This window comes from Lethenteron reissneri, chromosome 59 (genome assembly GCF_015708825.2).
Source record: "Lethenteron reissneri isolate LAM-NWPU_2019-01 chromosome 59, ASM1570882v1, whole genome shotgun sequence".
Classification (NCBI taxonomy): Eukaryota; Metazoa; Chordata; class Hyperoartia; order Petromyzontiformes; family Petromyzontidae; genus Lethenteron; species Lethenteron reissneri.
The window spans coordinates 7,454,858-7,743,215 of NC_083837.1; the positions used below are offsets into that span (position 1 = coordinate 7,454,858).

Genomic DNA, 288,358 nt, shown 5'->3' on the forward strand with positions numbered 1-288,358 from the left:
TAATACAATGTACAAAGTAATATATAGTATCGTAATTGTATAGTCAATATACAGCAGTGTGATATACATTAAGGTGGGTAGAACAATACATAGTGTAATATTACATAGCAATACAGTATATAATTTAATGTTGGGTTTGTCTATGGCAGTATATAGTACGGTGTAGACTCGTGTGATGTAAGAGAATAAAGTTTAGATGGAAGCATATTATATATTTTTTACGACGTAGAATTGTAATGTATTACTTACTGTTAGTAACTCAGCTTATTGTAGAGTATATTTAGTATACTGATGATACTATGTAGTTTATACTTTAGTTGTTTACGTGGTGGTTTTAGTTACTGCAGCTACATACTATTAACACTCCTTCCCTTTATTAATGCTACCCCTATCCCCTCCATTTGATGCTGTTAATCCTGCATAATGCACGGGCATAAGTAGTACTATTCACATACCTGCATTTCCCATATCCCCTCCCTTTGATGCTGCTAATACTGCATAATGCACGGGCATAAGTAGTACTAATCACATACCTGCATTTCCCATAAATATGCTAAATTCCTCTTGATATGCATATTCTTTCATCAAGGTGCCCTTTTCCCCCCTTCCAACCCAGCTTATATATATGCTCCAAGCACGTGTGCTGTTTCATTCAGACGCTGTCGCCTCAACAGACCTGTTTTCACCTGAGGACGGCTGCTTGCGTTGTGGCCGAAACGTCGTGAGAATTTTTTATTATGTTTTGTTTTTATAATTTTATTACTTCCCTTCTACGTGACTTTACCGAAAGAACCAAGAAGATGAATCCCTGCAGTCATGAAAGCTTTAAATCGAAAAAAATGTACGTGTGTAGTTTGTTGAAACATAAACCCAGCAGCTTGTCAGTTAAAAGCTTCACAAAATATGTCCACACACACATACAGACAAAAAAAATATTTTAAAGGAAAGATAAAGATATATATACATAGATATGTACAAAGTGTCCATGTGTGTGTGAGTATCAAGCTGAGCTTCCACGTCTCAGTGTCTTTGGGAGAACATGCCAGTTTCTCCATCGGCACATTCTCCACCACTTTTCTTGCTTCTTATTTCTCAGCTCCTGGTCTTGGTGCTCCTGTCCTCTGTCTCCTCCTCGTTGTTCATCCTCCTCTTCCTCATCTTTCTCCAGTTGCGATGTGCAGCACAAGAAGCTCTGAATTTCCCATCGCCAGAAACTCTTCTTTCTCTCCCCATTAGGAGATGCGATGTGCTTGATCTCATTCTTCTTCTGCTCTTCCTGACCTCTCTCCGCCCTCCAAGGTTGCTCACATCTCCCTCCCTCATTCACCACTTCCTGCTTTGTATCGCCTTCAATTGTCTCTACCTCCTTCAGCTCCACCTCATTTTCCTCTAACGCAATAGCCCCTACCTCTTTTGCCTCTACCTCTATTGCCTCTATATCATTCACCTCTACCTCAATCACCTCATTCTCCTCTACTTCAATAGCCACTACCTCCTTCAATTCCATCTTAATCACCTCTACCTCATTCGCCTCTACCTCCTTTACCACACCCTCGATGGCCACTGCCTCGGTCATCTCTACCTCGATCGTCCCTACTTCAACTACTTCCTGCTTGGCTACTGCCACAATCACCTCGACGTCAATAACCTCTACCTCAACCACATCCTGATTGGGCTCTGCATCATTCCCTTCTCCCTTAGCCACCTCGTTTCCCTTTATCTCTTCCACTTCCCGAACTTTCGTCTCGGTCCTACGTAGCTTCCTGTTCCTACGTTTCCTCTGAACACCATTCTCTCCCTCTTTCTTTGTCTCCATAACATTCTCAACTTCCTTTGCTACTTCATGTTTGGCCATTCCCTCATTGCAATCTACCTCATTTGACTCGACCTCTTTTGCCAATTCCTGCTTGGCCAATTCATCTAGCTCAATCACCACCACCTCTACATCATTCTCCTCTACCTCTTTTTCCACTTCTTTCTTGGGCTCCGCATCATTCTCCTCTCCCTTAGCCTCCTCGTTTTCGTTCATCTCTTCCAATTGTCGAACTTTCGTCTCGGTCCTATGTAGCTTTCTATTCCTACGTTTCCTCTGAATGCTATGCTCTACATCTTTCTTTGTCTCCACAACATTCTGAACTTTCTTTGCAACTTCCTGTTTGGCCATTCCTTCATTCCCATCTACCTCACTTGGCTCTACCCCTTTAGCAAATCCCTGCCTGCCATCTCCTTCAAACACCTCTACCTTATTCGCCTCTACCTCATTCATCCCATCCTCCATGGCCACCGCCTCAATGATCTGCACTTCAATTGTCCCTAACTCCACCTCTTCCTGCTTGAGCTCTCCGGCAATACCCTCTCTCTTAGGCACCTCTTGTTTCTCTATCTCCTCCAGAACTTTCTTCTTGTTCTTACGTTTCTTCCTACCCCCTCGTTTTCTCTTCATGCCATCTCTCTTCCCCTACTTTCTCTATCTCCTGCACCTCGTTCTCAACATTCTTGTCATAACATATAGGCTGCAGATCCCCATTGTTCGAGTTGACCTCTGGCTGCTGCTTCTCTTCTGTCTTTTGTTGCTGCTGCTGGTGGTGCATGATGAATGTCTTCAACTCGGCGCTGTTCTCGAATTCCTGCAGCTCCCTCTGATACATGGCCCGCTGCTGCGCATGATGCTCCAGCAGGATCACTTCAAGCTCCTGCACCTGACGTTCAGCTTCTAATTTTATGGCACAGATCATCCTCTTGCGCAGCCACTTTGAGCCATGGTCTGTGGAGTCATATGGGGAAGGGAGCATAGCACAGTAATTGATTAGTTAATGGGTGTTTGCGTATTTACTGTATATTTTTTGTTAAGCAAACTTGGCACCACAGACAGGAATCTAAATTGACTTGAGACCTATGTAACAATGATAACCCTGACGGAAGATCTGGAGGTTGACTCATATGCCAGAGAAACCCCCTCCTCCAAAGCACTTCATTAGATTCATGGCTAAGCTGAGAAAGCCCAATTAAGTTTACGAGGTCTAAAACTCGAGGCCAAAAATACATAAACTACCCTTACCTCCAAAAAAGTAGAATGGATTGATGGCAAAGCTATGGAGGTCTGGCTAAATTTGTAATATGGCGATTGTTTCACAAGAGAAAGCATGAATCAGCTATGCAATACATTATTGATTCTTATATGTTGGCTCATTCATACAATGATTATATTAGTGAGCTACGTTAGAGGGGAAGGAGGAGAAGAGAAGGGGAGGAGAGGAGAAGAGGAGAGCTGGGGCGCTGGAGCCCAGAGACTACCCAGAGCGGCCAGAGAGCCAGGGGCAGCCCTGATGTTTATCTTATCTAGGATTTTCTTGTCTGGGATTTCATATCGCGCTTTTTTCCAGCGCTTTACAAGAATTATACATTGTACAATAGTATTGGCTGATGGGGAAAAGGGATGGGGTTTGAGTGTTGGGGAGGGGAAAAGATGGTAAGGAAGTGTGATGATAGGGAAAGGGAGGGGCAAGGTTAGAAGGGAATAGGGAGGATGGTTAAGGTTTTAAGATGGGAGGACAGAAACTAGTAGAGTGATACACTATTACAAAAGATGAGTCTTAAGGGAGGAATGAAAAATGGTTCGTAAAGTTGTGAAGTGGCAAATTTTGATGTGAAGTGGCAATTTATTCCAATGGAGGGGAGCCAGGAGGGAAAAGGAGCGGATATGTGACTGAACACAGGAAGGGGGGGGTGGGGGGTGCGGAGTGAGGGATAATAGAGGTTGTGAACGCAGGGGCCTAGATGGGACATAGTTTTACCTCTAAACGTCATTTTTTGTCTGTATGTCTGTCTGCGCATGCCTATCCTTGGAACGCTTTTCACTGACAAACTGTTGGGTTTACGTTTCAATAAAATACACAGATACAACACACTAAGCTCCTGGATGAAAAAGCGCTATTTGTTTTTGCCCTTGCTCAAATGTAAACTAATAAAATCACACTTTATAACAATTTGTTATTATGCTGATCGTGGCGCCAAAGCACGCATCTGCGCATGTGCAGAAACGCTGACTCGTGGTTGCCCCTAGCAACGCACACGAGCTCGCTGAGCGGCGTCCGGAGAGAGGGAGGTTCTCCTTCGCATTAAAAAGGTGGAGAGAAAAAACACGTAACCACAGCACAGTAATTCCTGAACAGTGTGATGTCCTCTCCCCCCCAATGTGTGTATTTACTACTGAAGAGTCGATATATACTACTGTAGAGTTTCGATTTAAAGCTGTCGTGACTGCAGGGATTCATCTTCTTGGTTCTTTCGGTAAAGTCACGTAGAAGGGAAATAAAAATAAGAATAAAAATAAAACAATAATTATGTTGTATTTTTATTATTTTATTATTTCCCTTCTACGTGACTACCGAAAGAACCAAGAAGATACTGTAGAGTTGGTAGATACTACTGTAGAGTCGGTAGATACTACTATAGTCGGTAGATACTGCTATCGAGTCGGTAGATACTACTATAGAGTCGATAGATATTACTGTAGAGTAAGTAGATACTACTTTAGAGTCGGTAGATACTATTGTAGAGTCGGTAGCTACTACTGTAGAGTCGGTAGATCCTACTATAGAGTCGATAGATATTACTGTAGAGTAAGTAGATACTACTTTAGAGTCGGTAGATACTATTGTAGAGTCGGTAGCTACTATTGTAGAGTCGGTAGATCCTACTGGACAATCCGTAGATACTACTATAGAATTATTAGATACTACTATAGAGTCAGTAGATACTACTGTAGAGTTAGTAGATACTGCTATAGAGTCAGTAGGTGCTGCTGCAGAGTCAGTAAATACTACTATATTCAGTAGATACTACTGTATGGTCATGAGATACTACTGTAGAGTCACTAGCTACTACTGTAGAGTCAGTAGTTTCTACTGTAGAGTCGGAAGATATTACTGTAGAGTCGGTAGATACTACTGTACAATCAGTAGATACTACTATAGTCAGTAGATACTACTGCACTTAGTAGATAGTACTATAGATCTTCTTGGTTCTTTCGGTAAAGTCACGTAGAAGGGAAGTAATAAAATAATAAAAATAAAACATAATAAAACAATTCTCACGACGTTTCGGCCACAACGCAAGCAGCCGTCCTCAGGTGAAAACCAGGTCCGTCGAGGCGACAGAGTCTGAATGAAACAGCACACGAGCTTGGAGCATATATATAAGCTGGGCGCATTGACAAAGGAATTTGCATATCAAAAGGAATTTAGCATATTTATGGGAAATGCAGGAATGTGATTAGTACTGCATATGCATGTGCATTATGCAGGATTAACAGCATCAAAGGAAGCTGCAGTTACTGCTGCTGCTGCAGTTGCTGCTGCTGCTGCAGTTTCTGCTGCTGCTGCAGTTGCTGCTGCTGCTGCAGTTGCTGCTGCTGCTGTTACTGCTGCTGCTGCACTTGCTGCTGCTGCTGCAGTTGCTGCCTTATCCATTTTAATATAACACTATGTATTATTCTACCCACCCGAATGTGTATCACACTGCTATATGTTTACTATACAATTACGACACCATACATTACTCTGCACACTGCACCATGCCAGTGAGTGGAACGCGGTCTGAAAGTCACCGTAAACGTGAACACAATCAGTTAAGATCCGAAATGGTTTATTACGTCCTTCCAATGATTGCTAAGCCAGAATCCATCTTCTCGGTTGAAATTGTCTCTGTGTTTGTATATGTGGATCGCCTCATGAACGAATCTCTCATGGTAGCCAGATGGCTTGCAGAGAACCTCTGTCTTGGAGAAGTCAATATCATGTGAGCCCACTGAATTGTAACAGTGATCTGCCACGGCTGAGGTGTTTGTCCTACCATGTTTCAAGTCTGCTTTATGTTCACGGATGCGGTCCGAGACATGTCGTTTGGTTTCTCCAATGTAACTGCTACCACAGAAGCAACTTAGTTTGTAGACGCCAGGGTACTGTATGTCTGGAACCACATCTTTTACAGACGGGACCAGATCACGGATTTTATGTACTGTGTTGAATCGGACCTGGATCTTGTGTTTTATCAGGATTTTGGAGATCGTTTTTGTGACCCCAGCAATGTAGGGTAAGGTGATGGTCTTGAAAGGCTCCTCAACAGGATCCTTCTTGATGGTTGGAGTGATGGCTTTGCGGATTGTGTAGTCGGAGTAACCATTAGCCTTAAGAGCTTGGCGTACGTGTTTGAGTTCACTGGAAATGTGTTCATGGTCGGAGATGCATTGGGCTGGTTTTCACCTGAGGACGGCTGCTTGCGTTGTGGCCGAAACGTCGTGAGAATTGTTTTATTATGTTTTATTTTTATTATTTTATTACTTCCCTTCTACGTGACTTTACCGAAAGAACCAAGAAGATGAATCCCTGCAGTCACGAAAGCTTTAAATCGAAATAGTACTATAGAGTCAGTGGATACTACTGTAGAGTCAGTAGTTACTACTATAGTCATTAAGATAATAATGTAGATTCAGTAGTTACTACTGTAGAGTCGGTATATACTACTATAGAGGCAGTAGAGACTATTGTAGAGTCAGTAGATACTACTACTGTCAGTAGATACTACTATACAGTCAGTAGATACTAACATAAGAGTCAGTAGATACTAATATAGAATCACTCGGTGCTACTTTAGAGTCAGTAGGTACTACTATAGTCACTAGATACTACTGACTCTATTGTATGTTGGGTGTGTAGGTATATATGCCTACAAAATAATAATTGGCTGCGGGGGGGGGGGTGAAAAGATTTTTGGAGGAGGGGGGGGTCGACAATTTTTTGAAACCTTTTAGATCAACTATTTACCCCCCAATTTCTATAACTTTTTCATTCAGGACTTCTGCAAGCCTCTTATAATTTTGTTGACGGACAAATGGACTGACAAACGGAAAACTGGGTTTTCACAATATCTTAGTATTTGTGTATGTATTTGTTATGTTTTTAAGAAAAGACAAGTTTTTCAATATATTTTTCACCCGGGCAAAGATGGGTACTCCGGTTTGGCAGCAGAGGTCTCACTTCAAATCTGCCAAGTGGCATATTTTCATCAGCTGCATAAGGCTGTGGGGAATCTACCTGTCTATCACTAGACATCATAGCTCTGGGTCTTCTTTGCCACAGTCATGCCCTCCCGTGGACCCCTCTAATGAAACATTTGCACCAGTTTGAAACTTTCGGGCTGGCCTGCCCACGATCCATCCTGGGTTCAACCAGGCTGGATTATCTGTGGGGCTCACAAGCCCTTAAAATATCTGGACACATTCCCAATAGTGAGCTACTCTGGTGGACATGGCTGCTTTAACTGGGTCATGTAGCCTGCATGCTCAGCCACCACATGTGCAAGCAGTTTTTATTTTGTCAGATAGAAGGGGCTAAATGGGCGTGGCACAGGCTGGAGAAGAGATGGACTGATGTGGTACAGAAGAATATGGAGCTGAGTGGACTTTCCGAAAACTAGTACCACTGGTGTCAAGATCAGCCACTATGGAGGAAGCTCGTGAAGGATTCTACTGGGCAGTTGAAGGCAGTCACCCTCCAGCGACAACGGAGGGCAGGAGGGATGCTCACAAGTGGTGCTCCGGATGGCTAAAATGCAGCAAGTTGGCACAGTAGTGGGTACAGGTGGTGTGTCTGCCAGTTATCTCAGTCGGTCAAGCCATGGCACCTGGGTCTGTCTCCTAAACTCCTGTGAGCGAGCCTTCGACACTTCACGTGGCCTCGTAGTGCACCCAGCCTGGAACAAGCGCCATGGTGATGTCATCGCCACTTAGTGGCGAATGATGGCTGCTGTTATGTGAACCGGTGCTGGGCTTTCCCTAGGTCCACTCAGCCTCAAATAAGTACCTGATGCGGTGTGTAAACATCGACACTTGGGAGACAAACGCAGTCAATTATGGTGCTGGAAACCCACCCCTCGTGTACTGTGCCAGCTTTCATAGATGCTCATTAAAAATACTTGGTTCTATAATGGCTCAAGGCTATATGCAAGATTTTGGTATTTGTATGTGTCTATGTGCAGTGTCTGTATGAGTGGTTGGGAGCAGTAGTGTCTGTGGGCATCGACTAGAGTTCGGTGCAACTCGCTAATATCACTTGCTTCAACAGCCTATTAAGGCTATACAGGGATCTTTGTATACAGGTGCATGTTTCTTTGTTTTTTGTGTCTGTGTGTGGAGTTACTCACTTCCCCTAAGTTCACTCTTCTCTCCACCCTGCAACAAAATAACATCAGCACATGAGAGGCTAATCACATCACAGTTTATAACCACCATAACCATCATCACCGTCTTCATCATCACAACCACCATCATCTTTCATCATTACCACCACAACAATCATCAAGGTAACCATCATCATCATGTCTCACTTCCTGTCTCACTCCCCATGTCTCTTACCATCTGTGTCACTCCCCATATCTCACTCAACCTATGTGGATACCGCTCCGAATAATTACTGTAATCTATCGCAAGTCTACGGCAAAATAGCACAATGGGCCGCATCCCTTGCCCCCTGCCCCCCCACGTGGACCCCACAACCCCTGCCATCCCATGCCCCCCCCCATCCCACCCAGGGCTGGGGAGGAAGAGACCGTAGGGGGCCGTGCAGGGGCGTGGGACAAGAAAAGTTCGACTAAGACTTCACTGAGTACCCAGTGCGATGTATAAACATCAGCACTGGGGAGGAAAAGGCAGCCAGGTGTAGTGCGGACCAAAAATACTGCTTGTGTGCTGCCTCAGCCTCAATAGGAGCACACTAACAAGGGTTTCCCCAGTCGTCCGTATGACTGTAGGGGGACATTCGTCTCTGCGTGTCTGTGTGAGGGTGACATGGGAATCTATGTATCATGTGTGTGTGTGCATGTGGACAAATGCGAGGGGTGAATGTACTCACGGAAAACATTGCCTTGACGTCGTGCATGTTCACGTTTGTCGATGTCTTTCTTAAGATTGTTAATGACGTGTTCAACCTCGTTGATGTTTGTCAACGAAGTCTACTAAGTCAGATAACTGTGTTAACGATGTTTCCTTGCGATGTTGTCGGAGTGTGGTCCTGGATGCGATGCTCAAGCGCACCACGAGCACCCCCGACCCCACAGAAAAGCGAAGTCACCACTTGTGGAGCCTCTTGCTGAGACCGCGTACTCACGGCGCCTACATGCCACAGATGATGAAGATGACTGAGCTCAGGTCAAATGTTGCCAACTGACTCCATCACTCACAACTTGTGGCACATACATAAACATAGTCCATCATATACGGGTCAGTAGTGATTGAGTTATGACATTTTTAATCCATGTGTCTATATGATCGGGCAGTGATCCTAGCTGACATTTTGAAATTGTGCGTCTATGTGATCGAGCATTGATAGATTTACATGACATTTTGTATACACGTGTCTTTGTAATCGAACCTTGGTTGAGCTATGACATTTTGAATACATGTGACTATGTGATCAAGAATTGATAAATTTACGATATTTTTAATACATGTGTCTATATGATCGAGGCGTGATCGTGCTTTTACATTGTAAAAACTTGAGTCTGTAACCGAGCAATAATCGAGATATGACATTTTAAATACATCTATCTATGTTATTGAGCATTGTTCGAACAGTGATTGACCTATGACATTTTTAATGCTTGTGTCTATGTGATCGAGCAGTGATCGATATGACATTTTGATGTTAAACTAACAACTATAAAAAAACACGCTTTATTTTACCAGATAAGGCCCACTGAGTTATATAACACTTTTGGAGAAGCGACCTGGCCACAAATGATAGCCTGGCTACAAATGAGAGCTAAAAAAAGTGACTTATGATATGAAAATGTATAGCAGCCAAATACTCTAAATCAGGGGTGGGGAACGTCCGGCCCGCGGGCCGTATAAGGCCCGCGAAATCATTTGGTCTGTTCCATCCATCACATTAGGGGTGAGTTAATTAAATGTTTGACCAAATATAACAGACTAATTTTTAAGGTGATAATTTAGTATGGCCCGGAAATTATGTTATAAATATCCAAATGGCCCTTGGCAGAAAAAAGGTTCCCCACCCCTGCTCTAAATGCATGTTTCTAAAAGTGGAAGAAGTACAGGACCTGGAGAAAAATCCATATGACCACGGGGAAAACATGCAAACTCTAAATATACAGGTGTCAGGGTCGGGATAGAGATTTAATCCCACAACCTCCCGTATACCAGGTAAGGTAATTAACATCTCGCCACCATGGTACCATTACATGTGTCTATGTGAGCGAGCATTAATCAATCAATGATCGAGCTATGATTTTAATACGTAATCAAGCAATGATCATGCAGGGGTGATTTTTTTATCGGTAAAGTGGTTCCTGTCAGAAGATGTACGTATCGAAAAAAAGGATTTGTGCATCAAAAAGGCCCATTGGTGGAATGTGTTGGCTATCAGCCCTCCCATTTATGCTGATTGACTTCCCTGAACATGAACATAATCTATCATTAATTTTATCGTAGATTAATTTCATTCTGTCACAGTGCGTGTCGAAGAATGCGTGGGGGAATGTACTCACGTAAGATATCGCCTTGAAGGTACAAAGAGATGTTGTAGATATTCACGTTTGTCAACGACTTTGTTAACTATGTTAAGGACGTGTTAAACCTCGATGTTAGTCAACGAAGATTACCAAGTCAATTAACTGTTAACAATGTTGACAAAGTGTGGTCCTGGATGCGATGTTCAAGCGCACGGCGGGCACGCCCAACCCTGACGGAGAACCGAAGTCCCCACTTGTGGAGCCGCTTGCGCAAACTGCGTACCCACGGCACCTAGACGCCACAGATGATGAGACCGAATGAGCTCGGGTCAAATATTTCCCACTGACTCCACGACTCACAACTTGTGGCACATACAGTGTCCACCATGTACAGGTCAGTAGTGATTGAGCTGTGACATTTTGAATACGTGTCGATGTGTTCGAGCAGTAACCAAGCTATGACATTTTTTATGCGTGTTGATGTGTTTGAACAGTGATCGAGATATGACATTTCGAATACGTGTCTATGTGATCGAGCACTAATTGAGTAACGCGACATTTTTAACACATGCGTCTTTGGAATCGGGCCTTGTTTGAGCTATGACATTTAGAATACATGTAACTATGTGATCAGCCATTGATCAATTTATGATATTTTGAATACATGTGTCTATATGATCGAGTACTAATCGAGCTATGACATTTTACGACCCTGTGTCTATGTGATCGAGCAGTGATCGAGATATGACATTTTAAACACATCTGTCGATGTTATCGAGCATTGTTAAAAGCAGTGATCGAGCTATGGAATTTTGAATGTGTCTATCTGATCAAGCATTGATTAAGCAGTGATTGAACTATGACACTTCTATTACGTGTCTATGTTATCGAGCATTGATCATGCTATGACATTTTGATAATTAACTACAAACTATTCATTATTTTTCATTTTACCAGGTAAGGCCCACTGAAATATATAGCTCATGAATTGAAAGTGTATAGAGCCAGGCATCAGGGTCACGATCGAACCCACAACCTCCTGTATACCAGGCGAGGTAGTTAACATCTTGCTGCAGTTACACCCGCTTACATGTGCCGATGTGATCGAGCAGTGATCGAGCTATGATATTTCAATGTCTGTCTATCTGATCGATCGTTGATTGAGCATTGATTGAGCTATGACATTTTTAATAGCGTCGACATGTTCGAGCAGTGATTGACCTCTGACATCTATTTGATCAAGCAGAAGCATTTTTTTAATCGGCCAAGTTATTCCTGTCACTCGATTTATAGATCAACTAGCTTTACTAGCTGGCTTCGCCCGGGACTTGGATTCTTGTCTTGGCTTAATACACGGCCTACGCAGAGGGTGGGGGGGCGTGACGTCAGCAGGCACACTGCGTGACGTCAGCAGGCACACTGCGTGACGTCAGCAGGCACACTGCGTGACGCTGCCGCATGCGGGTGACATCACAGATGTGACGTCACCGCTCACTTTTTCCATTGTGTACAGTCTAGAAGCTACCCACATACCAAATTTCAAGTTTATTGCATGTTGGGAAGTACGCTAAAATTTTCGAACAGACACATATTCACACATTTCCATTTTATATAGATAAAGAGGATTTGTGTATCTAAAAAGCACATTGGTGGAATGTTTTGGCTGTTAGCCTAACCACTGATGCCGATTGGCTTCCCTAAGAATTTAAATAATGTATAATTAATGTTGTCTCAGATGAATGTTATCCTGTTACAGCGCACGTGCGGATGTACTCACGGAAGATATCGCCTTGAACGGTAGAAAGAGACGTCGCGGATGCGCACGTTTGCCAAAGACGTTGTTAACTATGTTAATGACGTGTTCAACGTCACCGATGTTTGTCCAACGAGGTTTACCAAGTGATTTAACCGTGTTGACGTTGTTTCTTTGCGATGTTGACAAAGTGTGACCACGAATGCGATGCTCCAGCGCGCAGAGAATGCGTCCTACTCCCACGAAGAAGCGTCGGCAGTGACAACCGTTGCTAAGGAAGTGACGTCACTCTAGCGACGCCCACTTCGTATTGATCTTCCTGTCGCCTCTGGTCTATACGTCACACTCCTGGGCCCACGTGCTTCTGTGGCGCCACGTGGCCCTGTGGTGACTGTATCCCGCAGGCCGAGAAGTGGCGGCATGGCGGCAGTGCTTGTGGTGACCACGAGCCACGGGGCTGAGACGCCACAGATGATGAGGCGGAGTGAGGTACCTCCACCACTCACAACTTGCAGCACACACATAGTGTCCACCATGTACGGTGTGAAAGAAGTTGAACATAGTGTATATAGGTACGGGCCAGCAGTAGACCCCGCGTGTGTGGTGCGTTGCACGCGCGGCGGTTCGTCACGCGGTTGGGTGGAGGGGCCGTGAGGGCCGCGCTGGGGGGTGAGTGGTGCGGGCTACGGAAGCGTGAGCGAGGGGGGCGGCTGTGGGGGCCTCGGGTGAGGGGCCGCTTATTCTACTTTGCTGTAGGACCCCGTGGCAACTTGCGCCTCTAGCGACGTTGTGCTCGGCCAGCCAAGTTCATTAACGCTCACGGCCAATAGCAGTGACGGCGAATATCTGAACCTGTCCTGGGCCTCCCCCAAGGTCGACTTCGCCTTAACTGAGTACCCGGTGCTGTGTGTAAGCATCAACACTGGGGAGACAAAGACGGCCGGGCGGGGTGCGGACCACGCGACCTGCACGTGTGCCACCTCGGCCTCAGTAGGCGCGCACTCGCAACACTTACCCCACCCAGCCTTCTGTACGAAGCTCAGAATCGGAATCTTCATATTTACTGGAGGAATCCGATGAGCTTTCAAGCTCTTTTTAACACTTGTCCAGTTGGAGTGGGTCAGGAAGTTACAACAAACAACAGCAAAACGATCGGAACTCTCCCCTGAAGACCTCTTGTCGTAGCCAGCAGTCCTTGACATTGGCATTCGCAATAGAACAGAGCCATTAAGCAGAGGTGAAGCAGAGTGTGCAGCGGTGGTGAGATGTTAACTCCCTCGCCTGGCATGCAGGAGGTCGTGGCTTCCAGCCCGACCCTGACACCAGTCTGTTTGTAATTTGCGTGTTACTCTCCCCGTAGTCGCGTGGATTTTATTTTATTCCGGGTCCTCTGGTTTGTCCTCCACATTTAGAAACAAGAATTTAGAGTATTTGGCCGAAATCAATTTCCACGTGATAATATACTTCTTCTTGGTTCTTTCGGTAAAGTCACGTGACTTTTACGTGACTTTACCGAAAGAACCAAGAAGATGAATCCCTGCAGTCACGAAAGCTTTAAATCGAAATAATATACTTCGTTAGGCTGTCATTTGCGGCCAGGTCGCTTCTGAAAAAGAGCTACAGTATATAGCGCAGTGGGCCTTACTTGGTAAAATAAAAACAGATTGTCGACCTGCCAATCTTCTTTGTTAGTCAACTCATGGCACCTGGGTCTGTCCCGTGACTCCCTTCCAGCAGCGAGCCTTCTACATTTCATTTGGCCTCAAAGTGTACCTAGCCTGGCACAAGCAAACAGCGGTTGTTGTTGGAGATTAGAGCTGTGGTGGAAGTGGTCGTGCGTTGTCTGCCTGGCTTTGGGAATTAAGCATTGAAGATTTCCCTTTCCTCACGGTGTCGTCTGATGACTCAGCCTCAACACAGATTTACACTCACCTGTACTGTGGCCGGATAATGCAATTGTAAATCACTTGGCTCATGACTTTGAGTTCTTGGGTTCAAGGCCTATCTTCCCTCTCGGTTGGTTAAAATGACGACCACCTTGTTGGAGGTGGTCGTCATTTTAGCCAACCAAGAGGGAAGATAGGCCTTGTCAACCGCCAGGCCTAAATTTAAATCTACACCTGCATGCTGGTTCGCCCAGCAAGGAGCCAGTGAGAAAGCCAAATGTGCGTGTAAAGGAGTTCTCCTGCAGGTAGCTTTCACGAGTATTCTACCACTGCGATCAGCACCCCTAACGTGGACAACTACGCCCCTGGTTTTTGTATATACGGTACTTAAATTTTGTATTGTCTTATCATAGTTCTTGATTTTATCTACATTGCCAGTATAGTAATTTTTGTCATCGGCTTGTACTGTATTTCAATTGGATTGTATCTGCACTCGTGTGTACTTTTTAACTGCAACGCTTGGAGATATTTCGAAATGACAAGCGCTTCATAAAAGAATGATTATTATTAAGCAAATTTGAGGCAGTGACAGGCCTGAGCGGAGGCACGTTTACCAATTGCTGCAGAACCTCGCAGTTCGAGACCAGCGGCTGCCCCGGTTAATACGATAATACTATGAGATACAACGTGCCGTCTGCATCACAGTGGGCGTAAAAAACCCGGTGATTCTATTCAAATAAGAGTAGTAGGCCGCGTGTGCTGACTTCAAAAAATTGCCCAAATGGAAGAAATCTGTTGTAAAATAGCAACATAGCCTCCTACTGAAAAATCATACCACTTGCTTGGATAGGTAATGGTTGTTTTCCTATGGAGAGACACCCCACCATAGGAATGTAGAATTTACACCACAGGGTCTGGGCTGTACACAGGAGATGAGCACTGTTTCATTGCTCATTGAGCACGAAATCATATATTTTTTGTGCTTATAACCCAGATAATTACGTGTATTATGATGATCATCCATTACGATTATCGGATGCTGTTACTGTTATCGTCGATTATGGTGTAGCAGTATCAGTATTAACAGTAACATGAGCAGAAGCAGCATCCGTTTACCATCACCATCAATTAAATCATTTTCATCAACTTCGTCATATTTTCTCTTGTCTTCCTGAACGCCGTAATCCTCGTGTGCGTGAGCATCTATTCTTACACTAAAAATGTTGAGAGCACCAAAGGTCGAAATGTTGACGTACAAATGATGGAGGCACCGAACACGCACGTGAATTTGTTCCGAATGCCTCGCCAAAGGCCTCTCAGTGCTCCCTGCGCAAGCCACGGACCCCAGTTGTTATTGACACAGCTACGGAATGATGCCCAACACAACTACATGAATTGAGCCGTTTGACTTGGATAAAATAATGATTATTTGTTTTTTTTATTTAAAATATAAAGTCTCCAGATGTGCTCACCAAATTACTACAACAGTAATTTGCCAATCATTGGCAGTAGGGCCTGAATGAAATTTTCTTGAAAACCTAATTTTATGTTTTTCTGGGTAAATATTTGTTTCAATATTTCATTGGAGTCGACATGACAGCCCACTGTGTGAATGTGGGGAGCAGTAAATCTTGGCGCACATCGTCTCCGGCTGTGAAGTCCGTCAGGGCGTGCCGGACGGATTGGTTGTTGCCTTGCACGTGCTGGAGGAGGAGGGACGCTGTCAAATGGCTCTGTGACTACGTGGGCTGACATCCACTCACAATATAACATGGACATACATTTGTATTTATTTCATTATTTTTGTTTATCTCGTGCTTTGGGTAGAATTCGCGTGTAAAAGCATTCGCTAAACAAATAAAAATCATATTCTTTGGGTCTTTCGGTAAAGCCACGTAGATAGAAAAATTAACAAATAAAAATCACGACGTTTCGATGCCAATACAAGCAATCGTCTTCAGGTGAAAAAGAGGGAAATCTGAGGCAGGCTGTTTTTAAAGGTTTAGAGATGTTGAGTCTATGGGCAGTGCTGAGTCTGAGTCGTGTTAGTCTATGGGCAGTATGTATGTACATTGAACTTCTTTTCTACCATACGTAGCCAACCGTGATAATGGGCGCCACAGTGGGGTTGCCACGGTGGCGAAATGTTAACTCGCTCGCCTGGTATGCAGGAGGCCGTGGGTTTGATCCTGAACCTGACGCCTGTTGTATATTTGGAGTTTGCGTGTCTCTCTCTCCCCATGGTGGTGTGGATTTTTCTCCCGGTTCTGCATTTTTTCCCTCCACATTTAGAATAAAAATCAGAGTATTTGGCAATGTCCAAGTGATAAGCCACTTTGTTGAGCTGCTATTTGTGGCCAGCTCACTTGTGAAAAAGAACTACAAAACTCAGTGGGGCCTTACCTGGTAAAATAAAATAAAAATTGGAAACAAAAAAATTGTGGATAGATTTTGACAAACCCTACAGCCCCCGATGATGACAGGAGTCATTGGATGATATGGTCGCGGATGAGAGCAGCTCTCCTGTGTGCCTAATTCATGTATTTATTAACTTGATTCCTGGTTTTCCACATTCATCTTCTGAGCAGCTCTTGCCCCTCCACCCCTCACCCCCCACTCTCCCTATCCTCTCCCCCGACGCCCCCCCCCCCATCTCCGGCCGCAAGCCCAGATCGGCGTCGTCGGGGGCCTCATGGGTGCGTCGAGCGACCATGCCTCCGTGGCCGCCGTCGCCCTCGACGCCGACTACTCGATGCTGACTACTCCCCCGATAGCATCGACATGAACTCGCAGGAGGCCGAGAGGTACCGCCGCCAGCAGAGCGAAGTGTGTGGACATGCATGCGGGGGTAGCTTGAACAGGGGCGCCACGGTGCCTAGGAGATGTTAACTACCTCACCTGGGTATACAGGAGGTCGTGAGTTCGATCCCGACCCTGACAATGCCTGCTGTATATTTGGAGTTTGCGTGTCTCTCCCTCTCATCATCATCACGGTGGCACGGAGATGTTAACTACCTCGCATACGTATACAGGAGGTTGTGGGTTCGATCCCGATGCTGACGATGCCTGCTGTATATTTAGAGTCTGCATGTCTCTCTCATCATCATCATGGTGGCTAGGATATGTTAACTATCTCGCCTGGGTATACAGGACGTCATGGATTCGATTCCGACCCTAACACCTGCATACCAGGTGAGGCAGTTAACATCTCCTATCCACCGATATTAACTACCTCGTTTGGAATGCTGGAGGTCGTGGGTTGGATCCCAACCCTGACGCCTGCTGTATATTTGGAGTTTGTGTATGTCTCTCTCCCTGTGATCACGTGTATTTTTCTCCGGGTCCACCGTTTTCCCTCCATATTGAGAATCGTGCGTTTAAGAGTATTGTCTGCTATAAATTGCCACGCAATCATAAGCCACTTCATTGAGCTATCATTTGTGATAGCCGGGTCGCTTTCTGACAAAGAGCTACATAGTTCAGTGGGTCGTACCTGGATCTAACCCGCGACCTCCTGCATACAAGACGAGGGAGTTAACATCCCGCCACTGCGGCGTTCGATTCCAGGTCACAGCTAACGTCGGTGGCGTCTGGTCATTCTTTCCACATTTAGAATCACCGTGCGTTTGGAGTATTTGGCTGCGATACATTTCCACATCAGTTCAGTTAATTTATTATGTATAGCCCTGTGAGCCATTTGGCTCTTGAATCGGGTGCAACCGCAACAAACAAAAACATGAACAAGAAACATCTTAAAGTGACTACACGCAACAGAAAAATCCAGGAAAAAACAGCAAGGTCTTCCAGAAAAAGCACCGTATATCAATACTGTGTGCAAAAATCCCAGTGGGATGCAAGTCAAACAATAACAACCATAAGACAATTTATATTAAAGTTATCAGTAACTCTGTACTACAACAAACAAATATGGCTAAACCAAAACGTTTTCGAAATCACCAAAATAAAGCTATAAAAATAATTTTACAGTGATCATAGGAACTGTGATTTAAATTTAACAATAAACGATATACATAACATGTATGACCAAACTTTGCAGCCATAGTTTGCTGCATGAGTCACTCCATAACAGCTGGAGTATCAGCAGTATCAAAATGTTTCAATACAACTTTAAAGATCAGCACACTATAATCAAAACTCAAGATCATACTTTGCAGCGGTCATCCGGAACGATACATTTTATTTCAAGCCATTCTGAATAGCAGTGGCAGCTAGGGGTGTACAACTCCTCTAGAGCAGTTTTGAGTGAAGATCTCACAGGTAGTGATCCAAGTTGCAGTTTATTGGCGATAGCATTCCAGACCCTGGGGGCATCAATAGAAAAGGCCCTTCCTCCAGTGTTTGTATGGCAATAAGGAATGTGAAGCTGGTAAATGAGCGAAGACCTCAGGTCACATTTGTTCTTCGAAACAGTGAGGAGATCCAGCAGGTAGTCTGCTCATTTTTTTGTAAGTACATCGTGAATAAATAAGATCTGATGCACAAGCCGTCGATCATTAAGATAAGTTAAGTTTGACCCAATGTAGAGATCGCAGTGGTGGGTCCTATATGGGCAGTTCAATGCAAATCTTAAGGCCGAGTGATAAATTGAGTCAAGCTTCTTCAGTTTTGTACTGGGGGCTGATTTATATACGATGTCACAGTAATAAAGTAGAGGCAGTATGGTAGCTTTGATCAATTCCAAGCGGAACAGGGGGGAAGCAGTGCTTGTGTCGATGCAGAAAACCAATTTTTTATTTTGTCTTTTTACCAATATAATCAATGTGATCTTGAAAATTCAGTTTTGAATCAAAGATGACCCCAAGATACTTATAGATCTTGACTTGCTCTATTTGATGATTATTTAAGGAATATAATTGGGGAAAAATAACTTCCTGCTTTTGTCCTGGTGAGAAGCATAGCAACTTGGTTTTGGAGGTATTCAGGACTAGTTTCAGAGCAACTAGCTGATGTTGTAGTTTGTTGAAATCACTCTGGAGCTTAGCAATCACATCATCCGGAGAGCGGCCAGCAGTCATCAGTATCGTGTCATCTGCAAACAGATTTACCCTGGAATGATCCAGGTTAGTGCCCAAGTCATTGACATAAAGAGTGAACAAAAGGGGGCCGAGGATGGAACCCTGTGGAACCCCTTTTGTTATCATAATGTAGTGGGTTCAATTTAGGCGCACACACTTCTTGGGAGGCAACACTCATTTATTAATTAACACAACGTTTACTCAACAGTTACTCTTACTCTACACATAGGGTGGTGACCACCGACCTACACTAGCTAACCCACAATTGTATTTTAGTCTCTCTCCAGCGTGACCCAGCCAGGTGGCTGCTGGCAGTCCGCTCACTGTAGGTCTTCTCTTCTGGCATCTTCACGAGGTGTCTTCATTCTTCTCAGGAACAGCCCTGCTCTGCCTTCACACCACGCTTATATCTCGTCTCTCTGGCGTGGCCGGCTCCGCCCAGGCCACGCCTCCCTTCCCAGGCCACGCCTCACTTCCCAGGCCACGCCTCACTTCCCCCACCTCTGGGAAGGTCCGGATCCCTCCAGCACGTGACCCCCCAGGCACCCCCTTGGGGCCCCCAGCCCTCGTACGGGCCAACACAGTAGTGACCGTTCTGTCACTACATCACCCCCTCCTGTATAAACACACAGCCGTCCCCGGCTGTAACACAACTGTGAACATCGAAAAGGTGTGCCTCCGAACCAGCAACATCAATAAATGACCGGCGACCGATAAGAAATACAATCACGTAATATATACAGAATCGACGAGGGTAAAAGGGAACCGCATAGAAAACGGGGAATTAACAACAAATATACATGAAAACTGGCTAACCCACTTACGCTACAGCACAGCCCCCCCACCGTTAGAATCACGCATGCAATGACAGTCACCCGTTAGCACCCCCTCGCCTTTCCGACGTGGCGTCACAACCAGTAGCACGCGTCGGCCATATCGGGGGGGGAATTTCCAGGTTACCACCCCACCGCCTTTCCGACGCGGCGTCACAACCAGTAGCACATGTCGGCCATATCGGGGGGGAATTTCCATGTTACCACCCCACTTCTGACACCAAATGTAGTGGGTTCAATTTAGGCGCACACACTTCTTGGGAGGCAACACTCATTTATTAATTAACACAACGTTTACTCAACAGTTACTCTTACTCTACACATAGGGTGGTGACCACCGACCTACACTAGCTAACCCACAATTGTATTTTAGTCTCTCTCCAGCGTGACCCAGCCAGGTGGCTGCTGGCAGTCCGCTCACTGTAGGTCTTCTCTTCTGGCATCTTCACGAGGTGTCTTCATTCTTCTCAGGAACAGCCCTGCTCTGCCTTCACACCACGCTTATATCTCGTCTCTCTGGCGTGGCCGGCTCCGCCCAGGCCACGCCTCCCTTCCCAGGCCACGCCTCACTTCCCAGGCCACGCCTCACTTCCCCCACCTCTGGGAAGGTCCGGATCCCTCCAGCACGTGACCCCCCAGGCACCCCCTTGGGGCCCCCAGCCCTCGTACGGGCCAACACAGTAGTGACCGTTCTGTCACTACAATAACACTATTTGACCTCCAACCATCTATAAATACAGTTTGGTTGCGAGAAGAGAGGTAATTTTTTAACCATTCTACTGCGTGTTTGGAGAAACGGAGGTAACTTGGTTTACTAAGCAGGGTGTTGTGGTCGACTCTATCAAAGGCTTTGGACAAGTCAAGAAAAAGACTGGCGCAGTACTGCTTATTATCAAGGCTACTGTAAATGTGATTCAGAGAGTCTAATGCAGCAGATGTGGTGCTGTATTTTTTTAGGAACCCAGATTGGTTTTGATGTAATAGATTGATGTCGGGCAAGAAACTGCTAATTTGGTATTTCAATAATTTTTCAAAAATTTTCATCAACTGTAGTTATTTGGATCATCTTTAGGGCCCCCTTTGTGAAGTGGACGAACATAGGAATGTTTCCATTCTAGAGGAACTGATGGACAGGTTGAAAATATAGGCTATAGGTTTGTATATTAGGTGACCAACAGTTAGCAGAGCAAAGACGGGAATACTATCCGCTCCGGTACAGGAGGATCCTTTGAGGTAGGACAGTTGTTTCAGAACATTACTTTCGTGGATAGGCTGGAAACTACATTTGTTTAATGTTTTGATGGGTGTAGGAAATTGCATGAGCAGGGGAGACTTCCAATACATTATCAAAAAGGTCACCAGCTTCAGAAAAATGAAGGTTAAAATTGTCGACTATTTTTTGGGGCTCTGAAAAATAGTCCCCATTTCGGTTAAGCGCAACGGGCAGATTATCTATTGCTTAAAATCCTATATTCTAGCCAGTCATTGACCAAATTACTTTTCTGAGCACATGCCCAAGCCTTGTCCCTAGTTTTCATGAGCTTAGTAATCAAAGGATCAAACCATGGTGGGCGGTTGCCTTTAATTTTAAATCTAACCAACGGAGCATGTTTGTTAAGAATTTGGAGAAACGTGTACCTGAAGGTCTCCCAAGCCGTAGTCAGGTTGGGGATATCACAGACCTTGCCAGTATCCGAGTGAAGCACATCATTAGTAAATGTCTGTATGCTGAAGTGTCTCATGGAGTGTTTATCAACCAATTTAGGTGGGGCTTTGGGTCTGGGTGATGATCTCACCCCAAATATGAAGGAGTGATCACTAAGATTATTACCCAGAACACCAGTAAGTGTGAAATTGTGAGGGGCATTAGTCAATAGGATGTCAAGCAGAGATGACTGTCCCGGATTTTTTAGGGTAGAGCTACGTAGCTCTTTTTTAGAAGCGGCCTGGCCATAAATGATAGCTCAACGAAGTGGCGTATTATGTGGAAATTTATAGCAGCAGCCAAATACTCAAAGCTTATGTTGATTCTAAATGTGGAGGGAAAAACCGGAGAACCCATTGAAGAATCGAATTCCAAATATACAGAAAGGCATCAGGGTCAGGATCTAACCCACGGCCTCCTGCATACTCGGCAAGACAGGTAACATCTCGCCACTGCGGCACCCTATAATAAACTTGCACCATTGTTTCATCTGCCATGTGGGGAAATCGAACCGGTGACCTCTGGATCGCAAGGCCAGTGGGTTGACCATTAACACCACGGTAGTATCACCATTCTTCAGAACATTATTATAATGACAGCACAAGAATGTGTGTTTACTCACATGTCATCCATAAGAGCTTTTTGGGTTTGATTGCGTAAATATAAATGTGTCGTTAAACCTGCCACCACCCGACACAGCCAATTAGTAAGGTTTGTCACGTGACTAGTACAGCATACCGGTTGCGTTGGAGAGTAAACCTACAACATTTACAATTCGAGTACAACGTTTTGCCGTAATTCCAACCAGCATCATCAGGCGACAGCCAGAGTTTTGGAGACATTTTCTTGGTTTGGTCTTAAATGTGATGTTGTCACTTGTGAACTAATCAGGTGCGAAAGGCTGGTCGGTGGGGGGGTGTTAATGTATGCATATAAATTACAATTTATATATACGCGATCTAACCCAGAAACCTCTATTACGGGTAATATTGGTCGCGAAAGCCTACGTGTTTAATTCACGTATGTTGTTCACTGTTTTTCAGGTGGTGCGCATGGGCACGCATACGTCCACGTGTTTAGGATAGAGAGCTTCGTGGGCAAATTGGAAACCCTGACCGGTGTAGTTTACATCGTCTTTGCCATCGTGCTGTTGATCATTGCTTCTATGGAGGCCCTGCGCTTGTCCGGACCGGCACTGCGTACTTCAAAAGCTTCTGGAACATCGCGGAGCTGCTGAGCATCACGCTTGGTGCAGCTTCCATGGTCACTTACTTCATCAAGATGAGCGTGGCCTCGTGCACGCTTGAGAAGTTCAGAACAGATCTGTGTAAGTTCTTCACAAATTTCCACGGGCGGGTCTCTCTGGACCGGTACATTTAATGATCGTCATTGATTCCTTCGTCTAAAGTGGAGCTGGGGTTATATATCCCCCATTGTTGTAAGTGCTGTCATCGATGAGTCTACAAATTGCCGGCGCGGTTACTCGATCTCAATGGACATCGTTCAGAGTGCAAAATCTTAATGGGTCCCTTCCCTCTTCTTTTATAGACAGGTTTGTCAACTTTCAGGAGCTGGTCACGTGGGACCGGCAGCTCTCTGAACTGCTGGCGACCCTCGTTTTTGTCAGCACCGTCAAGGTGCTGGGCCACATGAAGTCCCTCAGGCAATTCGAGGTGCTCGTCGGCGCCTGCTCGGAGGCCGCGGGACCACATCCAGGGCTTTTGCATGTCGTCTTCTGCGGCTTCGGCCAGCTCACCAGCCTGCTGTTCGGCAGCTCGCTGCGGAACTACCGCACGTTCACTACGTGCCTGGAGCAGCTGTTTTCCCTGCTCCTGGGTCAGCCGGGCTATGGCGAGCTGTACGCGGCCAACCGCGTCTTCGGGCCTCTGATTTACTTTGCCTTCACGTTTTTTGAACACCTTCGTGATCGTCAACTTTTCGCTGGGCATACTCTCCAAGGGGTTTGTCAGCTTCCGAAGGGGCCTGCGGAAGCAACCGCACAGCCTGGGGTTGCACAAAGCGCTGTTGAGCAAGATCAGGGCAGCGCTTGCCGCTGTCCTCGCCTGGAAAGGATTTTTTAGGCCAAATAAATAATTAATGTCTGCCACAGACGACTTGCGTACGTACGCATGTTGAACTTCTTTCGCGCCGTACGTAGCCAACCGTGATAATTGGAGGTGCGGGGGAATAGACAGTAAACTAAACATATACAAGCTGACTGGCTGCCCCGCCCATGCTGTTTGTGCTGCACAAGCTCACCTCCCAACTCCCCCTTTGTTTTGCTCCTTCATTAGCATGTTGCTTGCGCAGCTCATTTTTCTTGCGCAGCTCTTTCCATTGCCCACTCACTTTGGAACCCTTATAAGCAGTTGCATTTAGATCGAAACGTCGTGGGCTTTTTGCTTTATTTTCAATTTATTTGTATTTTTTCTTATTTTATCTTGACTTAAAGCTTTCGTGAATCCAGGAATTCATATTCTTTGGATCTTTCAGTAAAGCCACGTAGATAGAAAAAAATATAAAAATAATAACAATATCACGACGTTTCGATCACAACACAAGCAATCGTCTTCAGGTGAAAAAAGAGGGGGAAAGCTGCTGAGGCAGGCTGTTTATAAAGGTTTAGAGATGTGTGGGGCAGCTAATGTAAGGTCTCTGTTGCCTGCAGTAGGTCTAGACCAGGGGTCGGCAACCAAAATAACAAGAAGAGCCATTTCTTTCCAATTCGGTACAAAATTCAGTATTTCAAGAGCCGCAATGCATCTGAGTACATACTGTACATACGTACATATCGTCAAGAAGCAGCCCGTAAAGAGCCGCATGCGGCTCCGGAGCCGTAGGTTGCCGACCCCTGGTCTAGACCAATCTGATTTTGCATCTTTAAAGTAGTTTAATTAACCATTTAGTAGCCAGGTACCACACGATAAGTACTATTTATTATCTATTAATATTTATTTCTTATCTATTAATATTTACTTATATCCTTATTCCACTGAGCGCACGCCAAAGCATGCATTTGCGCATGCGCCACAAAGCTGACCGGGGGTTGCCCCGAGTAACGCACACTCGTTCGTTGGGAGGGGCGGAAAATTTATCTTTCGCGTTAAAAATGCTAAAAAAATACACAACGCTGAGGTAAATTCTTCAAAGTGTCATGTCCTGCCCACCCCCCACCCCAATGTGTGCACTTGCTACTATAGGGTCGGTAGATACTAATATTATAGCACTTAGATAGTATTTTTATAGAGCGGTGCCACCTTGGCCGAATGGGCTATCTAGGCGAGGCCGGGGGCTGTGCATGAGACTAGGCCTCACGACGGCACTCTGCCAAGTTAGTAGTTTGTGCTATAGAGTCGATATATACTGCTGTAGAGTCAGAATGTACTACTGTAGTGATAGCAGGTACCACCACAGTCGGTATGCACTGTTGTAGTGATAGCAGAGACCACCACAGTCGGTATGCACTGTTGTAGTGATAGCAGAGACCACCACAGTCGGTATGCACTGTTGTAGTGATAGCAGAGACCACCACAGTCGGTATGCACTGCTGTATTGGAAGCAGGTACCACCACAGTCGGTATGCACTGCTGTAGTGATAGTAGATACTGCTATTGAGTTAGTAGATACTAAAACAGTCAGTATCTACCACTACGGTCAGTAAATACTGCTACAGTCAGATACTACTATGGTCAGTAGCTACTGCTAGAGTCAGTAGATACTGCTATAGAGTTAGTAGTTACCACTATAGTCAGTGGATACTACTATAGTCAGTAGATACTACTATAGAGTTAGTAGTTACTACTATAGAGTTGGTAGATACTACTGTAGGGCCAGTAGTAATTACTACAGTCAGTAAATACTACTATACAGTCAATAGCTACTCCTGGCTCAGTAGATACTACTGTACAGTCAGTAGATACAACTACAGAGTCAATAGATGCTACTTACTCTGTTGTATGTAGGGTGTGTAGGTATATATACCTACGTAGGGGTACAAATATTTTTTGAGGGGGGGGTCGACAATTTTCGGAAACCTTTTATATCAACTATTTACTCCCCACTTTCTATAACTTTTTGGACTTCTGCAAGCCTCATCATTTTGTTGGTGGAGAAATGGACAAACGCCCCACCGGGCTTTCATAATAGCTTATGCCAAACTAACTTTGTCCCTTATCTTTTTTACCATATCACAAAGATAATGCTCCTACCACCTTTATCCACGGACCGTTCATCCAGTTGGCATATTCAAGTTTGTACCCAGACCCAGGTCACACAAGCACAGCGGTGACATCTGCACCTGTCCATGGGAGCTCGCCCTCGTCTACCCACACTGACCAGCATGGGGAAGTATGGTCATAAAACTCCATGAGTGACATGGTGTGGGGGAGAGGCCACCCTTCGTCCGCAGCTGGAGACGCCTCCTCGCCGGCCTGTCGTTGCGGGGCGTCGGGGAGAGCGGCAGATGGCGGCAGCGGTCCCGTTGCTCCCAGCAGCTCGTCCTCATCCGCATCTTCTTCTGATGGAGGATCCGGTGGGTTTCTTTTCTTGAGGTGCTTGGACATTTCGACTAGTGATCCAAACGGTCTCAAGATGTACTTCTGACACCAATGTAATATAGGTCGCGGAGGCAACTTCTGGAATCAGGTTTGTTTATTATCTTTCTTCCACAGCTCTCATCGTACGGACTCTTCTGCTATCTAACTCCTTCACGCTGTTGACAGCGTGAGAGGGAGGGATAGAGAGAGAGAGAGACTGTCGCTGCCACGTGGCAGGCTCTGGAACCCGCGCTCCTGCGTGGCTTCTCCCTTCGTTAGTTCCAGTTCTGACCACCTGTTGCCTGTCTCCACCCCTTTTAATCCCTGGGTCACGTGGTGCCTTTCAGCCAGTCCTGGGTAACCTCCCTGGAATCTTCCAGATCCCATCCTACGGTCCCAGGACCACGCCCCTAACTCGTCCCCCCATTGGCTGTGGCTAAAGCCAGCAGGGCCAATCATCTCCTTCCAGGTGGCACCTTCCCATTACGTCAGGGCCATGCCCCTACTCTCCCCATTGGTTATGGGCCTGGACCGGTAGAGTCAATCATTATCAACGAGGTGTGACCATTCAATCACCCAGGTATACCATCACATTACACATGCAACAGAATCAATTATACGTGATTGTCTCTACAACCTGTTGAGACCTACAAAACAGCTGATTGCACTGCAGGCCACACCACTCTCCATCTGCTTCTTCCCTGACACTGCTCAACTTTGAAATTCCCTCTTCCATTGTCTCTTTTTCCAAAACTGTATAACCATTTTTCTCAATTGCACAAACGCATTACACTGATCTATAACAGCTTTGACGGTGCCGTTTGTTGCTCGCCTGATGCACAGCATGCAATGGCAGTAGAGACAACCGACTCTACTCTCAGGCAATTCGCTCGACGGCTTGCAGAGAAGAATGTCACCACCACAAGCACATGTGCGAACTTCCATCGCTCTTGTTACCATCCCGGACACGCCGACTAATTTCCTCGCGCTCAAAACGTGGTCATCACATCACGTGGAAATAGATCATTTATGATGTGCACTAATTACATGCTAATGACATACCAATTACGATAACTTTTTTCGTTTACCACATTGCTAAGGTTATTTCAATAGTTACCTTCACTTTCCAAAGTAGCCCTTCACTTTGTTCCTTTTCACTCCTCCACGTCATCATTTTTGATCCTGGCCTACCTTCATTAACGATTCACAGAAGTCGAGTTACAAGAAACACAGGTACATTTATTACAACAAAGATTCATATATGGATATGCATGCAAAGCATCCATGTGTGTGGGAGTATCAATATGAACTTCCACGTCTCAATGTCTTTGGGAGAACGCGCTAGATTCTCCGTCTGCACATTCTCCACCACTTTTCTTGTTTCTCAGCTCCTGGTCTTGGCGCTCCTCCCCTGTCTCCTCGTTCATCCTCTTATGTTTCTCCAGTTGCGATGTGCAGCACAGGAAGCTCCGAATTTCCCATCGCCAGACACTTCTTTCTCTCCCCCTTCGGAGATGCGATGTGCTTGATGTCTTTCTTCTTCTGCTCTTCCTGACCACTCTCCGCCCTCCAAGGTTGCTCACATCTCCCTCATTCACCACTTCCTGCTTTGTATCACCTTCAATTGTCTTTACCTCCTTCAGATCCACCTCATTAGCCTCTAACTCAATAGCTCCTACCTTTTTTGCCTCTACCTTTTTTGCCTCTACCTCATTTGCCTCTAACTCATTAGGCTCTACCTCTGTAACCACCTCCTGATTGGCCTCTCCTTCAATCACCTCCACCTCATCGACCTCTCAATTTCCTTCACCACTTCCTGGTAGGCATCTACCTAATTATTCTCTACCTTCACTTCCTGAGTTGTCTCTCTCTCAATTGCCTTTACCTCTTTCACCAAGTCTAGCTTGGCATCTCCCACAATCGCTTATACCTCCTCCCCACTTCATGTTTTCCCCTCACTTCATGTTTTGAATCTTCATCATACCCCTCTCCCTCATTTTCCTTCATCTCTTCCACTTCCAGAAGGTTCTTCTTGGTTTTAAGATGCTTCCTCTTCCTATGTTTCTTAACACTGTCTACCCTTTGTCTCCACTACATTCTCGACTTCATTCCTCCCTTCCCGTTTAGCCTTTTCCTCCTTTCCATTTACCTTATTTAGCTCTACCTCTTTCGCCAATTCCTTTTTGCCATCTCCTTTATACACCTCTACCTCATTCTCCTCTACCTCCCTGACCATATCCTTGATGGCCACTGCCTCGGTCATCTCTACCTCGATCGTCCCTACTTAAACCATTTTCTGCTTGGCCACAATGACCTCGACGTCAACAACCTCAACCACATCCTGCTTGGGCTCTCCATCGTTTCCGTCTTCCTTAGCCTCCTCGTTTCCCTTTATCTCTTCCACTTCCCAAACTTTCGTCTCGGTTCTACGTCGCTCCCTGTTCCTACGTTTCCTCTGATCACCATTCTCTCCCTCTTTGTCTCCATAACATTCTCAGCTTCCTTTGCTACTTCCTGTTTGGCCATTCCTTTATTCCCACCTACCTCACTTGGCTCTACCCCTTTAGCTAATTCCTGCCTGCCATCTCCTTCAAACAATTCTACCTTATTCGCCTCTACCTCATTCATCACATCCTCCATGGCCACCGCCTCAATGATCTGTACTTCAATAGTCTCTACCTCTTCCTGCCCGAGCTCTCTGGCAATAACCCTCTCTCTTAGGCACCTTTTGTTTCTCTGTCTCCTCCAGAACTTTCTTCTTGTTCTTACGTTTCTTCCTACCCCCTCGTTTTCTCTTCATGCCATCTCTTTCCCCTACTCTCTCTATCTCCTGCACCTCGTTCTCAACATTCTTGTCATAACATATGGGCTGCAGATCCCCATTGTTCGAGTTGACCTCCGCCTGCTGCTTCTCTTCTGTCTTTTGTTGCTGCTGCTGGTGGTGCATGATGAATGTCTTCAACTCGGTGCTGTTCTCGAATTCCAGCAGCTCCCTCTGATACATGGCCTGCTGCTTCACATGATGCTCCAGCAGGGTCACCCCAAGCTCCCGCACCTGTCGCTCAGCTTCTAATTTTATGGCGCAGAGCATCCTCTTGCGCAGGCACTTCGAACCATGGTCTATTGAGTCACATGGGGAAGGGAGCGTAGCACAGTAATTTATTAGTTAATGGGTGTTTGCGTCTTTACTGTATATTTTTTGTTAAGCAAACTTGGCACCACAAACAGAAATATAATTTGACTTGAGACCTATGTAACAATGATAACCCTGAAGAAAAATCTGGAGGTTGACTCATATGCCGGAGTAACTCCCTTCATTAGATTAATGGCCAAGCTGGGAAGGCCCAATTAAGTTTATGAGTTCTGAAACTCGAGGCCAAACATACATAAACTACCCTTATCTCCAAAAAAGTAGAATAGATTGATGGCCAAGCTGTGGAGGTCTGGCTAAATTTGTAAGATGTCGATTGTTTCACAAGAGAGAGCATGAATCAGCTTCTTCTTCTTTAGTGCTGCCTAACGGCATGTGCGACTTCACGATGATATTGGTCCCAGTCTTGCACGGCGTGTAGAGTTTGTGCTGTTAATTGTAGCCATGTTTTGATGTTACTGAGCCCATGTCGTTTTTGGCCGTCCTGGTCGTTTCGGGCAATGTGGCCTCTAGGTAGTAACACTTCCTGCTAATGATGGTCTTCAGCAGTTGCCTGTCAGTGCCCATATCTTGCAGAACTTGTGTATTGGTGGTTTTGGCTGTCCATGGGATTTTCAGCATTCTTCGATACAGCCACATCTCGAAAGCTTAGAGCCTTTTTGTTGCTGTTGTTGTCAGTGTCCACGTCTCTACTCCGTACAGCAAAATTGACCAGATGTAGCATTTCAGTGTGCGCAGTTTCAGTGATGTACTCAAGTTGCGGTCTGCAAGGAGTGTTTTCCATTTAATAAATGCTTGCCTTGCTTGTTCAATTCTGCTCTTGATTTCGACTTCATGGTTCAACTGATCGTCAATGATTACACCAAGGTATTTAAATCGGTGTACTTGTTCCAATTTTTCGCTGCCCAGCTTGATTGTTGTTTCGCTTGTAGTTCGGCTGACCTTCATAACCTTTGTTTTCTTTTTGTTAATTCGTAAGCCCCATATTTGACTCTCTGCGGCAACCGCGTCCAAGATTTGTTGTAGGTCTTGTTCCGAATCGGCCAGCAGTGCAGTGTCGTCGGCATACCTGATGTTGTTGATGTATTGTCCATTGACTTTAATACCAATGTTTTTGTCTGCAAGTGTTCGATCAAAAATCTGCTCCGAGTAGATGTTTAAAAGAATCGGTGACAGTGGGCAGCCTTGTCGTACACCTTTTTGTATTGGTGTTAGGACTGTCAATTCGTTGTCATATCGGAGTTGGGCTGTTTGCTTCCAATAAAGAGCAATGATGAAGTCGATGTCGTTTTTATCTAGTCCCAGTTGTTTTAATAGAGCTGCTAGTCGGTCGTGGTCTACTGAGTCGAAGGCTTTCTCGTAATCTATGAAGCAGATGTACACTTCTTTCTGATGTTCGTAGCATCGCTGTAGTAGTATCTGTAGACAGAAGATTGCTTCTCTTGTGCCTAGTCCTTTGCAGAAGCCAAACTGTGTGTTCTTCAATGCATTTTCGCATGTGGAGCGTATGCGCTGTTGGATCACCTTCAGGAAGACTTTCAGCACGTGGCTCATCAAGCTTATCAGTCTGTAGTCTTCACATTTCCGGCTTGTTGCTTTCTTTGGTATGGCCACAAAGATGGATTGTAGCCAGTCGGATGGAATTTTATTGCCGTTGTATATTTGATTGTACCAATTAGGATTTGAAGCTTTCGTGACTGCAAAGATTCATATTCTTAGGTTTTTTCGGTTAAGTCACGTAAGTAAAACATCAAAATAAAAATAAATGGATTGAATTCTGATGTACCTGCGCTGGTGAGGCATTGCCTCACCAACACCTATTTTACCTGGAATGGCACCTTCTACAAACAGAATGAGGGTACCCCTATGGGCTCCCCCTTGTCACCAGTTATAGCCAACATGTTCATGGAAAAGTTTGAATCAGACGCCATCCAGACATCCACCCTGCGTCCTTCCTTTTGGAAGAGGTATGTTGATGACACTTTCGTCATCTGGCCACATGGCCTCCCAGCACTGAACCACTTCTTAGACCACATAAATTCTAGACACCCATCCATCAGATTCACTATGGAAGTAGAGAAAGACGGCAAACTACCATTTTTGGATATTCTGTTTGAGAGGAGACCTGACGGATCCTTGGGACATTCTGTCTACAGGAAAGCCACCCACACAGATTCCTACTTGAAACCGGATTCCCACCACCACCCATCTCAAAAGAATTCTCTCATCAAAACGCTATACCACAGAGCCCATGGCATTTCTGACCAACACCACCTGACCGGTGAATTGAGACATGTACATCGGGCCCTCAGGATGAACGGATACTCTGACCGTACTATCCGCCAAGCGGTTTCTCCCACCACACAGAAGAAACAGCCACATGAAACTCCGACCAAAACTATCACGTTACCATACATAGCAGGCGTGACCAAAAAGATCTCCAAAATTCTAAACAAACATAAGATCCAAGTCCGATTCAGTACAGTGCATAAAATCCGTGATCTGATTCCATCTGTGAAGGATGTCGTTCCTGACTTACAGTATCCTGGAGTCTACAAATTGAGTTGCATTTGTGGTGATTGCTACATTGGAGAAACAAAACGTCATGTTGCTGATCGTGTCCGCGAGCACAAGTCAGATCTGAAACACGGCAGAACTGATTCTTCGGCCGTTGCCGATCATTGCTACAACTCGGCGGGCTCTCATGAAATTGTCTTTTCCGAGACCAAGGTTCTCTGCAAACCTCCTGGCTACCATCAAAGGTTTGTACACGAAGCCATACAAATATACAAACACAGACATAATTTCAACCGTGATGATGGGTACAAACTCAGTAATCATTGGAAAGATGTTATTAACCACGCAAAAAAGACTTAATTACACTTTTTTGGACCATCTTATCTGACAGGCACTTTTAATTTACTTCACCGAGTGTTAACATCCCCACGTGCAGTCTTTGATCACCGCTCACCCTCCGTCCCGACACGTTTCCATTCATTGTGTTGAGCACTGCGTGATGTCTTTGATCATCGCTCACCCTCCGTCTCGACACGTCTCCATTCATTGTGTTGAGCGCTGCGTGCAGTCTTTGATCGCCGCTCACCCTCCGTCCCGACACGTTTCCATTCATTGTGTTGAGCACTGCGTGCAGTCTTTGATCGCCGCTCCTCCTCCCTCCCGATACGTTTCCATTCATTGTGTTGAGCACTGCGTGCAGTCTTTGATCACCGCTTCTCCTCCCGATACGTTTCCATTCATTGGCTACCACAGTCTGATAAGCTCTCCACCCCCCCTCTCCACCTCCCTTCAACTTGCTTATAAGGGATTACATCTTGAATCATTGCTTCACTTGATGCAGCTAATTCGGCTGTGACGGTCCCACCTGATGACGGAGACTTGTGTTGCCTCCGAAACGTCGTGATTTTTTATTTTTTTTATTTTATTTTTATTTTGATGTTTTACTTACGTGACTTAACCGAAAAAACCTAAGAATACCAATTAGTCAGTTGTCGTATGTTGTTGCTGTCTAATAGTTTGAGCAATTCTACATGGATTGTGTCGGGCCCGCACGCTTTGCCTGGCTTAGCTGTTTTGATTGCATGTTCTACTTCTGATGTTAAAATGTGTAGAGCGTCTTTCGATTTCTGTTGCTCTTTTTCTGCAGGTGTTCTCGCGGCGCCAAAGAGCTTGTGTATATAGTTTGTCCAGGTGTCCATTTTTTCTTGTTTATTTAGGATTGGTTGCTTGTTGTCCGCATAAATTGTCATGTTTTTTAATTAGTTCTTCAATCTCGGTGCATTGTTCTTCCATCCACTTTTCTTTTGCCTGTCGGATTGCTTCTCTGATCTTCTGTTGCATTTGTTTGTACTTCTCCAAGTTGTTATTTTTGTACATTCTTCGTTTGCTCATTAGATCGAGAATATATTGTGTCATCCATCGGTGTTTCTTTTTCAGTGACTGGTGTCCCAGAATGCCTTCTGTTGTTTCTGTGATGCATTGTTTGAACGAGCGCCAGTACTCCTGAACATCTGCTGTTTCTGTTGTTATTGAGCGGATGCTATCGTTGAGATCTTGCTGTACTTTATCGGCGCTGTTCTTCAGTTTCTCCAAGTCTGCTCGTCTCGTCTTTGTACATTGTATTGATCGCAATTTGAGTCTTATTGTAGCTGTTACTGGGTTATGATCTGACGATATATCGGCTCCAGGGTGGGTTTTTGCTGTAATCACACTGGACTTAAACCTGATGTTAATTAGGATATAATCGATTTGGTTCCTGACGATGTTGTCGGAGTCTTGCGGCGAGGTCCACATGTACAGTCTTCGAGGTGGTAATTGGAACCACGTGTTAGCAATACTGAAACGTTCTTCTTGGCAGAATTGAACCAGTCTGTCGCCTCGTCCATTCCTTGTTCCTAGTCCGTGTTTTCCGACAATGTTCTGCATTCGACCGTGGCCAACCTTGGCGTTGAAGTCGCCGAGGATTATAGTGATGTCTTGTTTCTTCAGCGGCTTTGCTAATTTCTTGTGTACTATAAAGGCGACATTGTATGTTTCTTTGGTGTTTTCTTCTCCTCCGGAGCAGAAGATGTGGTGTTCGCTCGATATAATCTTTTTTGTTCCAGGCCATTTAGTTTCGCTTAGACCGATTATGTTGATTTTAAGTCGATCCATTTCTTGTATGACATTGGCTAGTTTTCCTGCTTGAAGTAAACTTCTAACGTTCCAAGGTGCTACTTTGAAAGGGTTCTTTGACACAAGCTCGGATATTCTTAGCACCCCTGTCCTATTTAAAGGACGCCGATACTCAGGGCCTTTGTTGATTTTGCTTGTCATCATTAAAGTTTTCAAGGGAGGCATAATCCAAGTAGTTTCCCGTTGCTTTCTTGGATCACAATTTATTTGAAAAGGTCATGTGGGGACCTTTCGAAACGGGTTTTGTCTGACGTCTCCACTAAAGTCTTCCCGCCTTGGGTGACCCTTCTGAGAGCACTAGGCTCTCGACGGTATAGCGATCAGCTTCTCAGACGTACACAAACTCTCTCGCCGCGTTAAGGCACCGTTTCTCGAGAGAGATGAATCAGCTAAGAAATGCATTACTGATTCTTATACACTGGTCCATTCATACAATGAGTACAATCTTGAGCTACTTTAGAGGGGGGAAGGAGTAGAAGAGAATGGGAGGAGGAGAAGAGGAGGGCCGGGGCGCCGGAGCCCAGAGAGCACCCAGAGGGCCAGGGGCAGCCCTAATGTTTATCTTATGTGATTTTCACGTGGCTGATGGCTCGCGGAGAGCCAAGACGTGGCCCCGCTTCCAGCCTTTACCCACTGACCCCGAGCCCCTTCCGGCTTCCCCTTATATCCCCTTCCCTCCGTCACCCAGACTCCGCCCCTCGCCACACCCCTCACGAACTTTCTAGATGGTACCACCCCCCTAGCGCCCGCAGGCTCCGCCCTTGAACTTTACCCCCGATGGTTCGTGTTGCCTGGTTGGCTTAGAAGCTGAGGCGGCGAAGGCCCCCCCCCACCAACCGGCGACCCACCAACATACGCTCGCATTACACATGCAATGGATATGCATCAGCCGCCGAGATCTTGTTCAATTTACGGAAGTCGACGCAGAAACGGAGACTCCCGTCCCGTTTCTTGACCAGCACAATGGAGGCACCCCATGGGCTGGTGGATGGAGAGATGATGTCCGCCGCCAACATCTCATCAACTGCGGAGCGGACATGATCCTTTTTCGCCAGGCTAAAGCGGTGTGAATTTAGCCGAATAGGGGCCGAGCCGCCCGTAGCTATGTGATGTTCCAGGAGAGTGGTATGTCCTAGATCGAATTTACTCTGGCTAAACATATCGGTGAACCTGACGATGAGATCGCAGAGCCGCTGGCGCACCTTGGAGAACGAGACATCCACGATGCGTCGGACCTCCCTTTGGGCAGCACGCCCGCCACACCCCACTTTTGACACCAGTTGTTGTGGCGCAAGGTACGACGCAGAGGCAGGTTCTGTTAGGGGCTCACGCCGAGTTTATTAAGGGCTTATGCCGAACCAAACCATCCTAGCCTATAACTCCCCAGGGGACAGGGTACTGTGAATCCTACAGCATTCTTCGTTCAGCTGTACCATAGCCACGATTAGCAGGGAACTGAACTGGTTTCGGCTTAATTTTGCGTGTGCCGTCCTTGCCAAAGTCTATTTCAACTATTAGACACATCAATGTTGAATCTTAACATGACTTTGGCTCCTATAAATATCAATTCATGTGACAAGTCTTATTGATGTCCTTTGGAATGATTGTGTTCATTTCGATATTTTCAACATTTCTCGTGGCATCCACTAATCGATCTTGTGCTGTTATTGTGTACATAGGGGTGTTAAGAGCTCTGAAGTTTTGAAGCACTGCTTCGTTATAAGCATTCACTTGATTATTCGTTGGATAGATTCGCAGAGCTTTATCTATGGCAAACTCTCCAATTGGTTCTTGAAGGCGTCTGTTTTCCAATACTGTAAAATGCTCAGCTCTCATTTCTCCAACTCGCAGTGCATTCAATACATTGATTAACATATCACCTTGCTGTCGATAGATGAGTGGCTGGTTGTAGATGTTCTGGCTGATCATATATAGGAGTGACATTTGTGTTATTCGGTCTAACTGGAGGAAGCTGCATCAAATTGCCAAAGAACAGGACATTGATACCACCGAAGAATTCATCATACTTATTCTTCAGCTGTCGAAGACGCATATCAATAACGCATAGCATCTGATACGAGACCATTGATATCTCATCGATGATGATGCATTCAATGTCCTTCCATTGTCATATGGTTCTTAAGTAATGTCCGGTTAATGGTGACATGGTAGTGCTTCGACCATCTCTTTGAACAGGCAGTTTCAATGTGGAATGAATAGTTGATCCGCCGATAAGGCACACAGACTATGACAGCTTTCTTTGCAAGGCAACGATTGATTTGATTTTTCAATAATTTCTGTAGGAATGTTTTGCCCACTTCAGCTCGATCAGTGATTAAGACTCTTAAGCGTTCAGGAGAGTCTTCACTCTCAGGGTCTTAATGCAATTGCTTTTTAAGGCTTTCTGTGACCATTCTAAACATTTCCTGTTGTCCTACATTCATTGCTCTTCGTTCCAATTGGAATTGTTCTTCATCTATTGGCACATCTGCCACCACTTCTTCTTCATCTTCCATTTGAACTGGTACAGCTTCTTCGAGATTGGTGAGTGCATGAACTTGATTTCATGCATTCTCAAGTTGTCTGTCACGTTCACGATGCACTTCCATATGCTCACTCCTCTGTTCATTTGCCATAAATGCTTCCTTTGCAGTATAAAATCCTTGCAATAGCTCTTGTTCACTTTTGTATAGTTTGTATTTAACCAGAAGGCTATAATAGTAGTTTTCAGGATCTGTTGCAACCACAAAGTATGGCACTCTTAACAACTGTTGGAACATTTATGTTGACCATTTTTGTTCTATCGGTGAGTGTGATCATCTCGCTTCCTCTTGCAGAGTTCTCTACTTCTTCATATGCATCTTCATAAATATTAACCTGAAGATCGTCTTGTGCTTTTGCGTAATGTGTTTCAAACAACATTGCAAACTCTACCAAGCACATATCTTGATATTGCAAAGGACGCTTTTCGTATCGTTCAAAGATGTTGGCACACTATCCAGATGCTTGACCTTGTACATTGAATCTCAACACGGTATCGCTGCTTGGGTTTTCGAGTATTGAGGAAGACACATTTTCTTGAACTTCCTCGAAGGTTGAGATGACATAATCGGAATTCATATTAACTAGTTGAAACCTGTCGCTCCTTCATTATTCTCATGCAGATCTTGAACAGTTTGCGCGACACGTAATTTTCTTCACGTCGAACTTGCTGTATTGCTTGTCTGATTCCTGCGAAGAGCTCTGTAGGTTCAGATTTTGCAATGTACTTAGCAATGTAGCACGCGATTGACTCATTTAATCCGCATGGGTGGATGTCCATATTTCCTTTCCAGAGCTTGAGTAGCATAGATAGATAGATCGTTTATTGTCATTGTCACCAGTACAACGAAATTTAAAATGCTCACCAGTCAGGGCATCATTCATAACTTTAAATTAAATAAAACAAGAAAATAAAAATTAAATTAAATAAAAGATAATCAATTTATACTATATATAAAAACAGCCCAAGTATACCCACATACCCACATAAGGTTACATTTTGTCATTGCACATCTCTATTTCACAATCAATTGTAAACACTATTACTTAATAATTCATTAGCATTATTGAGTGTGGTGATCGCTGTAGGATAAAAGCTCTGTTTGAATCTGTTTGTCCTTGTTTTGACTGATCTGAATCGTCTGCCTGATGGCAACAGCTCAAACAGTGAGTGTCCAGGGTGAGAAGAGTCCTTTATAATGTTCTGTGCTTTTTTGATGCAACGTGAACTGTGTAGTTCTTCTAGTGTGGGGAGATGGCAGCCGGCGATCTTTTGGGCTGTGTTGATGACCCTCTGGAGCGCTTTCCTCTGAGCCACTGTGCAGCTGGTGTACCATACACAGATGCAGTATGTAAGAATGCTCTCGATGGAGGCTCGGTAGAAGGACACCAGCAGTTTCTGTGTGATGTAATTATTCCTGAGAATTCTCAGGAAGTAAAGTCTCTGCTGGGCCTTTTTCAGAAGCTCAGTGCTGTTGGCGCTCCAGGTCAGGCCCTCCCCAATGTGGACTCCCAGGAAGCAGAAGTCTGCCACCCTCTCCACACAGTCCCCGCTGATGATTAGTGGTGGAGTGTCCGTTTTCTTTCTCCTGTAGTCTATTATGAGCTCCTTGGTCTTTGCGGTGTTAAGGAGCAGGTTGTTGCCCCTGCAGTATGCTGTCAGCCGCTCCACCTCGTCCCTGTAGGCAGACTCATCCCCCCCAGAGATGAGCCCCACCACTGTGGTGTCATCAGCAAACTTCACAATGGTGTTGCTATGGTGGACGGCGGCACAGTCATGTGTGTAGAGGGAGTAGAGCAGGGGGCTCAGTACACAGCCCTGGGGGGAGCCGGTACTGAGGCTCAGGGCTGTGGATGTATGACGGCCCACTCTGACCCTCTGTCTGCGGCCCGAGAGGAAACTATATATCCACATGCAGGTGGAATGTGGAATCCCCAGGTCGCCCAGTTTTTCCACCAGTTTGTGTGGGAGGATGGTGTTGAACGCAGAACTGTAATCCACGAAGAGCATCCGCACATAGCTCCTCTGCTGCTCCAGGTGTGACAGTGCAGCATGTAGTGGTGTGGCCACGGCGTCCTCCGTGGATCGGTTCGCTCTGTAGGCAAACTGGTGGGGGTCAAGGTTTCGGGACAAGCTTCCTATGATGTGACTCCGGACCAGTTTTTCAAAGCACTTCATCACCACTGGCGTGAGTGCTACTGGCCGGTAGTCGTTGTAGCTGGAAATGTGGGTTTTTTTGGGCAGCGGGACTATGGTGGAGGACTTTAGGCAGGTTGGTACGGTGGACTGTTCCAGAGACAGGTTGAAAATCCTTGTGAAGACTCCAGCCAGCTCGTCAGCACAGTCCCTCAGCACACGTCCCGGGACGCCATCAGGTCCCGCAGCCTTCCTCGGGTTGACGGCCCGCAGCGTGCGCCTCACCTCATGCTCCTCTACTGTGAGGTTTAAGCTGCTGTGGGCCGTAAGGTTTGGTGATGCTGTCCCTTGTGGTGTCACCTCAAAGCGGGCAAAGAAGAGGTTCAACTCCTCTGCCAGAGCGTTGTCACCATCAGCAGCTCCGCGGTTGGCCCTGTAGTTGGTGAGGTGCTGGACTCCCTGCCACACCTGCCTGCTGTCGTGACTGTCCAGGCATTCCTCAATCCTCCTCCTGTAGTCTGCTTTGGCCTTGCGGATGCCTCTCTTCAGGTTAGCTCGGGCTGTACTGTAGAGAGCTTTGTCTCCGGAGTTGAAGGCGATATTCCTCTCCTTCAGCAGTTGCTGGACCTCCCGGGTCATCCAGGGCTTCTGGTTGGGGTAAACCCGAACGCGTTTGTCCACAGTGACAGTGTCTATGCAGTTTTTAATGTAGCACAATACACTATATGTGAACACCTCCAGGTCCTGATGTTCGAAGACCCCCCAGTCGGTCCTATCAAAGCAGTCCTGCAGCTGCTGGGTGGCACCCTCAGGCCAGATGGCGACAGTTTTTGTGATGGTAGGAGCCGTTTTCTTGATGGGGGCGTATGCAGGGATCAAAAGCAGGGACAAATGGTCAGACTGGCCCAGGTGTGGTAGTGGTCTAGCCCTGTAGCCTAGTTTGATGTTGGTGTAGACCTTGTCCAGAATCTTAGTTCCCCTAGTAGCACACTTAACATGCTGGTGGAATTTAGGGAGTGCTGCTTTTAAGTCTGCATGGTTGAAATCCCCTGCTATAATCAGCACAGCGTCAGGATACTTGCTCTGCTGAATGCTAATGCTGCCATGTAAAAGTCCAATAGCTGAGTTAGCATTAGCATCCGGTGGGATGTAAACAGCAGTTATGACCACAGTAAACTCTCTTGGGAGGTAAATCGGCCTGCATTTAACAGTCACATACTCCAGATCTGGGGAGCAGTGGCTGTCTACAGTCACAGTGTTAGTACACCAGCTCTTATTCACGTACACACAGAGCCCCCCTCCTCTGCTCTTACCGGAGTCTACTGTTCTGTCCTGGCGCTGTGCTGTGTAGCCTGCAAGCTCAATAGCAGAGTCCGGGATGGATGAATGAAGCCAGGTTTCTGTGAAAAGCAGAATGCAGCTGTCCTTCACTACGTTGCTCGCTGTAGTCTGTAGCCTCAATTCATCCATTTTGTTCGCGATGGATCTGGCGTTCGTGAGAAATAGGCTGGGTAGCGGTGGTTTGAATGGCTGCCTCCGTAGCCTTGCTAGCGCACCGGCCCTGCAGCCTCGCCTCCGTCTTCTCTCTCTACGCCGCCTTCGCCTCCTCCCCACCTGGATGATAATCCACGGAGAGCCGGGCCTCCTCGCTAACTCCACTGGAATCTTGTGAAGACGGAGAAACTCGCTTGTAACACTCCGATCGTAACATAGTCCGATCTTAAGGAGATCGTGCCGGCTAAAGGTGTTACTCGCCCGACAAAATGAACACAAAACAAGACAACGCGAACATAAACAACCATACAAGGCACCGACCGGGTAGACACTGAGCTGCTGCAACTGTGTAATCCATCGGTCTTCGTATCTTCGCTTCAGCAAGCATATTCGACCACCATTGCTAATTAATTTATCAGATGTTTCAGAGACGATGCAAGTTTCAGCACAAACTTGTCATGGAAATTTTAAGCGGCACGCTATCGATGAGTCCTCATCATTCTTCTTGCATGTGTTTGTATAATGATGAACCTGACACTTTTTTACGAGCTCAAATAGCTCATAATTGTGTGTTGACCAACTCTCTGTGTTGCATTACATTACATTTCGATATTTTGCTAGGTTATTTAATTTTAGTGTGTCTCCCGTTCACCTAATTTTCAAGCTTGCATACCGTACCACACGTCGTCGTACTCATTGACATGCTAATTTTTTCTTTCCCCCCTCCCTCTCTCCGCCCCGGCCCACCCTCTCTCTATTTAAGGCCTCGTCACAGAGACGATCTCTCTCTTTGTGCCGATACGTGTTCTCTCTCTGTGTATCTTTGTGATATCTGGCTGCTTATATGTCTGTCTATAGTTTTCTGGTTATATTTTTTTTCCTATTTCTTTTATACCTGATGATGATTGCTTGTGTTGCAATCGAAACGTCGTAGTATGCTATTATTTAATTTATTATTTTATCTTTATACGTGACTTTACCGAAAGAACCAAAGAGTAATCCCTGCAGTCACGAAAGCTCTAAATTAAGATTGAACTCATAACTCTCGTCCGGCTTTTTTGCTGTGCACACTTGATCAATTTTATTGATTCCCTCAGGTGTATTGAATGAGGGATGATCATTCTATCCACACCAGCATGTGTAAATGTGGACTTCCACGATTCTGGAACTCGATTCGCCACCAGTAATCCTTCAATCGACTACCAAACATTTCATGATTATTTCTCAAGAATTTAATGAGTGCGTTCAATCGAATCATGAAGTGTCGAGTGACTGTGACAGGCTACTGTTCGATCAATCATTGTGTGGCATATATGTTGAGTTCATTTGGATCTCATCGGGTCTTCTATCAGCTATTAAGAGTGGCTCGCGCATATCAAGCCAATTCAAATCATTACAACTGAATGTCACGAAGTATATTGAACGTATTTGTCCGATCAATTCATTCAGCGCTGTTTTCCAATATGCAGCTGATCCTTGAAGGTTCTTAAGGTAACGGTAAAGATCTTCTACTCTACCATCTTGTCCTTGAACCTTAATACTTGAACATTGATAATGCATAGAAGAGGTAGTCGTTTCGTTGAAATCGTGTATCACTACCCAGAATTCTGAATTGTCAGTAGTCCAATGGAGTGATTCTCACAAGCATTACTTTGAGTCCATTGATTCCTTTTGTGAAGAGGTAGAACCATGCAAACTCTTCAGCTTTCAATTCATTTGCCACAGATGATGAAGATGACTTAGCTCGGGTCAAATGTTGCCAACTGACTCCATCACTCACAACTTGTGGCAAATACATATATCGAGATATGACATTTCGAATACGTGTCTATGTGATCGAACACTGATAGATTTACATGACATTTTGAATACATGTGTCTTTGTAATCGAGCCTTGATTGAGCTATCACATTTTGTGAATACATGTGCCTATGTGATCAATAATTGATCAATTTATGATATTTTGAATACGTGTCTATATGATCGAGGAGTGATCGTGTTTTAACATGTTTACAAACTTGCATCTATGTGACTGAGCAGTGATTGAGATATGACATTTTAAATACATCTATCTATGTTATCGAGCATTGGTCGAACAGTGATCGACCTATGACATTTTGAATACTTGTGCCTATGTGATCGAGCAGTGATCAATATATGACATTTTTATATTAAACTAAATACTATAAATAATTTGTTTTTTTATTTTACCAGGTAAGGCCCACTGACTTTTGCAGAAGCGACCTGGCCACAGATGATAGCCTGGCTACAAATGATAGCTAAAAAAAAGTAGCTTATGATGTAGAAATGTATAGCAGTCAAATACTCTAAATGCATGTTTGTGAATGTGGAGAAAAAATAGAGGACCCGGAGAAAAATTCATATGACCACAGGGCAAACATGCAAATTCTAAATATACAGATGTCATGGTCAAGATAGATTTAATCCCACAACCTCCTGTATACCATGTGAGGTAATTAACATCTCGCCACCGTGGTACCATTATGTGTGTCTGTGAGCGAGCATTAATCAATCAATGATCGAGCTATGATTTTAATTCTTGTAGCTACGTAATCAAGCAGTGATCGTGCAGGGGTGATTTTTTTTTATCGGTAAAGTGGTTCCTGTCAGAAGATGTACATATCGAAAAAGAGGATTTGTGCATCAAAAAGGCCCATTGGTGGAATGTTTTGGCTATCAGCCCTCCCATTTATGCTGATTGACTTCCCTGAACATGAACATAATCTATCATTAATTTTATCGTAGATTAATTTCATTCTGTCACAGTGCGTGTCGAAGAATGCGTGGGGGAATGTACTCACGTAAGATATCGCCTTGAAGGTACAAAGAGATGTTGTAGATATTCACGTTTGTCAACGACTTTGTTAACTATGTTAAGGACGTGTTAAACCTCGTTGATGCTAGTCAACGAAGATTACCAAGTCAATTAACTGTTAACAATGTTGACAAAGTGTGGTCCTGGATGCGATGTTCAAGCGCACGGCAGGCACGCCCAACCCTGACGGAGCCGCTTGCGGAGACCGCGTACCCACGCCGCCTAGACGCCACAGATGATGATGCCGAGTGAGCGCGAGTTAAATGTTGCCAACTGACTCCACAACTTCAAAATGTTGGCACATACACATATAGTGTCCACTATATATGGCTCAGAAGTGATTGTCCTGTCACATTTTGAATAAATGTGTTTGTGTTCGAGCAGTGATTGAGCTTTACATTTTTTTTATACATTTGTCTATGTGTTTGCGCATTGTATCAAGCTATGACATTCTTAGTACATGTGTCAATGTGATCGAGCAGTGATTGAGCTATGACATTTTGATAACCTAAAAACTATGGATTCTTTTTCATTTTACCAGGTAAGGCCCACTGAAATATATAGCTCACTAGCAGGAAGTACTCGGCGTTGCCCGGGCGAAAAAAATATTTTAAAACTTCCCTTAAAAACCTTACATATATGTAATAAAGCTCGTTGAGACGACTTCTGGAATCCGTCTTTTATTCAACTTGTATACAGCTTTTCCTTCACGCTGCTGACAGGCAGCGTGAGAGGGACAGACAGCGAGAGAGACACACTGCCACGTGGCAACCCGGAGCCCCGCTCCCACGTGGCCCCTTTCCTCTGTTCGTTCCCGTTCTGACCACGTGTCGTTCGTCTCCACCCCTATTTAATACCCGGGTCACGTGGTACGTTTCCCCCAATCCTGGCTAGCCTCCATGGAATATTCTAGGCCCCCTCGTAAGCTGCTGGGACCACGCCCCTGACTCATCTCCCCATTGGCTGTGGCCAAAGCCAGCAGAACCAATCCCCTACTTCCAGCTGTCACCTTTCCATTACGTCAGGGCCACGCCCCTAGGCCTCCCCCCATTTGCTATAAACCAGGACCGGCAGAGCCAATCATCATGACCAGTTGTGATACGTCATTGAGCCTGATATATCCTCACATTACATATACATACACAGATACTAAGCTTGTGAAAGCCCGGTGGGCCGTTTGTCTATTTCTCCACCAACAAAATTATAAGACGCTTGCACAAGTCCAAAAAGTTAGAGAAAGTGGGGGGTAAATAGTTGATCTAAAAGGTTTACAAAAATTGTCGACCCCTCCCCCCCTAAAAAAATATATTTACCCCTGCGTAGGTATATATACCTACACACCCTACATACAACAGAGTAAGTAGTTTCTATTGACTATGTAGTATCTACTGACTGGCCAGTAGTATCTACTTATCCAGTAGTAGCTCTTGACTGTTTATTAATATTTACTGACTGTAGCAGTAACGACTGACCATAGTAGTATTTAGTGGCCCTACAGTATTTACCGACTCTATAGTAGTCACAGCCAAGTCCAATATTCTCGGTGCCTTAGAGTCGTGTATTTTACTGCGTCTGGGCCGGCATCCACAAGGCCACCCAGACCCCTTGATCCCTTCCATCCTGGAATGTCACGACACAATTTAGGATTGGCCCAATCCCACGCACTCGCCTTCGGCAGTACTTTTCAATCGAGAGCCTGGTCGATAACAGCTGGTTGGTGTAGGAGTCAATTCCTGCCAGCCAGTATAAACCAGAATCACCATGGAAACTCATTACATTGGTATCAGCCATATAATTCGGTGGCAAATCCACGTTTTTGTCTAGGTCACCAAGCCCTATTCCTGCCTTGAGCCGGGCTGTGGTGGCTCTGCTGCACGTGGCCTGTAGTCCAGCGCTGTATCGGCACTAGCAGGAGGTGTCCCTTATTCCAGGCTCCCTGTGATTAAGTGGATTTTTCTCCGGGTCCTTGGATTTTCCCCTCCACATTTAGAATTAACTTACGTTTAAAATATTTGGTGACTATAAAGTTGCACATAAGCCACTGTTGAACTGTCATTTGTGGCCAGGTTGCTTCTGAAAAAAAGTGCCTTACCTGGTAAAATAAATAGTTTAGATTAGAAAGTGGTACAGCAAAATGTCTCCATCTTTCCCATTTGTATAGGATATTCGATGTTTACAATCCAACCACAATTCCAAGTTGGGAATTGTTGTATATGTTGGGTCTTGAAAAATGTATAATAATACATATTTTTAATAAAGGTTGAAAAATTGCACAATTACACGAAACTATGCTAATTTATGTAAGATGCGCATACATGCTAATTAGGGAGGTGCTCTTATTAATTTATGTCAATGTATGCGATTGTGCTAATGTATGCCGTTATAATAATTCTGCTTATCTTCGTTGTCTAGGGTTGTATTATCAATCGGGGCAATACAATCTATATATATAAAATCGTGAATCTGTCTGTCTGTGTGTCTGCGTGTCTCCGGACCATACGCACTTTCATTGGACGCCGGTTGCCCCTGCCAACGGCTAGCGACGCCTTCGCCGCTTTCATTGGACCTGGCAACGGCTAGCGACGCCTTCGCCAAGAGGTGCACTTTCATTGGACGGCGGTTGCCCCTGCCAACGGCTAGCCACGCCTTCGCCACTTTCATAGGCTCCGTCATTAATTAAATAATAGCCATTACACAGTATTGTTGGAGCGCTGAGGGGGGGGGAAGGAACGCCACCCGTACCCTGCCTCTGCTGGGTGCCCAATTTTGGCGAGGCCGCAGGCTCTGCACGCTACTAGGCCTCGACACCCACCACGCCACTCTGAGGTAAATTCATCAAAGTTTTTCGTACTCTTCACTCCACCCCCACCACAATGTGTGCAATTAATATTACTTTTAAACCCAACGCGCCAACAATCGATTACTTAAATGTTCACTGTACAAATAGTCATTAAGCTGGGTCAGCGTACTGCCAGTATATCATGTACACTCTAGCCTGCTTATGAAGCTGAGTGCGTGTACTGGCAGTCTATAATGTGGACTGTTGCCTGCTTATTATAATCGATTCTTTATATGTTCTTTGTACAAATAGTCATTAAGCTGGTTGAGTGCCCCCAGTTCGATTCCAACTCACGCCCACCACCGCTGACGATTATTTGAAACGGACCTGGGCCTCCCCTAGGTCGACTCAGCCTCAAACGCGTAACTGCTGTCGTGTGTGAACATCGTCACTGGGGAGACAAAGGCGGCCGGGCATCGTCGATCCAAGTCCCGGGCGAAGCCGGGTCATGTCTATGTGTGTATGTGTTTATGTGTATGTCTGTGTGTCTGTATGTATGTGTGTATGTATGCGTGTACATGTGTTTGTGTGTATGTATGTGTGTGTATGTATGTGTGTTATGTGTCTGTCTGTGTGTCTGCATGTATGTGTGTGTGTATTGTGTATGTGTTTGTATGTGTTTGTGTGTTTACGCTCGCATTACACAAATGTGTTGCAGGTCTAAGGCGTTCCTTGCGCAGCATTGCCGCTTTATTATTTCAGTCGTTTACTGCCGTACGCACCCTGAAAGTCGTGTGTGTCTGCAGCAAGCGCGTGTATGTGTACCTATGGACGCGCGCGCGTGTGTTGTGTAGGGGGAACGGTAGTGTAGTGCTTAGCGTGCTGCCTGTGTGTGTGTGTCTGTGTGTGTGGGTGTGTGTGTGTCTGTGTGTGTGTCTGTGTGTGTGGTGTGTGGGGAGCGGTAGCGTAGTGCTTAGCGTGCTGTCTGTGTGTCTGTGTGTGTGTGTGTCTGTCTGTGTGTGTCTGCGTGTGTCTGTGTGTGTTTCTGTGTGTGTGTCTGTGCGTGTGTGGTGTGTGAGGATCGGTGGGTGTAGTGCTTAAGGCTACGCTGCGCTACCAACCCGGCGAACCCAGTTCGATTCCCGCTCACGGCCACCACCGGTGACCATTATTTGAACCTCCCCTAGGTCGACTCTGCCTCAAACGAGTAACTGCTGTGGCGTATTAACATCGCCACTGGGGAGACAAAGGCGGCCGGCCGTGGTGGATACAAGTCCCGGGCGAAGCCGGGTAGTACAGCTAGTGATTTGTATGAAGTTATGCAAGTGTGATGTAATTATGCTAAATTAAGCTCGGCTTCGTTGTCTAGGTTCGTATGATCAATCGGGATAATACAATTATTCTCGCTTTAACATTTACTGATTATGTCTTAGTGTGTTTATGTTAGGTCTCCAAATTCAAATCTCACCGCAGGATACAGTTCTTATAATTAAGATTATTACGCATGAACTCAGGAAGAAACCACTCAGACTCTTCTGTGTTAAGCAACTTTAATTTCTAAACGAAAACATACACTCTAATATGCGAACTCTTATGCTTGGAATTGTTAACACAGTACCCCTGGAGATGTTCTCTCATTGATCCGTACATTTAACCCTCAGTGATTACGTTGTCAAACTGGCTAATCAGAACAATCGATTAATTCCTCGGAGTAACGCGAGCATATACGGCGATAGGAAAAGGTCCTTAAACATGCATGTGACGATATTCATACGAACGGCAATAAAGAAACATATCCCGAAGGCAAAGTATGCGTCAATGAATTCATCGGTAAGATTATGTATTGTACGACTTGTCTTGGAACAATGGTGTGCGGTAGTATGTTTGCTTAAGCAGATGCTTATCAATTGGCTAAGGCTTCATTACATTCGCTGGCAAGATTCTGTGATCAAAAGAAAGAATTTACACAATATTCTCCCTTTGAGTGTATAGGTTCATAGCGTAGGTTTCTAAACGTTTAGTTTTCATCGATGAATTAACTGTAAAAAAAAAATATGTAAATAAAAAAAAATAACGACTAAGATACTTCTAAACGACCGTATCACGTAACTCAATGGGCAGTAATGCTTTTCACGATCAGTTGATATTTAACTCACCACCTTGGAATGGCAACCATTCTTGAAACACAAATATTACTTTTGGAACAATCTTATTAGTCTCGATATGCGTGTTGTGTGCGTGTGTCTTCTTTGGTCAATTCTTTGCGTAAAGCAGACGCCGAGGTTGGGCATTCCTTGTGTAATAAAAGACTCGGACGCTTCTCTCTGTCCTGTGTCCTTTATTTTGGGTTCGCTCTCTTTTCCCTCACGGCACTCCCCCTTACTCTTCGCTCTGCAGCCCCAGGCTGCTATCGCTCACGTAGCCCACTCCCAGCACTCCCTTGTATACTCTTCGCTCTTGCAGCCCCCAGGCTGCTGTCGCTCACGTAGCCCACTCCTCTCCTTGCAGACCCGCTGCTGTCTCGTCGTGCAGACCCCCGCTGCCCAACTCCACCCTTGCAGACCCGCTGCTCTCTCTGCAGCCTCCTCGCTGCTCCTCCAGCCCCGGGGTCGGTCACCGTTGGCCGACGCTGCCGATCCTCGGGTCTGTGTGTGTGGCGATCTCGCCACTCTCTCTCTTCCCCACTCCGCCCTGCGTGGCCCTACACTTTCCCAGTCTCTGATCACTCCCCCACTACTTCCGGTTTCTCCCCTTATAGACCCGAACCCCCTGCCCACGTGACGTAACTCTTCCCCCCATGACGTCACTTCCGGATGGGCGTGTACGCCCGCATTACACTTGTACCAAAATGTAGTTTATTCTCTGCGGAGCGGTGAGCGTGTGAGGGTGGGCGTGTCATACAAACGGCTTCGTTGCTCCCTCTCTCGCTCGGGGTGTCGTCTGCAGCTGTTTGTCCGCTGCTGGATGACGAGTCGGCACGACGCTCGCCGTCGTGGTGCGCGATGATTCCGTCGTCAGATAGCACGCGTAGCTCGTCTGCTGGTCGCCGCTCCTCACTCTTACCTTGGTTCCCAGCTGGTGCTTGTTGGTGTGTGTGGGTCGAACCCACGGCGCTCTCGCTGGCGCTGACACTCTTACTCACGGGCGGCTGGTCAGGCTATTTCCACTGCTCCGTGCTCTCTCCTTGATCGTGCAGCTGGCAGCTTCACACGGACACCCGCCCTTACTTCAGGGCTGCGCTGGCTCAGGCTCTTTCTCCTGCTGGATGAGCTGAGTCGGCACTGACGCTTGTAGCTTGTCCGCTGCCAGCTGACACTCTTTGCTCGGTGACGCTCCGTGGCGCTGCTGCGTGCTGGCTTGGTCGATGCTTGGCGCTTTCCGCCCTTTCTCGAGGTTGATTGCTTGACGTTGCTCGTCAGATCAACTCGAGCTGCAGCTGCCCGTGGGAGCTGGCACTCAGTGTAGAATAACTTTGAGCGATACTTCTGTCAGCACTGAACTCGTACTCGGTGACCCATCGCTACTCGGCAAGCCTCGCCATCCTTGTGCGATTGCAGAGTCTCACCCCGGAGCCTGCCGCTTGCAGTACTCAACTCTTTGCGTTGACTTGGTAGACTCGTGGCTTCTGCTGGTGCAGCTCGTTGACGATGTGCCAGTCACGGGGGCAGGTTCTCGGAGCCTGCCGATCGCAGCTGCTCTTGGGAGCTGGCACTCACTCTCGAAATTTGTGAATTGTATTCGCACACCTCTTAAACAACTGTGAAAGCCTAGTACAATACAACTTGTCGCAATCCTTGACTTTGCAAGCGACTCAAACCATCAGGATAAATGTAGAATAAAATTTTCAGCGATACTCCGTCGGTCCATGCCGAACTCAGCACCGAGCATCACCTCGGTGCTGAGTTCGTTGGTCATGTCGAGGCCAAGCCCCCGCAGCCTGATCCTTTGCAAGACTGAATTGCATGATCTGTGTCCGTGCTTAAATGTGAAATTCTCTCCCCTCTTTGCGCGTCTTCTCACAAAGGACCGGAACCTCCTTTGATTTCGCTCTCAGCCTGTGAGAACAGCTGTACGTGTGTCCGTGTGTGTTCTGATTTTATTGAGGTAATGTAAGTTTCATCAAAGCCTGGTTTCTGTCGCCTTCCTCGGGCCATCCCGCCATAAATGGGAGCAGCAGCTGGGAGACAAAGGCGGTCGGGAGGCTCTCTCTCTATGAGATGCATTTTATCTTGGTTATGTGTGGTTGACTTATTTCGCCTTTTTATTCTTCTGGATGACCCTTGGTCTAATACTTCATAATTGTTATTTGGTTTATGTTTATCCAAGATTTGTGATTTAGCATTGTTATTACCACGTATATACTTTGAGTATTATTAACCTTTGTTGTCTGTCTGTATCCAGGGATTTCATATTTTGATGTCCTGAGGTTAGATGTAACTAAGTTTCGGCTTAAATATCCCTGAATGCCAGAATTTGCTCTTTGGTGCTTTGGTAAGGTCGCGTAGATAGAAGGGAAAAAAGGTGAATACATTAGTATTAAAATAATAAATGAGAAATAATAATCCACTAATATAGATTGTCGCCTGGTTTTGAATCGGAGTTAGTGTGTGGATCTATGATGTTCACTAATTCTTGTCGCTAAGTTTCGCTGGGACTCGATGGTCGATGTCAGCCGCACGTGAATACACATTGCTTCTCAAGAGTAATAATTAAAATGTATAAACTACCCTTAAATAATCGAGTCAATCTCCTGCCCAATCCCCCTTAGGATTCTAAATATTGTAATTAATTTCACCCTGCGGATGTCATCTAATCCACGTGCGCCTGTTTTGATCAACATCATTCCGAGCGTGTGTCTCTCCGTCAACAAATAAATCACGTTCAATTAAATTTTCTTACTTAATTAGAATCATGACAACTTTGGAGAATAACAGTATTTATTTTCCGTACATTGCCATATATACATTTTTTGGGGGATCTGGCAGAAGAGAGAAAGCGTTGGTGAGGTGTGGTGGTGGCATTGATGGCTTTGGCCATGATGATATTTTGATCCTGATGATTTAAGTAGCGTCATAATACACTATCCAAACTTATCAGCCAGTTAATTGCTTTCATTCATAGATGAGTTGCGTGTCACCCATACTTCCTGGTAGTGTCTGTCATGCACAGGAGTTTCGGTGCGTTCCATTGTTTTGCGCCTGCTCCGGTGTTCGTGGTTCACGAGGGACTGCGCCTTACGCCTCCCTCAGTGTCGCCGGTTTGGTGCTCTAAGCCAGGACGGCGGAGTAGAATGCCACCAACCTGTTCATTCACTTCGGTCCCAGAATCTTCATAAAAAAAAACTGGGAAAATACCTTCTGGTCGTGCAGCTTTGCCAGTTTGGATTGGCAGCTACTGCATAATTTATTTCTGTACTTGGTGGGGGTGGTAAACATTGCCACTGTGGAAACAAAGGCGACCGGGCGTGGTGTTGGCCACCCACTCCCTTCGTGTGCCGTGCCGCCCTTCATAGATGCTCGCTAACAGTGCTCGTCCCAATAGTGTTTTTAGGCTATATGGGGGTCTTTTGCCTTTTGTGCTGTGGCTGCTGGTGAATGAGCACGTTGTTGTGAAGCGGGGCCTGGGTGACATGAGTGCCGCGCATTTGCTACGCCGCGCAGTTTGCTACGCCGCGCAGTTTGCTGCAGTTGCTCATCGAGAACTTTCAGACATTGCACAGGGGTTGAACGTTGCAAGTGTTCCGTTAACAAACGGTAGCAAGTTATTCCAATTGAGGCATCGGTGTCGCGTCATGAGACACAATAATCCATTCAGAAATTTCACAAAACGGTGCTACCCTTCGATGATAGAGAGCCGCCCTCGGAAGTGGAGCTACCTGAGATCCTTTGGAGTGAGCTGTCGCCCGCTCATGGATATTTACGAATGTATTCGGTTTTTAGTAGACCAGAGTTCACTTGAAGTAGTGGCCAGCAGTTTCCCACCCGCCCTGCCACATGACAGTAATGTATTTTTTATCTTGTGAGCCGTAACTTAGCCAAATTAACAGCAAATCCGAATATAAATGATGGGTTTTTTTTTTAGTGCAATCATTGTGACCGGGCTGAAACCAGGAACTCGTTACACTTGAGAACCCGGTCTAACCGCGTGAGTCTTGCACGCCTCCTAATCCACCTGGCCACTTCTGCGCAAGCAGCTCTGATGCCACTTTTTCCACTGCGCAACCGAGCCGTGCCGGGTCAGTGCTGGGCCAGTGCTGGGCCAGTGCTGGGCCAGCACGGCTCAGGCGGCACCGGGTTGCTCTTCATCACAGAAACCGAGCCATGCTGATCAAATTAGACGCGACGCACGAGTAGAGACACGCGAAGGCGAATGCGTCTTTGGCCCCACCCTTTGGCCCTGCCTGGCTCCGATCCAGATTCTGACACCTCGTGAGGCCTGCGTGTCACGGTACGGTTCCGCCTCTGCACGCGCAAGTTCATGGCGAAGAGGCGGTGAGCGAGCAGGCTCGGCGTGTGCTGGCGAGCAGCCTGCACAACCGCACGACGGAGTGTGTACGACTGCCCCCTCGGCTCCTTCGTTCTCAGCGTTTGCACGGAGCCCGTGTACCATGTCGACGTCCTGGGGGAGGGATGTGCCGCTTTAGAGAGAGACAGCCGCGAGCTGGGTATGCTTCTCACTGCCCGCCCGCACAGACGCTCACTCTGGCTCGCAGGCCTGGCGCTCGGTCAGGGTGCGCCGCACAGGGACGGCTGCCGCCAGGGGTGCCCTTTCTCTCGTTTGAGATGACATTCGGTGTAAATTGCTTCCCGCTTTGTAAAGTGCTGGGATGCCCCGTTGTTAAGGGCACGCTATCAAAATCACATTATAATTATGTATTTTTAATATTTATTGCGCTGTCAGCGTAATTTCACGAGTCATACAATCCATTCGAGTCTCTCGCAGAGCTGTGCAACCGTTTGTATAGTGGAACGGCCCACGGAAGTGGATATCGCAGAGCTGCTGTCTGTATTTTTTTCGTGGCTGTGCTGTGCAGCTGGATCACTGGCGTGCTCAGACAAGCACGTTCCGGTGACCCCTACCAGCGTTGGGCCTTTGCTCCCTCACACAGCGGATTACCCTGGGAAGCATCACATGACTAAGTCAACCAGTCATCCCTTCTCCTGACCCCTCCCAACGTCATAATGCGCTGTGCCTTGTGCGCCAAGTGGTTCAGAGGTCAGAGCACTGAAAAAATGGCAACGCTGAGATCCTGGGTTTGGATCGAGGCAGCTGCCTGTGAGTTAGTTGATGGGCACTGCCATTGCCCAAAACGTCGCTTATTGGTTACGTTTCCTTTTAAGACCACAGTGGTATTGACGAACGTGTTGCTTTTTTGTTATTTGTACACCACTGCCAATGCAGCAGCAGCAGCATCACCGAATATAATTAGTTTCATCATTAAATTCGGATCCTCCCATAATTTTGCGTAATCCATCTATAAAGGTTACATTCTCAGGTTCGTGATATTGTAGTGACATCGGGGATATCACTGTATGGTGCCAGCCCGAGAGGGCCGTGGCGTGCGATACACCGTCATCGCGTACATCCCGTAGGCGGGTGTAGTATGTTGTATCCTAGCCCTTCTTCCATAATTGAGATTAATAATATTTGATGATTTTTATATATTATCTTTTTACTTGTTTTTTTAATGATTGAAACACACCAAGCGCAGCAAACTGCAAAACACCAGGTGTTGTTAAGTAATGAACTGGAGGAGGGCTAGGATGGCAGAATTTGCAACCTTGCTTCAAGGAAAGATAAGGCCTGATGAACGGGCACATGTCACCCGTGCAGGCGGCAGAGACAGTGGGAGTGTCAGCCAGACATAGTTAAGGCAAAAGCCCAATCATCCTGCATGGTTTTAAAGTAACGTCAAAATTCGAAATTCAACAACAGAGTAGGCTAAATTATCGATCCTCGCGCTCGCTCAAATTGGAGACCAGGCTGCGAGCTACATCAATGAACCATTGCCCATTTGCTAATCCAATACTGAATGTTAATATTACTGAAGTCAAAACGAATTCTATGACCTCAGCACATAGGCAAATAATAGGGCAGTGTCGACTCAAAGGCAATGGAAGAAACAGAGGCGCCTTTGTCTAAATCACAACCACAGAAAGCCAGGAATCATCACTGATTGTGTGTTCAGGAATTCCGAGCTAGTTAGAACACGTGCACAGGGGGGGAGCTGATGTAAACAACCCTGCGCGTCTGGATGTGAGGGGGCCTTGGACCTGGAATCAAGAATAAACACTCCCAGAGCAGAAGGTTGGCAGGGGGAGAGGTGATTTAAAAGAGGGTTGTATATCTCTCAAGGCACAAGACCCAGCTGAACAACACGGCTGCGGGGGTCACCAGAAGTTCGCATTCGCCTAGTTAAGACAAAAAGCTCAATTATTCTGTATTGCTATTAAAGTAACGTTAAAGTCGGAATTTAACAACAGAGTAGGCTAAAGTTATTGATATTCACACCCACTCCAATTAAACCAGGTCACAAGTTACGCCTACTGAACCATCACCATCATTAAGTCAATATGAAATGTTATTTCCATACTTCAATACTTTCTATACAATTCGACCCGAAGCATATGACAATCAGAACCTTCCTAAGTCAAAATTGAATCGCACCCAGACAGGAGCGAATAGTCAATATAAGGTTGAAGAGGGAAGGAAATCAAGAGCACGGCGAACTGCAAACGTAAGCAAAAAGCCGGGAACAACACCAGCCCAGCAACAGCGAGTGGGGCTTCGACAGGCCATAAAGTAGAATAATAACTCCCGGGGTCAGGGGACACAAGAAGAAGCAGGCAGACAAAAACCAGAACTGACTCCAAGGTTCAACCGCCCTCACCTACTCAGGGGTGACGGAAATTAATGAGGCCTTGAATTAACGGCAGGCAACAACAACGGCGAGCAGAGATAGGGTGGGGCAAAGACTGCAGGCTATGGAATGCAACTTCGTGTCAGTAAAGCCCTGACAAACAAGTTAAGTTAAAGACATCACAATACATAATATCGCACATAACATCAATGTTAACGCTATTCACCGTAAACTATATTCCGCTTATATAACCATCCAGGCACCAAGGAATACGAATTCCTAGGATCAAGAACTTACCCCTTAGCCTAAGATATCGGAAATAAATTAATAGTAATAAGTATATGCCTGAAAAGACAAAGTAAAACTTATGAAAAGCCAGTATAACGGGATGAATCACAACCAGGTCGAATATAATACATAATAAAAAAAAACGATGTTAAACCCAGGGTCGGAGAGAAAGGGAGATCCCGGCCGTCTTTGTATCCCCGCAGCGCGGGATAGGAGTGTGTGTACGCTCGGGGAAACACCTACACGTGGGTCGGGAACCACGATGGGAAACGACAGACCTTAGGTTACATACAGAATCATAACTGTGAAATAGTAAGGGACAAATGTTAACTTAAAACTTTTAACCATTTCTTTGTGCGCCGGGTCGGAGAGAGTGTTGCCCCCCTCCAGGTTGTGCAACACGAACAAAGACGCCTATGAGACGATTTGTAACGTCTGTGTTTTGGGTTCATGAAGAAGGCCAGACAAGAGATAAATTGCACCCAGACAGAGAGACGACTTCGAGACAATTTGTAACATCTGGTTGTTTGCTCGTGGGTTTTATGGAGGGAGTTGACAACGGAATATACCGTCAGTGATGCACACAAGGACATACGGACACACACATGGACACACCTGCCTACGGACAGATCCTGACACAGCAAAAATCGGAAGCCCCGCCTTGTGGGCGGGATCCAGGGGGATTTTTCAGCATAAAGGAACGGATCCTGAACATTGGAAACCAGTGCGACGGGAGGGTCCACTCAGAAGCTCGACCGGGAGGGTCGACTCAGCAGGAGTGCGACGGGAGGGTCCACTCAGAAGCTCGACCGGGAGGGTCGACTCAGGAACGAGTGCGACCAGAGCGGGTCCACTCAGGAGTGCGACCAGAGAGTCGACTCAGGAGCGAGGGCGACCAGCGGGTCGACCCAGGAGCGAGCTCGACCGGGAGGGTCGACTCAGGAGCGAGCTGCGACCAGCGGGTCGGCTCGACTCATCTTCAGCTCGTCAATCTCTGCTGCCGCCGGAGATCTCCGCTGCCGCCGGTGGTGAGCGTCGCGACTTGGCGACGATCCAGCGCTGCACGCTACGAGCGAGTTGTGGGCGCCACCTACCGACCGGGTTCCGAACTGCGACAGCGTATCAACAGCCATCCGACAGGGGAGCGATGGATACGTATGACGCGCACCGCCCCCTCACCACACGACCACCAGGCGTCTGTTTGACCTAAAGAATCGACTCCGAACACTGACTATTCAAGACAACTCTTACCACTCAAACACACTCGAACCCATAAGCCATCCGTGGCTGGAAAGCATCACAACGAGACCGAGTGGTGGCCATCCGTCGTTTATAAGAGTATTCTTAATTTTTATCTTTAATATTTAGTGGGCTGTACTCTTAATCGCATAAATTCCCAACAGATCCATCAATACGAACTGATTCTTGGCACCTCCTTCCGCCGAGCCACGCTCACGTGGGGAGTGGTGGCCCACCGGACCCTTATCAGGTGATCTGGTCCCCAATTAGTAAACTTGGTATAAGATAACGATCTTCGGAAAAGGAGCACCATCGCAGGCCCTTACTCCGAGCCGTTCTGAGATAACCTGCCGATGTATCTGTTGAGATTGGTGCCTTTAAGAATAATAACTGTTTTGATTGTGTTTTTGTTTATCGCCGTATAATCTTTCAAGTATCTTTCAGTCATAATCGCCGCACGTACTCGCATCCTCTACAGAATATTCAACTGTTCCGTGACCCAAGGTGTTAACAACGTGATAAGGGTTGCGTATGATCAATAAGGAGTGCGGTACTGCGTGAACAATATTGAGTATAATCATTCATTAACGTTAAGGTTTTCTTAGCATAGTATTTGCATGTTTTAACGACTCTCTCTCTCACTAACAACCATCGCGTTATGCGGGATCCATGTGCAGTTGTCAAAGTGAAATCAGACAATCGTTGATGATACTGTATTGATGCCGTATTGACGTTCCGGGATTGAGAGGAGTTCGCATACTATATCATAGTTAAGGTTGAATTAGTAATAAATTGATCAATACAGAAGTGGTTGTGTGATTCTTTCCTGAAATCTATGCATAAGATCTGCTTCTGCGTTGAGATTTGAACTTGGTGACCTTAATAAACACACTAATACATACTCAGTAAATGTTAAAGCGATAACGGGGTGAACCGGGGTCTGGTTATCATAACGACTTGCGTTATCATAATTACACCCACTCGCATAATTAATACGATTACCTCTCGAATTGGCATAATTAAAATGTGCGTAATTACATAATTAACATATTTCCGGATAATTACACATTTGGCCAAATTTCATTAATTATTATTATTTCCACTGAATATTCATAACCCACACATACAACATAATAATTTCACCCACGCACGCATACAACATAACAAATTTTCATACCCAACATATACAACATAATGGGGGCTCGTCTTCCGGGATCTCTCGCAGACAGTTTATGCATGAATTCAGGAACGAATCACTGATGTGTTAATCAAAGTGTTGTGAACTAACGTTGCCTTGTGATTGTAAACGGGGGTATACAAACAAAACGCGCTCTGAAGGGAAATACCAGAGTAGCAGAGTATAACAAGACAGCTGGGCTGAGATTAATTGCTCGAGTTGAACTGACGCATCCTGTGATACAATTGTTTATATGCACTCTGAAAAGAAATATTAAGGTAACTCTTGCCATACTTAAGATGCTAGGATTAAGAATAATATTTGAATGGGTTATGGGATACGGGGAGCTCGTATTTAAACGTACCGACCAATCTGTTACAAAGCAGTACAGTCAGAGAGACATATGGGAAGGGAGCTGTATCGATAACACGAACACACCTTGGGGGAAACTAATTGACTGGATAAAAAGTAACGAAGGCAAACACGATGCAAAAACTGCAGAGAAGGCAGGACAGGACTCATACCTTCTCACACAGGCATACAGACAGGGATTGTGGAATGAAGGAAATTTTGGAAATGAAACGGGAGAGAAATCGTCTCTAATAAACGACGAGAAATGTCCTCACACCCTCGAGAGGGAGGAGAAATCAAAGCTCGCGACACCAGCGAAACTCACAGACGTTGAGCCACAGAATAAATATGGAAGTAACATCAAATCACTCTCTTGGGTACGTGGACAGAGTCCAGGGATTGATCGCACAAAAGTTAAAGTAAAATCGCCAGGACATGGTACACTAAGGGCAGAGGCAAAAACTGAAGGGAAATGGCAACACGAGCGACACGGCCCTGGGCGCGCACACAGAAAATGCACACCACTTAAACACAGGGGACACAGCACAGACCAAAGTGACAGATTGCCTGATGATAACTTGTTTGATGATGACGCTGTCAGCAATCAACTTTCGGAATACCTGTTCACCAGTAAAACCCTTAAGTTGATGGACAAGGCTCTAGTCAGAATTCCCGATTTTGACCCCCACAATAAGACTATGGATATCCACACACATATCGCGACAGTGGAAGAGGAGGCAATGATTAGAGGGCTGAGGAGACGGGATGAAAAAGCGAGTTTGTTGAAACGGACCTTACATAAAGAATCTATTCCATGGGTAAAGTCACTACCACACAAGGTTAGAAATGATTTTAAACAATTGAGCCTGGCAGTGATTCGGAAGTTTGGAGAATATTCGACACTCACTGAGGGGTTTTATGCTGTAAAATCGATGACCCAGGGCATGGACCAAGATCCACGTGACTACCTCGTCCAATTTAAAAGAGCGTATTACGCAGGCGATGTGAATCAATACCACGAAGGGGATAAAATGTTCAAAATTATGTTTTTTGAATCCTTAAGCCCAGAGATTACAGAAAGGGTGAGAATGGTTTTGAATCCAGAAACCGCATCCTTACGCCGCATAGAGAGCAAGGCGTACATGGCATGGTTATACAGAGCTAAGAATCATAATTCGGATCCAGAACACAGGGAGAGGGATGAGGAACCCAGCCTCTCAGAGAGGAATAAAAATCACCGAGCAGTCCCACCATGCAGAGAGCAGCAGAAACGCACGCACACATGGCAAAATAACCCAGAGAGAGGTTGGCACGAGAATGAGAGCGGCACAAAGCCGAACCTTCAGGAGAATCGCAGGAGGGGGAGGTTCAGAATAGAACCATACCAACACCCCATGCCCCGACATGTGCAAGGTCAAGATTACCCACAGGGATGGCGAAGTAACAATCCAGGAAAAATTTGGCACCCAAATGGGAAAAACACTGGGCCAAGGGTGCAGGAGAATCGTAGGAGGGAGAGGTTCAGAGCAGAACCATATCAACACCCCATCCCACGACACACGCAAGGTTCAAATTACGCACAGAGATGGGAAGATAACCACCTAGCGGGAAGGTGTTACACATACCGCGGAGGTATGGATGCGAACATTCACGAGAATCGCAGGATGGGAGGTCAAACACAATCGATACAATTCCGACCAATTCTTCCACCGGCTATACCAGGAGGGAATAGAGGAATAACACAGAATACGGTCCAAATACGTGATGAACCATCCACAGTGATTGAGAGCGGGCAGCCCATACGCGCCACACCCGCCGAGGTGTTAAACCCGGCGCTCAATGTGAAATACAGGCAGGCTGCAAGTGACAGGGCGGGCAAAAACGTGGACAGTGCTCCCGTAAATGACGCGCGGATCGAATACAAGGACAGGGTTGCATTGAAGCGTGATCGGACAGTACAAAAACAGACAGCAGGGACACGCCCTGAGGAGCGCAGGCATGAGCCTTTGAATGGAAAATATCCAAGGGAAACCAAAAATTATGTGGATCGGAGTGCTAAAATGGAGACGAATGTCCATGACGTATCGGGAATGGTGTTGAAATCCAACACACTAGTAAAAACAAGGAGGGCAACATTACGAGGGACAGAATTAAATCGACACACGGACTCGGCAAATGTGCATGTAATCGCAGAGAGAGCGAATGCCTCGAACCAAGGGTCAAAGTGGGTCGGGTGCGCGAATTCTGGTTATGTGCAGCACAATTTTTCACCACACACTCCCACGACACAGAGAGTCAGAGAGGAAACTACAAAAACGAACCCCGAAAACCGTGATCGAATTATCGAAGTGATAAGTGGTGAACGAGGCAACATGAGGAAAGTAACGCATAAATGCGTTCGAAACCGCTACCTAGCGTTTCCCAGGATTTAACAAAAACAAAAATGAATATTCGTCGGAGTCATGATGTATCAGAACCGATGTAACGCAATATCGATGTTTAACGCTTGTTTAATTTTCTTTGCTCAATTCAAAATAACCATGTTAAGTTGTGACACGTACGCGCGCGTTGTAAGGAATAGCAGCAAAACTTGAGGACAATCGATGGTTCATGATGGAAGAAGGGTATACATTTTTTTAAAAATAACCCGTGGCCATTTGACCACTGGTCATTTTTAAAAGGGCGGTATGTTGTATCCTAGCCCTTCTTCCATAATTGAGATTAATAATATTTGATGATTTTTATATATTATCTTTTTACTTGTTTTTTTAATGATTGAAACACACCAAGCGCAGCAAACTGCAAAACACCAGGTGTTGTTAAGTAATGAACTGGAGGAGGGCTAGGATGGCAGAATTTGCAACCTTGCTTCAAGGAAAGATAAGGCCTGATGAACGGGCACATGTCACCCGTGCAGGCGGCAGAGACAGTGGGAGTGTCAGCCAGACATAGTTAAGGCAAAAGCCCAATCATCCTGCATGGTTTTAAAGTAACGTCAAAATTCGAAATTCAACAACAGAGTAGGCTAAATTATCGATCCTCGCGCTCGCTCAAATTGGAGACCAGGCTGCGAGCTACATCAATGAACCATTGCCCATTTGCTAATCCAATACTGAATGTTAATATTACTGAAGTCAAAACGAATTCTATGACCTCAGCACATAGGCAAATAATAGGGCAGTGTCGACTCAAAGGCAATGGAAGAAACAGAGGCGCCTTTGTCTAAATCACAACCACAGAAAGCCAGGAATCATCACTGATTGTGTGTTCAGGAATTCCGAGCTAGTTAGAACACGTGCACAGGGGGGGAGCTGATGTAAACAACCCTGCGCGTCTGGATGTGAGGGGGCCTTGGACCTGGAATCAAGAATAAACACTCCCAGAGCAGAAGGTTGGCAGGGGGAGAGGTGATTTAAAAGAGGGTTGTATATCTCTCAAGGCACAAGACCCAGCTGAACAACACGGCTGCGGGGGTCACCAGAAGTTCGCATTCGCCTAGTTAAGACAAAAAGCTCAATTATTCTGTATTGCTATTAAAGTAACGTTAAAGTCGGAATTTAACAACAGAGTAGGCTAAAGTTATTGATATTCACACCCACTCCAATTAAACCAGGTCACAAGTTACGCCTACTGAACCATCACCATCATTAAGTCAATATGAAATGTTATTTCCATACTTCAATACTTTCTATACAATTCGACCCGAAGCATATGACAATCAGAACCTTCCTAAGTCAAAATTGAATCGCACCCAGACAGGAGCGAATAGTCAATATAAGGTTGAAGAGGGAAGGAAATCAAGAGCACGGCGAACTGCAAACGTAAGCAAAAAGCCGGGAACAACACCAGCCCAGCAACAGCGAGTGGGGCTTCGACAGGCCATAAAGTAGAATAATAACTCCCGGGGTCAGGGGACACAAGAAGAAGCAGGCAGACAAAAACCAGAACTGACTCCAAGGTTCAACCGCCCTCACCTACTCAGGGGTGACGGAAATTAATGAGGCCTTGAATTAACGGCAGGCAACAACAACGGCGAGCAGAGATAGGGTGGGGCAAAGACTGCAGGCTATGGAATGCAACTTCGTGTCAGTAAAGCCCTGACAAACAAGTTAAGTTAAAGACATCACAATACATAATATCGCACATAACATCAATGTTAACGCTATTCACCGTAAACTATATTCCGCTTATATAACCATCCAGGCACCAAGGAATACGAATTCCTAGGATCAAGAACTTACCCCTTAGCCTAAGATATCGGAAATAAATTAATAGTAATAAGTATATGCCTGAAAAGACAAAGTAAAACTTATGAAAAGCCAGTATAACGGGATGAATCACAACCAGGTCGAATATAATACATAATAAAAAAAAACGATGTTAAACCCAGGGTCGGAGAGAAAGGGAGATCCCGGCCGTCTTTGTATCCCCGCAGCGCGGGATAGGAGTGTGTGTACGCTCGGGGAAACACCTACACGTGGGTCGGGAACCACGATGGGAAACGACAGACCTTAGGTTACATACAGAATCATAACTGTGAAATAGTAAGGGACAAATGTTAACTTAAAACTTTTAACCATTTCTTTGTGCGCCGGGTCGGAGAGAGTGTTGCCCCCCTCCAGGTTGTGCAACACGAACAAAGACGCCTATGAGACGATTTGTAACGTCTGTGTTTTGGGTTCATGAAGAAGGCCAGACAAGAGATAAATTGCACCCAGACAGAGAGACGACTTCGAGACAATTTGTAACATCTGGTTGTTTGCTCGTGGGTTTTATGGAGGGAGTTGACAACGGAATATACCGTCAGTGATGCACACAAGGACATACGGACACACACATGGACACACCTGCCTACGGACAGATCCTGACACAGCAAAAATCGGAAGCCCCGCCTTGTGGGCGGGATCCAGGGGGATTTTTCAGCATAAAGGAACGGATCCTGAACATTGGAAACCAGTGCGACGGGAGGGTCCACTCAGAAGCTCGACCGGGAGGGTCGACTCAGCAGGAGTGCGACGGGAGGGTCCACTCAGAAGCTCGACCGGGAGGGTCGACTCAGGAACGAGTGCGACCAGAGCGGGTCCACTCAGGAGTGCGACCAGAGAGTCGACTCAGGAGCGAGGGCGACCAGCGGGTCGACCCAGGAGCGAGCTCGACCGGGAGGGTCGACTCAGGAGCGAGCTGCGACCAGCGGGTCGGCTCGACTCATCTTCAGCTCGTCAATCTCTGCTGCCGCCGGAGATCTCCGCTGCCGCCGGTGGTGAGCGTCGCGACTTGGCGACGATCCAGCGCTGCACGCTACGAGCGAGTTGTGGGCGCCACCTACCGACCGGGTTCCGAACTGCGACAGCGTATCAACAGCCATCCGACAGGGGAGCGATGGATACGTATGACGCGCACCGCCCCCTCACCACACGACCACCAGGCGTCTGTTTGACCTAAAGAATCGACTCCGAACACTGACTATTCAAGACAACTCTTACCACTCAAACACACTCGAACCCATAAGCCATCCGTGGCTGGAAAGCATCACAACGAGACCGAGTGGTGGCCATCCGTCGTTTATAAGAGTATTCTTAATTTTTATCTTTAATATTTAGTGGGCTGTACTCTTAATCGCATAAATTCCCAACAGATCCATCAATACGAACTGATTCTTGGCACCTCCTTCCGCCGAGCCACGCTCACGTGGGGAGTGGTGGCCCACCGGACCCTTATCAGGTGATCTGGTCCCCAATTAGTAAACTTGGTATAAGATAACGATCTTCGGAAAAGGAGCACCATCGCAGGCCCTTACTCCGAGCCGTTCTGAGATAACCTGCCGATGTATCTGTTGAGATTGGTGCCTTTAAGAATAATAACTGTTTTGATTGTGTTTTTGTTTATCGCCGTATAATCTTTCAAGTATCTTTCAGTCATAATCGCCGCACGTACTCGCATCCTCTACAGAATATTCAACTGTTCCGTGACCCAAGGTGTTAACAACGTGATAAGGGTTGCGTATGATCAATAAGGAGTGCGGTACTGCGTGAACAATATTGAGTATAATCATTCATTAACGTTAAGGTTTTCTTAGCATAGTATTTGCATGTTTTAACGACTCTCTCTCTCACTAACAACCATCGCGTTATGCGGGATCCATGTGCAGTTGTCAAAGTGAAATCAGACAATCGTTGATGATACTGTATTGATGCCGTATTGACGTTCCGGGATTGAGAGGAGTTCGCATACTATATCATAGTTAAGGTTGAATTAGTAATAAATTGATCAATACAGAAGTGGTTGTGTGATTCTTTCCTGAAATCTATGCATAAGATCTGCTTCTGCGTTGAGATTTGAACTTGGTGACCTTAATAAACACACTAATACATACTCAGTAAATGTTAAAGCGATAACGGGGTGAACCGGGGTCTGGTTATCATAACGACTTGCGTTATCATAATTACACCCACTCGCATAATTAATACGATTACCTCTCGAATTGGCATAATTAAAATGTGCGTAATTACATAATTAACATATTTCCGGATAATTACACATTTGGCCAAATTTCATTAATTATTATTATTTCCACTGAATATTCATAACCCACACATACAACATAATAATTTCACCCACGCACGCATACAACATAACAAATTTTCATACCCAACATATACAACAAGTACCAGCCCTAGCGGGGCTTGGGGTGCGCTGGGATAGCGCGGGCATCACGCATACCGTGTAGTGCGGGCTCCCACGAGGGGGAGTGAGAGAGTGTCAGCCCAGGGGCAGGGTTGCCCCGGGCCATGGCACTCTGGTTGATCCCGTAGACACGTGATCTGGAGTGTCCACAGAGAGGCCCCCAGGTGGGGAGGGGGGCTAGGGGGCGATCACGTGTCCAGGGAGAACGCTCGAGGGGGATCGAGAGGGAGCTAAAACGCTCGAGAAGGCGGGCGGGGCCAAGGGCGGAACAGCCCCGACCCGGGTCGCTGCATTTTACAAGCTGGAAGCTCCACGTCCTACAAGCTGGAAGCTCTACAGGCATCAACACGTGGTCAGGACCCGAGTGAGGGTCAGACCCTTCGTAGCTGTAACTCCTCCATATAGGGTAGATAGCTGGGTGGCCACCACTCTAGGCTGTATCTGGTGAAGGGGCAGTTACCCCTTTGTGTTACGTGTTGATGTTACAAATAAATGTTTTGCCTCTAAAGAACAACAGCTGCGACTCCGTTGGACTCACTACAATATTGTTACTATTTTTATTATTTCTATCTACGTGGCTTTACCGAAAGACCCAAAAAATATTCTCAGTTTAATTGACATGGGACAAACACTCTCTGCAGGGCATGTCAAGGTATAAAGCATTGTGAACCAGTGATAAAAGATTGTTCCTGAATGCACGTGGCGCGAGGTGGTTTAGCGAGGACAAACCGGGAATTTCTCCCAAGTCCGGGAAATGTCTTCAGCTCTGAAAAGGCGCTCCACCTGGCACCGATCGTTGTGTTACTAGGTACACCCAAACACATGTTTTAGTTGTGACACAATGGCCAACGGCTGTATGTGACCTCTCCCGGCTGCCTGTGACCTCTCCGGCTGTGACCTCTCGAAGCTTAAGTAACTCGGCGGGAGACGACTTCACGGGTAGCACACTCTTTATTTCACCAACTTATAGTTACACGGGTGACTAACACCCACTTAGTTACACGGGTGACTAACACCCACTCAGCTACTCGGGTGACTAACACCCACTCAGCTACACGGGTGACTAACACCCCCTTAGCTACTCGGGTGACTAACACCCACTCAGCTACACTGACACGGGCTCTTACGCCCCGTAGCCTTCCGGAACACACCCGGCCGGGGTGTCCGTCTCGGCTCTGGGTACCACCGTCCCGACCCACACGGGCGTCGGACTACGGGTCCCCCAGTCTCGGCTCCGAGCCACACAGGGCCCCGGTCCTGACAAGGACGGCAGGACTAGGGGTCTCGGGCCACTACCTCCTCCCCTCCGTCTTCGGTCTTCAACTGGTTAACAACAACCTCGAGTGCTCTCGCGCGTCCCCCTTTATGCACCTCCTGCGGACGTCGCTGAGAGCACCCATCCTATTTGACCAATCACTGCGCGCTGGCTACGATCCTCTTTTCCCACCTTGTGTCAGCGCGCCTCACCACCGGCGCGCGCGTCCATACCACGCCCACATTGCGTGCCCAACCCCGCGCCCCGTGATCCATCACTGTCGGCGCACGTCAACACCACCACTACATCTACATGGGCCAGGCCTGGCGCTATATCACTGGGACCTGGGATTACTACACGCGACTTTCGCGAGCGTGGGACGGAACCCGACGAGCGTGGAATGATTCTACATCGCGCAGTCAAACAGGCCAGCGGAGCTAGCACCGACACACGTGATTTAGTTGGCATGCACACACACAACAACCACCATTTGCCACTAAGTGGCGGTGACATGACCAGGGCATTTGTGCCAGCCTTGGTGCACTTTGAGGCCACATTCAGTGTCGATGCTTCGCCTTCCAGAGGTCCCCCTACTGTGCCAACCTGCACTGCTTTAGCCGTCCGACGCTCCGCTTGTTGTTGTCAGTGCCGCTCCTCTGCCCTCCGCTTTTGTTGGAGGAAAACTGCCTCCAACTGTCCAGTAGCGTCCTTCACGAGCCTCCTCCGCACCACGCCTGGCCACCTTTGTCTCCCTAGTGGCGATGTTTACACACCGTACCAGGTACTCATTTGAGCAGCAGCAGCAGCCATGGTCAGTCCACTGCTGGATGTGAACGCCTGCCACATATCTGCCACCACCAATGCTGTCGCGAACCTATGCTGTACCATATTCTCCGCCACTCGGGAGACAAAGGCAGCCCGGTGTGTTGCTGTCCACCAACCCCCTCGTGTGCCGTGTCGGCCTTCTTAGGTACGACTCACTAGCAGTACTTGCCCCGACAGTCTGTGAAGTCTACACGGTGATCGTTGTCTTTTTATGTACACAAGATAACTCTTCCAACACGTCTGATTCATATTCTTTGGTTATTTTGGTAAAGTCTGACAGACCTTTTCTTCACCTGAGGACGGCTGCTTGCGTTGTGGCCGAAACGTCGTGAGAATTATTTTAGTATCTTTTATTTGTATTATTTTATTATTTTCATTCTACGTGACTTTACCGAAAGAACCAAGAAGAAGAAAAGTCACGTAGGTTAAAATAAAAATACAAATAAAATATAAATTTAAATAACTGAAGTTAGTTATTTTCATGTTTTGACCTACGTGACTTTACCGAAAGAACCAAAGAGTACTTTACACTACACTGCTATGTACTGCACTACTAAACACTACACAACTATACACTACACAATACACCACTACTATACACTACACTATACACTATACTAGTATACACTACTATGAACTATACACTACACTACTTTAAACTATTATACACTACACTACTATAATCTACCATACACTACTATACACTACACTACTATACACTACACTGCTATACACTGCACTACTATACACTACACTATACACTCCACTACTATACACTACACTACTTTACACTATTAAACACTACGCTACTTTAAGCAACTATACACTACACTATACACTCCACTACCTTATACTACTATACACTACAACACTATACATTACACTACTATACACTACACAACTATACACTACTAAATTTCGATTTAAAGCTTTCGTGACTGCAGGGATTTATCTTCTTCGGTAAAGTCACGTAGAAGGGAAATAATAAAATAATACAAATAAAACATAATAAAAATAATTCTCACGACGTTTCGGCCACAACGCAAGCAGCCGTCCTCAGATGAAGAACTGGTCTGTCGGAAAGACACTGTCTGAGGACTGCTGCTTGCGTTGTAGCCGAAACGTCGTGAGAATTATTTTATTATGTTTTATTTTTATTATTTTATTATTTCCCTTCTACGTGACTTTACCGAAAGAACCAAGAAGATATACACCACTATACACTACACTACTTTACACCACTAAACACTACACTATACACTACTATACACCACTATACACTACTAAACACTAAATACTACAATACACTACACTACTATATACTACTATATACTACACTATAGACTACTATACGTGGCACATTAGGAATGGACCACTCTTTTAATTATTTCCTCGTGCAGCAAGGGAGTAACGTGTGGTTTTGTGAAAGTCCTTACGTGCTGTGCCGTACGTCGATGCACGTGTGTACACCAGCATGCGATAACGGAGTTGGGCCTGTAGGGGGCTGGCAGGGTTATTGATTACCCGGACGTGTACACCAGTCACGTGGTTAATGGCGACTCGGTTGAAGATTGCTGTGTATGACACACGTGCTGCTGTTGCATCTTACAGATTGACCACCATAAATGTGTTTGCCCTCGATTTGGAGCACCTGCCGACGTCCTGCATTTCGAGTGTGCAACATTTACACTACACGACTAAACACTGCACCACTATTACACTTCACGGTACACACACAAAATCGCTTTTTCGGCACTGCCCTTGCGAGCCCAATTAGGAGCAAAAGACACGAGGAGAGGGTGTGATCTGCTCGGAGCGCCTTCGTTTCACCCTTTTCTTTTCATCGCTCAGTTGTTTGTGCGCTTCGTAGTCGATTTTGGTTGGTTGTTGGTTAACCCACCCACCGCCCCTCATTCTCCCCCCCCCCCCCCAGGTGCGAGGCGGTGAGTGATGGTGTTGGGGGTAATTAAGAGGTGGTGGTGACGGGCGATCTGGGGGGGATAGTCAATTAGCTACCCCCTTAATTGGTTGCATCCTCCCGTAGGGAGTGAAGGGGGGTGGGGTGGGGGTCCCGTTGAGGTGCCCCCCACTCAACTCACCCGATAAATAGCGGAGGAGTTGTTGGGTAGAGAGACGTGAAGAGGTGGAAGGAGGTGGGTAGAGAGAGGGGAGAGACGTGAAGAGGTGGAGGAGGTGGTTAGAGAGACGTGAAGAGGTGGAGGAGGTGGGTAGAGAGAGGGGAGAGAGACGTGAAGAGGTGAAAGGAGGTGGGTAGAGAGAGGGGAGAGAGATCTGAAGAGGTGGAGGAGGTGGGTAGAGAGACGTGAAGAGGTGGAGGTGGTGGATAGAGAGAGGGGAGAGAGACGTGAAGAGGGGGAGGAGGTGGAGGAGGTGCAAATATTCCGTAAGGCACAACGCAGACATACGCAGATACATATTGATACACATGAATGATTGGGTGTGTTAGTGAGCGAGTGAGTGGGTGGGTGAGTTAATATAATTGCGTGAGTGGGTGGGTGGGTGAGTGAGTCTGTGGGTGAGTGAGTCTGTGGGTGAGTGTGGGTGAGTCTGTGAGTGAATGAGTGAGTCTGTGAATGGGTGAGTGAGTGGGTGAGAGAGTGAGTGAGCGAGTGGGTGGTTGAGCGAGTGAGTGGGTGGGTGAGCGAGTGAGTGGGTGAGCGAGTGAGTGGGCGAGCGAGTGGGTGAGCGAGTGAGTGGGTGAGCAAGTGAGTCAGTGAGTGCGCGTGTGAGCGAGGTCTGTATACAAGTGGGGAGTCGTGGTGCAGCTGTTAGCGCACTGCACCACGATTCCTGCTCAGCCACCAAATTGATCTGAACCGGTCCTGGGCCTCACCTAGGTCGACTCAGCCTCAAATGAGTAAACGGTGCATTGTGTAAAAATCGCCACTGGGGGAGAAAAAAGGCGGCCGGGCATGGTGCTGGCCACCCACCCCATCGTGTGCCGTGGCAGCCTTGATATGTGTTCGCTAACAGCACTTCACCCTACAGTCTGTTACAGGCTATACGGGGGATCTTTATATTTTTTTGAGTGAATTTGTGAGTGCATGAAAAAATGCGTGAGTGGATGAGTGGGTGGATGGGTGACTGAGTGAGTGCGAGTGGGCGGGTGAGTGGATGAGTGGGTGAATAAACTAGCGATTGAGTTGGTGAATAATGGCGTGAATGGTCAACTAGCTAGTTAGTGGGTGGGTGTGCATGAGTGAGCGCATAGGTGAGTAAGCTAGCGATTGAGTTTGTGAGTAATGGGGTGAGTGGTCAATTAGCGAGTGAGTGGGTGAGTGTGTGGGTGTGTGTGAATGGGTGAGTGGATAGGTGAGTAAGCTAGCGATTTCGTTTGTGAGAAATTGGGTGAGTGGTCAATTAGCGGGTGGGTTGTGTAGGTGGGTGAATGAGCGCGTGGGTTGGTGGGTGAGGTTAGTGAGTGGGTGGATAGGTGTGTGAGTGAGTGACTGGGTGTGCGAGTGGGTGGGCGAGTGGGTGAGTCGGTGGGTGGGTGGCTGTATGAGTAGGTAAGTGGGTGGGTGAGGGAGTCTGTGGATGAGTCTGTGATTGGGTAGGGTGGGTGAGTGAGTGTATGAGTGGGTGAGCGAGTGGGTGAGTCGGTGGGTGGGTGACTGTATGAGTAGGTAAGTGGGTGGGTGAGTGAGTCTGTGGGTGAGTCTGTGATGGGGTAGGGTGGGTGAGTGGGTGGGTGACTGGGTGGGCGAGTGAGTGGGGGAGTGACTTGGTGAGTCTCTAATTGGGTAGGTGAGTGAGTGGATCGGTGGGTGGGCGAGTGGGAAAGTGGAAGGTGGGTGGGTGAGTGACTGTATGAGTGGGTGGGTGAGTGGGTGGGTGAGTGGATGAGTGAGTGGATGGGTGGGTGGATCTTTGATTGGGTAGGTGGGTGAGTGTGTGGGTGACTGTGTGAGGCGGTGGGTGGGTGAATTGGTTAGTCTGTGATTGGGTGGGTGAGTGGATGAGTGGGTGAGCGAGTGGGTGAGTCGGTAGGTGGGTGGTTGTATGAGAAGGTAAGTGGGTGGGTGAGTGAGCCTTTGATGAGTCTCTTGATTGGGTGGGTGGGTGAGTGGGTGGACGAGTGGGAGAGTGAGTGACTGGGTGACTGAGTGGGTGAGTGAGTAGATGAGTGTGTGGGCGAGTTGGTAAGTGAAGAGTGGGTGGGCGTGTGAGTGAGTGAGTGGCTGGGTAACTGGGTGGGCGAGTGGGTGAATGAGTGGATGAGTGGTTGGGTGAGTGGGTGAGTGCGTGGATGAGTGGGTGGGCAAGTGGGTGAGTCGGTGGATGGGTGGCTGTATGAGTAGGTAAGTGGGTGGGTGAGTGAGTCTGTGCGTGAGTCTGGTTCCGTGGGTGAGTGGGTGGGCGAGTGAGTGGGTGAGTGACTTGGTGAGTCTCTGGGTGGGTGAATGGATGAGTAAGTGGTTGGATGACTGGGTGGGCGAGTGAGTCGGTGAGTGGATGAGTGGATGGGTGAGTGGGTGAGTTGGTGGGTGGGTGGCTGTATGAGTAGGTAAGTGGGTGGGTGAGTGAGTCTGTGATTGGGTGGGTGGGTGAGTGAGTGGCTGGGTGGCTGGGTGACTGGGTGGGCGAGTAAGTCGGTGAGTGACTTGGTGAGTCTCTGATTGGGTGGGTGGGTGGATGGATGAGTGGGTGGGCGAGTGGGAAAGTGGAACGTGGGTGGATGGGTGAGTGGGTGAGTGACTGTATGAGTGGGTGGGCGCGTGGGTGAGTGGATGGGTGGATGGGTGACTGTGTGAGTGGGTGAGTGACTGGGTGGGTCTTTGATTGGGTAGGTGGGTGAGTGTGTGGGTGGGTGAGTGGATGAGTGAGTGAGTGAGTGGATTAGTGGGTGGGTTAGTCGGTGGGTGGGTGACTGTATGAGTAGGTAAGTGGTGGGGTGAGTGAGTCTGTGGGTGAGTCTGTGATTGGGTGGGTGAGTCTGTGATTGGGTGGGTGAGTGAGTGGTTGACTCTGTGGGCGAGTGAGTGGGTGGGTCACTTGGTGAGTCTGTGATTGCGTGCGTGGGTGAGTAGATGAGTGGGTGGGCGAAGTGGGTGAGTGGCTTGGTGATTGGGTGGGTCTTTGATTGGGTAGGTGGGTGAGTGTGTGGGTGGTGGGTGAGTGGATGAGTGGGTGGGCGAGTGGATGAGTGAGTGAGTGAGTGAATGAGTGGGTGGGCGAGTGGATGAGTGAGTGAGTGAGTGGATGAGTGGGTGGGTTAGTCGGTGGGTGGGTGACTGTATGAGTAGGTAAGTGGTGGGGTGAGTGAGTCTGTGGGTGAGTCTGTGATTGGGTGGGTGAGTCTGTGATTGGGTGGGTGAGTGAGTGGTTGACTGTGTGGGCGAGTGAGTGGGTAGGCCACTTGGTGAGTCTGTGATTGCGTGCGTGGGTGAGTAGATGAGTGGGTGGGCGAGTGGGTGAGTGGCTTGGTGACTGGGTGGGTCTTTGATTGGGTAGGTGGGTGAGTGTGTGGGTGGGTGAGTGGATGAGTGGGTGGGCGAGTGGATGAGTGAGTGAGTGGATGAGTGGGTGGGTTAGTCGATGGGTGGGTGACTGTATGAGTAGGTAAGTGGTGGGGTGAGTGAGTCTGTGGGTGAGTCTGTGATTGGGTGGGTGAGTCTGTGATTGGGTGGGTGAGTGAGTGGGTGGGTCACTTGGTGAGTCTGTGATTGCGTGCGTGGGTGAGTAAATGAGTGGGTGGGCGAGTGGGTGAGTGGCTTGGTGACTGGGTGGGTCTTTGATTGGGTAGGTGGGTGAGTGTGTGGGTGATTGTGTGAGGTGGTGGGTGGGTGGGCAAGTGGATAAGTGAGTGGATGGGTGGGTGGGTGGCTGTGAGTGGCTGCGTGACTGGGTGGGTGAGTGGGTGAGTGACTTGGTGAGATCTCTGGGTGGGTGAATGGATGAGTGAGTGGTTTGATGACTGGGTGGGCGAGTGAGTCGGTGAGTGGATGAGTGGGTGGGTGAGTGGGTGAGTGAGTGGATGAGTGGGTGGGCGAGTGGGTGGGCGAGTGGGTGAGTCGGTGGGTGGGTGGCTGTATGAGTAGGTAAGTGGATGGGTGAGTGAGTCTGTGATTGGGTGGGTGGGTGAGTAAGTCGGTGAGTGACTTGGTGAGTCTCTGATTGGGTGGATGGGTGAATGGATGAGTGGGTGGGCGAGTGGGTGAGTGAGTGGATCGGTGGGTGGGCGAGTGGGAAAGTGGAGCGTGGGTGGATGGGTGAGTGGGTGAGTGACTGTATGAGTGGGTGGGCGCGTGGGTGAGTGGATGGGTGGATGGGTGACTGTGTGAGTGGGTGAGTGACTGGGTGGGTCTTTGATTGGGTAGGTGGGTGAGTGTGTGGGTGGGTGAGTGTGTGGGTGGGTGAGTGGATGAGTGGGTGGGCGACTGGATGAGTGAGTGAGTGAGTGGATGAGTGGGTGGGTTAGTCGGTGGGTGGGTGACTGTATGAGTAGGTAAGTGGTGGGGTGAGTGAGTCTGTGGGTGAGTCTGTGATTGGGTGGGTGAGTCTGTGATTGGGTGAGTGAGTTGTTGACTGTGTGGGCGAGTGAGTGGGTGGGTCACTTGGTGAGTCTGTGATTGCGTGCGTGGGTGAGTAGATGAGTGGGTGGGTGAGTAGATGAGTGGGTGGGCGAGTGGGTGAGTGGCTTGGTGACTGGGTGGGTCTTTGATTGGGTAGGTGGGTGAGTGTGTTGGTGGGTGAGTGGATGAGTGGGTGGGCGAGTGGATGAGTGAGTGAGTGGATGAGTGGGTGGGTTAGTCGGTGGGTGGGTGACTGTATGAGTAGGTAAGTGGTGGGGTGAGTGAGTCTGTGGGTGAGTCTGTGATTGGGTGGGTGAGTCTGTGATTGAGTGGGTGAGTGAGTGGTTGACTGTGTGGGCGAGTGAGTGGGTGGGTCACTTGGTGAGTCTGTGATTGCGTGCGTGGGTGTGTAGATGAGTGGGTGGGCGAGTGGGTGAGTGGCTTGATGACTGGGTGGGTCTTTGATTGGGTAGGTGGGTGAGTGTGTGGGTGATTGTGTGAGGTGGTGGGTGGGTGGGTGGGCACGTGGATATGTGAGTGGATGGGTGGGTGGGTGGCTGTGAGTGGCTGCGTGACTGGGTGGGTGAGTGGGTGAGTGGGTGAGTGAGTGGATGAGTGGATGGGCGAGTGGGTGAGTGAGTGGATGAGTGGATGGGCGAGTGGGTGGGCGAGTGGGTGAGTCGGTGGGTGGGTGGCTGTATGAGTAGGTAAGTGGGTGGGTGAGTGAGTCTGTGATTGGGTGGGTGGGTGAGTGAGTGGCTGGGTGACTGGGTGGGCGAGTAAGTCGGTGAGTGACTTGGTGAGTTTCTGATTGGGTGGGTGGGTGAATGGATGAGTGGGTGGGCGAGTGGGTGAGTGAGTGGATCGGTGGGTGGGCGAGTGGGAAAGTGGAGCGTGGGTGGATGGGTGAGTGGGTGAGTGACTGTATGAGTGGGTGGGCGCGTGGGTGAGTGGATGGGTGGATGGGTGACTGTGTGAGTGGGTGAGTGACTGGGTGGGTCTTTGATTGGGTAGGTGGGTGAGTGTGTGGGTAGGTGAGTGGATGAGTGGGTGGGCGAGTGGATGAGTGAGTGAGTGGATGAGTGGGTGGGTTAGTCGGTGGGTGGGTGACTGTATGAGTAGGTAAGTGGTGGGGTGAGTGAGTCTGTGGGTGAGTCTGTGATTGGGTGGGTGAGTCTGCGATTGGGTGGGTGAGTGAGTGGTTGACTGTGTGGGCGAGTGAGTGGGTGGGTCACTTGGTGAGTCTGTGATTGCGTGCGTGGGTGAGTAGATGAGTGGGTGGGCGAGTGGGTGAGTGGCTTGGTGACTGGGTGGGTCTTTGATTGGGTAGGTGGGTGAGTGTGTGGGTGGGTGAGTGGATGAGTGGGTGGGCGAGTAGATGAGTGAGTGAGTGAGTGGATGAGTGGGTGGGTTAGTCGGTGGGTGGGTGACTGTATGAGTAGGTAAGTGGTGGGGTGAGTGAGTCTGTGGGTGAGTCTGTGATTGGGTGGGTGAGTGAGTCTGTGGGTGAATGGGTGAGTCTTTGATTGGGTAGGTGGGTGGGTGAGTAACTGGGTGGGTGAGTGACTCTGTGCGTCTTTGATTAGGTGGGTAGGTGAGTGTGTGAGGTGGTGGGTGGGTGAGTCTGTCATTGGGTGACTGTGAGTGAGTGAGCATGTAAGTGCATGAGTGAGTCTTTGATATGGTGGGTGAGGGTCTGTGGGTGAGTGGGTGAGTCTGGGATTGGGTGGGTGGGTGAGTAACTGGGTGGGTGAGTGGCGGGGTGTGTCTTTGATTGGTTGGTTAGGTGAGTGTGATTAAGTGGGTGGGTGAGTGAGTTTGTGGATGGATGACTGTGTGGGTGAGTGGATGGGTGACTGGGTGAGTCTGTGATTGGGTGCGTGAGTGGCTGGGTGACTGGGTGGGCGAGTGGGTGATTGGGTGTGTGAGTGGATGAGTGGGTGGGTGAGTGGGTGTGTGAGTGGATGAGTGGGTGGGCGAGTGGGTGTGTGAGTGGATGGGTGGGTGAGTGGGTGGGTGACTGTGTGAGTGGGTAAGTAACTCGTTGAGCTTGTGATTGGGTGGGTGACTGTGTGAGTGAGTGCGTGAGTAAATGGATGTGTCTATGATTTGGTGAGTGAGTGAGTCTGTGGGTGAGTGGATGGGTGACTGGGTGAGTGGCTGTGAGTCTGTGATTGGATTGGTGGGTGAGTGTGTGGCTGAGTGAGTCTGTGGGTGATTGAGTGGGTGGGTCTTTGATTGGGTGAGTGGGTGGGTGACTGAGTGAGTGGGTGAGTAATTGGGGGAGTGTGATTGGCTGGGTGAGTGAGTCTGTGGGTGAGGTGAATGACTCGCCACATCTTCGGTGTTGTCCCTCGGTTTACAAGGTCATCGTCTCCCACTCCGCCCTCCCGTAGGTTCCCCATTTATCTGAACGAGAATGGGAGCACTCCTAAGGGGGACGACTCGGCAGCCAGCCGCAGCCAATCGGCGATTAGCATCGCTGGATAAGCCTCTCGACGTTAGATGATGTTGCTGCATTGCTAATGGGAATGGGCCTGAATTCTTGGGAGTAGTTGTTGTTTTGACTTACAAGTTAAAATTAATGTGAGGGAAGTCAAGGAGGCGAGAAGAACAATAGAGCTTAAACAATTACGTAAAAAAAATTGAGACATTTTTGACCGTAGAAAAGCTATGCAAATATAAGACTCGTGGTGTGTGTTACCTTTTCTGGCAGTAATAAAACAGCCAGAGTTATGTTCAGATGGTCAAACACCAAACAGATTAAAGCTTGCAAAGGGATCAAGTTACAGCAGTAACCACAAGCAGTACTTGTGGTGAACATGCAAACGAAACATGGCTCTGACAATATATGGCATTGTCTTTTAACCCGATTGGCCTCCAGCAGAGACAGCAGGCTTCTTTAGGGCCTAGTCTCATTTGCAGTGTTGGTACACCAGTATAATGTGTCGAGGGGGAATGGATGAGGTTCAAGACTGTGGCTCATGCAGCTGCAATGGCTTGTTTTGGGTACACTGTCCACTTCCCCAGAGACGCTGGCTGAAAGAGGTGTACAGCATCCCATGTCAGAGAATAAGGAGACTTATCGCAGCCTTCGCTTGGAGATTCGGAGAGCCATGAGGCGCTACAAGGATAGGTGTTGGTGGTTGCGGATAGCTGAGGAGATGGAGTCTGCCTCAGTTATCCACGATCACAAATCACTCTTTAACTCCATCAACAAAGTAACTTGCAGCACCACACCTATCACCATCATTAGGGGAAAGGACGGTGATCCAATCTCCAACCCCCATGAACAGGTTTGCAGATTTGCTGCACGTTTCTATGAGGTCTTGTGGGAGGGGAAATCCCTCAGCCTGGAAAACATCATGGGGCAAAATGAGTATGACCCTGCTGAGGCTGTAGTGCCTCAAATATTCACAAGAGTGAGTGGCTAGCTGAGGTGCCATCTGTGGAGGAAGTTCAAGGGTGATCTAGAGTCTGATAATAAAAAGCGCTGGGCAGAGATGATCTGCCAAGCGAAATGCTGAGGGAGAGTGGCATCTGTGCGCAAACTGCCCTACATTATGTCATCACAACAGTCTGGACCACTGGACGGGTTCTGCAGGATTGGAAGAATTTCCTGGTGGTCCCCCTCTTTAAGAAGAGAGAATCGCACAGACTGTAACAACTACTGCCATGAGGAAAATCGGTCGCATCTTCTGGCCAAACAAGATTTCAAACCCGGGGGACCTTTACAATTGAGACCAATTCTGGACACATAATGCAGGCATGTAACAAAGAGAAGACTCGGGTTGCTGGGACACGAGCTGAGAATGGAACCCGAGTCCATAGCAAAAAAAACCTGCCCAACGGTGGACAAGACAAGGGAAGAGACCACGGGGGGCAGGCCGAAGACTGCCTGGCGACATTAAAGACAAAACTAAAGACCATGGGGGTGCTGTCTTGGGGTGAAGCAGAGGAAGCTGCTAAAGACTTTCCGGCGTGGCCGTGGGCTTGTTGCGGCCTCACACTCCACAGGGAGCAAAGATGACTTGCCAGGAAAGGTCCCGGCAAAGGATTATTGAACGTCGCCTTGCCAGGCACGCTGAAGAGAGGCTTACGGAAGCCCCAATGTAGTTTCAGGCCAATGCAGTCCTGCACAGATGCAATATTCTCTGTCTGCTACAGGAGAGGTGTTGGGAATTCCAACAAGACCTACATTTCTGCTTTGTTGACCTGTTCAAGGCGCTATGATACTATCAACAGGCCAGGGCACTGGGTTGTTCTTCGTGTTTTCGGAGTCCCTGTATCTCTGCTCACAATAATTAAGGATCTTCATGATGTTGAGCAGGCTCACATAAAGCTACGTGGCTGGGAGTCAGAGCCATTCCCTGATCACCCTGAGGTGCAACAGGCATGTCTTCTGGCACCCACATTATTTAACATCTATTTCGACCATGTAGTTCGAGAAGCCTTCCATGGCTGTGTAGTGACGCAGTTCAGAGACAGAAGTAATAGGAGGCACCTTCTTTATTCTTACACACAATGGGGACTATACACACCCTACGTGGGTGTACACTTTATATATCACACACAACCATCTATTGTCGGCGGCACTATCTAGCTAGAACAGATGGCAGGTTGTCGAGCTATGGACGTCCAGCAATGGTGAGGACGGCGGCGACGATGGTGGCGAGACAACAGCATAGACCTGAGCTCTCGCTCAGGGCTCCCTCTTATGCTCCTGGCATGGCCTTGCTCCGCCCTGGCCACACACCCCTACTGGAACCTACTAGCAAGTTCCCGGGGCTTCCATATGGACCCCTCCATGAACTCTGCCCTAGTTGTCTTCCCCCTGTATATACTGTCACCTGCTGACGTGTGTACTACTGTACACTGCAGTTACCACTTTCAGTCAACAGCCAGCACTATCACTCTACAGCTGTACCAGTGGAATCTCCATCTGGTTCAGATACAATGGGAGGCTGATTGATGCCCCGGTGTGGTCAAGGGATGGCTCCCTACTGGTCAACTATGTTACATATGCTGATGATTTGGTGATTGCTGCTCACTCAGAGGAGGAGTTGGAGGTGCTGCTGCTGAACCTGGAGTGTGCCACTAAGAGGTGGGGCCTTACCGTCATCCCCACCAAAACTAAACACCTGCCTGGGTATATTGTATCATCAAACAATCCACCCCCTTAACTCCCCATGAATGATGGGACAGTTGTGGAGAGAGTGGAGAGTTTCTATACCTGGGCAGTGTGCTTATGACCAGCTACGGTTTGGCAGCTTAGATATCACTCGGAATCAGTCGGACGGCATTATTTGGCCCCGCAGTCAACCCACAGCACCACCTGCATCTGTCCCGTGACACCCTTCTACACCTAGCCTGGCACAGGAGTCAACCAGTGGCACCACTTGGTTTTGTCCCGTGACCTCCTCCTGAACCTAGCCTGGCACAGCAGTCGACCCAGTGGCATTCCACATTAACCAGCCGCGTATTCGCCCCTTTCCCACTTCCGTTTTTTCAGATTCTTACCCGAAATGAATCCACTCCCCTCATTCCAACTCTCACCGTCACCACCGCCACTACTACAGCTACTACTATCTACACCAACATCATCATCTTCGCCACCACCACCGACACCGAACTCCAACCACTGTGTGCCGTCCCTCTATGGCCTCAGCTGCACCCCCTCGGATCTGAGCCAGACGGGGCGCGCCCTCCTCCTCACCATCCTCTTCCTCGCCATCCTTATCACGCTGGCGGGCAACCTCCTCATCATCGCCTCCATTGCCTTCTTCCGGCAGCTGCAGACGCGCTCCAACGTCCTCGTCGCCTCGCTCGCCGCTGCCGACCTCCTCGTCGGCTCGCTCATCATGCCCTTCAGCGCCATGCGCACCGCCGACAACTGCTGGCCCTATGGCGACCTCTTCTGCCGCCTGCACACGTGGCTCGACTTCTCTGCCACGTGCTCGTCCATCATCAACCTTGCGTGCATCTCGGCCGAGCGCTACATCTCAGTGAGTGACCCGCTGCGCTACCGGCAGCGGGTGACGCCGCGCGTGCTCATCGCGATGCTCACCCTCTCGTGGTCGGGCCTCGCCGTTTACGGCGCCACCTTCCTTGCTGGCTGGAATGTCGCGGGCATGGAGGGCGTCATCGCGGCCGAGAGCTGCCCACACAGCTGCCGCGTCTTCATGAACGCCGCCACGACGTTCGCCAACGTGGGCGCCTACGTGGCGCCAATGCTCGTCATGGCGGCGGCCAACGTGAAGACCTACGGCGTGGCGCGCGACCAAGCAAGGAAGGTGCATGCCTCCGGGCCGCTTGATGCACATGGCCGGAGCCGCTGGGAGGCGATGAAGCGCGAGCACAATGCCACCAAGACCATGGGCATCATCATGGGCGTCTTCATCCTCCTGTGGCTGCCCTACATCCTGCTGGCATCCACCGAGCCCATGTTAGGCTACGGCACGACGCCGGCGACGTGGGAGGCGGTGAACTGGCTGCCGTACATCAACTCGACAGTGAACCCCGTGCTGCTCGCGTCCTTCAACCGCTCCTTCAATGGCGCCTTCCGCGTCATCCTCGGAGGCAAGGCAACCAGGCCCGGGGCACGCGGCACCGACCTCTACAACCTCCGGGACCGAGTGGGGTGATGGGAGTGTGGTGGTGGTGGTAGGGGTGGTGGAGGTGGGCCAGAGGTCAAGTTGATGATGGTGGTGGTGGTCTCTGGCCCCCAACTTCCTTCTCCTGCATCTCTCTCTTTCTAATTTCCTCCTTCGCTACGTCCTCTTTGGGATAAACTGACCATAGACTAAGCACTGCCCATACGCTCAACACTGCCCTTACTTTCAACACTGCCCATAGACTCAGCACTGCACCATAGACACAACACTGCACTATAGACTCAGCACTGCCCATCGAATCAACACTGCAACAATACACTCAGCACTGCACAATAGACTCAGCACTGCACCATCGACTCAACACTAAGCATGCGCTCAATACCGCCCATAGACTCAATACTGCTCCAAAACTCAACACTGCCCCATAGACTCAGCAATGCCTAGAGAATCAACACTGCGCCATGGGAAATGCAGGAATGCGACTAGTGCTACTTGTGAAATGCGTAGCACTAGTCGCATTCCTGCATTTCGCATAAATATGCTAAATTCCTCTTCATATGCAAATTCTTTTGTCAAGGCGCTCTTCCTCCTCCCTCCCAGCTTAAATAGACACTCCAAGCCTAGGACGTGTCATTCAGACTCTGTCTTATCGACAGACATGTTCTTACCTGAGGACGGCTGCTTGCGTTGTGGCCGAAACGTCGTGAGAATTATTTTATTATGTTTTATTTTTATTCTTTTATTACTTCCCTTCTACGTGACTTTACTGAAAGAACCAAGAAGATGAATCCCTGCAGTCACGAAAGCTTTAAATCGAAACTCTCCATAGACTCAACATTACACTATAGACTCAACACTGCACCATAGACTCAGCACTGCACCATCGACTCAACACTGACCATGCACTCAACACTGTACCATAGACTCAACACTGCCCCTAGACTCAACACTGCCCCATAGACTCAGAACTGCCCATAGACTCAACACTGCCCATAGACTAAACACTGCCTATACTCTCAACACTGTCCATAGACTCACCACTTCACCATTGACTCAGCACTGCACAATAGACTCAATCGACTGCAATCGAAACGTCGTGAGAATGTTATCGTTGTATTTGTATTATTGTATTATATCCCTTCTACGTGACTTTACCGAAAGAACCAAGAATATGAATCCCTGCTGTCACGAAAGCTTTAAATCGAAAAATACTTCCCATTAACTCAACATTGTACCATCGACTCAGGGCTGCACCATAGACTCAATACTGCACCATCGACTCAACTCTCCACAATAGACTCAGCACTGCACATAGATTCAACACTGAACCATAGACTCAGCACTGCCCCTAGGGCCTAGACTCAACACTGCCCCATAGATTCAGCACTGCCCATAGACTCAACACTGCACCATAGACTCAACATTGCACCATAGACTCAGCGCTGCACCATAAACGCAACACTGCCCATAGACTAAACACTGCCTATACTCTTAACACTGCCCATAGACTCAACATTGCACTATAGACTCAGCACTTCCCATAGACTCAACACTGCACCATAGACTCAACACTGCAACATAGACACAGCACTGCACCATTGACTCAACACTGCACATAAACTCAACACTGCACCATCGACTCAACACTGCCCATGCACTCAACACTGCAACATAGACTCAGCACTGCACCATAGACTCAACATTGCACCATAGACTCAGCGCTGCACAATAGACTCAGCACTGCACCATAGACTCACCATTGCACCATAGACTCAGCGCTGCACCATAGACTCACCACATCACCATCGACTGAGCACTGCACAATAGACTCAATCGACTGCAATCGAAACGTCGTGAGAATGTTATTGTTATATGTTTATTATTTCCCTTCTACGTGATTTTACCGAAAGAACCAAGAATATGAATCCCTGCAGTCACGAAAGCTTTAAATCGAAAAATACTTCCCATGAACTCAACACTGCACCATCGACTCAACTCTCCACAATAGACTCAGCACTGCAGCATAGACTCAACACTACCCATACCCTCAACACTGCCCATACTCTCAACACTGCCCACAAACTCAGCACTGCACCATTGACGCAACACCGCCCATAGACTCAGCACTGCCCATATATTCAACACTGCACCATAGACTCAACACTGCAACATAGACTCTGCACTGCACAATAGACTCAGCACTGCACCATAGAATCACCACTTCACCATCGACTCAACACTGCCCATGCAGTCAACACTGCACCATAGACCCAACACTGCATCATAGACACAACACTGCACCATAGACGCAACACTGCCCATAGACTCAACACTGCACCATAGACCCAACATCGCATCATAGACTCAACACTGCACCAGAGACTCAAGACTGCAACATCGACTCAACACTGTACCATAGACTCAACACTGCCCATAAACTCAACACTGCACATAGACTCAGCGCTGTACCATAGACTCAGCACTGCACGATAGACACAGCACTGCCCATAGGTTCAACACTGCACCATAGACTCAACACTGCAACATAGACTAACCACTGCATCATCGACTCAACACTGCCCATGCACTCAACACTGTACCATAGACTCAATACTGCCCCATAAACTCAATACCGCCCCATAAACTCAGCACTGCCCATAGACTGAACACTGCACAATAGACTCAACACTGCACCATAGACTCAGCACTGCACCATAGACTCAACACTGCAACATAGACTCAACACTGCCCATAGACTCACCACTGCACCATCGACTTAACACTGCCCATAAACATAGCACTGCACCAGAGACTCAACACTGCACCATAGACTCAGCAATGCACCATAGACTCAGTACTGCACCATAGACTCAACACTGCCCATAGACCCAACACTGCCCATAGACTCAACATTGCACCATAGACTCAACATAGCACAGTCTACTCAGCACTGCACAAAATACTCAACACTGCCCATAGATTCAACACAGCACCATAGACTCAACATAGCACCATAGACTCCGCACTGCACCATAGACTCAACACTGCACCATAGACTCAACACTGCATAAAAGACTCAACACTGTCCATAGACTCAACACTGCACCATAGACTCAACACTGCACCGTAGAATCTTGTTTAGTCCCATAATTTGAACTGGACATACTTCATAATGTAGTCAACAATTGGGACATCGTCATTCACCAGAGAAGACGAAGTCAACTGCGTGTGCATTTGTGGTCATGACGGAGGCTCGTGAAGGACCCTGCTGCTACTGGTTAGTTGGAGGCAGTCTCCCCACTAGCAACGGCAACGGAAGTGAGAGGAGTGACGCTCACAACAACGAGCGGGGCGCCGGGCGGATACAATGTCAGCAATTTCAGCTATTTCAGCAAGCAATTTTAGCAAGTTGGTGGTGCATCGACCAATCATCTCAGTCAGTCAACCCATGGCACCTGCAGGGTCTGTCCCGTGACCTCCTCCTGCACATCACCTGGCACAGCAGTACAACCCATGGCACCTGCTGGGTCTGTCCCGTGAATTGCTCCTCCTGCACCTAGCCTGGCACAGCAGTACAACTCATGGCACCTGCAGGGTCTTTCCCGTGACCTCCTCCTGCACCTAGCCTGGCGCAGCAGTACAACCCATGGTACCTGCAGGGTCTGTCACGTGACCTCCTGCCAGCAGCGAGCCTATCGACACTTCACGTAACTGTCTCAAAGTGCGTCGAAGTCCGCGCTAATTTGGCCAGTGTATAAAACTGGCTCCGGAAGAAGACCATAATATCTTCTTGGTTCTTTCGGTAAAGTCATGTAGAAGGGAAGTAATAAAATAATAAAAATAAAACATAATAAAATAAAAAGACCCTAATAATTACAGGTTGGTCTCTGTTCTGTCACTACAACGTTACAGAAGATACTTAAATCGCAAATAAACTGCGAGCCAATAAGTAACAATCTCCTGCACCGTAAACAGTCAGCGATGATGAATGTAAACAAAATGTTTCTGCAGTAACCTGGATATATATATGTAGTTGAAGTGTATAGTGTACACTAGTGCATTGTGTAGTGTGTATAGTACTTTATAGTTTAGTGTATAGTGTAGTGTGTATAGTTGTTTACAGTGTAGTGTATACTTTAGTGTGTATAATAGTTTATAGTGTAGTGTATAGTGCAGTGTGAATAGTAGTTTATAGTATAGTGTATAGTGTAGTATGTATAGTAGTTTATAGTGTTGTGTATTGTGCAGTGTATAGTAATTTCTAGTGTAGTGTATAGTGTACATCTAATTTATCTCGCACCGTACATAGCCAACCGTGCCAATTGCAGGTGCGGGGGTAGGACAAGGAACTAAACACAACAACAACAACCAGTAGTTCTAAATAAATTAGTTGTCAATCTAGTATAGTGGTGTAGTGTATAGTAGTGTAGTGTATAGGAGTGTGTAGTGTCGTTGTTTAGTAGCGTATAGGGTAGTATCGTGGATAATAGTGTAGTGGATAGTAGTGTACATGAATGTGATGCATAGTGTCGTGTGTATAGTGTATGTATGTTAACTTATTTGGAATGGTACGTAGCCAACCGTGCTAATCGGAGGTACGTGGGGAAAGGACAATAATCCGAACACCACAACAACCAGTTATAAAGAAATGAGTTTGTCAATCTCAATGATTTAAAGTTGCATAGCTCCAGTGGCTACTACCTCTGTGCCACCACCACCACTCCGTGACTTGTCAAAAGCTTTTGACACCGCTGCCCATGATATTCTACTCACAAGACTCTGTCAATTATAAAATGTTCAGACGGTGCATCACAATAAAGTAGTTTAAGAGCCACCGCTAAGACTGTTCTCACATGGTGCGTCGTGATGACATTCACAAATTTAACACGTAGGAGGATTTTCCGACTAATATCATCTATAATACAGGTTTTTGAGGTTAGTGTAAATATATAAATGTGTAAAAACATAAATACGTGACAAACCTTACTAATTGGCTGTGTCGGGTGGTGACGAGTTTAACGACACATGTATATATTTACGCGATCTAACCCAACAAAAAAACCATGTATTTTGGACATCCACAAATGTTTAAACCCACAAGGTTCCGTGTCGGAATCAAAATCCGTTCTTATATTCACTGAACAATGTTGGACCTGAACCCTGAAATCGCTCGGCGTTAAATCAACCTTTGCTGATGGCACTGTCGTGCTGGTGTTGGGGGTCAACATCTCCGACACGAAGTCTAACAGAATTGCCTCCAACGCGAGATCGATTGCTGCTTTCGACGTTAAATTGTCGTCTCTAAAATTTGCTCCTAAATCTTAATAAAAAAAACAAAGATCTTGCTCTTTTATCCAAACGAAAATCCTGTTTTTCCACTCCCCCCCCCCCCCCCCCCCCCCCCCCACTTTCACATACTTACATGTATCGGAGACAATATCGTTGTACAGACGAAGCACTTTGAATACTTGGCTTTACTGATTGCATCTAAGGTTACATTCCGAACCCCATATTGATCACATGTCAAATAAAAAAAAATCTAATAACACAGAAGACTCTCGATTATCCACGTGCATGGTTAATCCGATTTGGAAGATTAACCACGCACCTCAGATTTTCACCTAAATTACTAACTCGTGGATGTGTCCCTTAAGCCTAAATTAATCATCTAAAAACAGTCATACATTGTGTTTTTAGACCGAGCAAATGTATTATTCCGTTTAATCTGAAATTGGCGCGACCGCCCCTACAGTACAGCCGTTGCAATATCTTTACAACAGTGGGTGGGCGGAGTTTGATTTATTATCATAATTGGCTGTGGCTCTGCTATCATCCACTTAGTGGCCAAGTCTTCTGCGCATAGAGATCTGTGCAAGGTGGTTATGTTTTTGGATTATACGTGATTTTGAATTATCCACAGCTGTCTTCCCCATCATTAGCGCAGGTAATCGTGAGTCTAATGTAGAGGTTTTTGATACGGCAAAAAACATTGCATTCCCATTTAGATTGCGTGTGCAAATTGTTGAAGCTATTAGTCTACCACGGTGTGACTGCTGTGACGCTGCTTACAGATCAGCTACTAACAAATCAATAAACAGACTAAACCCGCTTTAGCATTCCGCTCTTTGATGTGAATGTACCATGCAGGATCCACCATCGTGACTATCTTGGCCTCGTTGTGTGCTGCGTTGCACCGCTAGTCGAGTAGATAACCATGTGTTCAATAAACCCTCGGAGCCAGGATGACCGTCCAACTCCGATCGTCATGTATTGATTGTAACAGGTAAAACTGGTGAGAAAACACAGATACAGCATCTGTTATAATTCGGAAACACCCACACAATGAACACCACAGCATCAGAACATTGTTTCAGATAACAATAGATCCTGGAAGGACCAGGCCCCCACATTACCCCTGAACAACTAGACAAAGGCACAAGCTGGTGCGTTGCATACAGGCACATAGTGTATTCATCCCACTGCACCCCAAATGTACAGCATTACACTTAACACTAAACTGTGGATGAGATACTTCGTCATCACTCTCAGGATCGCAACATAGGCACAAGTCTGACTCGACCTACTAAATCACAAGTAACATCCACAATAAGGAAAGTCACAGGCTTCGTTACTAACTAGGCCTCGTATTTACTACAACAACTTAACGGCACCATAAAGGCATTTACATTGCTATAACGGTCATTCCAACATTACAACAGCATTTCCAATATTATAGGAATATAAACAACTTACAGATAATGCTTCTTAAGCTCCCACAATGGACAAGTGCGGCTGTGGTCTCACTGAGATGCGATGCGTGCCGCCATCTTGACTTATCTGTGTAATGGCTGACGCCCGCGTGGTACAGTGGAAATCTAACATCGTCACTTCCTGGTCACGTGACCAACATTAGCATCAAAAAACAGGAACTTCCTGTGAACGTACGCTCCCCATCTGCCGTGAGGCAAGACAGTGACCTCTACTTAAAATCCAATCTCCCGCCCTGCCGACCTCCGCTTCCCCAGGCGCACAGGCAAGTCTCGATGCATCTCCCTCTCTGAGTGTGTCAGGTTCACGCACCGTCATCCCTCATCATGGCATGGCACGCGGATGCCGGACTTCGGCGGGTGGCTGCAGGGCACGGGGCAGTGGACCGCGTTGGCGCATCGTGTCGTGGCGGCGGTTATTGGGTTTGTGCAGGGTGTCGAGCTAATACGGGAGCATCCGCTAATATTTCGGAATTTATTTATAAGTCTTTGCCTTCAAGGTCATGTTGTCTTAATCCGGTGAATAGTGTGTGTGTCACCACTAATGGCGGGAGTTGGAGGCAACACGTTTATTTAATAACTCCCCAACAGGGTAACTTCACTAAACATACACTGGTTCTACTGCTAAGTGATAGCTACACAGTTAACTATGTGAGTGGCGGGTTAACTACACAAACGGGTCAGTCAGCCTAAACGCTGCCTGACCCACGATGCCGAGCGAAGACCGAAGAGCGAAGACGACAAGACGCAGCGCCAAGGGTTGATTCCAAAGACGACTTAGAACGCTCCGCCTTCGGCCACGCCCCCTTCGAGACCTTTTCCGAAGGATCTCAACGGAGCATCACGTGTCCCTCAAGCCCCCCTCTCTACCCTGTTCCAGTCACGTGCCCTCTCGGGTTCACCCAGACAACCATGTCCTGACTTCCCCTCTCTCAGGCCACCACCAGGGCTATGCCCCCTAGGGCCCGTTCACATACCGTACTCACTCTGGCCCCAGAGAGAGGTTCCAAACGCACAGTAGCACTCTTATGACAGTGCCTGGCACGACCACCCGAGTGACACCCTTAACATCACTACATCACTCCCCCCCGCCCACCCGCTTTATAAAACACAGCCAACTCGGCTGTAAAATCCCCCAGATTTGAAAGGAAGAAAAACCAGACGTGCAAGATCGCGCCCAGCATTAGAGCAACGAGTGACACCTGTGTGTGGAGCAGCCATTTCCAAGTCAGTGTGTGCTCGCCCGTCACCTGGCAAGCCGCAATCCTGAAAACTTAATGTATACACACAACTCGTAAAAAAACCCCAGAGGGAAGAATATGAAGGAAAAGAGTTTCGAACAAAAAGAGATTAGAAAAGAAAATGGCAACAATTCGCCCGGGCCAACCCGACCTCCAGGCGGCAAGCACCCACCCTCCCCCCATGCATGTGGATCCCCACAAGCGACAACCATGGCAATGAAGAACGCAACGAGCGGCGGAAGACAAAGGGAGAGATAGAAGGGAGAACGAAGGCACGGCGAACGCGCCAAGAGCGTGCCAAAAAATAAAAAGGCTTGGCACAGCGAACACGCCGACACGACTCCCAGGCGGCAGTGCAATCCCATCCCCGCATGTGCGTCCCCACACGCGGCATGAGAGCTGCCAGGGTCAGCCAATGACCCCTCTGGCTCGCGCGTGAGACCACAACAAACGGCGTAGGGAAAATTTGCTCGCTGACCAGGATAATTTAAATGGTTTATCCGATTTAGAGCGTGTCCTTGTCGCCGGACCCCCAGACGGGGTGAGCATGGACTTGTTAGGGGGTCCCAGGGACAGGTAGAAGATGGCCTAACAGGTGCGGCCCCTCCCGGGAAGAAGAAGAAAGTCCGGCTGCTCCAAGGGCTCTAGGTGCTGGGGTCCTGTGGACGGAGAAGCAGAACTCCCCTGAGAAACAATCTCCACGAACACGCACCCCAGCTCATCGGGTGCACCGGACACACAGCCCTTGGGTAGGGGAGATGAAGGGATACCGTCCGGCTGACAAAATGGTTTAATTCACAACGAATGCACAAACCAGCGCCTGCGACCAAACTGGATGCGTACACTTTGTGGACTCTTAACCTCTATAATTTCCACGGGGCCCCACCAAGGCTTATACAATTTGGGGGACGTACCCACCAGAACTTGGGGGCAGTAAAACCAAGCCCTATCACCTGGTGACCATGTGGTCCCAGATTCCCGGAGACCAACCAGCCATTCGTTCGCAGCTTGCCGCAAGGCCGAATTTCCTCAAGAAGCTTCCCTAGCCTCCGACAAGCGCTTGAGGGTAAGGCGTATGGGGTTAGGCATTCTGCTATTTCCCAGCTCCGAGTTCAATTGAACCTCAATAGGTGAATCCTGCTCCCTCCCATACAGAAGGAAGAACGGCGAGAAGCCAGTGGAAGCGTGAGGAGCTAATCTGTATGCCGCAAGAACACCCGGAACGTACAGGTCCCAGTCAGACTGGTCCTCATTGACCTGGTGGCACAGCATAGATGTCAGAGTCCTGTGCAGACATTCCCCATGCTATCAGTCTGTGGGTGATAGGGCGAGGTGCGAACCTTTTTGGTGTATAACAAGCCGCATACCTCTTTGAGCAATTTTGAAGATGGTCTGTGAGAAGACGTTCAGGGGCTCCCTTACCCAAAACGTAACCGTGGAGGAACGCATCAGTAATCGCCGCAGCCGACGATACAGAAACAGCCACTTGAAACTCCGATCAAAACTATCACGTTGCCATACATAGCAGGCGTGACCAAAAAGATCTCTAAAATTCTAAACAAAAATAAGATCCAAGTCCGATTCAATACAGTACATAAAATCCGTGAACTAATTCCATCTGTGAAATATGTCATTCCTGACTTACAATACCCTGGAGTCTACAAACTGAGTTGCAGCTGTGGTGATTGTTACATTGGAGAAACGAAACGTCATATCTCTGATCGTGTCCACGAGCACAAGTCAGATCTGAAACACGGCAAAATTGAGACTTCCGCCGTTGCCGATCATTGCTACAACGCTGTGGGCTCTCATGAGATTGTCTTTCCCGAGACCAAGGTGCTCTGCAACACTCTTGGCTACCATCAAAGGTTTGTACACGAAGCAATCCAGATATACAAACACAGACATAATTTCAACCGTGATGATTGGTACAAACTGAGTAATCATTGGAAAGATGTTATTAACCATGTTAAAAAGATTTAACTACACATATTTGTCTTCTTGGTTCTTTCGGTAAAGTCACATAGAAGGGAAATAATAAAATAATAATAAAACATAATTAAACACAATTCTCGTGACGTTTCGGCCACAACGCATGCAGCCGTCCTCAGGTGAAGAACAGGTCTGTCGGAAAGACAGCATCTGAATGAACACCACCAAGCTTGGCAGCGTATATTTAAGCTGGGTTAGGGGGAGTAAGGGCGCCTTGACAAAGGAATTGCATATCAACAGCAGAGGAATTTAGCATATTTATGGAAAATGCAGATATGGGATTAGTCACTACTTGTGGAATGCGTAGGAGGTGGGGGAGGGGGTCTCAAAGCCATATTATGCCCGTGCATTATGTAGGATTAGCAGCAACAAAGGGAGGAGGTAGGGTTAGCAGTAATAAAGGGAAGGAATTTTAATAGTAAGGAGCTGCAGCAGCCAAACCACCACGTAAAAAACTAAAATATAAACTACATCAATATCATCAATATACTAAATATACTCTCCAATAAGCTGAGCTACTAACAGTAAGTCATACATTACAATTCTATGTCGCAAAAAATGTAATATGCCTCCAGCTAAACTTTTTCCTTACATCACACGGATCTACCCCGTACTATATTCTGCCATAGACAAGCCCAAAATTAAATTATATACTGCATTACTATACACCACCCTATACATTAGACTATACATTGTAATATTACACTATGTATTATTCTACACACCCTACTGTATACCACACTGCTGTATATTCACTATACAATTACGATACTATATATTACCTTATACATTATATTAAACATTACACTTTTATACTATTTATTATTATACAATCTGCTAAACATTATACCATTCAAAGTTAATTTATTAGGTATAGCCCTGTGAGCCATTCGGCTCTTGAATTGGGTGCAACCGCAACCGCAACAAACAAAAAACAAAAACATGAGCAAGAAAACATCTTAAAGTGACTGTGCAAACAGAAAATCCAAGAAAAGACAGCAAAATATTGCAGAAAAATCACCGTACACCAACCCTGTGCAAATATCCCAGTGGGATGCAAGTCAAACAACAACAACCACAAGACAACTTAGATTATGGCCATCAGTCTAACTCTGTACTACAACAAACAAACATGGCCAAACCAAAAAACTTTTCGAAAATCACCAAAATAAAGCCATAAAAGCAATGAAACAATGGTCATAGGAACTGTGACCGAATTTTCACAATAAACGACGTAAGCAACATGTACTACCAAACTCTGCAGCCATAGCTGGCTGCATGAGTCACTCCACAACAGTAGGAGCATCAGTCGGAGTATCAACATTTTTCAATGCACCTTTAAGATCAGCGCACTAAATAAAAACACAGATCATACTTTGCATATTTTGCAGCGATCATCCGGAGCGAAACATTGAATTTTAGGCCACTAAATTGCAGTGGCAGCTAGGGGTGTACAACTCCTCTAGAGCAGTTTTGAGTGAAGATCTCATAGGTAGTGATTCAAGTTGCAGTTTATTGGCAATAGCATTCCAGACCCTGGGGGCATCAATAGCAAAGGCCCTTCCTCCAGTATTTGTACGGCAATAGGGAATGTGAAGCTGGTAAATGAGCGAAGACCTTAGGTCAAATTTGTTCTTTGAAACCGAGAGGAGATCCAGCAGGTAATCTGCGGATTTTTTTGTAAGTACATCATGAATAAATAAGATCTGATGCACAAGCCGTCGAACATTGAGAGATGTTAAGCTTGACCCAATGTAGAGATCACAGTGGTGAGTGCTATATGGGCAGTTCAATGCAAATATTAAGGCCGAGTGATACATTGAGTCAAGCTTCTTTAGTACAGTACTTGGGGCTGATTTATACACGATGTCACAGTAATCAAGTAGAGGCAGTATGGTAGCTTTTATCAATTCCAAACGGAACATAGGGGGGAAGCAGTGCTTGTGTCGATACAGAAAACCAATTTTTATTTTTTTACCAATATAAATCAATGTGATCTTCAAATTTCAGTTTTGAATCAAGAATGACCCCAAGATACTTATAGATCTTGACTTGCTCTATTTGATAATTATTTAAGGAATGTAATTGGGGGAAAATAACTTCCTGCTTTAGTCCCAGTGAGAAGCATAGCACCTTGATTTTGGAGGTATTCAGGACTAGTTTAAGAGCAACTAGATGTTGCTAGCCATTGACCGTCGCGTGAAAGGTACTAAGAGGAAGCAACAAAATATGTCAATGGAAGAGTGGTGTCAGGGGACTTACAGCAGAGCAAAGACTCCATTCCCTGCGGAAAATGCAAAAGATATATAGTCAATGCCAGTGAGTGGACTGCGGTCTGAAAGTCACCGTAAACGTGAACACAATCAGTTAAGATCCGAAATGGTTTATTACATCCTTCCAATGATTGCTGGCTACCATGAGAGATTCGTTCATGAGGCGATCCACATATACAAACACAGAGACAATTTCAACCGGGAAGATGGATTCTGGCTTAGCAATCATTGGAAGGACGTAATAAACCATTTCGGATCTTAACTGATTGTGTTCACGTTTACGGTGACTCTCAGACCGCGTTCCACTCACTGGCATTGTATTCTCCGCAGGGAATGGATTCTTTGCTCCGCTGCAAGTTTCCCTTCACTACTCACCCATTGACATATTTCGTTGCTTCCTCTTAGTATCTTTCACACGACGGTCAATGGTACAGTGTATAATAACAAATAGTATAACATTTATATGCTTAATACAATGTACAAAGTAATATATAGTATCGTAATTGTATAGTCAATATACAGCAGTGTGATATATATTAGAATGGGTAGAATAATACATAGTGTAATATTACAATGTATAAGGTATAGGGTGGTTTATAGCAATACAGTATATAATTTAATGTTGGGTTTGTCTATGGCAGTATATAGTACGGTGTAGACTCGTGTGATGTAAGAGAATAAAGTTTAGATGGAAGAATATTATATATTTTTTACGACATAGAATTGTAATGCATTACTTACTGTTAGTAACTCAGCTTATTGTAGAGTATATTTAGTATACTGATGATACTATGTAGTTTATAGTTTAGTTGTTTACGTGGTGGTTTTAGTTACTGCAGCTAAATACTATTAACACTCCTTCCCTTTATTAATGCTACCCCTATCCCCTCCCTTTGATGCTGCTAATCCTGCATAATGCACGGGCATAAGTAGTACTAATCACATACCTGCATTTCCCATATCCCTTCCCTTTGATGCTGCTAATCCTGCATAATGCACGGTCATAAGTAGTACTAATCACATACCTGCATTTCCCATAAATATGCTAAATTCCTCTTGATATGCATATTCTTTTGTCAAGGCGCCCTTTTCCCCCCTTCCAACCCAGCTTATATATATGCTCCAAGCACGTGTGCTGTTTCATTCAGACGCTGTCGCCTCGACAGACCTGGTTTTCACCTGAGGACGGCTGCTTGCGTTGTGGCCGAAACGTCATGAGAATTGTTTTATTATGTTTTATTTTATTATTTTATTACTTCCCTTCTACGTGACTTTACCGAAAGAACCAAGAAGATGAATACCCTCTTGGTTGACAGACGTTACCGATGTTCAAAACTTGGATAAAAAATCGACGTTCAAAACCTGGATAAATGGCTCATGATCGTTTGCCAACAAAGTCTGCGCATACAATAAAGCTATACCACAATCAGCCTTGTTGGAGGGGACCAACAGCATCCCTTCCATGGTCGTTTCCCATCGAGTTATTTTTCAAGCGCAAGGGAACGAGCATCTGTGCACCAGGGGGAATTTTAACGGTTTGTCTGGCCAGCGCTAGGACCGATGCATTAGCTGTGTGGAATTGAGTAGGCAATGACAGAAACGCCATTCGGCAGCCCGACGGAAACTCAATGCAGCCTTGATCCACAAGGATCTTCAGCGGCATTTTCCCTAGAAAATCGGTCCCTAACAGGCAGGGTACGGCTAGAGACGTTGAAACAAGTACAGGACCCATTAATCGAATGTCACCAATGCAGACTGTAGCCGATATCTGACCAATAATCCCTAAGAACTGTCCATTCACGGCAAAACATGGGACGTTAACGGGCCAAATGGTGGACGATTTTGGTGGCAAACAATTAAAAATCATTTCCGAAATGATGGTCGCAGATGCGCCGTTATCAACAAGCACTCACACCTCCACACCCTTGACGGTCCCGATAACAGTGGATGATCCCGCCGCCTCGGCGATAACACGGCGGCCCAAGGCTGACAATTGAGCAGGACGCCGTGGCCAACCATCGCCCACAATAACCCGGCCGACACGCGACGCACTCCAACAAGAATGCACGACCCGCGATTCCGAACCTGATGTATGAGGTAACTGCGAGGGCTATGTGTGTGGTGCGCCGCGACTTGCCTGAGGACCCAGCGGAGAGAAAAGGGGTCGACGTGTCCCAGCAGGCCGCACCTGAAGCAGACGACCGGATCGTCCTTCTGGCGAGGGAAGGTTCCCTTTAGTTGGTCCCGGCCACCTTGACGACTCGCGTCCGCCTTCCTCCCCTTTGCACCGGGAAGGCAAGCGCAGACTCAAATATTTTCTCCGTCCTCAGGTGCTGCATCGTCCTCGGAGGGTTCCGATGCACGCGGCCACGTTGGTGTGTTGCTGGGTGTTGAAGTGCACCTCCAGGTACCGCGCGACCTTGAGTGAAGACAGGTCGTCCTCCTCCGTGGCTGGCATCACATCTTGAAGTTCTTGAGCCAGCTGTAACATTATTTCGAGGACCAGTGAGTTTCTCCCCACTTGGTCCATCCCGGGATATTCCGATTTTGCCAGCGCCAGAAGCGCAAAGCGGAAGGCGAGGAGCGTCTCGGCCTCCCCCCACCTTCACGTGGTGAACTTCTGGTGCTTGTTTGATGGAGGAGCAAAAATCGCCCCCATCTGAGCAGGGGCTTGGGACAGCATGGACTTGTCCTCGTCCGGGATGGCATGGAAAGCCGCCAAGGCATCGTCATCCAGCGCTGTGGGACGCGCCCACAGCGCCTCATTCTCCGTCCACCCCGAAAGATCGCAGGCGGCGGCGAAGCGGCGTCGGAAGGCTTCCCAGTCGCCACTCCAAGCCGCAAACTCCCGGACGAACGGAAGCCTCTTCTTGAGAGCTAGGTCACCTTACAGAACAAGGTCGGAATTTTTCTTCTAAATTATTAAAGGAGGTGTGCGACTCCCTGGATACTAAAAAGATCCAGACATCGCCCTACCATCTCCAGACTGACGGGATGGTAGAGCGCTTGCACAGTACGTCCATGCTGTGCCAACAGGTTATCGAGGCACAGTTCTTCTTCTTCTTCCTAGCGTTGTTCCCGCTGTGGCGCAGGGTCCGCTTTTCGGCATTGTCTTCTCCATTTGGCTCGGTCCAGGGCATCTTCAGGGGATGCGTTGACCGTCTTCATGTCTTCCTTTATTCGATCCATCCATCGCTTCTTCAGACGTCCGCGTGGACGGCGGCCTTCTGGCACAGTCTGACTGGGATTTGTACGTTCCGGGTGTTCTGGCCGCGTATAGGATGGCCCCTCACGCCTCAACGGAGTTCTCCCCCTTTTTCCTCATGTATGGGAGGGAATGTGATACCCCCATGGAAGCACAGTAAAGCGTGGACCTGGGCAAAAAGAAGGTCGCTGTGCCCATGCCCATGCAGCTTACGATCAGGCAGCTGATGGAATCGCGGGAGGCGTCTCGGGGAAATTCAGCCAAACGGAAAGCCACCAATGATAAGCTTGTGGGACTCCGTGAATCCAGAAACCCATGGACCGCTTCTTCTGGGTTTTCCCTGTTCTTCCTAATGTATGGAAGGGAGCATGACCCACCAATTGATGCACAGCTCAAGCCACTACAAAATTGTAAAAAGATATTGAACCCCATGCGTCTTACCGTACAGCGTTTGGCAGAAACTAGGGAGGCGTCTCGGGGGAACTCGGCCTTACGGCAGGTGGCCAGCGAGCGGCGCGTCAAGCCCCGCCAGTCCACAACTATATGGACGCCTAGGGACCTCCCCGAAATTACACAAACCATGGCAGGACCTGGCCGAAGTGGTAGAGGTGAGGAGTCCGCAGTGCGTGCGGGATCAGTGTGGCCGCCACCGCTGGTTTGTGTACCCGTCGCGGCTAAAAGTTTTTTTCCACCTGCCGTTAGTCTTTCATCTCCATTTCCCGAGGGCTGGGTGTCTGGTCAGTCCAACGAGCTGGGGCCCGCGTCAGCTGATGTCCTTCCTCAGGACAATTCTATGGTTCCGCCCACAGGGTCCAAGTGCCTAACGCCCCCAACGTCGCCGGTAGTGCCGGCACGGGGTGGACGGGGGAGTCCTGAGCTGCCATCGCCCGACCCCCCACTGCTTGGCGGTTCTTCGCCTCGGGAGGTGCCGTGCTCATCGAGTCGTCTTCCGGCTGTTCCTGGAACCTCCCTCGCTTGACGGCCCGGCATCAAAGACTTGGGAAAAGACGTCTCGATTCAAATGACGATCCTCCGGCGTCTAAGTGCACCTACACCCGTGGTCCGCGGGCGCCGCTCAGTGCCAGATGGGACAATGGCTGATGGCTGATCCGGGATCATCTTGTGCTCGGGCGCGGCGTCACATGTACAGGGTGTAGTGTGGGCTGTCCGGGGGGATGGGTCCGCCATTGTAAATAGTTGCAACTTTTGTTTCCCCTTCCCTCCAGTCCTGTATATAGTGTAAATATTGCTTTATTCTTGAATTTAAGCTTTCGTGACTGCAGGAATCCATACTCTTTGGTTCTTTCAGTAAAGTCACGTAGGTAGAAAAATAATAGATCACGACGTTTCGATCGCAACACGAGCATTCGTCATCAGGTTCGTTATCAGGTGGGACAACCACAGCAAGAAAAGACTGCTGAAGTAGGCGAGAGGTTTGCCGTGGCACGAGGTTATATAGGACTTGGCAGCAGGAGGGAGAGAGAAGTGGGGGGGAGGCGGGGCAGAAAGTGGACCCCGCAGCACCCCTTCCACTTCTCTCTCCCCCCCCCCCCTACTGCCGAGTACTATATAACCTCGTGCCACGGCAGATCTCTCGCCTACTTCAGCAGTATTTTCTTGCTGTGGTTGTCCCACCTGATGACGATTGCTTGTGTTGCGATCGAAACGTCGTGATCTATTATTTTTCTACATACGTGACTAGAGTATTGTTTTATTTCTCTTTCGGGATTATTCTTTATTGTTGTTATTGTTCTTGTTATGTTGCGTTAAAAGTTGGAGGACCACACGTTGCATGGGTAATACATGTCGGTCAGCCGGGATGGCTGAGTTTCATAAAGGGGGGTGGGGGGCGGTGATGTCGAGACGTAAATAGCGTCTCTGCGGCGTATAAGCCGACTACAACCACAACTGTTGAATGAGTGTGCACTTACCTCTCGAAGGGTGGCCAACGGAGACGTGGCAGGGAAGCAGGCCCTACTGAGCAAGGTCCTATCGGGCAATGCACTATCAGAGTAATGAGAGCTCGGGGTCAGCATCTACATCATGAGACCTCCTTTGCCAGTACCAAAATATGATAATAGGGTTTTCCCCTTTTTTCTGGCAACAAAACAGGTGTTAAGATGTTAAAACACCAAACTGAAACCTTTTACAAGGAATCATGTCTGCATTTTGTTGCCAGAAAAAAGGGGAAAACCTATTATCATATTTTGGTACTGGCAAAGGAGGTCCCATGATGTACATGCTCATCCTCCAGCTCTCATTACTCTAATAGTGCATTGTCTTTAGGCTGTATGCCTTTTGGCGTTCTCTGGTCTCACACCGTTTGTGACCAGGCTCAAAAGAAAGCTGTCGCTGGTGTGGCTCAATCAGTTTCATGGACAATGCATATTTTATCAGAGTATGTTTTTTGTTTGCATTCTGACCACACGCATTGTGGTTAATGCAGACATGATTCCTCGTAAAAGGTTTCAGTTTGGTGTTTTAACATCTTAACACCTGTTTTGTTTGCCAGAAAAAAGGGGAAACCCCTATTATTATGAATTGAGCCGTTTGGCTTTGATTAAAAAAAAATGGCTTTTTATTTAAAAAATAAAATCCCCAGATGCCATCACCAAATTGCTAGAAAAGTAATAGTAATTTGGCAAGCATTGGCTGTAGGGCCTTCATGAAATGTTCTTGAAAACCTAATTTTATATTTGGCTGGGTAAATATTTGTTTTAATATTTTAATTGCTATCATTGGGGCGTACGTGACAGCCCACTGTGTGAATGTGGAGAGCAGTAAATCTTGGCGTACATCGTCTCCGGCTGTGAAGTCCGTCAGGGCGTGCCGGGCGGATTGGTCGTTGCCCTGCACGTGCTGGAGGAGAAGGGAGGCTGTCACGTGGCTCTGTAGTTACGTGGGCGGACGTCCACTCACAATATAACATTGACATACATTTGCATTTATTTAATTATGTTTGTGTATCTGGTGCTCTGTGTAAAAGTCACGTGTAAAAGCATTCACTAAATAAATTGAAATTATTAATTGTAAAACATTCAATATCAACAATAACATTATTGGTGTGTACATTTCAGTCCAATAACGGATCAGCTTGCTGGAGTTAAAACACCTCACTTGTTTATTAAAATGATAGGTAATCTCAAATTCGAATTACCACAAAGTTAAAGGTGCAGCTCTAAAAGTGCTTACACATACCACTGCTGGAGGAAGGGCATCCAGTAGAGGGAGCTCTGGAGAGCCGCTTTAGAGGGAAATTCTGGCCGACTCGTCCACACTGTCCAGATGTCTTAGAGAAGATGGGAGTACCCACACTTCACACCACCACATGCACCTGTGGTGTAGCCATTTACTGCTGGGTGGACAGAGGCAGTGGGGGACTCAAAGACATTTTCCCATCGATGTCAAACATTGTACACAAAGTTCAGGCCTGTCAGTTTATAGCTCAAATGCTCCAAGAGCATCAGTCAGTTGTCCTCAAACCCCATCAGATGAGGCTGTAGACTTCACCAGAAAGGAGTCTCTATTACTGTATCAGCTTATATCTTAGTGACATAATCAGACGTATGTAGACATAGTAATATCCACAGAAAAGAGGCATAGGCGGTTCAATTTCAAGCCCATATTCTGCTATCCATTGCTAGTCACAGCGACACGTGCACAGTGCCGTCATTTATAAGGACGAGACCAAAGCACTAAGCCACATCATTCCAACTGGTAGCGTTGTAGTGTGTTATAGGCTTTATTTTTAAATGGGATTAAACGCTTGGTAGTGTGCCACGTGATTTTTTTTATATGGGATTGAAAACGAAACCAGTGGCATCCTATTCCGGTCGGAACGGCGTGGCTCAGCGCTTTCCTTGGCGAATGTCAAACGATCACAAAACGTCCCATCGAGCTTCACTTTGGGGTTATGCGATTGAAAATCACAGCGGCTGCATGCGATTGTGTGGTGGCGGCAGACAGAGGCAACCGGTTCCACGTGGTGCTGCGTTTGGCGCGGAGCGCTACAAACTCTGGGCGCGGGGCAGCAGTGGAGAGGCCGCTCGCTCGCTCGCTCGTCTGCCGCTGTTTGCTCCACGCCGGTCGTAAGTGCCAAACGTGGCTCGCCATGGGGCTGATTCGCTTCTACGCGAGTCCAGAGCGCGGCTTGTGGAGCAGGAAGATCGTGAAGAGCGCGGAGGCGGCCGCCTCGCTGGAGGCGGTGAGCGGCACCGCCGCCACGGAGCTCTGCTACAATGTGGAGTGGGAGGGTGAGTGAGGCAGCTTCAGCAGCAGCAGCAGCCATGGTCAGTCCACTGCTGGATGTGAACGCCTGCCACAGAGATGCCACCACGCGGTACTGTATTCTCCACCACTCGGGAGACAAAGGCGGCCCGGTGTGGTGCTGTCCACCCACCCCTCGTGTGCCGTGCCGGCCTTCGTAGGTGCTACTCGCTAGCAGCACTTGCCCCGACAGTCTGTGAAGGCTACACGGGGATCATTGTCTTTTTATGCACACAACACAACTCTTCCAGTACGTCTGATTAACTTATACAGTACAAGTCTAGGTCACAGACACACGTGCCCCGTATAGCCTTAACAGCGCCACGCTCGCACCAGGAACTCATTTGAGGCTGAGTCGACCTAGGGAAGGTCCAGGACCGGTTCAGATAATCGCCACCGGTGTTGGCCGTGAGCGGGAATCGAACTCGGGTCGCTGGGTTCGCAGTGCAGCGCGCTAACCACTACACCACCGCTCCCCACAGACACGAACATCAATCGGGTTGCACCCCCCCCCCCCCCAATCTTCTGCTTTGAACACAACCGGCAGAAGTGCGTGCGAATGGTGGACCGATTAGCACGGTTGGCTATGTACGGTGCGAAAGAAGTTATATATACACTACAGCCGTGTTAATCGAAGGTGCGAACATAATCTGGTGCCATCCGATTTGGTCGCTCCATCTCCTCTTCGACGCGTGCCATTCCTTGGCCTCCACTCCGTCACTAATGTTGACCATCGGCCACCACCGTCCCTTCTCTCCAGCGGTCCTGCCCAACCCCCCTTAGGGTCCTGAACTTTGTCAATGTTGTCTTCACCCTGCGGATGTCCTCTAATCCACGTGCGCCTCTTTCTATCAGCATCATTCCGAGCGTGCGTCTCTCCGTCACCTGCCGAGGAGATGGAGCGATGAAATCGGCTCGTGGCAGGGGCTAAGGGGGCATTGCCACACCGCAGGATCGTGAGAGATGGTGGCGGCTTGGGGAGACACGGTGGCGAGATGGGTGCCATGGTGGCTAGGAGATGTTAACTTCCTCGCCTGGTATACAGCAAATCGTGGGTTCAATCCCGACATTGACGATGCCTGCTGTGTATTTAGAGTTTGTGTCTCTTCTCTCCCCTTGGTCACGTGGATTTTTCTCCGGGACCTTCGGTTTTTCCCTCCACATTTAGAAGCATGGCTTTAGAGTATCTGGCTTGGCTGCTGCTATAAATGTCCACGTGATGATGGGCCACTTAGTTGAGCTGTCATTTGTGGCCAGGTCGCTTCTGAAAAGAAGCTTCAAAGCTCAGTGGGGCCTTACCTGGTGATGTTAAAAATAGACCTTCATCCAGCAGTGGATTCACCAAGGCTGGTGATGAAGGTCCCAGGGTGGCACGTGCCGTCAGTTTTTTATGTTGTTTGGCAGCACCGTGGACGCAATGTTCCTAGACGATCTGGGCTCTCTGTTTGCGGATGGAGAGTTGCATCAATTGTTCCCGCACTGCACTTTGAACCGATTGAGTGATTGGCCACGGCTGACATCAGTGGCGAGTGCTATTTAAATCGATATTTCCCCCCCCCCCCCTTCAACTTTCATTCACCAGCGTAGTGAAGTACGGTCAAACAACCCCCTCCCCCCCCACCATCAAAATGTATTGCCTCGGGAGACCCTCATCCAGCAGTGGATTGTCCAAAGGGCTGAACACATCTTTAGTTTATTGTGCTCAACCGTTATGTATTTAAAGGCGATTCTGACCTTTCCAATGAAACTTGGTAGGGTTAAGAATGTGTCTCTGAACGACTGACTGTGATTGTAATGCTGTGGAATCCTCCCCCCCCCCCCCCTTCACGGTCACTGTCGCACAGGCCCCGAGGCGCCAACGGCCGAGGAGAGGCGCAAGCTCCTCTGGCTCTTCCACCCCATGCTGGGCGGCCCGGCCGCGTCGAGCCAAAGCTGCCTGAACCCTGAAGGGAACGACTGCCTCATCGAAGTCGGACCCAGGTCGCGTGTCCACCGGGGGCACGACGGCCGTGCCAGGCCCAAGCTAACCAAGCAAAAGCTTAGAGGGGGCCCCAAGCAGCTCAAGGGGCATCCACATCCGTGACAAAAATAGGGGTGCATCGAATAAAAGGGAAATTCCATCCTCAAACTTAGCGAGCTAATTCATATAAGACGCCAATTACTGTAATCTGCTTGTCTGCTTCTCTCATCTCGCCACGTGTATATGTCTGTCTCTGTTTCCCTCCTGTCGCTACAGCTATATCTCTTGCCTCTATCTTTTCTGTCCTCTCACTTGCAGTTTATCAGTTGAAGGGGACCCTGAATATAATCACTGATTAGGGCTGGTGCCATCACAGCCAAGTTCAATATTCTCGGTGCTTTAGAGTCGTGTATTTTACTGCGTCTGGGCCGGCCTCCACGAGGCCACCCAGGCCCCTCGAGCCCTTTCATCCTCCTGGAATGTCACAACACAACTTGGGATTGGCCCAATGCCACGCACTCGCCTTCGGCAGTACTTTTTCAATCAAGAGTCTGGTTGATAACAGCTGGTTGGTGTCGAAGTCAATTCCTGCCAGCCAGTATCAACCAGAATCACCATGGGAACGCATTACATTGGTATCAGCCATATTATTCGGTGGCAAATCCACTTTTCTGGCTAGGTCCCCATGCCCTATTCCTGCCTTGAGCCGGGCTGTGGTGGCTCCGCTGCACGTGGCCTGTAGTCCAGCGCTGTGTCGGCACTAGCAGGAGGTGTCCCTTATTCCTTGCTCCCTGTGGTTACGGAGATTTTTCTCCGGGTCCTTGGGTTTTTCCCTCCACATTTAGAATCAACTTACGTTTAAAATATTTGGTGACTATAAAGTTGCACATAAGCCACTTGAGCTGTCATTTGTGGCCAGGTTGCTTCTGAAAAAGAGTTATATACAAGTACCTGGTAAAATACATAGTTTAGTTTAGAAAGCGTTACAGCAAAATGTAGACTAATCTCTATCTTTCCCATTTGTATAGGATATTCGATTTTAACAATCCAACCACAATACCAGGTTGGGAATGTATGTTGAACTTATTTCGCACCAACCGTAGCCAATCGTGGTTTGAATTGACCAGCTGTAATGGGTACGTGACCTTGATTTGTGCCTTCCCCTGTGAATGCGTGGCTGCGGTCTTCGTGACGTGTCGGTTCACAGGCTCAATTTCTCCACCGCTTGGTCGACCAACGCGGTATCCATCTGCCACTCCATCGGGCTGCATCACGTGAAGCGAATTGAATGCTCGCAGCGCCATCTCTTCAAGGTGCATCCCTCTCAGTGGTGAAGCTGCTGCTTGTGTTTTAAGATTCGATTTTAACTTTGTGGTGGGTGGGGCGGCTCGTCAGGGTGATGCCGTGTCGTTGAAACTGAGCTGGCATCGCTGGGACTCGATGGTCGATGTCAGCCGCACGTGAATACACATTGCTTCTCAAGAGTAATCATTAAAATGTATAAAGTACCCTTAAATAATCGAGTCAATCTCCTGCCCAATCCCCCTTAGGATTCTAAATATTGTAATTAATTTCACCCTGCGGATGTCATCTAATCCACGTGCGCCTGTTTTGATCACATTCCGAGCATGTGTCTCTCCGTCAACAAATAAATTACGGTCAATTTAATTTTCTTCGAATCATCACAACTTTGGAGAATAACAGTATTTTCCGTACATTGCCATATATCCATTTTTTGGGGGATCTGGCAGAGGAAAGATCTGGCAGAGCAAAGGAAGCATTGGTGAGGTGTGGTGGTGGCATCGATAGCTTTGGCCATGATGATATCTTGATCATGATGATTTAAGTAGCGTCACAATACGATATCCAAACTTCTTGGCCAGTTGATTGCTTTTATTCAAAGATGAGTTGCGTGTGTGTCACCCATACCTCCTGGTAGTGTCTGTCATGCACAGGAGTTTCGGTGCGTTCCATTGTTTTGCGCCTGCTCCGGTGTTCGTGGTTCACGGGGATCTGCGCCTTGCGTCCTCCCTCAGTGTCACCGGTTTGGTGCTCTAAGCCAGGACGGCGGAGTAGAATGCCACCAACCTGTTCATTCACTTCGGTCCCAGAGTCAGAAAAAAACTGGGAAGATACCATCTGGTCGTGCAGCTTTTTCAGCTTGGATTGGCAGCTACTGCATCATTTATTTCTGTACCTGGTAGGGGTGGTAAACATTGCCACTGTGGAAACAAAGGCGACCGGGCATGGTGTTGGCCACCCACTCCCTTCGTGTGCCGTGCCGCCCTTCATAGGTGCTCGCTAACAGTGCTCGCCCCAATAGTGTTTTCAGGCTATATGGGGGTCTTTTGCCTTTTGTGCTGTGGCTGCTGGTGAATGAGCACATTGTTGTGTAGCGGCCCGGCTCAGCCCATGGCAATGCAGCATCTTGAGACGTGGTCGCATTTAGACGCTGTATGAATACACACGTTGTGTAGGGCGCGGGGCCCGGGTCACATTGAGTGCCGCCGCATTTGCTACGCCGTGCAGTTTGCTGCAGTTGCTCATCGAGCAGTTTCAGGCATTGCACACAGAGATTGAACGTTGCAAGTGTTTCATAAACAAACGGCAGCAAGTTATTCCGATTGGGCCATCGGTGTCTCGTCTTGAGATGCAAGAATCCATTCAGAAATTGCAAAACGATGCGACCCTTCGTGTTAGAGAGCTACTTCTGAGATCCTTTGAAGTGAGCTGTGGCCCGCTCGTGGATATTTACGAATGTATTCGGTTTTTCGTGGACCAGAGTTCACTTGAAGTAGTGGCCATCAGTTACCCACCCTGCCACATGACAGTAATGTTCATCACATGACGAGCCGGTATTTTTTATCCTGACAGCCGTAATTTAGCCAAATTAACAGCAGAACCGATTTTTAATTATGAGGTTTTTTTCCTACAATCATTGTGAACGGGCTGAGACCAGCAACTCGTTCCACTTTAGAAGCCGGTATAACCGCGTGAGTCCGGCACGCGATTAGCCTCCTAATCCACCCGGCCACTTCTGCGCAAAGCAGCTCCACTACCGCTTTTTCCACTGCACAACCGAGCCGCGGCGGGTCAGTGCTGGGACCGGCACTGGGTTGCTGTTCATCGCCGAAGCCGAGCCGTGCTGATCAAATCTCACGCAACGAACGTGCAGAGATGCGCGTAGGCAAATGCGTCGTTGGCCTCGCTCCTTGGCCCTGTTTGGCCCCGAATACAATTCCGACGCCTCGCGAAGCTGGCGTGTCACGGATCGGTTCCGCCTCGGCACGCGCAGGTCCATGGCGAGGAGGCGGTGGGCGAGCAGGCCCGGCGCGTGCTGGCGAGCGGCCTGCACGACCGCACGACGGAGTGCGTGTACGACCATCCGCTGGGCTCCTTCGCGCTCAGCGTCCGCACGGAGCCCGTGTACTGACGTCGACGTCCTGGGAGAGGGACGCGCCGCCCTGGAGAGAGCCAACCGCGAGCTGGGTACGCTTCTCACCGCAAGCCCCATACAGTCGCTCGTTCTGGCTCGCAGGCCGGGCGCTCGGTCAGACTGCGCCGTGCAGGGACGACTGCCACTGGGGGTGCCCTTTCTCTTGTTTGAGATGACATTCCATGTAAATAGATTCCTGATCTGTAAAGCGCTGAGATGCCCCGTTCTTAAGGGCACTCTCAAAATCACGTTATAATTATGTATTTTTCATATTGATTGTGCTGATAGTGCAGCAGAGTTGCTGCAGCTGGATCACCGGCGTGCTCAGACAAGCACGTTCCAGTGACCCCTGCCAGTGTCAGGGCCTTCGCTCCCCCACACAGGGGATGACTCTGGATAGCATCACGTGACGAAGTCAACCAGGCATCCCTTCTACTGGCACCTCACAACGTCATAACGCGCTGTGGCTTGTGTGCCGAGTGGGTCAGAGGTCAGAATAGTGAGATTGCAACGCTGAGATCCTGGGTTCGGACTGAGGCAGCTGCCTGTGAGTTAGTTGATGGGCACTGCCCCTTCGTAGCGTTAATACCATGAAAAGGGCCATTGCCAAAAAAGTCGCTTATTGATTACGTTTCCTTACAAGGCCACAGTGTTATTGACGAATGTGTTGCGTTTTTTGTTATTTGTGCACCACTGCCAATTTCAGCAGTAACATCACAGAATATAATTTGTTTCATCATTAAATTCGGGAACCTACCATAATTTGACGTAATCCATCTCTGATGGTTACATTCTCAGTTTAATTGACATGCGACAAACATTGTCTGCAGGGCATATCAAGGTATCAAGCAGTGTGCACAAGTGTAGTGACATAAGAAGGGAGGGGCTGCTGTAGGCTCTGGGTTCCCAGGTGGGTCCAGACGCGTAAGCCTCTCGGCGCCAGGCACTGGGTTCCCAGGGGGTCCAGACGCTTTTAAGCCTTTGGGCGCCAGGCGTTGGGTTCCCAGGCGCTTAAGCCTTTTTGGCGCCGCCAACGGCGGGGGGGGGTTGTGTGTGCTCTGTGGGATGTCTGGTGGCGCACACGGCCCCACCCCTCGTCGGACCAGGCATAAAAGGAGAGCTCCCTGGACGATCGGGGCCCAGTTGTAACTCAAGACCCAAGACCCACGGCCAGCCATCTGAAGACCCTGGGATGCTGTGAGAGCCAGTGGTGGGACTCTGGAACTCCCGACTCTACGCCTTGTGAGGGCGAGCGTAGCCAGAGTAGAGTATCTAGAGTATCTAGGCTGTGTAGCTAGGCTGTGTACCTAGGCTGTAACAGAGTATCAGGACTGTTGGAGTGTTGTATTGTAATAAAGAAGTTACATCTACAAGTGTCTCCGGAACCCGTTACACAAGTAATAAAGGATCGATCCTGAATGTACGTGGCGCGAGGTGTTTTAGCGAGGACAAACCTAGAATCGCTCCTAAGTCTGGGAAATGTCCTCGGCTCTGAAAGGCACTCAACCTGGTGCCGGTCGCTTTGTTGCTAGGGACACCCAAACACGTTTTAGTTGCTGTGACACAACGGCCAACGGCTACCTGTGACCTCTCCCGGCTGTCTGTGACCTCTCCTGGCTGCTTGTGACCTCTCCCAGCTACCTGTGACCTCTCCCGGCTGTCTGTGACCTCTCCCGGCTGTCTGTGACCTCTCCCGGCTGTCTGTGACCTCTCCTGGCTGTCTGTGACCTTTCCCGGCTGTCTGTGACCTCTCCGGCTGTCTGTGACCTCTCCGGCTATCTGTGACCTCTCCCGGCTGTCTGTGACCTCTCCCGGCTGTTTGTGACCTCTCCCGGCTGTGTGTGACCTCTGCCGGCTGCCTGTGAACTCTCCCGGCTGCCTGTGAACTCTCCCGGCTGCCTGTGACCTCTCCCGGCTGTCTGTGACCTCTCCCGGCTGTCTGTGACCTCTCCTGGCTGTCTGTGACCTTTCCCGGCTGTCTGTGACCTCTCCGGCTGTCTGTGACCTCTCCCGGCTGTCTGTGACCTCTCCCGGCTGTCTGTGACCTCTCCTGGCTGTCTGTGACCTTTCCCGGCTGTCTGTGACCTCTCCCGGCTGCCTGTGACCTCTCCCGGCTGTCTGTGACCTCTCCCGGCTGTCTGTGACCTCTCCTGGCTGTCTGTGACCTTTCCCGGCTGTCTGTGACCTCTCCGGCTGTCTGTGACCTCTCCCGGCTGTTTATGACCTCTCCCGGCTGTGTGTGACCTCTGCCGGCTGCCTGTGAACTCTCCCGGCTGCCTGTGAACTCTCCCGGCTGCCTGTGACCTCTCCCGGCTGTCTGTGACCTCTCCCGGCTGTCTGTGACCTCTCCCGGCTGCCTGTGAACTCTCCCGGCTGCCTGTGACCTCTCCCGGCTGTCTGTGACCTCTCCCGGCTGTCTGTGACCTCTGCCGGCTGTCTGTGACCTCTGGGCGGTGACGTGGGCCAGGCCTGGCGCTGGATGAGTGGGACCTGGATTACTACACGCGACTGTTCCGCGAGCGCGTGGGCCGGAACCCGACGAGCGTGGAATGCTTCGACATCGCGCAGTCAAACAGGCAAGCGAAGCCAGCGCCGGCACAAGTGATTTAGTTGGCATACACACACACACAACAACCACCAATCGCCACTAAGTGGCTGTGACATCATCAGGGCGGTTGTGCCAGCCTTGGTGCACTTTGAGGCCACATGAAGTGTCGATGCCTCACCGGCCGGAGGTCACGAATCAAACCCAGGTGCCGTGGGTTGACTGACTGAAATGACTGGTAGATGAACCACCTGTGGCCCCCTACTGTGCCAACCTGCAAGTGCTTTAGCCGCTCCTTTGCCCTCCGCTGTGGTTGGAGAGCTACTGCCTCCAACTGTCCAGTAGCGTCCTTCACGAGTCTCCTACGCACCACACCTGGCCACCTTTGTCTTCCTAATGGCGATGTTTACACACCGTACCAGGTACTCATTTGAGGCCGAGTCGGCCTAGGGGAGTGCCCGGACTGGTTCAGATAATTGTCACTGGTGTTAGCCGTGAGCTGGAATGGAAGTCGGGTCGCTGGGTTCGTAGTGCAGCACGCCAACTGCTACCTTACCGCTCCCCACGGTGGTACATACACGCACAGATCTCCATCACGATTTTAATCCAAGCGAGGAGAGACGCGCAGACACACACAAATCCCGTTCCTATAAAACATTGCTTATGTGGCCTATCCCATAAATTAGCTGCCAATCAAAGCCATCCGCGTGTGACTTTAGGTTTCCCGTAATGTGGGCCGTTTAGTTTGCATCAGCTTTTTCATGATCAGATTTGCGCATGAATTACATTTCATAATGATGCCACTTGACACCGCTATTGTGTCACTTCCTGTGACATAATTTATCCGTGTCAACCAAAAGCTATTTTTCCGCACGGGTCGTCCAAAATTTTGTGGATATTCCCTGGTTTGTGTCCTGTGCCTGCTCGTACGGCTAGCGCCGGGAGACGCCATCACGCCTTTACGTGACTCCCCACCTCCTGCGTCCCTCCGCAACCCCGCGACCCCTCACGATCCCGCGACCCTGTGACCCCGTGTTGTGCAGCGAACACAGCCGCCATTGGCTGTTCCGCGGCCGCCTCACCGTGGACGGCCAAGCCTTGGAGGAGTCGCTCTTCGACATGATCATCGGCACTCAGCAGCACAGCAACCCCAACAACGTCATCAAGTTCAGCGACAACAGCAGGTCGGTTGGGGCATCACAGTCTGAGCAGCATTTCCTTATCCCACGGTGCTCTCGGCATCGCACCAATAGCACTCGGCCTCTGTGCGTTGTGCAAGAAACCATGAGCACTTCCTGAAGACATGTATTGTGGTGCATCAAAATAAATTGGAGTAAATGTGACTGCCTGACAGCAGCAGCAACGGTGATGTAGAGGACAACTTGGGAATCGTGTCATCCTGATTGAGACTCATCATTGCAGTGTGGTCACCAATGCTCACTGCTGCAGACTGGGAGCCAGAGATGTGGAGTCCCCACTGACCACACTGGGGCACTCTGGCTGGGCTCATGTCAGCAATGATCGAATCTCTTAAGTGATGAGAAAATACCATCGCAACGGAATAATAGTGCAGGCGGACAGCCAAGAGAATACAAGGGTACGCTGATTAGGTTTGTAATGATTCACTCCTGCTGATGATGGTGTTGCTGCTGCTGATCAAGTTACCAATAATGCAGATTTTGCTGGTATTTTTATTTATTGTTATTATGCTTTGTTTACCCAGGAGGGCCTCGGTAAGTCTCGAAATTTTCTTCAGGAGGGTCCTGCTAGGTTGTCGTCGTTGGGGGCGATGTTGCAGCTGCTGTGTAATTTGCAGAAACATGTTCAGGATTGGGATGTTTGGCGAACAGCAGTTACATTGAATGTTGAGTGTTTTGGCTATGGGAGGGAACTGAAGAACCTGGAGGAAAGCCATGCAAAAGAGGGGGAGAGAATAAAAACTTCACACACGAATTGAACCCAGGCCCTGCTTGCTGCATCACACTGGTGTTTGTGACTTTGACACATGTGTGTGCGTGAAGCTGGCGTGTTTGTACTCGTGAAGCTGGCATGTGTGTACGCGAGTAACCTTAGCGCGTGTGATGCTGGCGTGTGTGTGGTTGACGCTGGCGCGTGTAACGCTAGTGCATGTTGGTGTGATGCTGGCGTGTGTGTGTGGCACTCGCGTGTGTGCGTGTGATGCTGATGCGTATGACGCTGGCATACATGACGCTGGTATACATGACGCTGGCGCGTGTGACGCTGGCCTCGTGTGCGTGTGACACTGGCGTGTGTGTGCATCTCGGAGCGCAGCGCCATACGCGGAGGGGAGGTGCGCTGCCTGGTCCCCGCGGAGCCCGGCGCGCCGAGTGCGCTCCAGGAGACGCTCACCACACGGCACGTCATCTTCACGGCCGAGACTCACAACTTCCCCACAGGTACCGCCGCCTCCTTTCTCAGTTCCCTCTCGGTGGCGATCCAATCAACGGTGCGAGCGTCGATGCGTTGATGCTCGTCTATTGGCTGAAGACGTTTCAATTGATAGAGGACCGCAGAGAGATATTGGTTCCCCAGTGACTGTGAGAGATGCAATTTGCTGCTTAATACGAACACTTTATACAAGTACCATTATGTCTGTCTGCGACGGAGGATTGGGTTCTCCCAAGATCTCCACGTTCTTCCCCTTCCCATAAAGCAATCATCTCTATTAATCGGCTTTCGTTCCTCTCTTAAAGCAACCCCCAGACCATCATCGTCCTGCTACTCCCTGCCCCCCAGCTACGACCAAGCCTACCCCAACCACCATCACTACCCCTATCACTACTCCAGCCCCTATCACTACTCCAACCACCATCACTACTTCTAGATTTGAAGCTTTTGTGACTGCAAGGATTCATACTCTTAGGTTTTTTCGGTAAAGTCACGTAGGTAAAAATTTTAAATTAATAATTATTGTACTTTTATTAATAATTATTTTACTTTTATTAATTAGAATTATTTACCTACGTGACTTTACCGAAAAAAAACCTAAGAGCACCATCACTACCCCAACCACCATCACTACCCCAACCACCATCACTACCCCAACCACCATCACGACCCCAACCACCATCAGATGAGTGGTAAGGTCCCAAGCGCTGACTCCGTGGCTGCCGTGCCAGGTGTGGCGCCGTTCAGCGGGGCCACAACCGGGACGGGCGGGCGGATTCGCGATGTGCAGAGCACGGGCCGCGGCGCCCACGTCATCGCCGGCACCGCCGGGTACTGCTTCGGCAACCTCCTTATCCCCGGTGAGTCGCTGTCGGCGACGGTGGCCGACCTCCTCCTGCACAGCTCCCATGCACGACTCCGGCACACCACCGATGTTGTGTATGGATGGCGGTGCGTGGTCGCGTGTGCGAGTGAGTGCGCCCCTCCACGTGCGCTTGCCCGTTCCCAACCGCGCGTTTCTCCGTGCACTTGAATCCCCCTGTCGTGGCGAAGCCTCCCTTACCGGGCTGGTTCTGCCAGCTTGTTGACGTCAGATACAGACGGATTCGGCGTCTCCCAGCTCCGCTTGTGGGCGAACGAGCGGCTGGGGCCCGCGCCGAGCATTCGACGGCCAAGCGCGGTTATTTATTTATTTGTGTAATTGTGAGCGTTGGCGACGTTGCCGTGGTGCAGGGCGACGTTGCCGTGGTGTTGTGCGGGCGTTGGCTATTTGTGTGCCAGCGTCGCAACGAGGCCCCGCGATCTTTGACTCCCACCGCGAAGCACACGGCAGGCAGTACTCGTGTTTCACGGTTATTGCGACCGCGGTGCTAACCGCGCCGGCCGGCAGGAGTAGAACCGCGAGCCCCGTAAGTAGCAGCCGGGCCGCGCCACGACCCCCACGGGGGGGGGGGTCTGCGATGCTGAGCGAGCTGCACGGTCCGTGGGCCAGGGTACGAGCTGCCCTGGGAGGACTCCTCGTTCCGGTACCCCGGCAACTTCGCCACCCCGCTGGAGATCGCCGTCGAGGCCAGCAACGGGGCGTCGGACTACGGCAACAAGTTCGGGGAGCCGCTGCTGGCAGGTTGGTTGGTCGGTGGCCCCCACCCCCCTGGACCCCCCTTGCAAGGCCCCCTTCCCAGGGTCCCCCCATGGTGGCGATGGGCACATGGAGCGAGTGCTCGAATTCCCCCCACCACCGGGCCCTCCCCCCATGTGTGATCCTATGGCAACCGTAGTTTGATTCCTGGTCACGGCCAACAACAGTGACGATAAAACTGAACTGGTCCCCTAGGTCGACTCAACCTCAATGAGTATCTGGTGCGGTGTGTAAACACCCGGGAGACAGGTGGCTGGGGATGGAGCTAGCCACTCACCCCCTCACGTGCCGTGCCGGCCTTCCTAGGTGCTCGCTAACAGCACTTGCCCGCAACAGTCTGTTACAGGCTGTATGGGGGGATGTTTTGTGTGTGAACTCGGTGACCCCTGTTGACCCCTGATGGCCCCTGATGACCCCCATGTGCTGCACACAGGCTTTGCGCGCTCCTTTGGGCTGCGCCTGCCGAGCGGCGAGCGTTGCGAGTGGGTGAAGCCGGTGATGTTCAGCGGCGGCATCGGAGCCATCGAGGATCGGCACGTCGGCAAGATGCCGCCAGAACCCGGTGCGTCCTTCCCGCTCGGGCGGGAGCCTCGCTAATCGGACCGCGGGGAATCTCGCGGGCGGCCTGCAGAATGCCGCGATGTGGTGCCTAGCGTTTAGCATCGCTTACTCGGCTTTGCGTTTTCCATGTTTTAGATCCTGATGGTGTTCGTGAAGTAACAAACTCGTTGATGACCGTGGTGATGATCAAGGAGCTATTGCCCATAACTCATTGAGTGAAAACATCTTAATATGTAGAGAACTGCAGAGCGAATGTTGGCTCATCGTGTGGCAGCCCTGTAGCTCGTACGTTGAACTTCTTTTGCGCCGCACGTAGCACGATTAAGCGTATTAATCGTGCTAATCGGAGGTGTCCGTGGTTCCTCAGCGATTGTGAAATGCCATTGGCATAAATGATGACGCTATATAAAACTAATCATATAATTGCAGTTGACTCACTTTGAACCGATCTCTATTTGCACCGGAAGTGCGTGGACGCGCAGCAAGGGAACGATACAATTGTGAAGTGCGGGGAGACCGGTTTCGCGAGAATTGCCGTGCTCTGATGAACGGCGACGTGCCGTGGTCACGCAGGCATGGCGGTGGTGAAGATGGGAGGCCCGGCGTACAGAATCGGCGTAGGAGGAGGGGCAGCCTCTTCCGTCGAGGTGAGAACAGGAGCCAGCACCACCGCCGTTTTCGTCACACAAACGGAAGACGCCCCACAGGCGATGGGCGCCGCTCTCGTACCCCTGCGAACCCCGGCTCCCGTGGCCCCCGCCCGACTTTACAGGTTCAAGGGGACAACTCGGCGGAGTTGGACCTGGGCGCGGTGCAGCGCGGCGACGCGGAGATGGAGCAGCGAATGAACCGTGCCCTGCGTGGCTGCATCGAGATGGGTGGCGACGCCAACCCGGTGCTGTCCATACACGACCAGGGTGCGGGCGGCAACGGTGAGACGCCCGCAGGGTAACCCGGCGTGTGGCGCGGTGGCGTGAGCCGGTGGCGGCGACGATGCCCGTTATCCATCAAGCAACCGGGCCATACTGGGGCCGTGCTGAGGCTGCGCGGCTCTGGAGGGCGCCAAGTTTTTCGACTGCAGAACCGAGCCGTGCCGCCGACTTTGTCACGTGATTGATGAGTTTGAGAAGCATGCAGGTGACACAGCGATGCCGCGTTTGATTGCTCACCCATTGGCGTCGCACGCAACAAACGAGTCGAGATGCGTGCAGATGACGCGGTGCGCAGGCCGCAGACAAACGGATAACATTTGCACGTCGGAGTGTTTTTAAACGATGAAACGTAACAGCAATGCTAGCGTGCTTTCCATTTCAGGAGCAATCGTGCCGATAATGCGCACATTGGGGACTGTGATGTCATCTTGATGTGCAAAGCATGCTGGGACTTTTTTTTGGTTTTCATCTCGGAAGACTCCTGCGAATAAACGTGGAACGTCGGGCCTATGTCGGCCCAACGGTTCCAACCGCACGCCAACGTCGGCCCAACGTCGCGCTCGAACCGGGTTGTTGCGTGCGAGAGATCCACACTGAAACGTCCTCTTTGTTTTTTCTCCTGACGAGGTGACGCCAGACGGCTCAGTTGAACTCCCCGTGGGAGGGATCCCCCCAGCTAATGAGATGGATTCGGTTTCGTTGCAGGAAACGTTCTCAAGGAGCTCGTGGAGCCCGCCGGAGCCGTGATCCACGCGTCCAACTTCTCGGTGAGAACCCAGTGCCGTGCTGTGTCGGTGATGCTGGGCAGGGCGACTACGACTGCAGTGTGTGAAGGGGAGCGGTGGTGTTGCAGTTAGCGTGCTGCGCTACGAACCCGGCGACCCGAGTTCGATTCCCGCTCATGGCCAACACCGGTGACGATTATCTAAACTGATCCTGGACCTCCCCTAGGTCAACTCAGCCTCAAGTGAGTACCTGATGCGGTGTGTAAACATCGCCACTGGGCAGACAAAGGCGGCCTGGCGTTTTGCTGGCCATCCTCCTCGTGTGCCGTGGCATCCTTCATCGATGCTCACTAACAACACTTGCCCCAACAGTCTGTTAAAGCTATACGGGGGATCTTTGTTTTTGATGGAGGTGATGATGACGCCGCTGGTGACGCCGGTGGTGATGCGGATGGTGACGACGGTGGTGACGGTGGTGGTGATGCTGATAATGGTGACCATGGTGACGACGACGGTGGTGACGACGGTGGTGACGACGGTGGTGACGACGGTGGTGACGACGGTGGTGACGACGGTGGTGACGACGGTGGTGACGACGGTGGTGACGACGGTGGTGACGACGGTGGTGACGACGGTGGTGACGACGGTGGTGACGACGGTGGTGACGACGGTGGTGACGACGGTGGTGACGGTTACCATGGTGACGTCTGTGCAGGTGGGGGACCCGACGCTGAGTGCGCTGGAGCTGTGGGGCGCCGAGTACCAGGAGAGCAACGCGCTGCTCGTGTCGCCGGGCGGGCTGCCCGCACTGCGCCGCCTGTGCCGCCGCGAGCGCTGCCCGCTGGATGTCGTGGGCACGGTCACCGGCGACGGCAGGGTGCGTCGCCGGCGATTGTGCGGACGAGCTTCGCCACTCGATTTTGCCTCGCGAGGGGTTCGTAACGCCGTCGCCGTCGCGCGGCGCGCCCAGAGGCGGCCAACTTGAGTGGCGGACATCTGCCGAGCCGGCCCGGGGACTCCCGTAGATCGACTCGGCCTTAACTGGGTAATCTGGTGCGGCACGTAATCTTCAGCAATGGGGGAGACAAAGGTGGCAGGGGGCAGTGCGGGCCACGTAGACGTTCGCCAGCAGCGCTTGCCCCCAGCAGCCCGTGAGTATGTTCAACTTCTTTCGCACCGGACGTAGCCAACCGTGATAATTGGAGGTGCAGGGGAAGGACAACAAATTAAACACAACAAACCGTTCGAAAGAAATGAGTTTTCATTCTGGCATAAATTGCATAGCTCCACTGGCTTCTTATTATTGGAAAGAAGAGCATTCCAGACGGCTTTTTAAGTGTATCTGAAAGCGGTCAATGCAGTGACCCTCTTTGTTAGATCGTTAGCCAAAAGCTGCTATGAGGATGACTGGAGTCGCTTGATGGTTTACACTCCTTAACTAAATCGGCAAGGTATTGTACTTCATTTGTGGCAAGCACTTTAGTGTAATGAGTGCTGAGCTGCATTGGCTTCCGGCAGTCGGAAGCCAATGGAGCTCGGCTATCACCGAACGGACATGGTCAGAACTTGCAGTACCCATCACGACACGGGCCAAAGAATATTGTACACGCTGTAGCTTGCTAATGATTTTACCATACGTCCCATAGAGTAGCGAGTTGCAATAATCGAGCCTTGTAGATACTATGTATCGTAGGGCCCTGATATGATCATTGCAGGCCCTCACTGTATTTTGCACGTGGTGATCAAACGACATTTTGGTCGAGTATGATGCCGAGGCTCTGTGACCGCCACACCCGACCAATGTTTTAGTGTGAGCCGCGCGTGGGATCTCCGTGGATGGCGGAGGGGGCGGCTCGTGTTCGTGAGCGGCGCTCGTTCTCCCGGTGGCGTGCTCCAGGTGGTGCTGGTGGAGGACCGGGCGGGGCAGGGTGGCGGTGCCGGTGGTGCAGGACGCGGCCCGCCCCGTGGACCTGCAGCTCGACTGGGTGCTCGGCAAGATGCCCCGCAAGGTACCCGTCTACCGGCACCCAACGAACGTCGAGCAAGCGACGGATTGCGCAGGTGGAGTGAGTTAATGGCCTCAGCCTGGCTCGCATAGAGACCCACAGACTCACACAGAGACACACATACTCACATATGTATGTATGTATGTTGAACTTATCTCGCACCGCACGTAGCGAACATTCGAGGTGCGGGAAAGGACAACAAACTAAACTCGCAGAGAACTACAGACTCGCATAGAAACCTATTGACTTTTGCATAGAGATCCATAAACGATAGACTTGCATAGATACCCACAGACTGGGTTCTCAATTGTAGTGAGTATTGTAGTCTCATCCTGGACACCAATGCCTGTACACAAAAAAAACCATTCACGTTTAATTAGAACTTCATTAATCTGCGGGAGCGGGGAGACAGTCACGCGAGGGTGAGGGAGCGGGGAGACGGTCACGTGAGAGTTCCCTGCGCCATGTTACCTGGCTGTGCAAAGGAGTTCGTGATGGCGCACGAGAACGTCGCCCTGGCGCCGCTGCATCTGCCCGATGGTCTGAGCGTTCGTCAGGCGCTGGAGCGAGTCCTGCGCCTCCCGTCGGTCGCAAGCAAACGCTACCTCACCAACAAGGTACGGCGTCGTCGTCGTCATCGTCGTCAGCATAGCTATTGTCTATTGTGGTAGATGTTCACATATCTGACCTGTAGAATTTCACATCTGACCTGTAGATGTTCACATATCTGACTTGCTCACAAGTCTGCCTCTACCCCTATCCATGACGCCGCACTGCATTGCGTTTCCTCGGAGACAGCAGGGTGGAGTGGTCGGGTTGTTCCATCGTGTTCCCTTGGGCCTACGAACCACGACCGCCACAGACCTGGCCTGTCGCATTGTACTATGGCGGAGGCTGGGACGGGGACAGTGGTGAGAGGCGGTGGGGCACTGCCGTGGAGGGGTCTGTAGACTAATTTTTCTGCGCCTCTTCTCCCCCCGGTGGCTGTGGTGCACGGCGCTGGCAGGTGGACCGCTCGGTGACGGGCCTGGTGGCCCAGCAGCAGTGCGTGGGGCCTCTGCACACGCCGCTGGCCGACGTGGCGGTCGTGGCCCACTCGATGTGCGGCACCGTCGGTGCGGCCACCAGCGTCGGGGAGCAGCCCATCAAGGGCCTCGTGGACCCGGCTGCCGGGGCCCGCATGGCGGTGGGGGAGGCCCTCACCAACCTGTGCTTCGCCCGCAGTCTCCGCCCTCAGGGCAAGTTGGCGTCGCCTGCTTGCGGCCTGGGTCTCTGCTACTGGGGCCCAGTGCTGCTCGATCATCGCGACTCACAGAGCCAAATAAATCCCAACTGTGAAATGTTCTTCTCGTTTTCACACTGCCACTCAAAGTACCCAAAACTTTAATACTCAAACATAGAAAAAAAAATTCTATACAATGCGAAAACTATAAACACGATCTGTAGTTTACAATTTAGAAGCAAGTTGTGGCAGTGAGTTGTTGTATGCAACCAACTCGCAACAGAGGCGAGGAGGGCTGTGGGTGGGGGTGGATCGGCCACTGAGCGGCACGAAGTAGGGGAGTCTGTCCCAGAGAACGGCTTTGGTCGACCTGAACCTCCGTGTAACGTTCGGTGTCGGTTTGTGATCCGTGCTACCAATCAGCCTCAAGGCCATCGGGCCAAGCTGATTTGCGCGCAGGGGAATGATTATTTAACTTTGATTTGACATTGATTTGCGACTCGTACAATATGTTCCATTCCTTGTGCGACATGGTTGTTTTTTGCGACATTGCTGTACTTTATTTTATTTGTTTTGGTTTTGTCATTTCGGTGACCCAGGTCGCCCTTGCAAATGCAACTCTTTTATGCTGGGTCTCTTGAGTCCTTGCCTTGGTCAAATTTCACGATGGGATACGTTGATTCCATTCGCCGTGCCGTCGTATTGCGCGTTCGCGTCGTCTGGTTTCCACTCGACGTCCTTCCTAGCATTGCGTTTCTCAAAACGATCCTAAAGTCTGCGGTGCATCCGACATGCCCTGATGCCCCTTCTCACCCGGGGATGGTGATTCGGCGCCTCCATTGTTTGCGTGGACGCGTGGTCCGCAGGACGTGAAATGCAGCGGGAACTGGATGTGGGCCGCCAAACTGCCCGGGGAGGGCGCGCGCCTCGTGGCCGCGTGCCGGGCCATGTGCTCGTGCATGCGCCAACTCGGCATCGCCGTGGACGGTGGCAAGGACTCGCTCAGCATGGCCGCCCGTGTCGGCTCCAACACCGTCAAGGCTCCCGGTGACCGCCCTCCTCCCCTTCCTTCTCTCCCTCCTCCTGCTGCCTATCATCATCCTCCTGCTCCTCCTCCCTCTCATCATCCTTCCCCCTCATTTTCCCTCTGCTCCTCCTCCTGGTCCCTCTCCTGCTGCTCCTCCTCCTCCCTCTGCTCACACTCCTCCTGCTGCTCCTCCTCCCACTCCCCCTCCTGCTTCTCCCCTGCCTCCTTCCCCTGCCCATACGCTGTGTGTCTCGTGCTGCGGTTCCATGAGTGGAGTCCACGGGAGCAAACTGTTGGCGCAAGTGCTGTTAGCAAGCACCTCTGAAGGCTGGCACTGCACAAGAGGGGGTAGGTGGCCAGCACCATGCCTGGCCGCCTTTGTCTCCCCAGTGGTGATTTTTACACAATGTAATCATTTGAGCCTGAGTCGCTCTAGGGGAGACCCCAGACCGGTTCAGATAATCGGCACTGGTTTCGGCTGTAAGCGGGAATTGAATTCGGGTTGCCAGGTTCATAGCACAGCGCTCTTACCACTACGCCACTGCTCCCCTTCACTCGCCCACTCACCCACCCACCCACTCGCTCACCCACTTATCCACTCACCCACTCACCAACGAACTCGCTCGCCCTCACACTCACCCAACCGCACACACGCACACGCCCACTCACCACACTGCAGCCGACCTCCCTTCTTCCCTCGCACCACTCCACTCTGCAGATCCCTGCCATCGTCTCTGTCTCCCCAAGCCCTGACAATCGTAACCTTGCTCAATGCAGGACACCGATTACCTCTTCACTATTACATCTTAAGTTAGTGCTGTTTGTTGCCGACCACTTGGCGTTTGGGCCCCGGGTCAGGCGACTGAGATGGTAACGACGCTGGCTGCCTCGTCCGTGTGTGCGTGCTCCCAGGTGACCTCGTGATTTCGGCCTACGTGGGCTGCCCTGACATCACGGCCACCGTAACCCCAGACCTCAAGAGCCCGGATGGCGAAGGTTCGCGTTGGGCTCTCGTGCGTGCGGAGGGGGGGGGGATCCCTACTGTTCGCTGGAATTATCTCAGAAGCTGTCCAGGAGTTTGTGGAAATCGGGGGCCGTCGTGTAAATTGTAATGGACACATCGGTCGTATTAATATTATTACGTGGGAAAATATCCAGGAGTGAAAACGGCAAAGTTGTTAGACTCCAGCCATGGTAACCGCACGGGAGCCTGCGCTCGGCGACACAACAAAACAACAACCAGAAGGGGACGTGAGGAGGGGACGCTGGAGAGTAAAGCAGGGGGATTGGCACAGCGGGAGGAGGAGAGCTCAGAGGCGCCTGAGACCGAGCGAGGCAGCGACGCAGGCTGAAGAGAACCACGGACGATGACCTCGTCGCGTTACCTGCAGAGTGACGAGACGGATCGATATCCGTTCGCGCTTCTGGAGGTCACCCGAAGCGGGGCCTCGTTAGCGAGAGATGAGGCGCTGCTTCCAACGCCCTGCGTTAGAAGGCGGCAGCCCTCGATGTTGGCGCCTAGCCGCTGAACTTCTTTCTGTGCGCAAGGATGCAGTGTAATACCCCCGCAGATTGCTCGTGGCATGCTCCAGTCAGACTCTGCAGAGGTTCATTGCCGTCCGGTCGTTCGCATCATTGCGTTGTGCGAACGATAACGGAATGCCGAAGAGTGGGAAGCTGTATCAGGGCGACGTCCATGGCGGAGCGTCGATGATCCCGTGACATTCAAAAGAGAGTGGGCCACGCGTGCCGGTGTTGGGCAACAGCGGCTTGGCATCCTGGCTGCCTGCCGTGGAACTCCAGCCAGAATCAGAATACAGTGGAACCTCGGTATACGTCGTTAATTCGTTCCAGAAGGTAGGACTTATACCGAAAATGACGTATACCAAACGAATTTTTCACATTAGAAATAATGGGAAAGGAAATAATCCGTACCAGAGGAAAATAAATGATATTTTACGGCATATTATACATTAATGGGGTTGTATAAAATAATTTAGTCACGTGGCGTGCCTCAACCCCGCACGTAGCACGCGCCTCGACCCGGGGCTCCACCCTCCATGAGGGCAGCCCCCCATGCCCCCCGCCCCCCGCCCCTCTCCCGCACGCTTCCCGCCCCTCTCCCCCACGTACCCCGCCCCTCGCCACCCCGCCCCTCTCGCTTTGTTTCAGTCGTGAACGGAGCACACACGGCTGTAACGCGGTGACTCATTCCGACCCATACAAGTTCTAGCAAACGCGTCGTATCCCAAGAAAGACGTCGTATCCCAAGAAAGATGTCGTATCCCAAGACATTTTTTTCTCGAAAAAAAACGACGTATACCAAATTCGACGTATTCCAAAGCGGTCGTATACCGAGGTTCCACTGTATTCATTGTGGAGGAATCCAGTGAGCTATTAAGTAATTTTTTCACAACGCCAAGAGCGCTCGCGGTCTGATTGAACGTTGCAGGGGGTGGGGAAGTATGGCCGTGCGGTCGTGGACAGCTTTGTCGGCTGGCGTGTGCGTGCAGGCGTGCTGCTGCACGTGTCCCTGGGGCCCGCCAAGCACCGGCTGGGTGGCAGCGCACTGGCGCAGTGTTACGGGCAGATCGGGGACTCGAGCCCCGACATGGATAGCCCGGAGACGGTGGTGGCCGGCTTCAACGTCACGCAGGAGCTGCTGGTTGGTGAGTCGCCCTCCCACCCACTCGCTCCCCCGCTTCCCTCACCCCCACTACCCCCCCTCGCTCTGATGTCTGTGTGTGTGCGTGTCTTTGTGGGGAGCGGATGTGGAGTAGCGGTTGGCGCACTGCGGTTCGAACCTGGCGACTCGAATCCGATTCCCCGCTCTTGGCCAACACCAGTGACGTTTTTTGTGAACCAGTCCTGGGCCTCCCCTATGTCAACTCGGCCTCAAATGTACTTGGTGCTATGTGTAAACATTGCCGCTGGGGAGACAAAGGCGGCCGGGCGTGGTGTTTGGCCACCCACCCCCTCGTGTGTCGTACCAGCCTTCATAGGTGCTCGCTAACAGCACTTGCCCCAACAGTCTGTGAAGGCTATACTAGGGATCTTTGTCTTGAGGAGCTCACAAATCCTTGAAAGATCTGGACACAGTACCATCGGTGAGCTCCGGCAGGCAAGGCTGCGTTTGCTGGGTCATGTAGCCCACATGCTCAGCTACCACATGCCTAAACAGCTATTGTTTAGCCGGATAGAGGGGGCTAAATGGGCGCGGCACAGGCTGGAGAAGGGATTAAATGATAAAAGTGATATGGTCCGAGAGGATATGGAGTTGAGTGGACTTTGCCAATGATTGGTACCAGCGGTGTCAACATCGGCCTCTGTGGAAGAGGCTCGTGAAGGATACTCCTGGGCAGTTGGAGGCAGTCGCCTTCGAACAACAATGGAGGGCAGAGGAGCGCTCGCAACAACAAGCGGAGTGACGGACGGCTAAAACACAGCAAGTTGGCACAGTGGGGGGCATAGCTGGTGCATCTGCCAGTCATCTCAGTCACTTAACCTATGGCACCTGGGTTTGCCAGTGGGCATTTCACACTTTACGGCTGTTGTGTTTGCATCTGTGTGTGCGTGCGTGTGTGCGTGTATTTGTGTGTGCGTGTGTGTCTGTGTGTGCGTGCGTGTGTGCGTGTATTTATGTGTGCGTGTGTGTCTGTGTGTGCGTGCGTGTGTGCGTGCGTGTGTGTCTGTGTGCGTGTGTCTGTGTGCGTGCGTGCGTGCGGCAGAGCACGCGATATCGGCGGGACACGATGTGAGTGACGGCGGACTGCTCGTGTGTCTGCTGGAGATGGCCTTCGCTGGGAACCGCGGCATCGATGTTGAAATGCCGGGCGAAGCCGGCTCCTCCGGTAGCGATAGCCCCAACACTCAACACACTGACCCTGCCCTGACCTTAACCACAATGGCCCTGCCCTGACCCTAACCACACTGCTCGTGTGTGTGTGTGTGCGTATATGTGTGCGTGTGTGCGCTCGTGCACACGTGTATACGCATGTGCGTGAGTAGCACTGGAGCTGCTCTTTGCCGAAGAGCTGGGCCTGGTGCTGGAGATGTCTCCGGCTCTCGCTGATGCCGTGTGCCGTCGCTACCGCAGCGCCGGCGTGGCGTGCAGGCGTGTCGGGCGCATCGTCGGAGAGGGGGAGACGGCGCAGGTCGCCCACTCACCCACCAACTTACTTACTCGTCCACCAACTCATCCACTCGCTCACCCATTCGCTCACCCACTCACCCACCCACCCACTCACTCACCCACCCACTCACTCACTCACCTTTTCACTCGCTCACTCATCCACCAACTCACCAACTCACCCACCAACTCACTCACTCACCGACCAACTCACCCACCCACTCACACGCTCACCAAACTTACCCACCCAAGCACCCACCGACTCCCCCACTCACCCACTCACTCACCCACCAACTCACCAACTCACTCTATCAATACCCACCATTCGCCACTAAGTGACGGTGACGTCACGTGTGCCAGGCCAGGTGCACTCACTCATCCACTCACCCACCAACTCACTCGCTCACCCACTCGGTCGCTCACTCACCCACTCACTCACCCACCCACTCACTCACCTACTTACCCACCAACTCACTTACTCCTCCACTCACTCACTTACTCACTCATGCACTAACCCACTCACCCACTTACCCACCACCACCCACCCACACATGGTGTGCAGGTGCGTGTGTGCGTGTCGGGAGAGGAGCTGCTGAGTGAGCCACTGGGCGCTCTGCGCGATGTCTGGGAGGCCACCGGCTTCGCCCTGGAGGAGCTGCAGGCCAACCCGGCCTGCGTGCGGCAGGTGAGGAGGAGGCTCGCTGGTGTCGCACGTCGTCCCCACCCCCACCCACCGGCGCGGTCATATAGAGCGCAGAGATGGCGGTACCTTCCGCGCTTTGCGTTACCACGCGAGCGCGACCCGCCGATTGCGGCGTTCCGATCTCCGTCTGGGGAGTTTCCCAGGAGCCGGGGGGATTTCAAAGGAAACGTTCTCATCGCTCCAACCGCCGCACCTCTGCATGGCAAGTCCAGTGCGTCGAGCGTGACTCCGCTACTCGTTGTCCATGACAGGAGCTGTGGGTCGTGTTGGGACTTCCTTCACGAGAGCCGTGGTCTGTGTTGGGACTTCCTTGACGAGAGCTGTGGGTTTGTGTTGGGACTTCCTTGACAAGAGCTGTGGGTCGTGTTGGGACTTCCTTCACGAGAGCTGTGGTCTGTGTTGGGACTTCCTTGACGAGAGCTGTGGGTCTGTGTTGGGACTTCCTTGACGAGAGCTGTGGGTCGTGTTGGGACTTCCTTGACGAGAGCCGTGGTCTGTGTTGGGACTTCCTTGACAAGAGCTGTGGTCAGTGTTGGGACTTCCTTGACAAGAGCTGTGGGTCTGTGTTGGGACTTCCTTGACGAGAGCCGTGGTCTGTGTTGGGACTTCCTTGACAAGAGCTGTGGTCAGTGTTGGGACTTCCTTGACAAGAGCTGTGGGTCTGTGTTGGGACTTCCTTGACAAGAGCTGTGGGTCGTGTTGGGACTTCCTTGACGAGAGCTGTGGTCTGTGTTGGGACTTCCTTGACGAGAGCCATGGGTCGTGTTGGGACTTCCTTGACAAGAGCCGTGGGTCGTGTTGGGACTTCCTTCACAAGAGCCGTGGGTCGTGTTGGGACTTCCTTGACAAGAGCTGTGGGTCGTGTTTGGATTTCCTCGATCATAATTTTGAGCAGCATGAGATCGCTCCGTAATCACAGGGGGCGTGACTCAAAGGCGGCACCCATTCTGCGATGATCGGATCGCTTGGTCCGTTGGGATCTTCGGCGGCGTGTACCGTGTCCCCCCCCCCCCAACCCCAGGAGCGCGAGGGGCTGTCCCGGCGCGTCGCCCCCCCTTACCGCCTGACCTTCGACCCCAGCGTTTCTCCAAGTGTTCCAAAGAGCCTCGGTAAGCTGACGAGTTTGCAAACATCCAGCCGCCATAATCGAGCGAGAAGAGGGGGGAATGTTATGAGCCTGGCCAGTATGCTCGACGTGTTTGCGCATGTGTGTGCATGCGTGCATCCCTGCGTGCCCGTGTGTGTCAATGTCTAGCCCACCTCAGCTGTTTGGAAGTCATGTTCCGTCCACATCAGCTCGCGTGCGGGTGCTGGGCGGACAATTACGTCGCAGGATCGTGAGACGATGACGGCTTGTGGGGGAGGCCTTCATCCAGCAGTGGATTGACCATGGCCGACGACATATCGAAGCGAGAAGCCCGTTGCCCTCCCCTCTTCTTTGCAGCGTCGGCGCGGCCCCTCGTGGCCACGGTCCGGGAGGAAGGCAGCAACGGGGACCGGGAGATGGCGGCGGCCCTGCACATGGCCGGCTTTGAGGTGAGGGAGTGCACGGCACGAGAGAAAGCACTCCGCTCCCACGGTTGCTCCACTCCGGATCGCTCCACGGTGAAGAACGACCTCGAGGGGAGAGCGAGCAGTGGCCTGGAGCATGGAGCTGGCACGGCTGAGGTTCGGCATTCGATCGCAGGCGGCCGCCCAGCCGACCGCGATGGGACCGGCGTCTCGAGTGCAGCGAGCCGTCGGGGACAGCCCGGTCACCGGTGGCTGGACGGCAACAAAATCACGTTTGGTTTAATTTCGCGCGTACTTTGGCAAATTTCTACCTCAAAAAACTTAAAGTATCGTTTTGACAGTCACGATGACTGTTGACTTGAGAGGTCATGGAGTGCGCGGTGAGGCCCCCCGGCATCCCCTCACGTCTCCACTCGAGCGCCGCGTGTGACGTCAATGGCACGGCTCCGCTTCTGCGGTGGAAACAAAACGTGACCCCTCCTGAACCGTCTGGCGGTGGCGTTGGCGGTGGCGTTGGCGGTGGCGTTGGCGGTGGCGTTGGCGGCAGTGTGGGGCCGTGTCCCCGCAGGCAGGTGTGGGACGTGACGATGAGCGACGTGTGCACGGGCGCCGGGACGCTTGAGCGCTTCCGAGGCCTCGTCTTCGTCGGCGGCTTCAGCTACGCGGACGTCCTGGGCTCCGCTAGAGGTCTCCCATGCCGGCCGCGGCACGACGCGAAGTGACCGTCACCTCTCCGCGCGACTCTCCGGTAGCAGTAGAGGCCTCGGAGAGCCGCCCACAGCCGCGGAGAATCAAAATCTTTCTTTATACTGGAGGAATCCGATCAGCTATAAAGCTCTTTTTCAAATGTGTCCAGTCGGGGCGGGTCAAAAAGTTACAACAACAAACAATACAAAAACAAGATAGGAATGCAAAGTATAGGAAAGGTAAACAAATCACTAGATATGACCAGGTAAAGACCACTGAGCTCTATTAGCATCTTTGTCAGATGCGACCTGGCCACGAATGATAGCGCAACAAAGTGGCTGATCGGGCCGCTGCTGCTGCTGTCGTCTGGAATTCTCTTCCTCCGCTTGAGCTCCGTGCTGCTGCTCCACCTCCCTCTACTCGAGGCTTGAGACCCCCTTTTAGTTTTCCAGCTCATTTAGATTAACACTATTTAGATTAACACCATTTAGATCAACACCCTTGTTTAACACCATTTAGACTTAACTACATTTAAATAAACACCATTTAGATTTAACTCCATTTAGATTAACGCCATGGATTTATTTATTTCCTCCTCCCCTGTGAAGCGTGTGGAGATGATGCAGTTGGCCTTGGACGCTATACACATGATCTCTATGCGATCTACATGCGATACACGTGATCCACACGTGATCTCTGTGATCTATACCTGCCCCACACGTGCCCCGCGTGCTGCAGGCTGGGCGGCGTCCGTGCTGTTCAACGCGAGCGCCCGCGCGCAGTTCGCGGCGTTCCGGCGCCGATCCGACACCTTCAGCCTCGGCGTCTGCAACGGCTGCCAACTCATGGCGCTGCTGGGCTGGGTGGGCGACGGCGCCGGTGAGGTTCCCCCATGCGCACACACACGCACACGCGCGCAGACACCACACGCGCACACACCACGCGCAGACACGCGCACACACGCGCAGACACGCACACACGCACACATGCAGACACGCACACATGCAGACACGCACACGCAGACACATGCGCAGACACGCACACGCAGACACACGCGCAAACACACACACGCAGACACGCACACACACACATGCAGACACGCGCACATGCGCACGCACAAAGATTCCCCGTGTAGCTCGCACACACTGAGGGGTGAGTGGTCGGCACCGCGCCTGGCCGCCTTTTGCAGGTGGCCCAGGACTGGCTCGGATATACTCTGCCACTGTTATTGGTCGTGAACAGGGTTCGAACTCGAGTTGCCGGGTTTGTAGCACAGTGGGCTAACCACCGCGCTACTTTACGTGTGTGTATGTATGTTGAACTTGTTCCGCACTGTACCTAGCCAGTCGTGTTAATCGGAGGTGCAGGGGTAGGACAACAAACTAAACACAAAGAGCAGCTCTCAAGAAATTAGATTTCAATCTCGATTTAAAAGTGCATCGCTCCAGTGGATTCCAAATACTGCTTCCCAAAAACCTGCGCGTGCGGTCTGTCTGCACGCACACGGACAGTGCGCATCACAGCCTGTGTGCTATGTTTGTGCACACGGACAGCACACGGACAGCACACGGCACAGCCGCACGGTAGCCAGCTGAGCAGCTTGCTCCACTGCTGGTGCAGGTTTGTTGAATAGTCATTAAAAGTCGATTCTTAGACGCGTGATGCGGGGATCTTCAGAGTCTCCGTAAAAATGTGACGGAGAGGTTTGAACGAAGGGACCACGCGGATTGTCCAGACACACCGACGGGACGGAGACGAAACCCGGTGAATGAATGTGCGTGTGCTGCCCCGCCTTGTCAATCTACTGCCGGATGAGAGCCTGCCAACGTCTTGTGGGCCACGAGTGATATTCTTCACCACGCTGGTCGGCGCGTGTTGGTGATTGGGGGGCGGGGGTGGAGACCAACGGTGAAGTTTGCTGCACGAGTTGAGCGGCGGTGGCTATGCACGTGGCCAGTAATCCAGCACTGGAGGCGGCAGCGAGGGTTGGCGGATCACGCACAGATGCTCCAGAACTCCCTTCCCATGGGCTGCAAGGTGGTGCCGTACCCTCGCGAGCAGAAGGTGGTAGACAAAGCGCGGACTCCACCTGTCCCGTTCGTGCGGGGATAGAGCGTTGCACCTTCGCACAAGTGGCCTTTCTCTGACTGCTCCGGTTTCTGACCAATAGCCCCTGAATACATAGAGGATGGCAGAGCTTGGGAAAGTGTTGGTGCCGGCTGTTTGGAACGGAGTTCCATGTGTCGGTGGTTCCTCCGCCCCGCGCCGAGCGGCACGTTATTATCCGTACATCACCACACCTATACAACACGCACGGCGGTGGTCGGTCCATCCAAGCACGGTGCAGGCTGAGGGTTTGCTTGGCTTCCGAGATGTGCAGCGAGTCCGGCCGCGTTTCTGCGTTGGTGTCGTCGCGAGATCGATCGCTCCGCGCGCCGGTACCCTAATGGTGGTGGCGCCCGAAGAACATTACCGTGCATGTGTGCGTGTCCGTGCATGAGCGCGCATGCACGCGTCCGCCTGTGTGCGTGCGTGTGCGCACATGCACGTGTCCGCCTGTGTGCGTGTGTGTGTGTGTGGGGAGCAGTAGTGTAACGGTTAGTGCGCTGCGCTACTGTAATAAAAGGACTCGAACACTTCTTTCTGTCTTCGTGTCTTTATTCAGGTTCACGTCTTTACCCACACGGCACTCTGTTATAACTCCTGTATTTGTAGCCCCCGGCTATTCACTGCTATTATAGCTTCCTCACCCCTCTGACTCTCTGCTTCATCTACTGTAACCTCCTCCCTGCAGACTCGCTGCTACCCCTATGTGCAGACTCCCGCTGCTACCCCTATGTGCAGACCCTCTGGCTGTCACTGTATGCAGACCCGCTGCCCACCCTCTCTGTGCAGCCCCGCTGCTGACTGCAGCCTCCTTGCTGCTTCGGGTCGGTCACCGCTGGCCAACGGTGCCGATCCTCGCTTCCCCCGTGTTCGTGGCGATCTCGCCACACCCCGCTTCGCCCTACGTGGCCTTCCTCTGTTCCTGGCTCCCAGTCACCCCCCCTGCTCTTCCGGTTCCCCTCCTTCTATACTCAACCCCTCTCCCCCCACGTGACCTAACTCCTCCCCCCCTGACGGCACCTCAGAAGGGCCGTTTACAACCGCATTACACTACTAACCCACCGACCCGAGTTCGATTCCTGCTCACGACCAACACCAGTGATAGCGATTATCTGACATGGTCCTGCACCTCCCCTAGGCTGACTCGGCCTCAAACGAGTACCTGGTGCGTTGTGTAAACATCGCTATTAGGGAGACAAAGACGGCCGGGCGTGGTGGTGGTCACCCACCCCCTGGTGTGCCATTCCAGCCTTCATAGGTGCTCGCTAACAACACTTGCCTCAACAGTCTGTTAAGGTTCCACGGGAGATCATTGTCTTTTTGCGTGCGCTCTGAATTTAAAAGGCGGCGTGGACGATGGCGGTGACGGCCACGAGGAGGCACTGGCGCCCGGCGTGGTGCTGGCATCCAACGTGTCGGGCCGCTTTGAATCGCGCTTCGTGAGCGTGCGCGTCCAGGAGGACTCCCCAGCACTCATGCTGAGCGGCATGGGGGGCTCCGTGCTGGGTGTGTGGGTGGCGCATGGAGAGGGTGAGTGGGGTAGGGAGAGGGTGAGCGGGGCAGAGGGAGGGCGGGCGGGGCAGGGAGAGGGTGAGCGGGGCAGGGAGAGGGTGAGCGGGGCAGAGGGAGGGCGGGCGGGGCAGGGGCAGGGAGAGGGTGAGCGGGGCAGAGGGAGGGCGGGGCGGGGCAGGGAGAGGGTGAGCGGGGCAGAGGGAGGGCGGGCGGGGCAGGGAGAGGGTGAGCGGGGCAGGGGCAGGGCGAGCGGGGCAGGGGCAGGGCAAGTGCCCCACGTGACCACCCCCCACGTGCCCCCCCCCCCCCCCCCACGTGCCCCCCACCCTCCCTCCAGGTCGCATGGCATTTAGCAGCGAGGAGCAGCTGGAGCGCCTCATCGCGGGCAAGCTGGCACCCCTCCGCTACGTGGACGACCAGGGCAGCCCCACCGAGAGCTACCCCCTCAACCCCAACGGCTCGCCGCGGTGAGCACTGCACCGTCCGCCGTGTCACCCGCCGCGACGCCCGTCGTGCTACCTGCCGTGTCATCTGTCACGTCACCGACCGTGTCACCCCCGCCACGTCAACCCCGCCGTGCCAACCGTCATGCCACCCACTGCGCCATCACCCGGGTGGCCCCGCGTGTCCGTCACGTGTGAACGGCCGAGAGCCGTGTGGGCCCGGAACCGGCGCGACTCGGATTGAACCTCGGCGGCCACCCTGTTCAATAAAAAAATCTCGCCACAAGTTACTCAATTGGGATTCAACTTATTTTGCACCGTACGCAGTCAACCGCGCTAATCAGAGGTGCGGGGGAAGAACAACAAACTAGACACAAAAGCATTTCTAAAGAAATGAGTTTGTCAATCTGGATGATTTAACAGTGCATAGCTCCAGTGGTTTCCTAATATCGGAAGGGTGTTCCAGACGGCCGCAGAAGCGCACCTGAAAGCGCGCGATGCCGTGACCATCTTTGTTCGATGGCTCGCTAAAAGCTGCTGCTGCTGCTGGGAGGGTGACCAGAGTTTGCGTGATGGTAATTTATGCTCGTTGAGCATATCGTGTTTCGTGATGCGATGCGTTGTTGAACGATAATGTCAGCGGGGAACCCATCGGTTTACAAACCTGGGCCCATGATGACCCAGCCGGGGGCACTCCGTGATCGCCTGGCACAGCGCAGCGTTGACCCCCCCCCACCGCCCCCCCCTTGCGTGCCGCACTAACCTTCACCGGTGGTCGCTCTCCGCGCTTGCCCCAGCGACACGGCTACACGGGGGCTTCCGGGGGCTTCGTCTCCGCCGTGAACTCCTCCAATTGTGACGTCTCGTCTCCCCCGGTCCCCCCTTGTGTGCGAGGTAGCGGGGTGGCTGCGCTCTGCTCGCCGGACGGGCGCCACCTGGCCATGATGCCGCACCCGGAGCGCTGCGTGCTGCCCTGGCAGTGGGCGTGGGCGCCCGCCGCGTGGCGCGGCTCCGTCACGACCTCGCCGTGGCTGCGCTTGTTCCGCAACGCTCGCGCCTGGTGCCTGCAGGACGGCGCCGCGGCGTCCCAATAGGCGACGGCGCCGCGCGACGGGACCCGCGGTTGCCGCCCGTGTCCCGGTGGTCCCCGCGTCGTCCTCCCTCTGGAGCGCCCTCTGGTGGAGACCCTCCTGCCGGCGATCGAGGGTCCGCACCCTGGCCCCGATGTGCCGCGGTGGGGGGGGCCTCGTTAACGACGCAGCTTCTGAACCATCTCTTCTGCTTCTCACGTCTTTAAAGACGAACCTGATTCTCCGGGACTATTCACATGCACAACTGTTCACCAGCCTAAATAATGAATGGGTCACAACCCACAACCTCTTTACCCCCCCCACTCCAGAACCAGCAGTGGAAATTCCACAGTGCAAAGGCAATGGCGTACCTGGTGGGACGTGAATACGTTGCGATTGGAGAGACAAAGGTGGCCGGGATTGTCGTTGGCCACTACTCTCCGTTGTGTGCCGTGCCGACCTTCATAGGTTGCTCTCTAACGACATTTGCCGCCCTGCTAGTCTGAAGCTATACGGGGATCTCTGTCATTGTTGTACGAGCTCATTGGCCTTGGGAGAGATGCTGTACGCACAAGGGGTGACCCCAAATCGCTGGTGTTCAACTCAATTGATTGCAGTGTGGAAATTCCACGTTCCCGTGGTATGGGCATAGTGCAGGCTTGCTGCTGTACAGCCGGCATGCCTCTATGACCATAGCTGCCTGCACTCGCTGTCTGCTCTTGGTGCCGCTGCTGTCCTCAGACGGCTGTAGTATTCCACGTGTCGCTGATGATCCTTGTTCCGAGCGAAGCTCCCCCGTCAGTCGGAGGCCCTTTCGCCAGCTCGCGGTGGCATGGAGCAGCCACTCGCACGGCTGTTAAAACGCTCGGCAATGCTCACCCACGCAAAACGTGAATTATTTAAAATAATGTCCGTCCCCTGCGTAGCCACTGCTTGATGGAAGGGGCTGCGCACTGCTCCGACAAACGCATCGCGCTGTATTTGCCGTGACCGTGCCTTAGGAACGTTTGCAATCTTCATTCATTCGTTCAACTGTTGCTGCTAGAACGCCGCCAATAAAACAAACGCAAGACCGCACGAGTTGTTTGTTTATGCCTCACTCTTTATTTTGGGTACAATTCCCGATGGTGTGAATTAGGCAGCGGTGGTGGTGCTGACAATGATGATGATGATGGTGGTGATGGTGGGTGGGTGATGATGATGGTGGTGGTGGTCGGGCTCGGTGTGACCCGGCATGGCTTCCCAGCGACACCATGCCAAGCGGTCTCCTGCCAGGGAGAGAACCCAGTGGGCATCCTCTGGGCTGAAGCTGAACGCGATTGGCGGCCGAGCACAACAAAGGCAATACACGCAATCAGAAACAAAGATCCCCCGTATAGTCTTAACAGACTTTTGGGGCAAGTGCTGTTAGCGAGCACCTATGAAGACCGGCATGGCACACGAGGGGGTGGGTGTCCAGCACGACGCCCGCACCGCCTTTATCTCTCCAGTGGCGATGTTTACACCGCACCAGGTACTCATTTTAGGCTGAGTCGACCTATGGGGAGCGCAAAACGGCCGTCGTCAGCCGCGCCAGGGCACCGTTTCTGGCACTAGCAGCCAAATCCAAGAGCACGCGCACAACACAACAACGTGTGTGCCAAGCAGCCGCGAGCCAGAAATACACACATCTCCGTACACGAATATCCGCGTATCTTCATCTCTTCCTTTGCGACGTCCAACCGAACGCCTTGTACAATAAACGCTCGCCAGCTGGTCGAGCGAAGTCTCACACCCGGGATCCCGGCACCGCTCTCGAAATCGCCGCGCCACTCGCCCTCAATGCATGTATCATTGCCCGCACGCGACCGCTTTGTCCGCGCCTCGAGCGAGCGGATGCGCAACGAGAGAGAGGGGGGAACACCGCGTGCCCTGCACCGTGGCGAGCCAATCACGCGGCTCGCGATTGTTGCGAGGAGAATGGAACCACGTGGCTACGAATCCGCCGCTTGGAGGAGTCCCGAGTTGCACGCAACCGATCGCTGCGGTGCGAACTCTGCGTAACTCGGGCACACACAGGCGCACAACTGTTGACAGGCGCGGGTGATTCCCGAGTGGGTGAGATACGGGGAAAGGACAAATGGCTAACGCGGGATGTACTGTCGTTCACGCCGGAGATGCTGCCCTGTGGAGGTTTTGCCGTGGGAGCGACCGCTTGGGCAGCAGTGCTACACCACCGCTCTGTGTCTCTCCCCACGGCACCACTCCCGTTGGCGCGACACACAAACATTGCTCCGTCTCCGCGACTCGGCGATCCGTGACGTCACTGTGGGACTGGGGGAGAGGGCAGGGCGGGAGGTGGGGGCTGGATCGGCCACTGAACGGCACGGAGGAGGAGAGTTCGTCTGTTCCAGCGAACAACAGCGAGGGTCTCTCCTGCGATTCTGAAAATACCGCGGCGCACCGGTTATGAGGCACCGGGAAGTGATCGTGCGTCTTGCCTTCATGTGCCGTTGTCAGCAACAAATCCTGGTGTTCATTAACAGATCTGCAGTAGCGCTAGTATATTTTTTGCTGCGTGTATTTTTCGGAAAGAGTCTTGTTCATGTATGGTTCAGTTGGAAAAAAAATCCTAGACTTATACTTGTGTTTACCTTGTTGATTCGGGGTTCCCCCGTGTGGCCAACTGGGCCCCTTTGTGTTGCATCACGCCCTACACAGACACTTCCAACAATACAAACGAGACGCCCTACACAGACACCACCAACAATACAAACGAGACGCCCTACACAGACACCACCAACAATACAAACGAGACGCTCTACACAGACACCACCAACAAGACAAACGAGACACCCTACACAGACACCACCACCAAGACAAACGAGACGCCCTACACAGACACCACCACCAAGACAAACGAGACGCTACACAGACACCACCAACAATACAAACGAGACGCCCTACACAGACACCACCAACAATACAAACGAGACGCTCTACACAGACACCACCACCAAGACAAACGAGACGCCCTACACAGACACCACCAACAAGACAAACGAGACGCTACACAGACACCACCAACAATACAAACGAGACGCCCTACACAGACACCACCAACAATACAAACGAGACGCTCTACACAGACACCACCAACAAGACAAACGAGACACCCTACACAGACACTACCACCAAGACAAACGAGACGCTACACAGACACCACCAACAATACAAACGAGACGCGCGACACAGACACCACCAACAATACAAACGAGACGCGCGACACAGACACCACCAACAATACAAACGAGACGCCCTACACAGACACCACCAACAATACAAACGAGACGCGCGACACAGACACCACCAACAATACAAACGAGACGCGCGACACAGACACCACCAACAATACAAACGAGATGCCCTACACAGACACCAACAACAATACAAACGAGACGCCCTACACAGACACCACCAACAAGACAAACGAGACGCCCTACACAGACACCACCAACAAGACAAACGAGACGCTACACAGACACCACCAACAATACAAACGAGACGCGCGACACAGACACCACCAACAATACAAACGAGACGCGCGACACAGACACCACCAACAAGACAAACGAGACGCCCTACACAGACACTACCAACAAGACAAACGAGACGCCCTACACAGACACCAACAACAATACAAACGAGACGCCCTACACAGACACCACCAACAAGACAAACGAGACGTACTACACAGACACCACCAACAATACAAACGAGACGCCCTACACAGACACCACCAACAATACAAACGAGACGCCCTACACAGACACCAACAACAAGACAAACGAGACGCCCTACACAGACACTACCAACAAGACAAACGAGACGCCCTACACAGACACCACCAACAATACAAACGAGATGCCCTACACAGACACCACCAACAAGACAAACGAGACGCCCTACACAGACACCACCAACAAGACAAACGAGACGCCCTACACAGACACCACCAACAAGACAAACGAGACGCGACACAGACACCACCAACAAGACAAACGAGACGCCCTACACAGACACCACCAACAAGACAAACGAGACGTACTACACAGACACCACCAACAATACAAACGAGACGCCCTACACAGACACCACCAACAATACAAACGAGACGCCCTACACATACACCACCAACAATACAAACGAGACGCCCTACACAGACACCAACAACAAGACAAACGAGACGCCCTACACAGACACTACCAACAAGACAAACGAGACGCCCTACACAGACACCACCAACAATACAAACGAGATGCCCTACACAGACACCACCAACAAGACAAACGAGACGCCCTACACAGACACCACCAACAAGACAAACGAGACGCCCTACACAGACACCACCAACAAGACAAACGAGACGCGACACAGACACCACCAACAAGACAAACGAGACGCCCTACACAGACACCACCAACAATACAAACGAGACGCGCTACACAGACACTACCAACAATACAAACGAGACGCCCTACACAGACACCACCAACAAGACAAACGAGATGCCCTACACAGACACTACCAACAATACAAACGAGACGCCCTACACAGACACCACCAACAAGACAAACGAGATGCCCTACACAGACACCACCAACAATACAAACGAGACGCCCTACACAGACACTACCAACAATACAAACGAGACGCTACACAGACACTACCAACAAGACAAACGAGACGCGCTACACAGACACTACCAACAATACAAACGAGACGCGACACAGACACCACCAACAAGACAAACGAGACGCCCTACACAGACACCACCAACAAGACAAACGAGACGCGACACAGACACTACCAACAAGACAAACGAGACGCCCTACACAAACACTACCAACAATACAAACGAGACGCCCTACACAGACACCACCAACAAGACAAACGAGACGCCCTACACAGACACCACCAACAAGACAAACGAGACGCCCTACACAGACACCACCAACAATACAAACGAGACGCCCTACACAGACACCACCAACAAGACAAACGAGACGCCCTACACAGACACTACCAACAAGACAAACGAGACGCCCTACACAGACACCACCTACAAGACAAACGAGACGCGCTACACAGACACCACCAACAAGACAAACGAGACGCCCTACACAGACACCACCAACAAGACAAACGAGACGCTACACAGACACCACCAACAATACAAACGAGACGCCCTACACAGACACCACCAACAATACAAACGAGACGCTACACAGACACCACCAACAATACGAACGAGACGCCCTACACAGACACCACCAACAAGACAAACGAGACGCTACACAGACACCACCAACAATACAAACGAGACGCGCGACACAGACACCACCAACAAGACAAACGAGATGCGCTACACAGACACTACCAACAAGACAAACGAGACGCCCTACACAGACACCACCAACAATACAAACGAGACGCGCTACACAGACACTACCAACAAGACAAACGAGACGCGCTACACAGACACTACCAACAAGACAAACGAGACGCGCTACACAGACACCACCAACAAGACAAACGAGACGCCCTACACAGACACCACCAACAATACAAACGAGACGCCCTACACAGACACCACCTACAAGACAAACGAGACGCCATACACAGACACCACCAACAAGACAAACGAGATGGACAACGCGAGTGAGACAGTCGACACGAGACATCACAAAAGCTACTTTTTAATCTCATCTTGGGGGTGGCTGACAACACAAACGTGGCGGTCTACAGGAGCCGGGACTAACGACACCAATAAGAGTCGAGACAGCTCAGTGGTGAATCACGTGGAGGGTGGCACTGTGACTCGCGATGTTCATCAGCGAGAACTCATTCAGAATGCACGTGTGGTTTAGCCCACTAAAGCTGGACTTGGCCAAATAAAATCCCAACATCATCATTATTATTGTGCAGTCATTTCTAACAGGGGCCGAGACCTGAGAAAGAGAATTACGGACGGACTGGGTTCCAAGAAAGATCCGAGATGTCTTCCTGCTTGAAACGAGCACGGGGTGCTCGGATGCTCATCTCCTCTTTTCACAGCCCTGAGCCAGTGGTAGACATTCACCATTCCTATGACAGGGTCGAGACTATCCGAAGGGCGACCACAAAGCAGAAGCAATCTTCTCGACTCAGCAGGGAATGATGGGCTGAGTCAGGACCCATCCGGCATCTGGAATGGAGTCGCTCCGACCGCTCGGCGAGCGGAGAGCTCTGCCCACTGCTGCACCGTCACCCTCTGAGAGCGCCCAGATTCCAGTCCCAGGAGTTCAGCAAAGCTCACTCGGGTGATTTAACTCGCCCGCATTCACCTCGCAAGCCCAATCTACGATCGCAGCCTCGCCACTGAGCGAGTGCTCACACCGCTGTCTCCCCGCCGCGTTCTCGTGTTGCTCGGCACGATTAGTCCAACGTTTCAACTTGGAGTGCTGGGAGCTCTTTCGGGAACTGAAGCGAGCAGCTCGTGTTTGCCACTGTACTGCACTCTATTACAAAGCCTCGTTCGCTGCCGCTTAGCGAGCGAGCTACTCAATTCGGTTCCTGAAGGAGCTCCCAGCATGCCGAGTGAAACGTCGTACATCGCGACGAAAGCACGCGAGACATGACCCGTGACCGCGCCTCCCTTCACACGCAGGACTGACTTTACTTGTGTAATAAAAGGACTCGAACACTTCTCTCTGTCTTCGTGTCTTTATTCAGGTTCACGTCTTTACCCACACGGCACTCTGTTATAACTCCTGTATTTGTAGCCCCCGGCTATTCACTGCTATTATAGCTTCCTCTCCCCTCTGACTCTCTGCTTCATCTACTGTAACCTCCTCCCTGCAGACTCGCTGCTACCCCTATGCAGACTCCCGCTGCTACCCCTATGTGCAGACCCTCTGGCTGTCACTGTATGCAGACCCGCTGCCCACCCTCTCTGTGCAGCCCCGCTGCTGACTGCAGCCTCCTCGCTGCTTCGGGTCGGTCACCGCTGGCCAACGGTGCCGATCCTCGCTCCCCCCGTGTTCGTGGCGATCTCGCCACACCCCGCTTCGCCCTTCGTGGCCTTCCTCTGTTCCTGGTTCCCCGTCACTCCCCCTGCTCTTCCGGTTCCCCTCCTTCTATACTCAACCCCTCTCCCCCCACGTGACCTAACTCCTCCCCCCCTGACGGCACCTCAGAAGGGCCGTTTACAACCGCATTACATCACCCTCCCCCCTAAAGAAAATCCAGCCGACCTCGGCTGAATTGCAACCTGAAAAGCAATGCGGGTGTAAAGGGCCAACACGCAAAAAGACACGAAGCATTGAAGAACATTATAACAATAACACAACACAACACAATCTAACGAAACGTGAGGGATTTCGAGCGAGTACGGGTAGCCGGGCCGTCCCGGACGGTCGGCGGCCCACCCGCCGAGCGGGAACGTGGAAGGGTTTTAGGGGCGACGGGCGCAAGTTCTTCCGTCGCCATTGGAGGCCCGCCACTGTCCCGCTCGCGTCCAGAAACATCCCGTACTCGCGTCCGCGGAGGGATAGGAAGAGCTGCAGGTCCCGTGGGTTCTGCGGCTCCGGTCGGCGTCCCACAAGCGGAAGGTCCTCCTCCCTGCGCTGTCACGGCCGGCTTGTCTGTGAAGGGTACGACAGGCGCTCTCGCAAGGTCAGCAGACACAGGCAAGGGCGAGTCGGCAGCAACAGACCCCGGCAAGGCAACTTGGGGAGATGACGCATCCGGCCATGGGGCAATGTATGGCTTCAACCGGGACGTGTGCACGAACCAACGCCGTGCACCAACCTGAACACGCGCCGACTGTGGGTTGGGAACCTCAATGAGGCGGACCGGACCCTGCCAAGGTCGATGTAATTTAGGAGATGTACCTGGCCGCACCTGTGGGCAATGAAGCCAGGCCAGGTCCCCCTTTTTCCAGGGACACTCCCCCTTTGAACGTCGGGCACACCGCTCATTCCTGGCCTGAGCCTTGGCAGTAGCCATGCGGGCATTTTCCCTCGCCTCAGCGACACGCCGAACGTTGTCCTTAATATACTCAGGAAGAGGCTTAACAGGCCCCCTCGCACCGGTTCCCAACTGGTCATGAATCGGCGGCACGTTCTCACGGCCGTACATAAGGAAAAACGGCGAGTATCCAGTAGCCGCGTGCGGCGTCATGCGATACGCCGAAAGCACCCCAGGGATATGCAAATCCCAATCAGATTGGTTTTCCCCGACTGTATGGCACAGCATGGCGGACAGAGTCCGATTCAACCGTTCCACCATACCATCCGTTTGCGGGTGGTAGGGGGACGTCCGTATCTTTTTAGTTCCAAGAGCCGCACACACCTCCCCCAACAATTTAGACGAAAAGTTACGTCCCTGATCCGTAAGGAGCCTCTCCGGAGCCCCTTTGTCCATTACATACCCAAATAGAAAGGCGTCCGTGATAGACGCCGCTGACTGGTCAGGCAAGGGCCAGGCCATCGGCCAGCGAGAGAGGTACTCCACCCCCACCAGTAAATACTTATTCCCTTTAGCTGATGGCGGAAAGGGTCCCAAAATATCTAACGCCACCAACTCATTAACCCGAGATACTTTAATCGATTGTATCGGCGGAACATATGGATGTTTAGGCGGCTTACGGCGGGCACAATCGGGACACGCGCGAACGTGACCGACGACATCCGTCGTCATGCCGTGCCAATAATAGTCTCGTTGCAGCGTCAATAGGGTTTTCTGCACCCCCAGGTGTAAAAGTGTGTCACAGTGCAAGGATCTAATCAGCTCATAGCGCAATGACGCAGGCACAACGAGACGCCAGTGTTCCTGTATCCCTTCCCTCCACATCAGTAACCCATCTCGGAGAGCAGTTTCCGAATTACCACCCGCACCGACTTCCTTACCCGCCTTCTCCGTTCGTTTCCGTAACGACACCAAAGAATCGTCCAACATTTGCTCCCGAATCCACACAGACCTTGGAAGACGCAAAATCCCGTCAGCCGGTCCCCCTTCAACCGGTCCCGGTGTAAGCGGAGGTTCGAGAACATCCACTGCCCGCGCGACAGGTTGAGGGGGGGGCTGAGCCGGTCCACACCTATGCGTCCCCGACGCACACGCACAAGGGGATTGTTGCGGCAACCTGGACAGTGCGTCCGCGTTAGCGTGACGCACACCCTTCCGATGGTGAATTTGGAAGGAGAATTCTTGCAACGTGTCCAGCCATCTCGCCAATTGTCCGGATGGCTGGTCCATCTTAAGAGCGTACTGCAAGGCCGCATGGTCCGTTCGGACAATAAACGACCGACCGTACAGATACGGTCGAAATTGGCGGAGAAAATACACAATAGCCAAAAGTTCCCTGCGAGTGACGCAGTAACGAGTTTCCGCGGGAGACAAAACCCGACTCCCGTACGCCACCACACGCTCAACACCACCTTTTGACTGGGACAACACCGCCCCAATCCCGGTGTCACTCGCATCAGTATCCAGAATGAAGGGATGTTCAAAATCCGGATAATCCAACGTCGGCGCAGTAGCCAGTAGGTCGCGCAGGCTCCGAAACGCCGCCTCCTCCGGCGGTCCCCACACAAATTTGTGCCCCTTCCCAGTAAGGAGATGCAAAGGCCTGGCGATAGTAGCGAAATTCGGAACAAACCTCCGGTAATATGAGGCGAACCCCAAAAACCGACGCACATCACCCACCGTGGCGGGGGTTGCCCAATCCCGGACACACGCAGTTTTCTCTGGATCCGTGGCCACCCCGTCCGCACTAACAATATGTCCCATGTATCGAACGGAACGTTGCAGTAGATGACATTTCTTAGGCTTGAATTTCAAATTAGCAGAACGCATTCTGGCAAAAACGGCCTCCAACCGCAATAAATGCTCATCAAATGTGCGGCTGAAGACAATAATATCATCTAAATAAATGAGACATGTCTCCCACTGCAACCCCGTCAATACCAACTCCATCAATCTCTGAAAGGTGGCAGGGGCTGCATTCAACCCCATCGGCAGACAGTTAAATTGGAACAACCCCTGCGGCGTACGGAACGCTGTCTTTTCCCGCGAGGGCTCGTCAAGGGGAAGCTGCCAGAAGCCCGAAGAGAGATCTAGCGTTGAAAAAAACTTAGCCCCTGACAAGGCGTCGAGAGAATCGTCCATACGCGGCAGGGGATACGCATCTGCCACCGACACTTTATTTAACTTCCGAAAATCCACACAAAATCGTAATTTACCATCTTTCTTTTTAACCAACACGACAGGCGCACCCCACGGGCTATTAGACGGAGATATAATATCCGCTTTCAACATGTCTTCCACTGCCCCTCGAACGTGCTCACGCTCAGCCGGACTCATCCGACGCGAGTTCAAGCGGATAGGGGCCGCGTCCCCCGTTTCGATGTGATGAGAGAGCAGCGAGGTGCGTCCCAAGTCCAAATCGTCCGAGCTAAACACATCGGAATAGCTCGCTAATAATTTATGAATCGCACAACGCTGCTCAGCGGAAAGGGCCGAATTTTCCGCACATAATTCGGCGATCCAACGATCGTCCACCCCTCCGTCGTGTGAAACACCACCCACCAGCCCCCCGTCCGGAATGTCACTCTGAGCCGTAAACGCCGTAGTGGCGTGTGCCACAACGGTACCAGCCGGCACACACACGCTTTCAGAAGTCGCATTTAACACCTGCAAAAACGGGCGCTGATCCGGACGGACAATGGTTTGCGCCCCCACCAGTGCCAATCCGCCCGTAACAGCGGCGGACGGCGACAGCAAAATTCCACAAGCACTCTGCCGACCCGGAACCGGCTTCCGGTATCGTAGGGGAATGAGCATCTGCGAGCCAGGTGGAATATCAACTGAAACTTCCGATAACGCCTGCACCTGGGCAACCGGAGCCGGTCGCCCCCAGGTGGACTGTAAAAACGCCAATTTGCGGCCCCCTGGCAGTTCAATGCAATTTTCATTGATTCTAATTAAAATGGGCATCTTAGCCAAAAAATCCGTGCCCAACAAGCAAGGAACCGCCAGGGACCTCGAAATTAACACAACGCCCGAGGCCGAGACCCCCCCGATAGAAATATTAGCGTCCACCTGTCCCACGATGCCCATACTACCCCCGTTCGCAGCGATGCAGGAAGCGTAAGCCGGCCTCACGGCCCCCGGTGGGATGTTCAAAAGATGGAATATGACATCCGAAATAATGGTCGCGGACGCCCCGGAATCCACCAAAATACGCACGTCCACCCCTTGGATCGACCCCGGTACAGTGGACGAACCTGTAGCGGCCGCGACAACCCGCCGAGCCAACTTACGCCACTGCGTTATCGAGCGACAAGGCGCAGATACTGGCCTCCCATATTTTAGAACATCCGCGTCGCACAACAACGGCGATGAGTGAGGTGTCAGGCCTTGCCGGGTGTCTGGTGCGCACCGACTTGCCTGTGCCGGAGGGTCTTTCTTTGGGACGTCCGCGATCGAGGCCTCCTGCTGGGGCGGCCCCGGAACCCGGGCCCAGCAGTCCCTGGCATAGTGGCCCCGACGGCCGCAGCGGAAACAGTCGACGTCGGGTCGGCGCGCAGCAGGCACCCCGTCCCGACGTGGCCGCGCCGGCGGCGGAGCCCGCAGCCCCGGCCCGCTTCGAGCCGGCCACGGAGTGGAGGCGGCCGACAGCTCCTTTGGGCCGGTCGCATCCGGCACGTACACGGCCTTTGTAGGGTCCCACCCTACGGCCCCCCCCATCGACGACAGGACCGCCCGTCCACGCCGTGACTTGTTTCCAGCGGCGGAGATTGAACTGGGCGTCCAAACACTTGGCCGCGGTCCGGGACGTGAGTTTCTCGTGACCGCACGCCGGCATAGGAATGCCCAGATCCCGGGATAACTCCAACATCTTCCCCAAGATGAGAGGTTCCAGCAGGTCAGGCTCCGTCTCCGGGTAAGCGGCCATCGCGAGTTCCAGCACGGCGCCCCTGTACGCTACAGGCGACTCCTCCGGTGCGCGTTGCCGCTGCACGAAGCGGCGATGGGCGTCATCCGGTGGCTCGTACGCGTCCGCCATTTCGTCGAACACTCCACGCAATGTTTTCTTCTTCGCAGCTTTTATAGAGCGAAAAAAACGAACAGACTCATCGTCAAGGAGAGTCGGAAGCACCTCCAGCGCCTCGGCGTCCGTCCACCTTGCCGTTCGTACCGCCGCCAAAAATCGACAAGCGAACGCACTCCAATCGCCCCCGATGGAGAACTCCTTAACAGTTGTAAGGTGACGACTGCGGCTCCTTGGCCTGCTTCCGTCCGTCACCGACTCTTCCGGCGGCAAGTTCAGCAAGGCGTCGCAACGCGGTGTCGCCAAGATGGCGGACGATCCTCGTGGCGGCCCCAAAATGGCGGCTTCCCGCCTTCCGTGGTGCGCCACGCCCAAGATGGCGTCTTCACGCCGCGTGGCCGATGGCGGCGCCATCGAAGACGACCCGGGCTCCTGCCGATCACCACCATCACCTTCCAACGCCGCCCTTGGCGTGACAAGGTCACACAACTCCGTGATGACGGTTTTTAGGGTCGCCAGTTGCTCCGCCATCCGGGTCCATCTTAAATCTTCGTCCTTCAACGCAGATGGGTCGGACGCAGCGGCAACCTCCTCCACACCCGGGCCCTCACGGATCTCTCCCTCCGCCGAAGTGAAGCCGACCTCAGGAGGAAGATCGTCGTCGTCCGATGATGAAGCCGACGCCGGAGATGGGATATTCTTCTTCCTCAGTTGTTTCGCCATGCCGTTTCACTTCTGACTCCAGTGTAATAAAAGGACTCGAACACTTCTCTCTGTCTTCGTGTCTTTATTCAGGTTCACGTCTTTACCCACACGGCACTCTGTTATAACTCCTGTATTTGTAGCCCCCGGCTATTCACTGCTATTATAGCTTCCTCTCCCCTCTGACTCTCTGCTTCATCTACTGTAACCTCCTCCCTGCAGACTCGCTGCTACCCCTATGCAGACTCCCGCTGCTACCCCTATGTGCAGACCCTCTGGCTGTCACTGTATGCAGACCCGCTGCCCACCCTCTCTGTGCAGCCCCGCTGCTGACTGCAGCCTCCTCGCTGCTTCGGGTCGGTCACCGCTGGCCAACGGTGCCGATCCTCGCTCCCCCCGTGTTCGTGGCGATCTCGCCACACCCCGCTTCGCCCTTCGTGGCCTTCCTCTGTTCCTGGTTCCCCGTCACTCCCCCTGCTCTTCCGGTTCCCCTCCTTCTATACTCAACCCCTCTCCCCCCACGTGACCTAACTCCTCCCCCCCTGACGGCACCTCAGAAGGGCCGTTTACAACCGCATTACACTTGTTCAAGTTACACGCGGTTCGTAGAGGCCAGCAAGTGTCAACAGCAAGGTCTGATGATAGACACGAGGACGAGTCTGCAGTTTCAAGGCCAGGTGTAGTGAAACTTTGATCGTCATTCACAGAAGACTTGGCGATGCGTTTATCGATTCCCCACGGAGTACCAATCAATGCGCCCCCCCCCCTCTTGACAGCTGACTGGATATTATGAAAAGCGACGGCTCTGTATCTTCCAGGGGAGAGTGTTACAGGGAGTGAGCAGGCACGCAAGGGGTGCAGCAGCACACGCCTCGTGCCCGCTGTATTCAAGCCCCCCCCCCCCGTGTTCCTATTCTCATGGTTGGACCGAACATGTAGAAATAAAAACCATGAACTATGTTTTTTATCTTAACAGGTAAGGCCCACTGAGCTATAACACTAGATTCGAAGCTTTCGTGACTGCAGGAATTACTTTTTGGTTCTTTCGGTAAAGTCACGTAGAAAATAAAATAATAATACTAGAATACGACGTTTCGGTTACAACACAAGCAACCATCATCAGGTAAGAATGAATGGTAAAACACAGACACGGCAACAACACAGGCAGACACACATGCCGTGTCTGTTTTATCTTGGTGTGTCTCGCTCGGTGTGTCTTTGTGTGTCTCTCTGCAATCGTCTGCCTGTGTTGTTTCCGTGTCCGTGTTTCATTATTCATTCTTACCTGATGATGGTTGCTTGTGTTGCAACCGACACGTCGTATTTTATTATTTGATTAGATTTTCTCCGTGAATTTACCGAAAGAACCAAAGAGTTTTGCCCACTGAGCTCCAGAGCTCTTTTTCGTTCAGGGACCTGGCCACAAATGATAGCTCAACGAAGTGGCTTATCATTGTGGACATTTACAGCAGTCAAATAGTCTCAATGCGTGTCGATTCTAAATGTGGAGGGAAAATCGGAGAATCTGGAGAAGCATCCACACGACCACGGGAAGAACATGAAAACTCCAAAAATACACGCGTCAAGGTCGGGATAGAACCCACGATGTTCTGTATACCAGGTGAGGTAGTTAACACATCCTAGCCACCGTGGCACCCCATCTGATGTCTGGTCACGCTGATGAAATGAAATAATCGGCTGTGCGAGGTCATGGTATCAGTCCGGTCACCAAAGTAACACCGGAGTAAAATTTGATTCAGATTTTTTTTCTTATATATTAATATTTCCAGCCGTGAGAAAATTGTGAGAACTGGACAGTTGGGAAAGTGCTGCCCCCTACCGTGTGGATCTGAGGTCGCTTGAGGTAGTTCTGTGATAATCACTTCCGTGGGCCGTTCTCTGCGATGCTAAGGTTGCGCAGCTGCTCTGCGGGAGATCGGAATGCCTCGTCTCATCACGCCAATTGCCCGACTGTGATCTAATTGTGATCTAATTGTGGGGAAATAAACGTGGTTTTAATTGATCAAATTATTCGGCGGCGCTGCTGCTGCTGCGTTGGCAGTGGAGAAAAATCAACAGAACAAGTCCCGTGTCAATAACAACCATGCGGCCTGAACAGCAAGAAAAACAAAACACAATGGCCGACGTTTCAGGCAGTGGCCCTTCTTCAAGTGCCGTTATTGACGAGTGGGTGCGTTCTCCTACGCGAATGCTTCATCGACGTCGGAGTCGCACTGTCTTGCAGCGTGTGGGAGAGAGGCCCAACGTCGTCTCCAGCCCCACCGGTGACCCCGCACAGGAGCCTGGGTGGGCGCAGCTCCCCCAGTGGCGTGTTACCATTCACTCTCTTTATTATCGGGTCACAATCGTGCGTGGTTAAACCCTGCTCCACCGACACGGCCACTTGATGAAGTTGTCACACGATGAGCAACAACACGTGGCCAATGTAATACTGCTTCAGCACTCCACTGGGGGCGTTGGAGTGCAGCTGACCGCTGTATTGTGGGGTAACAGCACACCGCTGTGTGATGTAGGATAGCAGCTCACCGCTGTGTGATGTAGGGTAGCAGCTCACCGCTGTGTGGTGTAGGGTAGCAGCACACCGCTGTGTGATGTAGAGTAGCAGCTCACCGCTGTGTGATGTAGAGTAGCAGCTCACCGCTGTGTGTTGTAGGGTAGCAGCTCACCGCTGTGTTGTAGGGTAGCAGCTCACTGCTGTGTGATGTAGGGTAGCAGCTCACCGCTGTGTGTTGTAGGGTAGCAGCTCACCGCTGTGTGATGTAGGGTAGCAGCTCACCGCTGTGTGATGTAGGGTAGCAGCTCACCGCTGTGTGATGTAGGGTAGCAGCTCACCGCTGTGTGATGTAGAGTAGCAGCTCACCACTGTGTGTTGTAGGGTAGCAGCTCACCGCTGTGTGATGTAGGGTAGCAGCTCACCGCTGTGTGTTGTAGGGTGACAGCTCACCGCTGTGTGATGTAGGGTAGCAGCTCACCGCTGTGTGATGTAGGGTAGCAGCTCACCGCTGTGTGTTGTAGGGTGACAGCTCACCGCTGTGTGTTGTAGGGTAGCAGCTCACCGCTGTGTGATGTAGGGTAGCAGCTCACCGCTGTGTTGTAGGGTAACAGCTCACCGCTGTGTGATGTAGGGTAGCAGCTCACCGCTGTGTTGTAGGGTAACAGCTCACTGCTGTGTGATGTAGGAGTGTGGCCCACACAATGTGGGGTAGTGTTCAGGAGCAGCATTTTGGACGTGGCAGTTTCTCGTCCGACTGTTCGGGATTAACGAGGATCACCTCCTCGGCTATCAAAGTGTCGTGCCCGTGATTACGACCGCCACAGTACGATGTCGTGCGTGGATTTTAAAATACAAAAGTGTTTAACTATTTTAAAAGATCATGGGACCTTTTTTTCCAGTATCAAAGTATGAAAAATAAGAATAGGATTTACCCTTTATGGCAATAAAACAGCAGGTGTTAAGATGTTCAAACACCAAATAGATAAATGTTGCAAGGAATCAAGTCTGCATTAACCACGCACAGTAACTGCTGTGAACATGCAAACAAAACATGCTCCGATAATGATATATCCATTGTCTTTGAAACTGGTTGGCCTCCACCAGAGACGCCCTTCTTCATGGCCTGGCCTCACACCTCGTTCTGTACAAGACGCAGAGAGGGCAAGGAGGCGTCCATCCCACGTCGCGCTTTAATCCCAACGTGGCCTCAGTGGCGCTTACCACAGAGCCCACAGTGACACCATCGATCAGAGCGGAAAATTGGTTCCAACAAGGGAAGCATCACATTTTGAGCAGCACCCACGTGATTTACACGGCTAATACCAGTTCATTACAATCGCCCACTCATTTCAAAAATGTATCCCATCATTCACTCTCAGTGGCCACATTTAAGTTTTAGAGTTGTACACCCCTAGCTGCCACTGCAGTTCAGTGGCCTAAAATACAATGTTCGCTCCGGATGATCGCTGCAAAGTATGATCTGTGTTTTGATTTAGTGTGCTGATCTTAAAGGTGTGTAAAGTAGAGCCGATACAAGATTACAGGGGGTTTGTCTTTTAATCCTTTTCTCTCATCCACACCTGTCCCCAGCCGTCCCAATCTCGTTCCCGCCAAAGGCCCCTTATATCTCCTCGATTACTCCTCCCACGAACCCTCCTATTGGTGGGAATCCTTCCCCTGACACCCCTACATCTACATTGAAAAATGTTGATACTCCGACTGATGTTCCTGATGTTGTGGAGTGACTCATGCAGCCAGCTATGGATGCAGAGTTTGGGTGTACATGTTGTTTTCGTCGTTTATTGTGAAAATTCGGTCAGTTCCTATGATCACTTTCATTGCTTTTATGGCTTTATTTTGGTGATTTTCGAAAAGTTTTTTGGTTTGGCAATGTTTGTTTGTTGTAGTACAGAGTTAGACTGATGGCCTTAATCTATGTTGTCTTGTGGTTGTTGTTGTTTGACTTGCCATCCCACTGGGATTTTTGCACACAGCGTTGGTGTACGGTGCTTTTTCTGCAATATTTTACTGTCTTTTCTTGGATTTTCTGTTTGCACTTAGTCACCTTGTCACTTTAAGATGTTTTCTTGTTCATGTTTTTGTTTTTTGTTTGTTGCGGTTGCACCCGATTCAAGAGCCGAATGGCTCACAGGACTATACCTAATAAATTAACTTGAATTTGAACTAAGTGAAATTAAACAATGCAGTTACGCCGCCTCGGGTGGTAACCAGAATATAGACGTCTGGTCTGGACTCGCCAACGATCAGTAATGAAACAAGCTGGGCCCTAGAGACGCTTTTAAAACAAGTTTTACGAAACTAAGCAAGCAGATTCACGTTCAGGATTCCCTGCTCTGAAAGACGCGTCAGCGTGCACATGAGGGCACATCTACACACTTATTAACTACGCTCGTACCGCGTAACGCATTGATTCATTGTAACGGCGACTCGGGCTTCATTTCACCCGGTAAGGCCCCAAATAAGCCATGCAGCTCGTGCACGAGGACGGCTACAACCCACGACCGTCGGCAGTGGAGACCGTGACAGGACATCGAAGGGTGGCAATGCCCTTGGCACCGCAGTGCAAAATTATACAATTAGATTGTTCAATCTTGATTTGAAGCTTTCGGGACTGCAGGAATCCATACTCTTTGGTTCCTTCGGTAAAGTCACGTAGGTAGAAATAAAAAAACATATTTCTAACTACGTGACTTTACCGAAAGAACCAAAGAGTATGAATTAGATTGTTGTTTTATTGAATGGCTCTCCAGTTTGAATGTTGCTAAGGTGACAGCATCCCCAGTCCCATCCCGACGCCGCGTCGCTTGAGCCGAGCGAGGGGTGGTGGTACGGACCACGTGGGATGAATGCGGGCCACGTGGGATGCGGCACCAGCAGGGCCTTCACGGCCTGCAGGAACACCTCCAGTCGGGTAACGCGACGGTTACTCCCGCCAACTGCTGGCGGCGGGACCTCCGCTTAAGGAACGTCTGAGAGACCCCCCAGAGTGGGAGAGGGGGTCTCGAGAGCCTTCCCAGGCGTCTTGATGAGAGCTACCCACACTCTACCCCCCCACCACACGCGCGACCAGCAGCTTGACTGTGGCGAAGCCGTTCAGAATATTCTTAGGTTTTTTCGGTAAAGTCACGTAGGTAAAAAATTAAAATTAATAAAAATGTTGGGTTGCACGGAGGCACGGGGGGCAGGGGACGGTGGGGGGGGGTAACACTCACTCCGTTGTCTGCACGGCCGCTCCCTCACTCATCAGTCGTCTGTTTTGCGATCAGTTGAAACTTTACGTGGCCGCGATTCACGCATTTGTCGCGGGAGCACCCTGGAATAGGGTCACACGAGACTCATTCAGAATCCCTTCACATTCACTGCATCTTCATTGCGTTTATTCAGAACGATATAAAGGTTTGCATTTCCATCCTGGTTTGGGAGTCGGATACATAATTCTCATAGTCACAGTTCACTATTTAATTGATGTGACAATGTTATCAGCATTGATTTGATCAAAGATTGAGTTTGGAACTAAATATATGCGTGTGCGGTGGTGGACATGGGCTGGACACGGGCTGGACTCGGGACCTCTGGTGTGCCCCGTGTCGCAAACACTTTGTACCCTTGACGTGGAGCGGCAGACACGTGGTGAGGGAGATGCCGTGCCTGTTTCCCTTACTCCCTGAGTCCACGCCACGATCTGCCTCTGGGCGCTCCCCAGCGGCACAGCAATCCCCTGCTACGTTGATGAATCCAGTAGCCACGTGCCGGCCACTTCACGGCGGACGTTAAACATCTCCGTGGCGTCATTCGCAAGAGGAGGCCATCGCGCGCCTCCGAAATTTTGCCAAATTCGAAAATGACCCCCGCAGGTCACTACACCGGGACTCAGACACCCACAGTGGCAACCATCGCCCCTACCGGCGGCAGGCCATCGCCCCGGGTCAGACTTGCGAACGAGACTCGTCCCGGTCTCTCGAGGCGATGCTCGCATCGGATAAACAACATGCGTTTGAACTTTTCCGTGGCCAATCAAATTTTCCCTGCAAAGGTAGAACCGATACAATTAGCATCTTGAGATGCAGCTATATTTTGACGCTAGATAAATACTAATGCATTGTATAACTTACTAGTTACAGATGTACATTCCACCTCGCAATGTACAGGGCGATCCATTCATAGCTACCCCACTAAAAATATGGAGAAATTAGAGAACACAACATTTCACTTCTAATACTTCACATATCTTGCACCAATTTTAAGACAACTCGTTAAATCTCTTAACACTCTCCTCTGTGAGATACGGTGTCTTCGCTCTCAGAATATTCAATTGGCTGTTGAGAAGAGGGCCATTGAAAATCAATGAGGTATATATAAATGGATCACCATGTGTTACTGCTTGGCTAGTGTATATTTCAGTTTTCCCTGCATTTAAAATTCACCCCTTTTTAGTGACTTCGCAACTGAAGATCGAGCACCACCACGAACACGGCTGCGGAAACCGATGCCCTGCATCGTGGCAGCTTACAGGAAGATGTGACCCGACACGGACTCAAACCATACAAACAAAAAACCCGACATTGTAAAGCAGACTCGTGTACTCGCTGACAAACATCCCGAGACCCAAGTACAAATGCTCGGAGCAGGCGGTGCAACTGCACAGGAGAGTGGATTCGGACGGGGCGGGTGCTCATTTAGTTCCTTGTGTGAGAACCCATGCCAGCCGCACTGCGCCACTGCCTCAGATGCTCAGTGTGTTCGCTCGCACCACTGTTGGCGGAAACGCCTCCGCCGGAGGAAGAACTTGGCAGACTCTCCAGAGGGCAGCTTGGCCTAGTCTGCCACGCCGACCGGTGCGGAGTAAAGTGTGCAGTACCCACACTTTACCCAACCGCACGCAACCCGCCAATCAATGTTTCTAGTCGGTGAGGGCCCTGATGCATAATTTCAGTTCGTGTTATCATCTTGTGCTCTTGCTCAGATTTTAGAACGACAACACGCATTTTTCCTTTCCAAACTCTGCATTCGTCATCATCTCCACAACCGCGACACCGGTAGTGAAATCTTTCCCACCACGTAGGAAGGAAGGAGTGCGTCACTACAATTAGCGTGGCGAGTAACTTCGCATGCACGCACGGCCACACGGCCGCAAGGCCCCTGGCAGAATACCAAGGCATGTCGCGGTTCGCGGATGGAGCCGGGAGTTAAAGCACCTCCCCAGGACGGCTCTGAAACGAGCTTCCACAGCACTGCGGACCAGGCACGCTGCCCGGCACGAGTTGGGGCCTAACCGTCAGTTGCCGAAGGAGCTCTCGGCACGTGGAGCGAAGGTCGCAGACACATCGGAGAACCGTGCGCGTTGAATACGGTGACGTCCGTGGTGCCCGACTTTAGTGAACAAGAACCACATCTCGGGGCTGGAAGGCATCAACAAAGGACGTAGAGGCTCGTGTCCTGTGTAACCGTACGCGGTCTAAGTGCACATACGCGGCGTGACAAACACCACCAACAAAATGGGAATAAAATAAGACTGTGGTTTGTCAGTAAGATGAAGGCATGAGCTGAAATAAAGTATTATTACCGTGGTATTTTTTTTTTCATTTTGCAGCAAACATTAATGTTTCTAGAGCAACGAGATGTTACAATAAGTGTGGCAGAAGGTCTTCAGAAATAGCGCAGACTCAAACCTATCAACCATCACAGCTACTACCACCATTACCACCACGCCTACGATTGCCTCCCGGTGCCCAGTAGGGATCTGCGAAGTCTCTTGGTCCTGGCGCACCGAGCGACGTGCACGCCGACATGGGAACCAACTTGTTTGCCATGCGTGGGTTTCGCTCTTTCAAACGCCAGTTTCGACTCCTGACACAAAAGTGATTTAGTGAATTATTACATCGCAGATGTTCTCACCAGTGGGCAGTGGAGGTAACTGAACCTTAACATATATGTAGATGGGCTCGTCAAGTCAGCGTGATGATGGTAAGGACTACACAGCCCACTTTGTCTAACACGAGGTCCGGTCAAAGAGCTCATGGAATTATGATGTATCATTTATTTATGCTTGTGTACCCAGGAGAGCCTCAGTAAGTCTCAGGTCTCTTTTCCAGGAGGGTCCCTGCCAGGTTTTCACAGTAGGGGGCGATGCTGCTGCTGTGTGATCCCTGATGAGTAATTTGCAGGACATTTTGCCACATTTGGATGTTTGGACCAACAGCGGTTACAATGAATGTTGGGTGCTATAGCCATGGGAGGAAACCCATGCAGAAGAGGGAAGGACATACACACTCCAACGCAGGTAGGAGCCCGAGTCGGCAATCAAACCCAGGCTCTTGTTGCTGCGCTTTGTGTTAAAACTGTGTTAAAATTAACCCCACAGCCAATTGTTACATAATTTCCCCCAGGTATTATCCAAAGAGTCGCGCGGCGCATCCTGAGATAAAGAATCCACTCGGACCTCTCAAGGAGCAGCGCGACCTCTTTTGTGAGAGAATGGCCCACGGAAGCGGATGTCACAGAACTACCACGGAGCTTCCTTCGAGCGACCTCTGGTCCATATGCGTATGAGAATGGCGTCCCCCCCGTCGCAAGACAAACTGATAATTTAATTCTCAGAGCTGGAATCCGGCCCAATTAGAGCGTAGGACGAAGTGTAATGTGGCCAGGCTTTTTGTGTGGTCGCTGGTGAGCGGGCTGCCACCATCATCAACTCACTGTGCTTGAGATCCCAGTTGAGCTAACCGGCATTCCCAACGCTAAAATTAGCGGACGTAATAAACCGATCGGGTGGCCTTATTGACCTGACCTCGTATCTATGTGCAAGTCGATGATATTTAGGGTGTATTAAAAGCACTCGACACATTATTTAAATTGATATCGCTGCATAAACATGGGGGAATTAAAATTCTTGGAGGTGCGCGATTTCCAAACCTCTCAACCCAACGCGCGCGCTCGTTGCCGCGAGCATGCTCCGTGCCCGAAATTGTCACGCTCTAAAATATTCCCAGGCCCCCGAACGTTTCACCCTCCCGACGGTACGACGCATGTTGACAATTTGCCGTCACGATTCGTGAGACAGAAAAAAATACTCGATATTTGTTTTCGCCTTGTTTGTATTGTCCGTCTCGTAGGCTTTGTCTTGTTCGTACGCTAGTAAGTCATCACCAACACACCACCGTTAGCCAGGCTCAATCCATAGCTGGATGAAGGTCCGTCCCCACCACCCAAAAGTCTCCGCCAAATCTTACGGTTCCGCGAATAAACAGCCCACCGAGCACCCCGCGACGCGAGTGGACTTCGTCGCTACATCTCCCCCCCCCCCCCCCCTTCAGACATGCGCGTCCCTTCACAATGAAGCATACATTCGTAAAATTATTTGAGCAAAATTTGCATACGTCGTAAATGATCCTCAAGGACGCAACGATCGGACGCGGCGTTGCACACGCCAACCGGTGACGCCCAGACGCTGGAGAGCGCAACAATGGCGGTGGCGACGGTGGCGGCAGTGATAAATAACGAAGCGAGGGAGTCGCGATTGAGCCGCCGAGCGGGTTAGTTACTGCGACGCTGTGGCCTGCCCGCCAGTGCCCGGGCAATGGTTTGCCCGACAGGAACACAAAGTCTCTTGTATTGCCCAAACACAGAGCTCGGGACGTTCGCGACGCACTTGGCACGGCTGTCAAGGTCACACATGCTCCCCCCCCCCGTCAGGTTTACTGCAGTTTTCAAGTAGAATACAAACCGCCCCCCCCCCCATGTCTTTCATATATTAATATAAACAATATTTAGGTTTTTTTTTACAGTAAAAAAACAAATTACGTGCACTAAACTATACAGTTGCTTAAAATATATAACAGAAACAACGCGCCCCACATTCAATTAACACCTTATTTCTTTTGTCTATTAAATCAAGCAGCTGACATTTCAATTATTTTCATTAAAAGTATTTGTAAAAATTCCAATTTTTAAAAAAGAAAAGTGAACTCAGAAAGGCTTAGCGTCAGTGTAGAACACTGCACCGATATTCAAAAACACAACTCAAGCCACAATAGAAATAAAAATGAAATATATCACGTCATAAAACGGGCTCAAAAAGACATTGGTATCATTTCAGAAAAAAACGTAGTGTCAGAAAAAGTGTGCACGGATATGCATTGTAAACCGAACATTTGTTTTTTTTACAAATCAACAAACGCAACACCGGCGTGGGCGAACTTCCCTTGAACGCTGTCGAGCCGACGCCTTGCGCACGATGTGGACGTTAGTCAGCGCGCGCGTTTAAGACTTTGTGCCAAAGCTGCGATGCTCAAAGCGGCAACCAGCGTTGTCGCACGACCATTGGGGGCATCATAAAATTCCCTGGCCCTGGCTGTCGCCCGCAGGGGCTGTCGAAAGGTGGCGGTGGTTCAACTATACGGCAATGTCAATGGCCTTCTCCCACGCAGAGAGGCGATGACGGATCCTTTGGCACGATTCTTGACCACAAAATCTTCCAGTATTCTTCTCTTGGGCGAAGGAAAAACAATTTTCTGACAGCACGAGAAAAATAAAAACAGATTTGTGGAAGCTTACGCCGCTACCCCCTGTAGTGTGCAAGAGAGAGGAGCATGAAGGAGGGGTGGGTACCCTTGACGTGTGTCGAATGCTCCGATTCGTTTATGTTTGCTCTAAATTTCCATTCTCGTCACTCACCGTGATTTATAAATCACTGCCGGTGGTTCCACATTGCTCCCTGGATAAATACCACGCATGTCCATCCGTAGGGTGCAGTCCAGCGGTCCCGTATCTCTCGGGCGGATACCGACAAGAGAGAGGCGCCGCTCGAAGGCCATTGGAGCATTTCCCGCACGTCGCGTTCACTGTGCCGGAGCAAGTCGAGCCGCGCTCGGAGCGCGCAAAATTCCCTTTGCTGGTGGTGGCGCCTCCGGACGCGTGCCCTTCAGTGAGCGCCCGGTTGGGCTAATAGGGAACTGCGGTCAAGAGCGGGAGCGGGAGGTTCACAGCAGCACCTTAGGGCCGCGGCACAACTGCCGATCGGCCCGGTGCTCTCTCCAGGCTGGTACGACGGCTACTGCTGCTACTACCGCAGGAGTTCACAGTAGTAGCAGCAGTACTACTCCAGTAGTAACTGCAATAGTCCACATAGTAGCAGTACTACTCCGGCGGCAGCAGCAGTAGCGGCTTCGCGGTAGCTCGACGAGGCTGGCGCTCTTCCCGGCTCGGCCAGGTGCTTCCGTCGGCGACAAGCCGCCCCGCTACTCCTCGTCGAGGGAGAGCTGCGACGACACGGCGTGCTCCTGCGCCACGGCCGCCAGCTCTTTGAGAAACTCGGCGTAGACGACGGCGCAGTAGACGGCGTTCTTGACGCGCAGCGCCTCGCTCTGCTGCTCGGCGATGTTGCGGAACGGCGACGATGAGGAGAGCGGCGCCGCCGCCCGCTGTCCCAGCCGCACGTGCTGCAGCGCGTGCTGCGCCGCCTGTCGCGCGCGGCTCGGGCTGTTGGCGTGCCGCAGCAGTAGCTCCCCCAGAGAGGGCTTCCGGCTCTTTGCTGCACGGGGGGAGGGGAGGGGAGGGTCTGAGCGTTTCTTATCGTGCACTCTTACGAGTCCAGTCCGTTAGGAATGCGCACTAATCATGCGTAGCAAAGCTCTTGCAAACAACACTGTTTTAAGTATCTTGCAAAACTGGCTCAGCCTCAGGAACGGATGCCGAACGCGAGCCAGTAACTCGATCGAGGTCTGTGTAACTCAATCCTGTGGCAGGTGAACAGGAAGATTAAGACTTATCCAACAAGAATACTTTAATATTTTATGCGGAGACAGAGTAATCCTTGCCAAGCACGAATTTACCGTCCACGAGATTTGAGTATACATGGATGTACTTCTGTATACCTGTTTTAACACGTAGGCTTTCACGACCAATTTATCCATGAGAGGTTTTTGGGTTAGATCGTGTAAATATAAAGGTGTCCGCCCGACACAGCCAATTTGTCATGAAAACAGAATGTCAATCCGTGACTCGTATAGCACACCGGTGTGTTAGAGAATAAATCCACAATTCAGGTACGACGTTTCGCCAGTAATTACAACTAGCATGATCAGGTGACAGCCAGATTTGTGGAGAAATGTATGTACATTGTGCATGCAAATTGTTCTTGTACATCTTGCCTTACTTTGTGTGCACATAAATCACAGTATCTGTTCTTGTCTGCTTACAGATCAGGAGGATTTCTCCACAAATCTGGCTGCCGCCTGGCTCTGTCGCTACCCACTCCTCTCTCTTCTCCACGTTGCTACCTCCGCAATCGTTCACATTCACGCTCCATCCCACAAAATTATTGTATATTTTATTTTGTGATTGGCGTATTACCGTGTGTTGCTTAAATATGACATACTGTACTCGTATCGCGTGCCACTCAGCGTGGTAAATTTAAAAAAATTATCAATTAATTAAAATGATAAGTATGGCCCCTGAGTGTAGTGATGAAAGTGCCTCACTATCATCATCATCATCAAAGGTAAATGTAATTTAATTTGCCATATATTTCATAATTAAACATGTCTTGAATGTTGCTGCCATTCTCTTCAGTCTGTTCGTTGGTTAATTTTTTGTGAAAGTGAAAAATATTGACATGGGATTTAATCGGCTCACTCACGACCTTGGTCCCCCCCTCACCCTATTATCCCCAAAAGGTCCTAAGTTTACCAGCCACGAATTTACCAACCATGAGGGTTTTCAGGAACCTAAAGCTCGTGGTTGGCAAGGGACTACCCCGTGTATCACACGCATATTCCAGGGGGTGTCGAGGGAAGGCCATACCCTGGATTGCCAGAAGGCAGTACAACAAATGTTGACTCCTGCTGTTCCGTTTGTACGGGATCGAGCGTTGCCCCCACAAATGCGTGGGTTTTCTCCAAGCGCTCCGGTTTCCGCCCACATGTAAGCACTCATTAATTGTCCAATGATTTACTTAATACAGAGGACCGCTGGAGCTTGGGCAATTGCTGGCACCGGCTCCTCACCCCACGGCCGCCACTGCTGTTGCAGCTCCTCCACGCGCAGCGTTACAAGCTGAGATTATTATTCATTATTATCGTACGAAGAAGACTTAATATCAGCTGACCTGTGTTTTGTTTGTCTCCACGACGACGCTAGCGATGACTTTAAGCCGACCGAGCCGAGTAACTCCGACGTGGGCTCGGCGCTCCGACGTGGTGGCTGCGGCGTCTCCGCGCCCAACCTCGTTGCCGATCCGTCTCCCCCCTTAAAGCCTCACCACCTCCTCTCTATCAACAATTCCCTTCATCTTCGCTCCCCTCGCCCCTCCACTCCATCCCGTCCCTCCCCTGCAGCCCTTACCGTGACCCCCACGTGCCCTCTGTTACGGTCGCTCATTCCTCGGACCTTGCGCACTGTGCCCTTGCCATCTCAATCACTCCATTTTTGTAACCGCTTTTAAACTCTGTTATAGAGCGCCTTCAGCTAAGACGCTCGACAAACAAAGTAAGATGCGTATCGCTCCACCGAGCCACCTCCTCCCCGCCCGACAGGCGCTGGCGCTCACAGCAGCAGCAGCCTCACCGAGTTGTTCGGCGCGGCTGAGGGCCGGGACAAAGAGCGGGGAGTCGACGGCGCCACTCTGGCCGCGCGTGATCAGGTACTGCCACGCTCGCACCACCATCGGCGGGAAGTCGTCGTAGCCCGCCGCAAACGCTTCGATCCGGTTCTTCACCGTGCCCAGCACCTGCACGCGCACAGCCCCGGCGACAGCGCGCATATATATATATGTGTACCATTGGACCTTTTTGCCAGTATCAAATAGGACAGTACGGGGCCTAGTGGGTGGCGACAAATAATGATTGCAGCGATGAGGACAGACAGGGTCAAGTGAGGTAACTGGGTGAGAAGTCACCGCAGGGGGAAGGGTGGAACCCACGAGGTGTTAGTGATGCAAAGGAAAGCTCCGACAGGAGAAAGTTTTGGAGAAGGGGTGTGGCAGAGGCGAGGTGAGATCAAAAGCAGCGCGGAGTGGGGCTCGAGGCTGCCGTGGGGGAGTCAGAGTCCGGACCGTCAGCGCTGTCATCGCTGTGGATCGCCCTCATCGTCTTGGAAGACGAGCGAGGGGAGTTGTATATTTACACCGTGGCTACTACATCGACGGCTCCTATAGAGTCCGTCAACTATGTGGTGAGCGTCGTGTAGCAGCTACATAGAAGTCACCCAGATGGAAATGAGTCCACCTGCGTCCATCTGATAACCTGCCATCGAGTCGGGCTGACTGCATTGTATAATAAATATATATTTAACTTAAGAAGACAGCGTTTTTAAGTGCTACATTACACAAGTATGAAAAGTAATTGGTTTAACCCTTTGATACTGACAAAAAGGTCGCATGATATAGCCGCTCACCCTGCGCTATAAATGCCCTGATAGTGCATTGTCTCTGTACTGTTTACCTTTAGGCGTTCTCTGGCCTGACACTGGTGAGACGAGGCCAATCAGTTTCAAAGACAATGCATATATCAGAGTTTGTTTGCGTGCTCACCACCAATACATGTAGTTACTGCAGACTTCATTCCTTGTAAAATTGATCTATTTGGTGTTGGAACATCTTAACACCTGTTTTATTGCCAGAAAGGTGAAACATCTATTCTCATTTTCATATATATATGTAGAACTTCTTTCGCACCACCGTACATAGCTAACCGCGCTAATCGGAGGCGCCACAGCGGCGTGCGGCTGCTGCCCTAAATCTTTGTCCGTGTGTTCCTGGCAGGCCCAGGCCGGTGTTCCGGTGGGGTTGACGGGTTCCCCACAAAAGGCTCTTGCGAGGACGAGAGCTACGATCTCACTCTGGCTTACGGTCCGTATTCTCTTAGGGCATTTATGATCGTGCTACAATCGTAAGCAGGTTAACCTAACTCTTACAACTCTCTCCTGACAGCAAGTTTAAGAGAGAGGTAAAGGATTTGAGAAATAATGAAAAGACCTGGGGGCCATCGATGCTGCTGTTAAAGGAAAATAAAACAAGCAGAATTAGGCAGCACGTGTCAAGGGAACATCCGGTGAGAGACGGAACGAACGCTATGGCGGTGGAGACCGAGAGAAGGGAAGAGGAGCGGAGGGGATGGGGTGGGGGAGAATGGGGGAGGCCATTGCCTAGCAGTGGGGAGTTTCACAGGGAACCACAGACTCACTCAGAGAATCACTCAGAGAATCACTCAGAGAATCACTCAGATAATCAATCAGAGACTCACTCAGAGACTCACTCAGAGACTCACTCAGAGACTCACTCAGAGAATCACTCAGAGAATCACTCAGAGAATCACTCAGAGAATCACTCAGAGAATCACTCAGAGAATCACTCAAGAGAATCACTCAAGAGAATCACTCAAGAGAATCACTCAGAGACTCACTCAGAGAATCACTCAGAGACTCACTCAGAGACTCACTCAGAGACTCACTCAGAGAATCACTCAGAGAATCACTCAGGGACTCACCCAGAGACTCAGGGACTCACTCAGGGACTCACTCGGAGACTCACTCAGAGACTCACTCAGGGACTCACTCAGAGAATCACTCAGAGACTCACTCAGAGACTCACTCAGGGACTCACTCAGAGAATCACTCAGAGAATCACTCAGGGACTCACCCAGAGACTCAGGGACTCACTCAGAGACTCACTCGGAGACTCACTCAGAGACTCAGCGACTCGCTCAGAGACTCACTCGGAGACTCACTCAGAGACTCAGAGACTCACTCGGAGACTCACTGCTGTCGGTGCCCTCGCTCACCTGCACCAGGGACTTGACGCTCGGCTGGAAGACCATGTTGGTGTTGAGCAGGAAGGAGCGCACCAGTGGCTGCGGGTAGCAGGCCAGCTGCGTTACGACGCCCGTCAGCAGCAGGTTGACGTACAGCGAATTCTGCATCATGTTCTCCAGCTTGGCAAACAGCGCGCCCACAAAGGGCCCTTGGACAACGGGAGCAACGGAGGACGACGATAGACACCCAAGTGTCAACGACGCCCGTGACGACGAGGGCGTTTTAACGCGAGACTACGGCCTGTAGAATGCTGCCGTGGTGGTAACGGTCAGCACGCTGGACTTGCAATCCAGAGGTCGCCGGGTTGATTCGATCTCACAGCGTGAAAGTTAAAAACTTTATTCAAGTTTCTTAAATCCCCCTGTCTCTATCACCCCAACAGGTACACCAAGGTTAGACGATCGGCAGATCACGTATGGTGGAGTAAAGTGTGAGTATTTCACCTCTACTCAGATGTCTGACCAGCATGGAAGAATCGCCCAAAATACTCTCGAGAGGGGAAGTTTAGCCACGAGTGGAGTTCCTTCCGTGAGCAGTGGCGTGAGCAGGGGATTGCAGGGATGCACCTTTACCTAGTCTACAGTAGGGGTGGCCAAACTCTGGCTCACAAGGAGCACGTGGCTTGACATGGACGCAGCTAATTTTGACTTTCCAATAACAACCTTACGTGCCAGTACAGAGTGGATAGACGACACTCCCGGTACAGACGAGGGAGGCAGCACAAGAGACGTGACCGAAATACCCGGCACGAGGCCGCAGCGACGAGCCCAACCGCACGGAGGAGGGAGACCGCACAACCGAGACGGAGACATTCGCCAGCACGGCGCGACCCCGCAACCCACGCCAGTCCTCACCGGTGAACGGCGTGCCGATGGCTTGACTCGGATGCTGTGCGAGCAGGGCAGGCAGGGTCACCACGTGCGCCTGCGTCGGCGTCTCCACGCCCCGTGGCTCCACCTGCTCCGAAAGTGCCGAGAAGTCGGCGGCGACGCAGTTGGGCGCGATGGCGGCGGCGGTCTCATCCACTCCGATAACCGCATCCCCAGATGATTCCTCGGCGTCAGCGGCACCGGCCATAACGGCGACCAGCGATTGCTTGTGCAGGTCGGCAACGAGGCCGCTGGCGTCATCCGATGAGCCCTCCAGGAACGTCTGGATGAGGCTGTCGACCGACTCGTCGAGAGCGGAGGGCGCTTCCGCCGGCGTGTCGCCCGCCGTCATCCCCGCCGCACCCTCGTGCCGAGCGCAGGAGGAGCCGGCGGGAGCGGGAGCCGGCGCGTCCGACTCCGTCTCCTCCCAGGCAGCGCTCTCCGCCGACGGCTGCGGCTGTCCGCGGGGCGGCGCGATCACCGGCGCCGGCTCGATGGGCTCGGCGCTCCCGTTGGCCACGCTCCCGCCGCCGCCGACTTCGTCGTCGTCGTGCGATTCTCGTCGCTTCTCCCTCCTCTGCTTCTTGGCCATGGGATCGTCGTCAGAAGTTTCCGGGGCCTGCACGACGCCACCCTCCCCGCTCCTCGCCGAGTCGGCGCCGTTCAGACTGGACGGCGCCTCCAACCGCGAGTCGCCCTCCAGGATCGCCGACGTCGGGGCCAGGCCGTTTTGGTCGCCCGCCGGCTTCGGGGGGCGCGGCACGGCAGCGTCGTTCTGAGCGCCCTGCCTCCTCCGCCGCTGCACGCCGCGCTTCTTGGAGTGCGGGAACACGGTGATGCGGTACCGGTCGAGGCAGATGTCCCACTCGGGGCTCTCCGCCGGCGGCTCGAGCTTGCGCTCCAGAGCGAAGTGCTCGGCGTCGAGCGGCAGCGAGGAGAGCGCCTCGCTCGGCGCGATCACCACGCTGCCCGGCGCCGGCGTCTCCCCGTCGTAGGGAGCCGACCACGCGCGGCACGCCAGCGCGCAGCGCCGCACGCCGCAACGCGCGTCGCGCAGGTACTGCAGGTAGCCGGGCTCCGCTTCCGTCCGCTCCTCGAAATTGCCGCTGCCGGGCCGCAGCTGTTGCCGCTGCGGCGACGCGAGCGCTGTTGACGCGGGGGACTGCGGACGCGCCGGCTGTTCGTGAACAGCGGGCGAGCGCTGCTGCTGCTGCTGCCGTTCAAAGATTTCCGACTTCTGCCGCGAGAAAAACCCCATGCGGGCCGGAGTGGTGGGTTTGGGTGCCGGAGACGCCGCGGGCTGGCCCTCCGAGGCGCCGCACACCACCAAGCCTGGGCGGTACGAGACACAGGGGGAAGGATGTCACATCGAGGCCGGGAGTCGATTTAGGTGTGCGCAGCGCAACGTCGCGCATCCAGCCCTCACGAATCTGCCCTGACCAATTAAACGCCTACATCTGCGCACAGCTGTGTAACCGCCATTTGTTACAGATGTTCACACATCCGATCTTTTCACACGCGCAGGGGCACATTCTTGGTTCCGCGTACAATCCCCTCACTTAGAAAGTACAGTCGAATGCATTACCCACGTTTACAGCACCTTGCACAATAGTTTTGTCCGGTTGTCTATTTCCGCTCGGCCGCGTATCCGTCGCAATTGCGTAACCGTCTATGCCTCAATCTCGAGCGAGCCAGATATGCGACAATGGACTACAAAAGAAGGCTCCTCGATTCGGTGAAATCTTCACGCTGTGCGGGTTGCAATCTGATTCCAGGATCGGATCCCTTTCGTCCCGTGCCGCTTGCGTTCATTCTCACTCTTTCAGTCTCGTTTGTACGTCAACATCAGCAAATAGGTCGTGTAAATTGCAAAAACAATTCCTTAGTGCGCAACTCATTATTGGATCTACCATGGCAGTAATATTTAAATCTTGAAACGATAAAACCGTTCCTTGCGATTTACAAACTGGGCAGAGGTAGTCCATCAAAGAGGTGATCATGCCCCGTACCGATTTGCCATATGGGCCCCGTTTTGACCGTTTAGATCAGGGGTGGGGAATGTCCGGCTCGCGGGCCGTACAAGGCCTGCAAAATAATTTGGTCTGGCCCTGCCAAGGCAACCGCAGGCAGGACTCGAAATTCAATAAATCTAGGAGCAAACCTGGAAAAGCAGTTGCGAGTAGCAACATCATCAATACCAGCTAATATCACACGCCTCACCAAAGACAAGCAGTTCCAGCCATCACATTAGGGGCGAGTTAATTAAATGTTTGACCAAATATAACACACAAATTTTAAAGTTGATAATTTTGTATGGCCCGCGAATGATGTTATAAATATCCAAATGGCCCTTGGCAGAAAAAAGGTTCCCCACCCCTGGTTTAGATAAACAGGAGGTATTTTGATTTCCGTTCCCGCGGAGTTCCGCTGAAAGCTTCCCGATTGCTAAGTTATCATTCGAATGGAAAATTGTTCCGCTTCTTTTAGCGGTGACAGCCAAAAACAGTGCTCGCCACATTTAGAAACATGCCCTTGGAGTATTTGGCTGCTATAAATAAGCCACTTCGTTGGGCTATCGTTTGTGGCCAGGTTGCTTCTGAAAGAGAGCTACGTAGCTAAGTGGGCCTTACCTGGTTAAATAAAATATAGTTTAGTTTAAAGAAGGGGAACAGGTCCATTGCAAGTTTAGGGCATCACTCTTTCTGAATACGAGTCACCAGTACACGGCGATGCTACATTGTACATCCCAGGGTATAGGGTCCACGAAGATCATGTCGTCAATTCTGCAAAGTAGCGTCAGTATAATGGCTGTCTATGTTGGTCTAATTGTTGTTATACTTTAATTCCTGACAATTTTTTTGATTGAAATAACAATCATGAAAGTTCATGATTCATATTTAGTTTATTTTTGGTTAAAAAATGTAGCTATATCAAGTTTCTTACGAAATGAAGTTGTCATAACTTAAATCAAGTATCTACAGAGGTTTTTTTGGGTTAGATTGTGTAAATATCAATGTGTTGTTAAATCCGCCACCACCCGACACAACCGATGAGTAAGGTTTGTGACGTACAAGAAACGTGCCAATTAGTTACGAGTTAAGCACACCGGTTGTGTGCTGGAGAGTAAACCCACAACATTTACAATTCGAGTATGACGTTTCGCCAGTAATTATAAATCAAGTAGTCATGACAACTTGATTAGATTGGCTATGCCGTGGTGGAGGGCATCACTGAAAACTGGCATTATATCTACACCATGATCCTGCCCAAAATGAAACAATTATAAGTCATATTGGTTGTGAAGCCTACGTAAAATAATATTAATATTAACATTCTCGATAATAAAGTTACAAAAAATAACCTATTGACCATTAAATCAGTCCCGTGCAAAAGCTCACTGCGGAGTAATCGTGCGGCATGGAGGTGACGTCATCCTTCTCTAACAAATGGTAGGCTAGATGAATAACTATTAAGGTAAATCTTCACATCAAAGCACCAAAACAAGACGGTAAAAGTGTGACATACAATTAGGGGAAACCGACATGGTATTAATCGTCATTAAGCTAGAATTAATAATGTGCGGTGAAATGTTACATCGCTCGAACCCCCTGTACGCCAAGACCGATGCTGCAGCGTGCAGTGTGTAAGGGTGCAACGTGCAGGGTGCAGAGCGCACCTTTGGACCAGAGCACGTGCTCGTCCTCCCGCTCAGCGAGCAGCAGCTGCTCCAGGCGGCAGCACTCGGGCGACAGCGACAGCAGACGGTCGGCCGTGCGCCCGTACAGATCCACCTCCTTGACGGCGCGGCGCTGGCTCAGCATCACGTGGTTGCACGGGATGAGGAACCTGGCGGAGGAGGGGCGGGCGTTGTTGGGGGAGAGGTGGGCACGGAGGTTCGGTAACAGCGACCAACGGTGAATTGTCACGAGTCGAGGTCGTGACCCAACGTGCGGTTAGTTTATTGATTTATCTCAAGGTTTATATATCGCACCTCCGATTGGCGACGTTCGCTGGGTAAGAAGTTCGACATACATACATATATAGCGACCCGCCCTTTGTACAAGTCAATTAATTGTAATTTTCTGGATCATCAAGGCATTTCACGATTAACTGCCTCTACAATTCGATGCAGATTCGATTTGGGGTCACTGTTTTGTCCGTGATAATTTTTTCCTAGGCCTATGACAATTCAGCCCCTCTTAACACGGAGACTCGCCATCGCTTCCTTCCTTTTGCCAGCTCCTGCAACCGTACAGCAGCAGAAAGCGTGCTCTTGAAGAGTCCCCGAACCCCGACCCTTGCCTTCCAGACAGGCGCCAGATGGCGGTGCGAGCGTCGCGGTGAGCAAGGCCGCGCCTCACCTGAGCACCAGCTGCAGCATAACATCCTCACAGTTGAGGCTGAGCAGCGTCCGGAAAAGCGCCAACGACACCATGCACAGCTGTGTGACAAAGAAACGGCACCGTCGCGTCACGCGAGCGTGGTGGGGGGCTCAAAACACAAGCAAAATATACACAGGGGAACGAACAATGGCGCGCACGCACGCATTCTCAAACGCTCTCCTACACACGTTTGGCCATTGAGAGGGTTTTTAAACTGGCGATGATCACATCGACGCTCCAGGCCGCTCGACGAGACGATGTCGTCACATGTAATCATGTCATCTCAAACACCCAGTTAGACGGTTGAGGCGTTGGCACGAACGAAACAGCAACATGGAACTTTACACAAAACTTTAGTTCATATTGGATGAAGATGGACGGAGGAATAAACGGAGAGACGGACGGAGGGACGGATGGATGGACGCGTAAACGCGTAAATGCTTTTATCCTCGGTTATTTAGCAGATGACTAGGCTCGTAGGCTTGGGTGACCGCGAGGCGCCGTGGTGAGTGGAGGGAGGGAGTGGGCCGTGGAGTGACGGGGGCCGTGAGGTGCCGGGGGCCATACCCGCGAGCTGCTGCTGATGCGTGCCACGAGCAAGTCCAGGACGCGCTTGTCATCCTCGGAGTGGAGCAGCACAAAGTGCAGGAAGGTGCGCAGCAGCGACGGCTCCGTGACCATTCGCAGGAAGAGGTCCAGGTAAGCTGTGCTGGCGATCTGCTCCTCCACTAGCGTCTGAGCACCGAAACGCACGCACGCGCGCAAAGACAAAGATCCCCCGTCATGGCAAGTTAGTGAGTAGCACCTATGAAGGCTGGCACGGCACACGACGGGGTGCCGTGCCAAGAGCACACCCGGCCACCTTTGTCTCCCAAACGGCAATGTTTACACAGCGCTCCAGGTACTCATTTGAGATCGTTTACACTGAAAGGCTCACGGTCACGAACAACTTCATCATAGAGCGACATTATTGCGGTGAAGCCGGGAAACAAACGTTCTGTACAACAGTTGACGTGACATTTGTCTATATGAGCCTTTTGTAGTGCAATGCACTTGGGGTCCACTGTTGGTCTTTCAAAGTTTTTATCTGTGCCCAGAACAGCTCCTCATCCTGGTCAAAGACAGAAGCTCCGGCTGACGCAGCGGTAGGGTTGAACGTATGTACGCGCGGTCTATCTCACCTTGTCCAGCGCTGGGCCCATGACTGGGATGAGAAACCCGTGGTAGATGTACTTTATCAGCTGATTCCTCACCACCTCGTGAGCAACCTGCGGGGAGGGGAGCCCGGTGAAGGATGTTCAAAAACAGACGGCGGAAATCTGACAGTTCAATCGCAGGAGCATGACGTCTCAATTACAAACATATTTCAATAAAGCAATCATTCCGTAACCTATGTCAAAGCAATTTCAGTCAGGATTGCACACTGAATAGGGCACAACCGGTACGAAGGCAGAATATTGTTTTTTATATATACAGCTTTTGCCACTAGATGGCAGACGTATCACGTGATCAATGATGAGGATACCCTTGCGCAACCGCACATGAGAATTCTGATATGGGCAACCCATTTAATGATTTGGCCGGTTTTCTTTAGGATCAATCTGCAATAGCAATGAAAGTTTAACAATTGGACCAGGTATACGGGAGTAGTCGCAACTGCCCCCCCAATAATTCCCAATCCAGACAGACCACTTAAAAAATTGTCAAAAAGCATTTAGAATGGATTCTCGTAACAATTCACTGGATCGTTGCGTGAGGGCGCAGAGAATCGGTCCGAGTCCAGCAGCCGGCCGCATTGTGGAGGGCGCACTCACCCACGCTCACGAGCACTCACAAGCCACGCTCACCAAGCACACTCACCAAGCACACTCACCAAGCACACTCACCAAGCAGACTCACCCGCGGTGACCCACACTCGCCGGCGCTCACCTGCACCACGGCGTTGCAGAACTCCAGCGAGTTCATGAACCTGACGAGGGCCGGCACGCCCAACCAGTCCTCCCGGCGCAGCGAGTGCCACTCGTCGGAACTCACTTCAATCTTCCGCGGCAGCGACGAGTACAGCCCGCTCAGCCCCGTCGCCAGCACCTGCAACAAGCGTCGCACCAGCAGGCGGGGTCAGCGCCGGCAGCCGCGTGAATGACCGGCGCGAGCGTCGTGCGTCCCCCCGTGACGCTGCAGCGTCGGTCTCGGCACACAGGAGGGCTGCCTGCCAGGAATCCGTCGCAGCGCTGTGCGATGTAAAATTTCACCGCAACATTATTCATTCTCGCTTAATGACGATTAACACCATATCAGTTTTCCAGAATTGTATTTCACAATTTAACGTCTTGTTTGGGTGAACCCGAGCCTGGGCAGTGGGCATTGGAGCGGTGGAAGAAGACATCGACTCCTCCATTAAAATGGCAGCCGGGAACGTTAGTTGCGTTTTGTTTTCAATAAGCAATGTAGCAACCTGTTTGCGATTGTTTACTCGGACCCTCATTTAAAGTGACGGCTTGCCCCACATCCTGCCTCCCGAAGGTGGGAAATCCCGTACAAGACAGGCCCAGCGCGACATGGCTTGTGATGCCGATGAAATCACCAAGTCCGGCCCATCGCATCCTGTTCAGGGACAGCTGCTGCGTCCGGGGAGAGCGAACTGGCGACCTCAAGAATGAAACTCCAGCATGTATTCCATTACACCACGGCAGAGTCAAAATAAGATTTATGCAGATGGAATGTAATAGGGAAGAAAACAAAAAAAACACAATCCTAAAATGGAAAAAAAAATGTGATGAAAGCGTGTGCACACCAATGGCAGGCTTTGCAGGGCGCGGTAGCGACCGCCCGATGCTGCTGCTGCCCAGTTGCTCAACAACGTGGAATTTATGGAGCGTCATAAACGCCTGTCAGAACTGCCTTGCCTGTTATCCGATATTCCGGATAACATGCAAGGGGTGCAAGGTGCACATTGACACACATTCTCAATGAACCACTCGCCCTTCCTGCATTTCTGACGTCAGTTACCCATTAAGGATTTTACAACGTTCTACACTGCAATGGGTAAAGTTTGCAGGGTCATGCAATGTCAAACAAATCCACAAAAAAAGTGTGTGAAGAGCACACCAAACATTGTGCACTGACTCGGCACCCAGAGGCTAGCGGGGTCTACGGGACGACCAAAAGCCAGAAGCTGGGAGAGCGACCCTTACAAGGTCCGGTGTTGACCTTACAACGACGACAGGATCTCGTCGCCGAGAAAAACGATGCGATAGTGGCCACGGCGACCTCCTGACAATGCCGCAACATTAGGCACCTGGAAGGTTCTGGGATGAGGCTAAGTTTGTGTGCAGCTGTGGAATTCCCCCTCCCTCCACACTGCAGCTGTCTTTCCACCATTTATATTAAGTCATACAATCTGTTCTCTTATAACGCGGTGGGAGTAATTGCGTTCCTGAAGAACACCGCGCTATGGAAAAATCGCGTTAAAATAAAAAATATAGGGGAAAGCACAGTCCGCAATAACATACGAGATGCGTACGCAGGCTGAACAGGGACTGAGGCACGTGGGTTGGCATCTAGAACAGTGGTTCTAAACTGTTACTGCAGCCTGCACTCCTTTGGTTCTCAATCGTAAAAAAAAATGTAAAGTGTTAATAAACACTTAGGTTTGATGACACAAAGTAGTTGTACTTACGTGCCCGTGCTTAATTTGTGTTCCGATGATTTACCTTCTAAAATAATATGGCCACGTCTCGCACCCCCAGATAGGGCATCTCGCACCACCAGGGGGTGCGTGCACCCAGGTTAAGAACCACTGATCTAGAAGCATCCAGCAGCATCCCGCTTTGTGCAACGTTACGCCGAGGCAGCCGTACAACCGCTTATTCCTACCCGCCAAATCTAGTTCTGTTCACTCGATCGCGTTATAAAAAATGTGTTGCCTTATACATTCATTGCGTTATATCCAATTCGCGTAATGAAAACATGCGGCGTTATATCAGAAATCACTATATTTTACAAACCACAAGTTCGCTTCCTGAGAATGCTCCCGGCACGAGCGAAACGTCGGGCATCGTGCCAAACAACGCATGGCAAAAACAAGCAAAATACATCAGAACGCTATTTTTGTATTATTATTCGTGATATCAGATATATTTTGTTCGAAATGAGAACGTTTTGTAAAATTAAGATCGACAATCAAACAATATTTTCCAAAATAAGACGATAGAATTATCTTTACGCGTAAAGATCTGACCAAATGTGTGTCATGAAACCACCCGAAACAGCCAAACAAATTAAATTGCCACGCGGTGTACGAGGGAGTTTTTTTTAAGCGCAAATTTGACCACAACTCTACATTACATTTGGAATAATTTTTCCCAGACATTTGACAGATATCCAAATCAAACATCATGCCTTCATAAACATGAGAATTCCCCGCCAATGTTCCGGTGAGCTGATACAATAACTGGCCCAGTAAAATGCCTCACAAAGTGATAATTTAATTTGTTTGACTGTGTCGGGTTGGTGGTGGAGGATTTCAAGACACATGTTCAGACAGTTAGGTGGCCTTGGGTGGGCATGGGCACTGTAGTCTACATTCCTTAATAGGAGGAATAGCCAAACGACGCTGTCTCCTGAAGCCCTCTCGTTGTGGTCAGCAGCACACTTCGACATTGCCCTCCGGCTCCTGCACAGATCGCTGCCGCCTTCACGCTCAACAAAATATCATCGATGGCCCGACCCGAACACCAATTACGGATTCAGTCATCGCGGACCTCGCGCCGCCGAATCGGCAACCCCGGCAACGCCGGGCTCTCACCGGGCAGAAATCAGAGCGGTCGGCGATGTACTCCCCGAGCGAGCGGTTCTCCGCCGTCAGTGACATGATGAGCAGCAGCGCGTCACGCGCCTGCTGCCCCAGCGAGCCCTCGCGGTGCACGTAGCCCACGAGCAGCGCGAACACCAGCGCGTCGTTACGCGGTGCAAAACCCGCGATGCCGGCAGCGCCGCCGCCCGATGGGGCGAGCAGGGGACGGGTGGTCGTTGAAGACGAGCTCCAGTGTGGCCGGGTCCTTGACGAGCACCGAGCACAGCTGGCTCAGCAGCAGCACCAGGTTGGTCTCCACCTGCAGGCGACAGGGACCACGCTGCTGCTGGAATCTCACCCAGGTTTCCAAGTGAATCGATATCTAGAACAAGGGACCTCGCAGTATGCCGCTACGCGCTTCGATCGTCCAGATGACCAGCGTAAGGCTGCTCCACTCGCCCACTCGCCAATCTCGACACGAACACGGAAACATCACCGAGCAGCACCCCGCCGTACAAGACGAGAACGAGGAGAGGGAGACGCAAAGCTTTCCCGTTGAGTTCCGGCTCCCGCCATCCGCAGCGCCACAGGGGTGGGGTGGAGGGAGGGAACGGCCTCACCTTGGGAGAGCGCGAGTTGGCGCACGCGGCCATCAGCCCCAGCAGCGGGTGAAGGATGGGTTTGTGATGCAGTAGGGGCTGGTGGGACTGCGACACCAGCACCTCGTACATCTTGAGCTGCTCCGCTCTCACCTCCTCGTCCTCCTCGTCAACAGCATCCTGCGCAGCACGAGGTTCACGGAGATTCCCACTTGAGCTCCCCCCGTGCTCCACTGGGGCATTTCAGCCGAGGCCAGCGAAGGGTAAACTCACGGTACGCATGGTTCTGGACTGGGCGTTTGCCGTGCTGAGCCAGAACTAAAGGGCACTACGCTAGATTCACAATACGTCTGAATCTGGCTCGAGGCCAAACGGGGCCAAACATGGGGAGAACGATGCGATCATTGCAGTATGTATGTAAAACTGTTTTTCGTACCGTACGTAACCAACTATGATAATCGGAAGTGCTGTGGAAGGGACAACAAACTAAACACAATAAGCAGTTCTAAAGCGCAGCGTCACCGCGCCCATATACGTGTGTCTCGACTCGTTCACCGAGCGGGACGCCTGTGGCACGGATCGGCTTCTGCGGTGGAGAAATGATCTAGCCCCTCGTGCACGGCCGTGGCACGGCTCCGGTGTGCAGTGGAAGAGAGAGATCATGCAAAGAGACAAATCAACCCGTTTGACCACCTTATAACCATGCCACATGGAAGCACCCAGAAGGTGGATGTTGGCAATATCACAGTCACAACTCACGGTCACAATTTGAGTCAAGAACCAATTATTTATTTGTCCCTTTCGTGCCTTCTTGTTTGCATTAGCATACGATTGTACATTATTTCCATGAATTACAAATAATACAATCTCACACACAGCTCTCCCTTGCAGGCTCGGGCCTTGTGCTGGGATGGGCAACCGCCGTGTATCGTCACAGGAGGTGTGGACAGGTGGCTGCTGCTACTGCTGCTGCTGGGTCACATTGTGGGCAGCAGAGGGGAGTGCTGCAAAATCCGTTGTTGTACCGTACTACGCTCCGATGTCTAAGCTCTCAGTCTACACTAACCCGCTTGGTGAGGTATGGTAAAATAACCCCGATGACCCATGAAAGCCTCTAATATTAATATCGAATCCCGCGTGAACGAATCACTCGAGTTTGATTCGTAAACATGGAAATTGGTTCGCGTGACGCATCCATTTAACAGACGCTTCAAGCACCACGACGTAAATAACAAATATTTTAAAACCTTAATTCTTGGATCAAATAACAACCCAGAATCGTGGTAATTCCCGCAATCAGGCGAGAGCTGTCGCACGTCGACTGCCCAGCGCAGCAAGAACACTCTTCCAGACGCAGCCAAATGTCATGAGGCCCGCAGCTTCGAACGCAGAGCTTGCACAACACAAGCAGCCATAAAACACACAACACACACGCATGTGCGCACACACGCACACGCGCATGCGCACAGCGCGTTCACTTTGCTTTGTGTCGACGGCAAGTTCGCTGGTGTGGAATGACGCCGCTTCGGGACATAGCCCTTGCAAAGCTAAGTCAAATTCAAGGGATGGTGGGAGAGCGGGGGGTGTGGTGGTGGTGGTTTGAAAGACTGGGGGAGGCATGAGCCAGACTTTGGCGGAATGTGCCCAGGTTACATTGTCATGCGAGCGTCAGTGCCCCCCATCACCGTTGGCACTTTTTAAAAACAAATATTTTCTTTAAATGGCAAATGACAGTGTGAGGCAATGAGTATTATTAGCAATAGATAACAACAATAAACTCGACACATTCATCCAGCCTACGTGTTAACTCGACATATTCATTAACACCACTGTGGCCCTTCAAAGGAGAATGTGTACAGTAGGTGACATTTTGGGCAAAGTTCCTTCTTCATAGCAGACGGATGGGCCACTCGCACGACTTGCGATGATCGGGTGCTTTCCAGGCGATTGCGGCCATTGCGATATCTCAGTATAAGCAAAACCAAGTGACCGCTGTGATGACTGCGGAAATGAAAATGTGACACACCGAAAAAAGCGTAAGACAGTGCAGAACTGGCAGACCTGATAGAACGACGCAGACTGCACAGTCAAGACAAACACGGACTGAACTCGGCAAAAACGAGACAACACAGACGAGACAGACTCAATGAGACAGCAAGAGTTGCATTGAATCGCAATACCGAATGGTGACGATTCACCGAGTACCACGGGAAGGGAGCGGGGATGTGGCGTACACGTGCGCACGTGGCCATTCTTACACGCCTAGCAACCGCCCCGTTGGTGCGCGTGGCAGCGTGCCCGGAGCACGAACTAAATTGCGCTCCCGAGGCATGGAGCTGACGAGCGGAGCTCACACCGTGGTGTGCGGACAATGCCTCGCCTCGCTGAGACGCTGCATTATTTAGGGAGTGGCACTTGGAAGCCAAGCGAGACACAAACACCACTGAGCCCCCCCACCCAACCCCACTCACCCCTCGCCTCCCGCCATCTGTCCCTGCAGGTGGCGACACGTTGGTACTCGTGCCATTCTAATTATTATTACTACCACCACCCCTGTTCACCCAGGAGAGCCTCACCGGGTCTCATGACTCTTCTTCGGAAGGACTCTGGCAAGTTTTTTTTTCGCAGGAAAGAGGTGGGGGGGGCGATGATTCGCTATCACAGATTCCAACCGAGTCATTTGCGTTGTCGTTTTTCAAATTCGGACCAAAACGCCAGCGAGCAACGGCCCCACCCCCGGCAGACGACGCAACGGTATCGTTGTCATTGTCGCCGCGATGACCCCCCCCCCACCGCCACACCCAGCGGGGCCCACGGGAGGTCATTCGGAATATCAACGCTTTTATTTTGTCCGCGTACAGATTTTAGGAGCCGGCGACGGAGCCCTCACCTGGCCTCTGACGCCCCCGTGGGCGGTGCGCATGCGCAGGCCCCACGACACCACGCGGCCCAGGACCTCGTCGGAGACGGTGAACTCCAGGATGGGGCCCATGCCGCCCGTCCTCGGAGGCAGCTCTTCTGCCAGCAGGTACAGCATCTGGTCCACGTTGTTCCGCACCAAGTTCTTCTCGTCGGCAGGGGCCGTCGATGATGCGACCCCGTCGCGCCCCCCACCCGCATTCCTCTCGATCACCTTAAGCACCTGTAGCGGTCGGGGAGCCGGTGGGGCATCGTACGGTGCTCAAAACTGTTAACTATTTTTTTTTTGATCAGGTAAGGTATTAACTTATTTTTCAGAAGCAACCTGGCCACAAATGATAGCTCAACGAAGTGGCCTATCGTGTCGAGATTTATAGCAGCCAAATACTCTTAAACGAGTGATGTTGATTCTAAATGTGGAGGGGAAAAACGGAGGACCCTGAGAAAAATCCACGTTACCGAAGGCAGAACATGCAAACTCCAGATATACAGCAGGGTCGGAATTGAACCGACGACCTCCTGTATACCAGGCGAGGTAGTTAACATCTCCTAGCCACTGTGGCGCTTGCTCACGGGGTGCACCGCGTGTTGTTGGGCGCGGTGGAAGCAGGCGAATGTCGGTGCCGAGTGTCTGCTGGAGCCCTGCCCCCCCCCCTGCCCCCCCACTACACCGCAAACAACGACCCTGACTGACCAGGCCGAGGGATGCAGTGGGGTCATAACCGAGGCCTTTAGAAAACGTTCCAGCTACGCAGTTGAGGTGTTTCATTCATTCGCTAAAGAGCAAGCAAATGCATAGATAGCTCTGATGTGACGAATTCAAAGCGAACTCAACTTAAAAGCAGCGATCGCCTGAAAGGCCTCTTCAAAGAGCAGCCCCGCAGTGAGAATGCTGCCGAGAGGGCCCAGCGTGGACGTTTACATGCTCACAGAGATTAAGAACTCCGCTTTAATGACCATAAATACTGCACGTGAAAAGCAACAGACAGCAGCCGTGATTTCCCCCTGTGGAAGAGATCAATGTGAAAGGAAACTCAGAAAGTGCCTGGGAGGCTTATAATGTCAGATCACTGGCGATCCCGGGTTCAAATCCAGGTCTCCATCTGCACGTGATGGAACGGGGTTCTCAAGTGGAGCGCGTTGCTGGTCTGTGGGGGGGAGCGGACTGTGGGGGGAGAAGCAGACTGTGGGGGGGGCGGAATGTGGGGGGGGGAGCGGACTGTGGGGGGGGGGGGGAGCGGAATGTGGGGGGGGGGGAATGGACTGTGGGGGGGGCGGAATGGGGGAGGGGAGCGGACTGTCGTGTGTTGTATTGGTGTGGTCTAGGACCGTTCTTGCAGTCGTTTTGCTGCCTTGCCAAAGATTGGGAATTGAACTAATGCAATTTGATCACATATACTTTATTTAAATTAGTGATTCGCTTACGTTTCCTATACTTTGCATTCCTATCGTGTTTTTGTATTGTTTGTTGTTGTAACGTTCTGACCCACCACTGGACATCCGTGAACGCGAGCTTCATAGCTCATTGGATTTCTCCAGGATAAACAAACATTTTCATTCCCGTCCTGGGGGAACGAGTTTGTAAGCGGCGGCATGCTAACGGCTGCGCCACCGCTCCCCGAACCCGCCCGAACACGACCGCGACGGGGCACGGAGAGAGCGAAGAGCGGCGCGAGGAAGCCACCCACCTGCATCCAGTGGTTCCTGTAGACCATGAGGCACGTCTCGGGGTCCGCGCCGGGGGAGCTGGGGGGCTCCGGCTGAGCGGCGGCCACGGCGGGGGCCACGGGGCCCGCCGCGGGGGCGCCCGCGGCGCCGGCGGCCGCTTCCCGCTCGGCCTTGCGGCCCCCCGGCCCCCCGCGAGCGTTGAAGCGGCTGAGCCAGCTCATGCTGAGCCGCGGTGGGGGGGAGACGGGGGGGGGGGCGGGGGGCTGGGGGGGAGAGCGGCCCCCCCAACCGGTCCAGGTGGACCCTTCCGCCGGCGCCCGCTGCGATCGCTGCTGGGGAGACGGGCGACAAGGACAGACGGTCAACCGGAGCCGGCGAGTTCCGGCTCGCAACAAATGGGGGAGCGAGTTTCTTGAATTGCCCCCCCCCCCCCCCCCCGTGGGCTCTGTCCACTGGGGCAGAGTGAATGGGTGCTCACTGCCGTGGTGAAGTCTCAGTCAGCAGGTGCGGCGGGTACCCCGCCTCTGCCAACACGCCTGCTTGGGTGTGGAAAAGTAGACCAAATACCCTCGAGAGCTCTTTGGTTCTTTAGGTAAAGTCACGTAAAAAATAAAATCAAATAATAATAGAATGCGACGTTTCGGTTGCAAAACAAGCAACCATCATCAGGCAAGAATGAATGATAAAACACAGACACGGGAACAGCATAGGCACACACACATGCAGAGAGAGACACACACAAAGACACGCCAAGCGAGACACACACCAAGACAAACAGAAGAACAACGACTCTGTGCCGAGGCCTTAAATAGAGAGAGGGGGGAGGGGCCGGGGCAAAGAGAGGACTGGGGAGCAGGACAAACGTGGGGACAAGGAGGGAGCAGTGTGGAATTCGGGACCACAGTGGCCGGAGGAGAGACAATGGTTTAGAGCAAGAAAATCGAAAGTTTCAGAAAGCAAACTTAGTAAAATTAAGAAGTGTAATGCAATGCAAAACACAGAGGGTCAGTTAACACACAGTTAACGCATAGCCTGGTTGATGAACGTTCTCCCAAAGATTGATAATTAAATTGTGAGTTGTGAGTAAACCCTCCCCGTAGAGGTGGTTCAAACTAGATTTGAAGCTTTCGTGACTGCATAAATTACTCTTTGGTTCTTTCGGTAAAGTCACGTAGAGAGCTCCCCCCTAGTGGTGTGAGAAGGCGATTGCAGGGCTGCACCTTTACCTTCCCGCGTAAAAACAAACGAGTGGAGGAATTGTCAAAATAATAACCCAACACAGCAGGACCCTCCTGAAGGAGTCTCGAGTGTCAGAGAGGCTTTCCTGTTATAAATATGAACATTAATTGCGTTATCTGCAGTGTAACGTTACGACTGAAAGATGCGCGCACTTATGACCACTGCACTGCCCGACCGGTCAATGTTATCGTTATTCAAAAAACCCCTCATGGAATCCATCGGGGGCAAAGGAAAACACGCAAAATGTGTTTCAATTTAAAAACCGTCAACACATTTCTGGGCAACATTGGCAACCGAGTCTTGGAAGGCAGCTTTGAAAAATAAACCGACACTGGCATCGGACGAGCGACGTGGGGTGTGTGGACCACCACGGGGACCCTCGCTCCACCCCCGGCGGCGATCGGGGGGAGCGCATGGGGCAGGGTGGACGAAGCAGAGATGGTGCCATTGCCTATGGGGGAATTGAGGCAAATATAGCCATGCCTGAAGGAGGCAGCACCGGAAGTAGGATTGCCAAAATCTGCCCTGGACAGCTCTGGGTATCCAGAGTCGCCAAGCGTTCCCCGGTCGTGACTGACCACTTCCGGATGTGGGCGGGGCGGTGTGAAACTGCCTCTCGACTTCACACAGAGACCCACAAGCGCACCAAGGGACCCAAGGGCTACCATTGAGACCCGTCGACTCGCATAATAGAGGCCCACGACACTCGCACAGAGACCCACAAACGCTTATGCGGAGTCCAACAGACTTATCCCAGACATCAAACACCATCAGGACAAGATCCAGTAAGTTAGAATAAAAATACACAAAGTCAAGATCGTTATTCTGGCTTAAAACTAAATGTCGTTCATCTAAATCGCTGCTCAATTTGCGAGTGAAAATTGTTCTTCAACTTACCAGTGAGCCGAGCTAATGATAATTGGGTGGGTTAAACAGTACATATGATCACTTAATTGGTTTGACTGTTTGGTGGTGGAGGGTATTTATGACTTAAATGTTCATCGGCAGCAAAATCCTGCATGTGTCAAATTCCCTGTCTGTGATGAATAGATGGATTGATGTGGGAGAGATGGATGTGGTGTCAAGATTGGCCTCTGGAGGAGGCTCGTGAAGGACGCTGCTGGGCAGTTGGAGTCACCACCTTCGAACCACGACAGTGGGAGGAAGAGCGACGCTCACAAGAATTAACTGAGTGGGACAGATAAAACGCAGCAAGTGGGCACAGAGGGAGCACAGCTGGTGCCAGTCATCTCGGTCAGTCAACCCATGGCACCAGGGTCTGTCGTGGCCTCCTGCCAGCGAGCCTTCGACACTTCATGTGGCCTCAAGGTTGAACACCTAGCCTGGCCAAAGTGCGTGGTGACGTCACTTCCACTTAGTGGCCAAATGGTCATCTTTGTTACTTAGTGAGAAGGCAGTGTAACAAAATCCATTGATGTACTGTACTTCCATGTTGCCACATCTATGCTCCACGCGTTAACCAACTCGCACTTGCGAGGCTGGTGAGGTAGTCACGTACCACCGCCTCCCACTATCCCCCAGGCTGTACATCTACATGTATACAACAAAATGAAAGGCATAGGTTACACCGATTCGGCACGTTATTCGTAATGCTGCTTCACAAGCGAACGCCATATTGTAGAATGATTCTTTAGAGTAGAGAGACGGGCCACAGGGATAGTGACTCGCAGATGGAGAACGCACTATACAGGTGTGGTGAATTCAACCCTTTTAAGTTGGCATATAAACAGTTTTTAAATTGAAACACGAGCTGTTTTTTTTCCATTCACAGATGTCAGGCTCACTGCAGCACTTCATCATGTTAACAAGGTGCAGGCGCAACCCCGCAATTACTTATTCACGTCACTGCTGGTGGAAGGGCCTCCACTGCAGCAAGCTCTGGAAAGCCCCTTGAGAGGGTGTTTGGCCTACTCTTCCATGCTGGCCAGACGTCTTGGAAGAGGCTGGCATTTAAACCACACTTTACCCCACAGCACGTGACCTGTCAATTGACTGTTGTGAACCCACTTACTGTATGCTGCTGCTGGGTGGGCAGAGGCAAGGGCGATATTTTGGAGACTCGCCCCATCGTCTCGACTGCCGCGCCGGGAGATCGAATCTCTGGATTCCAAGTCAAGCGTGCTGACCACTACACCACAGCAGCAGCAGCATCACAACACTTTACGATGCAAAACTCTGCTACTTATAGCAGCAGCCTTACAGTGGATCTTAAGATGCACGCCAAAGGATACTACTGCGTGGTTGTGGGCTGTTTCCTATGTGGCTTGGCATCGTAAACCAGCACTGAATTACACTGCGCCAGGGTGGCGCGGTGGTATCGCTAGGGTGGCGCGGTGATATCACCTGGCCTGGCGCAGCTTCACTAAAACATCTTTACGGAGAAACAAATACTTTTGCAATCCGACCGCACAGAAATCGCAGCTGTCTTTACCGCGAGACGAATGAGAGGCGACTCGCCTTGTGACGCCAACCTCCCACCGAGTGCGCTGTGGGGGCACGTCCACGCTCGCTCTGGCACACCACGACGACCGGGGTCAACGTGGCAAGTGGTACAGCACCTTCCCTGCAGTGCTGCCAAGAGCGGCCCCTTTCTGGCCCAGCTGCTGCCACCGCCGCCTTCGTCTCAACCGTCGCGTGGCGGTGCTGGATGCAAGAAAGGGGGCAGTCAATGGCCCCTTTTCTTTTCAGACTCTCTCTCTCTGCTTCCTCCGTCTCTCTCTCTCTTTCGGAGTGGGGACCCACTGCCAACGTCTGGCAACTCTCTGACTGGCAACTCTCTGACTGGCAACTCTCTGACTGGCAACTCTCTGACTGGCAACTCTCTGACTGGCAACTCTCTGACTGGCAACTCTCTGACTGGCAACTCTCTGACTGGCAACTCTCTGACTGCCATCATGAAGGAAATGGGCAAAAGAGCCACTTGAGAGTAAAAGACGGAGGCGCCGCCTCCAAAACGAGGAGCGGCGACGCTCGTTTTGGTAGCCCACATTTTGGCGCTTGGTTTTTATATTCACAGCAAATGTGTGAACGCAACATCTAGGCACAGAACGTCATCTATTCATCAAGTAAAATGGATTTCTTTCACTCATGATACGTCCGTGAAATTACGCATGAGGAATAAATCAACGTGCATGCAAATTATAAACACATTATATGCTCATGTAATATTTAGGCAAACTGCAGAAACAAACACTGAACATTAAATATACATTAACAAAATCAATAAACAATATAAATATGGTACAAATGAGACAACAATTTCCAATCCTTATATCTTATCACAACGCCCCGAATAGAAACAATTCAAGGCATCGTTACTCGGGGTGATATGTTACATACTTCATCGACATTATCGGAGAGTCTCGCTCACACTCGAGAACCCAGAGAGGACCCAACCACACGCACGAGGGCTCAACACTCACCAAAGCTCTACACCGACACGCTCGCAACCCACTCGCCGTCCTGGTCAACTCCTGGCCACCACCTCGCAGCCCAGATGAATGCGCATGATCCACCACAGCCGTGCCACCCAAGCACTGACAAGGGTGTGTGTGCGGTGTTTGTTTCCGCCATTAGAGCTTCTAAACAAATCAGATTACAATGCACATATCCTGTCCTCTGCACCATTAACAGCTTGATTAACAACTGACTCAAGTATCTCAATTCACAACCCCTCCTCGCCCTCCCCCGCCACCCACATAAACTTTGCAAATGCAAATTTACACGCACACAGACGTCTACAGACAGGGTCTGGAATGCGATGGAAAGTAGTCTTGTTGGATTGGAAACTGAACGGTATACACAATTGTCTAACCGCCCCCTCCCACCCTCCAATCTGTGCCTAAATAAGTTTCCATGCCTACTTAAGCTGGTGGCGAGTGGTGAAATTTCAGGCTGATGACTGTAGTAATATTCCTGGCTGTAGCTGCAATATGCCTGCTGTAATAAGCAGCCGTGCACCAACTTGTCATCGTGGGCGTTGTATGTATGCACTGTCGCTACGAGCGTTAGAGTGTCCCGCGTGGCCATTCAGCCACTTCCAAAGACAGCCGTGCGCTGCAAAGCATTTGAGGATCCACGCGCAGGAATTAATCTTCTTCCTTCTTATTGTTTTTTTCTTCAATTAAACACACTCGGACGGTGAGCGAGGACTAAATGAGCGGAGGCGCAATGAATTCCTAGCAATAGGAGATCGCTGCTTGAGATTACATTGCAAAGATCATGCAATGTGCGATGACAGTTGATCATCGATTATCCGGCACTGCGCGATTATTATCCAGCTTCCAACATTATCTGGCGGTCTAAACGGGCAAAACCACTCCAAAAAGCTGTAACCCAATCCTGCAATGTGCGCGTGAAAACAAAATTCAGCATTGTGTACGGTGCTTTTTTCTGAAATATTTTGCTGTTTTTTCCTGAATTTTCTGTTTGCACATAGTCACATATTCACTTTAAGATGTTTTCTTGTTCATGTTTTTGTCTTTTGTTTGTTGCGGTTGCACCCGACTCAAGAGCCGAATGGCTCACAGGGCTATACCAAATAAGTGAAACTGAAAACTGAAACAGGGTTAAGTATTACATAGAGTACATTATACACTACATACAACTTAAACAATGAAAATACTGCATGTAGAAACATCACCCCATGATGATTTCGATATTGGAGTGGAAAGTACGGTAGAGTCAATACATTAACTTCTCAAAGTAGGAAATGTATTTGTGTCTATTTGTATGTTTATTTATGTCAATTTCCCAGAGTTAACATATTTTAAACATTAAAACACATAAGACTTAACAGCATAATGTACTACAAGAATGTGCAAAAATAAGCTATTTTACATGCTTTTATTTAACTCACTCCGTCTGTTGTTGTCATATCCTCAAATCTTGTAACTCAATTTTAACCCACTTCCCAATGTGGTATCGACTGCAAACTTCGTATACTTATGTCATACTGATGACAATACTATATTCTATCATAGAAAAAAAATTAAACATTCTTTATTATGTTATGTTTCGCCTTGGGTCTAATTGTCCACGCTCAACTCACGTTGGCTGTAAATCACCACGGTCCCTTATGTTCTGGCAAGCCTCGGGGCCACTTCCTGGAGTCGTGGAGTTCTGCCATTAGTCGTAAAGCACATTTTATTAATGCGTGTTTTTTTAAGTATTTTCAAATATTACTTATTAAATCATGATTTAGTGACTATCTTGCGTTTTTGAAAATCCGGCCCCCCCCCCCCCACGGCCACCAGATAATTATAATCGATGATCTTCGATGGACTGTAATTCCTTACCATCACAGACAGCTCTAATGAGGAAGCTACTTTGAGAACAATACACAAACATCACAGCGCACCACAACACCGTGCTGCTGAGAGAAGTGAATTGATTTTAGCAACAGGAGGTTGCTCTAACCTACAGTCCTACACACATTTAAATATTGCTAATGTTGATTAGTACGAGGTTAAGCTATTTCCTCCAATTCTTAATGGGAGCCTAGTATCATTTATAGTCTAGAGACACCGACTGCGTCTCAAGACTCTTCATCAGGAGGATCCTCCATCCAGATGTTTGGCCAATTACCGGATTTTCCCGCATATAACCCGCAGACGCATATACCTCGCAAAAATAGCGTTTTGTGTAAAACAAATTTCAGATAGCCCGCACCTCCATATACCCCGCATGCATTCATATCTTTAACGTCGTTACCGCAGCTTAATTCCATCATATTAATACGAAGTTTACATTTGTAAATACATTCCACTATCAATTGTTAACATTAAAATCATAACGTGCACAAAGAAAACAAACTAACCGGAAACGAGTGAACTTAAAACAGTAAATAAGTAACTAAAGAAAATATCCAATAAATAAGTAACACGTAACTGGTAGATAAGTAAGTTCAGTTTTAGCACTGGGGGATTGCGCCCTGCGCAGTGACTACGGCGTTGCCTCGCCCCCTCCCCCCACCTCTCTCCCTCCCCCCACCTCTCTCCCTCCCCCCACCTCTCTCCCTCCCCCCACCTCTCTCCCTCCCCCCACCTCGCCCCCTCCCCCCACCTCTCTCCCTCCCCCCACCTCTCTCCCTCCCCCCAGCCATAAAAAAGTGCTCCCACTTCAAACATTGTCGTTTCATTGTACAAACAATTCGAATCATTTAAAACGTGATAACATGTGCAATTTCAGTGTGAGTGGTTTATTCAGCAGTGCTTTAGTCAAAGGTAAGTGTTGCACAGTGGATAGTCCTACCATGGAAACATTTTACGAGTTATGCCATGTCACACGTGTATCCATATACCCCGCAGGGTCTTGTTTTGTTTGTAACAAGTGGTATACCCCGCGGGGTATATGTGTTGTGCATTTTAGAGGAAACCGGAGTACACAAAGACAGCTACTACAGCAACTCACTAAACTACGACTGTTTTTATTTTACCAGATAAGGCCCACTGAGCTGTATAGCTCTTTTTCGGAAGCGACCTGGCCACAAATTATAGCTCAACGAAGTGGCTTGTGTTCAAGTGGAATTTTATAGCAGCCAAATACTCTAAACGGGTGATGTTGATTTTAAATGTAGAAGAAAAAACCAGAGGACTCCAAGAAAAATCCAAGCACCACGGGGAGAACACGTGGACTCCAAATATACAGACTGTATACCAGGCGAAGTAGTTAACATCTCGCCACCGTGGTGCCACAACTCCCGCCCCATTTGCCACTAAGCGTCGGTGACATCACCACGGTGCCTGTGCCAGGCCAGGTACACTTTGAGGCCACATGAAGTGTCGAAGGCTCACTGACAGGAGGTCTCGGGACAGACCCAGCTGGCATGCGTTGGCTGACTGAGATGACCGGTAGATGCAATAGCTGTACCCCCTACTGTGCTAACTTGCGGCATTTTAGCGCCCGCCGCTCCGCTCGTTGTTGTGAGTATCACTCTGCCCTCAGTTGTTGTTGGAAGGCGACCGCCTCCAACTGCCCATGGTGGAAATGCCGAAATGCGCACAGAGACAATGCGCACGCACGCAAATCAAAGCACTGCACTGTGGGCTTAGGGCAGCGTTTCTCACGAAATCTTTCAATCCTCGGAACCCACTTTGCGGCAATCACTTCGGAGTTCACCTAACTAAAAAAAATCCCAACTGTGCATGCATGAGCGAGGGACTTGAGAGGGCCGGGGGTGAGGGCTGACGGCCGTGTGCTGCCGCACTGTGTCAGGGCGACCGACGGAGAGGGGAGGGCAAAAGGTGTGAGGGGTGGATCGGCCATTGAACGACACAGAGAAGGAGTTTGTCTGCCCTCGCTTGGGAACAGTGAGGTTCTTTGGTTCCCTACAATTGCCAAAAATAACACGGCACACCCGGGACTTTGCCGTGTTCGCCACTTTGCAGAGGGTGCCGGTTCGATGCGGCAGGCCGTCGTGGTTATTACTGCGGGTGGATTGATCATAATATACGTGCCATCTGATTCGCAGATGATATTAATGATCCTGTGCTATAATTTGAAATGAGCAGGATATTGTGTGTGGGCGTCACTGTCCAAATTTGCAAAATTCAGAAGTAATGTTGGAAATTACTCAATTGGGATGACCCGCAAAAGCATCGCTCCCTACTGTGAGGCTACTGCAGCCTGTGAAACACAGCACCTTCCTTGGTGGGAGCCTCGTGCTATAGGAATAGTGCGGATACCGAATGTCCTCAATTATTATTATGCTATCTCAGTGGCAGAGTGGGTGGGCATGTGCTGACACTACAGTATGTGGAACAGAGGTTACTTGAAGGGATCTCAGAGCTACCCTCTGCTGTATCCGCTTCTGTGGACCATTCTCTAACACAGAGCATTGCACTGGGAGATCCGGATGCATTATTCATCGCATGACGTGATGCCGATAGCACAATGAAGATGAAACTTCGGTAAAAGACAAATAAGATAAAAACAGAAGAGTGCACGAGTGAAAGAGGGGATTTCCTGAACTGTGCGTCCACGGCCAGGCCACAAGGATCACACCACACACGCTCAGACACTCAGACGTCCAGGCGACCATTCACCGCATAGGCAAACTGTCGGCGATCACGCTATTAGCGAGCACCTATTAAGGGTGGCGAGGTATAGCACGTGGGTGATGCGACACCACAGGTGGCCACCCTAGAGTGCACACACGCAGGACATGTACACACGCCTCACAGACACGCACGGCAGCCACCTCAAGGGCACAGTATTAAAGGCTCACAAAGAATATAAATATATGGACCCGCAAACCGGCCACTCGTGGAAGATGGACAAACACGCTTATTAAACGGGGTGGTGGGGGGGTATAGAAAAGAGAGCACGCCAACTGATAAAGACGCAACACACCTGAATAGCGCGCACACACACAAACGGAACACACCTGGGACACACAATTGAAGGCACCACAGGAAATGGATAGGGCACACAGATAAACTCACGCGGGAGATATACACCGGAGAGACACACAAAGAGAACGCATCACATAGAGACACACGCACAGCTCACGACATATACACGCGCAAGGCACCTAAAATAAATGCATCGTACACCTGAAATGACACACACACGCAAGCACACACACACGTGAAAGAGACACACACATGCACGCACCACCAAAATGCATAAAAATAATGCACTTGTAAAGACACATCGCACACAACTCGATAAAATACACACACCTGAAGGACACACACGACGCAGTAAAGGAGACACGAGTGTGAAGGTCACACACACGTGAAGAATGCACAGAATAAAGTCACAAGCAACTTGAGGTAATGCAGGAAGGCCACATGCAGAACACACTTCACAGACATACAGAACATATCTTTAAATACTCCTTAAAAACACACGTGAAGAACACACAGGAGACACACAGCACATACCTTAAAGACACAAAACAAATAAAAAGATCCCCCGTATAGCCTTGACAGACTGCTGGGACAAGTGCTGTTAGAGAGTACGGTACCTATGAAGGCCGGTGCGGCACACGTAGGGGTGGGTGACCAACACCACACCCGGCAGCCGTTGTCTCCCCAGTGACACACAGACCTGAAGCACACACGCAAGAGACACACAGAAGATATGGGACCGGCCAAAGACACGAGAGCACAGGGCGAGCGAGTCGGGTGCCAGGCCTACTGTTGGGACTGTGTTTATATATAGAATCTCTTACGTGTGCACACGATTGCACATTAACCTCTACTGTAAGTGTGTGTGCATGCGCGTGTGTGTGTGTGGGAACCCAAGTGGGGAGTGGTGGTGCAGCGGTTAGCGCACCACGCTGTGAACCCGGCGAACCGGCTTCGATTCCCGCTCACGGCCAACACCAGTGACGATTATGGGAACCGGTCCTGGGCATCCCCTAGGTTGACTCAGCCTCAAAATGAGAACCTGGTTCGATGTGTAAGCATTGTCACGAGGGAGACAAAGGGTGTGGTGTTTGCCATGCACCCCATTGTGTGCCGTGCCAGCTTTCATAGGTGCTCGCTAACAGCACTTGTCCCAACAGTCTGTTAAGGCTACACGGGGGATATTTGTCTTTGTTGTACCATCGAGTGATGGTGGTGCCACCCTGATGCAAGGCCCAAGATGCCAAACGGCCAGCAACAAACAACACGATCGCAGGTGTCATCGATAGGCGTGAACGCACTTTTCTTGAACTGAGCAAGGTATTAATAACTTGGGGAAAAAGGACGATGCAAGAGTGCGAGGAAAGAAGCAGAAAGTGTTTGACCAGCAGTGTGGTGGTGAGTGTGTGGGTAACCTGCAGTGTGGTGGTGAGTGCGTGGGTAACCTGCAGTGTGGTGGTGAGTGTGTGGGTAACCTGCAGTGTGTTGAGTGAGTGAATTGAGTATTGCTGTGACCTGCAGTATGGTGAGTGTGTAGGTGAGTGTTGTTGTTGTGAACAGCAGTGTGGTGATGAGTGTGTGGGTAACCTGCAGTGTGGTGGTGAGTGCGTCGGGTAACCTGCAGTGTGGTGGTAAGTGTGTGGGTAACCTGCAGTGTGTTGAGTGAGTGAATTGAGTATTGCTGTGACCTGCAGTATGGTGAGTGTTGTTGTTGTGAACAGCAGTGTGGTGGTGGGTGTGTGGGTAACCTGCAGTGTGGTGGTGAGTGAGTTGAGTATTGCTGTGACCTGTAGTATGGTGAGTGTGTAGGTGAGTGTTGTTGTTGTGAACAGCAGTGTGGTGATGAGTGTGTGGGTAACCTGCAGTGTGGCTATGAGTGTGTGGGTAACCTACAGTGTTGAGTGAGTGGGTTGAGTATTGCTGTGACCTCCAGTATGGTGAGTGTGTAGGTGAGTGTATTGTTGTGACCTGCTGTATGGTGTGTAGGTTAGTTGAGTGTTGTTGTTGTGAACAGCAGTGTGGGTGAGTGAGTGGGTGCGTGAGTGGCTGGGTGAGTGAGTGAGTGAGTTGAGTGGGTGAGTTTGGTGTTGTTGTGATCAGCAGTGTGGGTGAGTGGGTGGGTGAGTGAGTGGGTGAGTGAGTTTGGTGTTGTTGTGATCAGCAGTGAGGGTGAGTGAGTGGTGAGTGAGTTGTGACCTGCAGGGTGGTGGTTGAAGCCAGTGCGGATGAAATGACAATGCCAGTGCATTAGAGACCGGGTCTGCACGTCCCGAACAGATGATATCATAGATATATAAAACTTGTTCTCAAAGTCCACGGCTGAACGATGGCCTTTATGTTGCGTTAGGTGCACACAGTTATGTGTGTGTACACAGTTGTGTGTGTACACAGCGCACGGGTAGCGGTAGCAGTGTGCCGGTCTGTGATCCCAGTTACCCCCAGTTGGATTCCTGCTCAGTCGCCGTCTTCCAAGATCATCCATTGACTCCCCTCCTCCCTGCCTACTTCTCCTCACTCATCCCCACTCTGCTCCCCCAGACGCACTCTCCTACCGCTCTCCCTGCTCATCTCACTCTACGCACTCCCCTCCAGACGCTCTCCCCGCCAACGTCACGTAAGAAAGCCTCCGGCGAGATGCCGCCACATCAAACCAACTGGGCAGTACCCGAGGTAGTGTAGACCTCCCGTGAACACCGACACCCGCTAGACCCTCTACGGGCACGAGTGAGACTACGGAAACCGACGTGAGATCACCGCACAATACGACTGGATGAAGCACCTCTGATTAACACGGTTGGCTATGTACGGTGCAAAAGAAGTTCAACATACGTACACACAAGAGGTCAACTGAAGACCGCGGGCGAACGCCGGGGAGTTCTGCTGCCGAGGTTCCTCATCAAAGCTTCCTTGAGGGTCCCACCGCAGCTCCACGTGGCTCCACGTGGCTCTGCTCTGCCAATAAACCTACGGTAGTCGTGGCTCCACCAACCGGTGGGCTGACCAGCATTAGTCGCGCAACTCCAGACGCTATCGCAAACTACAACCTGGACGTGTAAGTTGTAAGCGACACCATGCTGTACTTGCCATAGGCTAGAGGAAGTGTCAGGGTGCTCGTTCCCCTCTGCTGCCCCCAGTCTAACTACCCTCCCCCAGCCATCCGTGCTGTCAACTCCCCTCCTCTGTTTTAAATACAGGTTCAAGATCTCCCTTTCTTCCCACATCCTGGGACTCTCTCCATAAATAAATACATACGGCCAATGTTTCTGTCGTGTCTGGCGATGCGGTCGCATTGGAGTGCTCTATGAATCCGAACTGCCTTGTATTGCACGATGGGAATCGTTATCATCCGCAAACCGCGGCCTGACCGATATGGACACTACGAGACATCCCACTCTCGTGTCCACGTGCCATGCTGGACGTACAGGTCATTTCAGCAACAGGTGATTGCACCAGTATATTTCTCCCGGTATTATGTGGTAATACAGGATATGTACACAACCCCACAATAGCATTGAATGTTTACACATGTGTCATACCTCCATCTTTATCTGTGTGTAGTAGCGTTCCGAGACCATCAGGTCATCGCAGCCAATAAGGACACCAAATCTCACCGTGGCTCCCTTCCTTGTGCCAGATGCTCCAGGTATTGCCCACCGTGGCCATTAAGAAAACATAAGTAACACAAGCCGAGAAGGCTGGAGAGATGCATGCTATGAACTACACTGAGACAGCAAACGAGGAACATGTGGACTCGAGAGGAAATACTCAAGATTCATGACACCGTTCAACCTCAATAATAACCTTTTTTTGTGTTCGATCACGTACATATAAATGTGTCGTGAACCCACTTCCACCCGACACAAACACTTAGTAAGGTTTGTCACGTGAACACAACGTGCCAATTAGTTACTCAGAATCAGAATCTTGAGACTGGATTACTCCAATGAGCTAAGAATCACTTTTACTGGTAGGAACTCCTGGTTACACCAGCCCACAGGGGATTATTGTGTCCGTCCGTCCGTCGTGCATCCAAAAATGGGAGGGGTGGGGCTGGGTGGAAAGGGGCTGGGTGGGGAGGGTGGGGAGGGGCTGGGTGGGGAGGGTAGGGCTGGGTGGGGGGTGGGAGGGGTGGGGCTGGGTGGAGGGGGCTGGTCACCCCGTGGTGCCCTTATAAAACTCAACGTTTAACCTACTCACGCCGGCTTGTGCCCGCCCTCACAGTCGGCCATATTTGCGGAATACACCACGCCGCCATTGACCCTGGCCATTGACCGAGCAACCCAACGTTCCTACCAGCTCCCTCCGCAGGAATGTGTGTGTTTCAAAGATGTCCAGTAGGGACGGGTCAGAAAGTTATAATAAACAATAACAAAACGAATAAGTATAAAAAGCAAAGCAAGTCACTACAAATAAATAAGGTATATAATTACTACTCTAGGAGTCCAAACTCACGACATTTACAATGCGAGTACTGTACTCGAACCCTTACTGTCTGACTGGTGGATGTGGGTTTACGACACGATTACATTTGTAGTGACATCAGGGATGTCACTGTGTGGTGCCGGCCCGGGAGGGCCGTGGAGTGCGATGTCCCGACATCGCGGACAGCACCGGGTGGGTTGCTGTGTGAGGCCGGCTCTAGCACAGCACGGCGAGCGATGCACCGTCATCGCGTACACCCCGTAGGCGTGTGTAGTACCAGCCCTAGCGGGGCTTGGTGTGCGCTGGGATAGCGCGGGCACCACGCATAGCGTGTAGTGCGGGCTCCCACAAGGGGGAGTGGGAGAGTGTCAGCCCAGGGGCAGGGTTGCCCAGGGCCATGGCACTCTGGTTGACCCCGTAGACACGTGATCCGGAGTGTCCACAGAGAAGGCCCCAGGTGGGGAGGTGGGGGGGGCTAGGGGGGGCTAGGGGGCGATCACGTGTCCAGGGAGAACTCTCGAGGGGGATCGAGAGGGAGCTAGAAGGTGGGCGGGGCCAAGGGCGGAGCGGAATAGACCCAGGAGGATATAAGGTGGGTCCCTGAGAGGGACCGGGGTCGCTGCATTCTACAAGCTGAAGCTCTACGTCTACAAGTTGGAAGCTCTACGTCTACAAGCTGGAAACTCCACGTCTACAAGCTGGAAGCTCCATTTCTACAAGCTGGAAGCTCCAAGTCCTACAAGCTGGAAGCTCTACATCCTACAAGCTGGAAGCTCTACGTCCTGCGAGGCATCAACACGTGGTCGAGACCCGAGTGAGCGTCTGACCCTTCGTAGCTGTAACTCCTACGTGTAGTGTAGTTAGCTGGGTGGTCACCACCCTCGGCTGTATCTGGTAAAGGGGCAGTTACCCCTTTGTGTTAATGTGTTGATGTTACAATAAAAGTGTTGCCTCTAAAGAGAGACGTCTGCGACTCAGTTGGACTCACTACACATTCACGCGATCCGACCCAAAAAAAGCACCTTATTACGAATGTTGTAACATTGGCCGCCAAAGCCTTCGAGTTAAAGTGACCGCTCAAACAGCAACGCGATAGGACTTGGGCAGGACACGGGAGCGTGGCCCGCAGCGATGCAGGCCGAGTGGGGAAGAGTGAAGGGAGCAGCCAGGGAGTGGAGACGTCGACCGCGGAGATGGAGCGGTGGTGACATCGACTACTCTGGCTGGATCGTTACATCGCGGGCATCGAGACGGGTGGCCACATACGCAGATTCACCCCATGATGATGATGCACTACAGCAGTTCACAGTAAAGTGTACGGTGTGCGTTAGAGTGGGGGGAGCGTTAGAGTGGGGGGGGGGGGGAGCGTTAGAGTGGGGGGGAGCGTTAGAGTGGGGGGGGAGCGTTAGAGTGGGGGGGGAGCGTTAGAGTGGGGGGGGGGAGCGTTAGAGTGGGGGGGGGAGCGTTAGAGTGGGGGGGAGCGTTAGAGTGGGGGGGGGGAAGCGTTAGAGTGGGGGGGAGCGTTAGAGTGGGGGGGGGGAGCGTTAGAGTGGGGGGGGCGGTAGAGTGGGGGGGGAGCGTTAGAGTGGGCGGTAGAGTGGGGGGGGGAGCGTTAGAGTGGGGGGGAGCGTTAGAGTGGGGGGGGAAGCGTTAGAGTGGGGGGGAGCGTTAGAGTGGGGGGGGGAGCGTTAGAGTGGGGGGGGGCGGTAGAGTGGGGGGGGGAGCGTTAGAGTGGGGGGGCGGTAGAGTGGGGGGGGAGCGTTAGAGTGGGGGGGAGCGTTAGAGTGGGGGGGGGGGAGCGTTAGAGTGGGGGGGGGTCGGTAGAGTGGGGGGGGGGAGCGTTTAGAGTGGGGGGGGCGGTAGAGTGGGGGGGGGAGCGTTAGAGTGGGGGCGGTAGAGTGGGGGGGGAGCGTTAGAGTGGGGGGGAGCGTTAGAGTGGGGGGGGGGCGGTAGTGCAGTGGTTGGCGCGTTGCGCAACGAACTCGGCGTCCAAAGTTCGATTCCCTCTCACGGCCACCGACACAAGTATCGATTATCTGAACCGGTCGTGGGGCCTCCCTTAGGTAGCCTCAACCTCAAATGATTTACCTTGTGCGGTGTGCCAACTTCGCCACTAGGGAGGCAAACAGGGGGCCGGGCGTGGTGCTGCTGGCCACCCCGCCGCCTCGTGTGCCCCGCCGGCCTTCGTAGTGCCCGACTGTCGACTTCCTCTCCCGCACATGGCGACACGTTTATTCACTAGAACTGCAGTTTAAATTCCCTAGAGTGGCCAGTTCAACACGTAGGCTTTCGCGACCAATATCATCCATAATACAGATTTGTTTTGGGTCAGATCGCGTAAATATGTGTCGTTAAAGCCCGCCACCACCCGACACTGACAACTAGTAAGGGTTGTCACGTAAACAGAACGTGCCAATTCGTCACTAGTACAGCACTAACCGGTGTGTTGGAGAGCCAAGCCACGACATCACTAGTGGTGTTTGTGTATAGACCATAGTACATTATACAGCGTAAACAGTACATCACCAACCTACACTACTCTCTAATGAATTGTGACTACATTAGAGACACAACTATAATGGTGTGCTGCGTGTAATACAGTTGCCACGTGCAATAGTGTTGTGTGTGCCGTGGTGTTGCGTGTATCACAGGACGTACTGTGATGTCGTGGTGCTGTACGTCATGTTAAACAGCAGCGTTGTATACACCAGAGGTCGCACCCGGGTACCCGATACCCGGCTACCCGTACCATACCCGTACCCGGCCAGGTACGGGTAGGGTACGGGTACGGCCGGGTACGGGTACCCGTTTGCGACCCTGGTGCGGCCGGGTACCCGTATACACTAAAGTGTGCACACGTCATCGCTTGTATTGATACGCGTTTTAATACGGGTGTGTGAGTGTTATTGGATTATAACTTGACGTGTAATGGTGTTATAAGTGTTATACAATTCAGCATTATGGTGTTAAACGTGTAATGCAGTAGTGTTTAGTGTACAGTGTGTATGACAGTGTCACCGTGTGACGGTGTTACTGTGTGGTAGTGATACTGTGTGACAGTGTTATTACTGTGTGTGACAGTGTAATTACTGTGTGTGACAGTGTTAGTGTGTGTGACAGTGTTACTGTGTGTGACAGTGTTACTGTGTGACAGTGTTACTGTGTGTGACAGTGTTACTGTGTGTGACAATGTTACTGTGTGTGACAGTGTTAGTGTGTGTGACAGTGTTACTGTGTGTGACAGTGTTACTGTGTGACAGTGTTACTGTGTGTGACAGTGTTACTGTGTGACAGTGTTACTGTGTGTGACAGTGTTACTGTGTGACAGTGTTACTGTGTGTGACAGTGTTACTGTGTGACAGTGTTACTGTGTGTGACAGTGATACTGTGTGACAGTGCTACTGTGTGTGACAGTGTTACAGTGTGACAGTGTTACTGTGTGTGACAGTGTTACTGTGTGACAGTGTTACTGTGTGTGACAGTGTTACTGTGTGACAGTGTTACTGTGTGACAGTGTTACTGTGTGACAGTGTTACTGTGTGACAGTGTTACTGTGTGACAGTGTTACTGTGTGTGACAGTGTTACTGTGTGTGACAGTGTTACTGTGTGTGACAGTGTTAATGTGTGACAATGTTACTGTGTGTGACAGTGTTACTGTGTGACAGTGTTACTGTGTGTGACAGTGTTACTGTGTGACAGTGTTACTGTGTGTGACAGTGTTACTGTGTGACAGTGTTACTGTGTGTGACAGTGTTAATGTGTGGACAATGTTACTGTGTGTGACAGTGTTACTGTGTGTGACGTGTTACTGTGTGACAGTGTTACTGTGTGACAGTGTTACTGTGTGTGACAGTGTTACTGTGTGACAATGTTACTGTGTGTGACAGTGTTACTGTGTGACAGTGTTAATGTCGTGGACAAGTGTTTACTGTGTGACAGTGTACAGTGTACTGTGTGACAGTGTTACTGTGTGTGACAGTGTTACTGTGTGACAGTGTTACTGTGTGTGACAGTGTTACTGTGTGTGACAGTGTTACTGTGTGTGACAGTGTTACTGTGTGTGACAGTGTTACTGTGTGACAATGTTACTGTGTGTGACAGTGTTACTGTGTGTGACAGTGTTACTGTGTGACAATGTTACTGTGTGTGACAGTGTTACTGTGTGTGACAGTGTTACTGTGACAGTGTTACTGTGTTGTGACAGTGTTACTGTGTGTGACAGTGTTACTGTGTGACAGTGTTACTGTGTGTGACAGTGTTACTGTGTGTGACAGTGTTACTGTGACAGTGTTACTGTGTACAGTGTGACAGTGTTACTGTGTGTGACAGTGTTACTGTGTGTGACAGTGTTACTGTGTGTGACAGTGTTACTGTGTGACAATGTTACTGTGTGTGACAGTGTTACTGTGACAGTGTTACTGTGTACAGTGTGACAGTGTTACTGTGTGTAACAGTGTTACTGTGTGTGACAGTGTTACTGTGTGTGACAGTGTTACTGTGTGACAATGTTACTGTGTGTGACAGTGTTACTGTGTGTGACAGTGTTACTGTGTGTGACAGTGTTACTGTGTGGTAGTGATACTGTGTGACAGTGTTATTACTGTGTACAGTGTTACTGTGTGACAATGTTACTGTGACACTGTACTGTGTACAGTGCTGTACATTACCTCGTCCCTGCTGCTGCTACTGGCGATGATCGTCAACAGTCGGCGCACATCCCGTCAGCTCTGCCCGAACATCACCACCATCATCACCACACCACCATCACCACATCACCATCACCACATCACCATCACCACATCACCATCACCACATCACCATCACCACATCACCATCACCACATCACCATCATCATCACCACATGATCACATCATCACCACATCACCACCATCATCACCATCACCACACCACCATCACCACCATCACCACATCACCACCATCACCACGCCACCTAAACCACCGCACAAACATCCACCACGCTCGCCATGTTACACCCGTGACGTCACAGCCCCGCCCCTCGCCACCCAGGTTCCCCTAAGCCCCGCCCCTTACAGCCCCGCCCCTAATTTCACGGACTTGTCCCCCCCTCCTCCCCCACAGCCCCGCCCTCCTCCCCCACAGCCCCGCCCCTCAATTAACCTGAAGCCCACAGCCCCGCCTCGCACTTTACTTTGAGCCCCGCCTCTCACTACCCAGAATACCCCCACAGCCCCGCCCCTCACGCCCCAGGCTACCCCCACAGCCCCGCCCCTCACTCCCCAGGCTACCCCACAGCCCCGCCCCTCATTGCCCAGGCTTGTCCCCACCCCCTCCTCCCCCACAGCCCCGCCCCTCACGCCCAGGCTACCCCCACAGCCCCGCCCCTCACTCCCCAGGCTACCCCACAGCCCCGCCCCTCATTGCCCAGGCTTGTCCCCACCCCCTCCTCCCCCACAGCCCCGCCCCTCACGCCCAGGCTACCCCCACAGCCCCGCCCCTCACTCCCCAGGCTACCCCACAGCCCCGCCCCTCATTGCCCAGGCTTGTCCCCACCCCCTCCTCCCCCACAGCCCCGCCCCTCACGCCCAGGCTACCCCCACAGCCCCGCCCCTCACTCCCCAGGCTACCCCACAGCCCCGCCCCTCATTGCCCAGGCTTGTCCCCACCCCCTCCTCCCCCACAGCCCCGCCCCTCACGCCCAGGCTACCCCCACAGCCCCGCCCCTCACTCCCCAGGCTACCCCACAGCCCCGCCCCTCATTGCCCAGGCTTGTCCCCACCCCCTCCTCCCCCACAGCCCCGCCCCTCACGCCCAGGCTACCCCCACAGCCCCGCCCCTCACTCCCCAGGCTACCCCACAGCCCCGCCCCTCATTGCCCAGGCTTGTCCCCACCCCCTCCTCCCCCACAGCCCCGCCCCTCACGCCCAGGCTACCCCCACAGCCCCGCCCCTCACGCCCCAGGCTACCCCCACAGCCCCGCCCCTCCCCCACACCTGGAGTCTTACATTCAAGTCCTCCAGACGGCCGTCAACACTGCGGCCTTACCAAGCACACAACACAAACACAGGCGACGTCTCCGCCTTCTTTCATAGCAGGGGTCGGGAACCTTTTTGACTGGGAGAGCCATAAAAGCCAAATATTTCTCAATATATTTCATTGAGAGCCATATAGTATTTTTAACGTATAATAGATTAAATGTCTTACTTTTAATGCGACTTCTGGTGCTGCATGGTTTTGCTGATGGCCTTGTAGTCTGGTTCATACGTGGTGAGGTTGAGCTTCGTGCAGGCGTGACCCGTGAAATTTATCTTCAAAACTAATTTCTGTTTACTTCAAAATGACACAGTATTATTAAGCAATATCACAAGTATTTAAAAATCAGTTCCAAACTGATTTTTTTTTTTTCAACTCAAAATTGTTTGGGAGCCATATGCCATCACTGGAAGAGCCATATATGGCTCGCGAGCCATAGGTTCCCGACCGCTGTTTCATAGAGTTATCGATTCACAGTCGCCCACAGAACGACGCGAGTGATGTCCTTTGAGTGATAAAGTTAATTGGAACATTGCGGATCGTGAACGTTGAAATGCGGTGTTTTTTCTGGAAGACTTTGCTGTTGCGTGTAGTCACTTTAAGATGTTTCTTGTTCACGTTTTGTTGCGGTTGCACCCGAGTCAAGAGCCGCATGGCTCACAGGGTTATACCTCATAAATAAATGTAAAAAAACGTGTGGACAGGTGACGGGACGAAAGATGAAAGAAAGTGCGCAAAGAAGCGCTGGGAATGTTCGTGAGAGAGGAGGCGCCGTGGGTGGCTTCGAGGCAGGGGGCTCCGTGGCGAGTGGTGGGCATGGGCAGGGCGCATGGCCAGGAGAAGCTACGGATCACGATGGCATCATGAATGGAACAAGTCAGAGGGGATACCACAGCCAAGAGGACGATGGTTATGGAGTGACTCATGCTGCCAGCTATGGCTGCAAAGTTTGATCGTACATGTTATGCAATATCGTGTATTGTTAAATTTGAATCACAGTCCCTATGATCACTGTTACATTGTTTTTATAGCTTTATTTTGGTGATTTCGAAAACTTTTGGTTTCGCCATATTTGTTTGTTGTAGTACAGAGTTAGACTGATAACTTTAATCTACATCGTCTCATGGTTATTGTTTCACTTGCATCCCACTGGGATTTTTGCACAGAGCGTTGATGTACGGTGCTTTTTCTGGAAGACTTTGCTGTTTTTTCCTGAATTTTTCTGTTGCGCGTAATCACTTTAAGATGTTCCTTGTTCATGCTTTTGTTTGTTGCGGTTGCACCTGAGCCAAGAGCCGCGTGGCTCACAGGGCTATACCTAATGAATGAAAATGAAATGGTCACCACCATGGAGGTGTATGCGAGATGGATTGTGGCAACAGGGCTCCAAGCTGATTGCATAACAACGGCAGCGTCACTCGCTACTCATCACAAGATAATGTTACCCAGCATGAGGTCGTTAGCTTTTTTTATTTAATTCTTAATACTCCAGACGGGTGGGGTTCAGGAGTTGTGGATTGTCTTAGGATAAGTGTAATGTGTATTGACAAAAGCCATGAGGTGATTGCACGTGTACCGATATGTACTGAATCACTTGCGTCATGAGGCTCTTTACTGGCACAGCTAGAAAGTAAACTTTGTCTGCAAGCAGCCTCTGACAAAGGGCTGCGAGTGACCGATCAAAGTACAGGTTTCTCCTTGCTCGACTAGCATCGTGCTGTTACTGGAAGTACAATTCATACTCTTTGGTTCTTTCGGTAAAGTCACGTAGGTATAAAATAAAATAAATGTATTTTATTTCATACCTACGTGGATCCCTGAGTCACGAAAACTTCAAATCTAGTACAATGCATGTCTGTGGAAGCCTCCCAATACACGCCAAGTTCAATAATAAATGACAGGGGGCTGTATCGCTTGTTGCAGAGGCTCGCAGTGTGAGCCCAGCGGTCGCCCTGGTTAATCCTGCTTCACGTCTCTCGTTAAGAGAGCCCGTGGTATTATTTGACACGGAGTCGCCATGTGCGCCTGGGTCATCAGGCAATTTTGCGGCATTTTGAAAAGTGACTCGCAAAAAGGACGAAACCCCGGCGCACAGTGCTCGTTTACAGGCCGGTGCTGCGTAAATGTTGTGCCGCCCAGGGGTAACTGCCACTGGGGGTCCCCCTAGGCCAGACTGCAGCAGTACATTGGATTGGCTGAAATGAGATGCAACGTAACTCGCTCTGAGTTGCAGAGGAATTTACGCATGGGCTCTATACAGTCAAAGTACATCCTTAGCCTATTCCTGTCATGTAGTGTTTGAAAAGATCGACAGCAGGCTACAATTGTGTTTAATGTTGTGAGCCGCTGCACGACATCATCCGAGGTGATAGCGAAGTGGACCTGATCACGCGTGGTTGTATTGGGCAGCCTGATGGTTTGCACCTCACCACATTCGTAGTTTGGTGAGGTCCTTCCTTGCTCGTTGCTATTTATGGGGGGAATATCCCCACCGTCTTCCATGCGTTATCCATAGCCGTAATAACGAGGGACTTGGGGAGTGCACACTGCTATAGTATTGCCTCGTCACCATACATGAATCTGACAAAAGCAATGGGCAAGGCTCGTGGAAGGCAACAGGTGGAGAGCGAGAGAAGGAATGAGGTGGACTGAGGGAGAGGAGGAGGCACCGGAGTGGAGAGCAATTAGAGGGAGACTTCAGCAGCAGACGGAAGGGATACGACGGTGGAGATCGCAGACAGTGGAGGGCTGCTGCTGGCAGAAGTTCATGGACCCAGCGTTCTCCATTACTTGGCTGGAGAGCAACAGTTTCATTTTTAAATCCTTTATATTAAGTTCACTTGCTTGCTTGCTTAGGACCGTGCAAATCTTTCTGTCGTTTTTTAACCCACTTCCCGTGATCCAATCGAGCTGACATTTTCCACACAGACTCGTTGTGCGTGACAATGAATGTTCGTGAAAATTTTTTTCCAAAATTTTACACTTTTTAGGACAAAAATATTATATTTAATTACCAATTGCTTAATGCTGCCATGCAATCATCTGACCCATAGGTGGCAGCCATCTCAAGCCAGAGGACGAGAGGACTCTAGCCGCCACGCATATAAAGGATTTATAGTGAAAAACATTGTTTTTACGGGTTATACTTGTTCAAGTTGATGTTGGTTGTGTAACGAGGTCAGGGGTGCCATTAGAAATGTGCTTTTATAGTATTTGGCTGCTATAAGTTTCCACGTGATAAGGCACTTCGTTGAGCTATATCATTGATGGCCAGGTCGCTTCTGAAAAAGAGCTACACAGCTCAATGGGTCTTACCTGGTAAAATAAAAAATTGTTCATGGTTGATATCACACCTTGAAGACACAGGTGTAACCATCATCTGCATCAGAACATCAGCAGGCTGATGCGCACATCTCCTTCATATGAACCTTGTGGCGGGACCCCAGGGCCCATAAGCCCCTGGCTCTCGCATAAACTGCGTCGCGACGTCATTTTATATCTGTTTAAGGCGAACGACACGGCGATCTGTTCCTCTCGACGAGCTCTACGCGAAACAAAACTTTAATAAGCGCATCATATAGAGCAATGTGCGCGGAGGGGTGGAGTCGCGTATACGGGACCCGGGGTCCTGCCATAAGGTTCAGATATGGAAAATTTGATTAAATCCAGAGACACCTAGAGATACATATACTCGTAGAAATATAGAGACACAGACAACATACAGAGATACCTACATTAAAGACAGCCCACAGCAGTGCGATTGTGGCCGTGCAACCCAAACAATGGACCATATACTCTTTGGTTCTTTCGGTAAAGTCACGTAGGTCTAAAATAAAATAAATTAAATCTGATGATGATTGCTTGTGTAGCAATCGAAACGTCGTGATTTAATTTATTTTATACCTACGTGACTTTACCGAAAGAACCAAAGAGTATGGATCCCTGCAGTCACGAAAACTTCAAATCTAGAATGGACCATAGAGTAAACCACTGTAGTCGATGCTCCTTCAATGGAGGAGCAACACCAAAGCCTCACGAACTCATTTCTGGACGACATCACAAGAGAATGTGGCTAGCAGCACACATCTCGCTCCTGAACGCATTGCTGCTGCTGCTGTCATCATGCGCAGGAAGAGAATGGATGCATTTTTTGCAAAGCACCGCGCCACTCGCCCGCATTCGCGCTCAGAATCTCGCATCTGCACGTGGCATCTAACGGCCTCCGTGACCTCGTGCGGCCTCTGCTGCTCTAAGCAACAATGTTACTGCCGCTAGAGGCGACCAAAAGCCAGCAAGCTGGCGACTGTGGTGAGCGGCACTTGCACTCCTGTAGGCCCTCAGTTCCACGTTAAAGTCACAGCTGAATTGCGATGGTTGAATTCATGACTTCGGCACAGCTAAGCAGGGGAAAAAATGTTGTTTGAAGAAATGAGTCTCGTAAGTTATGTTCGATTCATTTGCTTGCAGTCTCGTAAATGCGTTAATCTTACATGCTTCATGATTGATTTTTTTTTTGCAAAATGTGATTCATATTTAAGCCCTTCTGTCCAATCATCCTTCACCATCAGCAGTTGATTTCTGGCGAGCCTCGTGTGGTCCCTGCGCACCATTATCACACCTTCACTTCTTTAACGGCTCCTAGGTCGTCAGAAATTTTTTTTTTATTATAGTTGTATTGAGTTGTTGAGCCGTGCTGGAACAGGATTAGGTAACGACATAAGCTATAGACCTGTGTTTTTCACGTGTGAGAAGCGCCAGACATTTGAAAACATTGTGTTTGACAGCAGCACGATGATGATGGGTTGTTTTCACATTTCTGTATTGTCGGGGGCCGCACGACAGACCACCAGGCGGGCCTTGCAATGAAGAATGCTGCCATAGCCTGACGTTGCCCCAACACGTGTTGTGTGTTGAGCTGTTGAGCCGGGCTGGGCCAGGATTGAGTACGGAAACAGCTCCATCACGACCCAGCCAGTGCCGCCGGAGAGAGACGCGGACTGGCAACAGAGTTCTTGACTTATCACGCAACAAGTTTCATTTAAATATTCCGATGTTATCAACGATGCCTCTGAATCTGCGGCAGTGCGAGTAGTAACCACGCCGTGGAGATGCAGCACGAACAGCTTCGGGGCGGTCCATAAATGACGTCACGCACCTGAGGAGGGGGGGGGTCAGACATTTGTGACGATGTGTGACGAGGGGGGGGGGTGTGAGAAATGTGACGTCACATAAAAATGCGCAACTTTAAATAAATATAGACAACAAGTTCTACTTAATTAAAAAGTCTGACTTTTTGTGACGCCGTGCAACGAGGGGGGGGGGGGTCAAAATCGTCCAAAATCGCGTGACGTCATTTATGGACGGCCCCTTACGTGCCGCGGGGCCCCACAGAATAACGAGGCCTGCGGCCCTCACGGAGTGGGGGGTCCCCTGTAGGCCCTCCGTTCCACGTCAAGGTACCAGCTGCATTGCGATGGTTGAACTCATGACTTGGGCACAGCTAAGGAGGAAACATATGTTGCTTGAAGAAATTAGTCTCGTGAGTAATGTATGTTCGATCAATTTGCTTGAAGTCGAGTAAATGCGTTAATCTTACACAAATGTTTAACGGTTAAATTGTTTTGCCAGATGTGATTCATATTTAAGCCCTTCTGTCCAATCAGCCTTCACCATCAGAAGTTGATTTCTCGAGTGAATCCCAATGAGCTGAGAAGACATTTTTTAATGGGGGACTCGCAGGCAGACAGGACCAAAGCATTCCACAATTACAGATGTAACAAAAACAAATCTTAATCGTGGCAATTAATGTTGCAACCTTATATTCACACTTAAACTTCAGTGATTTTAAAGAGTCAGTTTAAATTACGACAGAGATGGCAGAATGGAGATGCCACGAGGCGAAACTTAGGTGGTTCCACACACTTTGTGGCAGCAGCTACATTAAATTGTGAACGAAAACATACAAATGTCTTAATAAGTAGACAATCAGACGCGCATCGCAGATTTTTACGATTGTCTCATGGGAATAACGCCAGTCAGACAAATAGAGAGGCAGATCTACGGGGAATATCCTTGTAAATGTAAGTCGCCTTAGGGCCCTTATGGCCCTAATCCCCTGCGCACGGAGGATTTTCACTCTCGTCTCGAATGTGTTTGTGCGTTGTCGCACACAAACCGCAGTCGGACACCGCACGATTCCCCTTCACATGTCTGAGCCGGTGGCAGAAAATCCACATTCCTATGGCGGGTGTGGGTCTTACTCATAAGACAATCACTGCAGGCTCTCCACAAAGTGGTACCCATTTTACCTACCCCGGAATAAACGAAAGAGTGAACGTCACCAAAAGGATTAGATCGGTTCTCCCCAACGTGTCTTCGAGTTGTACCGCGTGTTGTTCGGCAGTGTCCGACGTTTCGCTCCACGTGCCGGGAGACGTTCGTGAAGGGGCTGACATCGAATGCTGATAACGCAATGAGCATTACGGATTGTGAGGTCGCGGCGCTGATGGATTTTGCGTGTGGACAGCAAATCTGGGCTCCGGAGGCAGCGAGGGTTGGTGGATCAGAGGAATGTGAAACTTCCCGTGGGCGCCAAGGAGGAGCCAGGCCCTGCCTCTACCGGGGGGAGGAGGTAGAGACATGTGAACTCCATCTGTTCTGTCTGTACGGGATCGAGTGTTTCCCCGTCGCCTGGGTGGGTTGTCTCCGGGGGCTCGGGTCTCCTCTCACATCTAAATACTCATTAATTGGCCGATAACACCTGAATATAACTACAGAGGAACGCAGAGCTTGGGCAATTGCTGGCGCCGTCTCCCCACCGCGTGGCTGCTGCTTCTGCTGCAGTTGAATAACTTTTAAGTCACCTCAACTTGGACTTCAAGTGCATCAAAGAACAAAAACAATGAACTGAAAATAAAAAATGTCACGACCAATTTAAGCGGACGTTGTTGATACGCCAGACATCGTTCCTTTTTGCAAGATTGGCAGCTCACCAGTACTGATTCAAACAAGCCCGACTCCGCTGACGATGAGACACTGCAAGTCGAAACTGGTCCAGACATTTGCTTGTATTGAAACATTCCTGATGAAATGTAGCACTCTCAAAAGGCGGTGCGGCTGATGGGTTGTGTACGAAATATATATATTTTTACATAGACGGATAATTATAGTGGTGGAGACGCTGTCTGCGCGGTTCGTTAGGGTAATATATGAACAGAGATATATTATTATTGTATTGAGTTATTAAGCCGGGCTGGGCCAGGATAAGCCAAGGACATTGCTCATAGACTAACATTGCCCATAGGTTACCGTGGCACGACTCAGGTGGGGTGCCACGGTGGCGAGATATTAACTACTTCACCTGGTATACAGGAGGTCGTGGGTTTGATACCGACCCTGACGCCTGCTGTATATTTGGAGTTTGTGTGTCTCTATCCTCGTGGTCGCGTGGTTTTTTCTCCGGGTTATCCGGTTTTTCCCTCCACATTAGAAACGTGCGTTTAGAGCATTTGGCTGCTATAAATTTCCACGTGATAAGCCACTTCGTTGAGCTATAATTTGTGGCCAGATCGCCTCTGAAAAGAGCTACATAGGCTCAGTGGATGCTTACCTGCTAAAATAAAAAAAATGTGGCCCCTCCACACTCTGTTCACTGTGTTTGGGAGACCTTTGTGTGAGCAGCATTCCGCCTGCCGGGTTTCCATGACCTCTGTGCACCCTCTCGCTGTACAGCCGTGGGTTAATGTTTCCAAGATTGAACTGCAACGGGAGTTTATGTGTGGGCCTGTGGAGTTTTATGGGCGTTGAATTGGTAGACCAGGTGCCATTTTTTTATCATTCCACTAGTTTACCCAGGAATTTATTAGGCTACAAGTTTTATGTTAGATTTTTTTTCTTTATTTAGACTTGTTTATCCAGCAAAGCCTCGTCTAGTCTCATGACTCTGAATCAGAAGATGTATTTATACCGGAGGAATCCGATGAGCTATAAATCTCTTTATCACAGACGTCTTTGCTCAGGAGGGTCCTGCCAAGTTTGAGGAAGCGGGTGGAGCGGAGAAATCTGCTGCATAATCCCAATTGAGCAATTTGCGGTGTATAATCTTTTATAATTTGGCAAAATGTGGACCATGACGCAGGCACGCAGACGGCGTCACGGCATGTTCAGCGTGCACCGTGAAGCGTAGCGTTGTGCATGGTGGATACCGTGGTGCACACACAGTGTTCAACGGGGCGGCCGTGGGATTCGAGCCGCGAGGCTCTGCGGTGAATGGCGAATAGAGAACGGCGAACAGTGGACGGTAAACGGAGAACGGTGAATGGCGAATGGAGAAGGGGAGCGGCGAACGGCGAACGCGCCACCGCTGGCGCGCCGCGTCGAGCACAAGCTGCCGGGGAGGGCGGGGAGCCGCCTCACCAGCGCGGGGGAGCTGCCTCACCAGCGCAGGGGCGTGAACTGGGTCGGCGCGGTTCTCCAGCGACAGCCACCCTCGCTCGGGAATCGATTCCGACGTTTGCACCTTGATAAGGTCGTGCTCATTACACACAAAGTGCTTGCCACGAATGGACCACAATAGCTGGCTGATCTCGTCAAAATGCATAAACCATCATCACGGGAATTCTGCTCATCCTCGCAGCAGCAGCAGCAGATTTTGGCTAGCCATAGAGCAAAGATGGTCATCGCATCACGCGGAGGTTTCAGATGCGCTTCAGCGGCCTGTCTGGAACACTCTCAATCTATCTTCTTGGTTCTTTCGGTAAAGTCACGTAGAAGGGAAGTAATAAAATAATAAAAATAAAACATAATAAAACAATTCTCACGACGTTTCGGCTACAACGCAAGCATCCGTCTTCAGGTGAAGAATGAGACACTACCAAGCTAGGAGCTTATATATAAGCTGGGTTGGAGGTGCAAGAAGGGCGCCTTAACAAAAAGAATGTGCATATGAAGAGGAATTTAGCATATTCATGGGAAATGCGTAGGAGGTGGGCGGGGGGGTTTCAAAGTCATATTATGCCCATGCATTATGCAGGATCAGCAGCACCAAGGGAGGGTGCAGGGAGTAGCATTAACAAAGGAAAGGAATGTTAATAGTATGTAGCTGCAGTTACTAAACAACCACGTAGAAAACTAAAGTATAAACTACATAAAAAACTAAAGTATAAACTGCATAGCACCGTCAGTATACTTACTATACTCTACGTGACTTTACCGAAAGAACCAAGAAGATGAATCCCTGCAGTCACGAAAGCTTTAAATCGACTCTCAATCTAGATTGAAAACTCGTTTTTTTAACTTCTTTTTGTGTTTCATTTGGTGTCTTTCCCCTGCACCTCCGACTAGCACGGTTGGTTATGTATAAAAGAAGTTCAACATAGAACAAAAACAAGTCGTGAGCTGTGGAAAAAAATCCGAGTGCGGAACATTTCACGAGTGCTCTACTGCTCGACTGCGGTATTGGAACGCCAGCAGTGTAACATTTAGATTTAGTACCCAATGTGGCTTTGGGGTACGGCCCAGTGGCAGCTTCGAGCTGTGACCCGGCAGGAGACCTTGGGGATATGGATTCGAACCCTGGCTCTCAGCCGTTGTGGGCCCAGCGCCGAGACCTCTGCGCCACCTCGCAGCTCCGGCCGCCACTCTTATCGGAGACGCTCGCTCGCACCGCGCATCCCACATTTGGTAATCGGCGTGAAAATGCCGGGCGCGTTGCCAGGGCTCTCTTACAAATAACACATTGACTCTCGGCGTGTGGTCACAAGGTTAGGTAAAGGCAGTTTCAGTTTTATTACAACACGTCATGGCACTGATGCTTTTGATTTCTTTGGTTGAGCGGTGGCTGATTTGTGAGTGCGCCGCGCGACGGACCCGGCCACCCGAGTTCAATTGCCAGCCGTGACTGTGACGGACGTTTTAACTTGATCAGCGGGGTCGTCACAATTTTTCTCTTTTTTTGTGCTTGACCATACTTCACCACGCTGGTCATTGTGGGCTTGTGATGGGATTGGAAGGAGATGGAGCAGGATCCCCAGTTCACTTATCAATCCCCTCTAGATTTGACGTTTTCGTGACTGCAGCAGGGATACATACTCTTTGGTTCTTTCGGTAAAGTCACGTAGGTAGAAAATAAAATAAATTAAATCACGACGTTTCGATTGCAACACAAGCAATCATCATCAGGTGGGAAAACCACAGCAAGAAATGTTTTTGCTGAAGTGGGAAAAATATTTTCTTGCTGTGGTTTTTCCACCTGATGATGATTGCTTGTGTTGCAATCGAAACTTCGTGATTTAACTTGTTTTATAAATCCCCGTTCGATCTTCTTTCCAATATTCGGAAGCCACTGGAGCTATGCACTTTAAAATATGAATGTAAAGCTCGTTTCTTTAGAACAGCTTTGTGGGTTTAGTTTGTTGTTCGTCCCACGCACCTCCAATTAGCATGGTTGGCTACATACGGTGCGAAAGAAATCCTTACATAGATACAGTACAACTAATCTATTTGCACTTACATACAACTAACAGCGACAACTTGCTTTTACAATTGTTTCATGTTTTAAACAAGGGTAGATAGCTGTTTTAAACACATTTATCCTCATTGTTTAGAATCTTTATAATTTCATGTTGAGTCTGAATGCGATGATGGCGTTTTGAGTGGCAGATTCGTGCCAGAAAGTCGCTGCGGATTTCGCCAAAAAGCAATGAAACGGGGGTGTGCCTGGGCCCCGTGGGAGAGTGCCGAGAGGGCGAGTCCGGGCGCGCTGCGGCTTTCACGGCACTCGCGAGGCCGCATTCCTGATGCCCTCTGCGCACTCGAATGGAACACCTCAGGTTAGGCTTCAGGGTAACTGCCAGTGTCAGACCGCGCAATTATTCAGTGGGGGTGTCACTCAAAAATGGTACAATCCCACGATGATGATGATGACGACGACGACGAAGATTTAGGCAAGGAAGAGGAAGCTTTTCGAGATTCAGTACAAAGTGATTTAGCCGTTCAATTGCTTTGTCTGGGAGTTGGTTAATTGCAGACACACCAACTCACCTACTCATTCACCAACGCACTCACCCAATCATCTACTCACTCATTCACCCACCACCCACCCTCCAAGCACTGCCCATTGATTCCACGTCAATTAAAGAAACTCATCATTCACAGTAAAATAAATATACACACATATATAACATTTGCAACGTTTCGGACAATGGCTCTACTTCATCACATATTTTTTCCTTTTGAGGCCACAGTGCTGTGATGGTTGACACGGCACGTGTTGAGTTGTTGTTGTTGGCTTCCCTTGTGCACCGCTGCCAACGCGAGTGGGCACATGTAGGCAAACATGCTAATGGGATGCGGTCGTCTCGTCTTAGGCCACCGTGAAAATAAATTCGATAAATTGTAACCGACTGGCAGTAGCAACATTGATGTAGAGATGGACCACTGTTTCATTCTCAATTTGAATCTGTTAATACGTTGATTTAAACGCGTTCATCTGTCAACGTCCTTATGGCACTGTTAAGCGATTGCATGAGAAATATGGAGACGTAAATTATGATCGTGTAAAGTTGGTGTGTCATGCCCATAATATGGGTTCTCTGGGCGTACACTTGCTCATATAAGGAGATTTTAAACATGAATCGAAAAATAACATCGATGCCGATGTCATGCACGACCCTATCCTCAAACCCACGACACATCGACCCCATGTGAGCTCCCATGCTCAATTAAAATTGATGTTTTCCATTCGTTGGTCATTGTGTGGCATCGCGTCCCATGGGATAGAAAAGGCTCATACTTGCACAATACCTCCGTATTTCACTGACTCGTTCTATCGCGCCACGGAGCAGTGTAAATTGCGATTGCCGGCCAATTCTAAAATTAAATGAAAACCCAAATGAAACGCGATGTCGATTTTGTGCAGTCATTGGTGACCGGGCTGAGAGCACAAACTAATTGCACTCGAGAACCCGGCGTAATCACACAGGCAGTGGCTCAAACTGGCAACTGAAATCCAGGCTCTTAGCTCAGCGTCTCTGACCTCTGAGCCACCGGGCCACGCCGGTGGGGCCACGCATCCCACTGGGCCACGCGTCCCACTGGGCCACACCGGTGGGGCCACGCGTCCCACTGGGCTACACGTCCCACTGGGCCACACCGGTGGGGCCACGCGTCCCACTAGGCCACGCATCCCACCGTCTTTTCCCGTTGGCTGTAGGCTTGAGGCGCGCTCCACCTGCTGGCCGACGCTAGCCGAGCACTCCTCAGATCCTTTCAAGAGGTCACGGGAGAGAGAGAAAAGAACACTCTGCTTGCAGCAGCAGCTCCTGAGCGTGAATACGTCTTAAGTTGGTTTCGTCTGACCAGGTGAGCACTCAAGAGACCGCCACGAGTCTCGATTTCAGAAGTGACCTGGGTTGAGGCTGGAGGGGGTTGCCCCCCCCCCCCGTCTGATAAATGCTCAGCGGCCCCCCTTCTACATACTATAGGAGTCCGGTAAATCCTCGCTTAGCACGCGGTGTTCACGCGAAAACACGTTTTCGCTATAACGCAGTTCTTCGGTTTGGGAACACTTTTCGCACAAGGTGGAGCGCGCCCCGTTACAACGCGGAACACGCACGGTTATAACGCGGAACGCACACCGTTATAACGCGGTTTCTGAGCAGTCGACAACGAACTACTTTTTTGAGCTGTGCGGCTGAGTGGTACGATATGGTACGTGGAATGACACAGTAACGTGGCGGCAAACCTTCAGTTAATAGGCAAGCCATCTCACTGCGCGTGTGCGTAATAATACATCGTATTTCGCCAAACGTTATCTTTGTTTATGGGTAAATTATTTTTCGCTCAACGCATCTCTAGTTGAACGCGACACTTTCCAGGAACGCATTTACCGCCGCGTTAAACGAGTGATGGCTGTACCCTACAGACAATGGGAAAGACGCAGGAAATGGAAACAGAGAAGCGAAGGGCATCGAGTCGCCCCTCAGCCACTGAGGGGAGCGAGGGCGGAGAGCGCAAACAACGGACGATGCTGGCGCATTCCGCAGGGCGTCGCTTGACGCGAGCGCACACCCCGAACGCACGGCAGGTGGAGGGTTAGGACGCAAGAAATGGCACCCACGAGGTGATTACAAATAAAGGCGAGAGCGCAATCGGTTACAGAATTCTGGCCCTGGTTTCATGACCGTGCCAAGTATGTAACCCGGGGAAGCCTCACTGAGTCTCATGCATATATTGTTGTTTTTTCAGGAAGGTTCCTATATTGAGATGTTTGGCCAATCCCATTCGTGTTTTCAATGTGGGAAGAAGCCTGGAGTAGCTGGAGAAAGCCCCACGAGTGCGAGGAGACGACACTCTCAAAACTTCAAGAGGGCGATCGTGATGATGAAAACTAAAAAATGTCACGTTATTTCAATTTGTAACCGCGCGCACGGTATCCGCTCCTCGCTCTTGCAGAGGGAGTGCGTGAGATGACGACTCAGAGGCGCCAGGAGGAGGAGCCGTAGATGAGTGGAAAGGCAGCATCAACAGCCGGTGCTTCCTACAATTGCCCAAGCTCTGCGGTCCTCTGTATATCAATAAGTTATCGGCCAATTAGTGAGTGTTTATACATGCTGGATGAAACCGGAGCACCCGGAGCAAACTCACACATGCGAGGGGGCAACACTCGATCCCATACAGAAGGGACAGGTGGAGTCCACATTTTTGCTGTACCGCGTTCTCCTAGAAAGCCAGGGTACGGATCCTCCTGGATGCCCACGGGCTGCAAGCGAGTTTCACAGTGCGCGTGATCCACAAACCCTCGCTGCCACCTCCACAGCGCTGGATTACAGCACTGTGGAGATGTCAACTCCCTCGCCTGGTGTGCAGGAGGTCGTGGGCTCGATCCCAACCCTGACGCCTGCTGCTGTATATTTGGAGTTTGCGTGTTTTCTCTCCCCGTAGTCGCGTGAATTTTTTTCTCCATCTGGATCCTCCGGTTTTTATCTCCACATTTGTTCATTTATCGAATTCTTTTATACGTAGCTTTCACACAGAGCACCAGATACGCAAGAACGTAGAAATTAAACATCCGTTTAGATTATTGGCTGCTATAAAATCCCGTGCGATGATAAGCCAATTCGTTGAGATATAATTGTGGCCAGGTCGCTTCTGAAAAAGAAACTTCTTACTCAGTGGGCTTTACCTGGTAAGATAAAATTATCTTCTTGGTTCTTTCGGTAAAGTCACGTAGAAGGAAAATAATAAAATAATAAAAATACAACATAATAAATTGTATTTTATTATGTTTCATTTTTATTATAATAAATAGCATTTTATTATGTTTTATTTTTATTATTTTATTACTTCCCTGCTACGTGACTTTACCGAACGAACCAGGAAGATGAATCCCTGCAGTCACGAAAGCTTTAAATCGAAAGATAAAATTAGTTTCATTTTATTTCTATAAAGTAAGTACAACTACTCTCTTTCATCAAACCCTATGTATTTATTAACATTATGCATGTTTATAAAGAGTGCAGGCTCGAGTCATGAATTTGATGACTTCAGACTCGACTTGGACTTGCATAACAATGACTTTGTCCCACCTCTGGGACTATTCATCTCCACACGATGAGCTGCATTGCAGAGCTATCATTTGTGGCCAGGTCGCTTCTGAAAAATAATCTCATAGGTCAGTAGACTTTACCTGTTCAAATAAAAATAGTTTAATTGTATTTTAATATTTTTTGTTTTTTTCGGTAAAGTCACGTAGATAGAAAAAATAAAAATAAATAAAATAAAAATAAAAGCTACGACGTATCGATCACAACACAAGCGCTCGCATAATTTATTTTTATTTTAGTTACTTTTATTTTTTTTATCTACGTGACTTTACCGAAAGAACCAAAGAATATTATTTCCTGCAGTCACGAACGTTTTAAGTCAAAATGTATTTGTATATGTTTTAAGTGATTTGTTTACCTTCCCTATCCGTGGCACCGTCGTGTTGTTTTGTATTGTTGTAATGTTCTGACCCCGGACTCCCCGCTGGACATCTGTGGCAACAAATCTCTTTATAGCTCCTCGGATTGTTCCAGTACAAATAATAAAGATACCGATTCTGAAATCCGGAGGTCGTCGGTTCGATTCCATCTCCCGGCGTTGTCAGCGAAACCATGGGGGCGAGTTTCTCAAATGCTCCCTCCCCCTCGTGTCGTCCCTGGCGCCGCCCAGCAGCAGCAGCAGCGTGAGTGTGCGGTGGGGTAAAGCGTGGGTAGCTCGTGCTCCCTCCATGACGCCTGGCCAACGTTGAAGAGGAGGCTAAACAAAGAAGTAACCCCCGGAGAGCGGCTCTCCTTGAGCTGCATTCCACCACCTGCAGTGGCTTGAGGAAACCATTGCAGGGCTGCGTCTTTGCCGAATAAGAGATTGTCTTGGGGCGCGGATAAATGTTTCATCGTCCTGCATTTACACGTACAGTACAAAGAGGACACCATGGTTACATCAACTCAGAAAAACCCCAACGCAGCCCCAGATCCCTTGGGAGCTGCGGTGCGCCCCCCCCCCCTCTCTCCCCGCTGCTCTCACCTGGGCTGAGACCTCTGCCGAGCTGGTAGCACGGGCTGGAGGTACCGGCGCCTGAGCTGCTGCTGCTGCTGCCATGGACGAGGCGAGGTGAGTCTCTTACCTGAAACGACTGCTAACTGGCGGGTAAAGAGGTCTTTATCCCTTTGTGTTCACCCACCCATTTAGTCATCCACCCATTTAGTCATCCACCCATCCACCCATCCAGTCATTCGCCCGTCGAGGTGTTTATGAATCTACCCACTCACCGATCCATCTGCTTCGCCATTGAGGTGGCTGTCCACCAATTTAATGCATCCGTCTACCCACTCATCCATCTATCCATCGATCCAACCACTAATCCATCCGTCCATCTAGACATTTATGTGTCTGTCTTTCCATCAATCCATACACCCATCCATTTATCAATCAATATATATATATATATACCTAGGCACCGATCCAACCACCCATTCTATCATCTGCATGTAATGGTGGTCGTCATCATAATCACGAAGGACTGCCTACGTCGATTAATTTATGCACCCATCGATCCACCCACTAATTAATCCATCTAGCGAAACATCTATCTAAGAGACTAGGCTAATCAGTTTCATCGACAATGCATATATTATCAGAGTATGTTTTTTGTTTGCATTCTGACCAGAAGTTGTGTGATTAATGCAGACATGATTCCTTGTAAAAGGTTTCAGTTTGGTGTTTTAACATCTTAACACCTATTTTGTTGCCAGAAAAAAGGGGAAAACCTATTCTCATATTTTGGTACTGGCAAAGGAGGTCCCATGAACTATCTACCCACCCATCCACTGATCCATCAACACAGCCATTCATCTATCCACCCACACACCCATCCAACCACATATCAATCTATCCATCCACACACCCATCCACCACGAATCAATCCATACATCAAGATATGCATCGATCCACCCACCTACTAATCAATACATCCATCTGGCTATTCATCCATATATCCACTCAACCACCCACTAATCAATACATCCATCTGACTATTCATCCATATATCCACTCAACCACCCACTAATCAATCCATCCATCTGGCTATCCACCCACACACCCATCCACCCACTAATCAATCCATCCATCTGGCTATTCGCCTACCCACCCACCAACCCACCCAGGCATTCATCTATCTGCACCTGTACCGTGTCTGCTGCCAGTGTTGCGCACATCAACGTTGTGTCTTGGTGTTGCATCTCCCCATTCTCCCCGAGTCCCTGAACCCGACATTCACCCCCAGGTGTTCTTCATTATTGATTAAAAGAAACTGTACGATAACGATAATAACGGTAATAACGGTAACAACGATAACGACAATAACGATAACAACGAAAACGACGTTAATGATAGCAATACTCTCTGGTTTCTTCGGTAAATTCACGTAGGTATAAAATAAAATAAAAAATAAAACACACGTTTCGATTGCAACAAAAAAAAATGCTTGTTGTGGTTTTCCCACCTGATGATGATTGCTTGTGTTTCAATCGAAACGTCGTGATTTATTTTTTATTTTATTTCTACCTACGTGACTTTACCGAAAGAACCAAAGAATATGGATTCCTGCAGTCACGAAAGCTTCAAATCTTGAATGATAGCAATGATAGCGATAATAACGATAAAAATAAGAACGATAACAACGATAACGACGATAGCAACGATAACGATAGCAACGATAGCGACAATTACAATAACGATAATAATCATAACGATAATAACTATAACTAAGATAATAATAACAACGATAAGAACGATAACAACGATGAGAACGATACTAACGATCATAACGACGATAATAACGACGATAACTATGACGACGATAACAATAACGATAATTATAATAATGCTCATCACGACGATGACCGAGCGTCGCGTGTGCAGCAGCAAGGCGGCAGGCCGGAGACCCTTCGCCCTCGACCCCACGGGCGACCTCTACAACCGCTGGCAGGTCGTCTCCTGCGCCTTCACGCTCTTCAACTGGTTTACCATCATCTGCAGGTAACGCTCATCGCCGTCATCCAATTCATCGCCGTCATCTTTATCGCCGTCATCTTCATCGCCGTCATCATCATTGTTGTCATCATCGCCGTCACCGTCAACATCATTGTTGTCATCAACATCATCGCTGTCATCATCAACATCATTGTTGTCATCATCAACATCATTGTTGTCATCATCATCATCATTGTTGTCATCATCATCATTGTTGTCATCATCGTCGCCGTCATCATCTTCGCCGTCATCATCAACATCATTGTTGTCATCATCATCATCATTATTGTCATCATCGTCAGCGTCGTCGTCGTCGGCCCTGGTCTATCCGCCATCTCTCATCCCCAGCAGGCAGATGGCTGTTTGCAGTCCGGTGCTGCGTGCGCCGCGCACCTTGCGACGCACAGGGACAGCTGCCGCTGGGGGGGGAGAAGGGGGTCCCTCTTGGCTATGTACAGTATATTGAACTTCTTTCACACCGTACGTAGCCAACCGTGCTAATATTAGGTGCGGGGGAAGGACAACAAACTAAACACACAAAAACAGTTCTAATGAAATAAGTTTGTAAATCTAAATTTCAAAGTGCTTAGCTCCAGTGGTTTCAAGAAAGAGCGTTGCATACGGCCGCAGAAGCGCATCTAAAAACGCCACGCGGTGCCGTGGCCGTGTTTGTTCGATGGTTAGACAAACGCCGCTGCTGCGAGGATGACCAGAGTTCACGTGAAGATGGTTTATGCTCCTTGACGGCATCAGCGAGGTATTGTGGTTCAGTGGTGGCAAGCACTTTGTGTGTAACGAGCACGACCTTATCAAGGTGCAAATGGCGGGATCAATTCCAGAGCGAGGGTGGCTGTCGCTGGAGAACCGCACCGACCCAGTTCGCGCCCCCGCGCTGGTGAGGCAGCTCCCCGCCCTCCCCGGCAGCTTGTGCTCGACGCGGCGCGCCAGCAATTGCGAGTTTGCCGTTTGCCGTTCCCGTTCTCCATCATTCACCGTTACCATTCGCCGTTTACCGTTCACTGTTCGCCGTTGTCTATTCGGAATTCACCGCAGAGCTTCGTGGCTCGAATCCTGCGGTCGCCCCATTGAACACCGCACGTGCACCACGGTATTCACCATTTTACCTAAAAAAAAATGTTGTCTGTGTGTGTGTGGACACACCTTGTGACGCTTTAAACTGACAAACTGCTGGGTTTACGTTTCAACAAACTACACACATACAATGCAATATGCCCCTGGATAGCCCTCGGCAAGGTAAGGTAAAAGTTAAACGGTAAAAAAAACAAGACTACCTTTACCCTACCTTTTACCTTACCACAATACAATCGCTCTACCCTACCTTTTACCCTTTAGCAGGTAAGGTAAAATGTCAAAAGCAACAAGCCTACCTTATACCCTTATCCCATACAAATTACCCGATTACAGGGAAATTACTGGGGTACAACACATGAAAAAGGTTTATATTGATAAATGCTAGGTAGAGCGCTTTATTCATATAGAATACTCTGGAATCGGGCGTTGAGGCTGTCGACGACACCGTCCTCCATAACCTCCTCGTCCCAGTCGTCTTGGTCGATGGCGATCTCATCAACAACCTGATATATTCATCATTGCCATCGTCCTCGGACGAACGACAGGCAATAAGATCCTGCGCCGCTATGGCCCAGTTAGACGGAACCTTCAGGCAGCCGACGCCGACATCCCGACCTCGCTGCCTGGGGCGAGCGCATTGTGTTCTTGAGGTGGGCTTTCCACCCCGACGCGTTCGTGTGGGTGGAAAACCACTTGCGACAGTGCACGCACTGCCGTTTCCCTTGCTGTACATGGGGATCACCCTCCATCCAATCGTGCGTGTGCTCCCACGGGAACGCATGCCGCTGCCTCTTTCGATTGCTGTTCGCAGCAACCCCAAAAATGCCGTTGCTGGCATCCTCGACCTCGTCCTCTAGTACCTCTACCTCAAGAACGTGGACCGTCTCCATCTGGTCCGACATCAATTATCACAATTAAAAATGGAGGCCACGGACTGCGCCACGAAGCCTTTAGCGGTAAACAAGGTACCGTATAATCTTCTTGGTTCTTTCGGTAAAGTCACGTAGAAGGGAGATAATAAAATAATAAAAATAAAACATAATAAAATAATACAATTCTCACGACGTTTTGGCCACAGCACAAGCAGCCGTCCTCACCACTCTCCCATTGACATATTTCGTTGCTTCCTCTTAGTACATTTCACGCGACGGTCAATGGTATAGTGTATAGCAGATTGTATAATAATAAATAGTATAAAAGTGTAATGTTTAATATAATGTATATATAGTATCGTAATTGTATAGTGAATATACAGCAGTGTGATATACAGTAGGGTGGGTAGAATAATACATAGTGTAATATTACAATGTATAGTCTAATGTATAGGGTGGTGTATAGTAATGCAGTATATAATTTAATGTTGGATTTGTCTATGGCAGTATATAGTACGGGGTAGATCCGTGTGATGTAAGGAAAAAGTTTAGCTGGAGGCATATTATATTTTTTGCGACGTAGAATTGTAATGTATGACTTACTGTTAGTAGCTCAGCTTATTGGAGAGTATTTTTAGTATATTGATGATATTGATGTAGTTTATATTTTCGTTTTTTACGTGGTGGTTTAGCTGCTACAGCTCCTTACTATTAAAATTCCTTCCCTTTATTACTGCTAACCCTACCTCCTCCCTTTGTTGCTGCTAATCCTACATAATGCACGGGCATAATATGACTTTGAGACCCTCTCCCCTCCTACGCATTCCACAAGTAGTGACTAATCCCATATCTGCATTTTCCATAAATATGCTAAATTCATCTGTTGATATGCAAATTCCTTTGTCAAGGCGCTCTTCCTCCCCTAAACCACCTTAAATATACGCTGCCAAGCTTGGTGGTGTTCATTCAGACGCTGTCTTTCCAACAGACCTGTTCTTCACCTGAGGACGGCTGCTTGCGTTGTGGCCGAAACGTCGTAAGAATTGTATTATTTTATTATGTTTTATTTTTATTATTTTATTATCTCCCTTCTTCGTGACTTCATCGAAAGAACCAAGAAGATGAATCCCTGCAGTCACGAAAGCTTTAAATCGAAATAAAAGGTACCGTATTTACCGGGTCATTATTCGCGCTACCTTTACCCTACCGGGTAATTCTTCTGAGCTACCTTTACCCTACCCTTTACCTTACACCTTGGCATGTCGAAACCTTTACCCTTTAACCCGGTAAAAAAGGTAATTTACCTTACCTTGCCGAGGCCTACCCCCGGACGAAACATTGATATTTGTTTTTCCCATCCATCAAATGTGAATTAGATAAATTAATATTTTTTTAATGTTATATTACTACGCTGAGGGCGGCGCCAAAGCACGCATCTGCGAATGCTCAGCAAATGCTGACCTGTCGTTGCCCCGAGCAATGCACACGCTATCGGTGGGGACGGGGGTGGGAATTATCATTCGTATTCAAAATGCAACAAAAAAACACAACGCTGAGGTAAATTCTTCAAAGTGTGATGTCGTCTTCTCCCCCCCCCCCCCCAAATGTACGCAGTTGCTACGATAGAGTCGGTAGATACTACTACTATAGTCCGTAAATAATATTACTGTAGTGTGGGCGTGGGGATGGTGGGGGGGGGGGTAGCAGCACAGCCCCAGCCGGCCAAGGTGCCACCTCGGCCAGCTGGGCAAGCTAGGCGAGGCCGGGGGTTCTGCATGGGACTAGGCCTTACCACGGCACTCTGTTAAGTTAGTAGTTAACTGCTAAAGAGACGATAGATACTATTATAGAGTCGGTATATATGACTATAGAGTAGGTAGATACTACTGTAGAATAGGTAGATACTACTGTAGAGTTTGTCGTTACTGCTACTGTAGAGTGGGCGGTGGAGGGGGGTGTAGCAGCCCAGCCCCAGCCTGCCAAGGTGCCACCTCGGCCGGCTGGGCAATCTAGTCGAGGCCGGGGGCTCTGCACAGGACTAGGCCTCAACACGGAACTCTGTTAAGTTAGTAGTTAGCACTATAGAGTCGATATATACTATTGTAGAGTTGGTATATATGACTATAGAGTAGGTAGATACTACTATAGAGTTAGTAGATACTACTACAGTCAGTAGATACTACTACAGTCTGCAGATACTACTATTTAATCTGCAGATACAGCTATAGAGTCAGCAGATACTAATATAGAGTTAGTTACTACTATAGTGAGTGGATACTACGATAGAGTCAGTAGACACTAATATAAATTTTGATTTAAAGCTTTCGTGACTGCAGGGATTCATATTCTTGGTTCTTTTGGTAAAGCCACGTAGAAGGGAAATAATAAAATAATATAAATATAAAACAATAAAATTTTCACGACGTTTCGACTGCAACACAAGCAATCATCAGCAGGTGTGAAATTTTCTTGCTGTGGATTCCACACCTGATGATGATTGGTTGTGTTGCAGTCGAAACGTCGTGAGAATTTTATTGTTGTATATTTTTTATTATTTTATTATTTCCCTTCTATGTGACTTTACCGAAAGAATCAAGAATATAAGATACTAATATAGTCAGTATATTCTGCTGTAGAGTCGGTAGGTACTGCTATAGAGTCAGCAGATACTGCTATAGTCAGCAGATACTACTATAAAGTTAATAGTTACTACTATAATCAGTTGATACTACTTTAGAGTCAATAGATACGACTATAGATTCAGTATATACTACTACAGTCATTAGATACTACTGTAGAGTCAGTATTTACTACTATAGAGTCAGTTGATACTACTATAGAGTCAGCAGATACAACTATTGAGTCAGTAGATACTACTGCAGTCAGTAGATACCTATACATTCAGGAGCTACTACTATAGTCAGTAGATACTACTACGGTCAGTAGATACTACTATAGAGTCAGTAGATACTACTGTAGTGTTAGTAGTTACTATAGTCAGTGAATACGACTATAGATTCAGTAGATACTACTGTAGAGTCAGTAGATACGACTACAGTCAGTAGATACTACTATAGTTAGCATATACTGCTACAGAGTCAGCAGATACTACTATCGAGTTAGTAGTTACTATAGTCAGTGGATACTACTACAGTCATTAGATACTACTGTAGAGTCAATATTTACTACTTTAAAGTTGGTTGATACTACTATAGTCGGCAGATACTACTATAGAGTCAGATACGACTACAGTCAGTAGATACCACTTACGTCAGGAAATACATACTGCTACAATCAGTAGATACTACTATACAGTCAGTAGATACTACTACGGTGAGTAGATACGACTATAGAGTCAGCAGATACTACTATAATTTCAGTAGGTACTACTATAGTCATTAGATACTACTGCATAGTCAATAGTTACTACTATAGAGTCAGTAGATTCTGCTATAGAGTTAGTAGTTACTACTATAGAGTTAGTCGTTACTACTGTAATGTGAGGTTACACTTGGATGATAATGATGGGCTCTCCCGGCCTCAGCCCACAACCAATGGGGAGTCGAGCCAGGGGCGTGGCCCTGATGTAATGGGAAGGTTACACCTGGAGGATGATGATTGGCTCTGCTGGCTTCAGCCCGCAACCAATGGGGAGTTGAGCTAGGGGCGTGGCCCTGGAGCTGTACAGTGGCTTCTGGAAAGTTCCAGGGGTGTGGCTGAGGATTGGCTGCGGGGCATCACGTGGGCCAGGGATTAAAAGGGGCGGAGAAGGACAGCACGTGGTCAGTGTGCGGAGGAACGAAGAGGGAAGCCACGCTGGTGCCGTGGTCCGGAGCCTGCCACGTGGCGGGCCGCGGCAGTCTCTCTCCTCTCTCTCTCCTCTCATGCTGTCTGCCAACAGCGTGAAGGAGCAGTAGAAGTAGAGGAACCGATGTAGTGAGAGCTGTGGACGAAACTTAATAAAGATTTCTGAATTCCCGACGTTGTCTCAACGGGGTTTATTACACTACTATAGAGTCGGTAGATACTACTGTAGAGTCAGTAGGTACTACTACGGTCAATAGTTACTACTACAGTCAGTAGATACTACAGAGCAGAGTAGATACTACTGTACAGTCAGTCGATACAACTACAGAGTCAGCAGGTACTATTATAGATTCAGTAGATACTACTATAGAGTCAATATATATTATTATAGATTCAGTAGATACTATTATAGAGTCAATAGATACTACTATAGAGTCAGTAGATACTACTGTAGAGTCAGATACTACTGTAGTGACTGTGATTGTCACTGTGTGGTGCCGGGTTTATGAAGCCACGGCGGATAATGTGTTGGCATTATGTGTAGCCCACTTACTGGGCGTAGTACCAGCCCTAGTGGGGCTTGGGTGAGCGCTGGTCAGCGCGGAGGCACCACGTACAGTGTGCGGTGCGGGCTCCCGGTGAGGGAGCGAGAGGGAGCGTCAGCCAGCCAGGGTTACGTTGGGGCATGATACGCTGATTGACCTGCTGACACGCGACTGGATGATATTGGAGGGGGACCACCGGTGGACGGGGGCCGCTGGGTGGTCATGTGGTCTAAAAGAGCTCTCGGGGAGCCTTTTGGAAAGAGCTCGAGAGATCTAGAAGATGGGCGGGGTGAGAGGCGGAGCAGCCCCAGCCCAGGCCGATATAACGAGGGCCCCGTGAAGGACTCCGGGTTCTTCGTGTTGCTGTTGATGAAAATCCACGTCGGGTAAAAGGAGCCTTTAGCTACGCGGTCTGGGACCCAGCTTGTGGTCCGGGCCGGGATAGCGAACCGTGTCTAGTTCTGCCGTAGCGTGGCTAGATGAGCATTCAACAGCCAAGTGTAGGTTGTGTTATGTTATGTTGATTTATTGAATAAATAGTTTTGCTCCCAAGACAACGTCTGCGACTCAGTTGGACTCACTACACTACTATAGAGTCACTAGATACTACTCACTCTATTGTATGTAGGGTGTATAGGTATATATGCCTACGTGGGGGTAAAACAAATTTTTGAGGGGGGTGGGCGACAATTTTCGTAAACCTTTAAGATCAACTATTTACCCCCCACTTTCTATAACTTTTTGAACTTTTGCAAGCCTCTTAGAATTTTGTTGACGGACAAATGGACAGACAAACGGCACGCCGGGCTTTCACACTAGCTTAGTATTTGTATCTGTATATGCTATGTTTTTAAGAAAAGTTTTGAAATATATTTCCCCCCCGGGCAATGCCGGGTACTTCCCGCTAGTACACAATACTATGCTTCACGGTGCACTCTGAACATGCCGTGACGCCGTCCGCGTGCTGGCGTCATGGTCCACATTTTGCCAAATTACAAAAATATTACACACCGCGAATTGCTCAATTGGGATTATGCAGCAGAAGTCTCCGCTCCACCCGCTTCCTCAAAACCTTGGCAGGACCTTCCTGAGCGAGGTATTGTGGTGCATTTGTGGCAAGCACTTTGCAAATCTGTCAACCATATTACAGATCAATTCAGACCTTATTGGTCACCCCGTGCCCTTATAAATCTCAACGTTCATCCTACAAAGTCCCGCCAGAAGGGAGAAACACAAACAAATAGACACAACTTATTGCCCGTATTGAAACGGCTGTACGCCGTATGGACCTAAAAACTAAATTTCCCTGTATGAGAATACGGGGCAAACCGTGTGGTTTAACAGGTATGGCTCAGTGTATAGTGAGCGCGACCTTGCAATGTGTTCATTCGACAACCAGAAGCCAATGCAGCTCAGCGAGCACCGGACAATCACGGTCGGATTAAGCAGTGCCCGTCACGACACGCGACAGAGAGTTGTGTACACGCTGCTGCAGCTTGCTAATGTTTTTTGCCAGACGTCTTGTAGAGTATCAATTTGCAATAATCGAGACTTGTCGGTAATAGAGCGCAGCAGGGCAATGGAATTGTGGACGCGAGGTGCGAGGCGTTTTTCGTTGCTGGAGCGTAGTGAGCCAGCGCCGCTCTATGTCGTCTGCTCCCTCCGCTACTCGAGCAGCAAAATGTTTGGCGTGGGGGTCCATGGGGGCCCCCCAAAGCTCTAGCAGTTCGCCGTCAAGGTTCAGCGCGCTAGAGCGACGGCACCGCCAGTGACCGTGCGACCCACGTCCCACGTGTGTGCGTTTGCATGCGTGTCTGTGTGCGTGGTCTGTGTGTGTGTGTGTGGTGTGTGTGTGCGCGGTGCGTGCGTGATGCGAGCGTCGTGTGTGCATGGTGTGTGTGGTGTGTATGTGTGCGTGGTGTGTGTGTGTGCATGGTGTGTGTGTGTGGTGTGTGTGTGTGCATGGTGTGTGTGGTATGTGTGTGTGTGCGTGGTGTGTGTGTGCGTGTGCGTGGTGTGTGTGGTGTGTGTGTGTGCGCGGTGCGTGCGTGATGCGAGCGTCGTGTGTGCGTGGTGTGTGTGGTGTGTGTGTGTGTGCAGAGTGAGCTTCATGGACGTGCAGGTGCAGTTTCTGCCGGTGTGGCTCACCCTGGACTATGTGTCGGACGCTGTCAACCTGGTGGACATGGTGTTCCTGAGCAGGACAGGTGCGCGTAACCCGGGGAGGAGGTCTGAGGAGTCGCGATGTGAAGCAAGTGTTCCGGTCTTCACGTCTCGTGATTTTGACCGTCCCGTTTGCGTTGTTCCTCGTTTGTTCTGTCTCGTTTGTACAGAATTGTTCCTCCACAATCCGCGTGTAATTTGCATGCGTCCTAAATGCTTCACGCCCCCCACACGAGCGGTGAGGCTATCGTGAGAGTGAGAATCAGGCGGGCAGACAGGGAAAGACGAAACATAAAACAAATGGAACCGGATGGAACGAACGGAACAGACAGTTGCATTGAACGAGCAAAACATGGAAGGCACAGACGAACACACTCATTTGCACGGAATACAACCGAACCGTTTTTGCTAAAATTAAATGGCATTTGAATGTTGTAAGCTCCCATGGATCAGTGTGTGTACACGTAATTTACCTGAGGATGTGTTTGCTTCTTCACGTCTGTTCATGCAACGGTCGACATCTCTCCAACGTGCGCCGGGCACCAGAGCGTGGAGTGCGATCTACAACCGCAGTGCGACGACTCCGCTGCAGGGCAGCCACCGCGCGGCATCGTAGCCCCGTGTTGGCGCAGCATCGATGATAAATTTGGCTTCCAGCGAAACGAGAAGTGACAGACGTGTAATATTCTTTTTAAGAAAAATACCGCTAGAAATGTCAGGTCGAGACAGACACAAGGGGAGTGACATAAATATGTTATGGATAGCATCAGGGTACACAGCAAGAACATTAATGAGAATAGTTTGAAGAAAGGCGAAGTTAAATTTTTTGGACGTGCCATGAGAAAGCAAGAGACTGAATGTGAATGCGTTTTGACTGGGAACACAACAAGGCCCAAGAAGGCGGGGAAGACAGAAAATTAAGTTACGTGAACAATTCGGATGATTGGATTCTACTGCGAGGAATAACCAATGCAGAGTTTGTCTGTGAACATCACGCACGGAGTTGAAGTGAAGCAAGACCACGATCCGTGATCACCGACGTCTTTGAGAAAAGACGTGGCTCACAGACGGAAAGATGGACAGCTGACTCAGGGGTCAGAGGTCAGAGCCAGCACCAATGAGATCCTGGGGTCAAGACGGACGGACAGCGGTAACGCATGAACGCTCTTGACGTTAACAGGAGAGTGTTCTCTATAATAGGAGAGTGTTCGTGGGTCCAAACCCATCGCAACCCAGCACCTCCGATTAGCACGGTTGGCTACATACGGTGCGAAAGAAATTAAACATCCATACATCGTACATACACCGTACGTACATACAACAGAAAATCAGCGCGCGGGCCCCCGTGTGCCACAGGCTTCATGGAGTGCGGGCTGCTGGTGACGGACGTGGACCGCATGCGCCAGCACTACGTCCGCTCGTCACGCTTCCGCCTCGACGCGCTGGCGCTCATCCCCACCGACCTCCTGTACGCGTACACGGGCGTGCACTACCCCGTGGTGCGTCTCAACCGCCTGCTGCGCTTCCCTCGCATCTTCGACTGCTTTGATCAGGTCCGGCACGAGCTGCCCCACGTTCACAGGGAGCACCTGTGGTTGGGTTCACGTGGAGGTGGTGGGTAGGTTCATGTGGAAATGGTGGCTTGGTTAATGTGGAGGTGGTGGCTGGGTTAATGGGGAGGTGGTGGCTGGGTTAATGTGGAGTTGGTGGCTGGGTTAATGTGGAGTTGGTGGCTGGGTTCATGTGGTGGTGGTGGCTGGATTAATGTGGAGGTGGTGGTTTGGTTAATGTGGAGGTGGTGGCTGGGTTAATGGGGAGGTGGTGGCTGGGTTAATGTGAAGGTGTGGGCTGGGTTAATGTGGAGTTGGTGGCTGGGTTAATGTGGAGGTGATGGCTGGGTTCATGTGGAGGTGGTAGCTGGGTGGCAGTCATTAGTGACACTTGAGAGCCCGGTTTAATCATGGGTGGCTGAAACCTGAATTAGAATCCAGCATTCTCAAAGGTGCCGGCTCAACGCTTTGACCTCTGAGCCACCCAGTCATCTCGTCAGTTCCTATAATTACAGAACAAAACAGACCCCGTACCACCACTCCCTCTCACCACCCCCAGGACGCGTACCGCGGTGTTGCATTGTGGGTGAAAGTGAGGTGAAGCCGAACTCGAGTCTTCCAGCGTACACGGCGGGTTTACGAGTCCCATGCGCACATTTGTGCTTCCAGACAAACATCGTCGGGCGGCACTTGACCACACCTGGGAAGCTGAAACCGGTCCAGGCTTTGCCTGCCTGACGTTGGTGTGAAAAGTCAAGGGACTGGTTACATATAACCATGCTTATTTACACATGGAAACGGGATGCAGATCTGGTGATATTTACAACACATTTGCTCAGGAAAGGGGGCGTATTAGAGCCCCCTATGGCTTAGGCCAGGGGTGGGGAAGGTCCGGCCCGCGGGCCACAAAAGGCCCGCAAAATCATTTAGTGTGGCCCTGCCAAGGCAACCGCAGGCGGGACTCGAAATTCAATAAATCTTGGAGCAAACCTGGAAAAGCAGCTGCGAATAGCAACATCATCAATACCAGCTAACATCACATGCCTCACCAAAGAGAAGCAGTTCCAGCCATCACATTAGGGGTGAGTTAATTAAATGTTTGACCAAATATAACACACTCATTTTAAAGTTGATAATTTTGTATGGCCCGCGAATGATGTTATAAATATCCAAATGGCCCTTGGCAGAAAAAAGGTTCCCCACCCCTGGTTTAGGCGCTTCTACCATCGGTGACGTGAGCAGGCAATTGCAGGGCTGCACCTTTGATTCGTGTTCACCCCCCATCACCACCACCAACCCAACTGACCGGCCCCAGGTGGAGACACACACCAACTACCCCAAGACATTCCGCATCATCAAGCTGGTGGTGTACATCTACCTGATGGTGCACTGGAACGCCTGCTTCTACTACCTGCTGTCCGCCTACATCGGCTTTGGGCAGGACGGCTGGGTGTACCCGGCCCATGAGACGCCGGGCTTCGGCGGCACAGGCCGCCAGTACATGTTCTGCATCTACTTCTCCACGCTGATCCTGCTCACCATCGGCAACATCCCCAAGGCGGAGCGCGAGGCCGAGTTCCTCTTCGTGGTCGTCGACTTCCTCATCACCATCTTCGTGTTCGCCACCATCCTGGGCAACGTGGCGAGCATCTGCGCCAGCGTAAACGAGGCCGGCGACAAGTTCCTGGCCGAGTTCAACGAGGTCAAGGACTTTGTGCGCTTTCGTGCCATCGGGAAGGACATGGACCGCAAGGTGGGGGCCGGCGGGCAGTGCACGGGCGTGCGCATGTGTCCGTTGAACTTCCTTCAAGCTTGGTTAGATTATTTCCACGTAGTTTTGTGGTAATTAAATTGAAGGTGGAGGGGTCACCAGCCCCTTGCACCCGTCCAGAGCCCCCATTGGCCGCTGTGGTGGCCACAAACACCATGAGGGGAATAGCCAATTGAAATTGGCTATTCCCCCCAATGGCATTGCTCACCACAGCGTTACCGTCCAGCACCACGGAAGAGGTCGGGGCTTGCTTTTCCGGACCAACAATGCATTTCGCTTGGCACAAGTGCCACGATGACGTCACCGCCACTTAGTGCTGAATGGTGGTTGTTGTTGTTTTTTAACTTTCTTCGCACCGCACGTAGCCAACCGCGCTAATTAGAGTTGCGGGGGGAAGGACTACAAACTAAACACGTGAAGCAGTTTTAAACAAATTAATTTGTCAATCTAGATGATATGAATGTACGTAGCTCCCAGTGGCTTCCTAATATCGGAAGGAAGAGCGTTCCAGACGGCCACAGAAGCGCATTTGAAACCGCCAGGCGATGATGCGGTGACCGAAGCTCTCGATGCCGCGTTCGTCAAAATCTCCGTGGCCTTCAAACTGGAAAAAATTTGGGCAGCACATAAATAAAGAGGATAGAGAGAGAGTGGATGAGAGTTGACTTTATTTTCGGCATCGTGCGGTTAATAGCAGCAGCAGGAGCTAGATGTCTGCATGTATGTTTGTTGAACTTTTTTCGCTCCGTACGTAGCCAACCGTGCTAATCGGAGGTGCTGCTGTTGCTGGCACCATGAGAGGGCTTCGACAGAGTTCGTGTCGCTTTGCTCTCCCTCCTCCTCCGAGATGAGAGTTGAATAAGACTGCACTTGACACATGATGCCTGATGATAATTTATTTTAAAAAACGCATTTCCCGATGAGCAAATTTCAATTAGGCGTGCGAATAGTTACCCATCGGTAACCATTGAGTAACAAATACACCCTTCAATGATAAAAACATACGCAAATTATTTGATGACGTTGCTGCCACACTAGCAGTGGTGCACAAACTCAGCTGTGAGTAAGCACGGTGTGGCCGTGAGGACTCGGAATCTTCACAGAGTCCATGCGACGAGACACTCGGAGTGATGGTGCTGCCACAGGAGGTGCTGCCACTTTGACAGCTCCCGATTCTGTACGCGGCCAACAGCAGCGAGTGATGTTACGCCTAAAACATGTCTGAGAGACCTTCACCGATGTCCGCACGGCATTGTTTGACTTTTAACAGCCACCACTGGCAATATTTGGCAGCAGTAGATGGATGGCAGAGACTAACGTGCCTCCTCTGAATTCCCGGCCGCTGCGTGTGACGGTGTTGGTGTGGTACGGGCACCTGCGTCTCAGTAACAAGTCCTCTCCGCTCCGCGCGTGCGTGTACGACGGTGCAGGTGGTGGAGTGGTACGAATATCTGCATCTCAGTAACAAGTCGTTGGGCGAGGAGGACGTCCTCAGGGAACTGCCCGTGACGCTGCGCGCCGCCATCGCCATCAACGTGCACATGCAGACGCTGCAGAAGGTGGAGATCTTCAAGAACTGCGAACTGGGCCTGCTGGAGGAGCTCGTGCTGAAGCTACGACCCAAGCTGTACAGCCCCGGCGACTACGTTTGCCGCAAGGGCGACATCGGCCGGGAGATGTACTTCATTAAGGAGGGCAAGCTGGCGGTGGTGGCCGACGACGGAGTGACGCAGTATGCCGTGCTGGGGGACGGCAGCTACTTCGGGGAGATCAGCATCCTCAAGATACCCGGTGGGTCACTGGCAGAGTCACAGACACTGGCGGGCAGTGGCTCCTCTTACTCGGCATTAAGCGAGAGACGCACGGTAAAGTAATTGTGAGTATTGCTGTGTACACCATGGGACTTGCTCTGTACACCTTGGACTTTCCGTGTAGACCATGAGGCCTGATGGGAATTACATCTAAGAATAAATATTTTATGGTGACCACTTTTTTAATTGGCGTCGGCATAGTGACACTGACGGTGGCTATCGAGGAGCAGGCAAACCCCTGCAATAGTTAAAAGATATCAATTGTGAAATAAATAAATGCATCTTAACTAAAAGTAAAAATTGTAAAATGTTGTTGGCACATTGCACAGCGAGAGAGGTTTAGTTCTCATGAGGAGCGGCAATGATCCGCGTCACCCTGCTGGGCCCAGCAGCCTTTACCACGACATCCTTATCGCCTCGCCGCACTCACCTATTCAACTTTTAAGCTGTTTTTTATTTTACCAGGTAAGGTCCCATTGAGCTATGAAACTCTGTTTTCAGAAGCGACCTGGATACAAATGATAGCTCCACGAAGTGCCTTATCAAGTGAACATTTAAAGCAGCCAAATACTATAAACGTGATGTTGATTCCAAATGTGGATGGAAAAACTGGAGTACCCACAGAAACATCTACGCTACCACAGAGAGAGAGAGAGACACGTACACTCAAAATATCCAGGTGTCAGGGTTGGGATCGAACCCATAACCTCCTGTACACCAGGCGGGGGAGTTAAATCTCGCCACCGTGACTGGGTGGAGTGGTCATGCAGCGGTTAACTGGCAACACTGGTGACGATTAATCTGAGCCGGTCCTGGGCTTCCTCCAGGTCGACTCAGCCTCAAATGAGTACGCGGTGTGATGTATAAACATCGGCGCTAGGGAAATGTTAGGCCAGCGGTGGCCCAAGATCAATCGCTGTTCGAGCAACGTTTGATTGTTCACTTGGTGGCAAATACTGAAGTTGGTCCAGTGCAGTCCCCCTTGATATATTTTTTACTTTCCGTAAAAAAATTCCCGGAACGGCTTTCTGGATTGTTCCGGCCCAAAGCGACGTAGCGATAGCGTGTCGCCGTGACGCTCCCCGCCCTCTCTCCCTGCCCAACGCCGGCGGCGGTAGGCAGCAAGGCCGGGAACCGGCGCACGGCCAACATCCGCAGCATCGGCTACTCGGACCTCTTCCGCCTGTCCAAGGAGGACCTGCAGGAGGTGCTGCGAGAGTTCCCGGCGGCGGGCAACATGCTGGAGGAGAAGGGGAAGCAGATCCTGGCCAAGATGGGCCTCCTGGACACCGAGATGGAGGGAGCACGCGCCGAGCCACAACAGCTGGAGCGCACGGTGACCAGACGGAGCCTCCCACTCTGAAACCCTCCTCTCTCATTCATGCATCTCCCCCCTCCCCCCCCCCCCTATATCTAACCCAGCTGGAGCCTCCCGTGAGCCACGTGACACCGCCCCCGCTGTGCGTGCGTGCAGGTGGAGACGCTGGACGGGGCGGTGCGTGCCCTGCAGACTAAGGTTGCGCGCCTGCTGGCCGAGCACAAGTCCGGCGACAAGAAGATACGCACGCGTCTACGCCGCCTGGAGCGCGTGTTCACCACAGCAGCAGCAGCCGGTGATGACCACAACGATGCGGAGGCCACGGGGAGCGGCGACGCGTGAAGTCCAACCTCATCTCTCTCTCTCTTGTCGTCGTTGTCGTCACCGTCTCTAAGCCACGGCCTGCGTTACCACCTTCTTGGGCGGCCTTCCGCACCCAGCCCGTGTCAGGGGTCCCAGTGGCAGAAGGGCATCCGTGGGGGCCACGCCTGGCCGGTGGTCCAGAGCCTCGCCGCAGAGATTCTCTCCCCCCCCCGCCCTCATTTAGCCCCGTGGTTCTTGTTGACCTGCGGTTCATCACGCAACCCCTGGGGGTGCGAGAGGTCCTTTGCATGGGTGCGAGACATGGCCAGGTTTTTGTAAGAAAGTAAATAATCGAAAACACAAATTAAGCATGGGCACATAATTACAACAACTTTCATTAGACCTCCTTTGCCAGTACCAAAATATAATATGGTTAATGCACACATGATTCCTTGTAAAAAGGTTTCAGTTTTGTTGCCCGAAAAAAGGGGAAAAACCCCTACTATTACAACTACTTTGTGTCAACAAACCCTCCGTGTTGATTAAGATTCTACATTTCTTTAGGAATGAGAACCAAAGCGGGTGCAGGCTGCAGTAGAGGTGAGGAGCCGCTGGTCTAGAGGACTCATCTCCACACGATGAGCTGCTTTGCAGAGCTATCATTTGTGGCCATGTCGCTTCTGAAAAATAATCTCATGGGTCAGTAGAATTTACCTGTTCAAATATCAATGAATGATGTCGTTGTATTTGTATATATTTTAATTTGTTTACCTTTCCTACACTTTGCACTCCTATAATGTTTTCGTAATGTTTGTTGTAACGTTCCGACCCTGTGCCCCTCCTGGACATCTGTGAAAAGAGCTTGATAGCTCATCGGATTCCTCCTGCAGGACAAATAAATATGCTGAGTCTGAAACGCCGCTGAAATTCGTGCACCGAATGAGTTTTACGTAACGGGGCGTTGCAGAGAGAAGAGAGGCAGACGACGCGATTGGTGTCGCTTTCTCATCGCGTCGCTCTCGTGGATCTCGTCGCGCGAGAGACGAATCGTCGACAGGCGACTCGTGAAGCTACAAACAGTCTGCAGGTGGCGCTTCACCACCACCACACACTCGGAGCTCTGTTCACATCGCCGCAACCACCACCGCGACTCTGGTGAAGCAGGAATCGGCTTTACCTTTTAAAGCACCAGAGGTGGGAGGCGTCCGGCCCGCGAAATCATTTGGTGTGGCCCTGCCAAGGCAACCGCAGGCGGGACTCGAAATTCAATCAATCTCGGAGCAAACCTGGACAAGCAGCTGCGAGTAGCAACTTTAAAGCGACAATGGAGGAGGAGGCCAGTTAAACACCACGTAGAAGGCATTCGCCACCAATATTATCCTTGATAAAGGGTTTTTTTGGGTTTTATCTCATAAATATAAATGTGTCGTTAACCCACCACCACCCGACGCAGCCAATCAGTAAGGGGCCGTCCATAAATGACGTCACGCACCTGGGGGGGGGGGGGTCAGACATTTGTGACGATGTGTGACGAGGAGGGGAGGGGTTTGAGAAATGTGACGTCACATCAAAATGCGCAACTTTAAATAAATATAAACAATAGAATTGTTATAACACTCATTTTTATTAATTTTCATTATTAACTATTTTATTATTTAAATTTACTAAGGTCACCTTTTATTTATATCATGAAGGAGCATTTTGCTTCTCCATCGGAGAATGGAGAAGCATACCTTTTATATATTTTTTGAATGATTGTTATTAAACATTTGGATTTTAATGATTCTACCAGGGCTTTTCATCCTTTAGAATGAATGTTATTGTTATAATTACTTTTAATATTTTATAATTATAAGAGAATTTCAATATAATATTCTGAACATCTGCAGTTTTAGTCGTTGAATATTTTCAAGTAAATCTTATGGTAAATTTCAGCTTTCCAACGCCTTTTTGAAAAATGTTTTCTCCTACAACATCAGAGTGCAGCACCACACTAAATACGCACTACAATGACAATAGTTTAAAGCGATTTGAAGCATGTTTTATTTTTAAAATGGAAAATGGTTTTGGGGTGGTGGCAGAGTTTTGTGACATCATATTTGAGGGGGGTCTGACTTTTTGTGACGCGGTGTGACGACGGGGGGAGGGAGGGTCAAAAATCGGCCAAAATCGCGTGACGTCATTTATGGACGCCCCACAGACACGCATCGCTCACAGACACGCACCGCACGCAGACACGGACCACACACAGACACGCACCACACGCAGTCATCCCCCACACACAGTCCCGCACCACACACAGACACGCACACATACATACATGCGCACCACTTATAGACACACACACTGCTCACAAACACGCACAACAACAACAACCGCCATTCGCCACTAAGTGGCGGTGACGTCACCACGACGCTTGTGCCAGGCCATGTGCACCTTGAGGCCACGTGAAGTGTCGAACGCCCGCTGGCAGGAGGTCACGGGGCAGACCCAGGTGCCACGGGTCGACTGACTGAGATGACCGAGATGACTGGCTGATGTACCACCTGTGCCCCCTACTGTGCCAACTCGCTGTGCCTTAGCCACCCGGCGCTCCACTCCTTGTGAGCATCGCTCCTCCGCCCTCCATTGTTGTTGGAGGGCGACTGCCTCCAACTGCCCAGTAGCGTCCTTCGCGAGCCTCTTCCACAGAGACCGATCTTGACACCGCTGGTACCGGTCATCGGCAAGTCCACTCAGCTCCACGTCCTCCTGTACCACATCACTCCATATCTTCTCTAGCCCGTGCCGCGCCCGTTTAGCCTTCTCGATCCGGCCGAACAAAAGCTGTTTAGGCATGCAGTGGCTGGGCATGCGGGCGACATGACCCAGCCAATGCAGCCTTGCCTGCCGGAGGAGCTTACCGATGGGACTTTGTCCAGATCTTTCGAGGATGTGTGAGCTCCTCACACAATCCAGCCTGGTTAAACCCAGGATTGATCGTAGGCAGGCCAGCCTAAATGTTTCTAACCGGCGAAGATGTTCCATTAGGGGGGTCCACGTTTCGCAAGCGTAGAGAAGGGAGGGAATGACTGTGGCCAATAAGACCTGAACCTTCGTGCGGAGCGACAGACCAGGTATCTTCCACACAGTGTTAAGCGACCGATGAAAACATAATGCTGCTCGTTTTAGTGGGGCTGATGGTAAGGCCCCACCTCTTAGTGGCACACTCTAGTTTCAGCAGCAGCACCTCCAACTCCTCCTCTGAGTGAGCCGCAATTACCAGGTCGTCGGCATACATAACGTGGTTGACCAATAGGGAGCCATCCCTTGACCGCACCTGGGCATCGATCAGCCTCCCATTGTATCTGTACCAGATGGAAATTCCTCCGGTACAGCTACTGAAGGCTTCACGAACTACGTGGTTAAAATATATTTTAAATAATGTTGGAGCTAGAGGACATCCCTGTCGCACCCCAAGGTGTACAGGGAATGGCTCTGACTCCCGGCCACGTAGTTTTACCCAGGCCCGCTCACCATCATGAAGATCCTTAGTGAGCGTGAGCAGAGGGTCAGGGACTCTGAAATCACGAAGAACAACCCAGAGCCGAGGCCTACTGATGGTATCATAGGACTTGACCAGGTCAATAAAGCAGAGATGCAGGTCTTGTTGGAATTCCCTATACCTCTGCTGTAGCAGACGGACAGAAAATATGGCATCTGTGCAGGACCGCCCTTTCCTGAAACCGCATTGGGGCTCCGCAAGCCTCTCCTCAGCGTGCCTAGCAAGGCGATGTTGAATAATCTTCGCCAGGACCTTTCCCGGCACACTGAGGAGTGAGATGCCCCTGTAGTTGTTACAGTCTGTGCGGTCCCCCTTCTTAAAGAGGGGGACCACCAGGGCGTCCTTCCAATCTTGCACATCACACACAGACGCACGCACACGGACAAGCACACGGACACGCACCACTCAAAGACACGCATGCATAAAGACACACGCACCGCTTATAGACACACACACCGCTTACAAACACAGCCACCGCTGCTGACCGTGAGCAGGAAGACAGTCTGGCCTGCCACCGCTGCCGAGCTGGGGCCACGGTTCATTCCGCGTGGCCATTGCCTCGTCTCGGAGGGCCCTCGGGTCCCTCCCAGCGAGTTTGGAATTCCGGTGGGGCAAGAACGCGCACAGACATGTGCCGCACACGGACACGCACGCGGACACGCACACACTCACCACAGACGGACACGTACGCACACAGCGACGCACACAGACACGTACGCACACAGACACGCACACAGACACGCACACAGACACGTACGCACACAGACGCGCACACAGACACGTATGCACACAGACACGTACGCACACAGGCACGCACACACACAGACACGCACACACACAGACACGTACGCACATAGACACACACACACGCACCACACACACACGTACGTACACAGACACACACACGTACGCACACAGACACGCACCACACACAGACACGCACATATAGACACGCACACACATACACACGTACGCACACAGATACGCACCCCTGGGCGTTGTGAGCGCTCTGGGCGGGCACGCGGTAGGCGTGCGTGCGCCTGTTCCTGCTGGCGCTGCTCCGCGCGTTGCTGCCAACTCCTGGCCCAAATCCTCATCAGGCACGCGCCGCCTCCGGCACGTCTCCCCAACGTTGGCCCAATTGTTCCAACCACAACGTTGACCCTACGTTAACTCGTTTAACTGGGTCGTTCACGATTCTGAAGTGCCGTGGTATTATCGCGTGTGTGTATCTATGAATGTTGAACTTCTCTCGCACCGTACTTTGCCAACCGTGCTAATCGGAGGTGCGGGTGAAGGACAAGAAACGAAACCGTTACGACGATGATGATGCTGGTAATGTCATGTACCGTATACAGCAGGCATGTCCAAAGTCCGGCCCGCGGTCAGATTTCATACGGCCCGCAGCTTCAGTCTTATAATGTGTTATTTATGGCTCGCTAGCTCTGTCAGAATAAAAAAATTATAAAACTTTAAAGATGTAATTCCTCCTTCCGCCACACGGTGGCAGCACCATTCTAATGCTCTCTGGCTCTGTATCCGTGCCGCGAACCCTTCTCGAATCATTTCTGCCATGGCGACTGCAAAAAAAAAAGAGAAAAGTTGACAGTGAGGGCCGCCGCTTTCAGGAGCGGTGGGAATTACAATACTTCTTCACTGGAAATCGAGAAAATTGTGTTTGCCTAATTTGTTTAAGGATTTCAACGTAAAGAGACACTCCGAGACTAAACATGCTACAACATCCGACAAGCTAATAGGGAGTGACCGCGCTGAAAAAGTGAAGCAACTCCGTGCTGCTCTGGCATCGCAACAGCGATTCTTCACGCCAGCCTGTGAGTCAAAGGAAAACATCACCAAAGCCAGCTACGATGTGGCCATGTTAATAGCTAAACATGGCAAACCTTTTACTGAAGGTGCATTTATCAAAGACGGTGTCATGAAAATGGTGGAGAACATTTGCCCCGAGAAGAAGCAAGAATGTATGAATGTTTACCTGGCACGCAACACTGTGGCATGGAGAGTTGAGGACATATCGTCAGATTTTCAGAGACAACTGGGGGACATGGGAGTGGCTTTTGATTATTTCTCATCAGCCTGCGATGAAAGCACCGATGCATCTGACACTGCACAACTACTTATTTTTTTTAAGAGGAGTTGATGACAACATGAACGTGACAGAGGAGCTGCTTGACCTCAAAAGCCTTAAAGGGAAAACCAGAGGAACAGATGTATTCGTTTCTGATTGTGAAGCTGTTGATGATATGATACTACCATGGAGTAAAGTTTCTGGGATCATTACCGATGGTGCGCCTGCCATGGCTGGTGAGCAAAGTGGATTGTCCACACTGATCTGCAATAAAGTCAGCGAAGAAGCAGGCAACGCTATTAAACTTCACTGTATCATTCACCAGCAGGCTCTCTGCGCCAAACATCTCAAATATGACGATGTTATGAAACCAGTGACAAAGGCAATCAATTCTTTTCGCTCTAAAGCTCTATACCACTGACAGTTTCAGCAGTTCTTGCGTGACATCCAGGCTGAATACGGTGACGTAATATATCACAACGATGTGAGGTGGCTAAGTAGGGGGTCCGCACTGCAGCGATTTTTCTCTCTCAAAGAGGAAATTGGACATTTTTTGGGTGAGAAGGGACAACCAATGGAAGAACTGTCTGATCCTGTATGGCTGGCAAATCTGTCTTTTTTGGTTGACATAACGAAGCATCTGAATGCGCTGAATGTTAATCTTCAAGGGAAAGCTGCAGTGGTGAGCCAGCTATATGCTCACATCAAGGCCTTTGGAGCCAAACTGCAACTTTTCCAAAGACACTTGTCCCAAACAGAGCCCTGCCCCGCGCACTTCCCAGCTTTGAAAGAGGTCATTGACAGTTTCCCACAGGACAACATCGGTGCGCAAATGAAGAGTTATGCAACAGCTATCGCATCTCTTTCTGTGGAATTTAACAAACGCTTTCGGGACTTTGCATTTATTGAAAAAGACATGTTGCTTTTCTCTTCTCCCTTCTCCGTGGACCCTGATGATGCTCCTCCACAGCTGCAGCTGGAGCTCATTGAGCTGCAGTGTGACGATGAGTGCCGCGGGAAACACCAGCAGTTACACTATGGGGACCTCATTTGCCAGTAAAAATATGATAATTGGTTCTTTACCCTTCTATCTGGCAACAAAACTGACACCTTTTTGCAAGGAGTCATGTTTGCATAGACCGCAATACCTGCAGTCATAATACAAACAAAAGAACATAACTCTGATAATGTGCACTGTCCTTGAAGTTGATTGGTCCACACCCGAGACAGCTTTCCTTAGAGCCTAGTCTCATATGGGTTGAACCAGATGACGCCAAAAGGCGCACTTTTGGCGTCATCTGGTCCAACCCATATGAGACTAGGCTCTAAGGAAAGCTGTCTCGGGTGTGGACCAATCAACTTCAAGGACAGTGCACATTATCAGAGTTATGTTCTTTTGTTTGTATTATGACTGCAGGTATTGCGGTCTATGCAAACATGACTCCTTGCAAAAAGGTGTCAGTTTTGTTGCCAGATAGAAGGGTAAAGAACCAATTAACACCAGCAGTGTTCTCTTGTTGACTTTTACCGGCAGCTGGACAAAGCAGGTTTCCAGAAATGCGGTCATTCGCTAAGAAAATGCTGAGTTTATTCGGCTCTACATATTTGTGTGAGCAAACATTCTCAGTCATGAACTTAAATAAGAACCGATTTAGGTCAAGGATGAGTGACTCCAAATTTCGTGGCATTTTATGCATCTCAACCACTGCCCTCAAGCCTGACCTGGTCTCTTTACTGAAATCTCGATCTCAATATCACCCTTCTCATTAGTGTCAGCAAGTTATCTGTTCCTTGATCAATCTGAAATTGAGTGTTTTGAACGGTAACATCTGTCACTATTAACAGTGAAAAGCCTAAAGCACACTAATGCACTTGGACTTATGGCACTTGTTTTATTAAACTCTTGAATACGATTTGGTCATAACTGTTGATGTTATGTACCTGTAGATGTGACACAAACTATTGCTTTCTGAAAGATCTTGTAAAAGACAAGGGCAAAATTCACTTGTTTTAAAGTTTAATGATAACATTACTTATAACTCCTGTTTAAAATGTTCATGAGGCAAATATATTTAACTCATGGAAATTTAAGGTATTCTATACAGTTTGTTCAATGTTATCTGACTGAATGAAAAGCAGAATTGTGTTTTTAGAGTTGTTCACGTCTGCCTGAGTGGCTTATATTTGGTTACATTGTCCTTTGAAAAATAAAGGTAATTGTGACAATGATAATTGTTTTATAACAGTGTGTGTTTTCACGTAACTTTTGTGGTAAAAATGTCGGAAGGAACTATTGGCCCCCGGGCATCTTCACTTTATCAAATTCGGCCCTCTTTGCAAAAAGTTTGGACACCCCTGGTATACAGGGACTCCTCTACTTGTGGTCATTCGACTCACGAACTTTCAGAGATTCGAACAAACCTGTCCGTGTGTCCAGTTGTCCGTTTGGACCAAGAGTTGTAAGTTCAACCGCCACGCAATAGATGGCGGTGGTGGCATCTACATCTGCATAACGTGAAGAACCAGTGGCATCTACATCTACAGGAAATTATACAACGTTTAAAGCCATTCCCTGTGTTTAGTGTACATGCCGTACAACATGTTTGAAATCGACAGGAGTAAAGTTGGACTTACGAACAAAACCGACTTACGAACAGACCTCTGGAACATAACTCGTTCGTACGGAGAGGAGTCCCTGTATTTATGTTGAGTTTTCAATCTTAATTTTTTTGTGTTGTGATGTTTCCACAATTTTGATTATTCCGTCAGCATCGTGGCACGAGACGGAGTGCGTGCCTTCAGAGAGAGAGACAGAGAGGCGCATACGGCGGCTACAGACGTTGCTTGAATGTTGCTTGAACGTCTGTCGCACCGCGTGGCCAGCTATCGCTGTCGCTGTACGGTCAGGTTTCTATCTCCCGGCAAGGCAGCTGAAAGAGCGGTGCGCGTTTAGTTAAAGCCCTCCCTCCTCTGGTGCCGCCGTCTCTGTCCACCCAGCAATGGGACTGGGTCCCACCACAGGTGATCGGCAGGGCGCGCGCGGTGGGTAAGCGGTGGGGTAAATGTAGGTAACCCCGTCCACCGTTCGGCGAGACGTCTTGGCCGGCGTGGGCGAGGCGCGCCCCCCCGGTTTCCACGCCGAGGTTGATCTGGCACGGGGTCGGTCCAGCGCGCGGCCGCTTGGCTCGCGATTGGAATGGCGACGGTTAAGCGGATTTAAATAGTTGAGCGAAACAACATTCACTTTCATTGTGCCCCGGCATTTCTTAAAGAGATTACAATTTCCAAGGAAAATGATAAAGACGCAGCCCTGCAATTGTCGGCTCACGCCCACTGCTGGCAGAAGGGGTCACCGCTCCAGGCTGCTCCGGAGATCCAGTCATGTGGGCGTTTGGTCTACTCTTCCACGCCGACCAGACTGGTGGAAGAGGCGGAAGTTACCCTCATCTTACCCCACCCGTGCGGCCTCCCGAAAATAATAAACAATGATAGACATTTGTAATTTAATCCATAGATGCCAACACCATCGCGTCGCCGCCACCACCACTACCGTGTATGGAGAGCCAGGAAACAAACAGAACCCGCAGGGTACACGGCCAGGACTAGTGGGGGTGAAGGCCGATCGACAGAGCTGACTTCTCGAGACAGCCGTACATGAAGGGTGTCGCGAAGTCCTATCTACGTCATTGAAACCAAAGCAATTTAGGGAAAATGATGCAATAATATAATCAGAGGCATATTTATTAACATCACTTAAGCACGAGCGCCGTTGTGGGGGCCGTTGGCCCCCGGGGTCCCGCCCGCCTGCATCCCCTATTGTGTTTATGTTACCCCACCTCCCTATTACCCGCTACGGTTTCGCCGGCATTCGAACGCGACGCCCGTACTGTTACAGCCTCGCGCCGCACTCCCACGCTGCGAGCATACGTGCGCACAGCATCATGAATCAAACGCCGTGCTCGCAGTATAGCCCTGTGCGGCACGTTCCCAATGCGCATCCGTATCCGACACGTAACGAACGTACGCACACACACACCGCTTCGTGCACTCCAACTCCACACGGACTACTCAAGTTACGATCGCGCACCTGTATCACACACGGAGAGAGCACACACGACACCCACTCTCGCACCGCTCTGCGCAGCGCTCCCCCGAGGCGAGCCGCAGCACTACAGGATCACTGCGTACACACGCGCACACACACGCTCACACTGCACGACAAGATCACGCGAGACCACGCTTCGCTATTAATGATTTATTATATGTTACCTGCGAATTGATGTTGAATCAGTGAGTCGACGAGGCTGGCCTATTCCACCCAAACCTGTACCTATTCCCTATTTATCGGCTTACGCTACCCTACTTCACCTCCCCACTTACTGTTTGGTGCCCGCGGAGGTTCGCTGCTCTCTGCGCTAACAGCGTACCTCGATGCGTCGCACGGACGTCCGGGTCGCTGGCTGGAACTCCTGCTGGTCCGCTGGCCTGGAGAGAAGGGCGATTTCCCCTCTCCGCTCCTCTATTTATCCTCCCTCCCTCAAAGGGGATGCTGCGCTGAACAATCGGCTCGTGCACCCCAAGCCCGTGCACGGCGGTTCCCCGGGCGCTGTTGATATGCTAATCAGTGTGCTGCGTGCAAGGCGTAAATCCTAATTAATCCCTTACCCTCCCTAACAATGGGGCCTGCGCGCTCAAGCGCAATTATCCCAACCCTCCATGACTATGCGCAACAGCCCCTGTGAGCCCGCTATTCATGCTGTCCCGTGCCTCCCCTGCTTGCCCCGTCGACTCGTGGGGGTGTGTGTGGGGGGAAATGCGCCTCAACCGCGGTGGCCGAATGCCCCACGCCGCGACCACACCATATTAAGGCCGGCCGCAGCGCCACGGTGCCACGTAGCACGGGGAGGTCATCCAATTCCCTGATCGCCGGAAACCGTGAGAATTAATCCCGATAAGGGTCTCTCGGATAAAAACCGGTCGATCAGGTGACCTTCCCTTCCAGCTCTATGGGGGGGGGGGGGGAATGCGTGCGGGTGATGGGGGGCAGTGCGGTGGGGGAAGCCGGGCGGCTCCCTGGTTCGGCAGAGCGGCCCCGTCGTTGTGGCACCACATAGCCCCCCGGGGTGCCAGTCCCCGTCCCGGGTTGACTGGAGCACCTCGCCTGGGTTGCCCCCACGAGGTATCGCCGCGGGGTCCGCGGGATTCGCCCGGCCCTTGTGGCTGGCCTCGGGGGTGGCGGCTCCGTCTCCTGGGGCTCCGGCGGTGGTCTCCTCCTCCATTCCAACGGCTCCCCTCGGCCTCTGGCACCTGCGGGCTGGGGAACAAACTCAGAGGCGGTGGGGTTTAAGGGTCGCCGTCCTCGTCGCCCCCGGCCCCGCCCGGGGCCCCTCGGAGCCCGGGGCTCCGTGGGGCCCATGTACTGCGCGAGGCCCCCGGGCACGGGGGGTGGGGGGACCCCGGGGTTTCGGGGTACTTGGACGGCGGGGCTCCCCCCCTCGGGGGCTGCTCGCCACGGCTTCAGTCGGCGGATGTTGACCACCATCTCCCGGCCCCTCTCTCCCCCCTGAATCAGCACCGTCCATGGTGAGATCTGCCGTCTCACAATCCAGGGTCCTCGCCAGTAGGTGGTCAGCTTCCCCACCTGTCCGGCACCGACGCGGGGAGTGTACAGCCACACCTCGGAGCCCGCAGTGTAGAAGGGGGGCTCCATACGGGGTCGGGCGCCCTGCTCTTGCCGCTGGTGCGCGGCCTCTCCGTGCGGGCAGGCTCGGCCCCTGGCCCCTCGCAGGGTCTCCAGCAAGTGCTCCACGGGGTGGCTCCCTTCCTCCCGTTGCGGCGGAGGAACACCGAACAGCAGATCTGCGGGCAGGCGAGACTCGCGACCAAACATCATTAGGAACGGGGTCTGTCCTGTAGAGGTGTGAACGGCGGTGGTGTAGGCGAACAGGGCATAGGGAAGGTGTTCGTCCCAGTCCTGTTGATTCGCGGCCGCCATGCGTTTAAGCTTCCCGGCCAGAGTCTGGTTCATCCTCTCTACCATCCCGTTCGCCTGGGGGTGATACGCCGTGGTTCGGTCCTTCTGGATCCCGAACTCTCGGCACAGCGCCTGAAATAGTTCGGCCTCGAATTCACTACCCTGGTCGGTAATGACTCGTTCGGGGATCCCGCACTTAAGTACGTAGTTTTCCACGAAGGCCCGGGCCACTACGAGGGCTGTTTTATCCGGGATAGCCACCGCCACGGGGTAGCGGGTGAAGTATTCCACCGCTACGAGAATATATCGGTTGCCCCGGTGGGATCGTGGAAAGGGCCCCTGCAGGTCGATTCCGACCAACTGATTCGTCCGACTGACTCGGAACGGCCTCAGGGGTACCTGGTACCTCGCCGGCTTTTGCCCACACTGCTGACAGGCCCGGCAGCCCTGCACCCAGGCGGCCACATCTTGTGCCAATTTGGGCCAGAGATACTGGCGACGCAGGGTCTCTCGAGTGCGTCGTTCCCCATCGTGGCCCCCGAGTGGGTGGTCATGCACCAGCCGTAGCAGCTGGGGTCGCACCTGGGCAGGAACACAGATGCACCCCGGCTGGCCGGCCTCGGTTAACTCCCGTACCACTCCGTTCCGCACACACAACCGGGCATACAAACCGCTCCAGGGTCCTGGTAGGGCGCTCTTTTCCTCCCGCAGTGCCGCCTCCACTGCCGCCAGATCCGGATCTCGCTGCTGGGTCTGTCTCAGCTGCTCGTCGTTTAGGCCCGGGAAGGCGCAGCCGACGTCCTCCTGGATCCGTCCGATCGGGTCCCGAGCCGCGGGTCCCGCGCTTGCCGGGCGGTCGACGGGATCCTCAGTGCCACCTGTGAGGGTTTCTGTGGCGCACACTGCACTCTCTCTCGCTGGGGGGGGGTCAGTGGCCGCGGCCTCTCGGGGGTCCGTTGCCCGCCGGCAGCGTCCCCCCGTGAAACACGGGCAGGCCTCCTCCGCCCTCGTCTCGGCGTACACCGTGGGTCGCCTCGACAAGGCGTCCGCGTTTGCATGCGTCCGGCCAGCCCGATACTCGATTTGCAGGTTGTACTCCTGCAACTGCGCCAACCACCGGGCCATCTGCCCCCGCGGCTCCTTGAATGTAAGAAGAAACTGCAGAGCATAATGGTCAGTGCGTACGCGACATCTCCTGCCGTACAAATACGGCCGGAACTGTTTGCATGCGAAAATCACGGCGTACAACTCTTGGCGGGTCACGCAATAGTTCAGCTCGGCCCCACTCAAGGTCCGGCTGGCGTACGCGATGACTCGTTCCGTCCCATCCTGTACCTGTGACAACACCGCGCCCAGCCCGCTGCTGCAGGCGTCGGTGTCCAAAATAAAATCGGTGGTAAAATCGGGGAAAGCGAGGGTGGGGGCGTGGGTGAGGTGGTCTTTGAGAGTGGTGAAGGCCGTCTGGCAGGCCCCCGTCCACTGGTAGGGGTGCTTAGGGGAGGTGAGTTGGGTGAGGGGGCGTGCAATCTCGCTGAATCCCTTTACAAATCGACGATAATAGGTGGCGAGCCCCAAAAATGATCTGATCTCCGTCAGATTCCTTGGCCGTGGCCACTCCACTACGGCGCGTACCTTCTCCGGATCGGTGCGCACGCCTGCCTCGCTGACGCGATGCCCGAGGTACCCCACCTCGCGTTGTGCGATGTAACACTTACGTGGCTTGAGCTTGAGATGAGCCGCTCGCAGTCGCTGGAACACCTCTCGAAGCCTGGACCAATGCTCAGACAAAGATCTACTGAACACTATCACATCGTCCAAGTAAATCAGGCACTGTTCCCACTGCAAGCCCCGCATCACCAACTCCATCAACCGCTGGAACGTCGCGGGCGCGTTAGTGAGTCCGAACGGCAACACGCGAAACTCAAACAGGCCCATCGGGGTGGTGAATGCTGTTTTTGGCCGATCCTCCTCCGTCATCTCCACCTGCCAGTAACCGGACGCCAGATCGAGGGTGGAAAAATACCGCGCTCCTGCGAGACTGTCGAAGGTGTCGTCGATGCGAGGTATGGGAAAGGCATCGCCGAGCGTGACTGCGTTTAGTTTACGGTAATCGACGCAGAACCGGGTTGACCCATCCTTTTTCGTTACTAGTACCACCGGGGCTGACCAGGGGCTCGCCGAGGGCTGAATTATGTTATCGCGAAGCATGTCCCCAACTGCCTCTTTGATTTGGGCGCGTTCGGGTGCGCCCACTCGGTACGCAGGGAGTTTGATGGGTCGGGCTGCACCGGTGTCAATTTGATGCTTAACAAGGTCGGTCCGACCCACGTCCGAGTCGTGTTCGCTGAACACGTCGGCATACTCCCGCAGTAACTCGCGCAGCCGATCGGCCTCTCCCTTAGGTAAGTCCGCCCATGGTACATGTAACGCGTCGAGCAGGGGAACGACCTCGGCTCGGGGAGTCGGGCCGACTCGCCAGGCCAGGTCCTGCTCACCCTCAGGACGACCGGGGTCCTCAGCCCAGAGTGCGAACACCGAGTCGTTAGAGTGGCGTGCGTGCAGGGGGTGTACTGTGGCTATCGGGGTGCGCCGTCGCAGTATCGCGGGGGTATTGTGGGGGTTAAACATCCGCATAAACAATCGGTCCCCATCTGCGTTTACCAACGTGGCGGATCCCACAACCCCATACCGTTTTGCCAACTCCGGGTGAGGAGTTAGCATTACCTCCCCTGATGGTCGGAGCGCGGGGTCGGTGGGGGATGTTGCCACCGGCACCAGCATCTCGGTGAGCGGGCCGATGGTGACTGCCCTCGCCAGGATAGCGGCCACAGGTGCAAAGCGGCGGCGCGTTGGTTCTCGTCCCAGGAACGGTATCCGCTCGCCGTTGCTCTCCATGGTGGCGCATCGCTGGCGGGGTTGCACGTTGAGTCCCAACCGTTCTAGGAGGTCGGTGCCTGCGATACACTCGTGACACAACGCACTCGACACGTAGAACTCCTGCGTGCACACCTGGCTGCCTATGCGGACCTCTAGGGTGGCTTTCCCCAGCAGCCCCATTCCGGCTCCGCTCGCAGTGTGCAGCGCGCGGTCCGGTGCCTGCAGGTGACGCACGTCGACCCCGATCGCGCTGCAGTGCGCTGCGCTCACGAGCGAGGCCACCGCCCCCGTGTCCAGCAGGATTCGGGTACGCACTCCGTTAACCTCCCCTTCCACCAGCGACGTGGCCCCCGTGATCCCCGCCACCAGCTCCCGTAGCCAGTCGCCAGGAGTCACCGTTTCTGTGGGCGTTGTTGCTGGAACCTGTGTGGAGATCACTCGCTCGCCATTATCACTACAGCTTGTTTGTGTCGGGGTTACGTCGATTTCACCCCCCGGTGGTCCCCTCTCTAGGGGGGCCTTAGTGTTTGACCTATGCATCTGCCTCGCACGGGAGAGCTGAGGGCAACCCCTCATGAGATGCCCTCGATGATCGCACACATAACACATCCGGGGAGGGGTGGCGGCTCCGTAGTGGGTCCCCTGCCCGCTCCCTCTCCCTGTACGCAGTTGTTCCAACTCGGACTCTAATTGGGATACCTTCCCGGCCAGCCCCCCTACTGTGGAGTGTAGCTCGCCCATCTCAGACTGGATGGTCTTTACATTTTTATTCGCTTCCTCGCGTGCTTGGGTTATCATATCTCCCACACCGGCCTGTAACCCAGCTACCCACCCCGGGGTAGTCTCGCTGGGTCTCTGGGGCTCCCTTGCCCGTCCTCTTACTGCGATGGCGGGCTCCTCCTCCTCGTCGGAGAGTAGGCTTGCTACGGCGCACTCCCGTCCCCTCCCTCGAGGCTGCGCGCGCTCACCCGAGAGTTTCTCGCATTTGCGCGCGCGCTTGACGAGGGTGTCAAAGGAGAGGCGTGCACCGTCGACATTTGGCTGCCACCACGGGGTGTGTGCCAAATATCGCTGGACCTTCCCGGCGGCGAGGCCCTCAATTATTTTTGACTCATACTCCGGGTACGCGAGCTGGGTCAACATGCGTACGTCCTCGGCGTAATCTCGTAAATTTTCGCCGGGTTGGCGGCGGCGTGCCTCTAATGCCGCCTGCGCCTCCTCCTCATCATACTTGCCGAAGCGCTCTTCGAGTTGGCACATTAGTTCCTCCCAATGAGTTTGAGCGCTGTCGGGCAAAGCTTCCACAAAGTCAGCTGCCCGTCCATCTAAATGTAGTACTAACTGCTGCAACGCCTCCTCATCTGTCCACCCATTAACCTTTTTAGCCCCCCTGATGCTGCGGGCAAACGATTTCCATGATGGAATTCCTTTGCCCGTAAATGTGCATTTGATTTTAATCTGGGTTGGGGGGCCTCTTTCCCTTGGGGGTGCGGGGGATCGTCCCGTTTCTGACACCAATATGTGGGGGCCGTTGGCCCCCGGGGTCCCGCCCGCCTGCATCCCCTATTGTGTTTATGTTACCCCACCTCCCTATTACCCGCTACGGTTTCGCCGGCATTCGAACGCGACGCCCGTACTGTTACAGCCTCGCGCCGCACTCCCACGCTGCGAGCATACGTGCGCACAGCATCATGAATCAAACGCCGTGCTCGCAGTATAGCCCTGTGCGGCACGTTCCCAATGCGCATCCGTATCCGACACGTAACGAACGTACGCACACACACACCGCTTCGTGCACTCCAACTCCACACGGACTACTCAAGTTACGATCGCGCACCTGTATCACACACGGAGAGAGCACACACGACACCCACTCTCGCACCGCTCTGCGCAGCGCTCCCCCGAGGCGAGCCGCAGCACTACAGGATCACTGCGTACACACGCGCACCCACACGCTCACACTGCACGACAAGATCACGCGAGACCACGCTTCGCTATTAATGATTTATTATATGTTACCTGCGAATTGATGTTGAATCAGTGAGTCGACGAGGCTGGCCTATTCCACCCAAACCTGTACCTATTCCCTATTTATCGGCTTACGCTACCCTACTTCACCTCCCCACTTACTGTTTGGTGCCCGCGGAGGTTCGCTGCTCTCTGCGCTAACAGCGTACCTCGATGCGTCGCACGGACGTCCGGGTCGCTGGCTGGAACTCCTGCTGGTCCGCTGGCCTGGAGAGAAGGGCGATTTCCCCTCTCCGCTCCTCTATTTATCCTCCCTCCCTCAAAGGGGATGCTGCGCTGAACAATCGGCTCGTGCACCCCAAGCCCGTGCACGGTGGTTCCCCGGGCGCTGTTGATATGCTAATCAGTGTGCTGCGTGCAAGGCGTAAATCCTAATTAATCCCTTACCCTCCCTAACAATGGGGCCTGCGCGCTCAAGCGCAATTATCCCAACCCTCCATGACTATGCGCAACAGCCCCTGTGAGCCCGCTATTCATGCTGTCCCGTGCCTCCCCTGCTTGCCCCGTCGACTCGTGGGGGTGTGTGTGGGGGGAAATGCGCCTCAACCGCGGTGGCCGAATGCCCCACGCCGCGACCACACCATATTAAGGCCGGCCGCAGCGCCACGGTGCCACGTAGCACGGGGAGGTCATCCAATTCCCTGATCGCCGGAAACCGTGAGAATTAATCCCGATAAGGGTCTCTCGGATAAAAACCGGTCGATCAGGTGACCTTCCCTTCCAGCTCTATGGGGGGGGGGGGGAATGCGTGCGGGTGATGGGGGGCAGTGCGGTGGGGGAAGCCGGGCGGCTCCCTGGTTCGGCAGAGCGGCCCCGTCGTTGTGGCACCACACCGTCAATGTCTCTGCACAGCTCAGATCTATCGGCTGCATTGACGGCACACAACATTTTGCAGCATCTGCGAAGTTATTTTTGTAACTTCGGCCCCGAATATACGATCTGGTCAATCTCGCAGGTCCGTACCTCTCGTTCGACGCATGATCTCACTTCATGAAGCACCGTGCAAAGACCTCGAAAAGGCGTGAAACCCGGAGACGGAGCCGTCCGGGGCCTGTTGTTGCTACCGCCACCACATCCACTCCAGCGATTTGGGCAAAGTTCGTGAAGGTTTTTCCCGACTTGACGGTTGCGTGATGACATGGAGCCCCCCCCCCATCCTATTGAAAGTGTTACTGCCATCATCACAGTTCTTGTGCATTCATATTCATAGGGTCCTGCAAATAAACATATATATATACCGTTAGACACCCTGTATATCCAACCATTCTGATTGTCTTATTAGCAACGGAAGCTTGGGAACTGCGGAGTGCAAAAATCCCGATGACCCCAGGAACAGAGCCTTGATCTTGGATACTGTGGGGCGCATGCATTCAGTGCCGTGTAGGTGTGGTGCCACGAGCGCGGAGCAACTCTGCAAGCGCCGCGATTGTCCACTACCCCCCACCTTGAGCACACGCACACACGCAGCACTTGCACCCACATAGCGTCCTGGCGGGGGATTGCCTGGCACATTGGGTTTTAATCCAAAGGGCCCCTAGAGGGAAAGTCCCACAGTTTCCCGGTGCCAGGAGATTGGCCGACCCTCGCAGGACAGGTTACATTGCGATGCCCCTAAAATTGGTTTAAAATTGTATGGGCGCAGAAAGAAAAGGCTCCCTGGGCCAACCGCAATGAGTTATTCACAACATTTGGGGGAGGACGGAGGACGGAATATTAAGTAAGCAAAAGCGCAAGAGCCCTTCCAGACAATGGGCAATGAAGGACAATGGGTGACCGCTGCCGCCGCCGCGCAGCACTCGAGGGAGGACACGGTAACGGGGTGGGGGGGGGGGCGATAGCCACAGGTAAGCGCATGATTGGCCGTGCAGTACAATGGCACCCAGTTCCTTTGAAGTTAAGGGGATAAATAGAGTAGCCTGGGACGATTTTGCTCTATTGTCTTCAACCTCCGGGCCGTCAAGACCCACTCCCTGCCGTCCTGCCTCCTCGAGCCACTCGCAGCATCCGTGTGATGCCGGCGAGTGCTGCTACGAGGCAGTGATACGTAAAGTTTTCTCTCGTCCTGCTCCCTCCGACTCACAGCATCCGTGCGACGCCGTGAGTACAGCTTCGAGGTACGTAGTAGGACGTTTGAGTGAGTTCGGCGAAGCTCTTCTCGCAAACTATTTCCCCCAGGTAGTGTGTATGTGCACCGTTAATAAACTTTAATACAGAGTATCAGTGCAGTGTGATTTCTGTGTGTGTGGGTAGAACATCGGCGTGGTGTCTGCGATTTGTGTGTGGTGCGACTGCACGGGGGGGGGGGCGGTGTGCGCGGGGGAGCGAGCGTAGAGCTGCAGCGTCGGTGTGGTGTTCATAATTTGAGAGTGGGTGTGAGACGCGCGTGTATTAAAACATACACGGTCGCCGACGCTCATGTGTCCGTGCGTTAAACCCGCTCGTCAACGCTAGCGCGTGTTCGCGCAACAACAATAGCATTCACGGTGAGGCACGCACGCAAATTCACGCAGCACGTTACCGTGAGCCTTTGTGTGAAACAAGCGCCTGCAGGGGCACGCGCGTGCACGCAGCCGCCTTCGTATTAGTGGTGGTGTACGTGGGTGCGTGCGGAGTAACCCCGTGCGGCGGTGAGCCAGCGATTTAGTGATGCCCCTCAGAGGGGGCAATAACACGGGGGGGCGATCACCCAGTCGGTGGGGACCTGGCAGGAGCCGATCGACGCGGTGGAGGAGGGAGTGGAGAGGGCAAACGTTGGACCCCACTTGCCTGGCGATGGCGGTGGGGCAGACGTCGGCCCCCACATAGGTTCAATTCGTTGGGTGGACAGAGGCGATGGGGGGATTCAGGAGACTCGCCCCATTTGTTTCAACCGCCGCACCGTGACATCGAATCGAGTCGAACCGGCTACCTCTGGATGGCAATTCCAGCGCGCTGATGTCAAAGTTTTTTTTTCCCCCCGCAGGGCAAGTTTATAAAAGATGGCTCCCGTGAGAGAGTCTTGACTTCTCCTCTCACCAGCAAGGCGCTGGGCGAGTGCGCTCGTGACACGCGGCAACCCATCCCAAAGGAGGGGGTGCAGTAACAGAGGCAGGGGTGGATGTCATCACCTCGCCCCAAAGTACTTACATGTGTTGAACTTCTTTCGCACCGTGCGTAGCCAACCGTGCGAATCGAAGGTGCGGGATGACAACAAAGTGAAAAACAACGACAACCAGTTCTTAGGAGATGAGCTTCCAAAAAAGAAATGCGTTTCCGATGTTTTCAACTGCGACGCCATCAGATGGAATCGAACTCTGACGCCTCTCTGCACTGCCAGTCCCAGCGTGGCCGAACCTTCAGCACCACCGTGGTGAGTCGTGCCTCGGGCCGGGACGCGTGACCGATCGATGCCGTGCGAGACTCAATGGCGGCCGACACGCGGCGGACCGCGGCCTGCGTCATTTACCCGGCGCCTTGGCAGCGGTTGGCGTATGGAGGGGGGGAGGGTTCAGTAAAAGCCGAGCGGGCAGCCACGAACGAGCGCATGCGTGGGCCACTCATCACTCGCTCGCTCACTCTCTCTCTTTTTTTTTTACAATCAAAGGAAACAAGAAGATGCTCGGTGTAGTCGGCACTTTGCTACGTTCATGATTTTTTTTTTATGCTTTGCTTTGTGTAACCCCCCTCCCCTTTTTAAATGAAAGATTTGACAAAAAAAATCACGCTCTGCTCTCCTTACCCCTTCCCTCTCTCTCTACCCCCCCTCACTCTCTACCCCCTCTCTCCCTACTCCATGTCTATTTTTTATGTAATATTTGTAAAAAAAATTACGACAAGTGCTGCATCTGCACCCAGCCCTTCTCGCAGTTCTACGGCCTCCGACGGATAGCTCATATCTGCATGCAGAGCTCTCCGTCTTCTGCCACCGAGCACACGGCCTCCCCCAGCGCCCACTGCTCCTTGAAGGCTGACACGGCGTGGGTCAGCCGCGCATGGCGGAACTCCAGCCACACCCTGGCTCCGACTAGAGCGCGGAAGATGCCCAGGCTGCTGGTCGGACGTTTCCGCTCCATGGCCACCTTCCTCGCCCTGTATACGGCGAGCTTGGCATAGCCGACGAGCATGTTGACCAGCCCCTGAAGATGTTGGGATCCGTCGCCCTTCGGGTATCCAAAGATGAGAACCGTCGGGGAGAAGTGGAGGCTGAACTTTAGGAGGATGTTTTTTCTCGCGGCGCGGGAAAGCGGGCGATACCGCTCCCTTCACATGCCCCTCTCCCCGCGTACAAACTAAAACATAATAAAAGTAATATTTAACTTTTTTTTTAAACACGCTTTTATGAAATTTACTAGTAATGGCAGAACTCCACGACTCCAGGAAGTGGCCCCGAAGATTGCCATAACGTGAGGGACCGTGGCTAATTACAGCCAACATCAATTGACCGTGGACAATTAGACCCAAGCCGAAACATAACATATAAAAAGAGAACGTTTAAAAATATATATTTTTGTGATAGAATATAGTATTGTCATCAGTATGACATAAGTATACCAAGTTTGCAGTCGCTACCACATTGGGAAGTGGGATGAATTGAGTTACAAGATTTAAGGATACAACAACAACAGACAGAGTGAGTTAAAAGAAAGCGTGTAAAAAAGTCAAATTCACACAACCCACTGGGCCCACTAAGGCCTCCTGTGAGTGGCGGAATTTGAGCAGCCATTGAATCAATTCGAGCAAACACGCGGTGCCTCGTGAGTTGAGTCAGCCTCGCTTGAATCAGCGCTGGCAAAGTGCCGGATGTCACGGGCATGGACCCTCCTCCCTTCTCAGACATGGGTCCTGGTTCCACGCAAAACGATATCCGATACATAACACAAAATAGCCATTGCACATCGTTGTGGAGAATACAAATAACATATCTAAGCAATGTGCCACCTTCATACGTCTGTCTCTGCACATGAACCGTGCAATTGCGTCCTACACAGCTCACTCACAGTCCTGCACTCGTGACTGTGGAGTAGAGGTCGCAATCGGGTACCCGATACCCATACCCTACCCGATACCCGGCTACCCGTACCCGGTCGGGTACGGGTACCCGTTTGCGACCCTGGTGCGGCCGGGTACGGGTACGGGTAAGGAATCAAAACCCGTTTGCGACCTCTGCTGTGGAGACTGAGGAGACAGTGGTGTGTGAGGGGTATTCATTCTTGGGGCACAATGATTGCATGCTACATTCACGTTATTCTTCTTATTTTAAATAATGTTTGGAAAGCTTAAGGGCACGAGTCGGCAACCCGCGGCTCGAGAGCCGCACGCGGCGCTCTTTTAGGAACTGCTTCGTGGCGTCAATCATCAAAGGACCACCACCACCGTCTCGTATTCACAACACGGTGCATTGCGGGCTCTTGAAATACTGAATTGTTAGTTTACCGAATAAAAAAAAAATAGTCTTATTATTATTTTGGGCAATGCTACGAACCCGGCGACCCGAGTTCGACTCCTGTGTCCACGGCCAACATCGTTGATGAGTAATCTCTCAACCGGCACTGGGCCACTCCCTTGCGCAGAATCTCAACACCCGGCCTTCACAGGTGCTACTCGCTAGCAACACGTGCCACAACATCTTGTACGTCTACACGGGGATTCTTTGCCTTTGTGTGTAAATATTTCCCATGAGCGGACTGCTCTGTAGGACCCCGGCGATATCTGAAAGTTGGTCTGGGTGACCCCTAGGTCGACTCAACCTTAAAAAAGTACCTGGTGCGGTGACCACAACCACTCCCACCGGAAAGGTGCCCAGCAGCAAGGAATTCGTAGGTTGGCACTCGAGCTCAGGCATCGAGTGTGGTGGGCACAGACTCCAGGATTTAGTTTCCTCTTCATCTAAACAGCCTCGGCACCGTATTCGACCAGAATATGTTGTTTGATCACCACGTCTAAAAAATATGGCGAGGGCCTGCAATTATAATATCAGGGCTCTGTGAGACATTCGGCTACTATGGAGTCGTGACATAACCAACACAGCGGCGTGTAGCAGAGTATCGAGAAAGCTCGATTATTGCAACTCACTACTCTATGGGACGTCTGGCCAAAACAATACCAAGCTGCAGCGTGTACACAACTCGCTGGCACGTGTCGTGACGGGTACTGCAACATCCGAACGTGTCCGTCCAGTGCTCGCTGAGCTGCATTGGCTTCTGGTTGCTGAACAAACACATTGTGAGGCCGCGTTCACGACACACAAAGTGCTTGCCACAATGAGCCACAAAACCTCGCTGATCTCGTCAAGGAGCATAAACCATCGTGACGCGAACTCTGGTCATCCTCGCAGTGGCTTTTGGCTAACCATCAAACAAAGATGGTGACTGCATCGCGCGCTTTCAGATGCGCTTCTGTGGCCGTCTGGAATGCTATTCTTTCCAATATTAGGAAGGTACTGGAGCTATGCACTTTTAAATCTAAATTGAAAACGTTTTTATTCAGAACTCCTTTTTTGTTTAGTCTGTTGTCCTTACTCCGCACCTTCGATTAGCACGGTTGGCTACGTACAGTGCAAAAATAAGTTCAACATATATTCATGCGTATACGGTGAATTTTCAGTTTCATTTCAGTTTTCAGTTTCATTTATTAGGTATAACCCTGTGAGTCATGCGGCTCTTGAACAAGAAACATCTTAAAGTGACTACACGCAACAGAAAAATCCAGTAAAAAACAGCAAAGTCTTATTTCAACCCTATGTGCAAAAATCCCAGTGGGATGCAAGTCAAACAATAACAACCATAAGACAATGCAGATTAAAGTTACCAGCTAACTCTGTACTACAACAAACATGGCTAAACCAAAACGTTTTCAAAATCACCAAAATAAAGCTATAAAAACAATGTAACAGTGATCATAGGAACTGTGATTCAAATTTAACAATAAGCGATATACATAACATGTACGACCAAACTTTCCAGCCATAGCTGGCTGCTGAGTCACTCCATAACAGCAGGAGTATCAGTATAAGTATCAAACATTTTCAATACACCTTTAAAGATCAGCAGACTATAATCAAAGCTCAAGATCATACTTTGCAGCGGTCATCCGGAACGATACATTTTATCTTCTTGGTTCTTTCGGTAAAGTCACGTAGAAGGGAAGTAATAAAATAATAAAAATAAAACATAATAAAACAATTCTCACGACGTTTCGGCCACAACGCAAGCAGCCGTCCTCAGGTGAAAACCAGGTCCGTCGAGGCGACAGAGTCTGAATGAAACAGCACACGGGCTTAGAGCATATAAGCCCGTGTGCTGTTTCATTCAGACTCTGTCGCCTCGACGGACCTGGTTTTCACCTGAGGACGGCTGCTTGCGTTGTGGCCGAAACGTCGTGAGAATTGTTTTATTATGTTTTATTTTTATTATTTTATTACTTCCCTTCTACGTGACTTTACCGAAAGAACCAAGAAGATGAATCCCTGCAGTCACGAAAGCTTTAAATCGAGATACATTTTATTTGAGGCCATTCTGAATAGCAGTGGCAGCTAGGGGTGTACAACTCCTCTAGAGCAGTTTTGAGTGAAGATCTCACAGGTAGTGATCCGAGTTGCAGTTTATTGGCGATAGCATTCCAGACCCTGGCAGCATCAATAGAAAAGGTCCCTTCCTCAAGTCTAGGGCTGGGCTGGTGGTTGTCTAGGGCTGGGCTGGTGAGTGGTGAGTGGACAGGGCTGGGCTGGGCTGGTGAGGGGTGAGTGGCTTGGGCTGGGCTAGTGAGTGGTGAGTGTCTAGGGCTGGGCTGGTGAGTGGTGAGTGACTTGGGCTGGGCTGGTGAGTGTCTTGGGCTGGGCTAGTGAGTGGTGAGTGTCTAGGGCTGGGCTAGTGAGTGGTGAGTGACTTGGGCTGGGCTGGTGAGTGGCTAGGGCTGGGCTGGTGAGTGGCTAGGGCTGGGCTAGTGAGTGTCTAGGGCTGGGTTAGTGAGTGGTGAGTGACTTGGGCTGGGCTGTTGAGTGGTGAGTGGCTAGGGCTGGGCTGGTGAGTGGTGAGTGGCTAGGGCTGGACTGGTGAGTGGTGAGTGGCTAGGGTTGGGCTAGTGAGTGGTGAGTGACTTGGGCTGGGCAGGTGAGTGGTGAGTGGCTAGGGCTGGTGATTGGTGAGTGTCCAGGGCTGGGCTAGGGCTGGGCTGGTGAGTGGTGAGTGTCTAGGGCTGGGCTAGTGCTGGCCTGGTGAGTGGTGAGTGACTTGGGCTGGGCTAGTGAGTGGCTAGGGCTGGGCTGGGCTGGTGAGTGGCTAGGGCTGGGCTAGGGCTGGGCTGGTGAGTGGCTAGGGCTGGGCTGGTGAGTGGCTAGGGCTGGGCTGGTGAGTGGCTAGGGCTGGGCTGGTGAGTGGCTAGGGCTGGGCTAGGGCTGGGCTGGTGAGTGGCTAGGGCTGGGCTGGTGAGTGGCTAGGGCTGGGCTGGTGAGTGGCTAGGGCTGGGCTGGTGAGTGGCTAGGGCTGGGCTAGGGCTGGGCTGGTGAGTGGCTAGGGCTGGGCTAGGGCTGGGCTGGTGAGTGGCTAGGGCTGGGCTAGGGCTGGGCTGGTGAGTGACTTGGACTGGGCTGGTGAGTGGCTAGGGCTGGACTAGGGCTGGGCTGGTGAGTGGCTAGGGCTGGGCTAGGGCTGGGCTGGTGAGTGGCTAGGGCTGGGCTAGGGCTGGGCTGGTGAGTGGCTAGGGCTGGGCTAGGGCTGGGCTGGTGAGTGGCTAGGGCTGGGCTGGTGAGTGGCTAGGGCTGGGCTAGGGCTGGGCTGGTGAGTGGCTAGGGCTGGGCTGGTGAGTGGCTAGGGCTGGGCTGGTGAGTGGCTAGGGCTGGGCTAGGGCTGGGCTGGTGAGTGGCTAGGGCTGGGCTGGTGAGTGGCTAGGGCTGGGCTGGTGAGTGGCTAGGGCTGGGCTGGTGAGTGGCTAGGGCTGGGCTAGGGCTGGGCTGGTGAGTGGCTAGGGCTGGGCTAGGGCTGGGCTGGTGAGTGGCTAGGGCTGGGCTAGGGCTGGGCTGGTGAGTGACTTGGACTGGGCTGGTGAGTGGCTAGGGCTGGACTAGGGCTGGGCTGGTGAGTGGCTAGGGCTGGGCTAGGGCTGGGCTGGTGAGTGGCTAGGGCTGGGCTAGGGCTGGGCTGGTGAGTGGCTAGGGCTGGGCTAGGGCTGGGCTGGTGAGTGGCTAGGGCTGGGCTAGGGCTGGGCTGGTGAGTGGCTAGGGCTGGGCTAGGGCTGGGCTGGTGAGTGGCTAGGGCTGGGCTGGTGAGTGGCTAGGGCTGGGCTGGTGAGTGGCTAGGGCTGGGCTAGGGCTGGGCTGGTGAGTGGCTAGGGCTGGGCTGGTGAGTGGCTAGGGCTGGGCTGGTGAGTGGCTAGGGCTGGGCTAGGGCTGGGCTGGTGAGTGGCTAGGGCTGGGCTAGGGCTGGGCTGGTGAGTGGCTAGGGCTGGGCTAGGGCTGGGCTGGTGAGTGACTTGGACTGGGCTGGTGAGTGGCTAGGGCTGGACTAGGGCTGGGCTGGTGAGTGGCTAGGGCTGGGCTAGGGCTGGGCTGGTGAGTGGCTAGGGCTGGGCTAGGGCTGGGCTGGTGAGTGGCTAGGGCTGGGCTGGTGAGTGGCTAGGGCTGGGCTGGTGAGTGGCTAGGGCTGGGCTAGGGCTGGGCTGGTGAGTGACTTGGACTGGGCTGGTGAGTGGCTAGGGCTGGGCTGGTGAGTGGCTAGGGCTGGGCTAGTGAGTGGCTAGGGCTGGGCTAGGACTGGGCTGGTGAGTGGCTAGGGCTGGGCTGGTGAGTGGCTAGGGCTGGGCTGGTGAGTGGCTAGGGCTGGGCTAGGGCTGGGCTGGTGAGTGGCTAGGGCTGGGCTGGTGAGTGACTTGGACTGGGCTGGTGAGTGGCTAGGGCTGGGCTGGTGAGTGGCTAGGGCTGGGCTGGTGAGTGGCTAGGGCTGGGCTGGTGAGTGGCTAGGGCTGGGCTGGTGAGTGGCTAGGGCTGGGCTGGTGAGTGGCTAGGGCTGGGCTAGGGCTGGGCTGGTGAGTGGCTAGGGCTGGGCTGGTGAGTGGCTAGGGCTGGGCTGGTGAGTGGTGAGTGGCTGATCCTCGCCGTTCTGGTGAAATCCGGATTCGCTCTCTTAATTAAATAATCCCAGATTCTGGCTGGGCCGGAAAGACAGGCGGGGGACACTCATCACGTGGAGAGAGACACAGAGAGACACAGTGAGACACACAGACACAGAGAGGCACAGAGAGAGACAGAGACACACAGAGAGAGAGACACACAGAGAGAGACAGAGACACACAGTGAGACAGAGAGAGAGACAAAGAGACACAGTGAGAGACACACAGAGACAGATATACAGACACAGAGAGAGACACAGAGAGAGACAAAGAGACACACAGTGAGAAGGGCGGACACGATCCGTGCTGCTGTAGCTCAGAGCCGTCGCCATTCTCCCACTCGGGTGGCCCCGTGCTGAGCAACCGCCACACGCACGGCGCCGAGTGCCAGGCTAGGTGCACATTTGAGCGGCACTCGCGAGGCGTGGCCCTGCCGGACCACACACAGATACACACACAGACACGTGTGTGTGAGTATAGTCACACACACACAGAGACACACACACACGTGTGAGTATAGTCACAGACACCCATACACACAGACATACACACACAGACACACACAGACACACACAGACACACACATACACACACATACACACACACGTGTTTGTATAGTCACACACACAGACATACACACACAGACACACACATACACACACAGACACACACACGTGTTTGTATAGTCACACACACAGACATACACACACAGACACACACAGACATACACACACAGACACACACACGTGTTTGTATAGTCACACACACAGACATACACACACAGACACACACAGACACACACACGTGTTTGTATAGTCACACACAGACAGACACACACACGTGTGAGTATAGTGACAACACACACAGACACACACAGACATGTGTGTGTGAGTAGTCACAACATAGACACACACATAGACACGTGCGAGTGTGTGTAGTCACAAGGTGCTCGCTAACAGCACTTGCCCCTACAGTCTGTTCAGGCTACACGGGGGTCTTTGTGTGGTCACAACATCCACACTCAGTAGAGGAAGTCGGCCGCGCTCGCTGCTGCTGCTGCTGCTCAACAGCGAGGCGGAGGAGGGAGGCGATGAGGAGGAGGAGGATGAGGGGATAAGAGGAGGAGGAGGAGACGAGGAGGAGGAGGAGGTGAGGCGACGTGGGGGTTGTGTGTGGTGCTGCGTGCTCTGTGTGAACCCACTGCTGCTGGGTGAGGCGTCACTTGGTGAACACAGACCCCTCTGCCTGGCCTGGTGAAGGTGGGAGGAGGTGGAGCCCTCAATGAATGTGCGGTGCTCACACATCGTGTACACGGACACATATACTGTAGATACAGTATATATACTGTATACACAGCACTGTGTAGATACAGTACAGTATACATACAGTGCACAGTGCTGTGTAGATACAGTACAGTGGATACACAGTATACAGTGATGTGTACATACATTACATTATACAGTACAGTATCTATATACAGTATCTACACAGTGCTGTATATCTACAGTATACACAGTATATATACACACACAGTGCTGTGTATCTATACAGTATCTATCTACAGTATCTACACAGTGCTGTGTATCTATACAGTATCTATCTACAGTACACACACAGTGCTGTACACAAACACTCGGCCTCGTCGTGTCGGGGCTTGGCGAGTGTCCACTCGCACGCGGGCCTGGTGGTGGTACAGGCGGGGCGCTGCTGTTGTGGTTGTTGTTGTGGTTGTTGTGGTCAGCTGCTAGACGTCTGTACGTGTTGTTGTTGTGGCTGTTGTTGTAGTTGTCGCTGTAGTTGTTGTCACTCTAGTTGTTGTTGTGATTTTCTCACGTCGCCCACCCCGAGGCGGCTCCACGGCGCCGCCTCCGTTCGCGGCTGCTGGAGCTGCTGGCGGTCTCATGGCAACGACTCTCGTCTCGACGTTTCGGGCAAGCAGCCCTTGTCAGTGGCCATGGGAACGTGGAATGGCGCTCTGGGTAGCTCTGCGCCTTCGCTTGAGTGTCTGTGTGAGGGGGAGAGACCGAGTTTTGTGTTTATTGTGCACATGACGCCCTCAACACTAAGCGGTGTAACGCGGCCCTGCGGATACAGCAGCACGACACGCACAGTGCAGACACGTCAGTAATGTATCATAAACATGCACGTGTATCATACACATACCGTCGAGTGTGTAGTCTTATATGTGCAGCGTCAAGTGATGGAATCCCACTGCATTACATTATCGCTGTGGATAGTGCACAAACATGCAAACGTTTAACATAAACATCTGTGAGGTTGCGATGCAATCCGCAGATGTCTGCATTGTTCTGTATACAGGACCGTGCACAAGTGTAGCTTCCACAAAGGGCAACACAATACAGTATATATATATACAGATAGTAAACTGGTGTAGCTGTGTACGATGTACATTGCGTAATCGAGTTGAAGTGCATCGCTTTGTATGAGCGCAGTCGTGGACACATTCCCGTGCGTGGTGGTAACACATCACTCACTCACTGCGCTGTGTAACAGCGCGGTGCTTGTTGTGCCCTCGGGTTCGCGATCTTCCTGCCGTTCTTAACTCGCTAATGTCCAATTAAAACATCTGTCAATGCAGAGTGTTAGTAATATATCGTGTTTAGAGGCTCTACCGTGTAATATAGGCAGCACATGTGTGTATAGAGGTAGAGGACACGATATGCTCATCTCGTAAACTGTTGCGCTGTATATTGTATCAATACTATACTGTATATATACTATACACTATCGCTATACACCGATGCATGTACAATTATGTGAATTTCCGTTGTACTGTACTATGCTCCCATGTCTATGCTCCTCTCCCATTGCCCCAACCCACACTGGCCCAGCTAACTATAGACTCATCAACCCCTGTTCACACGACCTGTGTGTGAACAGGGGTTGTAAATAGGTCACTAAGGTCACTGGGAACAGAATAATGAAAGCGAGAGGCCGACAAACTGTGGGAACAGAGCTTTAGCAAAGGTCTCTACCGCACACTAGGTACACGACATGCAATGAGTCGGATTTTGGGAAATCTATCAACTATTGCCTCTATATTACCCTGGTATGATGCGCTACATTCAAGTGAGCGTGTGTGTTTTGTTTTAACCAGGTGAGAACTCCGGAGACCTGGACGAGTGTTTGGGATGAATGAGCCGGGGTGTTGGTCTGCTGCCCATTAGTGGGGTGGGCGATGGCCGCTGCTGTGGGATCCCGATGGACTAATGCTGCGGTGTCATTTTAAAATTGGAACCACGACGCTGACACACGACGGCCTTCTCCTGCGAGTTGCGTCACAGGATCTTTAGCGCCCACTGTGAAGCCGGCGGCGTGGTGTGTTACGGGGCCCGCACACCCGCATCATTAGCCAGGGCCACGACGACGCAGTCGCCGAACAACCTGAAACATCATGGAATTGGCGGCTTTGTGTTTTATAACCGACTTGAGTTGGCTGGCAGCTTGATTTGATGACTTCTGAGAGAAATTGCAGCCACCTTAAATGCGCTTAAGTTAGGTTGGAGTTCGGTTCTGGCTGGCTGTCCGATTTAAATGAGGTCGAACTCGTGTCATGGAACTCAAGCTTGTAGTGCGGTTGTGAGAGAGATACATATCCCGGCGGTATCCGTTTGGGGGTGCATTTGGCTTCTCTGCTCAATGCTGCGCTGGGCCTCGTGTTCCACTTGAACTGGGCCCCGTGTTCTACTTGGGCTGGGCCCCGTGTTCCACTTGAACTGGGCCCCGTGTTCTACTTGGGCTGGGCCCCGTGTTCTACTTGAACTGGGCCCCGTGTTCCACTTGGGCTGGGCCCCGTGTTCTACTTGGGCTGGGCCCCGTGTTCCACTTGAACTGGGCCCCGTGTTCTACTTGGGCTGGGCCCCGTGTTCCACTTGAACTGGGCCCCGTGTTCCACTTGGGCTGGGCCCCGTGTTCCACTTGAACTGGGCCCCGTGTTCCACTTGAACTGGGCCCCGTGTTCTACTTGGGCTGGGCCCCGTGTTCCACTTGAACTGGGCCCCGTGTTCTACTTGGGCTGGGCCCCGTGTTCTACTTGGGCTGGGCCCCGTGTTCTACTTGAACTGGGCCCCGTGTTCTACTTGGACTGGGCCCCGTGTTCTACTTGGGCTGGACCCCGTGTTCCACTTGAACTGGGCCCCGTGTTCTACTTGGGCTGGGCCCCGTGTTCTACTTGAACTGGGCCCCGTGTTCTACTTGGGCTGGGCCTCGTGTTCCACTTGAACTGGGCCTCGTGTTCTACTTGGGCTGGTCCTCGTGTTCTACTTGAACTGGGCCTCGTGTTCCACTTGAACTGGGCCTCGTGTTCTACTTGGGCTGGTCCTCGTGTTCTACTTGAACTGGGCCCCGTGTTTTACTTGGACTGGGCCCCGTGTTCTACTTGGGCTGGGCCCCGTGTTCCACTTGAACTGGGCCTCGTGTTCTACTTGAACTGGGCCCCGTGTTCTACTTGAACTGGGCCCCGTGTTCCACTTGGGCTGGGCCCCGTGTTCCACTTGGACTGGGCCCCGTGTTCCACTTGAACTGGGCCCCGTGTTCCACTTGAACTGGGCCCCGTGTTCTACTTGAACTGGGCCCCGTGTTCCACTTGGGCTGGGCCCCGTGTTCCACTTGGACTGGGCCCCGTGTTCTACTTGGGCTGGGCCTCGTGTTCTACTTGAACTGGGCCCCGTGTTCTACTTGAACTGGGCCCCGTGTTCTACTTGGACTGGGCCCCGTGTTCTACTTGGGCTGGGCCCCGTGTTCCACTTGAACTGGGCCCCGTGTTCTACTTGAACTGGGCCCCGTGTTCCACTTGGGCTGGGCCCCGTGTTCCACTTGAACTGGGCCCCGTGTTCTACTTGGGCTGGGCCTCGTGTTCTACTTGAACTGGGCCCCGTGTTCTACTTGGGCTGGGCCCCATGTTCCACTTGGGCTGGGACCCGTATTCTACTTGCGCTGGGCCCCGTGTTATACTTTGGCTGGGCCCTATTATTACCATAAACAAATGTGTATTTGAGATGATAGTGGTTGAGATCATAAAGAGTGGGGTTATTATTAAAAGTGGTGGTTTAGCTCTGGTGAGTGGTTAAGGAAGGGTTGGAATAGTATCGATAGGGGTTGGGGTAGTGATAGGGGTAGTGATGGGGGTTGGGGTAGTGATAGGGGTTGGAGTAGTGATAGGGGTAGGCCTGGTTGTAGCTTTGGGACAGGGGGTAGCAGTAGCAGAATGGGCATGGGGAGAATAGATGGCGGTTGTTTTCATGGAGGACCGGAAGCTGCAGCTCATGGTGAAGATGAGTGTCTGCAACAGGCGTTGAGTGCGCTACCACGGGGCCGTGTCTTGAGATGCGCTTTCTGAAAATGAAGCTGCTAGCGCCAAGTCAGAAATTGCGCTCCTGTCCAACGCTGTATGCTCCCCACCTTTATCCGCCCGTATTGACCATCGTCGTGAAGTACAGTCAAACGATCGCCGTGACTTGCACGGCGTTGGGGAGGCCCTCATCAAGCAGTGGATTGACAAACGAGGCCGTCCGTACCCGGACCTGCGCCGCAGGTGTAGGTGGCTGGCTTGCGTCTGTCTTACGTGACGTTGAGAGCTAATTGCTTGAATTTGTATTTTTTTCAGCGAACAGGTTTGAGTAGTTGTGTTTTTGCGTTTCCATATTCACACCGTACAGTCGTATCGCGCTGCAATATTAATGTCCACACGAGCCGCGTGGGTCTATAATGTCACCCTCTCGAGTGTCATGCGAGGGGCCGGAGGAGGGTGGCGTTGGGTGAGACTACAGCCTGCGAGCTCCTAATCCCACGCTCGGCACAGTTTTGGTTCACACACAGGACCCTGCGTGCACGGCCTCCTGTTCATGCGGTGGGGAATTCTCTGGCCTTAGTGCGCCTGATCAGGCGTTTAAGCTTATTTTGATTAACCAGCTGAGAAGGAGGACTCTGACTATCAGCTGCTAAGGGGCCTTCGAGCTAAGCAGCTCTTCGACACAGATGAGCGAACTCGAGAGGCGGGGATAGTCCCATTCACACGAGTGACTTGGATCACCAAAACGACGAAAGCAAAACAAAGAAAATAAAGTACAGCAATGAAGCATTTATGAAGAGCAAAAGCAACTCGTATGGTCGCTTTTTCTCCTCTGATGCCCCCTTTGTCTGGAACTTCCCCCTGCCACCCACGCTGTTGAATCTCTGTCCCTGCTGAAGTCCAAACTCAACACATTCCACTCCTCATCCGCCTTTGACTGACTGCCTCTCTCTCTATAACGCAAATATGTCCGTGGTTTCCATACAATGTCCTGAGATGAGATCGCACTTAGACGTTGCACGAATCCACATGTTATTGCAGAGAGACGTAAACTCGCATAGGAGACTAAAAAAACTCTTCAACTATTTTTATTTCACCAGGTAAGGCCCCTGAGCTATTTAGCCCTTTTTCAAAAGCAACCTGGCCACAAATGATAGCTCAACGAAGTGGAGTATCACGTCGACATTTATAGCAGTCAAATACTCTAAACGCGTGATTTTGTTTCTAAATGTGGAGGTTAAAACCGGAGGATCCGGAGAAAAATCCACGCGATCACGGGGAGAACATGCAAACACTAAACATACAGACGTCAGGGTTAGGATCTAACCCACGGCCTGCTGTATACCAGGCGAGGTAGTTAACATCGCTACCGCCACTCAGAGATCCTGACCCCGTTCAAGCTGGAACTCAAGACCCTCCTCTGCCCCTTTGCCTATCCCCGCGTCGTTGTACAAGATGAACAAGCTGTATAATTCTACATGGCACGGGTTAATTGAGTGCAGGGTACTGCATAACCGGTTGTTTGACTGATCCAGCGCTTTGAGGCAAGGGTTGGTGGATCAGGAGGTAGCAGTGTTGGGTTTTCCCCATGCATTTGTGGTGTCATCCCACATGATGCAAAACATACCTTAACAAGGATTTGTCTAACATCCTGACAGAACAAAAGGGGGCTATGGAATGGCAGTCCAGCGACTGGGGCGTGTGAACTCACGCCTGTGGACATTTCGCTGTCAGCGTTTGTTTGGTATTAAGGGGGATGCTGGCATGGTGTAATCGTTGGCATACGCAATCCAGGACTGGCCGATTCTATCTCCCGGGGCTGCAGTTGAAGCTATTGTGCAATTTTCTTCAATCTCCCATCCCACCGCTGTCCTCCCCCCAGCAGTATAGATGGGTTGATTGGCAGGACATTGTGTGGTGGGGTAAAGTGTGGGTACGCCAACATTTTTTTTTTCAACACGTCTGACCAGCATGGAAGAGTAGACCAAACACCGTTTGGGGCTCTGCATAGGCGAGATGTTTAACTACCTTGTCTGTTATACAGGAGGTTGTGGGTTCGATCTCAACCATGACACCTGTATATTTGGAGTTTGCGTGTTCTCCCCGTGGTCGTGTGGATTTTTCTCCAGGTCCCCCGGTTATTACCTGCACATTTAGAATCAATGTGTGTTTAGAATATTTGTCTGTTATCAAATTCCACGTGATGATGAGCTACAATATTGAGCTATCATTTGTGGCGAGGTGGCTTCTGAAGAAGAGCTACATAGCTCAGTGGGCCTTCCCTGGTAAAATAAAAAACATACTTTTAGTTGAGTTTAATTTGGAGGGTATATTTGGAGCTCCGCTGAAAGAGATTCTTCCACTGGCAGTGACTCGAGCGAGGGATTGCGGGGATGCACCTTTGCATTTTTACCTCGAGTGGTTCGTCAGCTCCTCTGGGTGGCCCTGCTTCCTCTGACGTTATCACACACCCCTTGAAACAAGTCACTGAAGAAACATTCTGAGTCGGGAAGCTTCTTAGAAAATGCTTTGAGGCTCATGTTAAGCTTTTGCGCAGATAAGTAGGTGACATCAACAAATGGTCACATTTTTTCAGTAGGGCACTTGGAGTATCCTCCACTGAACATTCTGCCCGTGTTGCCTTTGTCCTTTTGAATGTGTCCATGGAATCCAAACAAAACACCTCTGGCTTAGGCATTAAAACACACTAGTTATTAAAGCATTTGCCCATTCATTATCAAACAGCGACCTTTCGTCCCCAGTTTTATTTCGACTGTGCCGTCAGCAGCAGCATCTAAACGTGCGAGCACAAAGAAGCATCCGTTCGGAACTGTCGAAGCGCCGCGCAGTGCCCCGTGGTAGCCAGTGGCCTGCAGAAGGAGATATTATGCAACTACACGGAGATCTTTTCAAGTTGCTTCTTATCCACATTTGGGACGCTGCACTTCCCTAGATGCCCATCTACAGAGGTGGTCGTTGCATCACAGCGAAGCAAAAGAGTTCATTCCTCTGCCAGAATTTTACACTGAATAAGGGGCAAATCGTATTTAACGCGATGTTTTTTTTTCATGCAGTCACTGGTGCTTGGACCAATGATCTCACCGCACTTGAGAATCTTGGTATCATCACGGCTGGCCAAAACCCGAATGTGAACCCAGAGACGGGGCGGTGACGTGGCCTAGTAAAGGCGCCTTCGTCGCTCGTCACAGAGATTTCCGGTTCGAATCCAGTGGCCACGCTGATGGATACTGCGGCGTGTCACCATCGCAAAAACTACGACGCGCCGTCCGCATCACTCGGTCATGAGACTCTCCTGGGTGAACCAGCAGAGCAATAATAATAATGATTATGGGGGTTGCAGCCGTGCCAGCTTGGCACTTTGACCCCTGGGGCACCCGGCACTTGGCCATTGTCATTATCGAATTAGAAATCAGAACCCATGCGGGCAAACTCTGGGACACGCAGCGTGCCGCGCGTGGTAACGTGAAAGCGATGGCGTGCCCGCCCCCTGCGTGTCACCGTGCCACTTGGACCGCAGTCAGTGGACACATTTTGCAATCTCTTTTCAAAAGCCGCTTTCTTGAAATTGCTTTTTATAATAATTTTGTTTATATACACGTGCCACTGTCATGAAGGTCTTTTTTAAGTTCCCACACATAAAGAAAAACCGAACTTCTTGTCGTTAACTATGAAACGACAACAAGGCTACGAGTTTGTGCGAGGATCATGTTTGAAAAAATATTTTAGGAGGAAGTCAAAAGAGAATAGCCTTTAATAATAGAAAGAAGGAAAAGTACAGAGGTCAGTGATGCTGCTGCTAATGCTGCTGTTAGAGGAACCGAATGTAAATGGGCACCACGCGTGTCACGGGAACAGCTGACGAGAGATGAAACAAACTCTGTTAGAGCAGAGGCCGGGAGAAGGGAAGAGAAATGGGCAGCAGTAGAGTTGGGACGCCAGAATTGCACAGGAGGAGCGTCTGGGGAGGAGAGGAGGTAGAGGAGAATGGAGGGAGGCCCTGACCAGCAGTGCGGAGTTAGCGGCTTGTAACAACAGACTCGCGTAGAGACCCACAGACTCGCGTAGAGACCCACATACTCGCTCAGAGACCCACAGACTCACACAGAGATCCACAGACTCAAACATAGACCCATAGACTCGCGTAGAGACCCACATACTCGCTCAGAGACCCATAGACTCACACAGAGACCCACAGACTCGCTCAGAGACCCACAGACTCGCTCAGAGACCCATAGATTTACGTAGAGACCCACAGACTCACTCAGAGACCCACAGACTCACTCAGAGACCCACAGACTCACTCAGCGACCCACAGAATCTCTCAGAGACCCACGAAACTCACTCAGAGACCCACAGACTCACTCAGAGACCCATAGACTCGCTCAGAGACCCATAGACTCGCTCAGAGACCCACAGACTCACTCAGAGACCATAGACTCGCTCAGAGACCCACAGACTCGCGTAGAGACCCACAGACTCATACAGAGACCCACAGACTCACACAGAGACCCACAGACACACACAGAGACCCACAGACTCACTCAGAGACCCACAGACTTGCATAGAGACCCACAGACTCGCTCAGAGACCCATAGACTCACGTAGAGACCCACAGACTCACACAGAGACCCACAGACTCACGTAGAGACCCATAGACTCACGTAGAGACCCATAGACTCACGTAGAGACCCATATACTCGCATAGAGACCCACAGATTTGCTCAGAGACCCACAGACTCACTCAAAGACCCACAGACTCACTCAGACACCCATAGACTCACTCAGAGACCCACATACTCACTCAGAGACCCATAGACTTGCTCAGAGACCCACAGACTCGCTCAGAGACCCACAGACTCACGTAAAGACCCACAGACTCGCTCAGAGACCCACAGACTTGCTCAGAGACCCACAGACTCACGTAGAGACCCACAGACTCGCTCAGAGACCCACAGACTCACGTAGAGACCCACAGACTCACGTAGACCCAAAGACTCGCTCAGAAACCCATAGACTCACTCAGAGACCCATAGACTCACACAGAGACCCACCCTGTCACACAGAGACCCACATACTCGCTCAGAGACCCATAGACTCACGTAGAGACCCAAGACTCACTTAGAGACCCATAGACTCACTCAGAGACGATAGGCTTGCATAGAGTCATATAGACTGACATAGAGACCTGGCGACTCACTCAGGATAGGAGGGAATCAAAGAGATAATGGGAGAAGTTCAGCATTCACGCAGCGGACAGTTAGCGGCTGGCAACGACTACAACAACAACAATCGTGTGACGATGTCTCCCGTGCAGCCGTGAGCACCGCCGACGCCGTTTCCCTCGTTTTTTCCCCTGTCTGTTGCTTTGTGTGATAAATGTTTTATATTTATTAATAGCCGTTAGACACTTTGTGATACGATCTTGTGGGCGACACGCCGAGATGATATTGGCAGCTCATTTGCTTCACATTTATAGCAGCAGACTTTGCCATTAAATACCCCTTTGACATACACTTATATATAAATTCGCCCGGAGAAGTAGTCTTTACTGCCAGAGACTTAAACCCCATTGTATTTTTAGAGCAGGCTTTCAGATTATTAAGTATATTAGCACGTGTCCGTTCGATAACAGTGATAATGTTCGCTTAATACGGTTTTGACCAATCGCCCAGGATGTGCCTGATGTTGGCGTCGTCCCGTAACCCACCACGCGGCATCCGCCCTGCCCTCCCGTACAGAGGGAGAGGCCACGACCCGGAGGCACGAGACGCAGGAGCCACAGATGAGCGGGAAGGCAGCCACGCGATGAGCCGGCCCTTGCCAAAGCTCTGCCGTCCTCTATATATCTGGTTGTTATCGGCCAATTAATGAGTGTTTGGTTTTGGGAGAAAACCGGAGCTTTTGGCCGGCCATCCAACAAAGACGGTCGCTGCATCGAGCGCTTTCTGACGGGCCTCTGAAACGCTCTCCCTTCCGATATTAGGAAGCCACTGGATCGATGCACTTTAAAATAATCCCGATTGAAAACGCATTTATCTTTGTGTTTAGCTTGTTGTCCTTCCCTGCAACCTTTGATGTGCACGATTGACTAAGTGTGAAAGAAGTTCAGCATACGTACATGGGTGTGCGAGGAGGAAACACTCTATCCTGTACAAGTCCACATTTTGGCTGTACCACAGTCTGCTGGCGAGCCAGGGACAAGCCGCTGCTCGACGCCTCCGCAGCGTGCAGCGTAGCCACCAGCGCCACCCGGATGTCCGGTTTCCGATCTCATCGAGAGTCAGAAGCTCTGGGAAACCAAGCCATGGTTGATTGTGGATAGTGCTTGTATGGGCGAACCTCGTGCTCAACATGTTTTGTAGGCTGTGACGGGGCTGTGTCGTGGGCATTGCAGCAGTTTAACGCTCCCACATCTGTGCTCCGCACCTTCATGTACCCTCGTTGGCCACCAAGGCCAGACCGAGGGTCAAACAACCCCAAATGTCCCACACGGTGTGGTGGGGAGGCCCTCATCCAGCGGTTGTAGATTACATGAGAGGTGCCACTGATTGGTGAGGTGTGTGGGCCTGGCAGTACACAGAGAAGCGGAGAAACTCTCCTGGCGTGGACATGAATAACACGAATGACTCGTGTACAGTATCGCGCGCTATCCTGTTCATGGTTGGGGCCGTGACAGTAGGCCAGCAGTAAGCGCGGTCGCCGCTTTTTGCACGGGTTCACGGTTCGACCCCATTGGCCGCCCTGGTTAATACTGCGGGTGGATTAAACTGCTTCACGCTGGATGTTAACGATCCCGCATCGTCATTCGCAAGAGTACATGTGTGTATTGAACTTTCTAACCGTACGTAGCCAACCGTGGTAATCTGTGGGTTGCTGTGGGTCTCTGTGGGTCTGGGTGTCTGTGGGTCTCTGTGTACGTATGTGTTTTGAAGTTCTTTCGCTCCGCACGTAACCAACTGTGCCAAGCGGAGATGCGGGGCGAAGGACAACAAACTGAGCACAAAAGTAGTTGGCGTGCCGGCGTCATGGTGCAGAATTGTCGAGTTTGCAGAATGATACCGCCAATGACTCTGCTGTGATCACAGCAACCATCGCCGGGCAGCTGTGCAGACCCGACAGGACCCTCGTGAAAAGGAGTCCTGAGACTCTAATGGGTAAACAAGCATGAGAATAATGATAGTCATCATCGTCATCGTTTGGAGTGTCTATGCCAGGCGAGCGTAGCCACTGTTGCGTTGCCTGCAGCGGTCTTCTGTCCACGTGGCATTTGGAAGGCAACGGACCGAGGTTATAATTGTGGGCGTTGTGTTTGACAGCCGATCATTGCTGAACAGGGTCTCCAGATTGATTCCATTTGTACCTCATGCTTGCATGGGCAGTCGCATAGAGACCCATAGACTACAGCAGACTCATAGAGACTCATAAGACCTATAAACTCACACAGAGGACCATAGACTCACACAGAAACCCATAGATTCACAGAGACCTATAAACACACACAGAGGCCCATAGACTCACACAGAAACCTATAGACTCACATAGAGACCCATCGACTCGCACAGAGACCCATAGATTCACATAAAACCCCGTGATATCCAATGCGGTGTGAGTGACATTGCAGTTCAAAAAATGTAAAATCGACTGCGTCTTTTGTGGTCGATTACCCGAGCCCATGCAACAACGGTGTCCCTTCACCCCCCCCCCACCCCTGCCCGAAGCAGGCAAGAGACCATCGACAGCCCAGAAGATACGATGCAGAAATGGTCACCAAGTCTCGGCCATCGCCTCCCGTTCAGTGGCACGTGCGGTGACTATTTCTGTGCTCGTCGATGAGCCCATGAATCAAAGCGATTACACCGCGTCTCCCACCTGCCCTCGCTAGGTTGGTTATACTTCCCCTCCCCCGTCATCAACCCCTCCGTTTACATTTTCATCTCTCCCTCTCTCCCGCCTTGATGGTCTCACTCAGTTGGGGCAGCAGGGCCCCCCCTTCCCGCCCCCCTTCCTACCCCCCTTCCTACCCCCCACCTCCTACCCCCCACCTCCTACCCCCCACCTCCTGTGTGCAGCTCCGTTGCGTCGGCATGGCTCTCAGCGACTGTTCACCCGTGGACTTAAGCATTGTTAATGAATCACTTAATTAATCAAATAGCCAAGCACGAGACCTTCATCTGAGAGTGTTTCCCGATGGCCGATGGCCGTGTCCAGGGTTCGAACTCGCTAACCCTTAAGAGCGCCGAGTGCTGCTACTCTATGAGCCGACCGGTAATCGCGGCCCCGTCTGTGTGCGCGTCTAGCTGCCCCGAGTCCCACCGCACGACACCGCTAAATGTGCAGCAGTAGTAGCAGTAGTAGCAGTGGCAGTAGTAGTAGTAGTGGCAGCAGCAGCGGCAGCAGCAGGAGTAGCAGCAGTTAGCGGTAGCAGCAGCAGTAGTAGCGGTAGCAGCACTAGTAGCAGCGGCAGTAGCGGCAGCAGTAGTAGCAGTGGCAGCAGCAGTAGTAGCAGCAGTAGAAGCAGCAGCAGTAGCAGCAGCAGTAGTAGCAGCAGCATTAGCGGTAGCAGTAGTAGTAGCAGCAGCAGCAGTAGTAGCGGCAGCGGCAGTAGTGACAGCAGCAGTAGTAGTAGCAGTGACAGCAGTCGTAGCAGTGGCAGTAGTAGCAGCGGCAGTAGCTGCAGCAGCAGTGGCAGCGGCAGCAATAGCAGCAGCAGTAGTCGTAGCAGTGGCAGCAGTAGCGGCAGCAGCAGTAGTCGTAGCGGCAGCAGCAGTAGTAGCAGCAGTAGCAGCAGCAGTAGTAGTAGTAGCAGCAGTAGCGGTAGCAGCAGTAGTAGCAGTGGCAGCAGCAGCGGCAGCAGCAGCAGTAGTCGTATCAGCGATGGCGGCAGCAGTGGCGGGCGGCGGCAGCAGCAACAGCAGCAGTCGTCGCAGCAGGAGCGTGCGGTGTACAGATAGACACGGATTGCCACTTTCTTTTAGTTTCCGGATTGCTCCGTGCCACCTTTTGGTCTGCCTTGACAGGAGGACCTCTATACGGTGGAGCCTCGCTCCCTTTCTTGCCGCTCATCCCCCCCACCCCTTTCACATCCCTGCACGAGTGGTGTAAATTCCATATTCCCATGGCAGAGATGAGTCGACCCATAGGACAACCACTGTTGACATCCCCACAAAGCGGTAAATATTGTATCGACCCTGGAGAGATGACGGACCGAGTAAACCCCCAAGCAGGGTTTTGAACTCGTGACCTTGCGCTTGTGAGCCACTCACTCGACCGCTGGACTTGCTGTCTCTAAACTATAACTTTGTATCTCTTTTTCAGAACCGACCTGGCAATCACAATGATAGCTCTAAGTAGTAACTATCATCACGTGGTAATTTATAGCAGCCAAATACTCTTAAACGCGTGATGTTGATTCTGAATGTGGAGGAAAAAACCGTAGGGACCCGGAGAGAAATCCACGTTGTCGTCGTCGTCGTACTTCCGTACCTCTTCGCTCCTCCTCCCTACCCTTGTCAGCCCGCGCCGACCGGCGTGGTGGTGAAATCTAGATAAAAAAAAAAATTTTGCCCACTTCAGCAATTGTTTCTTGCTGTGGTTGTCCCACCTGATGACGGGCACTTGTGTTGCACCCGAAACGTCGTGATTTTATTAATTTAATTTTATACCTACCTGACTTTACCGATGGTGGTGAAGTTCGTTCAAACGACCCTTGCGACCCCCCCTCCACCAGCGGATTGACTCGAGGCGTCGTGTGCATTACGCCATCGCGCCAGATGCCACCGTACGGTGCAACTCGGTGCGCGCAGGGGCGCGTTGTGCCGGCGCGTTGTGCATCCTCACGTGCTGCATGAGATCCGCTTACTGCGTACGCCATTCCGTGTGCTAAAGTTCAAACGACCCTCACGACCCACGTGGCCCTCACGACCCACGCAGCCCTCACGACCCACGCGGCCTTCACGACCCACGTGGCCCTCACGGCCCACGTGGCCCTCACGACCCACGCGGCCCTCACGACCCTCGTGGCGTGGAGAGGCCCTCGGGCAGCAGCGGTGGGCGGCTGTCAGAAGGGCAGCAGCAGCGCCAGAGTGATGCAGCGCGTGGTGAGCAGCGTGGTGAGGAGTGGAGCGTGGTGAGCAGCGTGGTGAGCAGCGTGGTGAGCAGCGTGGTGAGCAGCGTGGTGCGGAGCGTGGTGAGGAGTGGAGCGTGGTGAGCGTTGTGCGGAGCGTGGAGCGGAGCGTGGTGAGGAGTGTGGTGAGCAGCGTGGTGAGGAGCGTGGTGAGGAGCGTGGAGCGTGGTGAGGAGCGTGGTGAGGAGCGTGGTGAGCAGCGTGGTGAGTGTGGAGCGTGGTGAGGAGTGTGGTGTGGAGCGTGGTGAGCAGCGTGGTGAGAAGCGTGGTGCGGAGCGTGGTGAGGAGCGTGGTGAGGAGCGTGGTGAGGAGCGTGGTGAGGAGTGATGAACGTGGTGAGGAGCGTGGTGAGGAGCGTGGTGAGGAGTGGTGCGGAGCGTGGTGGTGGTGTGGCCCTCACCCGTTGCCGTGGGTGACCCGAGCGACTCGTCGGCAATGCGCAGAGGCCGAGCACGCCACGGGCAGGGAGCGAGCGGCGATCGTCGGGTCGCACGTCGGGTCGAGGGTCGGGTCGAGCGTCGTGGCATCTGCTTGTTCCGCTCTCACTCGGCGCTTTGAGGCTTCGGAAGACGAGAAAATCGATTGTTTGTTTCCGATTGATCCGAATGTTTATGACATCACGGTAAGTGATGTCGCCCTCCCACCCCCTCCCCCCCTTGTCAGGTCAACGATAATAGAGAGAATGAAAATAGCTGCAAAGTGTCCTACATAAGAGGGTTTTCTATTCAGTGCGTATGCTCTCTGCTCTGCGACGTGGTTCAGCAAATCAGACATTCGTGAAAAATATGGAACAAAAAATTGAAAAGTTGCGCAAAGAAGCGCTTGGGGAGGTGCACCTCGGGCATGACACGAAGAGACGGGAGGGGGGACGCGTGAATGGGAGAACGTTCGCGCACGCACGTGATGGCGATCGCCACGTGACGACTGACGGAAGAGCGGAGGAAGGCTGCTGTGTTCTGCGAGCGGTTGTTCCAGAGAGTGGAGCAAGCGCCAATTCTGAAGCAACGCAATGTAGGGGACCAATGGTCACGGCGATGAGCTATCTGCTATGTTTGTGATCATTTACCTAGGTCACAAAAGCCCCATGGCCAAATTTGTTGGTGGATGTCAAAGTTTGATAATTATTCAGGTTGGTGATGCAAGGCAGTTTTATTAATCATCTTGGTTTCATCGAATTTTTTTAAAACTTTGTCCTTGTGAAGACAGGCTGCATTACTGACTTGTACTTTATGTGGAATTGGCCAAGCATTCTGAGCAGGATGCTCCTTATAAGAAGGCTCGAGACTCCGTTGAGGCTCTCTTTGGCACTGCTGTTTAGCGAGGTGGTGATGGCGGTGCATGGCTAAAATCTGGCACTGTGGAGATCGGGGGGGGGGGGGGGGGCAGTGGTTACTGGATCGCACAAACAGTTGCGGAACTCTCTTCCTCCCGTGGGCGTCGAGGAGGAGACCACGTACCCTGGCTTGCCAGGAGAAGGCGGCACAGAAAATGAGGACCAATATCATCCGCCGCATCCCTGCGGGGATAGAGTGTTGCCCTCTCGCATGTGTGGGTTTTCTCCGAGTTCTTAGCTTTCTTCCCACATAAACACTCGTTGATCGTCCAGTAATACCACCATGCTATTTAGAGGACCGCAGAGCTTGGGGCAGGGGGGGATGGGCGCCAGGTCACCACACGGCTCCTGCCGCTGCCCTCCAGCTTGCGCGTGGTTCCCCTCTGCTGGCGCCGCTGGGTGGTTCTGAGCCTCGACGAGAGCCAGGGAACCCGGCGATGAGGCGGCGTTGGTGGTGGCGGCGTGACGACGAGGTAGTGGAGGTGACCGTCACCGTCGTCACCGTCGTCACCGTCGTCACCGTGCACAACGAGTTCTGTTGCCTTTGCGGTGGGCTATGCCAGGCCCCACGTTACCGAGCAAAGACGCCCTGGGGGAGCAACGAATTTGTTGTGAACAAAATACTCCTGGGAAAGGTCCACTGCAAGAAGGCTCGGAGTCTGCTGTGGACTTAACATTCTGTGTTATTGTGCTGTTGTGTTCTGTGGTATATGTTATTGTTTTAGTATCTTTATTATGCCTCTTGGTTGAGGGGGCAGTGCAGCAAAGTCCTTTGTTGAACCATCCCACGACGATGCTGCCTCTTGTCTTCACCAGACCAGCACGTGGAAGTAAAGTCAAAATAACCACAGCAACCTGCAGGGCATGGGGAGGCCATCATCCAACAATTGATTGGCAAAGGTGTGTAAACACATGAACATTTACCTAAGATAAGCTATCAGTTGGTTTGGTCTGTCTAACCAGATAGCTACATACCATGTGTCTTTAAATAAACGGCATGTTGGTTTGCATGCTTTGCCATAAGTACGTGTGGTTAATGGAGACGTGATGCCTTGCAAAAGGTGTCTCTTTGGTGTTTGAACATCATACCACCTCCTGTTTTATTGCCAGAAATGCAAAACATTCTTATTTTAAAATCAACAGTTGGTCTTGTTTGCTGGTGGCCTGTGCGTCTGTCGATTGTGTGGGCTAGGCCTATACACATTCAGTCCACCAGCATTTGGATGAAATGTCTTGATCCTGGTGGCAATTCGATTCAAGAATCTATTCTGTTCAAGTCGTTAGTTTGTCAGTCCGCTTGCCATGGCGAGGGACGCAGCGGCAGCCGCGTGTTGAGTAGGGCGGTCCAGACCTCCCTTTCCCTGGCGACATACTCCAGCACTACATTACTATACACTACTACACTGCTATACACTATACACTACTATACACTACACTATACACTACACTATACACTACTATACACTACACTATACACTACATTATACACTACACTATACACTACTACGCTATACACTACACGATACACCACTATACACTCCTACACCACTATACACTACGATACACTATACACTATACACAACTACACGATACGCTACTATACACTACTACGCTATACACCACTATACACTACACTATACACTACTATACACTACACTATACACTACTATACACTCCTACACCACTATACACTACGATACACTATACAACACTATACGCTACACTACTACACTGCACATTATATTACTAAACATTACACTACTATACAATACTACTAGCTGTACTACCCGGCTTCGCCCGGGACTTGTATCCACCACGGCCGGCCGCCTTTGTCTCCCCAGTGGCGATGTTAATACGCCACAGCAGTTACTCGTTTGAGGCTGAGTCGACCTATGTGAGGTTCAAATAATCTTGATCGGTGGTGGCCATGAGCGGGAATCTAACTCGGTTCGCCGGGTTGGTAGCGCAGCGTAGCGTTAACCACTACACCCACCGCTCCTCACACACACAGACGCACACACACACAGACACACGCAGAAACACACAGACAGACACAGACAGACACAAAGACAGCACGCTAACCACTACACTACCGCTCCCCACACACCACACACGCAGACACACACACAGAACACACACACAGACAGACACACACACACAGACACACAGACAGCACGCTAACCACTACACTACCGCTCCCCACACACCACACACGCACACACACAGACACACACACAGACACACACACACAGACACAGACACACACACACACAGACACACACAGGCAGCACGCTAAGCACTACACTACCGTTCCTCCTACACACCACACACGCACACACACAGACACACACACACAGACACACACACACAGAGACACACACACAGACACACACACACACAGACACACACACACAGACACACACACACAGACACACACACACAGACACACACACAGGCAGTACGCTAAGCACTACACTACCGTTCCCCCTACACAACACACGCGCGCGCGTCCATAGGTACACATACACGCGCTTGCTGCAGACACACACATACACACACATACATAACCGCACATACACACAAACACATACACACACATGCATACACACAAACATACACATACATACAAACACACACATACATACACACAAACACATACACAATACACACACACATACATACAGACACACACATACATACACACAAACACATACAGACACATACATACACACATACATACAGACACAGAGACATACACATAAACACATACACACATAGTCATGACCCGGCTTTGCCCGGGACTTGTATCCACCAGGCCCGGCCGCCTTTGTCTCCCCAGTGGCGATGTTAATACGCCACACCAGTTACTCGTTTTGAGGCTGAGTCCCTCCCTCGCCACTCTGCCTCCCTCGCCACTCTGCCTCCCTCGCCACTCTGTAGAGGACGTGAAATTTGTATGAATTTACCTCAGAGTGGCGTGTTGGGTGTCGAGGCCTAGCACCGTGCAGAGCCTCCCGCCTTGCCTGATTTTCCCACCCGGCGAACGCTGGGTACGGGTGCCGGTCCCCCCCCCCCGCCGCGCTATTAAAAATGGCGTCCACCCCGCGGAGAAAAGTTGCTACTCGTTGCCAGGGGCAACCGCCGTCCAATGAAAGTGCAGTCCACACACACACACACAGACACACAGACATGAACGATTTTATATATATAGATAAACAGACTCTAGCTCTTCCTGGGGAATTCCCAGGCGTTCCCAGGCCAGCCGAGCGACATAGTCCCGCCAGCATGTCCTGGGCCGACCCCGGGGTCTTCACCTGAAGCTGTTTAATGCTTTACAAAAAGGTTTGAACACGTTCATGCGTTAGCTCTGTCCATCTGTATCGCGGTGTCACGATAACGCCCAAAAAGATGATCCAATACAAACAAAGGCTTAGTATAAAGTCGTGTTGCTATTTGGAAACTTATTTGATTAAAAAAAACCGGGCCAAATTAATCTGGAGCTGTCAAAAAAGTTGGTGTAAAAATCCGAAGCGTTCAATGGCTGAGCCTTTTCGGCCAAGGCAATGACATCCCACGCCGTGTGTGCGCCTCTTGTCCCAACGACGTGACAACATCGAGCGACGTCGCATGTCGAGTGCTGCGTGACGGCATGGCGTCATCTCGGAAGGAATCCTTATTGTCCCTGATTACTTCCGCACACTGAACATTTGTTAGAGAATCCATGTGAACGGGCGATTGTTCTTGTGGATATCGTGGCGTGTCATGGCCTTCGGTGAGTCACGTGGCCACCTGTAGTTTGAGCTGGTGGTTAGAAAAGGTGGCCTCAGTGAACCAGAGGTCAGAGCACGGCGCCGGCACGGCTGAATAACCTGGGTTTGAATCCAGGTTTTAGCCGCCTGTGGTTGAACCCGGGAATTCAAGTGTCACGAGTTTAGAGTCTCAGCTGGGTCACCAATGCCTGCACAACCAAGAAGTGCCCCCCTCCTGTTGAGTTGGGGTCATTTCTCCATCGATGCCACCGTCCACGGGGAGTCTCCTCTATTCCCTACGTTCGGACAAATTTCCGGAAATGCATGCGGCGGGAGGAGGCTCTTGGAGGCGGGTGCCGATTGCCCGCCCATGCTGCCTCCGCCACCCGTCCGTCTCCCCACACTCCCTTTCTCCGTACTCCCTCTCTCCGCACTCCCTCTCTTGGTTGTCTGCGGCATGAGCGAGTGCGAGCGGGTGCGCGCTAAAGCCTCCGGAGCCGGTCGTAGTTTTTAAATCGGACAGAGCACAGGACCGCCGTGCCACTGCAGGTATCTCCCTCTCTCAGCTTTCCTGTTCCCACACTCTTTTCACTGTAAGAATTCTTATTTTTGTCTTCACATCATCTTTTGCTATTCTATTGCGCGTGACAGCAAGTGTGTCTCGGGGCTAAATGTCTTACCTGGTAAAATAAAAATAGATTTGTTTATAGTTTAAATGTCAGTGCCGAAGTCTGCTCGCCACGACAGAAGGGCTTCAGGAGAGAGAGAGAGATTGCGTAGTTTTGCTGTTCCTCTGTTGAAGGAGTGCCGACTGACTGTGGTTTACTGGGTGGTCCACGGTTTGGGTTGCATGGCCAACAGTCGCTCTGCCCTATCTTGTGTCCATTAACCTTCCATTCGTGAAGGAGGTGCGCCCACGAGCCTGGTGATGTTGTTCTGATGCGGTTGATGTTGGGTGGGAGACCGGGAATGTGTTCTGGCGGAGGCTCCGCCCGTTGAGTTTTTTCACATCGCCTTGAAAGCAACTGATGTGGCTATCTAGGCGAAATGGACCTCGTTCATCCGAATCAACGTCGCTTGGCTAAATTCTAGCTGTGAGAAAAAACTAATCTTATTGCCAAACGAATTATTGGTAGCGTTGTGCTTGCCCCCTTGTGTGCAGATTCAAAAGGCCGCTTTCAAATAAATTTTGGTCCAACGTGAGCTCCGAGAGATGTCCTTCTGCAGGCCGGTTCCTGACACGGCGGGTAATGTCGCGCTGCTCGGCAAGAGTTCCCCGTCCCTTGGCACAGTGCCGGGAGCACAACATCACTATCACCAACATCATCATCATCACCAGCATCAACATCATCATCATTATCATCGCTAGCATCAGCATCATTAACATCATCATCAACATCTTGATCATCATCATAATCAACATCTTGATCATCATCATCATAATCAACATCATCATTGCCAGCATTATAATCAACATCATCACAGCATCAACATTACCAATATCACCAGCAGCAGCAGTAGCCGTGATCTATCCACTGTTGAGTGAAGCGCGTTAAAAGAGAGGCAGCGTGGTGTCTGTAAAAGGCAGTACAGCAAGTGGGCTCCTGCCGGGCTGTGTAAGAGGTTTGCGTGCTACCCCCTCGGCAGGCATGGGAGTTCTCCGCTTGCCCCACACTGCTCCCCACCCCCTCCAGTGGGGCCCTGCCGTGGCGTGGAGACCTCTGTGAGGCCCTCCCACCTCGGAGAGAGTGAAGGGCTGCACCTCACCCATCTCCCTGTGCCCCGTGGGGAAGGGCAGAGTGAATGGCTGCACCTCACCCATCTCCCTGTGCCCCGTGGAGAAGGGGAGAGTGAAGCGCTGCACCTCACCCATCTCCCTGTGCCCCGTGGGGAAGGGCAGAGTGAATGGCTGCACCTCGCCCATCTCCCTGTGCCCCGTGGAGAAGGGGAGAGTGAAGCGCTGCACCTCGCCCATCTCCCTGTGCCCCGTGGAGAAGGGGAGAGTGAAGGGTCGCACCTCACCCATCTCCCTGTGCCCCGTGGGGAAGGGCAGAGTGAAGCGCTGCACCTCGCCCATCTCCCTGTGCCCCGTGGAGAAGGGGAGAGTGATGCGCTGCACCTCACCCATCTTCCTGTGCCCCGTGGAGAAGGGCCGTTACCCAAAACATTCCCATCTGATATGATTAGTTTCTTGTTCGGATTACGGTGTTATCGACGAACGCGTTTCGTGGCACTGCCATTCTGTTCTTGTTGCCGTCGTCAGTGCTAAAGGGGGCGCACCGCTCTCATCATCCGGCAGTCTGAGTTCGATTACCTGCTCGTGGCTAACATCGGTGGCGACCAATGTCAGAGCTGGTCCGGGGACATTCACCAATCGGCACAGACCGGCGTGGCCGAAGATGTGGTCAGAAAACTGCTGAACACCAACTTGCTGTTCCTCCAGAAGGGGAGCAATTAAGAGCTGTGAGTGATTGCTTCATTGCTGTGGGTGTTTGACAGCGTGGGCGACAACATACATCGACGGGGCGGGGGCGATAAAGAACAAAGGAATGAGGAAACCAAAACAAAGATCCCCGTGTAGCCTTAACAGACTGTTGGGGCAATCTGTTAGCGAGCAGCACTTAAGAACGGCACAGCACACGGGGGGGGGCGGGGTGGCCAGCGCCATGCCCGGTAGGTAGCCTTTGTCTCCCTCTCGTGTGTGTGTGCGCTCACTCTCTCGTGTGTGTGTGCGCTCACTCTCTCGTGTGTGTGTGTACCACTGTGTATGTGCGCTCACTCTCTCGTGTGTGGGCGCTCACTCTCATGTGTGTGTACCACTGTGTGTGTGTGCGCTCACTCTCGTATGTGTGCGCTCACTCTCGTGTGTGTGTGTACCACTCTGTGTGTGCGCTCACTCTCCCGTGTGTGTGTGTGTGTGCTCCTACGATAGTCAGCGCTCACTCTCCCGTGTGTGTGTGTGTGTGCTCCTACGAGAGTCAGCGCTCACTCTCCCGTGTGTGTGTGTGTGTGCTCCTACGATAGTCAGCGCTCACTCTCCCGTGTGCGCTTGCGGGCACTGGAATTGAAATGTGAGATGGGGAAACCGGCGGTGAATGTTTAATGTGAACACGCGTGTTGACACACGTGTTGTCACGCCTCTCAGGTGACAATGCTGAAAACCTCGTTCACTTGCCGCCCTCCGTCAGTTGTTGTTGCTTCTGCTGCTGCTGCACACGTGTGTGTATGCACACGCGTGTACACACGTGTGTACAAGTACAGCTGCTCTTGTTGATATAATACCACATTGTGATTATCGCAGAACAAAAACAAAACGACAAATTCAAAAACTTTCATTCTGGAAGGCAAACTTAGTAAGTTGTGCAATTATAATCTCAACAGTGAGTCAAGGACAAAGATCCCTCGTTTAGCCTTTAGCAGGCTGTTGGGGCAAGTGCCTTTAGCGACCACCTCTGTAGGCTGGCACAGCACACGAGAGGGATCGGGTGGCCAACACCATGCCCGGCCGCTTTTGTCTCCCCCGGTGCTGATGCCGATGTTTACTACACACCGCAGCACCAGCTACTCATTTAAGACTGAGTCAACCTAGGGGATGCTCAAGGCCGGTTCAGATAAGCATTACCACTGTTGGTCACGAGCGGGATTCAATCTCGGGTCGCTGGGTGCGTAGTGGAGTGCGGCTAACCACTGCGCCGCCAACAACACCGGCAGTCGGCGGGCGGCATGCCACTCGCCGCGTCCTCTAGGTCGGTCCACTGCTGGATGAGAGGGCCTTGCCTGCGCGTTCCAGGTCATGGGGACTATTTGACTTCCGTCGCGCTGGTCAGCGCAGCAGGGCTGTGAAGGTGGCGTGGTCGGATACAACAATGGATTTTACCGCCTAACCCCAATGCTGCCCACCGCATAGACCCACAAACCACCTACGACAGATTATGAATGCACAGTGGTCACCCATTTGAGCACTTAGCTTCTGAGATCTGTTGAGATCAGGTGCATCCCAGGTGATTTGGTCATAGGCTTGCGTCTCTATTTTAGCAGAATCGGTCACACGGTTTAAGTCGGTCCTTAAAATTAACGTGGGTTATTAATTGTGATACGGCATACACATTTTCAATAGAGCAAAATTGGAATATAGTTCAGGAAAATTACATTTAGGTGGTTGGATAAGCTCAGAGGTCAGAGCGCTTGAGCTGTCAGCTGCCAGTGAGTGAACCGGGTTCTCAGGTGTCGTGAGCCGATGGCCTCAGCCTGGTCACCAGTGACTTACGTAGAGACCCAGAGACTGAGTTGTGATCAAACTCGATGCTGAAGTGCCTGCTCACACACGACTGCACACGAAAACAAACGTCCGCATTACGTTTGACTCAGCATGCAATGTGGCTGAATTCCAGCTTTGGGAGTTAAAATATCGAGTTGGCTGTCACGTGACGGGCATTGCTCTTGTGCAGAGTGTGTGGGAAAGTCCTGCCCGACTGCGGATAAGAGGTCACTTGAAAGAATCTCGACGGTGGCTCCGTGATATCCACCTCCGTGGGCCGTGCTGTAACTCGAAGGGGATCGCACTGCTCTGCGACGGATCCGATGCAGAATCAGAAGCTTGATTCATCCTGGAGCAATCCGATGAGCTCTGAAGCTCTTTCACAGATGTCCAGTCGGGGCACGGGGTCATAAAGTTACAGCAACAAACGATACAATAATCAATTGAAATGCAAAGTATAGGAAAGTTTAGCAAACCGCTATGAATAAATAGATAAAGAATATAAGTTCAAATTGTATGAGTACACTACTAATTTCAAAGCTTGGGCAAGGCAGAAAAATAACGGCAAAAACAGTCCCAGACCACATTAAGACCACACACTACAGCCCCAACAAACACTCAGTGGCAGTGACGTCACCACGGCGCTTGCGCCAGGCTATGTGCACGTTCAGGTCAGGTGAAATGTCGAACGCCCGCTGGCAGGAGGTCACGGGACAGACCAAAGTGCCATGGGTTGACTGAGATGACTGGCCGATGCTCCAAGTGTGACCCCTATTGTGCCAACTTGCTATGTTTTGGCCACCCGGCGCTTTACGCGTTGTTGTGAGCGTCGCTCCTCTGCCCTTCGTTGTTGTTGGAGGGCGACTGCCTCCAACTGCCCAGTAGCAGCGTCCTTCACGAGCCTCCTCCACAGAGGCCGATCTTGACACCGCTGGTAGCAGTCATCGGCAAGTCCACTCAGCTCCACGTCCTCCTGTACCACGTCACTCCATCTCTTCTCTAGCCCGTGCCGAGCCCGTTTAATCCCCTCAGTCTGGCTGAACAAAAGTTGTTTAGGCATGTGGTGGCTGGGCATGCGGGCGACATGGTGCAGCCAGTCCCAGACTACACCAAGACAGCACTACAGTCTGAGGCTACACCAAGACTACAGCCTGAGACTACACCAAGACTACAGCCTGAGACTACACCAAGACAACAGCCTGAGACTACACCAAGACTACAGCCTGAGACTACACCAAGACAGCACTACAGCCTGAGGCTACACCAAGACTACAGCCTGAGACTACACCAAGACAACAGCCTGAGACTACACCAAGACAGCACTACAGTCTGAGGCTACACCAAGACTACAGCCTGAGACTACACCAAGACAACAGCCTGAGACTACACCAAGACAACAGCCTGAGCCTACACCAAGACTACAGCCTGAGGCTACACCAAGACTACAGCCTGAGACTACACCAAGACAACAGCCTGAGGCTACACCAAGACTACAGCCTGAGACTACACCAAGACAACAGCCTGAGCCTACACCAAGACTACAGCCTGAGACTACACCAAGACAACAGCCTGAGACTACACCAAGACAGCACTACAGTCTGAGGCTACACCAAGACTACAGCCTGAGGCTACACCAAGACTACAGCCTGAGACTACACCAAGACTACAGCCTGAGACTACACCAAGACAACAGCCTGAGACTACACCAAGACAACAGCCTGAGGCTACACCAAGACTACAGTGAAACAACACACTATAGTCGTCCCTCAATATTATTGCACATAAAAAATGTTGGATACCTGAATGCGTCCATAATAGTTTTTTTTGGGGGGGGGGGGGGTTAGATCTTGTAAACATCGATGTGTCATTAAACTTGACATGCGCCAATTAGTTACGAGTTGAACTCATTGGCGTGGTGGAGACTAAACCCACTACACCATTTACAATTCCATGACTCCGATAGCATTGACAGTACAACATAAAAAATAATGTTGTCCTGTCAATGATTGTTGTCTTGTCAATGGTTCTCCAGCAGGAAGCTCGCCCCAGTATTTTGTTTGCTGGGGAATATCCCGTCGGGAAGAATTGCCCATTCGTCTCGAAGAGACGGGTCGGCTAAGACTCGCTGACTCGGCGCTGTTCGCGGCAAGGCACACCAGGCAAGTGTGCACGGCGGGCAACACTTTCAGCGAATCAATGCCCCTCCTTTAACCAGGCGCGAGCACCGATGTTAAAACTGTCGCGGTCTGTTTTATAACTGCATTAGCTTTGACTGCATTAGTGTCATCGTCGTCATCGTCATCAGGAATCCTGTGTATGCCTGACTCACGGCGGTCGCGGTGACACGAGGTCCCTCCCCTCTGTTATGGGGGTAAATGTTTCTCGATCCTTCCTACGTTGCCAGTCGGACTCTGATTCAGCACGTTATCGATCGCTGCTGCGCTTTCAGGCCGTCGCCCGAAACGTCGCCTTGTATGCGACGTCTCCCCTCTGCAGGGCATCGTTGTTATTGGCGAGCGTGTGGCGAGGGTTTTTGTTTGTGTAGATTGTGCTCCTGCACCGCTGCTGACGCAGGATCACAGATGTTGTGGTTTTGTTTAAACCCTTTCCCGGAATAGGTACGCAAACTAAAATAGAATAACTTAATTGGCACCGAGGCTCCCACAACGCCACGGCTGGAGGGTGTGCGGCACAGTTTGGCACCATCTATCGGAGAGTGCGGCGGTCGTGTCGCCGCGCTTCTCTGCGATGAGTAACAACGTCTTTAAAAACAGCGGCGCTGCTACGACGCCTCTATAAGTAAAATGAACACTTAGCCGTTTGCGCCTTCCGGGATACAGCTGTGAATGGAGGACACCCCACACCCTGGGACGTGCAGTATCTCTGAACGGGGAAGGGTTAATGAGCGCTGATTACCGGCTCTCGCCTCTGTCCCCACGCGCGCTGCTTGGGCGCGGTGACAGATTGAAGGTGCGGAGCGGGGGCGGTGATCGATTGGAAAGTTTCTTGATCTGCCTCTTGCTGGATGGATGGGGAGGTGGCAGGCAAGGCTTGGCAACATCCTCCGCATAATGATGAGCCGCGTGGTGCTGGGGGGCGTGCCACGTCGGGGGTTTCCCACCTTCATGGGACAGGGAGTGGGGGCAGCCAGGACCGTAGTCCGTTAACAATGAGGCCCGTTAACGTTTTTTTGGTGAACAGCGGCCCGTGGTTTCCGCGGTGGCTAGGAGATGTTAACTACCTCGCCTGGTATACAGGAGGTCGTGGTATCGATCCCGACCCTGACGCCTGCTGTATAATTGAAGTTTACAAGTTCTCCCCGTGGTCGCGTGAATTTTTCTCCGCTCCCCCGGTTTTTGCCTCCACATTTAGAATCATGCATTTAGAGTATTTGGCCGCTATAAATTTGCACACGATAAGCCACTTCGTTGAGCTATTATATTTGTGAATGCCAGGTCGCTTCTTGAAGAGCTACGTAGCTCGGTGGGCTTTGCCTGGTAAAATAAAAAACATAGTTTAGTATAAAGCATGAATTGGGAACATTTCAGTGAGTCAATCGGCAGGTCAGCGCCCACGACTCTTCAAAAGCAGTGCTCGCCCAGTCTCCTGACTGGTCGCTACTGTGAATGTGGAATTTACACCACTTTGGACACTCTAAATGCATGTTTCTCTTGCTGGGTGGACAGAGGGGGTGCGGAATTGGAGAAAGTGGCCCATAGTCAGGGATGATTATCATAATTGTTATTTTAATATTGTGTGTGTGCGTCTGTTTTTACGATACAGGAAACTGCAGTCTCCGGAGAAATCCCACACACGGAGAGGTTGTGTTGTGGGGGGGGGAGGATATTACACACGTATATTTATGTACATTGAACTTCTTTTGTACCGTACGTAGCCAACCGTGCTAAATCGGATGTGTGGGGGGAAGCTCAACAAACCAAACGCATGAAGCAGTTCTGAAGGAATTGGTTCGTCAATGTCGATGATGATGATTTTATAATTTATAGCTCAAGTGGCTTCCTAATATCGGAATGAAGAGCAGTCCAGGTGGCCACAGAAGTGGATCTGAAAGCGCCACGTGATGCGGTGACCGTTTTTATTCGATTTCTCACCAAAATCCTCTGCGAGGATGACCGGAGTTTGCGTGATGATGGTTTATGCTCCACGACGGGATGAGTGAGATGTGTGGCGAGTACTTTGTGTCTAATGAGTGGGACCTTATCACGTGTTCAGACACTCTGCACAGAGAAGCCAACAACAACCTAGCTGCTGTACTGCCCCCACTGCAAGCACTTGGCAGTCCATTGCAAGCATTTGTTTGAGCGCGAGAACTCTGGACCGGTTTCAACTTCATGGGCCTCGTCAGCGGAGTCGGGCTCACCGAACGAACGCCGACGCTCGGAACGGTGGGCACGTTCAAATCCCCGCCACTGCTGCCCACCCAGCCAATGGAAATGATAAACGTGCGCATCTACAAACCTCGACTAGGTGAGCCGCAGCGCAGCGTGGCGGTGTCACGCAGGCTAACGAGAGTTGCTTGTTTTGTTTGTTCCCCCGGAGGAACCGGAGTGACGCGTGATGACTTTGTGAAGCGGCGGTGGCTTGGTCATCCACTGAGGGGTGGCGAGAAATCCCCTTCTCTGTTTTTCGGAGACCCTTCCGAAATATGAAGAACATTTGGACGTCTTGCCCTCTCATGAATATTTTAGCAGCGAGCAGAGCTAAATCAATACAATTACGGGCCGCGTGCGCGTGTGCGCGTGTGTGTGTGTGCGCGCGTGTGTGTGTGCGCGCGTGTGTGTGTGTGCGCGTGTGCGTGTGTGTGTGCGCGTGTGCGTGTGTGCGCGTGTGTGTGTGCGTGTGTGCGTATGTGTATGTGCGTAGGTGCGCGTGCGTGTGTGCGCGTGCGTATATGCGCGTGCGTGTGTGCGCGTGTGTGTGTGCGCGTGTGTGTGTGTGTGTGCGTGTGTACGTGTGTGTGGTGGTCGCGGGTTGCTGAGGAGATTGAGTCTGCCTCAGTGGCCCGCGATCACAAATCACTATTTAATTCCATCAAAAAAGTAACCTGCAGCGCCACACCTATTACCATCATTAGGGGAAAAAACGGTGATCCAATCTCTGACCCCCAGGAACAGGTTTGCAGATTTGCTGAGCATTTCTGTGAGGTCCTGGGGGAGGGGAAATCCCTCAGCCAGGAAAACATCATGGCACAAAGTGGGGATAACCCTGCTGAGGCTGCAGTGCCTCAAATATTGGAAGAGGTCACCCCCTGTGAGTGGCTGGCTGAGGTGCCATCTGTTGAGGAAGTACTGAAGGCGATCCAGAGTCTGAGACTAGGAAAGGCACCGGGCAGAGATGATCTCTCAAGCGAAATGCTCAGGGAGGGTGGCGTTTGTGCACAGACTGCCCTATATGACATCATAACAACAGTCTGGACCACTGGACGGGTTCTGCAGGATTGGAAGGATGCCCTGGTGGTCCCCCTCTTTAAGAAGGGGGACCGCACAGACTGTAACAACTACAGGGGCATCTCACTCCTCAGTGTGCCGGGAAAGGTCCTGGCAAGGATTATTCAACATCGCCTTGCTAGGCATGCTGAAGAGAGGCTTGCGGAGCCCCAATGCAGTTTCAGGAAAGGGCGGTCCTGCACAGATGCCATATTTTCTGTCCGTCTGCTACAGCAGAGGTGTAGGGAATTCCAACAAGACCTACATCTCTGCTTTATTAACCTGGTCAAGGCCTATGATACCATCAGTAGGCCTGGGCTCTGGGTTGTTCTTCGTGCTTTCGGAGTCCCTGACCCTCTGCTCATGATCATTAAGGACCTTCATGATGGTGAGCGGGCCCGGGTAAAGCTACGTGGCCGGGAGTCAGAGCCTTTCCCTGTACACCTTGGGGTGCGACAGGGATGACCTCTGGCTCCCACATTATTTAACATCTATTTTGACCACGTAGTTCGTGAAGCCTTCAATAGCTGTACCGGGGGAATTTCCATCTGGTACAGATATAATGGGAGGCTGATCGACGCCCGGGTGCGTTCAAGGGATTGCTCCCGATTGGTTAACCACGTTATGTATGCCGATGATTTGGTAATAGCTGCTCATTCAGAAGAGGAGTTGGAGACGCTGCTGCTGAGACTGGAGCGTGCCACTAAGAGGTGGGGCCTTACCATCAGCCCCACCAAAACTTAGCACCTGCCTGGGTATTTTGTACCATCGGACACTCCACCCCCACAACTCCCAATCGGTGATGGGGTAGTAGTGGAGAGAGTGGAGAGTTTCCCATACCTGGGCAGTGTGCTTATGACCGGGTCCAGTTTAACAGCAGAGGTCTCACTCTGAATCAGTCGAGCGGCAATATATTTTCATCGGTTGCGTAACGCTGTGTGGAAGCTACCTGGTCTGTCGCTCCACACGAAGCTTCAGGTCTTCTCGGCCACGGTCATTCCCTCCCTTCTCTACGCTTGCGAAACGTGGACCCCCCTAATGGAGCATCTTCGCCGGTTGGAAACATTTAGGTTGGCCTGCCTACGATCCATCCTGGGTTTAACCAGGCTGGATTGTGTGAGGAGCTCACAAATCCTTGAAAGATCTGGGCAAAGTCCCATCGGTGAGCTCCTCCGGCAGGCAAGGCTGCGTTGGCTGGGTCATGTAGCCCGTATGCCCAGCCACCGCATGCCTAACAGCTTTTGTTCAGCCGGATCGAGGGGGCTAAACGGGCGCAGCACGGGCTAGAGAAGAGATGGAGTGATGTGGTACAGGAGGACGTGGAGCTGAGTGGACTTGCCGATGACTGGTACCAGCGGTGTCAAGATCGGCCTCAGTGGAGGAGGCTCGTGAAAGATGCTAGTCATCTCGGTCAGTCGACCCGTGGCACCTGGGTCTGCCCCGTGACCTCCTGCCAGCGGGCGTTCGACACTTCACGTGGCCTCAAGGTGCACTTGGCCTGGCACAAGCGTCGTGGTGACATCACCGCCACTTAGTGGCGAATGGCGGTTGTTGTTGTTGTGTGTGTGTGTGTGCGTGCGTGTGTGCGTGTGTGTGTGCGTGCGTTTATCCTCGGGGAGGAGCGGTGGAGCAGTGGTTCGTGCGCTGCGCTATGGACCTGGCAACCCGAGGTCAATTATCACTCGAGGCCAACACCGGTGATGCTTATTTGAACCGGTCCTGCGCCTCCCATAGGTCGACTCGGCCTCAAATTGGTACCCGGCGCGTAGTAAACATCGCCACTGGGGAGACCAAAGTCGCCGCGCTGACCTTAACAGGCGCTGCTCGCTAACCAGCACTTGCCCCAACAGTCTGTGAAGGCTACACAGGAGGATCTTTGTCTTATTTTAGCGGAAGGGGGTCGAGGCGACGCTCGCTCTGCCTGCCGCGGTGACGTTCAATAGAGGAGCGTCGCGAGTGCACTCGCTCAAAGACACCGGCAGTGCTCTCCCGTCCGCCACCGCAGCAGCAGCGGCAGCAGCAGCACGCGGCGATTCGGCGCCCACATCTAGCGATGATTTGCCGCGATACGGGGGGTCACGATCGTGTCCGAGCTTTGATGATCTTTTTTTGTGTTTATGAAGAAGGGCAGTTGCCCGAAACGTCACCTATTATGCCTGTTTTGTGTTCAGGCCACGCGCACCGTTATTTACGAACGTGTTGAGTTTTCTGAATTGTTTGTTTGTATTCTTACCGTCTCTCTGGTTCGTTCAGTCTGCCCGGTTTGCACCGTCTGTTTGGCTCGCTCTGCTCATCTCGCGTGCTCCGTTTATTTCATCTTCGAGCAGTCTCAGTATTTTTGTGCAGCGCCTTTCGCGAAAAGATGGCCGGCCCTGGCTCCCTCCACCGCCTCAGTCGGTTCACAAAGCGGCACTGACGAGCATGGGGAAGTATGGTCAACCCCCCCCCCCCTTGCCAATCACAGCCCACGTGGGGAAGTATGGTCAACCCACCCTCCCCCTTGCCAACCACAGCCCACGTGGAGAAGTATGGTCAACCCCCCCCCCCCCCCACCATGCCAACCACAGCCCATGTGGGGAAGCATATTTTTGTTAAAATCTCTTAAAAATATTTAATTCCTCACAATATCTATTGAAACATCGCGACATCAGCAATGAACGCTCTAAATGAACATGTATATTTTTTGCCATTACCATCGGTGCTGTCTACAAAACCATTTTGTGGAGTAATTGGGCAGCGTGGTGACGATGATGTCATCATTGGTTTTCGTCGTCAATTCAATCCTTTAACGACGGTGTGTGGGAGGCCTTCATCCAGCAGTGGATTGGCCCGAAAAACGGCTGTAAATTCACTTCACTCCACCGAGAAAGGAATTTTTGAGTCAGTCTGAAGGATTGTTATCGTGCACTCTGATGACTGAAAGTCCATCACGAGTTCTCTTTCCAGTTCACATATTTATTTTACGTTCCAAGCAAATTCCATTTAATTCGAATTAAAAATTCTTGTTAAATCGATGCGCGAGATGGAAATGTGCGTCCTGACCCAAAAGAGCGTCCCAGAAGAGAGCGCACGTCCTTGGTACTGTTGTGGAGGGCGCGCTTTGTGCCAGAGTACACCGTCCGATGTACACCGTGCCCTGTACACCGTGCCCTGTACACCGTGCCCTCTACATCGTGCTCTGTACACCGTGCGGTGTACACCGTGCGGTGTACTACGATGTACGACAATGTCAATCCTTTGACGATGGTGTGTGGGAGGCCTTCACCGTACTACACGTTGTGTATACCGTACTCTCCACCGTAGCACTGTCTCGTCATAGCCACCTCGGTATCCGTGCATGTCCCTGTTGTCTTTGTGCGCATTCTGTGTTCATGCCGCTGCGCTACGAACACGGCGACGCGAGTTCGATTCCCGCTCAACGGCCAACACCGGTGACGATTGTCTGAATCGGTCCTGGGCCTTCCCTAGGTCGACTCAGCCTCAAATTAGTACCTGGTGCGGTGTGTAAACATCGCCACTGAGGGGAAAAAGGCGGCCGGGCCTGGTGGTTACCCGCCCTCTCGCGTGCCGTGCCGGCCTTCAGAGGTGCTACTCGCTCACAGGACTTGCCCTAATAGTCTGTGAAGGCTACACGGGGGATCTTTGTCTGTCTTTGTGTGTGCTTTCCTGTTTGTGTGTTGTGTTTGGCTTATTTGTTGCGTGCGTGTTTTGCGGGTCTGACCTTAATGTATGTAGTGTTTGTGCATGAGCCATTGTGCGTGTTCACCACTGTGTGTGTGCGCCTCAGTGTGTGTGTTCATGGCTGTTTGTGTTCACGACTGTGTGTGTTCACCACTGTGTGCGTGTTCACCACTGTGTGTGTGTGTGCATCTGTCAGTCATCTCAGGCAGGTCACCCATAATACCTGGGTCTGTCACGTGACCTGTCAGTATGCTTTAGACATTCCACATGGCCTTAAAGTGCACCTAGCCTGGCACAAGTACCGTCGTGATGTCACCGCCAGTTAGTGGCATTTATACTTTTCCATTGTTTGTGCGTGTGTCTGGGGAGCGGTAGTGGAGTGGTTTTCACATTGTACTCCTAACCCAGTGTACCGAGTTTGATTCCCGCTCACGACCACAAACAGTGGCGAATATCTGAACCGGTCCTGGGCCACCCTTAGGTCGACTCAGTCGTATATGACTGCTGTACCTGGTGCAGCGTGCAAACATCAGTATTA

General features: G+C 50.9%; 6 protein-coding genes across 9 annotated transcripts in view; 4 read left to right on the forward strand and 2 right to left on the reverse strand.

Moving 5' to 3' along the window:
• Nucleotides 1-830: 830 nt before the first annotated feature.
• LOC133357677 (probable inactive protein kinase DDB_G0270444) lies at nt 831-8,252 on the reverse strand. Its single transcript, XM_061575767.1, is given in 3 exon segments — nt 831-2,449; nt 2,451-2,764; nt 8,203-8,252. Coding segments are annotated over 2 exon segments (1,734 nt in total). The 5' UTR covers nt 2,736-2,764; nt 8,203-8,252; the 3' UTR covers nt 831-1,000.
• Nucleotides 8,253-77,749: 69,497 nt separating this feature from the next.
• LOC133357739 (trace amine-associated receptor 7b-like) lies at nt 77,750-79,763 on the forward strand. Its single transcript, XM_061575833.1, has 2 exons — nt 77,750-77,766; nt 78,788-79,763. Exons 1-2 carry the CDS (start codon nt 77,750-77,752, stop codon nt 79,761-79,763), a joined length of 993 nt encoding a protein of 330 aa, XP_061431817.1.
• Nucleotides 79,764-99,195: 19,432 nt separating this feature from the next.
• Nucleotides 99,196-131,172, forward strand: PFAS (phosphoribosylformylglycinamidine synthase). The gene is given in 33 exon segments (XM_061575774.1): nt 99,196-99,464; nt 101,322-101,457; nt 102,645-102,750; nt 104,733-104,863; nt 104,865-104,926; nt 107,341-107,449; nt 108,462-108,602; nt 109,711-109,835; nt 110,559-110,687; nt 111,320-111,451; nt 111,900-112,028; nt 112,601-112,674; nt 112,800-112,959; nt 113,665-113,726; nt 114,400-114,561; nt 115,582-115,643; nt 115,645-115,693; nt 116,176-116,307; nt 116,697-116,913; nt 117,357-117,367; nt 117,779-117,959; nt 118,852-118,935; nt 120,453-120,608; nt 121,668-121,790; nt 121,948-122,093; nt 122,631-122,753; nt 123,793-123,880; nt 124,216-124,307; nt 124,856-124,970; nt 125,709-125,849; nt 128,421-128,606; nt 128,926-129,055; nt 129,930-131,172. Coding segments are annotated over 33 exon segments (4,032 nt in total). The 5' UTR covers nt 99,196-99,322; the 3' UTR covers nt 130,126-131,172.
• A 15,953-nt stretch (nt 131,173-147,125) lies between these two features.
• On the reverse strand, nt 147,126-193,496 carry LOC133357801 (FHF complex subunit HOOK-interacting protein 1B-like). Its single transcript, XM_061575937.1, is given in 15 exon segments — nt 147,126-154,944; nt 156,978-157,140; nt 159,191-159,369; nt 160,076-161,422; nt 163,767-163,936; nt 164,452-164,531; nt 165,040-165,207; nt 165,654-165,740; nt 166,402-166,560; nt 169,280-169,486; nt 169,488-169,586; nt 169,888-170,046; nt 172,757-173,008; nt 174,474-174,782; nt 193,158-193,496. Coding segments are annotated over 14 exon segments (3,564 nt in total). The 5' UTR covers nt 174,675-174,782; nt 193,158-193,496; the 3' UTR covers nt 147,126-154,651.
• A 16,545-nt stretch (nt 193,497-210,041) lies between these two features.
• LOC133357742 (cyclic nucleotide-gated cation channel alpha-4-like) lies at nt 210,042-228,768 on the forward strand. Of its 4 annotated transcripts, none has more exons than XM_061575836.1 (8): nt 210,042-210,156; nt 211,966-212,082; nt 220,493-220,599; nt 221,912-222,108; nt 223,421-223,858; nt 225,307-225,667; nt 226,810-227,023; nt 227,162-228,768. In XM_061575836.1, exons 1-8 carry the CDS (start codon nt 210,143-210,145, stop codon nt 227,397-227,399), a joined length of 1,686 nt encoding a protein of 561 aa, XP_061431820.1. In that variant the 5' UTR covers nt 210,042-210,142; the 3' UTR covers nt 227,400-228,768. The 4 variants fall into 4 exon arrangements, with proteins under 4 accessions (XP_061431820.1, XP_061431821.1, XP_061431818.1 ...); XM_061575837.1 differs by lacking the exon at nt 210,042-210,156 and adding an exon at nt 211,358-211,376; XM_061575834.1 differs by lacking the exon at nt 210,042-210,156 and having other exon boundaries at nt 211,449-212,082.
• Nucleotides 228,769-274,896: 46,128 nt separating this feature from the next.
• LOC133357648 (phospholipid-transporting ATPase IA-like) overlaps nt 274,897-288,358 on the forward strand; it is a gene marked incomplete at its 3' end in the record, with an annotated part of 80,486 nt that continues 67,024 nt past the window's right edge. Inside the window, 1 exon segment of the mRNA XM_061575719.1 lies at nt 274,897-274,983.

What these genes read in the sequence shown, in the direction of transcription:
- LOC133357742 (XM_061575834.1), top strand. Translation starts at nt 211,676, where the DNA reads ATGATAGCAATGATAGCGATAATAACGATAAAAATAAGAACGATAACA. An exon ending in TCTTCGACTGCTTTGATCAG is followed by an intron (nt 222,109 to 223,420) that starts GTCCGGCACGAG and finishes GACCGGCCCCAG; the next exon opens with GTGGAGACACACACCAACTA. An exon ending in CAGCATCCTCAAGATACCCG is followed by an intron (nt 225,668 to 226,809) that starts GTGGGTCACTGG and finishes GGCGGTAGGCAG; the next exon opens with CAAGGCCGGGAACCGGCGCA.